Source organism: Phyllobates terribilis, unplaced genomic scaffold (assembly GCF_046119375.1).
Source record: "Phyllobates terribilis strain yellow unplaced genomic scaffold, ASM4611937v1 Scaffold_2__4_contigs__length_985480577, whole genome shotgun sequence".
NCBI lineage: Eukaryota > Metazoa > Chordata > Amphibia > Anura > Dendrobatidae > Phyllobates > Phyllobates terribilis.
Genome location: NW_027362762.1, coordinates 422420561 through 422708918, shown reverse-complemented (window position 1 = coordinate 422708918; position 288358 = coordinate 422420561). Strand labels below are relative to the sequence as shown.

The 288358-nt window shown below is 43.7% G+C and overlaps 2 protein-coding genes across 6 annotated transcripts; one reads left to right on the top strand and one right to left on the bottom strand.

The window, feature by feature from the left end:
• Positions 1–107218: 107218 nt before the first annotated feature.
• On the bottom strand, positions 107219–239523 carry CLIP2 (CAP-Gly domain containing linker protein 2). 4 transcript variants are annotated; one of them, XM_073665162.1, is made up of 17 exons: positions 239278–239523; positions 189832–190055; positions 173794–174326; positions 155921–156045; positions 145726–145939; positions 139583–139780; positions 137275–137378; positions 135838–135898; positions 128663–128767; positions 122228–123151; positions 120714–120771; positions 118635–118718; positions 116833–116989; positions 116311–116470; positions 115672–115857; positions 112582–112644; positions 107219–109614 (listed from the first exon to the last, which is right to left on the bottom strand). In XM_073665162.1, exons 2-17 carry the CDS (start codon positions 189941–189943, stop codon positions 109603–109605), a joined length of 3096 nt encoding a protein of 1031 aa, XP_073521263.1. In that variant the 5' UTR covers positions 189944–190055; positions 239278–239523; the 3' UTR covers positions 107219–109602. The 4 variants fall into 4 exon arrangements, with proteins under 4 accessions (XP_073521263.1, XP_073521264.1, XP_073521262.1 ...); XM_073665163.1 differs by lacking the exon at positions 239278–239523 and adding an exon at positions 238655–238987; XM_073665161.1 differs by having other exon boundaries at positions 107220–109614; positions 239083–239523.
• A 16228-nt stretch (positions 239524–255751) lies between these two features.
• RFC2 (replication factor C subunit 2) lies at positions 255752–275859 on the top strand. Of its 2 annotated transcripts, none has more exons than XM_073665158.1 (11): positions 255752–256110; positions 258243–258312; positions 261469–261510; positions 261595–261701; positions 262942–263043; positions 266666–266766; positions 266857–267014; positions 273763–273828; positions 274112–274192; positions 274471–274584; positions 275641–275859. In XM_073665158.1, exons 1-11 carry the CDS (start codon positions 256028–256030, stop codon positions 275749–275751), a joined length of 1035 nt encoding a protein of 344 aa, XP_073521259.1. In that variant the 5' UTR covers positions 255752–256027; the 3' UTR covers positions 275752–275859. The 2 variants fall into 2 exon arrangements, with proteins under 2 accessions (XP_073521259.1, XP_073521261.1); XM_073665160.1 differs by lacking the exon at positions 255752–256110 and adding an exon at positions 256118–256256.
• Positions 275860–288358: the final 12499 nt, after the last annotated feature.

Below are 288358 nucleotides of genomic sequence, written 5' to 3'. Positions count from 1 at the left end.
ATTGCACACTGCTGGGTACATGGAGGGTGTGCTGCCAGATTACACACTACTGGGTACATGGAGGGTGTACTGCAAGATTACACACTCCTGGGTACTTGGAGGGTATGCTTCCAGATTACACACTGCTGGGTACATGCAGGCTGTTCTGCCAGATTACACAGTGCTGGGTACATGGAGGGTGTGCTTCCAGATTACACACTGCTGGGTACATGGAGGGTGTACTGCAAGATTACACACTCCTGGGTACATGGAGGGTGTGCTGCCAGATTACACACTGCTGGGTACATGGAGGCTGTGCTGCCAGATTACACACTGCCTGGCACAGTGCTGGGTACATGGAAGGTGTGCTGCCAGTTTACACACTGCTGGGTACATGGAGGGTGTGCTGCCACATTACACACTGCTGGTACATGGAGGGTGTGCTGCCAGATTACACACTGCTGGGTACATGGAGGGTGTACTGCAAGATTACACACTCCTGGGTACATGGAGGGTATGCTTCCAGATTACACACTGCTGGGTACATGGAGGGTGTGCTGCCAGATTACACACTGCTGAGTACATGGAGGGTGTGCTACCAGATTACACACTGCTGGGTCCATGGAGGATGTGCTGCCAGATTACACACTACTGGGTACATGAAGGCTGTGCTGCCAGATTACACACTGCCTGGCACAGTGCTGGATACATGGAGGGTGTGCTGCAGATTATACACTGCTGGGTACATGGAGTGTGTGCTGCCAGATTACACACTGCTGGGTACATGGAGGGTGCGCTGCCAGATTACACACTGCTGGGTACATGAAGGCTGTGCTGCCAGATTACACACTGCCTGGCACAGTGCTGGGTACATGGAGGGTGTGCTGCCAGATTATACACTGCTGGGTACATGGAGTGTGTGCTGCCAGATTACACACTGCTGGGTCCATGGAGGGTGTGCTGCCAGATTACACACTGCTGGGTACATGAAGGCTGTGCTGCCAGATTACACACTGCCTGGCACAGTGCTGAGTACATGGAGGGTGTGCTGCCAGATTATACTCTGCTGGGTACATGGAGTGTGTGCTGCCAGATTACACACTCCTGGGTACATGGAGGGTGTGCTTCCAGATTGCACACTGCTGGGTACATGGAGGGTGTGCTCCAGATTACACACTGCTGGGTACATGGAGGGTGTGCTGCCAGATTACACACTGCTGGGTACATAGAGGATATGCTGCCAGATTAAACACTGCTGGGTACATGGAGGGTGTGCTGCCAGATTACACACTACTGGGTACATGGAGGGTGTACTGCAAGATTACACACTCCTGGGTACATGGAGGGTATGCTTCCAGATTACACACTGCTGGGTACATGGAGGGTGTGCTGCCAGATGACACACTGCTGGGTACATGGAGGGTGTGCTTCCAGATTACACACTGCTGGGTACATGGAGGGTGTGCTGCAAGATTACACACTCCTGGGTACATGGAGGGTGTGCTACCAGATTACACACTGCTGGGTACATGGAGGCTGTGCTGCCAGATTACACACTGCCTGGCACAGTGCTGGTTACATGGAGGGTGTGCTGCCAGATTACACACTGCTGGGTACATGGAGGGTGTACTGCAAGATTACACACTCCTGGGTACATGGAGTGTATGCTTCCAGATTACACACTGCTGGTTACATGGAGGGTGTGCTGCCAGATTACACACTGCTGGGTACATGGAGGGTGTGCTACCAGATTACACACTGCTGGGTCCATGGAGGGTGTGCTGCCAGACTACACACTGCTGGGTACATGAAGGGTGTGCTGCCAGATTACACACTGCTGGGTACATGGAGGGTGTGCTGCTAGATTACACACTGCTGGGTACATAGAGGATGTGCTGCCAGATTAAACACTGCTGGGTACATGGAGGGTGTGCTGCCAGATTACACACTACTGGGTACATGGAGGGTGTACTGCAAGATTACACACTCCTGGGTACATGGAGGGTATGCTTTCAGATTACACACTGCTAGGTACATGGAGGGTGTGCTTCCAGATTACACACTGCTGGGTACATGGGGGGTGTGCTGCAAGATTACACACTCCTGGGTACATGGAGGGTGTGCTGCCAGATTGCACACTGCTGGGTACATGGAGGCTGTGCTGCCAGATTACACACTGCCTGGCACAGTGCTGGGTACATGGAGGGTGTGCTGCCAGATTACACACTGCTGGTTACATGGAGGGTGTGCTGCCAGATTACACACTGCTGGGTACATGGAGGGTGTACTGCAAGATTACACACTCCTGGCTACATGGAGGGTATGCTTCCAGATTACACACTGCTGGATACATGGAGTGTGTGCTGCCAGATTACACACTGCTGGGTAAATGGAGTGTGTGCTACCAGATTACACACTGCTGGGTCCATGGAGGGTGTGCTGCCAGACTACACACTGCTGGGTACATGAAGGCTGTGCTGCCACTGCTGGGTACATGGAGGGTGTGCTGCCAGATTACACACTGCTGGGTACATGAAGGCTGTGCTGCCATATTACACACTGCCTGGCACAGTGCTGGGTACATGAAGGGTGTGCTGCCATATTATACACTGCTGGGTACATGGAGTGTGTGCTGCCAGATTACACACTGCTGGGTCCATGGAGGGTGTGCTGCCAGATTACACACTGCTGGGTACATGAAGGCTGTGCTGCCAGATTACACACTGCCTGGCACAGTGCTGGGTACATGGAGGGTGTGCTGCCAGATTATACACTGCTGGGTACATGGAGTGTGTGCTGCCAGATTACACACTCCTGGGTACATGGAGGGTGTGCTTCCAGATTACACACTGCTGGGTACATGGAGGGTGTGCTGCCAGATTACACACTGCCTGGCACAGTGCTGGGTACATGGAGGGTGTGCTGCCAGATTACACACTGCTGGGTGCATGGAGGGTGTGCTGCCAGATTACACACTGCTGGGTACATGGAGGGTGTACTGCAAGATTACACACTCCTGGGTACATGGAGGGTATGCTTCCAGATTACACACTGCTGGGTACATGGAGGGTGTGCTGCCAGATTACACACTCCTGGGTACATGGAGGGTGTGCTACCAGATTACACACTGCTAGGTCCATGGAGGGTGTGCTGTCAGATTACACACTGCTGGGTACATGAAGGCTGTGCTGCCAGATTACACACTGCCTGGCACAGTGCTGGGTACATGGAGGGTGTGCTGCCAGATTATACTCTGCTGGGTACATGGAGTGTGTGCTGCCAGATTACACACTGCTGGGTACATGGAGGGTGTGCTGCCAGATTACACACTGCTGGGTACATGAAGGCTGTGCTGCCAGATTACACACTGCCTGGCACAGTGCTGGGTACATGGAGGGTGTGCTGCCAGATTATACACTGCTGGGTACATGGAGTGTGTGCTGCCAGATTACACACTGCTGGTTCCATGGAGGGTGTGCTGCCAGATTACACACTGCTGGGTACATGAAGGCTGTGCTGCCAGATTACACACTGCCTGGCACAGTGCTGGGTACATGGAGGGTGTGCTGCCAGATTATACACTGATGGGTACATGGAGTGTGTGCTGCCAGATTACACACTCCTGGGTACATGGAGGGTGTGCTTCTAGATTACACACTGCTGGGTACATGGAGGGTGTGCTGCCAGATTTCACACTGCTGGGTACATGGAGGTTGTGCTGCCAGATTACACACTGCTGGGTACATGGAGGTTGTGCTGCCAGAATACACACTGCTGGGTACATAGAGGATGTGCTGCCAGATTAAACACTGCTGGATACATGGAGGTTGTGCTGCCAGATTACACACTACTGGGTACATGGAGGGTATGCTTCCAGATTACACAGTGCTGGGTACATGGAGGGTGTGCTGCAAGATTACACACTCCTGGGTATATGGAGGGTGTGCTGCCAGATTAAACACTGCTGGGTACATGGAGGTTGTGCTGCCAGATTACACACTCCTGGGTACTTGGAGTGTATGCTTCCAGATTACACACTGCTGGGTACATGGAGGGTGTGCTGCCAGATTACACAGTGCTGGGTACATGGAGGGTGTGCTACAAGATTACACACTCCTGGGTATATGGAGGGTGTGCTGCCAGATTAAACACTGCTGGGTACATGGAGGTTGTGCTGCCAGATTACACACTCCTGGGTACTTGGAGTGTATGCTTCCAGATTACACACTGCTGGGTACATGGAGGGTGTGCTTCCAGATTACACAGTGCTGGGTACATGGAGGGTGTGCTGCAAGATTACACACTCCTGGGTATATGGAGGGTGTGCTGCCAGATTAAACACTGCTGGGTACATGGAGGTTGTGCTGCCAGATTACACACTCCTGGGTACTTGGAGTGTATGCTTCCAGATTACACACTGCTGGGTACATGGAGGGTGTGCTGCCAGATTACACAGTGCTGGGTACATGGAGGGTGTCTTGCAAGATTACACACTCCTGGGTATATGGAGGGTGTGCTGCCAGATTACACACTGCTGGGTACATGGTGGCTGTGCTGCCAGATTACACACTGCCTGGCACAGTGCTGGGTACATGGAGGGTGTGGTGCCAGATTACACACTGCTGGGTACATGGAGGGTGTGCTGCCAGATTACACACTGCTGGGTACATGGAGGGTGTGCTGCCAGATTACACACTGCTGGGTACATGGAGGGTGTACTGCAAGATTACACACTCTTGGGTACATGGAGGGTATGCTTCCAGATTACACACTGCTGAGTACATGGAGGGTGTGCTGCCAGATTACACACTGCTGGGTACATGGAGGGTGTGCTACCAGATTACACACTGCTGGGTCCATGGAGGGTGTGGTGCCACATTACACACTGCTGGGTACATGAAGGCTGTGCTGCCACTGCTGGGTACATGGAGGGTGTGCTGCCAGATTACACACTGCTGGGTACATGAAGGCTGTGCTGCCAGATTACACACTGCCTGGCACAGTGCTGGGTACATGGAGGGTGTGCTGCCAGATTATACACTGCTGGGTACATGGAGTGTGTGCTGCCAGATTACACACTGCTGGGTCCATGGAGGGTGTGCTGCCAGATTACACACTGCTGGGTACATGAAGGCTGTGCTGCCAGATTACACACTGCCTGGCACAGTGCTGGGTACATGGAGGGTGTGCTGCCAGATTATACACTGCTGGGTACATGGGGTGTGTGCTGCCAGATTACACACTCCTGGGTATGACGCGCCCCCTGGGCCTGTGTTGTGATGGGGAACCCGGAACCGGGCCTGTTGTAGAATGCTGGGGGTTGTAGTCTCCGTGTGGCGGTGACCCGGTCCGTGCCCAGGGTGGTCAAACCAGTGGCAGTCTTAATGTATAGCAAATGTCCGACTACGCCACCCGTGGATTGCGGTCAGTGGGGACCGCCACTGCGCTGCCGACCGCTGAGGCTGATGTTGTTTGCGCAGCCGAGTTTGGGATAACTCCCCACGGGAGAAGTATTGCCTCAGGGCAGCTAATGTGAGAGATGATGGGAGTGATGGTGTGAGAGTCCCAGTGCTAATGGTGCTGGTGCGGCAAGGAATCACAGAGACGTGAGGTGCAGTTCAGGGTCTTTACTGATGGTACAAGGCAGACCCTCCCAGGAGTACTGGCTAGTATAAGGGGCCTGGTCAGTCTGCGAGCAAGCAGGAGGTCCCCTGGCCAGGTGGAGTTGTAGGCCTCCCCGTTTATCTGCACTCTTCCTGGCTACCTTGCTGTCAGCGGTTACAAGTAGCCCACGTCCCTGAAGTACACCGTGTGGTGCTCACCCGTATGGCTGGTGACTTGGGGCCTTCTGTTAGCCTTCTCTCCTGGATGGCGGCGCTGGTCCCTTCTTTGTGACTGAGCCTCCGGGCTTCTATGGCCAGAGGACCTGGAATCCCCTGCCGGCTGGTTTCTGCTGCTGGGTATATATCAGTCCCCACAGCCTCGGACTCCTGTTTCCGGTTTTAGTAACTTCAGCCAGGGCGAGCTATATCTCTGCTCACAGCCCCTGGCCTTCTGCCTCTGCTCCTACAGAGCTCCTGCTGTATCTTTTCCTGTGTCTGCAGCTTCACTCTAGGCTCTGACTGCTCTGCTTGTTCTGCAGGCTCTGTCTGACTTAATCCCGCCCCAGACCCAGTTTATAAGGGCAGATTCCTCCCCTCCCAGGTCTGGGTGGGCCGTGTTGCATGCTTAGGGCTCCTGACCAGAGAAACCTCCCACTTGCTCTCAGACATAATATCTCTATTACTGTGGTAACCAGACCCCTGGGGTGCCACATTCCCCCCTAGTAAATTTTAGTACTCCGGGACTAAACATATTTTTAAAGAAACATAAACACAGGGTATAACAATAATACAATAACATATTTACAAAAAGCTTTAGTTCTTTAAAGGTCACGGCATGTCCGTAACCGGGTGTCCATATCACCCAAGGTGAAGCTTTAAGCGAAGTAGGGGACCTGTCCAAAGCAAACCCCTTGCGTTGGCCTTGGGCGTGGCTGCAAGGGTAGACTAACTACTTTGGGCCGCAAGTAGGCCACGCCAGACAGGTTTTCTCTTCCGCGGCCGTCTTCGCAAGAGGCACCAAGGTGCAACTATCTACAAAACTGTTCCGGTTATCCAGCGTCCATAACCTGTTAGTCCATAAAAATCTGCAGGGTAACTGAGAAACATAATTAATAACAGGCAACAAACATAAACCATAAACAGTTAACAGATAAATTCACAGTGCATTAGTTTAGATTCTCCAGCGAGCGGGCATCTGACCTCTAGTGACTCTAGTGGACCTACGGCGCTCACTAAATGGTTCTGCACCACAGGGTGTAGGAGGTGTTATGGGTAAGCTGGGCAGCTGTCTGCGCACTCTTTGGCTCACTAGGGGCACGGCAGGCTCACTACTAGCAGAGGGTTGATCCTCCTGTACTGCTGGTGTGGACTCTTCTGCCTCTTGGGCCGGCTGCTCTTCCAGCTCTACCGGTTCCTCTGTAGGCACTTGCGGGGCTGGCTGGAGAAAGGTGAGGACGGGTACCACGACAGCGCCGTTTACTTGTGTCCAAGACCGGGGGAAGTCTCTGAGTACGGTACTGATCATTTCTTCCCTTTCCTCTGCGGGTTGAGGGTTTCCTTGATCTTCTTCAGGGCTTTGCAGCTGCTCGGGACACTTCTTCAGGTGGTCTCTGGAGACAATGGCTGTGGTTTCTCCTCCATCCTTACTGATTACGCAGATTTTTGGGTTCTCATGGCTTGATGGCAGTACGGTGTACGGGTCCTTCTCCCACTGGTCGTCCAACTTGTGGAGCCGCCTCTTCCTCTTCAAGACCTGCTCTCCAGGTACCAGGGGAACAGCGGGAGCATACTGGTTATAAGCCTTCTCTTGCCTTTCTCTAGCTTGAGACAGACTTCGCTCAACGCTCTCCTGTACTTTCCGATACTGCTGCTGCCGTTCTGTATCCCAGTCTGCCTCTGGCGAGGTGTCCTCAGGCGTCAGGACTCCCATATCCAGGTCAATAGGCAGCTTACCAGGTCTTGCTCTCATTAGGTAAGCCGGGGTACAGTTGGTGGAACCTACAGGGATGTGGTTATACAGGTCCACCAGATCGGGCAGTTTCTCAGGCCACAGACTGCGTTCTTCCAGGGGCAACGTTTTTAGCAGATCTATCACCACCTGGTTCATCTTCTCGCAGAGTCCATTGGTTTGAGGGTGATAGGGCGTTGTTCTTATCTTCTTGCAGCCATACAGGTTGCAGAACTCCTGGAAGACCTCCGCTTCGAAGGCTGGACCTTGGTCTGTCAACACTTGGTCCGGTTACCCGTGTGGATGGCAGAAGTGCTGCTGGAAGGCTCTAGCTGCTGTTTGAGCCGTTAAGTCCTTGACCGGGACCACCACCAGGAACCGGGAGTAATGATCTACGATTGTGAGGGCGTAGACATACCCAGATCTGCTTGGAGCCAGTTTCACATGGTCCAGGGCTACCAGTTCCAGTGGCTGTCTGGTGATGATGGGCTGCAGGGGAGTCTTCTGGCTGGCTCGGTCTTTTCTTCTCAGGTGGCACGGGCCACAGTCTCTGCACCACCTCTCGATGGCTCCTCTCATGCCTACCCAGTAGAACCGTTCACGCAACAAGAACTCCAGCTTCTTCCATCCGAAATGCCCTGCTCCGTTGTGGTATGCCTCCAGAACCATAGCCGCGTCTCGTCTTGGGACCACTACCTGCCAGGTCAACTAATGTGTTCGAGAGTTAACCATTCTCCGGCACAGCTTCTCCCTGTAGAGGAACAGCTTACTTTTCTCCTTCCACAGTTGCTTGGTCTCCTCCGGAGCATCTGGGTCAAGACGGGCATCGGCCTGGGTCAGCATTTCCTTCACCAAATGGACTGCGGGATCACTGTCTTGCGTCTCCGCCCAGTTGTAGTGGGGCAAGGGATTTAACGTCACGGAGCGCCTGTCCTTCACACGGTGGGAATACAGGGTAATCCCATGACGGTGGAACGCAGGGAGCTCAACTTCTTCCAGATCTTCTGGATCTTCCCCTACGTCCGGTAAGTTTGGCATTCTAGACAGGGCATCCGCGTTGGCATTTGAGCGTCCTGCCCGGTATTTGATGGTGAATTCAAAGTTGGACAGGCGGGCCATCCATCTCTGTTCCAGGGCTCCGAGCCTTGCAGTGTCCAGGTGTGTCAACGGGTTGTTATCCGTGTACACGGTGAATTTGGAGGAGGCAAGGTAATGCTTGAAACGTTCGGGCACTGCCCACACTACTGCCAGGAACTCCAGCTTGAATGAGCTATAATTCTCAGGGTTCCTCTCCGTGGGCCGTAGCTTTCGGCTGGCATAAGCGATTACCCGTTCTTTCCCTTGCTGGATCTGGGACAGTACGGGTCCTAGCCCGATGTTGCTTGCGTCCGTGTGGAGGATAAAGGGCTGGCTGTAGTCTGGATATGCCAGGATTTCATCCCCCGTGAGGGCCATCTTCAGCTGGCAGAAGGACTCCTCTTCCAGCTTTTCCCACTTAAAGGGCGGCTTCTGGTTTTTGGCTTTCCGAGATTGACCTATCAGGAGGTCCTGCATAGGGGCTGCCATTTTGGTGAAACCGGGAATGAATCTTCGGTAGTAGCCTACCAACCCGAGGAACTGCCGCACTTCCTTTATGCTGGAGGGTCTTGGCCAGTCCTTAATCACAGTGATCTTATCAGGGTCAGGAGCCACTCCGTCAGCACTCACCACGTGTCCCAGGTATTGCACCTTTGGTTTCAGGAGGTGACACTTGGAGGGTTTCACCTTTAGGCCGTAGTTTGCCAGAGCTTCGAACACTTCTGCCAGGTGTTTCAGGTGGTCCTCGTAGGTCTTGGAATAGACGATGACATCGTCCAGGTATAACAGGACCGTCTCGAAGTTCCGGTGTCCCAGACAGCATTCCATCAACCGTTGGAAGGTTCCTGGTGCGTTGCAGAGCCCGAACGGCATACAGTTAAATTCGCTGAGACCCATCGGGGTGGTGAATGCGGTCTTCTCCCGGTCCGCCTCTGCTACAGGAACCTGCCAGTACCCGCTAGTGAGATCCAAAGTAGAGAAGAAGTTAGCAGATTTTAATGCAGCTAAGGACTCTTCTATCCTTGGTAACGGGTACGCATCTTTGTGTGTGATACGGTTGACCTTCCTGTAGTCTACACACATTCTCATGGTGTTGTCTTTCTTTTTCACTAAGACTAGTGGAGCTGCCCAGGGGCTACAGCTGTCCCTGATTACTCCAGCCTCCTTCATGTCTCTAAGCATCCCCTTGGCGTGTTGGTAGTGTGCCGGGGGTATGGGTCTGTATCTCTCCTTTATGGGAGGATGGTCTCCCGCGGGGATGTGGTATTCTACCCCCTTTACTCGCCCGAAGTCTAGCGGGTGTTTACTAAACACTCTCTCGTACTCTCGAACCACCTGATAGACTCCCTGTTTCTGGTGTGAGGGAGTGGAGTCAGTACCCAAATGCAGTTGCTGACACCAGTCCTCCATTGGTTTCTTAGAGCCGTTACCTTCCTCTGGTTGAGATGGAGGCAAGGGTTCCACGGCCTGTACAGAGTTCTGGTTGATGGTGAACAATTTGGCTAGCGTGGCATACCGGGGCAGGTGTACTTCTCTCTCCCCGATATTTATGATGCGAACGGGCACCCTCCCATGGCGTACATCGACCACCCCCCGTGCTGTCAAAATGGTGGGCCTACTGTCTGAGTAGACGGGTTCTACCATTGCTTGGTAGTCTCTACCTCTTAGACCAATAGCTGCCCGGCACCAAATCATCATCTCACTTTTTGGGGGCATGGCAATAGGGAACGGGTCACACATTCTCACGCTACCTATCTCACCACCTGATAGTTCCACCTGTTGCCTCTTCATCAGTGCCCGGATCTCTTTTTGGAGCACACGCTGCTGGCCGGAACTGGCGTTTTTGGCAACCTGCTGTAAAATGAGAATCACCTCTGCAAGACAATTTTCAATCACATTAGTTCCCAAGGTTATTCTAGGGTGACTCTCATGACGGTCTATGTCCACTATAATCAGTCCTTGTGCCGCCAGTTCGACTTTACCGATCTTAATGGTCACCTCTTTGAATCCCACCTGCGTCACGGGCTGACCATTGCTGGCGATGATACTCAGGTCGTCATCTGGGTAGCGGGTTATGTCCGAGTCATTCCAGTACTGTTTAAAGAGCACGTACGGGATGGTGGTCACCTGTGACCCAGTGTCTAGTAGGGCACTCATAGAAATGCCATCCAGTACCACAGGCTAGATTGGACATCCCCCTACGTATTTATCACGCCAGTTTGATGGGCCTGATGGTCTTATGCCTGGGGGTTGGCCCTCTACCCCAGGTTGTGCCCGTTTAAATGACAGTACCTTGCCACATGTCCGGGTTGATTGCAGCGGCGGCAGATGGGTCGTCCGTCCTCGTTGTATCTGTCGCTGGGTCTTCCTCTGGCCGGTGGGGTCCTCCTCAGTCGGCGCCACGGGACGTCCTCCGGTCCGGATGCCAGCTGGATCTTTCCTGGAGAAGAGACCTGTAAAGACTGCACAGTTCTGGTTAGCGCGGCAACGCTCTTAGTCAGCTCTTGGACCTGATGGTGCAGGTCTGTAGCCGGGTCACCGTTTAAAGCCTGCGCATCAGCTCCCACAGGCCCTGCAGACAAGGGCGCCGTCTTCTGGTGGTAAGTGATAGCAGGGCGCCTGTGGGTCACAGCGCCACCTGGTGCCGGTTCTCGGAGCACCCGGATGGCTCTGTCCTTGAACTGTGCAAAGTCCAGGTCAGGGTCCTGTAAGGCCATTGCCCGCAACTGGGTTCGGTGGGCATTGCACAGTAGACCCTTAATAAATTGTTAAATTGTTCAGTCAACAGCTTATCTTCATTTCCCACGCTGTCAGGGTCTGCCTGCTTAATGGCTCTCAGGGCCTCTTGTAGGTTTAGAGCATAGTCTCTTATACTCTCATGTGCCCGCTGTTTACACCCGTAAAATCTGAGCTTTATTTCGGCTGAGGTGCGGGTATCAAATGTGTCTTTCAGCCGGGCTAGTATTTCTCTGACAGTCCTCTTCCTCCCAGGTGGCCAGGACTTTACCTCCCTTTGGGCTGCCCCGATTAATTGGGCCACCAGGATGCTCACTTTTTGCTCTTCTGTGAGGGGGTACACCTGGAAGAGGCTATCCAGTCTTTCTCTAAAGTCATTTAGAGTATGTGACTCCCCTGAGTACTGGGGTAGCCAGGTTGCCCCCGGGATATAGGGCATGGTGAATGGCATGACTGCTGCAGCGGTTGCGCTGGCGGTGGCTGTGGCAGTGGAGCTCCCCTCGGTATCCGGCATCCTCCTCCCCCCTAGTGGACCGTGGCCTACCTTGCGATGCTCTTCTTCCGTAGGCCGCGGCTCCGCAGTCGATCGTCGGGGTTGAGGACCTGGCGTCGCGCTCCGATGACGTCAGCGTCGCTCTTCCTCCCTTCCAGGACCTTGCGCAGCGTCGGAGCGTGGGGCGGAGCTTCGGATCTCGCGCGCTTTCGGCGTCCACGCCCCTCTTCTTCCCGTGCGGCGTCCCAAAGATGGCATCCGAAGGCGTGAAGCAGCTGCGGATGGCGGGAAGAAGGCAGAAGACGGCTGGAAATGGTCCAAGATGGCGTCTGATGGTGGGAATCGGCTCCGGATGGCGGGAAACGACTCCGGACGGCGGGAAACTTCACCACAGGTAAGTATAAAAGTCTCTTTTTCAGGAACGCAGTACCCGGTGGTTGCGGGCACGAAATCCTGCCGACTACGCCAAAGTTGACGCGCCCCCTGGGCCTGTGTTGTGCAGGGGAACCCGGAACCGGGCCTGTTGTAGAATGCTGGGGGTTATAGTCTCCGTGTGGCGGTGACCCGGTCCGTGCCCAGGGTGGTCAAACCAGTGGCAGTCTTAATGTATAGCAAATGTCCGACTACGCCACCCGTGGATTGCGGTCAGTGGGGACCGCCGCTGCGCTGCCGACCGCTGAGGCTGATGTTGTTTGCGCAGCCGAGTATTGGATAACTCCCCACGGGAGAAGTATTGCCTCAGGGCAGCTAATGTGAGAGATGATGGGAGTGATGGTGTGAGAGTCCCAGTGCTAATGGTGCTGGTGCGGCAAGGAATCACAGAGACGTGAGGTGCAGTTCAGGGTCTTTACTGATGGTACAAGGCAGACCCTCCCGGGAGTACTGGCTAGTATAAGGGGCCTGGTCAGTCTGCGAGCAAGCAGGAGTTCCCCTGGCCAGGTGGAGTTGTAGGCCTCCCCGTTTATCTGCACTCTTCCTGGCTACCTTGCTGTCAGCGGTTACAAGTAGCCCACGTCCCTGAGTATACCGTGTGGTGCTCACCCGTATGGCTGGTGACTTGGGGCCTTCTGTTAGCCTCCGCTCCTGGATGGCGGCGCTGGTCCCTTCTTTGTGACTGAGCCTCCGGGCTTCTATGGCCAGAGGACCTGGAATCCCCTGCCGGCTGGTTTCTGCTGCTGGGTATATATCAGTCCCCACAGCCTCGGACTCCTGTGTCCGGTTTTAGTAACTTCAGCCAGGGCGAGCTATATCTCTGCTCACAGCCCCTGGCCTTCTGCCTCTGCTCCTACAGAGCTACTGATGTATCTTTTCCTGTGTCTGCAGCTTCACTCTAGGCTCTGACTGCTCTGCTTGTTCTGCAGGCTCTGTCTGACTTAATCCCGCCCCAGACCCAGTTTATAAGGGCAGATTCCTCCCCTCCCAGGTCTGGGTGGGCCGTGTTGCATGCTTAGGGCTCCTGACCAGAGAAACCTCCCACTTGCTCTCAGACATAATATCTCTATTACTGTGGTAACCAGACCCCTGGGGTGCCACAGGTACATGGAGGGTGTGCTTCCAGATTACACACTGCTGGGTACATGGAGGGTGTGCTGCCAGATTACACACTACTGGGTACATGGAGTGTGTACTGCAAGATTACACACTCCTGGGTCCTTGGAGGGTATGCTTCCAGATTACACACTGCTGGGTACATGGAGGCTGTGCTGCCAGATTACACAGTGCTGGGTACATGGAGGGTGTGCTTCCAGATTACACACTGCTGGGTACATGGAGGGTGTGCTGCAAGATTACACACTCCTGGGTACATGGAGGGTGTGCTGCCAGATTACACACTGCTGGATACATGGAGGCTGTGCTGCCAGATTACACACTGCCTGGCACAGTGCTGGGTACATGGAGGGTGTGCTGCCAGATTACACACTGCTGAGTACATGGAGGGTGTGCTGCCAGATTACACACTACTGGGTACATGGAGTGTGTACTGCAAGATTACACACTCCTGGGTCCTTGGAGGGTATGCTTCCAGATTACACACTGCTGGGTACATGGAGGCTGTGCTGCCAGATTACACAGTGCTGGGTACATGGAGGGTGTGCTTCCAGATTACACACTGCTGGGTACATGGAGGGTGTGCTGCAAGATTACACACTCCTGGGTACATGGAGGGTGTGCTGCCAGATTACACACTGCTGGATACATGGAGGCTGTGCTGCCAGATTACACACTGCCTGGCACAGTGCTGGGTACATGGAGGGTGTGCTGCCAGATTACACACTGCTGAGTACATGGAGGGTGTGCTGCCACATTACACACTGCTGGGTACATGGAGGGTGTGCTGCCAGATTACACACTGCTGGGTACATGGAGGTTGTACTGCAAGATTACACACTCCTGGGTACATGGAGAGTATGCTTCCAGATTACACACTGCTGGGTACATGGAGGGTGTGCTGCCAGATTACACACTGCTGGGTACATGGAGGGTGTGCTACCAGATTACACACTGCTGGGTCCATGGAGGGTGTGCTGCCAGATTACACACTGCTGGGTACATGAATGCTGTGCTGCCAGATTACACACTGCCTGGCACAGTGCTGGGTACATGGAGGGTGTGCTGCCAGATTATACACTGCTGGGTACATGGAGTGTGTGGTGCCAGATTACACACTGCTGGGTACATGGAGGGTGTGCTGCCAGATTACACACTGCTGGGTACATGAAGGCTGTGCTGCCAGATTACACACTGCCTGGCACAGTGCTGGGTACATGGAGGGTGTGCTGCCAGATTATATACTGCTGGGTACATGGAGTGTGTGCTGCCAGATTACACACTGCCGGGTCCATTGAGGGTGTGCTGCCAGATTACACACTGCTGGGTACATGAAGGCTATGCTGCCAGATTGCACACTGCCTGGCACAGTGCTGAGTACATGGAGGGTGTGCTGCCAGATTATACACTGCTGGGTACATGGAGTGTGTGCTGCCAGATTACACACTCCTGGGTACATGGAGGGTGTGCTGCCAGATTACTCACTGCTGGGTACATGGAGGGTGTGCTGCCAGATTACACACTGCTGGGTACATGGAGGGTGTGCTGCCAGATTACACACTGCTGGGTACATGGAGGGTGTGCTGCCAGATTACACACTGCTGGGTACATAGAGGATGTGCTGACAGATTAAACACTGCTGGGTACATGGAGGGTGTGCTGCCAGATTACACACCCCTGGGTACATGGAGGGTGTACTGCAAGATTACACACTCCTGGGTACATGGAGGGTATGCTTCCAGATTACATACTGCTGGGTACATGGAGGGTGTGCTGCCAGATTACACAGTGCTGGGTACATGGAGGGTGTGCTTCCAGATTACACACTGCTGGGTACATGGAGGGTGTGCTGCAAGATTACACACTCCTGGGTACATGCAGGGTGTGCTGCCAGATTACACACTGCTGGGTACATGGAGGCTGTGCTGCCAGATTACACACTGCCTGGCACAGTGCTGGGTACATGGAGGGTGTGCTGCCAGATTACACACGGCTGGGTACATGGAGGGTGTGCTGCCAGATTACACACTGCTGGGTACATGGAGGATGTACTGCAAGATTACACACTCCTGGGTACATGGAGGGTATGCTACCAGATTACACACTGCTGGGTACATGGAGGGTGTGCTGCCAGATTACACACTCCTGGGTACATGGAGGGTGTGCTACCAGATTACACACTGCTGGGTCCATGGAGGGTGTGCTGCCAGATTACACACTGCTGGGTACATGAAGGCTGTGCTGCCAGATTACACACTGCCTGGCACAGTGCTGGGTACATGGAGGGTGTGCTGCCAGATTATACACTGCTGGGTACATGGAGTGTGTGCTGCCAGATTACACACTGCTGGGTACATGGAGGGTGTGCTGCCAGATTACACACTGCTGGGTACATGAAGGCTGTGCTGCCAGATTACACACTGCCTGGCACAGTACTGGGTACATGGAGGGTGTGCTGCCAGATTATACACTGCTGGGTACATGGAGTGTGTGCTGCCAGATTACACACTGCTGGGTCCATGGAGGGTGTGCTGCCAGATTACACAATACTGGGTACATGAAGGCTGTTTTGCCAGATTACACACTGCCTGGCACAGTGCTGGGTACATGGAGGGTGTGCTGCCTGATTATACACTGCTGGGTACATGGAGTGTGTGCTGCCAGATTATACACTCCTGGGTACATGGAGGGTGTGGTTCCAGATTACACACTGCTGGGTACATGGAGGGTGTGCTGCCAGATTTCACACTGCTGGGTACATGGAGGGTGTGCTGCCAGATTACACACTGCTGGGTACATAGAGGATGTGCTGCCAGATTAAACACTGCTGGGTACATGGAGGGTGTGCTGCCAGATTACACACTACTGGGTACATGGAGGGTGTACTCCGAGATTACACACTCCTGGGTACATGGAGGGTATGCTTCCAGATTGCATACTGCTGGGTACATGGAGGGTGTGCTGCCAGATTACACAGTGCTAGGTACATGGAGGGTGTGCTTCCAGATTACACACTGCTGGGTACATGGAGGGTGTGCTTCAAGATTACACACTCCTGGGTACATGGAGGGTGTGCTGCCAGATTACACACTGCTGGGTACATGGTGGCTGTGCTGCCAGATTACACACTGCCTGGCACAGTGCTGGGTACATGGAGGGTGTGCTGCCAGATTACACACTGCTGGGTACATGGAGGGTGTGCTGCCAGATTACACACTGCTGGGTACATGGAGGGTGTGCTACCAGATTACACACTGCTGGGTACATGGAGGGTGTACTGCAAGATTACAGACTCCTGGGTACATGGAGGGTGTGCTGCCAGATTATACACTGCTGGGTACATGGAGTGTGTGCTGCCAGATTACACACTGCTGGGTACATGGAGGGTGTGCTGCCAGATTACACACTGCTGGGTACATGAAGGCTGTGCTGCCAGATTACACACTGCCTGGCACAGTACTGGGTACATGGAGGGTGTGCTGCCAGATTATACACTGCTGGGTACATGGAGTGTGTGCTGCCAGATTACACACTGCTGGGTCCATGGAGGGTGTGCTGCCAGATTACACACTGCTGGGTACATGAAGGATGTTTTGCCAGATTACACACTGCCTGGCACAGTGCTGGGTACATGGAGGGTGTGCTGCCTGATTATACACTGCTCGGTACATGGAGTGTGTGCTGCCAGATTACACACTCCTGGGTACATGGAGGGTGTGGTTCCAGATTACACACTGCTGGGTACATGGAGGGTGTGCTGCCAGATTTCACAGTGCTGGGTACATGGAGGGTGTGCTGCCAGATTACACACTGCTGGGTACATAGAGGATGTGCTGCCAGATTAAACACTGCTGGGTACATGGAGGGTGTGCTGCCAGATTACACACTACTGGGTACATGGAGGGTGTACTGCGAGATTACACACTCCTGGGTACATGGAGGGTAGGCTTCCAGATTGCACACTTCTGGGTACATGGAGGGTGTGCTGCCAGATTACACAGTGCTAGGTACATGGAGGGTGTGCTTCCAGATTACACACTGCTGGGTACATGGAGGGTGTGCTTCAAGATTACACACTCCTGGGTACATGGAGGGTGTGCTGCCAGATTACACACAGCTGGGTACATGGAGGGTGTACTGCAAGATTACAGACTCCTGGGTACATGGAGGGTATGCTTCCAGATTACACACTGCTGGGTACATGGTGGCTGTGCTGCCAGATTACACACTGCCTGGCACAGTGCTGGGTACATGGAGGGTGTGCTGCCAGATTACACACTGCTGGGTACATGGAGGGTGTGCTGCCAGATTACACACTGCTGGGTACATGGAGGGTGTGCTACCAGATTACACACAGCTGGGTACATGGAGGGTGTACTGCAAGATTACAGACTCCTGGGTACATGGAGGGTATGCTTCCAGATTACACACTGCTGGGTACATGGAGGGTGTGCTGCCAGATTACACACTGCTGAGTACATGGAGGGTGTGCTACCAGATTACACACTGCTGGGTCCATGGAGGGTGTGCTGCCAGATTACACACTGCTGGATACATGAAGGCTGTGCTGCCAGATTACACACTGCCTGGCACAGTGCTGGGTACATGGAGGGTGTGCTGCCAGATTATACACTGCTGGGTACATGGAATGTGTGCTGCCAGATTACACACTGCTGGGTACATGGAGGGTGTGCTGCCAGATTACACACTGCTGGGTACATGAAGGCTGTGCTGCCAGATTACACACTGCCTGGCACAGTGCTGGGTACATGGAGGGTGTGCTGCCAGATTATACACTGCTGGGTACATGGAGTGTGTGCTGCCAGATTACACACTGCTGAGTCCATGGAGGGTGTGCTGCCAGATTACACACTGCTGGGTACATGAAGGCTGTGCTGCCAGATTACACACTGCTTGTCACCGTGCTGGGTACATGGAGGGTGTGCTGCCAGATTATACACTGCTGGGTACATGGAGTGTGTGCTGCCAGATTACACACTCATGGGTACATGGAGGGTGTGCTTCCAGATTACACACTGCTGGTTACATGGAGGGTGTGCTGCCAGATTACACACTGCTGGGTACATGGAGGGTGTGCTTCCAGATTACACACTGCTGGGTACATGGAGGGTGTGCTGCAAGATTACACACTCCTGGGTACATGGAGGGTGTGCTGCCAGATTACACACTGCTGGGTACATGGAGGCTGTGCTGCCAGATTACACACTGCCTGGCACAGTGCTGGGTACATGGAGGGTGTGCTGCCAGATTATACACTGCTGGGTACATGGAGTGTGTGCTGCCAGATTACACACTCCTGGGTACATGGAGGGTGTGCTTCCAGATTACACACTGCTGGGTACATGGAGGGTGTGCTGCCAGATTACACACTGCTGGGTACATGGAGGGTGTGCTGCCAGATTACACACTGCTGGGTACATAGAGGATGTGCTGCCAGATTCCACACTGCTGGGTACATGAAGGCTGTTTTGCCAGATTACACACTGCCTGGCACAGTGCTGGGTACATGGAGGGTGTGCTGCCTGATTATACACTGCTGGGTACATGGAGTGTGTGCTGCCAGATTACACACTTCTGGGTACATGGAGGGTGTGGTTCCAGATTACACACTGCTGGGTACATGGAGGGTGTGCTGCCAGATTTCACACTGCTGGGTACATGGAGGGTGTGCTGCCAGATTACACACTGCTGGGTACATAGAGGATGTGCTGCCAGATTAAACACTGCTGGGTACATGGAGGGTGTGCTGCCAGATTACACACTACTGGGTACATGGAGGGTGTGCTGCCAGATTACACAGTGCTAGGTACATGGAGGGTGTGCTTCCAGATTACACACTGCTGGGTACATGGAGGGTGTGCTTCAAGATTACACACTCCTGGGTACATGGAGGGTGTGCTGCCAGATTACACACTGCCTGGCACAGTGCTGGGTACATGGAGGGTGTGCTGCCAGATTACACACTGCTGGGTACATGGAGGGTGTGCTGCCAGATTACACACTGCTGGGTACATGGAGGGTGTGCTGCCAGATTACACACTGCTGGGTAAATGGAGGGTGTACTGCAAGATTACAGACTCCTGGGTACATGGAGGGTATGATTCCAGATTACACACTGCTGGGTACATGGAGGGTGTGCTGCCAGATTACACACTGCTGGGTACATGGAGGGTGTGCTACCAGATTACACACTGCTGGGTCCATGGAGGGTGTGCTGCCAGATTACACACTGCTGCGTACATGAAGGCTGTGCTGCCAGATTACACACTGCCTGGCACAGTGCTGGGTACATGGAGGGTGTGCTGCCAGATTATACACTGCTGGGTACATGGAGTGTGTGCTGCCAGATTACACACTGCTGGGTCCATGGATGGTGTGCTGCCAGATTACACACTGCTGGGTACATGAAGGCTGTTTTGCCAGATTACACACTGCCTGGCACAGTGCTGGGTACATGGAGGGTGTGCTGCCTGATTATACACTGCTGGGTACATGGAGTGTGTGCTGCCAGATTACACACTCCTGGGTACATGGAGGGTGTGGTTCCAGATTACACACTGCTGGGTACATGGAGGGTGTGCTGCCAGATTTCACACTGCTGGGTACATGGAGGGTGTGCTGCCAGATTACACATTGCTGGGTACATAGAGGATGTGCTGCCAGATTAAACACTGCTGGGTACATGAAGGGTGTGCTGCCAGATTACACACTACTGGGTACATGGAGGGTGTACTGCGAGATTACACACTCCTGGGTACATGGAGGGTATGCTTCCAGATTGCACACTGCTGGGTACATGGAGGGTGTGCTGCCAGATTACACAGTGCTAGGTACATGGAGGGTGTGCTTCCAGATTACACACTGCTGGGTACATGGAGGGTGTGCTTCAAGATTACACACTCCTGGGTACATGGAGGGTGTGCTGCCAGATTACACACTGCTGGGTACATGGTGGCTGTGCTGCCAGATTACACACTGCCTGGCACAGTGCTGGGTACATGGAGGGTGTGCTGCCAGATTACACACTGCTGGGTACATGGAGGGTGTGCTTCCAGATTACACACTGCTGGGTACATGGAGGGTGTGCTACCAGATTACACACTGCTGGGTACATGGAGGGTGTACTGCAAGATTACAGACTCCTGGGTACATGGAGGGTATGTTTCCAGATTACACACTGCTGGGTACTTGGAGGGTGTGCTGCCAGATTACACACTGCTGGGTACATGGAGGGTGTGCTCCCAGATTACACACTGCTGGGTCCATGGAGGGTGTGCTGCCAGATTACACACTGCTGGATACATGAAGGCTGTGCTGCCAGATTACACACCGCCTGGCACAGTGCTGGGTACATGGAGGGTGTGCTGCCAGATTATATACTGCTGGGTACATGGAGTGTGTGCTGCCAGATTGCACACTGCTGGGTACATGGAGGGTGTGCTGCCAGATTGCACACTGCTGGGTACATGAAGGCTGTGCTGCCAGATTACACACTGCCTGGCACAGTGCTGGGTACATGGAGGGTGTGCTGCCAGATTATACACTGCTGGGTACATGGAGTGTGTGCTGCCAGATTACACACTGCTGAGTCCATGGAGGGTGTGCTGCCAGATTACACACTGCTGGGTACATGAAGGCTGTGCTGCCAGATTACACACTGCTTGTCACAGTGCTGGGTACATGGAGGGTGTGCTGCCAGATTATACACTGCTGGGTACATGGAGTGTGTGCTGCCAGATTACACACTCCTGGGTACATGGAGGGTGTGCTTCCAGATTACACACTGCTGGGTACATGGAGGGTGTGCTGCCAGATTACACACTGCTGGGTACATGGAGGGTGTGCTTCCAGTACATGGAGGGTGTGCTGCCAGATTACACACTGCTGGGTACATGGAGGCTGTGCTGCCAGATTACACACTGCCTGGCACAGTGCTGGGTACATGGAGGGTGTGCTGCCAGATTATACACTACTGGGTACATGGAGTGTGTGCTGCCAGATTACACACTCCTGGGTACATGGAGGGTGTGCTTCCAGATTACACACTGCTGTGTACATGGAGGGTGTGCTGCCAGATTACACACTGCTGGGTACATGGAGGGTGTGCTGCCAGATTACACACTGCTGGGTACATAGAGGATGTGCTGCCAGATTAAACACTGCTGGGTACATGGAGGGTGTACTGCAAGATTACACACTCCTGGGGACATGGAGGGTATGCTTCCAGATTACACACTGCTGGGTACATGGAGGGTGTACTGCCAGATTACACACTGCTGGGTACATGGAGGGTGTGCTGCCAGATTACACACTGCTGGGTACATGGAGGGTGTGCTGCCAGATTACACACTGCTGGGTACAAGGAGGGTGTGCTGCCAGATTACACACTGCTGGGTACATAGAGGATGTGCTGCCAGATTAAACACTGCTGGGTACATGGAGGGTGTGCTGCCAGATTACACACTACTGGGTACATGGAGGGTGTACTGCAAGATTACACACTCCTGGGGACATGGAGGGTATGCTTCCAGATTACACACTGCTGGGTACATGGAGGGTGTGCTGCCAGATTACACAGTGCTGGGTACATGGAGGGTGTGCTTCCAGATTACACACTGCTGGGTACATGGAGGGTGTGCTGCCAGATTACACACTGCTGGGTACATGGAGGGTGTGCTGCCAGATTACACACTGCTGGGTTCATGGAGGGTGTGCTGCCGGATTACACACTGCTGGGTACATGGAGGGTGTACTGCAAGATTACACACTCCTGGGTACATGGAGGGTATGCTTCCAGATTACACACTGCTGGGTACATGGAGGGTGTGCTGCCAGATTACACACTGCTGGGTACATGGAGGGTGTGCTACCAGATTACACACTGCTGGGTCCATGGAGGGTGTGCTGCCAGATTACACACTGCTGGGTACATGAAGGCTGTGCTGCCAGATTACACACTGCCTGGCACAGTGCTGGGTACATGGAGGGTGTGCTGCCAGATTATACACTGCTGGGTACATGGAGTGTGTGCTGCCAGATTACACACTGCTGGGTACATGGAGGTTGTGCTTCCAGATTACACACTGCTGGGTACCTGAAGGCTGTGCTGCCAGATTACACACTGCCTGGCACAGTGCTGGGTACATGGAGGGTGTGCTGCCAGATTACACACTGCTGGGTCCATGGAGGGTGTGCTGCCAGATTACACACTGCTGGGTACATGAAGGCTGTGCTGCCAGATTACACACTGCCTGGCACAGTGCTGGGTACATGGAGGGTGTGCTGCCAGATTATACACTGCTGGGTACATGGAGTGTGTTCTGCCAGATTACACACTCCTGGGTACATGGAGGGTGTGCTTCCAGATTACACACTGCTGGGTACATGGAGGGTGTGCTGCCAGATTACACACTGCTGGGTACATGGAGGGTGTGCTGCCAGATTACACACTGCTGGGTACATAGAGGATATGCTGCCAGATTAGACACTGCTGGTTACATGTAGGGTGTGTTGCCAGATTACAAACTGCGTGGCACAGTGCTGGGTACATGGAGGGTGTGCTTCCAGATTGGACACTGTTTTGTACATGGAGAGTGCGCTGCTAGATTATACACTGTTGGGTACATGGAGGGTGTGCTTCCAGATTGCACACTGCTGGGTACATGGAGGGTGTGCTGTTAGATTATACACTGCTAGGCACATGGAGGATATGCTTGCAGATTACACACTGCTTGGCACAGTGCTGGGTACATGAAGAGTGTGCTTCCAGATTTCAAACTGCTGGGCACTTGGAGGGTATGCTGCCAGATTACACACTGCTGAGTACATGGAGGTTGTGCTGCCAGATTACACACTGCCTGTCACAGTGCTGGGTACATGGAGCGTGTGCGTACAGATGACACAATGCTGGGTCATGTAGGATGTGCTGCCAGATTACACACTGCTGAGTATATGGAGGGTATGCTTCCAGATTACCCACTGCCTGGCATGGTGCTGGGTACATGGTGGGATTGCTGCCAGATTACACACTACTGGGAACATGGAGAATATGCTTCCAGTTTACACACTGCCTGGCACAGTGCTGGTTACATGAAGAATGTGCTTCCAGATTAAACACTGCTGGGCACATGGAGTATGTGCTTCCAGATTACACACTGCTGGGCACAGTGCTGGCTACATGGAGGGTGTGCTGTCAGATTACAGACTGCTGGGTAGATGAAGGGTGTGCTTCCAGATTACACACTGCTGGGTACATGGAGGGTGTGCTGCCATATTACTCACTTCTGGGTACATGAAGGGTGTGCTGCCAGATTACACACTGCTGGGTACATAGAGGATATGCTGCCAGATTAGACACTGCTGGGAACATGTAGGGTGTGCTGCCAGATTACCAACTGCGTGGCACACTGCTGGGTACATGGAGGGTGTCCTGCCAGATTACAGATTGCTGGGTACATGGAGGGTGTGCTGCCAGATTACACACTGCTGGATACATAGAGGATATGCTGCCAGATTAGACACTGCTGGGTTCATGTAGGGTGTGCTGCCAGATTACAAACTGCGTGGCGCAGTGCTGGGTACATGGAGGGTGTGCTTCCAGATTTTACACTGCTGGGTACATGGAGAGTGCGCTGCTAGATTATACACTACTGGGTACATGGAGGGTGTGCTTCCAGATTGCACACTGCTGGGTACATGGAGCGTGTGCTGTTAGATTATACACTGCTGGGCACATGGAGGATATGCTTGCAGATTACACACTGCTTGGCACAGTGCTGGGAACATGAAGAGTGTGCTTCCAGATTTCAAACTGCTGGGCACATGGAGGGTGTGCTTCCAGATTACACACTGCTGGGTACATGGAAGGTGTGCTGATAGATTACACACTGCCTGGCACAGTGCTGGGTACTTGGAGCGTGTCCTTACAGAAGACACAATGCTGGGTACATGTAGGGTGTGCTGCCAGATTACACACTGCTGGGTATATGGAGGGTATGCTTTCAGATTACACACTGCCTGGCACGGTGCTGGGTACATGGTGGAATTGCTGCCAGATTACACACTACTGGGAACATGGAGAATATGCTTCCAGTTTGCACACTGCCTGGCACAGTGCTGGTTACATGAAGAATGTGCTTCCAGATTACACACTGCTGGGCACATGGAGTATGTGCTTCCAGATTACACACTGCTGGGAACAGTGCTGGCTACATGGAGGGTGTGCTGTCAGATTACAGACTGCTGGGTAGATGAAGGGTGTGCTTCCAGATTACACACTGCTGGGTACATGGAGGGTGTGCTGCCATATTACTCACTTCTGGGTACATGAAGGGTGTGCTACCAGATTACACACTGCTGGGTACATGGAGGGTGTGCTGCCATATTACACACTGCTGGGTACATGGAGGATGTGCTGCCAGATTACACACTGCCAGGCACAGTGCTGGGTACATGGAGGTTGTGCTGCCAGATTACACACTGCCAGGCACAGTACTGGGTACATTGGGGGGGGGGTGCTGACAGATCATACACTGCTGGGTACATGGAGGGTGTGCTGCCAGATTATACACTGCTGGGCATATGGAGGGTATGCTTCCAGATTACACACTGCCTGGCATGATGCTGGGCATATGGAGGGTGTGCGGCCAGATTATACACTTCTGGGTACATGGAGGGTATGCTCCAGTTTACACACTGCCTGGCACAGTGCTGGAAACATGAAGTGTGAGGCTGCAGATTACACACTGCTGGGCACATAGAGGGTGTGCTGCCACATTGCACACTGCTGAGTACATGGAGAGTGTGTTTCCAGATTACACACTGCTGAGCACATGAAGGGTGTGCTTCCAGATTACACACTGATGGGTACATGGAGGGTGTGCTGCCAGATTACACTCTGCTGGGTACATGGAGGGTGTGCTGCTAGATTATACACTGCTGGGTAAATGGAGGGTATGCTTCCAGATTACACACTGCCTGGCACAGTGCTGGGTAAATGAAGAGGGGGCTTCCAGATTACACACTGCTAGGCACATGGAGTGTGTGCTGCCAGATTACACACTGCCTGACACAGTGCTGGGTACAAGGAGGGTGTTTTTCCAGATTACACACTGCTGGGTACATTGAGGGTGTGCTGCCAGATTACACACTGCGTGGCGCAGTGCTGGGTACATGGAGATGTGTGCTGCCAGATTACACACTGCTGGGTACATGGAGGGTGTGCTGCCAGATTACACACTGCTGGGTATATTGAGGGTGTGCTTCCAGATTACACAGTGATGGGTACATGGAGTGTGTGCTGCCAGATTACAAACTGCCAGGCACAGTGCTTGGTACATGTAGTTTGAGCTGCCAGATTACACACTGCCTGGCACAGTGCTGTGTACATTGAGGGTGTGCTTCCAGATTACACACTGCTGGGAACATGGAGGGTGTGCTTCCAGATTGCACACTGCTGGGTACATGGAGAGTGTGCTGCCAGATTATACACTGCTGGGTACATGGAGTGTGTGCTGCTAGATTATACACTGCTGGGTACATGGAGGGTATGCTTCCAGATTACACACTGCTTGGCACAGTGCTGGGTACATGAAGAGTGTGCTTCCAGATTACAATCTGCTGGGCACTTGGAGGGTGTGCTGCCAGATTACACACTGCTGAGTACATGGAGGGTGTGCTGCCAGATTACACACTGCCTGTCACAGTGCTGGGTACATGGAGGGTGTGCTTCCAGATTACACACTGCTGGGTACATGGAGGGTGTGCTGCCAGATTACACACTGCCTGGCACAGTGCTGGCTACATGGAGTGTGTTCTTACAGATGACACAATGCTCTGTACATGGAGGGTGTGCTGCCAGATTACACACTGCTGGGTATATGGTGGGCGTGCTGCCAGATTATACACTGCTGGGTACATGGAGGGTATGCTTCCAGTTTACACACTGCCTGGCACAGTGCTGGATACATGAAGAGTGTGCTTCCAGATTACACACTGCTGGGCACATGGAGGATGTGCTGTCAGATTACACACTGATGAGTACATGGAGGATATGCTTCCAGATTACACACTGCCTGGCACGGTGCTGGGTATTTGGAGGGTGTGCTGCCAGATTATACACTGCTGGGTACATGGTGAGCGTGTTGCCAGATTATACACTGCTGGGTACATGGAGGGTATGCTTCCAGTTTACACACTGCCTGGCACAGTGCTGGATACATGAAGATTGTGCTTCCAGATTACACACTGCTGGGCATATGGAGGATGTGCTGCCAGATTACACACTGCTGGGCACATGAAGGGTGTGCTTCTAGATTACAAACTACTGGGTACATGAAGGGTGTGCTGCCAGATTCCACACTACTGGGTATGTGCTTCCAGATTACACACTGCTGGGCCCATGAATGGTTTGCTGCCAGATTACACACTGCTGGGTATATGGAGGGTGTGCTACCAGATTACACACTGCCAGGCACGGTGCTGGATATATGGAGGGTGTGCTGCCAGATTACACTCTGCCAGGCACATTGCTGGGTATATGGATTATGTGCTTCCAGATTACACACTGCTGGCACAGTGCTGGGTAAATGGAGGGTGTGCTGCCATATTACACACTGCCAGGCACAGTGCTTGGTACATGAAGGGTGTGCTGCCAGATTATACACTGCCAGACACAGTGCTGGGTACATGGGGAGTGTGCTGCCAGATTGTACATTGCTGGGTACATGGAGACTGTTCTGCCAGAATATACACTGCTGGGTACATGGAGGGTGTGCTTCCAGATAATACACTGCCTGGCATGGTGCTGGGCATATGGAGGGTGTGCTGCCAGATTATACACTGCTGGATACATGGAGGGTGTGCTGCCAGATTATACACTGCTGGGTACATGGAGGGTATGCTTCCAGTTTACACACTGCCTGGCACAGTGCTGGATACATGAAGAGTGTGCTTCCAGATTACACACTGCTGGTCACATGGAGATTGTGCTGCCAGATTACACACTGCTGAGTATATGGAGGGTGTGCTTCCAGATTACACACTGCTGGGCACATGAAGGGTGTGTTTCCAGATTACACACTGCTGGATACATGAAGGGTGTGCTGTCAGATTACACAACTCTAGGTACATGGAGGGTGTGCTTCCCGATTACACACTGCTGGGTACATGGAGGGTCTGCTGCCATATTACACACTGCCAGGCACAGTGCTGGATATGTGGAGGGTGTGCTGCCAGATTACACACTGCCAGACACAGTACTGGGTATATGGAGGGTGTGCTGCCAGATTACACACGGCTGGCACAGTGCTGGGTATATGGGGAGTGTGCTTTCAGATTACACACTGCTGGGTATATGTGAGGGGGTGTTTCCAGATTACACTGCTGGGTATATGGGGGTTGTGCTTCCAGATTACACACTGCTGGGTACATGGAGGGGGTGCTTCCAGATTACACACTGCTGGGTACATGGAGGGTGTGCTGCCAGATTACACACTGCTAGTCACAGTGCTGGGTACATGGATGATGTGCTGCCAGATCTCACACTGCCTGGCACAGTGCTGGGTACATGGAGGGTGTGCAGCCAGATTACACACTGCTGGGTACATGAAGGGTGTGCTTCCAGATTACACACTGCTGGGTACATGGAGGGTGTGCTGCAAGATTACACACTGCTGGTTACGTGGAGAGTGTGCTGCCATATTACACACTGCTGGGTACATGAAGGGTGTGCTACCAGGTTACACACTGCTGGGTACATGGAGGGTGTGCTGCCAGATTACACTCTGCCAGTCACAGTGCTGGGTACAAGGTGGGTGTGCTGCCAGATTACACACTGCCAGGCACAGTACTGGATACATGGGGGTGTGCTGACAGATTATACACTGCTGGGAATATGGAGGGTGTGCTGCCAGATTATACACTGCTGGGTATATGGAGGGTATGCTTCCAGATTACACACTGCCTGGCACAATGCTGGGCATATGTAGAGTGTGCTGCCAGATTATACACTGCTGGGTACATGGAGGGCATGCTTCCAGTTTCACACTGCCTGGCACAATGCTGGATACATGAAGTGTGTGGCTCCAGATCACACACTGCTGGGCACATGGAGTGTGTGCTGCCAGATTACACACTGCTGAGTACATAGAGAGTGAGTTTCCAGATTACACACTGCTGGGTACATGATGGGTGTGCTGCCAGATTACACACTGCTGGGTACATGGAGGGTGTGCTGCTAGATTATACACTGCTGTGTACATGGAGGGTATGCTTCCAGATTACACACTGCCTGGCACAGTGCTGGGTACATGAAGAGAGGGGTTCCAGATTACAAACTGCTGGGCACTTGGAGGGTGTGCTGCCAGATTACACACTGCTGAGTACATGGAGGGTGTGCTGCCAGATTACACACTGCCTGGCACTGTGCTGGGTACATGGAGGGTGTGCTTCCAGATTACACACTGCTGGGTGCATGGAGGGTGTTCTGCCAGATTACACTCTGCCTGGCACAGTACTGGGTACATGGAGGGTGTGCTCCCAAATTACACACTACTGGGTACATGGAGGGTGTGCTGCCAGATTTCACACTGCTGGGTACATGGAGGGTGTGCGGCAAGATTACATACTGCCATGCACAGTGCTGGCTATATGGAGGGTGTGCTGCCAGATTACACACTTCCACTTACAGTGCTGGGTATATGGAGGGTGTTTTGGCAGATTACACACTTTTGGCACAGTGCTGGGTAAATTGGGTCTGTGCTTTCAGAATACACACTGTTGGGTATATGCGGGGTGTGCTTCCAGATTACACACTGCTGGGTATATGGGGGGGATGTTTCCAGATTACACTGCTGGGTATATGGGGGGTATGCTTACAGATTACACACTTCTGGGTATATGGAGTGTGGTGTGCTTCCAGATTACACACTGCCAGGCACAGTGCGTGGGTATATGGGGGGAGTGCTTCCAGATTATACTGCTGGGTATATGGGGGGGTGCTTACAGATTACACACTGCTGGGTACATGGAGGGTGTGCTTCCAGATTACACACTGCTGGGTACATGAAGGATGTGCTGCCAGATTAGACTCTGCTGGCTACATGAAGGGTGTGCTGTCAGATTACACACTGCTGGGTACATGAAGTGTTTGCTGCCAGATTACACACTGACAGACACAGTGCTGGGTACATGAATGGTGTGCTTCCAGATTACACACTGCTGGGTACATGAAGGGAGTGCTGCCAGATTACACACTGCCAAGCACAGTGCTGGGTACATGGAGGGTATGCTGCCAGATTACACACTGCCAGGCACAGTGCTGGATATATAGAGAATGTGCTGCAAGATTACACACTGTCAGGCACAGTGCTGGATATATGTAGGGTGTGCTGCCAGAATACACACTACTGGCATAGTGCTGGGTACATGGAGGGTTTACTTCCAGATTACATACTGCTGCGTACATGGAGGGTGTGCTTCCAGATACACACTGCTGGTTACATGGAGTGTGTGCTGCCAGATTACACAATGCTGAGTACATGGAGAGTGTGCTGCCAGATTACATAGAGCCAGGCGCAGTGCTGGGTGTATGGAGGGTATTTTGCCAGATTACACACTTCTGATACAGTGCTGGGTATATTGAGATTGTGCTTTCAAAATACACACTGCTGGGTATATGGGGTGTGTACTTTCAGTTTGCACTGCTGGGTATATTGGGGGTGTGCTTCCAGATTACACAGTGCTGGGTATATGGGGGTTGTGCTTCCAGAATACACTGCTGGGTTTATGGGGAGTGTTTTTCCAGATTACACACTGCTTTTTATATGGAGGGTGTGCTTCTAGATTACACACTGCCAGGCACAATGGTGGGTACATGGAGGGCGTGCTACCAGATTTCAAACTGCTGGATATATGGAGGGTGTGCTTCCAGATTGCACACTGCTGGGTACATGGAGGGTGTGCTTCCAGATTACACACTGCTGGGTACATGGAGGGTGTGCTTCCAGATTACACACTGCTGGGTACATGGAGGCTGTGCTGCTAGATTATACACTGCTGAGTACACGAAGAGTGTGCTTCCAGATTACACACTGCCTGGCACAGTGCTGGATACATGAAGAGTGTGCTTCCAAATTAGACACTGCTGGGCACATGAAGGGTGTGCTTCCAGATTACACACTGCTGGGTACATGAAGGGTGTGCTGCCATATTACACACTGCTGGGTACATGAAGGGTGTGCTTCCAGATTACACACTGCTGGTTACATGACGTGTGTGTTTCCAGATAACACACTGCTGGGTACATGAAGGATGTGCTGGCAGAATACACATTGCCAGGCACAGTGCTGGGTACCCAAAGGGTGTGCTTCCAGATTACACCCTGTTGGGTAAAAGTAGAGTGTGCTTCCAGATTACACATTGCTGGGTACATGAAGGGTGTGCTGCCAGATTACACACTGCTGGGTTTATGGGGAGTGTTTTTCCAGATTACACACTGCTTTTTATATGGAGGGTGTGCTTCTAGATTACACACTGCCAGGCACAATGGTGGGTACATGGAGGGCGTGCTACCAGATTTCAAACTGCTGGATATATGGAGGGTGTGCTTCCAGATTGCACACTGCTGGGTACATGGAGGGTGTGCTTCCAGATTACACACTGCTGGGTACATGGAGGGTGTGCTTCCAGATTACACACTGCCAGACACAGTGATGGGTAGATGCAGGGTTTGCTGCCAGATTACACAGTGCCGGGCACAGTGCTGGATATATAGAGGATGTGCTGCCAGATTACACACTGCCAGGCACAGTGCTGGGTATATGGAGGGTGTGCTGCCAGATTACACACTGCTGGCACAGTGCTGGGTACATGGAGGGTTTGCTTCCAAATTACACACTGCTGGTTACATGGTGGGTGTACTTCCAGATTACACACTGCTGGTTACATGGAGTGTGTGCTGCCAGATTACACAATGCTGCGTTCATGGAGGGTGTGCTGCCAGATTACACACTGCTGGGTACATGGATTGTGTGCTTTCAGATTACACACTGCTGCGTATATGGAGGGTGCGCTTCTAGATTACACACTGCTGTGTACATGGAGGGGTGCTGCCAGATTACACACTGCCATTCACAGTGCTGGCTATATGGAGTGTGTGCTGCCAGATTACACACTTCCAGGTACAGTGCTGGGTGTATGGAGGGTGTTTTGGCAGATTACACACTTCTAGCACAGTGCTGGGTAAATTGGGTCTGTGCTTTCAGAATACACTGTTGGGTATATGGGGGGTGTGCTTCCAGATTACACACTGCTGGGTATATGGGGGGTGTTCTTCCAGATTACACACTGCTGGGTATATGGGGGTTTGCTTCCAGATTACACTGCTGGGTATATGGGGGGTGTGTTTACAGATTACACACTGCTGGGTATATGAGGGGTGTGCTTCCAGTTTACACACTGCCAGGCACAGTGCGTGGGGTCTGTGCTTTCAAAATTCATACTGCTGGGTATATAGGGTGTGTGCTTTCAGATTACACTGCTGGGTATATTGCAGGTGTCCTTCCAGATTCCACACTGCTGGGTACATGGAGGGTGTGCTTCCAGATTACACTGCTGGGTATATGGGGGGTGTGCTTCCAGATTACACACTGCTGGGTACATGGAGGGTGTGCTTCCAGATTACACACTGCTGGGTACATGGAGGCTGTGCTGCTAGATTATACACTGCTGAGTACACGAAGAGTGTGCTTCCAGATTACACACTGCCTGGCACAGTGCTGGATACATGAAGAGTGTGCTTCCAAATTAGACACTGCTGGGCACATGAAGGGTGTGCTTCCAGATTACACACTGCTGGGTACATGAAGGGTGTGCTGCCATATTACACACTGCTGGGTACATGAAGGGTGTGCTTCCAGATTACACACTGCTGGTTACATGACGTGTGTGTTTCCAGATAACACACTGCTGGGTACATGAAGGATGTGCTGGCAGAATACACATTGCCAGGCACAGTGCTGGGTACCCAAAGGGTGTGCTTCCAGATTACACCCTGTTGGGTAAAAGTAGAGTGTGCTTCCAGATTACACATTGCTGGGTACATGAAGGGTGTGCTGCCAGATTACACACTGCCAGGCACAGTGCTGAGTATATGAAGGGTGTGCTGCCAGATTACACACTGCTGGGTACATGGAGAGTGTGATTCCAGATTACACACTGCTGGGTACATGAAGAGTGTGCTGCCAGATTACACACTGCTGGGTACATGGAGAGTGTGATTCCAGATTACACACTGCTGGGTACATGAAGAGTGTGCTGCCAGATTCCACACTGCTGGGTACATGGAGAGTGTGATTCCAGATTACACACTGCTGGGTACATGAAGAGTGTGCTGCCAGATTACACACTGCTGGGTACATGAAGGGTGTGCTGCCAGATTACACACTGCTGGGTACATGAAGAGTGTGCTGCCAGATTACACACTGCTGGGTGCATGAAGAGTGTGCTGCCAGATTACACACTGCTGGGTACATGGAGAGTATGATTACAGATTACACACTGCTGGGTACATGAAGGGTGTGCTGCCTGATTACATGCTGCTGGCTACATGAAGAGTTTGCTGTCAGATTACACACTGCTACGCACAATGCTACGTGCATGAAGGGTGTGCTTCCAAATTACACACTGCTTGGCACATGGAGGGTGTGCTTCCTGATTACACACTGCTGGGTACATGGAGGGTGTTCTTCCAGATTACACAGTGCTGGGTACATGAAGGGTGTGCTGCCAGATTACACACTGCTGGGTAAAAGGAGGGTGTCCTTCCAGATTACACACTGCTGATTACATGAAGTGTGTGCTTCCAGATTACACACTGCTGGTTACATGAAGGGCTTGCTTCCAGATTACACACTGCTGGGTAAAAGGAGAGTGTGCTTCCAGATTACACACTGGTGAGTACATGAAGGGTGTGCTGCCAGATTAAACACTGCTGGGTACTTGAAGAGTGTGCTTCCAGATTACACACTGTTGAGTAAAAGGAGGCTGTGCATCCAGAGTACACACTGCTGGGTACATGGAGGGTGTGCTGCCAGATTACACACTGCTGGTTACATGGAGGTTGTGTTTCCAGATTACACACTGCTGGGTACATGAAGAGTGTGTTGCTATATTACACACTGTTGGGGACATGAAGGGTATGCTTCCATATTACACACTGCTGGGTACATGAAGGATGTGCTCAGACTGCTAAGTACATGAAGGATGTGCTGCCTGATTACACATTGCTGGGTACATGGAGGGTATGCTTCCAGACTACACACTGCTGAGTACATGAAGGGTCTGCTGCCTGCTTACACACTGCTGGTTACATGAAAGGTGCGCTTCCGGATTACACACTGCTGAGTACATGAAGGTTCTGCTTCCAGACTACACACTGCTGGGTACATGGAGGGTGTGCTGCCTGCTTACACACTGCTGGTTACATGAAAGGTGCGCTTCCGGATTACACACTGCTGGGTACATGAAGGGTGTGCTGCCAGATTACACAATGCTGGTTACATGAAGGGTGTGCTTCCAGATTACACACTGCTGGATACATGAAGGGTGTGCTTCCAGATTACACACTGCTGGGTACATGAAGGGTGTGCTTCCAGATTACTTACAGCTGGGTAAAACTAGGTTGTGGTTCCAGATTACACACTGCTGGGAATATGGAGGTTGTGATTCCAGATTACACACTACCTGGCACAGTGCTAGTACATGGAGGGTGTGCTGCCAGATTACACACTGCTGGGTACATGGAGGTTGTGCTTCCAGATTCCCCACTACCTGGCACAGTGCTGGGTGCATGGAGGGTGTGTTTCCAGATTACACACTGCTGAGTACATGAAGGGTCTGCTGCCTGCTTACACACTGCTGGTTACATGAAAGGTGCGCTTCCGGATTACACACTGCTGAGTACATGAAGGTTCTGCTTCCAGACTACACACTGCTGGGTACATGGAGGGTGTGCTGCCTGCTTACACACTGCTGGTTACATGAAAGGTGCGCTTCCGGATTACACACTGCTGGGTACATGAAGGGTGTGCTGCCAGATTACACAATGCTGGTTACATGAAGGGTGTGCTTCCAGATTACACACTGCTGGATACATGAAGGGTGTGCTTCCAGATTACACACTGCTGGGTACATGAAGGGTGTGCTTCCAGATTACTTACAGCTGGGTAAAACTAGGTTGTGGTTCCAGATTACACACTGCTGGGAATATGGAGGTTGTGATTCCAGATTACACACTACCTGGCACAGTGCTAGTACATGGAGGGTGTGCTGCCAGATTACACACTGCTGGGTACATGGAGGTTGTGCTTCCAGATTCCCCACTACCTGGCACAGTGCTGGGTGCATGGAGGGTGTGTTTCCAGATTACACACTGCCGGGTACATGAAGGGTGTGCTGCTATCTTACACTCTGCTGAGTACGTAAAGGGTGTGCTTCCACATTACACACTGCTGGGTACATCAAGGGTGTGCTACCAGATTACACACTGCTGGTACATGATGGGTGTGCTTCCAGATTACACACTGCTGGGTACATGAAGGATGTGCTTCCACATTACACACTGCTGGATACATGGAGGGTGTGCTTCCAGATTACACACTGCTCGGTACATGGAGGGTGTGCTATCAGATTACACAGTGCTGGGTACATGATGGGTGTGCTTCCAGGTTACACACTGCTGTGTACATGAAGGGTGTGCTGCCAGATTACACACTGCTGGGTATATGAAGGGTGTGGTCCCAGATTACACACTGCTGGTTACATGAAGGGTGTACTTCCAGATTACACACTGCTGGGTACATGAAGGGTGTGCTTCCAGATTATACACTGCTGGGTACATGAAGAGTGTGCTTCCAGATTACACAATGCTGGTTACATGAAGGGTGTGCTTCCAGATTACACACTGCTGGTAACATGAAGGGTGTACTTCCAGATTACACACTGCTGGGTACATGAAGGGTGTGCTTCCAGATTACACACTGCTGGTTACATGAAGGGTGTACTGCCAGATTACACGCTGCTGGTTACATGAAGGGTGTTCTTCCAGATTATACACTGCTGTGTACATGAAGATTGTGCTGCCAGATTACACACTGCTGGTTTCATGAAGGGTGTGCTCCCAAATTACACACTGCTGGGTACATGAAGGGTGTGCTCCCAGATTACACACTGCTCGGTAAAAGGAGGGTGTGCTTCCAGATTATGCACTGCTGGGTATATGGAGGCTGTGCTTCCAGATTACACACTGCTGGGTACATGGAGGGTGTGCTGCCAGATTACACACTGCTGAGTACGTGGAGGATGTACTTCCTGATTACACACTGCCTGGCACAGTACTGGGTACATGGAGGGTGTGCTTTCACATTGCACACTGCTGGGTACATGGAGGGTGTGCTTATAGATTTCACAGTGTTGGGTACAGGGAGGGTATACTTCCAGATTACACAATGCCTTGCACAGTGCTGGGTACATGGAGGGTGTGCTTCCAAATTACACACTGCTGGGTATATGGAGGGTGTGCTTCCAGATTACATACTGCTGGGTATATTTAGGGTGTTCTTCCAAATTACCCACTGCTGGGTACATGTAGGGTGTGCTTCAGATTACTCACTGCTGGGTAAAAGGAGGTTGTGTTTCCAGATTACACTCTGCTGGATACATGGAGGGTGTTCTTTCAAATTACACATTGCTGGGTACATGGAGGATGTGCTTCTAGACTACACACTGCTGGGTACATGACAGGTGTACTTCCAGATTACACACTGCTGAGTACGAGGAGGGTGTGCTTCCAGATTATAAACTGTTGGGTACAGGGAGGGTGTGCTTGCAAGTTACACACTGCTGGGTACAAGGAAGGTGTGCTTCCAGATTATACACTGCTGGGTACATGGCGGGTGTGTTTCCAGATTAGGCACTGCTAGATACATTGAGGGTGTGCTTCCAGATTAGACATTGCTGGGTACATGGAGTGTGTGCTGTCAGATTAGACACTGCTGGGCACATGGTGTGCTGCCAGATTACACATTGCCTGGCACAGTGCTGATACTTGGAGGGTGTGCTGCCAGATTACACACTGCTGTGTTCTTGAAGGGTGTGCTTCCAGATTACACACTGCTGGCACATTGCTGGGTACAAGGAGGGTGTACTTTCAGATTATACATTGCTGGGTACATGGAGGGTGTGCTTCCAGATTACACACTGCTGGGTTCTGTCACGCAAGGTGTGGGAAAGACTTAGTGAAACACAAAGGGAAGAGGGACAGGGAGCCCAGGCTCTAGGGAAAGGGGATAGTGGAGACACCCTAGGCTGATCTAGTATCAAGGGAAGATAACTTAGCTTTTAGTCGACTTCAAAGAGATAAACACATGTCCTCTTAGCTCCAGAGAGGATGAAGTAATGCACTTGCTCCGAGCCTTCACAAAGGGTAATATGAGTATCGCCGTCACCTCCGTCTAGCAGACAGTAAGTATTTATACATCCAGACCAGGGCGTTAATTTGCCAGAGGAAGGTAGCCGCTGGGTCCTAGAGAGACAGCCTCTAAGAAGGTGTCTGTAATGCCAAATGTAGAGATCTCCTGTAACCAACTGCAGGGCGACTGTCTGTCACTTCTGACATACCCGTGACAGGTATATAGAGGGTGTGCTTCCAGATTACACACTGCTGGGTGCATGGAGGCTGTGCTTCCAGATTAGACACTGCTGGGTACATGGAGGCTGTGCTTCCAGATTATACACTGCTGGGTACATGGAAGGTGTGCTTCCAGATTACACACTGCTGGGTACATGAAGGGTGTGCTTCCAGATGACGTACTCCGGGGGACATGAAGGGTGTGCTTCCAGATTACACACTGCTGGTTACAAGGAGGGTGTGCTTCCAGATTACACACTGCTGGGTACAAAGGTGTACTGTTTGGACACACCTTCTCATTTAAAGATTTTTCTGTATTTTCATGACTATGAAAATTGTACATTCACACTGAAGGCATCAAAACTATGAATTAACACATGTGGAATTATATACTTAACAAAAAAAGTGTGAAACAACTGAAAATATGTCTTATATTCTAAGTTCTTCAAAGTAGCCACCTTTTGCTTTGATGACTGCTTTGCACACTCTTGGCATTCTCTTGATGAGCTTCAAGAGGCAGTCACCGGAAATGGTCTTCCAACAATCTTGAAGGAAGAGTCACTGGTATAATATATGAGGTGAGGTACTGTATGTGTCACACAGGTTACTAGTCTGTGTGAACTAAAACCAATAAACTTTCTGCCATCATGTTATATTCTGGGGGTTAACTTTTTTAAAAGGTGTGATTTTATGGGAATGATGTAGAGATGGGAGGGAAGTCATTCCCCCACCTCCCCTCAGGGTGTGGTCAGTCAGCTTTGTTTCTCAGGAGTGTGTGATCTGGAGAGTGAAGTCTCCAGGCTGTGTTTGGGTGAAACCAGAGAGCAACACCTGATGACTGGTGTTGCTGAAGTCTTCACTGTGCTGCCTGCGGCGGTCAGAGCCTCGCTTAATATTGAACTCTGTCATACTTTATCTTTTTGTTTCTCCTGTTAACCCCAAGAGGGTCTGTTTATTTTTATGGGACACTGCTGGAGTTTATGCCACTGAATAAACCAGCAGTAAGTTAGATCAAACCGTGTGTTCTGTGTCTGCCTCTGGAGAGCTGAGCAAGTCGCTTTAGCACAGTTGGTGGAGAATGCTGGCAAAGATCCAGGAACACATGTACCTGCCAGAGAGAACAGAGGATGTCCTAGGTGAAGGCTGTCAGCCAGCCTGAAATGTCCAGGAACATGGAGGAGCTTATTAAGCATTTAGTCCAGAGCCAGCAGCATCAACATCAACAGCACATGCATCAATTACAGCGACACCGGGAGCTACAGCAGCAGCAAGCTCAACAAGAGATGACCAAACTGTTACTACAACAGATCCAGTTGCAGCAAAAGCGCAGCACCAGCACCAGCAGGAGCAGAAACATCAGATACAGCTTCTGGCGGACGCCATCTAGGGCAGAGCAACCACCCAACCCCCAGGAAGGCAGCAAAACAGGCCATGCAGAAGATTACCCCCAGGGATGATGTAGACGCCTTTCTGACAGTCTTTTGGAGGGTGGCTGATCGGGAGAGACTTCCACCAGAACAGTGGGCAGAGGTTCTGGCTCCATATTTGTCGGGTGAACCCCAAAAGGCATATTACGACTTGGCACTGCAGGATGCCAAGGAATATGCCAAGCTAAAGACAGATCTTAGCACGCCTGGGAGTGAATGATGGTGAGAGCCCAACGAGTCCACCACTGGGCATACGCCAGCAACAAACCTCCTCGCTCGCAGATGTTTGACCTACTGCATCTCGATTAGAAGTGGTCCTCCACTCCGGCCCAGATGGTCGAGCGGGTGGTGATTGATAGATTCATGCACTCCCTTGCCAAATCGGTACAGACTTGGGTTGCCCAGTGCGATCCCGAGAATGCAGATGATTTCATTGTCCTGATAGAGAGGTACCAGGTGGTTGAGAAATCCCTTGGGAAAGCGGATATAATCACTGCTCTGTTCTGGGATACCCAAAAGGGGGTGGATTCACCATGGAAGGGGTTTAGAGCCACCACTGGGGGGCATCCCACTTCCACTGAAGCTTCCGCAAGGACTTTTGTTAAGAATATAGTCTGTTGGCGGTGTCACAACCCTGGACACATAGCCGCCCGGTGTCATATGTCCCCTGAACCCATGGACTGCAACCTAGGCAGATGAGGTTCCTACTATGCGTATCTAGCCTGCAGTGTGGACTGTCGACCCGGCGAGGGGCCACAGGCGTGTGCCGTGTCCAAAATGGAGTAAAGGTGCTTGGGCTGTTAGACTCTGGAAGTCTGGTGACTTTAATCAGAGCTACCCTTCCCCACCAGTTGGTCCCTTCCAAAACTGTGAGCGTTCGGTGCATCCATGGGGACGCCAAGGACTACCCCGTGGCCACAGACTGTGGGGCCCAGTCCCACAAGGTCAGAGTGGTTAAGGACCTGATACATCCCGTCATACTGGGCCGTGATTTTTCTTTGTTTTGGGACTTGTAGGGGAAGGGAACTGGACTAAATAGCGTGAGCAAAAGCCAGGTCCCTGGAGAAGAATCTCCAACGGAGTCTCAAGTGGATGAGTTCCCACTGCTCCTTGCCAGCGATGAAGGCGAGATGGTGACTGACCCCCCTGAGTTAGATGTGTCCGTTGAAAACTTTGGGACTGCTCAAGTTTGGGACTTGACCTTAAAGGGGGCGTTTGACCAGGTTACTGTATGTAATGGGGTTGCTCAAGAGCCGAGGGCCGACACCAAGTTACCCCACTTTGCAGTTCAGAGGAAGTTGTTATATCGGGTGGCCAAATTAAGGGGCGGTGAGATAGTGGAACAGCTGCTAGCCCCGGGGCCATATAGACGGAGGGTGCTAGATATGGCCCATTCACATGTTCTTGGGGGACACCTAGGGGTCGAGAAAACTCAGGAGAGAATATTAAGAAGGTTTTATTGGCAATTACAGCTGCAAATCGCTTTGGATAAGTCTCTATGAGCTTTCCACATCCATGCCACTGGGATTTTTGCCTAATCCTCAAGGCAAAACTGCTGCAGCTCCTTCAAGTTAGATGGTTTCTGTTACGCACACGCCCAGGCAGACAAGCGTGAGCGTGATTAGTGATCCCACTGGACCATGAACCAAGGAGTGCCTGGAGGGGCGTAACTAAGTATCAACTCGGTCACACGGCGGCTCAGTCGACTCCGTGAACCAGGGAGGAACTGAGCAGAGGGGCCAGGTGCTACTCCAGGTCAGACCCCGGTCACAGTTGTTGACCCACACCATGGAACGCAAGAACAGGCAGGTTATGCTGGCATACAGACAGGTGGGTACTGGCTGGCACGGCAAGTATGAAGACAGGTGGGTATTGGCAGGCACGGCTGATATGCAGACAGGTGGGGACTGGCAGGCACGGCTGGTATGCAGACAGGTGGGCACGGCTGGTATGCAGGCAGGCGGGTACTCTCAGGTAGGAACGCAGGCAGGATAGGGACCAATACAGACTGGGACACAGGAACGGAGCCGCAGGTGCGGTGGACAGCAGAGCGAAACCGCAGATGAGGTGAACAAGCAGAGCAGAGCGAAACTGCCAATGCGGTGAACAAGCAGAGCAGAACCGCCGGAGCGGTGAACAAACAGAGCAGGGCGAAACCGCAGGTGCGGTGAACAAACAGAGCAGAACCGCCGGAGCGGTGAATAAACAGAGCGGAGCAAAACCGCAGGTGCGATGAACAAGCAGAGCGGAGCAAAACCGCAGGTGCGGTGAAAAAATAGCGGAGCAAAACCGCAGGAGCGGTGAACAAGCAGAGCGGAGCAAAACCGCAGGTGCGGTGAACAAGCAGAGCAGAGCAGAACCTCAGGTGAGGTGAACAAGCAGAGTAGAGCGGAACCGCAGGTGCGGTGAACAAGCAGAGCAGAGCGGAACAGAAGGTGCAGGCAGACAGGACAGGGCTCTGTTCACATGGAACAGACTGGAAAATACAGGAAGATGGTTAAAACAAAGGAGGTAGATACGGAGGCAGGGAAAGGGGACAAGCAGAACCAGATACAGACAAGGTACTTACAGTGAAGTAGCAAGTAGACACAAAACTCACAAACAGAAGTACAGAGACAACGAGTTGGAGTTAGGTGCAGGTTCAGACACTGCAGGAAAAGGGAAGGTTCGGACATAGAGACAAACAGGTAACGGGCTAGGGCACTGTTCAGACAGGAACTGAACCGGGAACAAGATACAGCAACAGGCCTGGGAACTCAGCCCCCAGGGTGGCGGAAACAGACTAGAAGTCAGAGATACAGGTAAAGGCCCTAGGTACTCAGCCCCCAGGGTGGCGGAAACAGACAAGATTCAGGACAGGACCTGGCAACTTACAGTTGCACAGAACACACTGTAAGGAAGTGTTGCTCAGGCACCTCCTACTGGGTGGAGGGGGTTTAAGTATCCAGTGCCTCACAGCAATAGGCTGGGGACGCATTAGGACTGCGCACATTGTAGCTTTAAGAATCAGGAAGCAACAGCGCCGACGCCCTAAGCCAGCAGACAAGAGACATACAAACAGCAGGTACTGGAGCTAAGTGTGCAGCCTAGCCTGATAGGTAAGATTGCGGTCTTGCATGGTGGGAGATGGTAAGCCATGCAAGCATGCCGCCAGGGATGCTACAGTTTCCTCTGGTGAACAGAAATCTTCAAGTCTGACCACAGATTCTCAATTGGATTAAGGTCTGGGCCTTGACTAGGCCACTCCAAAACATTTACATGTTTCCCCTTAAACTAATCAAGTGTTGTTTTATCAGTATGCTTTTGGTCATTGTCTTATTGGAAGGTTAACCTCCATCCCAGTCTCACTGACAGACTGAAACAGGTTTTGCTCAAGAATATCCCTGTATTTTGCACCATCCATCTTTCCCTCAACTCGCACCAATTCCGCTGTCCCTGCTGCCGAAGAAGATCCCCACAGCATGATGCTGCCACCACCATGTTTCACTGTCTTGATGGTATTATTGGGGTGATGAGCTGTGTTGGTTTGGCACCAGACATAGGTTTTACCTTGGTGGCCAAAAAGTTCAATTTTCATCTCATGTGACCACAGCACCTTCCTCCATACATTTGGGGAGTTTTCAAAACAAGCTGTGACAACACAGCTTTTCTTCTTAATTATGCCAGACATACATAGCTTATTTTTATGTAGACTGTTGAACTTGTATTCTTCTTTGGTTGGTCAATACAGACTATTGTTTGAATAATCCTGAATGTTGATCACTTTCTATGATATTTGGTAATTGATGAATGGCTGTTATCTACAGCGTATTGTCTGCCACTTTTGCAATACAGTGACTTAGGGTCATTGAACAATGGATATTTGCTAGATTAGTTACATACTAATGTAGGGTGGTTGCCAGTCAACATTAGGGGATGAGCTGTGGTTACTCGAGCATTGTGAATTAATATCATGATCTCTGACCCTTGATCTGTGAATGATGGCTTGAAAGGACAAATGTGAACTATAAAAAGGGGGTCTCTGCATCTGTTCTAAGAGACACTACAAGATGACAGCCTAAGGGACCACAGCCCTGGCTGGAAAAATACAGAACTGCTCCATTGACCATTGCTGAACTCTCAGAAATGATTTGAAGAATTTAGGTTGGGACAAGCAGGTCACCTGGCCACATATCTCTCTGCCCTAAACCCGGCGAGTCAGTGGAAGGGTGAGACTCTGTAATTTGCACCATCTTGTGTTTTGTTGGAACTGTTCTATATGTTATATATTGCTGATGGTTCATCACCCTGTGTTGTCCGAATAGTATGATGCCCACGGAAGACCCCATGTCTTCACACAAGCCTTAAATTTTTTGTAAGTAAAGGCTTTTTTCTGCCTATTCTTTCATAAAGGCTACCTCTATGGAGTGTACGACTTATTGTGGTCATATGGACAGATACTCCAGTCTCTGCTTGGCAACTCAGCTGCTTTTTCAGGGTTACCTTTGGTCTCTGTGCTGCCTCTTTAATTAATGCCCTCCTTTCCCAGGCCGAGAGTTTTGGTGGGCGACCTTCTCTTGGCAGGTTTGTTGTGGTACTATGTTCTTTCCATTTGATGATAATAGATTTGATGTGCTCCGAGGGATCATCAGAGATTGGGATATTTTTTTATGACCCAACCCTGACTTGTACTTCCCAACAACTTTGTCTCTGACTTGTTTGGAGACCTCCTTGGTCTTCACGGTGTTGTTTGGTTAGTGGTGCCTCTTGCTTAACGGTGTTGCAGCCTCTGTGGCCTTTCAGAAAAGGTGTGTATATACGGACAGACCATGTGACACTTAGATTGCACACAGGTGGATTTTCTTTCACTAAGCATGTGACTTATGAAGGTAATTGGTTGTACCTGAAATTTGTAGGTGCTTTATCACAAAAAGGGTGAAAACATATGTATATGCCAATTTTTAGTTAAATTGATCCCATAAATTTAATTTGTGCCTATATTTTTCTCACTTCACCAACTAAGACTATTTAGTGCTGATGCATCACACACAAATCGGATTACAAAAATATTTAAACACAGGTTGTAATGTAACAAAATAGGCAAAAAGCCAAGGTGGCAGGGCCATATTAGCCACTAGGCACTGGGGGGCGGGAGCCTAGGACAGCAGGTTGCTGGGGCAGCGCCATCGTGAAGGGCGGGCCAAGTAGCAAAACCTATGTTTTGTTAAGTGGTAGGTGGAATTCGGTATGCGAGAGCGCAGCGGGGTCAGAGAGAGCACTAATCAGCTTCCTGCATAAACGGAAAAAAATACATCTGAGTGATACAGGACCTGCGATGGCATCATGATCATGTAACTCGAGGAGGAGTAGCCATAGAGTTTTGACAGCTAGAAACAGTAGTATCTTAAAGGAGAAGATGAAGGAGATGAAATCACTTGTGAGAGGTAGTGAGGGAACAGTGGTAAATGGAGAGTGCAAGGTGTGTGATAGAGGGGTACACACTGTGTGGGCTATGGGGGTGCAGACTGACAGAGAGGTGTGTGGGGGTACAGGCTGTGTGAAATAGAGGGGTACAGACTGTGGACAGAGGGGTGCGGAATGTGGTAGATAGAGGGGTACAAGGGGGTGCAGGCTGTGTGAGATAGTGGGGTACAGCGTGTGTAAGATAAAGGGGTGCAGGGTGCGTGAGATAGACAAGTGCGAGGGGGTGCAGAGTGCATGAGATAGAGGGGTGTAAGGAGGTGCAGGATACGTGGGATAGAGAAGTGCAGGGTGCATGAGATAGAAGGGTGCGAGGGGGTGCAGGATGCGTGAGATAGAGGAGTGTGAGGGGGTGCAGGATGCGTGAGATAGAGGGGTGTGTGGGGGTGCAGGGTACGTGAGATAAAGGGAAGCGCAGGGGTGCAGGGTGCTTAAGATAGAGGGGTGCGAAGGATGCAGGGTGCGTGAGATAGAGATGTGCGAGGGGTGCCCGGTGCGTGAGATAGAGGGGTGCGAGAGGGTGCAGGGTGCGTGAGATAGAGGGGTGCGAGAGGGTAATTTTTTACTACTTTTATAGTAACAAAAAATATATTTTTCTTCACCTCAGTATACAGCGACCATAAAAAATACATTGTTGTACACAATGTATCTCTATGGACATGTACACCGCGTGCAGAATTATTAGGCAAATGAATATTTTGATCACTATGATACTTTTTATACATGTCCTACTCCAAGCTGCATAGGCTTGAGAGCCAACTACCAATTAAGTAAATCTGGTGATGTGCATCTCTGTAATGAGGAGGGGTGTTGACTAATGACATCAACACCCTATATAAGGTGTGCTTAATTATTAGGCAACTTCCTTTCCTTTGGCAAAATGGGTCAGAAGAGAGATTTGACGGGCTCTGAAAAGTCCAAAATTGTGAGATGTCTTGCAGAGGGATGCAGCAGTCTTGAAATTTCCAAACTTTTGAAGCGTGATCACCGAACATTCAAGCGTTTCATGGCAAATAACCAACAGGGTCACAAGAAGCGTGTTGGCCAAAAATGGCGCAAAATAACTGCCCATGAATTGAGGAAAATCAAGCGTGAAGCTGCCAAGATGCCATTCGCCACCAGTTTTGCTATATTTCAGAGCTGCAATGTTACTGGAGTATCAAAAAGCACAAGGTGTGTGATACTCAGGAACATGGCCAAGGTAAGGAAGACTGAAAAACGACGACCTTTGAACAAGAAGCATAAGATAAAACGTCAAGAATGGGTCAAGAAATACCTTAAGACTGATTTTTCAAAGGTTTTATGGACTGATGAAATGAGCATGACTCTTGATGGGCCAGATGGATGGGCCAGAGGCTGGATCAGTAAAGGGCAGAGAGCTCCACTCCGACTCAGACGCCAGCAAGGTGGAGGTGGGGTACTGGTATGGGCTGGTATCATCAAAGATGAACTTGTGGGACCTTTTCGGGTTGAGGATGGAGTGAAGCTCAACTCCCAGACCTACTGCCAGTTTCTGGAAGACAACTTCTTCAAGCAGTGGTACAGGAAGAAGTCGGTATCGTTCAAGAAAAACATGATTTTCATGCAGGACAATGCTCCATCACATGCATCCAACTACTCCACAGCGTGGCTGGCCAGTAAAGGTCTAAAAGAAGAAAAAATAATGACATGGCACCCTTGTTCACCTGATATGAACCCCATAGAGAACCTGTGGTCCATCATAAAAATGTGAGATCTACAGGGAGCGGAAACAGTACACCTCTCGGAACAGTGTCTGGGAGGCTGTGGTGGCTGCTGCACGCAAAGTTGATCGAAAACAGATCAAGCAACTGACAGAATCTATGGATGGAAGGCTGTTGAGTGTCATCATAAAGAAAGGTGGCTATATTCATCACTAATTTTTTTGGTTTTTGTTTTTGCATGTCAGAAATGTTTATTTCTAAATTTTGTGCACTGATATTGGTTTACCTGGTGAAAATAAACAAGTGAGATGGGATTATATTTGGTTTTTATTAAGTTGCCTAATAATTCTGCACAGTAATAGTTACCTGCACAAACAGATATCCTCCTAAGATTGCCAAATCTAAAAAAAAAAAACACTCCAACTTCCAAAAATATTAAGCTTGGATATTTATGAGTCTTTTGGGTTGATTGAGAACATAGTTGTTGATCAATAATAAAAATAATCCTCTAAAATACAACTTGCCTAATAATTCTGCACACAGTGTATAACCTGCTTCTGGGTTCATTGCCTGTAACAGAGGTCAATATTACCAAATTCTCCTAGCTACATCAGGCTGTGGATCCTGGATAGAGGAACAGCCTGTGAGCACTGAGATGTGAGGTCAAGTCTTGGGAAGACCTGATCACAGGAGGGTGAGTAATACAATTTAATTTGTGCAGAGAGAAGCCCCATCCCCCAAGAAGAAGGAGCTATAAAGCAATGAAGATGTCAGAGAGGTGAATATAGAAGCCGGGACAAAATCTGATGTGATGGGATGTGGAACTGAGCCCTCAAATTGGGACAGTCCCACTGAATCTGGGACAGTTGGGAGCTATGTGATTGTGTGGTGCCTCTGCGGGTTCAGTCGCCACAAAGGTACTGCATCTCACCCAGAGGTGTGGTATCTCACTCTCAGGTAAGGAAGGAGTACTGCCCGGGACCCTAACACCTGCATCCAACACTACACTACTCCAGACCAGCAGGAGGGGCAAGATGCGTCGCTTTTCTGCTGAGCCCTGTCCCTGGCTGGAGTGGGGGGAACCAAAGTAGGGGGAACCATGTAATGGGTGTGGGTGGAGGAAGTAAATCAGGGGAACACTTGTTAGGAATAGTATAAAGAGGGAAGCCATCTTGGGAGTTCAATCAGAGGAGGACAGGGAGAGGTGCAGGAGCTCTGTAGGAGCTCTGCTCAGGAGGAGGAGGGCCTTGCCAGAGAGGCCCAAGACTGAAGAGAGAGGAGAGGAGCAGGAGGAAGGCTCCAGGAACGAAGAAGGGATCCCAGGGGTACGGGCAGTGATGGAGGCCACCCGTACGCCCGAATCTGCCAGGCGGTGGAGGGATTGAGCCGCAGAGGGGACTGGCCCCTAACTAGTGAGAATTACAAAGTTCAACTAGAAACCGGAGGCTTCTGTACTCTCAGGGTGCAGTTGCCACATCCAAACTCAAGTCGCCAAAAAGGTAACCACATAGGATCCAGTGAACTCCAGGTTGCCCAGAAAGATCCGAGGATACCGGCTTAGGACACTGTTTGCGAGGCGCAGGGCAAGAAGGGTGAGAGCCAGCGCAGGAAGACGGCTGAGAAGGGCATATAGGATGGGGTTCTGTCAGGCACTCTTGAAATACCTGAGGGATTGCTGAACCCCTGCCCGGTGAACGCAGCACGACGTGGGAAGTTATGATCTGCAGTTGTAACCAGGAGCAAAGTGAGAACTGTGAGTAAATCCGGAAGACTGCACCCCACTGTCTCTGTGAATTATTACTGCTGCGCCATCACCCCCTGCACTACACTGCACCACAACCGCTACCTCAACATCTACAACATCTACACTGCCCTGGAGCTAAGCTCTACATGTGGAGAGCTAAACCAACTCTGCTGCATTAACAACAGCTCCAGAGGACCTGCTCTGCAGCGGCGGCTCCCTTTAGCCGCATACCACAGGTGACGTCACGAACATTAAAAGAACTTTAAATCCCCTTTATTAAATCATCTCCCCTTTTATTGACCGCCCTGGGTCACGGACCGGGTGACCGCCACTGTGACATCTCCCCTAGCAACGACCGGCCCGGCACCGAGTACCCCACGGCCCAGGGGTTGCGTCATCTTTGGCGTCACAAACAGGATATGAACCCACCCGTTATCACCGGGTATTGGGCGCCTAGAGACTGTGTTTGATACTGAATGTGGCGCCCGCCCCAGAAGAACAGGCGCCATTATGTGCGTTATCAAGGACGACAAGAAACCTCCCATCGTGGGCCGGGTCCCAGAATGGCGCCAAAAGCGCAATCCGCCCCCTGCAACTGTGGCCATATACCTGGATCTGTCCATCAGTCTGGGGAAGCCGCCTCCGGGTGTGGCCGACAGCAAGCAAACATGGCACCGCCCCAGAAAGGGGAGAGGAGAGAAGAAACCTGGGAGACAGGGCGGAGTCTCCAGCAGTCTAAACAGACCGCACCCGGCAGGCAGCATGGACGGGAGTCAGGACCGAGCTCCTGCCCATAGCCTGCAGCAGCCAGAGACACCCCTCACCTTGGAGGAGGTGGTCTCCAAGTTATCCCTGGAGGATGTGGAGTTCCTCCATGCCGAGATGCAAGAACTGGGTCGGCGGATGGAGAAGGCCCAGCAGGCTGCCATTGCCAGCTGGAAGGAGGAGATGCTGGAGAAGATGGTGACCAGGCAGCAGCCAGTGCTGCGTGCTACCGGCAGCGCCCCAGCCCCGGCGGAGCCTGATCAGAACCAGGAGGCAGCGTGCAGCACAGGAGCGGCTGCGGGAGCAGGTAAGAAGAGTCTCCCTGTCCTGGGCGCTGAAAGCGCTGACCTGCTCCTGGGCCCCCTGGCGGAACCCCTAGTCCCGGGTGCTGAAAGCTCTGACCTGCTCCTGGGCCCCCTTCCGGAACCTCCGTCCCCGGAGCCATCGACCCCTGGTGCTGCTGACGCAGACCTGATCCTGGGTCCCCTGCAAGAGCCACCTACCCCTACACCTGAATGGGTGTACGTGCGCCTGCCCTGGGACTGGTTCGCGGAGGTGGAAGACCAGAGCCTCCCACTGCTACCCACTCCTGAGCCCTCAGCTCTCTACGGGAGTGAAGAGGACCAGTTCCTGTGGGATAACCCGGGGAGGGGACTTCATGGGTTTTCCCCGGGAGACCCGAAGGGAAGCTGCCTGACGGGAGGAGCACTGTCGGAGGGAGCTCCTGCAGCTGGAAAAAGAGCGGCTCATCCGGCGGGAGCGCTGGGAGAAGATGGAGGCGAAAAATATGGAGGAGAAGGCCCGGGCCTGCAAGGTAAAGTCAACCACGCCTGAGCCAAGTGCGGAGGGGACCGTGGTGAAATTTGACTTAGAGGCTGGGTGGGGATTTATAAGAGAGCTCCACATGGCGCGGGACTTTTTCGTCAGTCGGCGGGATGTGGAGTCCCATCTCCAACAGGGACACCCCGACCGAGATTTGTACCCTGGTGACCGAGTCACTTACACCTGGCACAAGGGGGAATGGGGTTGGTACTCTCTCTGTGTACACAGGGTGGTGAAGCAGGAGAGTGTACCCTCACCATCAGAGGCTGATGACCCGGCTGGGTCAACCTGCAAGAACCAGGTGTTTCCAGGAAGGGGGCACCACTGCTGAACTGTTAAAGTTGAGTGATGTACATAGTTACCCGGAAGGGTACTGCAGCATTTAAGTCTGTTTGTTTACTTATTGTATGTTTACTTAGTAACCCCTCTAAGGGTATAAAGACATTGAGGTGGAGGACGGTGATCTCCCTAAAAACTTGTACTTGTACATAGTTGCACTTCTTAAAGTGCCCCTTATTGGTTTTATACAAGATTGACCTCAGAACAAAAACCCGTTTGGCATGGCCGAAGACGTGGTCCAACGATTGGATCATCTATGCCCTGCAGCCACGCCTAGGGCCTATGTTGGGGGTTTTTGGACGGGTCCCTCTTGTTCATCAGAATTGCACCTTTACCAGTGAAAAGGACATTCGGCTATAAATTTCACTGTATTTGATTGAAAATGTTTGATATGAGAAATGTTTTATCTGCTTGAAGAATGTTTTATAACGTATTGTAAACTGCTAAGGAAACCTGCAATGTTCAAGTAATGTGCCTCCCATAAAGGGAAGAAAAAGTTTGTTTATGATCTTATATGCGAATGCATTCTAAAAATTGTATGTCTAAAACCTGGTTTTGCTCTGTTCCAGCCCGTGGACGTGCTGTGTTTTACCAAGGGGGTATGTGGCGTCCCTGCGGGTTCAGTCGCCACAGAGGTACTGCATCTCACCCAGAGGTGTGGTATCTCACTCTCAGGTAAGGATGGAGTACTGCCCGCGACCCTAACACCTGCATCCAACACATTCCACTTCAGTGGGGGCAGGGCGAGATTGCTCCTAAGGGAGAGCACAGTCCCTGGTCCCTAGCTGGAGGGTGGAACCATGTAGTGGGTGTGGGTGGAGGACGTAGTTCAGGGGAGCACAGGAAAGGAAGTGATATAAAAAAGGGAACCATCTTGGGAAGAGAGATCAGTCAGAGGAGGACAGTGAAAGGAGCAGGAGCTCTGTAGGAGCTCTGCCCAGGAGGAGGGCCTAGTGAGAGGCCCAGGAGGTGAGACCAACTGAGGAGTGGAGCAGGAAAGAAGGCTCCAGGAGGAACAAGGGGATCCTAGGGGTACGGGCAGTGCTGGAGACCACCCGTACACCCAAATCTACCAGAACGTGGAAGGATCAAGCCGCAGAGGGGACCGGCCCCTGACCAGTGAGAATTACATAGTTCAACTGGAAACCGGAGGTTTATGTACTTTTAGGGTGCAGTTGCCACAGCCACAATTACATCGCCAAAAAGGTGGCCACAGAGGGTTCAGGGGACTGCAGGTCGCCCAACAAGACCCTAGGCTTCCCGGCTTGGGACACTGATTGTGAGGCGCAGGGCAGGAAGGTGAGAGCCAGCGCAGGAAGACGACTGAGAGAGGCACACAGAAGGGGGTCCCGTTAAGTGCTCTTGAATTACCTGAGGGATTGCTGAACCCCTCCCTGAGTAAGCACAGGACGACGTGGGAAGTTACACCGGTACCTGTAACTTGGATTGCAACAACTGTGAGTAAACTCTGAAGACTGCACCCCACTGTCTCTGTGAATTACTGCTGCGCCATCATCCCTGCACTACACTGCACCACAACTGCTACAGCAATACCTATAACATCACTATTGACTGCCCTGGAGCTAAGCTCTACCTGTGGAGAGCTAAACTAACTCTGCTGCATTAACAACAGCTCCAGAGGACCTGCTCCGCAGCGGCGGCTCCCTTTAGCCGCATACCACAGGTGGCGTCACGCACTCTATACAAAAACTATAAATCCCCTGTAAATATTCCCCTTTTTATTGACTGCCCTGGGTCATGGACCGGTCACAGCCACTGTGACATCTCCCCTAGCAATGACCGGCCCAGCACCGAGTACCCCACGGCCCAGGGGGCGTGTCAAGAGGAGCAGGAGGAAGGCTCAGGGAACAAAGAAGGGATCCCAGGGGTACGGGAGGTCCCCTTCTATGACTGCACACTAAACTCTCTTCCATTAGCTAGTCTCTTATGTTACAGTTTTTAGTCGGCCTATAGAAGTTTTACATTTTCAAAATTTTCACCTGTTTTATTATCTCTAAGGGTAGATACTTTCAATAAATTGTGCTTTTTCTGGGATCAAAAGAAAATGGATTTATTTAGAGCTTTGTTTTCAAGGTTATTTATTTTATTTTTTTTAATACTATGGTTGTCCCACAAAAATACATTGCTTTATCTTGTAACGAATCAATAAATACTTGAGAGTATACAGCGATGTTCTAAAACATTTTAGATTATTTTAGCATCTCAAACCAAAGTTTCCACACCGTATAATGTTGAATAAAATGTGCATGCATAGCACTTTGCTTAGCATAAGAACAATAACACTTATCGGATGCCTAGGTTTTGTGAATGTGGTTTAAGTAGTTAATTGTTTCCAGTAATTCCAGAATATAATGCCCAAACTATGCCACTAAATCCATGGAATTTCCTGAGTTTAATAATCCAGGAACTCTTTCAAATGTGGAGACCTCAGAAGTGTAATTTGTTGCAGTTGTCTAATTGTGAGAATGGGTGGATGAGGCTGACCTGGAGGGCAAACTGGCATATTCTGTATCTATAGAAAGAAAGTACCGTAATAAGAACATACATGCAAAACATCTGTGGACTCGGAGTTCATATCTGTATCTGTAAGGGGGTGTCCAGGCACATTATTGCACATGTGCCCCAACAGATGCCCAATACACGCTAGTGCGTGTGAACTGAATATTATTCTTTTTCTGCACTGTTTGTTAATACCAGTGAAGTTAACTGAACAGTGCTGATACAAAGTGTTATGCAGAGGCGAAGATACAATTGGTGCAATCAGGGGCCCAAGAGATAAACGGTTCCACTTCTACCTCCAAAATTGTAAGCGGCTTCTGTCACAGACGCATAAAGTGGTGCAAAATGATGAACTATTGGACTTCAAAGGGCCCATATATGGTTGTTATACCAATATACCCATTGCTTTGTGCTGCTAACATGAAAGTTAAAGCAACACTCCACCCTGGGACTAAAACATGACTATTCTTACATCTAGTAACCCTACCTGGTGCCCTTTGCCTCCTCTGCTGTGATCGTTGCTAATGCGGCTGTACTACAGGGCTCTGCTGATGTGTATGGATGCAGTAGAACTGCATAAGCTCTGTTCTAGGGTGGAGCTCATATTGGAGAGATTTGGCATGTTGGGGAGAGTGTCACCTGACAGAAAGAACAAATTTGTTTGTGGAGCGGTGACTTGTGTAGAGTTCTTCTAGTGTTCGTTGCGGCAAAGGCATCCCAACATGCATACCCCAATTACACGGTTCTGGATCATTTCCAACATTAATTTGTCCGAGTATCGAGTTCGAGTGGTTTCAGACTACCCCCAGCACAGCCCGTAGTTTAGTGCTGTTAGCCCAAAGTTGTGCAAAAGGCTCATTACCTTTACTAGCTAGTGTAACCAGAGGCTGAGACTGAGCTAAGCCTATAGTGTGCCCACTTGAGTTACTGTGACTTATGTAATGTCAAGTATCTGTGCCAATACCTGTGCTATGGAATGAAACTGAAAAGGGAGAAGATACAGATTAGATAGTAGAAAAAACTTTTTGACAGTGAGAGTGATCAATGATGAGTGTAACAGGCTGCCACGAGAGGTGGCGAGTTCTCCTTCAATGGAAGTCTTCAAACAGACTTCCATTGCGCCCTGATTGGCTAGCCGCAATTTGCACACAAGAAGTTAGGGGGGAAAAAAAATTAGATTACAATAACGCCGCTCCTCTGACCTCTCTCCACCCCCTCCCCTCATCAAACACGTCCACCCTCACGCTCATCATACAGCACCACTATCCTAGGCAAAGTGATAAAAATACTGTAGTGGAAACGCAATAATTTTCTGCACTTTTACAGAATTTTGCAGATTTTAAGTAAAAATGCTAGTGTGTCCAATCACGAATCTGAATGTGCAATGTTCGTGCCGAATTTGAAATTGGCAAATGTTTTTCGATCATGTTCGCTCATCTCTAGTGACTACTATGACATTGGTGACTTCTGAAGAGCTAGTGTCCTGATTCTCTAACTAAAATAAAAAAAGGCAAAAATGATAAAATAGGGCAAATTTACTATAACTATTTTGCCAGAATTCTGGTGTTAAATTTTACAGCAAATCACTTTAACCATATCTATTAACAGTTTGCACCAAAAAGTAAAAAGTGTAGAAAAGAAGCCCCCACTTTGTAATATGCTCCAGATTTATTTTTTACTTGTGCCACATTTTCGGCGCAAGATACTAGTGTTAAACTAAACCACCCAAGAGGTGATATAAAATAGGAACATTAGTTTACTGTGAACAAAAGATGTACCAGATCAATAAAACAGTGTGACGCTAGTGTAATAGATTTGGGGCACCTTCTGCCAGGAATAGAAATCTGCCCCAAAGTATTCATTTTTCCAATATTTCAATGTCCCATGACCAACTAAAACAAGGAACACCCACTTTTGGATAAAATGCTTCAAGATCCTGCTCCACTCCCTTCCTTTTGTAATTATCTCTTGACAAGTATTAGATTTAGGCCACAGCCCCACTATCAGTATTTGGTCAGTATTCGGTTATTATTTTTTCTCAGGAGTGGGAGCCAAAACCAGGAGTGGGTGATAAATGCAGAATTGGTGACTTGTTTCTATTATACCTTTTCTCTGATTGTTCCTCACCTGGTTTTGACTCCCACTCCTGAGAAAAAATACTGACCGAATACTGACCAAATACTGATAGTGAGGCCATGGCCTAATAACTATTGCAGGATCTATAGGGTGGGGCATGGCACAGGGGTTCTCTGTCTCATGTTTTATGAATCCTTGTGACATTCACTATGATTCTCAGGCACTGCGCTAGACACAGTGTATAATTTTGCCCATATTGTAATTGCCAGGCCGGGAGATTTTTCATTTTTGCGCTTTTGTTTTTTCCTCTCCTTGTTCCAAGAGCCATACCTCTTATATTTTTTCAGTTGACATAGTCATGTGCAGGCTTGTTTTTGCAGGATGAGTTGGAGTTTTGAATGTCAATAATTCATTTTAACATTCTACTGTATGTACTTGAAAAATAATCCAAATAATCCAAGTGCTTTGAAATTGCGAATAAAATAATTCAATTCCATACTTGTTTTTTATGTTTTGTTTTTACGGAGTTCATTGTGCAGTAAAAATTACCTGGCAATATGACTCCCCAGGTCAGCACATGTACAGCAATACCAAACTTGTACTTTTTTATTATTATTTAAGTGGTGAAAAAGGTGGAAATTTCTAAAAATAACATTTTGCTTGTGTCACGGTTTTCCAAAATCCATAACATTCTCAATTTTACATTGATGGATCTAGATGAGGGCTTATTTTTTTGTGTGGCGAGCTGTTTTTATTGACAACATTTTGTGATAGAAACAACATTTTGGTTGCTTCTTGTTCTTTTTTTTGCAGTGACCAAAATAATGCAATTCTGGCATTTTGTTACACGCTGCTAGGTTCAGATAGGGCGAGACAGGTTACATGAATTCTTTGGAATCCTAGGGGAACCGTTTCTCAGGGCGACCGTAGACCATGTGCTGCAGCTTCTCTCAGGAACACAGGGGTATTGACCCTCAGGCACAGACACGGAAGTTGTTTCACTTGCTGACCAGACGCACTTAGCAAGAGTCCTCATAAACAGTAGAACAGTAGCATTTAATAAGAAGCTGCAAGTTAAGCAACAGGCTCCAGTGACAAACAGTACAGTTTACTTAGCAGCACAGCAGTTCACAGTCTTCCCAGTAGTAACAGGACAGCACAGTTCTAATGCAAAGGCACATTAATGAACACAGCATTCTTTACAGCACAGTGAGATGGGGGGGGTGGGGGGGTTGCTGAGGGAGATGATCCCTGTGACACCATTTCTTCCAGTCCTTATCTTTGTGCTTGACAATACTCTGCACTGCTAGTTCAGGAGCTCGACCTGACCTCTGCTTAGCTTCACTCCTGACTTGAATCCTTTTCACTTGCAGGGGTGTTTCTGTCAGATGCGGAACACACACACCACCTTTCTCTTCGGGTCAGCCAGATAGTAAACAACTTCCCCACAATCCCCCTAGGGCTTTGCTAAAACACTCCCCTTCTCCTGTGACTGTGTTAACCCCTCTAGTTGCTGGATGCTTCTGGAGCACAACACTTCCTGTCTCATGTGCTTGTGTTACTGCTAATAGTTGCTGAATGCTTTTAAAGCAAAAGCACTACTTCTGCCTGTCACACTCTGCAACAACACTATTTCTGCATATCACACTATTCCCTCCTTTTTGGATGTCATTCTGAGACAGTGGTGAAATTTGGATAGCTTTATATACAAATTGGCATTGACTAATTGGTATAACGTTCATAAACATTGATAACAACCTATTCTTACGACCTTTTTCTTGTAGGACGCCTGCAAGAAATAAATAATTAGCACAATTAAAACAATCAGCATCTCTTCAGCTGGAGCTTTTCGTACCAGCTCTCTCTATCTATGCTTTAACAGTTCTTTGTTTCTACAAAGTCTTTTAAGAAAAATCAAAGCATGAAAATAAGTCTTTCCAGTAGGCAACATCTTCCATACTGCCTCTCGATGGTGAATACCACTCAAGTGGGTTTACCTGGTCCACAGGCAGAGATACCTGTTTCCAGTCGATAGTCCTTGGCACTTGACTTTGTTCACCAAGTGCCTCATACGTCAGCATCACGGGCCTCCGCACTTCTTGAGTCGACATCCTCCTGGTGGGTTGTTCCTCAGATACCATGGGTTCTTCGGTCACAGGAGTTTCTTCCTCCACACTCATTTCCCGTGCTTCCTCAGATGCTCTTGGAGCTGCCTCTGTAAGTTCATGTACTTCTCTTTAGTCACCTGTTTCCGAACGGTCTGGTAATTCCGCTCCTCCTGAGTGTCGATCGGTCTCTTCAAGGACCGGTGTTCGATCATCAGATCTGAATTAGACTTCCTCTGTACTCCTTGATACGAACTCTGGAGCCTCAGGACTTAGTTCACTCTCCTGAGGATGGTACATCCCTCTCCTTGCCGGTCCGAGAAATACAACGGTGTGTTCTTCTCCATCAGAACTTTCAAGGTCACTATCCACCTCCGGAGCTTCAGTCTGTGGTGGTCCCTTAGTTGATTTCGGACGATGTCGGTTTACTTCTGGGAAGTCTTGTTGTGGTGGGAGATAATCACAGGGTAGTAGTAAATTCCGATGGACTATTCTGTTTTTCTTTTCTCCCGTTTGTAATCAGATTTCATACACTGGGCTGTCATCAGCTTTCCGCCTTACGACCACATACATCTTGTCTTCCCAGTACGAACGAAGTTTTCCTGGACCGCCTTTCTCACGTACATTCTTGACTAGCACCCGGCTTCCCGGTGCCAATTTTGCTCCATAACATTTTCGATCATAGTACTCCTTACTCTTGCTCTGTCCTTGAGTAACCACTTTGGATGCTATGTTGTATGCCTCTGCCATCCATTCCTTCCATTTCCGAACGTACTCCGGATACGTTCTATAAATCTCTGACACCGGAGTATCGAACATGACGTCGATTGGCAGTCTTGACGATCGTCCATACAATAGGAAAAAGGGTGAGTAACCCGTTGCATTGCTCAGTTATAGGCAAGTACCACTTTTGACAGAGAACTCTTCCAGTCTTTCTTCTCATCAGCTGTTAAAGTGTGCAACATCGACAACAATGTCCTGTTAAAACGTTCCACTTGTCCATTGCCCTCTGGGTGATAGGGCGTTGTGTGGGATCTCTGAATTCTACAGTACTTTCCTAGCTTGGCAAAGAGCTGGTTCTCAAATTCTCTTCCTTGGTCATGGTGTAACCTCGTAGGAAACCCAAACCGCAAAGCAAAATCATTGAAGATCTTCTCTGCTGCTGTTCGACCTGATTTATTGGTGGTGGCATATGCTTGAGCAAATCGAGTGAAATGGTCCATCACCACCAAGATGTATTCGTAACCTTTCCACTCCCAGGTGTCCCATGTTTTCATGGAGTTCTTTGAAGACTAACCTATGGAATACGCAGGGTAGTACTAACTGCCGGTTTTGTCCTCCTTTACGATACAGGATACCGTCTTCACTGAGGTAGAGCTTTGTCCATTCTTTAATTAAAACAGATACTGCTGGTGACTCATTGTCTCTCTCTCATTTTACTTGGAAACCGATTTTGGTCCACATAAAGTAGTATTCTACCAATTATCTGATCTTCCCGTTGTGCTCTATGGATTTTCCCTTTTGGTAGTTGTTGAATATACTGGGGGTGATTTCGTTCTCCAGCTTTTATGGTGGTTTCCACCGTCAACGGACACCACAATGGTGTGTCTTCCTCCTGATAACCTTGTACTGCTTGGGTAGTGCTCTCAATTGCTTCCAGACTGACTTCCTCCGAGCATTCTTGCATGAACTCCTCAGGCTCTAGAAGCATTCTTGACAATCCATCAGCATCCGCATTGCATTTTCCTGGCCTGTACTTGATACTGAAATTGAAGTCAGCTAGTTCAGCGACCCATCTCTGACCTGTTGCATTCAGTTTGGCGGTAGTAAGGACATAGTTCAAAGGGTTGTTGTTAGTGTATACCTCAAACTCTTTGCTGTAGTAGAGATAATATCTAAATCATTCACAGATAGCCCATTTCAGTGCCAGGAACTCCAATTTTCCGGAATGTCAATTGTAATTCTTCTGGGCATCTGTCAATGTTCTAGAACCGTAACCGATGACTCTCAATTTTCCATCCTGATGCTGATACAGGGCAGCTCCCAGTCCAACTTGAGAAGCGTCACAATGAAGAACAAATGGTAAATTGAAATCAGGATATCCCAAGATGGGTGGTTTTACCAAGTAGCCTACTAGTTCTTCCAATACCTGCTGGTGGTCTGCTGTCCAGAGAATGGGCTGTTGGGTGAAACGGCGTTGTTTATTTTAAGCCCGGTGCTACCCGTTCTTTTTTTTCTCTATGGGTGTTGTCGTCTATGTCATCCAATCCTGGAGAAGTTCCGAATGTAAGTACGATAGTAGGAGAGGAATCGTAAGATCTGCCTCAACTCTCCGACTGTAGAGGGTCGCTTGTATTTTAAGGCAAATACTGGAGCGATTTCTGCTGGGACTTGCCTTTTGAACAGTTTACACTTCTTTGGGGTCAACTTAACTCTGTGTTGTTGATACCGTTGTAATACGGTCCTCATGTGTTCAACATGCTCCTGGAAGGTTTTGCTGTGTACTACATTGTCATCCAAGTACAGCTGGCAGATATCGTCCCAAAAGCCTTCTAAACATATTTCCATGCTCCTCTGGAATTCTGCTGGAGCTGAACTGAGCCCAAACAGTATGCGGATCCACTCATATAATCCCCACGGTGTGATGAATGCTGTCAAGGGTCTACTGGACTCTTCGACAAACCCTTGGTGGTATGTCTTACCTTGATCAAGGACAGAGAACCAGGTACTTCCTGATAGGCTATCCAGCATATCTTGGATCTTTGTTATTGGGTGCCGATCAGGTACTGACTTTCAGTTTAGTTACCGGTAATCACAGCAGAGTCTTAACGTACCATCCTTCTTCCTAACACAAACAATAGGAGAGGAATAAGAAAACTTTGACTTTTGGACCCAACCTTTGTTGATTAGGTCTTGTAAATACTCTTTCACTTCATGGTGTAATGGTTTTGGCACAGACATGTAACTTCGGGTTACTGGGTTCGTGTTTTTTAAATTGATTTTCAACTGCAAAGATGGAATACAGCCTATATCAGAGTCATCTTTGGAGAATTCATGACACTCTTCTCTCAGCATCTGTTTTGCTACCACTAGATCTAGCACACAAGTGTTCCAGGAGTACTGGGGGATCCAAGGACTCCGAGGTGGGTCGTGCAATCTCTTTCCCTGGGCAACTCCTGTTCCTTGGTGGGGAGACTGAATTCACTGTAGACCCCTGGGCGGGTCTCACACTGGCTGGATAATGGTTTCAATGTGACTTAACACAGTCTTTGGATCCAGTCTAATTTCGTGTTACTGGTGGCACGGGACTGAACTTAGTCACACTCCTGATGGGTAAGTTTAATGACTCAGGTCGGTGCTTTCACTTAGTGTAAGCAGCTTTTTTGTTACCCTCTCCATATTGCCTAAAAATCGCTTGTGAGCCATATTATTTGATTCAATCTATGGGTACTTATTGTAATGGTCCTTACTTAGTGCAAGCACCTTTTGGTTACTCTCCTTATATTGCTCAAAAAACCCTTGTGAGCCATATTATTCTAGCCAATTTAGGGGCACTTATTGCAATGGTACTCAATTCATGATCCTCTTTATATGGCTAACCTTATTAATTAATATGGGAGATATGGGGGATATCACTACTATTACCTTACCCAATTCTGTCTTTTTATGAATATTTACCTACAGGAACTAAAATTTACTATCAATAACTTACCACAATTCTGTCCATACGTGCCTGATCTTTTTGTTTCATCCTTTTTACTCTTAAAAAATATTTTTAACTTTGTGACCATTTCATAATGAATTTTTAATCATTGTTTGTCAATAAAGAGAGTTATCTTCTATTTGCCAGTGTTTTTTTGGAATCTTTTCCAAGTGTAGGTGTCATAATTTCGTGTTTTGTAGTATTCATCACCGGTACTGTCACTCGAACAAACCCACCAATAGGAATCGTAGGCACAGTCTCACCTTGAACTAGGCCTTCCGGAAGTTCTGAGGAGTCTTTTGGCACAAACAGTCTTTTCTGGGCTTTTCTTCCCGGTTCAACCCGGACTCCACACTTCACCCCCACCATTTGGTTTGCAGGGATGATGGCTGGGCGCCAACCTACCTTGACTTCTTTTAGGTCCATTGTATTCTGTGCTTTCTTTTCTCTATGAATCACATTTTCTGCCTCGGTGTTGCAAGTGATGTGGCAATTGCATCCACCACCAGCGTCCCTGACTGTGTTTTGTGATGACCTCACTGATTACATTATAACCCAAGATAGGATCCTCTGCCATGTTCTGGTCATGAGAAAAGGTACCAAAAGCTCAATGGTGTTGCTGTTCTTCGTGGCCCTCAGTTGAAAAGTCACTTCCACCCAGTCTATGAAAGGGATTTCGGTCTGGTTGACAGCTTTGCCGTGGAGCTCCACTGTTCCTCCGAGTTCTTTTAGCAACCAGAGGCGGGTATGTGGCAGGTAGCGCCTTCTCCATTCTTCATTTAAAAGGCTCGCTTGGGCTCCTGTGTCCCAAAGTGCTTTTACGAGGAGTCCATCTAGCTGGCACTGTATAAAGCACCTTTCACCGATTAGGCTGATGAGGCTATCTTTACTGAACGAGGAATCCTCCTCCCAGGAGTATATCATTTGACCTCCGCACTGGGCATTAAGTAACTGACGCCCCTGTCTCTCTTGCAGCTGTTGTAGATGGGAACACACTTGGGGATAGTACTGACGCAGCCGTTTTACCTCATGCACCGTTCTGGGGTTTGGTGAGATTTGGATTTGCTTCTGGGGCCTCCTCTGTGTTGTGGTTACCAGTTGCCCCGCACTTGCAACCTCCTGTCTTTTAACTCAAACGACCGTGACCATGGCATTCCTTGGCATAATGTCCTTCCTCACCACATCTTAGACAGTGAACATACACCGTACTCTGATTTGATGAACGGCATGCTTCACAAGCTGGGTATCTTCTGTTTTGGAACCCACTCCTGGGTCTGAGGGATACAAGTTCTGGCCTGGAACGAATCAACTTTTTCACCTCAATCAACTCGGCTCGCAGATCTCCTATTACTTCCTCACAGTTAGCGCTGGCGGTTCTCTCTTTTGTTGGTGATTTAAGGTTCCCTCTCGGAGGCGGCACTGGAGGGTCTCTATGATAATCTTCGGACTGGCCACTGGGGGTCTCCAACTTCAGCTGACTCATTTTGGTAATTTTAGGAGCAGAGCCTTTCTTTAACTTCTGTTCGCTCTCTGACTCCAACCTAGCTGCCTCATTCATTTTTTCAATTAGGACTTCATCCAGAATGCCAGGATCTCCTAGGTACTGTTTCAGCTGCAACTTGATGTCTTTGCTGAATAACCCCATTCCCAATGATCTCAAGAACTTCTTCTGGACTAGTCCAGCATCAAACTTCTCTTCCGCTTCTACATCTCTGGATGCAAACAACACTCTATCCTTCAGTTCAATTGCTCTGAACAAGAAACTTTGGGGTGATTCATTTTTTTTCTGTGAGAGGTGGAACAATTCTGAAGTACTCTCTTCTTTGTAGTGCCCTTCTAAAATCATCTTCTGCTGTTGCACGGTCAGTTGACTCTTCATTTCTAGCATACTACCGAACCCAAAAGCACTACAGATACTGGCTGACGATGAGCTTATGCAGCCTTTATCTATCCCTCATCCCCTCCAGATGGCTGGACCATCATTGTAAATAAGCCATTGTACTTTGTATCACCCCCACCTCATTGTAGATTGTAAGCTCTTACGAGCAGGGTCGTCATTATTTTTGCTTTAATTATTGTACTATCTTTAGCTATGTTACTTATGACTGTTGTATATGAACCTCTGAATTGCAAAGTGCTGCGGAATATGTTGGCGCTATATAAGTAAAGATTATTATTATTATTACTACTGAGGTTCAGTCCTGGGTGATTGCTTTCACCACCCCCTCAACGATCTCATCTGGCTGGTAGCCTTTCTGTAAGCCTGCATCAATCTGGTGCAACAAGTTCATATAAGACAGTCTCTCTTTCTGTTCACACTCTCCAATCTGTCCCAGGATCTTGAATTCTTTCCTTATGGTGATTTGTGGTGTTAGAGAAGACTGTCTCCCTGATTTATCTAACCCGAGCAGGTTAAAGGTCTTGTCTGAATCTGTTACCCGTTCAGAGGTTTTGGTTGATTCCTGCAGGGATGTTGTTAGGGCCTTGAATTGTTCTTTCAATTCCTGTAGTTCAGTTTGTGGATGGAGATTCCCGCTTTTGGTAATTGGTGCTGCCCCTCCATTCTCCAACTTCAACCTGGTTAGAAACTGTGTTAGTTCCTGGAGGAATGTCGCCATGACGTCTTCAGCTTCTTTCTCCCCAGCTCATCCATTTTTGCATTAATGGAAGCTAACAGTTGCCTGTGGTTGTGTGCTTTAGAAATCTGTTCTTCTGACATCTTTATATGTTCTGCTACTGTTCTCAATTCTTCACAGGTTAACTGAAGAATCAGCTCACTAATTCTGTCCATCTGTATTTCCACATCCATTGCTACTAGTGAGTTTTCTTTAGGGCTGGTCCCCTTTAACTGGTGTAGTTGAGCTGAGGTTCTGTGCTGCTGTGCTTTTCCAGACACTTTTCCTCTTCTCCCTCTACACGTTAATTTCCGCTCAGGACTTCCCGTACAGGCCACCAATGTTACACGCACGTCGCTAGGTTCAGATAGGGGCGAGACAGGTTACATGAATTCTTTGGAATCCTGGGGTAACCATTACTCAGGGTGACCATAGACCATGTGCTGCAGCTTCTCTCAGGCACACAGGGGTATTGATCCTTAGGCACAGCCAAGAAAGTTGTTTCACTTGCTGACCAGACACACTTGACAAGAGTCCTCATAAACGGTAGAACAGTAGCATTTAATAAGAAGTCGCACAGCCAGTGCAAGTTAAGTCTTATGAGCAACAGGCTCCAGTGACAAACAGTACAGTTTCCTTAGCAGCACAGCAGTTCACAGTCTTCCCAGTAGTACAGGACAGCACAGTCCTAATGCAAAGGCACATTAATGAACACAGCATTCTTTACAGCACAGTGAGATGGAGGAGGGGGGAGGGTTTGCTGAGGGAGATGTTCCCTGTGACACCATTTCTTCCAGTCCTTATCTTTCTGCTTGACAATACTCTGCACTGTTAGCTCAGGAACTCTACCTGACCTGTGCTTAGCTTCACTCCTGACTTGAATCCTTTTCACTTGCAGGGGTGCTTCTGTCAGATGCAGAACACACACACCACCTTTCTCTTCGGGTCCAGCCAGACAGTAAACAACTTCCCTACAATCCCCCTAGGGCTTTGCTAAAACACTCCCCTTCTCCTGTGACTGTTTTAACCCCTCTAGTTGCTGGATGCTTCTGGAGCACAACACTTCCTGTCTCATGTGCTTGTGTTACTGCTAATAGTTGCTGAATGCTTTTAAAGCAAAAGCTCTAATTCTGCATATCACAATTTCTATATTTTTTTCTCTTCATGGAGTTACCAATTGGGTTACTTATTTTGATAACTCTGAATTTTATGAACCTTTACAGTGATACCAAATATGTTTATTTAATGTCTTTATTTTAATTGGAAAATGGGTGATTCAAATTTTTGTATTTTTTTTATTATTTAAAGAAAAAATTCACATTATCTTTTAGTACCCTTAGGGGATTTGAACCCGCAACATCAAATCACTTATACTATAAAAATCACGGTGTTATATGAAGGATAGCCTTCAGTAGGCTCCTGACTGCCATGGCAACTAATTTTCACCCCATGAACGCATGGGATAATGAGCATATGGAACAGCTTGCCCCTTGGACCACTTTCTTTAATGCCACTGTTAAAGACTGACAGAGACTCGACAGAGAGCATACCAGTATGTCCTATCTCGGGAAAGGGTTAAAGGGAATCTTACAGGAGTTTCAGGCTGCCCGAACTATGGGAAGCATGTATCAGAGTCTGGCTGTGCAACTGTGTATGTTTCTCTCACGATTTCTCCTGTCGGTGTGTCTGGATGCAGTGAGTGACAGTTCAGCCATCCAATCTGAGGCTGGGGCATGCTGAGCTGTCAGTGTTGTTGAGTAACAGTCCAGCTTCCCAGTCAGGGTCAGAGTGTGTGGGGTTTCTTCCACGTGTCTCCTGTTTGGAGTGATTATCTGCCTATTTAGCTGGCTCTCTGCCTCCAACTAGTGCAAGTTGTAGCTGATGTCAAGTGGTGTGCGTTTTCTCTGCGCTCTTAGTTCCTGTATTCTGATCATTGTTGCCTGACCTTCGATTTTCCCTTGATTAGTCTTTTGCCTAGCCTCTTTTGTCCTGATCTGCTACCTTCTTGGAATTCTGACCCCGGACTATAACCTAACTACACCATTGTCTCATCCCTCTATTTATGACAAGCTCTCTTGGTGTCTGAACCCAGACCTCTTGACTACCCTGCCTCATGGCTTGTCCGTGAGTAGTGCCTCAGCGTCACATTACTACTGGCCGGACACTTTTTTTTGTCCACCAGTATGGATCATATTCGTATACTGTACAATCAGGTGACAAATCTGATCCAGGTGGTTCAGGATCTGGCCAGGAAGCACTAGAAACATCGCAGTCCTAGTTGCAGGGTCAGTTTTCTAGCATGATGGGTGCTTCCCAGAACTGTCCGCTACTGGCAGTAGCTTTGATGCCTGAAACTTCTGATGTGCAGTTGGTTTCTCCGAACCAGCAATGGCCCTCCCTGATAAATTTTTGAGGAGAAAGACCAGTTTATGGTGAACAGGGAGAGCTGTAGGCTATTTTTTACCTTGCAACTCTTATCAACAGGGAATGAGTCCCAGCGGGTGGGAAAAATCATGTCTTTACTGTGAGGGAGACTTGGACATTTTCTTTACCCCCACAAACCCCAGAACGGTCATCAATTGACTCCTTTTTTGATGCCTTAGGGTTAATCTATGACGAAGCTGACAGAATCCAGGTTGCGGAGGCAAAGATCATGAACCTGACACAGGGGGGCTGCACCATGAGGACTATAATAACGAGGTCCGGCAATGGTCCACTGAAGTAGTGTGGAATAATGCAGCTCTTAGGTGTCAGTTCCACCAAGGCCTTTCGGATACTCTTAAGGATGCTCTGGTTCTGCATACTCCACCATGCGGTTGGTTGGTTGGTCATTCTCCCCGAATCTGTCCACTTACCTGAGGAAGAACCAATGGAAGTTGGACCTGCCAGATCTTGGACCGATTTGAGGAGACGTCAACCCGATCTCAAACTCTGCCTCTACTGTGGTCGCACTGAACATTTTCTCAAGTACTACTAAATACACCCTCAAGCAAGTCTGGGTGATTGTCGAGGAGATCTCCCAGACTTCCAAGTACATTTTTACTCCTCAGATAAAGTACTGCTAAGCGTGGAGCTACTTTCCCAGAACGAGTCATTATCAACATTAGCTTTCATTGACTGTATGTCTGCAGTCAACTTCATCGATTCAGGACTGTTTCTGATATTAGGATTAGGGACAGTTAGGTTGGAAGAACCCATTCCAATTGTTGCCATTGACAGGACACCATTACTCCAGAACCTTGTACTGCTGGTAACGGTGGAATTCACACTTAGAGTGGTAACACTTTACATTGAGTCCATCTCATGCTATGTTCTAGACAATTTACTTGCTGGGTTGGTATTGGGGTTTCCATGCCAAAAAACTGAAAGCTGATGGGACCTGTCAAACGTTTCCTATCTTCAAAGTATGAAAAAAATATGAAAAAAAGAGATACCTGGACAATTACATGACAATATATAGAACTAGTCATATAAGTATATATTGGGCTAGAAGGGACCTATTCGGAAACATGACCATAAGAACCGATACAGAAAGCCGAACCAAAGTGTCAAAATATACAATATGGTAAGATTAAAAAACCTTTAATAATAATATGGATGGGTCAATAGGTGCCACTGTAGAAACAGGCGCTCACACTTTATAACTCATACCTATTATTAATACATACAATCAATCAAGACACAAGTATGTCACAAACCACAATATCCATATTTGTAGAATCAGTCCAGACATCAAAAGGTGTTAGAGTGTCATAAGATAAAATCGCACACTCATACATAGTGTTCAGATATATGAAACCCTATGCTAATATAAAGTGCAACACTGCTATATATTAACCTAAATATGTAAAGTGCTGATAAATATTAGGTGGTAGTGACGGGAGAAAAAATCCCTTACAGCATAGGTGAATATAAAGAAATGGTATGTGTGTGCACTTCCAAGATGACTATCTGTTTATTTCTGCCCATATACCTGACTGGAATAGTACGCGCACGCTGTCTTTGGGTCCGGATGCCCATCTTCAAAGTAGGTGATAAAGCTTGATTATCATCCAAAAATATTAAGCTGAAAGTGTAATGCAGGTGCAGGAATGCAACACACAGAGACTCAAGGCGAGGACAGTCAGAGATGAATTTAAACAGTTTATATATAGATATAACAGGTATTCTGAACAAGGGAATGGCAACAGGGGTAATGAACGGTACTTTGAAATATTAACAAAATACGAAGTCTCTCAAGGTAGTGTGGTGCACCCAATCATCGGAGTCACCACGTCAGTTCTTTAACTCTGTATATGGCCCTAGCGGGAGTCACCAGTTATTCCCGCTGGGCCGAAAGTCTTTTCCAGACAAAGTCAATTAAATCACGTTTAGTCCGTCCCAACTGTTCCCCTCCTAACCTGAGTACATAAACCCAACTGGCCCCTTTACCGTGATTGAACAGTAGAAGTGACAGCCCTGTTCACGTTTGCAGCTCCTCTGCTTTCACTGGCGTGACTTTCCTGGCTCAGCCGTCTCCCAACTCCTCTCTTCCTGGCAGTTGGAGGCAGTCTCTCAAGCCGTGGATAGGGGGGTCCAGACCTCGTCTGTCGGCGGGCGACGTCGGGTTCCGTGTACTCACTCAGCACCGCAAGCAGGTTCCGACTCTCCTAAGTAGGCACAGCACTCGGGGCACATCTGTGAGGGATCCGGAGCTCATCCACCGGTGTCCGGCTGTGGCACCTCGCAGGCCTCTGGCTTAGGCCTGCCACGCGGCGCTTCTCAGCACGTAGGGAGCACGTAGGGAGCACGTCTGCTCCTCTCTGCTGCTTGGCGCCAAAACCCCCTCAGACTTGGCACGCTGGCCTCTTATATCCAGGAACTCCTTCTCCTCCTTGGAAGTCACCTGACTGGGTCTAAATCTGCTCCCCCTTCAACTTCTCTTGTACATCTTGGTTCCGCTTGACTTTGCCTGACCAGCACATGGCAATCTCTCTCCATCTATGAAGCATCCTGTAAGAATTCTCTTAAAGGCTCTCTTGCCTCCATTACAAAAGTACCATCAGCGAAGTTGTGTCCTAAATGTATTGGTCCTTATGATATTCTGGAAGTAGTTAATCTGGTGGCCTGTAGATTAAGACTTCCACTCAGGGGTGGATTAAGAGTAGCAAGGGCCTCGGGCAGTTTAGAAGGCGCGGGCCCCCCCCCCACACACACACACCTGATTTATCACGTGACATGTCACATGATCCCCTGTGATAGATCATGTGATAGTTCACGTGAAATTAATTTGGCACAATATTAATTATAATACTTTTTTTTAGGCTGTGTGCCCACTATGCGTTTTTTAAACGTTTCCGCAGTGGCAATTCCGCTGCAGAAACGCTTAAAAAACGCTTGGTAGGTCTGCCATGTTCCCCAATGATAATCCGCATGTGCTGTGTACATGCTGAGGAAATTTCCGCTGCGGATTATCATTGCGGAAAAATCCGCAGCATTACCAATTATTTTGCGGAAGCGCGGCGTTTTCGCCACCATTGACTTGCATTAGAACGCATGGAATCCGCATCACTGCATCTGTAGATGCGGAATCCATGCGTTTCAATGTGCGGGTGGTACCCGGGTGTGGAGGACAGGAGACTCTCCTCCGGACCCGGGTACCATAGAACCTGTAAAAAAAGAATAAAATAAAAAATAAATATTATACTTACCTTCTGATGGCCCCCGGTGTCTTTATCCGATGCGTCCTGGCTTGCCGGCAGCTCGCGATGGTCTGAAAAGGACCTGCCGTGATGTCATTTAGTCATGTGACGGGTCACGCGACCGCTGATGTCGGCAGGCCATCCGAAGGTAAGTATATATTTTTTATTTTTTACCATTCTTTTACAGTCACACTATATAAATCCATGCTGGTTGCATGGATTTGTATAGTGTAACCAAGTTGTCAAGCACTTTCCAAGTGATGCTAAAATCGCTTGGAAAGCGCTTGTCAACCCGCATGCAGAAATGCAAGTGAAGAACGCTTCACATCCGCAAGTCCCTGGCAGGAAAACGCATGTACAATCCGCATGTAAAATCCACATGTACAATCCGCATGCGTTTTTTCTTCCAGGGAGATGCAGAAACGCTCAAAAAAAATCCGGAACATTTCTGTATCGTGGGCACATAGCCTTACATTAATTGTATGACTCAATATTGAGCACACGTAGCCATCTATACACAGCGGGAGGCTGCACTGTGCCATCTATACACAGCGGGAGGCTGCACGGTGCCATCTATACACAGCAGGAGGCCGCACGTAGCCATCTATACACAGCGGGAGGCCCCACATAGCCATCTATACACAACGGGAGGCCTCACGTAGCCATCTATACACAGCGGGAGGCCGCACGGCGCCATCTATACACAGCAGGAGGCCGCACGGCGCCATCTATACACAGCGGGAGGCCGCACGGCGCCCACCCCAGAGACAGCAGGAGGCCGCACGGCGCCATCTATACTCAGCAGGAGGCCGCACGTATCCATCTATACACAGCAGGAGGCCGCACGGCGCCATCTATACACAGCAGAAGGCTGCACGGCGCCATCTATACACAGCAGAAGGCCACACGGCGCCATCTATACACAGCAGGAGGCCGCACGGCGCCATCTATACACAGCAGAAGGCCGCACGGCACCATCTATACACAGCAGGGGGCCGCACGGCGCCATCTATACACAGCGGGAGGCCGCACGGCGCCATCTATACATAGTGGGTGGCCGCACGGCGCCGCCCCCCAGAGACAGCAGGAGGCCACACGGCACCAACTATACTCAGCAGGAGGCCGCACGCAGTCACGCACACACACAAACATATACAGACATATACATACACGCATAAACACATCTGAAACACAAAAATACATATAAACAGACATCACACAATGATATCTGACTGCACACACACACACACACACACACACATACACACACACATACATACACACGCATACACATACACACACAGACTCACAATCCCCCGGCTCCATTCCTCCTGCCTGCTCTGACTTCTCCGTTGCAGCAGTGCAGGCCGGGCGCGCACTGCGTGATGTCACAGCTAGGAGACACAGGGCCGTGTCTCCTAGCTGTGACGCGGCCGGGCCAGCACAGAGAAGTTAACTGCAAAAGTGCTGGCCCGGCAGATGAAGAAGTAGCGGCAGCCGCTGCTGGGGGAGCGGTCCGGGCCCCCCCTCCCCTCCCGCCACTGCTACCAGTATGTGCCGCGGCGGCCCGCACATATAATGAGGGCAATCCGGCATTAGACACCCCGCCCGGAGCCGCGGGCCCCCTGCAGGCTCGGGGCCCCGGGCGGTAGCCCGGATTGCCCTCATTATAATCCGCCTATGCTTCCACTGACTCTTTGCATCCTAAATGTGTTCCACAGATCCCTGTTGAAGGATTATTCCTTCAGTGTTGTCCAGCTCATCCTCGCCTCCTCTCTTTATGACAAGCTCTCTTGGTATCCCCCCCGGACCTCTTGACTACCCTGTCTCACGGCTTGTCTGTGAGCAGTAACTCAGCATCACAGTTTTATTCTGAAATGCTGAAATGTTTCAAAGAAAACATACTTCAAAAAACTTGTCAGGGACCATGTGTCTCGAATTCAATAGGCTAAACTTGGTGGCTCAGTGGTTAACACTGTAGACTTGCAGCGCTGACATCCAACAAGAGCAAGAGTTGCAAGGAGTTTGTATGTTCTCCCTGTGTTTGTGTGGGTTTCCTCACATGCTCCAAATATATACTGATAGGGGATTTAGGTTGTGAGCAGCGATGGTTATGTCTGTAATGCGCTGTGGAATATAATAGCGCAATATAAGCAAAGTAAAATAATGCAATCTCCCATACCACTCTACCCTAAGGTGTGTTTATTAGGAATTCTTGATTAGGAGACCTTGCCTCACTGCCCTTGCACTCTTCACAGGGAACCATTGTTTTTGGCCCACAAGTCTATCACCATGAGATGGATGGATAGAAGACCCCAGCTGATTTCACACTGGGTCATTATGGTAAATACTGCAGCTTCCTATGAGAGGGTGGTATATAAAAATAGACATTGTCCTCAAGAATTTGATAATAGGGAATGCTCTTGTTTTAAAGTATGTTATTGTTTTCTCTAAATATTACAGCCTTTTTTCCAGAGTAAAACACACAGAGCTGCAATAGAACATCCGGTCTCCGCTTGCCAGGGTTCAGAAAGCCGGAATCTCATGTCAGGTTCCCTTTAGAAACAATATCATCTTTACAAGTAACGTATATTGTCAAATTGAATCTACTCTTGAGTCATGTAATATGTCGTGGCATTTACTAAGTTATTTTAGTTTATAAAGTTTATATATATATATTTTTTGCTTATTTGAATATGTTACAAATATGAGAATTACCGGCTTTATATAGGAATTATAAAATAATTTATATGTGAGCAAATATAGCTGTATGGGGACTATTTCTTTATCCTTTCCTCTAAATTAATGAATCATATTGATTCACATAAAAGCGCAGCCTTTGTTGTTATTATTGTAGACACATTTTCCCATTGTAACATTTTCTTATAATTGGGCCACCTTATTAAGATTCAATAGGATGATCCTAATGTTTGCATAAATTTGGATTAATTTGCATTTCAAAGGCTCATCACTTGGGGTGATGCATGTGATGTCGTCGAGTTGGTATAAATTCCTGAAAACTTCCTTGATTTGGCTTTTATCCTAAGTCATATTGCACGACTCGTTAAAGGGTTGATTGTGACTTGTAGGATTGCTGCTTCCAATAGGTGGCGCTGTAGAGTACAAGTCCTCTTTTTCTCTGAAGAGGCAATTTGCATATTAAATTTCCCAGAGGAGCATTGCATGGCGAATAAGCCTCCTTACCTTGACCTTGCCGGAGCTGGTGTGTCACTCTCCATAAGGAGAAACGCTACCCCTTAGACCTCAGTCCAGAGCCTCTCACCTAGCCAAATCAGTTCTCATACTTTGCACTGATGAGGGCCAACAGCCTGAAACACTGTGTCTGCAAATTGAGATTCTGATTTGGCTTTTATCCTAAGTCATATTGCATGACTCTTTAAAGGGTTGATTGTGACTTGTAGGATTGCTGCTTCCAATAGGTGGCGCTATAGAGTACAAGTCCTCTTTTTCTCCGAAGAGGCAATTTGCATATGAAAACTTCCTCACAGTTGTTCTTTCATTTTTTGTTTGATGATTAGCACAGTTCCTGTACATATGTATATGGTATTTTCTGGAGAAAGAGCCCATAGTCCTGTTTTGGAGGCATTAGAAGTCACGTCAGTTAATGCCCCTCGTACACTTTAGATAACTGTTGGACGAACCTTTGTCTGGCATCTATCTCACCGACTCTGCCATACACAGGAGCACGCACTCTGCCAAGCCCTTCTTTTCTCTATGAGAGGGTCAGACATCTCTGGCGGCAGCTTACCTCTTACAGACCAAAAGGATAGGTAGTCCAAAATCCGACATGCCTGATCCTTATCTCTTCCAGCAATCATCCGTCGCGAACCACCAAACACAAACTGTCAGCTGAAAACATCTATATCAGCGGGTTTGGCCGACAGTCTAATGTGTATGGAGACCTTTATTCTCAGCAAATGTAAAGGTAACCTGTCAGCTTGGGTAACGCTATTACCCTGCAGCTATTTGGTCAATCTATAGATTGATAACGTTAGCAAAATCTCTTCTCGTCTTTATGAAAGTGCTGCACCCAAGAGAAAATTAACTTTATTCCTCCCGGGAAGCCTTCAGTCAGACAAGTGTGCCAGCGCAGCTACAATCATTGCTCACAGTACGCCCCCGCACTTTGACTGACAGCCAGCTCTGCGTTGGCACCTTTATAAAGCTATTAACCTGCGATTAAACCGAAATGTGGTTAATAGTGTTATCCAACATGACAGGTTCTCTGTAATCTCGCTTATTATGCTCTGGCGTCTCTCCAGACCCCACAACAAGATATACTTAAGATGTAAAAAATGAAAAAATACTTATACTCAACGTACTGATTGACTTTCCGGCCTCTCCACTCCTCATCGTCACCTATTCGGTCTACGTCACATCTTCTGATCGCTGCCATAAGCACTGAATCTTAAGGTCTCCTCACCCTAGGCAGTGACTTCCAGCTCTGAAGTGGCCCGGGAGAGTTCTGTGCAAGCGTGCAAAACAGTGGTCCCCAACCTTTCTGACTTTGAGAGCCACATTCAGCTCTGAGAGATGATTGCAAGCCACTGTCAGCTCTGAGAGAGGGTCGCGAGCCACATCCAGCTCCCACCCCCCTCAGAGTAGTGGAAACCAAACCCCCCAATATTGGTATAATGATAAGCAAAGCTTTTCCACAGAAATTACCCCAAAGAAGAATACTAAGATCCAGAGGTTCCCACAATACCCCCATTCAGTATTCTACCATCAAGCACTCCCAACACACTGTCGCATCCTGATTCAGGCACCTCCTCTGACATGTAGTATTATCCCGTCTCCAGCGTACCACACTTAAATTATCTCTAAACCCCTAAGACCAGTATATCTGCATCCAGATCTGCTCTTCTGAGCTGGGCTACTCACAAAATTCACCATTTTGAGATGTGCTCTTCATACCTGTTTACTAGACCTGGAGCTGGAAGACAGTCATGAGCCACAATTAATGGGACCGCAAGCCACATGTGGCTCCCGAGCTACAGGTTGGGGACCCATGGTGCAAAAGGTCATGGCGTCATCATGACGTCACACACAGTGGCGTACCGCCAATGGCGGCAGACCATGCCACTGCTATGGGACCCGTGGCCGGAGGGGCCCCAAGCAGTGTGGGAACGAGGAGGATAGGTGAGTAGGAGGTTGCGGCGGCAGAGGAGTGGGTTGCGGCAGTGGAGGAGCGGTGCACATGCAGTAGCCCCTGCTGCAGCTACCACGTGTCCCCGCTGCTAAAGAGACATGAATATTCCCTCTTCTCCACTCCCATGGGCGTGGAGAAGACGGAATATTCATTCTCTTTAGTAGCGGGCACGGAGGAGCACTGAGCCCCGGCTCCTGCTGTCAGTACAGAGGAGTGAATGTGCCGGCAGCAGCTCACCTCAGCTTCTGAGAGCGCGCGCTGCTCAGATGCCGACATGAGCTGCTGCAGACAGGACGCAGCGCTGGAGCAGAGGTGAGGGAGGAAGGTGAGTATAAGTGTTTATTGTTTTGTGTGCAGTGATTGGGGGATGAGGAGACCACACATACCAGGATTGGGGGATTGAGGAGGCCACACATACCAGGATTGGGGGATTGAGGAGGCCACACATACCAGGATTGGGGGATTGAGGAGGCCACACATACCAGGATTGGGGGATTGAGGAGGCCACACATACCAGGAATGGGGGATTGAGGAGGCCACACATACCAGGATTGGGGGATTGAGGAGGCCACACATACCAGGATTGGGGGGTTGAGGAGGCCACACATACCAGGATTGGGGGGTTGAGGAGGCCACACATACCAGGATTGGGGGTTGAGGAGGCCACACTTACCAGAATTGGGGGGTTGAGGAGGCCACACATACCAGGATCGGGGGGTTGAGGAGGCCACACATACCAGGATTGGGGGGTTGAGGAGGCCACACTTACCAGGATTGGGGGATTGAGGAGGCCACACATACCAGGATTGGGGGGTTGAGGAGGCCACACATACCAGGATTGGGGGATTGAGGAGGCCACACATACCAGGATTGGGAGATTGAGGAGGCCACACATACCAGGATTGGGGGATTGAGGAGGCCACACATACCAGGAATGGGGGATTGAGAAGGCCACACATACAAGGAATGGGGGATTGAGGAGGCCACACTTACCAGGATTTGGGGATTGAGGAGGCCACACATACCAGGATTGGGGGATTGAGGAGGCCACACATACCAGGATTGGGGGGTTGAAGAGGCCACACATACCATGAATTGGGAATTGAGGAGGCCACACATACCAGGAATGGGGGATTGAGGAGGCCACAAATACCAGGATTGGGGGATTGAGGAGGCCACACATACCAGGATTGAGGGGTTGAGGAGGCCACACATACCAGGAATGGGGGATTGAGGAGGCCACACTTACCAGGATTTGGGGATTGAGGAGGCCACACATACCAGGATTGGGGGTTGAGGAGGCCACACATACCAGGATTGGGGGGTTGAAGAGGCCACACATACCATGAATGGGGAATTGAGGAGGCCACACATACCAGGAATGGGGGATTGAGGAGGCCACACATACCAGGATTGGGGGATTGAGGAGGCCACACATACCAGGATTGGGGGGTTGAGGAGGCCACACATACCAGGATTGGGGGGTTGAGGAAGCCACACATACCAGGATTGGGGGGTTGAGGAGGCCACACATACCAGGATTGGGGGGTTGAGGAGGCTACACATACCAGGATCGGGGGGTTGAGGAGGCCACACATACCAGGATTGGGGGGTTGAGGAGGCCACACATACCAGGATTGTGGGATTGAGGAGGCCACACATACCAGGATTGGGGGGTTGAGGAGGCCACACATACCAGGATTGGGGGGTTGAGGAGGCCACACATACCAGGATTGGGGGATTGAGGAGGCCACACATACCAGGATTGGGGGATTGAGGAGGCCACACATACCAGGATTGGGGGATTGAGGAGGCCACACATGCCAGGATTGGGGGATTGAGGAGGCCACACATACCAGGAATGGGGGATTGAGGAGGCCACACATACCAGGATACTTGGATTGAGGGGGCCACACTTACCAGGATTTGGGGATTGAGGAGGCCACACATACCAGGGATTAGGGGATTGAGGAGGCCACACATACCAGGATACTTGGATTGAGGAGGCCACACATACCAGGAATGGGGGATTGATGAGGCCACACATACCAGGATTGGGGAATTGAGGAGGCCACACATACCAGAACTGGGGGATTGAGGAGGCCACACATACCAGGATTTGGGGATTGAGGAGGCTACACATACCAGGGATTGTGGGGGCCACACATACCAGGGATTGTGGGGGCCACACATACCAGGGATTGTGGGGGCCACTCATACCAGGAATTGTGGGGGCCACACATACCAGGGATTGTAGGATTGAGGGGGCCACACATACGAGGATGGGGAAATTTACCAGTAGCTGCTGCATTTCCCACCCTAGGCTTATACTCAAGTCAATAGGTTTTCCCATTTTTATGTGGTAAAATTAGGGGCCTCGGCTTATATTCGGCTTATTTAAAATATACGGTATTTTAAAATCAGTGAGTACGTGGTGCCCATAATACTGCAGGACTGTGGCGTGCATTGTACTATATGGGGGCTGCATTTTACCCTATGGGGTGTGTAATATACTGTATGGAGGACTATGGGGAGTGCATTATATTCTATGGAGGAACATGGGAAGTTCATTATACTCTATGGAGGATTATGGGGGGCGCATTATACTATATGGAGGTTTATGGGGGGAGCATTATACTATATGGAGGATTATGGGGGCGCATTATACTATATGGAAGATTATTGGTGGTGCATTATACTATATGGAAGGCTATGTGGGGCCATTATAATATTTTGAGGGCTATGTGGGGCCATTATAATATTTTGAGGGCTATGTGGGGGGCCATTATACTGTATGAAAGCAATTATACAGTGTGAATGTTTGTGTGGGGTCATTATACTGTTTGGAGGGCTGTGTGGGGGCCATTATACTGTTTGGAGGGCTGTGTGGGGCCATGAGAGTGTATGGAGGGCTCTGTGGGGTTCACAGTTGGGGCATTATACTGTGTTGGGGTCACCATACTTTGCCGTGGGAGTTGAAGTGGGGTACAATAGTGTCATTATACTGTGCATGTGGAGGAATTCACCATAGGGGTATCATACTGTTTGGGGGGCACTTTTGTTGGCATCATACTTTATGGAGGCAATGAAGGAGGAATCTACGACTTCAGAAGGAGGTAAATTACTATGTAAAGGCCGGAAAGTTATGAGATCTGCTCTTCTGTGACACTGACAAATATTTATTTTTTTATAAGGGGGGGGGGGGCAATTAGAGCTTCTGCTATGGGGCCCCATGACTTCTATGTACACCCCTGGTCACACATGTGCAGAACCGTCCCGGGGATTTCAGCGCTCGCAGTGGTGATAAAACTAGGACCGGACCGGGTGAGGTGAGGAGCAGAGAGGCTGTAAGGTGAGTGTCAATATTTTTCTAACTTTTGATGTCCCTTTATGGTTTAGAAACACGGCTGCCAGAAGCTGCTATTTTGCTGAGTCCGTCTAGAGGCGAATTATAAATAATCCACATTTTGGCAAATGTGGATCTTTGTAATATTTGACTAGAATTAAATTCCATTATAATATATTGGCTATTCTTTTTAAATATAAACATTAAATGTGTTATATATGACCAGTGGCATAACTAGAATCTTATGGGCCTCGGTGCAAGATTTGGACCAGGTCACCCCTTATCCTGAATAAATTTTATGTGTGTGTGTGTGTATATATATGTATATGTACACACTGTATATTTTGTAAAATGGCTGCCAGACATGTCCTTGACGTGAGATATGTATCGCTGAGGTTGGCAGCTTCAGTGATGTAAAACTGGGAAAGGATGCTCCAGCACACATAGTGCTGAGAGGGTTAATTGGGCGTATCAGGGATGTTTTTTCGAGCAGTCATAAGAGACAGGTGGGATTGGCTGCTCACATATCCCCACCCCAGGGCATGTGTATAAAATGGAGACCGAGTGTTTCATTCAGTGTCTGTGGCTGGAGGTGTGGAGGCCTCCAGAGTGTTTGTACTACAGGACACTGACTAGTAGCGGGCAAACCTGTAGAACTGTATGGACTATTTTGCTTGTTTTGCTACTTTGTGCCGGACAAGGCTATGTTTCATTTACCTGGAGAGAATCTTTTTATTTATATAGCGCCAACATATTCTGTATTGCTTTACAATTCAGACAATTTACAGACATTATTGGCACTCTCCCCATTGGGGTTCAAAATCGACATTCCCTATCAGTATGTCTTTGGAGTGTGGGAGAACCCGGAGGAAACCCACGCAAACACAGGGAGAACATACAAACTCCTTGCAGATGTTGTCCTTGGTAGGATTTGAACTCAGGACCCCAGCTTCAAGGCTGCAGTGCTAACCACTGAGCCACCGTGCTGCGCATATATATATATATATATATATATATATATATATATATATATATATATATATATATATATATATATATATATATATATATATATATGCGCATATATATATATATATATATATATATATATATATATATATACTGTATATATATATATTTATTTTATTATATATATACACACTACTGTTCAAAAGTTTGGGGTCACCCAGACAATTTTGTGTTTTCTATGAAAACTCATACTTTTATTTATCAAATGAGTTGCAAAATGATTAGAAAATATAGTGCAGACATTGACAAGCTTAGAAATAATGATTTTTATTTGAAACAATAATTTTCTCCTTCAAACTATGCTTTTGTCAAAGAATGCTCCCTTTGCAGCAATTCCAGCATTGCAGACCTTTGGCATTCTAGCTGTTAATTTGCTGAGGTAATCTTGAGAAATTTCACCCCGTGCTCCCTGAAGCCCCTCCCACAAGTTGGATTGGCTTGATGGGCACTTTTGCGTACCATACGGTCAAGCTGCTCCCACAACAGCTCAATGGGGTTGAGATCTGGTGACTGCGCTGGCCACTCCATTACAGATAGAATACCAGCTGCCTGCTTCTTCCCTAAATAGTTCATGCATAATTTGGAGGTCATTGTCCTGTTGTAGGATGAAATTGGCTCCAATCAAGCGCTGTCCACAGGGTATGCCATGGCGTTGCAAAATGGAGTGATAGCCTTCCTTACTCAAAATCCCATTTACCTTGTACAAATCTCCCACTTTACCAGCACCAAAGCAACCCCAGACCATCACATTACCTCCACCATGCTTGACAGATGGCGTCAGGCACTCTTCCAGCATCTTTTCAGTTGTTCTGCGTCTCACAAATGTTCTTCTGTGTGATCCAAACACCTCAAACTTTGATTCATCTGTCCATAAAACTTTTTTCCAATCTTCCTCGGTCCAATGTCTGTTCTTTTGCCCATGTTAATCTTTTCCTTTTATTAGCCAGTCTCAGATATGGCTTTTTCTTTGCCACTTTGCCCTGCAGGCCAGCATCCGGAGTTGCCTCTTCACTGTAGACGTTGACACTGGCGTTTTGCGTGTACTATTTAATGAAGCTGCCTGTTGAGGAGCTGTGAGGCGTGGATTTCTCAAACCAGAGACTCTAATGTACTTGTCTTGTTGCTCAGTTGTGCAGCGGGGCCTCCCACTTCTCTTTCTACTCTGGTTAGAGCCTGTTTCTGCTCTCCTCTGAAGGGAGTAGTACACACCGTTGTAGTGAATCTTCAGTTTCTTGGCAAATTCTCGCATGGAATAGCCTTATTTCTTTTTTCAATATTTTTTTATTAAACTTTGAATAGGGAGGGAAGTTTAGGAGGAAAGGGAAGGAAGGGGAAAAATTGGAAAGGGAAAGAAATGGAGAACCCATAGGTGAATACATGGTAAACCATAAGAAATATCGTAAAATAAAACAAAATAATACCAATTACAAACATTTGTGACATATGAAATTGTCGGCATTTAAAAGAACACTAGCTCCAAGTTAGATTGTATATAAAATCTTTGTATAATGATGCTGATGAAGTAATTATACCACATAGTATTTATATAAATCAATGAAATTTATCAATCCAACATGTCCATTTTTTTGAAAATTTGTTCAGGCAGTTGTTATTTATAGCAGATTTGTACTCAAATGATTTGTGAAGAGAAATTCTATCCAGGATGTCTGAGAAATTAGGAGGTTCAGTTTTTTTCCAGTAAAGTGCGATTGCATTTTTCACTACTAAAAAGATATGCATTATAATTAGTCTTTCAGAAGGTCTAATGTTCTCCATTCCCAATGAAAGGAGGGCCATTTGTGCAGTGATTATTGTTAGGTTATTGATCAAATATTTTATTAAATTAGATGTTTGAGCCCACAGTTTTTGAATTTTTGGGCACTCCCAAAAAATATGGAGTAAGTTACCTTGAAGCCTGCAGTTCCTCCAACACAACGGGCAGTTATTTAGGTCAATATGTGCAAGTCTTGAGAGCGTATAGTGTTTAGTAAAAAGGTGTTTATAAAGTAGTTCACACAAGGGAAGATTATTATTAAGCATAATTTCTAAATCAATCCATGCAGATGCATTCTCTTGTGTTAACCAGCATATGCTCTGTTTTATGATGTTAGCAAGGTAGTAGGCGTTAATGTTAGGAAGACCAAGGCCTCCTTTAGCTTTGTTTTTATATAAAATATTAGTAGAGATCCTGGCTCTTTTATTGCTCCAGATGAATGAGTTAATTAAATTATGAATTCTTATTAGGAATGTGGGAGGGATAATAAGTGGCAGGTTTCTAAAAATATAAAGTATTTTAGAGAGTGTGATAGATTTTACTTTTAGGGTTTTGCCCAACCACGAGAGATCTTGATCACCATAAATGACTATATCCTTAGTTATAGTGTTAATTATGGATTCCATATTTTTAGCTATAATAGAGGTTATATTTTTAGAAATAATTATTCCCAGATAGACAATTTCTTCAGCCCATCCAAAATTAGATCGTTCTTTAATTTTAGTAATTAATTCATTATTTAAGTTGAATTACTGTAGCGCCGGCGTCCCTGCCCTCTGCTAGGCAGGGACGCTGTTCCCCTCACCTCCCTGCTCCGTGCCCGGCGTCCTCCTCCCGCTCTGCTGGCAGCGCGCGCTCCTTCCCGTCCACTGTGCTTAGGGCGCGCGCGCGCGCTCTCCCTCCCTCTTAAAGAGGCCGCGCGCGCCGTCCTAAGGAGTCCCCGGCCAATGGCCGGAGGACTTCACCATATATAAGGCACCTCCTCCAAAATGGAGGTGCCCGAGCAATGTTGTTGCACTGTTTACTACTCTGCTTCAGCCCTCAGGTCCCGTTGCCAGTTACCTGCCAGTTACCTGCCAGATTCCTGCCTGATTATCTGCTACCTGCCTGCTAGTCTGAGGTCCGACGGTCTGCCTTACTACTCCTGTCAGTCTGTCTAAGGACCAGTCTGCCCGCTCACCTGGGAGCGCACATCAGCCACCTGCCTGCTTGCCCGAGGTCCGACGGTCTGCCTTCCAACTCCTGTCAGTCTGTCTATGGACCAGCTTGCCCGCTCACCTGGGAGCACACACCTGCTACCTGCCTGCTAGTCTACCTGGAGGCTCCGCCGTCACGTGCTGTGACCACCTGCCTGTCCAATGACTCCTGCTCGCTCACCTGGGAGCGCTCATCTGCTGCCTGTCTGCTAGCCTACCTGGAGGCTCTGCCGTCACGTGCTGTGACCACCCGCCTGTCCAGAGACTTCTGCCCGCTCACCTGGGAGCGCTCATCTGCCGCCTGTCTGTTGGTCTTCCTGGAGGCTCCGCCGTCACATGCTGTGACCACCCGTTCATCCAGAGACTCTCGCCTGCTCACCTGGGAGCCCACGTCTATCATCAGCCGCCACAGGTCGTACCAACCCTTTACCTAGAGACTGCCCCGGTCACTTGCCGTGACCATCTGCCCGTTCATTCAGAGACTGCCCCGGTCACTTGCCGTGACCATCTGCCCGTTCATTCAGAGACTGCCCCGGTCACTTGCCGTGACCATCAGCCCGTTCATCCAGAGACTGCCCCGGTCACTTGCCGTGACCTCCTGCCCGTTCACTCAGAGACTGTCCCGGTCACCTGCTGTGACCTCCTGCCCGTCTTCCCTGGTCGCCACCCGCTCCCTTACAAGGACTGCCCCCTTGTATAGTAGCTCAGAGGTTCCGCCTCCCAGACCCGTTACAATTACAATATTTGGAATCTATCATTATTAATTTTAAAGTATGATATTTTTCCAAAGTTTTCAAGTATATTGAAACTTCGTTGATAGAATTTAATGGGTCAGTAAAAGTTAACAGTAGATCATCAGCGAATAGATTTATTTTAAACTGACGGGATCCGGAATTAAAGCCTTTTATATTTTGGTTCTCTCTTATACTTTGGGCAAGAGGCTCCATTGCAATTGCAAAGTGGAGTGGGGATAAGGGGCAGCCCTGCTTTGTCCCATTAGAGATCAAAATAGGGTTTGATAAATGGTTATTTGCGTAGATTTTGGCTGTGGGATTCGAATAAAGTGCCATAACGTGTGAGAGGAATTTTTCGTTGAAACCAAACTTTATAAGAGTATATTTTAGATATTCCCAATTTAGCCTGTCAAAGGCTTTTTCTGCGTCTAATGCCAGAAAGATTGAGGGAAGTTTAGAAGAATTAATCAGTCTAATGATATTGACTAACCTTCTGGTTCTCTCTGTTGGCTGTCTGCCACCCACAAAGCCTATTTGGTCGTTATTAATAATGAGGGGTAGAATGTTTTTCAATCTGTTTGCCAATGTCTTAGAGTAGATTTTAACATCTGTATTGATTAAGGAAATAGGTCTAAAGTTTTTGACATTATCTATATCTCCTTTGGGTTTTGGAATAAGGGTTATTGTGGCCTTGAGCATTTCAACCGGAAATGAGCTCTGGGAAGACGCAAGGTTGAAAATTTGTGACAAATGAGGGGCTAATATCTGATTAAATATGTTATCGTATTCATTATTGAAACCGTCAGGTCCAGGGGATTTAAATGGTTTGAGATATTAAATTGTATCAATAATTTCTTTTTCGTTAAATGGAGCCATTAAAAATTCTAAATATTGATCGCTGACTTTAGGGAGAGTTATAGAAGAAAGAAATGTGTTTATGGATGTAGCATCGGCGTCTCTGCCCCCTGACAGGCAGAGACGCCGCCCCCCTTACCGCCGTACTCCTGTCCCGGCGTCTTCCTGCTCTCCTGCTGCTGCCGGCGCGCGCAGCTCCCCGGGCACTGTGCTTAGGGCGCGCGCGCTTCCTCCCTCTTAAAGGGGTTGCGCGCACGCCGTCCTAAGGAGTCCCCGGCCAATGGCCAGAGGACTTCTCATATACACTGTGTGCAGAATTATTAGGCAAATGAGTATTTTGATCACATGATACTTTTTATACATGTTGTCCTACTCCAAGACGCATAGGCTTGAGAGCAAACTACCAATTAAGTAAATCTGGTGATGTGCATCTCTGTAATGAGGAGGGGTGTTGACTAATGACATCAACACCCTATATAAGGTGTGCTTAATTATTAGGCAACTTCCTTTCCTTTAGCAAAATGGGTCAGAAGAGAGATTTGACGGGCTCTGAAAAGTCCAAAATTGTGAGATGTCTTGCAGAGGGATGCAGCAGTCTTGAAATTTCCAAACTTTTGAAGCGTGATCACCGAACAATCAAGCGTTTCATGGCAAATAGCCAACAGGGTCGCAAGAAGTGTGTTGGCCAAAAAAGGCGCAAAATAGCTGCCCATGAATTGAGGAAAATCAAGCGTGAAGCTGCCAAGATGCCATTCGCCACCAGTTTTGCCATATTTCAGAGCTGCAACGTTACTGGAGAATCAAAAAGCACAAGTTGTGCGATACTCAGGGACATGGCCAAGGTAAGAGAGGCTGAAAAACGACCACCTTTGAACAAGAAACATAAGATAAAACGTCAAGAATGGGCCAAGAAATATATTAAGACTGATTTTTCAAAGGTTTTATAGACTGATGAAATGAGAGTGACTCTTGATGGGCCAGAGGCTGGATCAGTAAAGGGCAGAGAGCTCCACTCCGACTCAGACGCCAGCAAGGTGGAGGTGGGGTACTGGTATGGGCTGGTATCATCAAAGATGAACTTGTGGGACCTTTTCGGGTTGAGGATGGAGTGAAGCTCAACTCCCAGACCTACTGCCAGTTTCTGGAAGACAACTTCTTCAAGCAGTGGTACAGGAAGAAGTCAGTATCTTTCAAGAAAAACATGATTTTCATGCAGGACAATGCTCCATCACATGCATCCAACTACTCCACTGCGTGGCTGGCCAGTAAAGGTCCAAGAGAAGAAAAAATAATGACATGGCCCCCTTGTTCACCTGATCTGAACCCCACAGAGAACCTGTGGTCCATCATAAAATGTGAGCTCTACAGGGAGGGAAAACAGTACACCTCTGGAAACAGTGTCTGGGAGGCTGTGGTGGCTGCTGCACGCAATGTTGATCGAAAACAGATCAAGCAACTGACAGAATCTATGTATGGAAGGCTGTTGAATGTCATCATAAAGAAAGGTGGCTATATTGATCACTAAATTTTTTGTTTTTGCATTTCAGAAATGTTTATTTCTAAATTTTGTGCACTGATATTGGTTTACCTGGTGAAAATAAACAAGTGAGATGGGATTATATTTGGTTTTTATTAAGTTGCCTAATAATTCTGAACAGTAATAGTTACCTGCACAAGCAGATATCCTCCTAAGATAGCCAAATCTAAAAAAAAAAAACACTTCAACTTCCAAAAATATTAAGCTTGGATATTTATGAGTCTTTTGGGTTGATTGAGAACATAGTTGTTGATCAATAATAAAAATAATCCTCTAAAATACAACTTGCCTAATAATTCTGCACACAGTGTAAAAGGCACCTCCTCCAAAATGGAGGTGCCCGTGCAAGGTTGTAGCTCTGTGTTCTAAACTCTGCTTCAGCCCTCAGGTCCCACTGCTAGTCTGACTTCCAGTCCAGTCCGCCAGCTTGACTACCAGTCCAGTCCGCCAGCCTAACTACCAATCCAGTCCGCCAGCCTGACTACCAGTCCAGTCCGCCAGTCTGACTACCAGTCCAGTCCGCCAGCCTGACTACCAGGCCAGTCCGCCAGCCTGACTACCAGTCCGCCAGCCTGACTACCAGTCCAGTCCTCCAGTCAGCCTACCTGGAGGCTCCTGCTTGTTACCTGCCGTCCCTACCAGCCTGCCTACCTGGAGGCTCCTGCCAGTTACCTGTGGTGTCTGCCAGTCCGTTTACCCAGATCACTCGTCAGCCTGCCTGCCATGCTCATCTGCTGTACCGATCATTCCCTGCCTTCTGACCCGTGGAAGTCACCTGCTCTCTTACAAGGACTGGCCCAGAGTAGCACCTGGTCCCTCTGCTCGGTCCTTCCCTGGTTCACGGAGTCGATTGAGCTGCTGTGCGACCTTGGTCAGTCCGAGTTGATACCTAGTTATGCCCCTTTGGTCCCTCCTTGCACCGCAGCACAGAGGTTCCACCACCCGGATCCGTAACAATGGAATCTTTAGCTGGAATGGAGGAAGGATCTTGTAGGGATATATTACGGTATATAATTTCTGATAATATTTAGCAAATGTTTCTACTATATCTTTAGGATGAGACTTAGTAGATCCATCCTGAGAGATAACTATATCAATTCTATTAGTTAAAATAAACAAAACAAAATTCTGGATCAAAGTCCTCCAGAGAATCCTACTCAACGGTAGGATTTCTTCGTTTCCGGGAAAGTTCATGTGAAGTATCCGTGAGGTTAAAACCTCTATTAGTGAAGAGTTTCCCAAATAGAAATATCCTTAGATGACTTAAAGAATATATAATTCAATAAATATAAACATTAACAGAGATAACTATATTAATTATTATTGATAATAAGACATCCTATACCCCCTTGATAGATAAAAAAACACTTCTGAAGTTGAAGGAATTTTAACTTGTGCTATATGTAGCTCAACGTTTTGGTTTTGATGGAGGTGGAGGGGCTTTAAAGGGTAGATCTTCTTTTAAGGAGGCAATAAATTTGCGTCCTTCTTCAGGGTTGAAGAGAAGGATGGTTTTACCCTTAAAGAAGGCCAAAAGTTTTAGGGGAAAATCCCACCTATATGAGATACCCTCGCTTCTTTGGAAAGTAGTTATATCCTTAAAGGATCTCCTAGCTTCAATCATCTCTTTAGACAAATCTGCAAAAATTTTCAGGTGTGAGTAGGGCTCAGAGAAAGATTTTTCCTCTTTTATGAAGGTTTGTATTTTTTCCTTGGTGTTGTAAAAATGGATACGCATAATTGTATCTCTTGGAACATCAGCTTGGATTGATGTAGGACGTGGGAGCCTGTGTATTCTGTCCATAGTTAGTTAGCTCCTGGTCAGATATGGATGGCAGAATTTTCTTGAAGAGGGTTTTGACATAGTCAAATAGACCATGTGGGGGTATGCTTTCAGGAATACCACGAATTTTTTAATTATTCCTGCGGTTACGGTCTTCTAAATCTGCCAATTTAGATTTAAGATTATATAATTCAAGTTGCGTACCCTGATTTTCATTTGACAGTTTACCTGTTTTCTCTTCCACTAGGACTAATCTCTTTTCATTTTCCTCTAACCTTTTATTAAAAAGAGTCAAAGGTAGAATGGATTAATTTAGCTTGTCTTTCAAGATTAATTTTCATATTGTTGTTTGATAACTTTGGCAAGTTCCATCTTATATGTCTCCGTGTCATTTTTTCGGGGAGCAGGGAGATCTTTGAAACTGCACATTTGTAATGCTTTTTTATCAAGCGTGTGTGGGGAAGGATCTTACTTTGATTTGTTTTTCCCTGGACTTGGATTTGGGGATGAGTCAACATAGTCTGATTCTGGCTCCGAGTCTTCCTGCGAGACCGAACTTTGGTGTCCCCAATCATCTGGTTTAGGTCTTTTATGTGAGAGTGACAGGTCCATCTTCTCCCCCACCAACTTACTAGGTGTAGTTGCTAGATTTGGTTCTTTATCTGGTTCAGTTATTTGAGGCAAGCGGTTAGAAAGAGCGGATGAGTAGGTTTTATGGGAGCTTTCATTTTGGAGAGTTTTACTGTAAGTTGGAGTCAAGCAGTTTTTTTTTTAAACTGTTTTATCCTCTTCCCTCTTAAGGGGGTATCTAGATTTGAGAGGACTGACATGGTTTGGAGTATCTTCTAGAGGATTACAATAAGAGTGATATTGTAAGTTTTTGTCTTTTTGCTGTTTAGGTTTATTAGTGGAATTTGATGTTTTGTTTCCCACGGAGTTATTGATTCTTTGTTTAGAGCTCATTTTAAAAAAAATAAATAAATAAAGAATAGCCGAGTATATTAATTCCCAAATACTCTGGAATTGTACGGAGTTAGTCACAGAAGAAGTGACGAGCTTTAATTAAACTGTGTACCAGGGAATTATTGTAGACTTTACAATAGAGGAAAATATGAAAGATAACCTGAAGGTGGAGGAAAAATCAAACTTTTTAACAATAAGGTTAGATTAGGTGTTATAAAGACGTAATAGATCTGAATGTTTACTGGTTATCTTACAGAGCTACAAGAGCTCTTTTGGGATATGACTTATGTCAAAACTACTTTCTTATAAAACTGTAAAAATAGTTAGGCTAGTAAGAATAATTACAGTTATAGAATATTGTTAATCCAATAACAGCAGGGTCACAATGTAAGAAGACATAAGATAGTTGTTTGCTATTAAATATTTCTCACATTGGCGCTTGTCACTGTTAGTTCAGATTGCACTTTGTTAAACTCTGAAGTCCAAAACCCCCTTTTCAGCTGCAGCCCTCCTTTACTCCTCTCCGCTGTAGGGGGGTCCCAATGATTTGAATAATGAATATTATGCTCTGAAGCACTACTAGTCTGGACCACCGACGACAATCTTGTCCTGTCAGTGATATACTCCCTTGATGAAGGTTTCAAAAGCGGAGTGCACGGTAAAGGGATACTGATAAGAAAAGTCTCAGGGCCGGTAAATACCTGCGATGCGCTCCACACAGAAAGCGCCTAACTCTCAGCCCTGGACAGAGTGTCTCCGCAGAGACTCTGTGATGGCCGCCCTTCCGGTCTCCTCTCCTCCGCCGCAGGGACTCCAGCGCTCTTTAGATCCGGTCTCGCTGCTGTATGCAGCGTTGATCCACACCGGGTAAGTGTGTCAGACGCTGACAGGCAGAATCACCCAACTGGTAAGTATCGTGCGGCGCCCCTCACCCGCAGCCGAACCAGCAGCTCCGGTCTGTGCTCCTGCCACTGTGAGACCCCAAGATGGCCGTTGTCCCCGAACACCTCACCGCAGTCCGACGTCAGCCAGAGCCTCTCCTTTGGGTCCGGACCGGACCCTGCGGACTGTGCTATTCTGCACCAATGGAGCCAGGTACGTGGGAAAAGTGGCCTCGCAGACACCGCAAACAGCACAGCAGAGATAGAATTGCCAGGAAGCAGGGCAGCAGAGACACTTTTGTGTGAGTCAGCCGTTAGCCGTCTGTCAGCGATTTACCGGCTTACTGTGCACCGCGCCTATCCTCCTTCGGTGTGTCTAGAGCCCGCTTGGATTACCACAGCTATTTCTTTCCTTTAGATGTGGGGACTTTAGGATTTCTCTCTGACAACTATAGGGTCCGAGGCTTTAGAGATGATTGACTCGGTGTAGGTAGATAAAATGGCGGCAAGTACCTCAAGCCTTCACTTCCTGGAAGCCAAGGAATTCCCCTAGCTACGGCGCTTGAGCCCCGCTGGGTTTCAGGCTTAGTATCTCCATCAATATAAGACCAATTTTGACTGGAATGGTCTCAAAACACTCTTGGGACTTTCTTTTATGAGCCCAAATACATTTTTATGGGATATTTTCTTTCTGGTCGCTTTTAAAGTCGCTTTTGAGGTTTGCCTGCACAAATCTTCAGACTCATGCCTCCTACATCTCCAGAGTCCAGGCCATGCCCCCCCTAGTCTTCATTTCTAAGAACAAGAATAGACTGTCGAGTTTCACATGAAAGTTCTCTTTTTCTGGCCATTTTGAGAGTTTCATAGAACAAACAAATGTAATGCTTCAGATTCTCAACTAACTCAAAGGAAAGTCAATTTTATAGCTTCTCAAATCAGCCAAACCGTTTTCAGCTGGGCTAACATACTTGTGCAAGGGTTTTCTAGGGTTTTCTAAACATCCATTAGCCTTCTTACACAGTTATCAAACACAATATACCATTAAAACACTGGTGTGGTAGTTGTTGGAAATGGTCCTCTATACACTTATGTAGATATTGCAATAAAAACAAGACGTTTGCAGCTAGAATAGTCATTTACCACATTAGCAATGTATAGAGTGTATTTCTGATTCATTTAATGTTAGCTTCATTGAAAAAAAATGTGCTTTTCTTTCAAAAATAATGAAATTTCTAAATGACCCTAAACTTTTGAACGGTAGTGTATATACTGTACATATGTCCCCCATCCTGGTATATACTGTATGACCCTCATCCTGGCCCCACCCTGGTGTATGTCCCTTATCCTGGGCCCCATTCTTGTATATATATCCCCCATCCTGGTATGTGTCCCCCGTTCTGTACTTTAATGTATAGAAAAAAATAAACCATTATACTCACCAGGGGCATACATAGAAGTCATAATAGGGCCCCATAGCAGAAGTATAGTGCACTCCCCATAGTCCTCCATATAGTATAACGCACAGCCCATAGTCCTCCCTATAGTATAATGCACCCACCATAGTCCTTCATATACACTGCTCAAAAAAATAAAGGGAACACTCAAATAACACATCCTAGATCTGAATGAATAAAATATTCTCATTGAAAATTTTGTTCTGTACAAAGTTGAATGTGCTGACAACAAAACCACACAAAAATCATCAATGGAAATCAAATTTATTAACCAATGAAGGCCTGGATTTGGAGTCACCCCCAAAATTAAAGTGGAAAAACACACTACAGGCTGATCCAACTTTGATGTAATGTCCTTAAAACAAGTCAAAATGAGTCTCAGTATTGTGTGTGGCCTCCACGTGCCTGTATGACCTCCCTACAACGCCTGGGCATACTCCTGATGAGGTTGCGGATGGTCTCCTGTGGGATCTCCTCCCAGACCTGGACTAAAGCATCCGCCAACTCCTGGACAGTCTGTGGTGCAACGTGACGTTGGTGGATGGAGCGAGACATGATGTCCCAGATATGCTCAATCGGATTCAGGTCTGGGGAACGGGCGTGCCAGTCCATAGCTTCAATGCCTTCATCTTGCAGGAGCTGCTGACACACTCCAGCCACATGAGGTCTGGCATTGTCCTGCATTAGGAGGAATCCAGGGCCAACTGCACCAGCATATGGTCTCACAAGGGGTCTGAGGATTTCATCTCGGTACCTAATGGCAGTGAGGCTACCTCTGGCGAGCACATGGAGGGCTGTGCGGCCCTCCAAAGAAATGCCACCCCACACCATTACTGACCCACTGCCAAACCGGTCATGCTGAAGGATGTTGCAGGCAGCAGATAGCTCTCCACGGCGTCTCCATACTCTGTCACGTCTGTCACATGTGCTCAGTGTGAACCTGATTTCATCTGTGAAGAGCACAGTGGTGACTTTGTCAGTGGCGACTTTGCCAATCCTGGTGTTCTGTGGCAAATGCCAAGCTTCCTGCACGGTGTTGGGCTGTGAGCACAACCCCCATCTGTGGACGTCGGGCCCTCATACCACCCTCATTGAGTCGGTTTCTAACGGTTTGTGCAGACACATGCACATTTGTGGCCTGCTGGAGGTCATTTTGTTGTTGCCCTCCTACGGCCCCCTCCACGTCTCCTTGTGTACTGGCCTGTCTCCTGGTAGCGCCTCCAGCCTCTGGACACTACGCTGACAGACACAGCAAACCTTCTTGACACAGATCGCATTGATCGTGGATGAGCTGCACTACATGAAAAACTTCTGTGTGTTGTAGAGTCAGTCTCATGCTACCACGAGTGTGAAAGCACAACCAACATTCAAAAGTGACCAAAACATCAGCCAGAAAGCATTAGTACTGAGATGTGGTCTGTGGTTCCCACCTGCAGAACCAATCCTTTATTGAGTGTGTCTTGATAATTGCCAATAATTTCCATCTATTGTCTATTCCATTTGCACAACAGCATGTGATATTGATTGTCAATCAGTGTTGCTTCCTAAGTGGACAGTTTGATTTCACAGAAGTTTGATTTACTTGGAGTTATATTCTGTTGTTTAAGTGTTCCCTTTATTTTTTTGAGCAGTGTAGTATGCATCCCATAGTCCTCCATATAGTATAATGCACAGCGCATACTCCTCTATATAGTATGATGCACAGTCCATAGTCCTCCATAAAGTATAATGCACAGCCCATAGTCCTTCATAAAGTATAATGCACCTCATAGTCATCCATTAAGTATAATGCACCCCATAGTCATCCATTAAGTATAATGCATCTCATAGTCATCCATTAAGTATAATGCACCTCATAGTCATCCATTAAGTATAATGCACCTCATAGGCATCCATAAAGTATAATGCACAGCCCATAGTCATCCATATAGTAGTATGGCCAATGATTTGAAAAAAAAATACTCACCTTCCCTTCGCTCCCCAGCCGCGTGGCGTCCTCTTCTGAAGCCGGCAGCTGACTTCAGCGTGCAATGGGAGCGCATGACATCACTGCCATGCGCCCCCGGTCATGTGCACACCAACGTCAGCTGCTGGCCGGCAGCGTGTATTGCCAAGCACAGACCCGATGGTTCTGTGTGGTGCAATAAACTCTAGCTGGACGTGCGTCCTCGGACGCACATCCTGTTGAAGTTTCTGCTGGTATTTGCGGGCCCCTGACCTGCCGGGCCCGGTCGCAGTGACGACAGCTGTGACCGCAGTCGTTACGCCCCTGTATATGACAATACTTTCTACAGATCATTGTACAGGATGTCAATGCTTGGAAACTTTTCAGGCAAATCTAAGAGACATTGCTGAAGAAAGGCTTCTGCTCTGCTAACTTAACGTTGCCATGTATCTACAGTAGCCCATAATTTTAACTGAATTTCACGTAATACTTTATTTCCAAATTGCTGAACCAGACAGCATTTTCTTTTTGAGACACAAGTAGTTGAGTTGGTGTGATGGTGCTATAGTGGGAGTTTAGGGGCATTCAGAGGTATTTATTGTGCTTTATAGTAAATTACCGTATTAGTCTATTTCAATTTCAATGTCATTAAAATTTAGCCTATATTTTGTACCTTCTGCATTTCACTCCCAATGGTAAAACCACATTTTTGCTAATGCAAATATGCAGCTTAACCTGTGTTTTCATCTGGTCTACATATATAGTATTATTAATATGGTAAGTATGGTAAAATAATACTATCCCTGCAGCTTGCAGACAGAAGGAAGTACTGCCATCTAGTGGAAGTAGGGTAGAGTAACTTAAGCGTACATCCAGTATGTTATACTATCCAGTTATACAGTATGTTACTTTTTGTTCTTAAATAATTTCATATGTTCAAAAGGTATACATCAAAAATATAAACAAAATTAGCTAATGGCTCTCGAAACAACGCAATTAACAAAGGTTATTCCTTGGACAAATTGTATTTTTTCTTTAAAACAATGCTAATCTACATCACACCAAATAACCTGTTGAATGAGTCTTCAGGTTATTACAATTGTGTGGATACCTGATATGCACAGGTTTTTGTTTGTTATATGTATTGTTTGTAATAAAATTTATTTTATATGAAAAATGTCCGACAAAAGAAAAGAAATCACAAAAGATCTCTGGGTATTTTTTCCTCTCATTATTCATTATTTCTGCTGTAATCAAGGCATCAATATGAGCCCCAGTTTACAGGGGAAAACAGACTATTACAGTAACAAAAGTCACTTGCAGGTCTGATTTCTGCTGCTTAGACCCAGTAGCTCAGCTATGCTGGGCAGACACACGGCAATTATGTGATCGCCTTTACAAAAGCATCCGTACTATTGATGCTTCTATACACTGCTTAGCACTCAATGAACACTGTGTAGCAGGCATAAGTAGCTGGCTGTGTCTGATAGCTGGAAGCCTGACCTACTCCTGCTAGAACTTTATCCCTGCACCATAAATTTAAAATATGAAAGAATTAAAGTCCAGGACCAATTTCGATACATTTATAGCATCAGTTTAAACAAAAATAATTATATAAAAAAATTAATTTGGGTGGGGGAGACTTGTACATTTAACATTATTTAACCTAATTTACATTTTTTGTATTCTCATTTAGGAAGCTTGAAACTACACTTAATTGATTGCAAGCTGTAACACCGGCATCCCTGCATGCCTCCGTTCCTCCCTCCCGGTAGGGACGCCGACTTGCTCCATCTTCCATGCGTCTTCTCTTAAAGAGACAGCGTGCATACTCCTAATGTGTCTCCAGCCAATAGCTGGGAGGCACTTAGTACCTAAGGCACCTCCAACTGTTAGGAGGGAGCTGAGCAACAATTGTACTTAGTCTGCAAGCTGCTAGCTAGTGATCAGGCCCCAGTACCTGTCTAGTTTAACATGTACCAGTACCACTTCTGCTTTTCTGTTCACATCCTGTCGGGGAGGTACCTGAATCCAAGAGCGCTCTGGCGGTACCTGAGCCCAAAACCGCTCCAGCGGTACCTGAAGCCGAAACCGCTCTGGCGGTACCTGAGCCTGAATCCCATGCTGTCAGTACCGATTCCAGTATCCATGCCTTCTGAATGTGCGGCTACATCTGTATCTTCTGTATCCAACCCTATGTTGAACTCATAGTCCGTTCTACTGTCCGGACCAGGTCAGCTGGCGCGAGTGAAAACTCAGGTGGTCGCTTAGTTATGCCCCTCCAGGCTCTCCCTGGTCCATGGCTCAGTGGGTCCACAATCCACAAGCTTTACAGTTTGCTCAGGCCAAGGATCCTGCTGTTCCCAAGATCTCTCCACTCTCATAGTTATTCCAAGAGATATCCTTGCAACGTGATCAGCAAGACAAGATCCTGTCTTACCTGCGGACAGTGAATATCTTATTGGACGTTTGCTGCTTCATCTGTCCCAGCCCAAGTTGCCGCAGCTGCATCAGTGACCTCTCCACCGGCAACTTATGCATCGGGACCTACTCCCCGTCTGTCTGCACCTCCACGTTTCGATGGGGACCCCAGTGCCGAGGGTTTATTAACCAGTGTATCCTGCACTATGAACTGCTGCCCCACCAGCTCCCCTTGGATTGGGCTAAAATTGCATTCCTGATGTTACACCTGGGACGAGAGGCTCTGGCTCAATCCTCTATGGGAGAGAAGAGATTGCAGGTCTTCCTTGAGACGTTCCGCAAGGTCTTCGACAAGCCTGGTCATGTTACCTCTGCGGCATCATCCCTCCTCAGGCTGCATCAGAGAGATCTGACTGTAGGCCAATATGCAGTCCAGTTTTGCAGTGTGTCTTCCGAACTAGGCTGCAATAACGAGGCGCTGGTAGCGGAATTGTCTGGAAGAATTAAAGATGAACTGGCTAGACTAGACATCCCTGCCATATTGGATGATCTAACTTCCCTGACCATCCATATTGATCTCAGTGTTCAGAAATGTTCCAGAGAGTCGGTGCGTGAAAAGAAACCGCTTTGTCTGGCTCCGTCCTTCCAAAGGCCGCCTATTCCTCAGTCGTCTATGCCTGGTACAACCTCTGAACCCATGAAACTCGACCCTCTTAACTTGGCCAAACAAAGGCACGAACACCGTTGTGCCAAGGGACTGTGCTACCATTGTGGTAGCATGGAACATCTGATCTGTATGTGTCCCAAGAAGTTGGGAAACTCAAAGCCTAGGGTCAGTAGGAGAGGCCTCTGTAGGCAAAAGTGATTCATCTCCACCTTTAATTCTGACCGTATCGATATCGAGATTCACCAGGAAGTGGTAGATTGGTACCAAATTCCCGTTCAACGCTTTGAGAATCCTTTGTTGGTGTCATCTGTCGATGTGAGGATCCTGTCCAAATCAATCAACAGAGAAAATTGCCTTCTATGTACTTCCTGGACTGTTGCACCCCCGTTCTCCTGGGTCTTCCGTGGCTTTTTGTTCATGAACCCATCCTAGACTGTAGATCCGGAGAGGTGCTCCAATGGGGACTGTCTTGCCATGAAAAGTGTCTTGCTACTGTACATCTTGTGTGGTCGCATGATAAGTCATCTAATCTCCTGGGTCTGCCGCCTGCTTACTGGTACTACGTACATGTCTTCGATAAGAAAGAAGCAGAGACGTTACCTCCATTAAGGCTGTGTGATTGTCTTATTGATCTGCTCTGCGATCCTCACCTCCTCGAGGTCGCATCTATCCTTTGTCGCAAGTGGAGTCCTTAGCCATGTCTGAATATGTAAAGGAAAACCTGGCTTGGGGATTCATCCAGAAGCCTTCTTCTCCGGCGGGAGCTGGCTTCTTTTTTGTTAAGAAGTAATAAGGTTCCCTATAACCGTGTATGGATTATAGAGATCTCAACCAGATCACGATCAAAAACAAATATCCACTGCCCCTGATTCTGGACTTGTTTGCCGCTTAAGAGGTGCCAGGATCTTCACCAAGTTGGATCTTGGAGGACCATATAATCTGATCCACATGCGTCAGTGAGACGAGTGTAAGACCGCTTTCAACACCCGAGGCGGCCCCTACGAATACCGTGTTATGCCGTTGGGGCTCAGAAACGCCACTGTTGTCTTCCAGGAGTTCATGAACGATGTGTTCAGAGATCTCCTTTACTCCTGCGTGGTGGTGTATCTGGGCAAAATCACGGTTTTCTCTCCAGACCTGCCTTCTCATAGGAGGAATGTTAGTCAAGCTTTGCAGATGCTCAGAGAGAATCGCCTGTATGACAAATATGAGAAATACGTTTTTGAGCAGACCTCTCTGCCTTTCTTAGGATATATCATCTCGGATACGGGGCTGAAGATGGATCCAGAGAAAGTGTCTTCCATTCTCAATTGGCCACGTCCAGATGGCGTTAAGGCAATTGAGCGCTTTCTTGGATTTGCCAACTATTACCGTCAGTTTATACCTTTTTTCTCGTCTCGGACAGCTCCCATTTCTGCAATGATCCGCAAGAATGCGAATCCCAAGATATGGACTCCGAAAGCTGAGAAGGCATTTCTTTCTCTAAAACAGGCCTTCTCTTCTGCTGCTGTCCTTCACAGGACAGCAAACAATTCTTCCTGGAAGTAGATGTTTTGTGTCCTCCAGAGCATTGGCAGTTCTCACACAGAAGTCTTCCTCTGGTCGTATGGTAACTTGCAGGTTATTTTCCAAGATTTTCTCAGCTCCCTAACAAAACTTCTCGATTCGCGACCGAAAGTTGTTGGCAATTAAGATGGCCCTAGAGGAATGACGATAACTACTCGAAGGTGCAGTCCATCCGGTCGTCATATACACCGACCACAAGAACTTGGCTTACCTACAATCAGCGCAAAGGTTGAATCCGTGCCAAGCTAGGTGGTCGCTGTTCTTCACCTGCTTTGATTTTGTCTTACATTTCCGTCCAGCCGACAAGAACGTCAAGGCAGATACCCTCTGTAGGACCTTTTTACCTCCTGACCAAGAGGAAGAACCAATATATATTATTGAACAGGATGGCGACAGTGGCTCCGGTGAAGTTGTCTCGGATTCCTCCCGGGAAGTCTTTAGTGCCAGAGGCTGATAAGAAGTGAGTTCTGCAGTGGGGGCACTCTTCTAAGTTGGCTGGTCACGCCAGGCATAGAAAGAATACTCAACTCATTTCCCATCATTATTGGTGGCCTATGATAAGAAAGGACATTCTGGAGTATGTTTCTGCCTGTCCTCCCTGTGCTTGTAACAAAACCTCTAAGCATCTCCCGTTTCAGCATCTTCTTCCGCTTCTTGTTCCTTTAGCTCATTAGCAGCACATCACAATGGACTTCATTATGGACCTCCTTGTGTCCTCAGGTTGCTCTGTCATCTCGGTCGTGGTTGACCGCTTCTCGAAAATGGCTCACTTTACTCCACTGCCTGGTCTTCCATCAGCTGCCGAGCTGGCTGAGAGGTTTATACAGCACATCTTCAATTTGCATGGCTTTCCTCTTCACATTGTGTCCGACATGGGCATCCAGTTCACTTCCAGGTTCTGGAGAGCTACTTGCAAACTGTTTAATGAGAACTTGGACTTTTCATCTGCATACCATCCTCAGTCCAACAGTCAGGTAGAGAGAGTCAACCAAATCCTGTCCAAGTTTTTGCGGCATTTCATGAATGTGCACCATGGCGACTGGGTCAGGTTGTCACCTTGGGCAGAATTCTGTTATAATAATTATGTGAGTCCTCTGTAAAATCATCATTCTTCATCATTTATGGTCTCCAGCCTGGTATTCTTCTTTTGGTGTCGACTTCTTCTGGCGTTCCTGCAGCAGATGCTCTCTCTGAAGAATTCTCCAAGATCTGGAGGGATACCAAAACCACTATGAAAAAGTCCTCCGATCAGATTAAGAGGCACACCGACAAGAGATGTTTGGACCCACTAAACTTCCGGCCTGGAGATAAGGTGTGGCTCTCTTCAAAATACATCCGCCTTAAGATGCAGTCTTACAAGTTGGGTCCCTGCTTTATCGGTCTGCTCGATGTCCTCAGACAGATCAACATGGTATCTTATAAATTGAAGCTCCCAGCTTCATTGTGTGTGCCTAATTCCTTTCAGGTTTCCCTTCTGAAGCCAGTCGTGTTAAGTCCCTTCTTTGAAGATCAAGGTGCCACTCCTGCGCCAGTCAGCGCTGAGGATGTCTTCGAGGTACAGAGTATCCTGTCCATGAAGAAGGTGAGAGAAAAAACTTTTTCTTGTGGATTGGAAGTGGTTCGGTCCTGAAAAAAGATTGTGGGTACCCAATATCCATGCCCCACTTCTTCTGGAGAAATTACTTGTGGGATGGAAGAAGTGGGGGCTTTAGGGAGGCTTTACTGTAACGCCAGCATCCCTGCATGCCTCTGCTCCACTCTCCCAGCAGGGATGCTAAATTACTCACCGCCCAGGCCGCCCTGCCACGTCCTCTGCTCCAGCTCCTGTGCACCATGGCCTGCACACGCCTCGCAGGTCTCCTGGCAGCATGCTTAGGGCACGCGTGTTTGCTTAGGACACGCTTGCGCACTCCTTGTTTCTTATAAAGACAGCTCACGTACTCCTAATGTGTCTTCAGCCAATAGCTGGGAGGCACTTAGTACTTAAGACACCTCCACCTGTTGGGAGGTGCCTGAGTAACAATTGTACTTAGTCAGTCTGCAAGCTGCTAGCTAGTGATCAGGCCCCAGTACCAGTCCAGTTTAAACTGTACCTCTACCAGTTCTGCTTTCCTGTTCTCGTCCTATCTGGGCTGTACCTGAACCCAAAACTGCTCCGGTGACACCGGAATCTGAAACCCCTCCAGCGGTACATGAACCCAAAACCACTCTGGCAGTCCCTGAACATGAAACTACCATCAGGGACTCTAGTAAAAACTCAGATGGTTAGTTACACCCCTCCAGGCTCTCCCCGGTTGGGTCCATGATCCACAAACATGACACAAACATTTTGCTTTGGCATACCTGTAATTCCAAAGAATCATTGCTTGTCAGTGTATTACTACTGACAGACCAACTGTCACCGCACTGTTTTTGGATATCCCAGGGCCAGGGGCTCCTTCCCTATCCCTAAAGTTAGGGACGCTCTATCCCTGCTCCCCGGATTACTTCTAGTGGTGAAGACAATGGGACCACGTGCCTTGCTGAGCTCCTAAATCAGCCCTTATCTGTCCCCACCCCCACCCAGGGAAGTGGGGAGTAGTAGTGTATAAGAACACACAAACCAGACTAACAAGGGAAGATGTACAGGGATAAATGAAAACACCAATCATACAAATATGTACTCACAAACAACAGAGCGGAACACCAGGAAGTATGGGAAGGAAAAACCAAAATAGGAGAGGATGAGGATATCCACATAGACAAATCACCAAGCAACAGTCTTTAGAATAACACATCAAACGTCTCCTCAAACAACCAGCACCTCCAACTCCAGAACCAGGCAGTATGAAACTAACACTGGCAATCCCTGATTGCCAGAGGCGAGTATATATAGCAGAGGGGAGTGGCCAACACTAAACAGCTGAGACCATCAAAGCAGGACAGCTTCAGAAGATCTCAACTGAACAGATTAACCCTTGCACTGCTAGCAGAAACCTGCACTGTTTAATATGATGGTGAAGTGCTTCTAATAAGTGCCGGAGTACATAAAATCAGACACCGCGGTCTTCTGGCTCTTCTCTTTTGCGGCAAACCCCTTGACACCAACTTTTACACCATGCACATGGCAGAATTAGGGGCTTTATTAGGTGCCACCCAGCAGTCACACTAACCAATCAACACCCAGAAATTGTGTTGCAGGTTGAAGATGGGCTGGCAGTCCATCTAGCAGTTGGCATCAGAACTTTTTCTAATGCTGTGAGTTACCTAAGGAGTATGTACAGTAAATGCTTTAAATTAGTGTATTTTACTGTACATGTGCACATTTTTATTTGTTACATACCTTAGGCGATGTCTACACCACTGTCATGGTTATAGAGATTTTAAATAGAAGCGGTACACTGTGTCCGCAAATTGAGATTCTGATTTGGCTTTTATCCTAATTTCCTAAGTGATATTGCAAGACTCGTTAAAGGGTCAATAGTGACTTGTAGGATTGCTGCTTACAATATGTGGCGCTATAGCATTCAAGTCCTCTTCCTCTCGGAAGAGGCAATTTACATAATGAATTTCCCAGAGGAGCATTGCACGGCGAATAAGCCTCCTTACTTTGGCATGCCAAAGCCGGTATGTCACTCACCACAAGAATCCAAGTGGTAACGTTTCTTCTGGCGGAGAGTGACATTTCAAGCCAGATATGCCAAGGTGAGGAGACTTTTAAGCCTTGCAATGCTCCTCTGGGAAAAATGCAAATTGTCTCTTCAGAGAGGAAGAGGACTTGAGCTTTAGAGCCATCTATTGGAAGTAACAATCCTAAAAGTCATTATCAACCCTCTAACCACGTGACTTAGGATAAAAGCCAAACCAGGAATTTCAATTTACAGACACAGTGTTTCGGGGTATTGCCCCTCATCAGTGCAAAGTGTGAGATTTGGTTTGACTGGGTGAGAGGCATCTGACCGTAATCCAAGGGGCAACGTTTTTCCTTGCGGAGAGTGACATGTCAAGCCTGACATTTTTTTGTTTATATGCATTACGTGTATCGCTGTAGCCCACCTTGAAACAGGATGTCATCCTATCGACAGGGCAGGATTGGAAGCCGACAAATCTCTCACAATCATGTGACTAATTGACGTGACGTTTTAAAAAAATAAATCACATTGATTTTATTATTATTTCAATATACTTTCTGTATCACTTGGTTTTCAAGACCTCTTATTGCAGTTATTCAATAGGATCCTCTATTATTTACTTACTATACATTAACCCCTTCACACTCCATGACGGATATATGTCATGGAGTGTGTCAGGGATTATGGAGCAGGCTCAGAAGAAGAGCTCATTCCACATTTAGCAGATGCCGACTCTATTAAATAGCTGACATTTGCCTCTAACAGCAGTGATCAGTGCAGTGTACCCGCTGATCACTGCTATTAATCTCTTAAAAGCTGCTGTCAACCATTTCCAACGGTATTTAAGCGCAGTGATCTGGCCCGCATGCAGGGCTGGTTTTAGACATAGAGGGGCCCTGGGCAAAAGTTTAAAGTTGGGCCCCAAATGCTAACATTTTGCACTATCACAAAGAAACATTTAGGTTACATTACATGCACAGGATGCGGATACAGTTGGCAGAGGGGCCTGGAGCCAGTGCTGGCAATGTGGCCCCCATATTCAGGGGCATCATCTCGACTACGTGGTCTGCCACTATTAGCAGTACGCAGAAGCATTCTGGGTCAGAAAAGATAGGGGGCCCAAACCTCAAGACAAAGATTTGCCCCCCAACCGCCTCCTAAATTATTTTTTTAGCACCGCAGATAACACAGTGATAACTGAGTGCAGAAAATGTAGTAGATGTCACCTGCAGTCCCATGTAACACAATGGACATTATGTGCAGTGGCAGTGCCACATGGCGACATTGTTTGACTTGATAGAAGTGCCTCTGTCTCCTAGGGAAAGTATGTGTCTTCTACAGTCTTGCTGCTACTGAAGACAGTCTGTTATGGTCCTCTAGAGTGCACCACAAAAAAACAGAATTAGATAACTCTAGGATACTACTGATAGGGCTACTATGACTGTGGCAATGTATAAGGGGGCAGTCTTTAATGAAGGAACTCTGTTTGGGAACACTATTCATGGGGCACATTAGAAATTGAGTCTCTGGTTTGAGCATTTTTCATTGTTTATGGAACTGCCGGATTCACCAGTGCAGTTTCATAGTCCATAAATGGATCGGAGGTCAAGCATACACACCATCGCTTAATTCAAGACTGGGCTCTGCAGGACAGGGTTTCCAGGATGCAAAGCCCTGTTCTTGGAATCATTGGAGGTCCCAGCTATCAGTAAGTAACCCCCTGTCCAATTAATAGTGAATAACTTACTATTTTGGAAAGAACCCTTTAAAAGGGTTGTTCAGTTATATGACATTTAGGAGCCATTTTTAGGATAGGGCCTTACGATAATTCGTCAGTATCAGATTGGTGGGGATCTGACATTTGGCACTCCGAATAATCAGTTTCTATCAGCTCTCTTGAATTGGAGTTGAAGTGCAGCACTTGACAGTGGCTGATAACTGTTGATTAGTGGGGGTGATGAGTATCAGACCCCACCAATCTTTTATTGATGACCTACGCAATGGGTAGATCATCAATGTCATATGTCTAGACAACTTTTCTTAGCATTTATAAAGGGAACCTGACATGAGATTCCTACTATCCAAATCACAGGTCTACATGAATCAGACATTGACTGCGGAATGGCAGTCATGTATGTATAGGGAGAGACTTGTCAGTCTAGGTGAACAGATTTGGAGACAGGCTGCCATGGACCGGCCTTTGATTATTCAGCTAAGACACAGGCCCTAATTCATTAAGGTTCTATATGCCAGAATTCTGGTGTAAAACACCTTAATAAGTCACAACATTTTTGCATTCTTTTGAATTTACATAAAAATTGTGCAACTTTTGGTGTTTTCACACCAGGACCACCCAGCTTTGCCAAGGCTAATTCATGAAAAGTTACCCAAATTTTACATGAGTCCCTGACTAAACATTTCTGGCAGCACACCCTTAATTAAAGGGAACCTGTCATATTCCAAAACACTATAAACCAGCAGTTATGGGGTTAATCTGCAGGTTTATAGGATTCTAAAAAGCCATGCAGCTGCCACACTTAAAGTGTGGCTAATGGGAGGAAATTAACTTTATTTCTTCCGGCAGCCTCCAGCTTTCAGTCATAGAAGCCCAGCTTCAGTCACCGCTCAGTACATAGTGAGTGGTGTTTTAAACCGCTCCCTGGCAGTGATTGATAGCCGGCTTTGCACTGATATGCTGCAGGCACAACTATCAGTCAGTGCCAGGGTATGATGACAGCCGCCGCTCACTGTATAAAGTTCCTTTTAAGAACCATGTACAATGCCAGACTTAACCCCTTTACAACCCAAGGTGGTTTGCACGTTAATGACCAGGCCAATTTTTACAATTCTGACCACTGTCACTTTATGAGGTAATTATTCTGGAACACTTCAACGGATCCCCCTGATTCTGAGACTGTTTTTTCGTGACATATTGTACTTCATGATTGTGGTAAAATTTCTTCGATATCACATGTGTTTATTTGTGAAAAAAAACGAAATTTGGCGAAAATGTTGAAAATTTTGCAATTTTCAAAATTTTAATTTTTATGCCCTTAAATCAAAGAGATATGTCACACAAAATAGTTAATAATAACATTTATCGCAAGTCTACTTTACATCAGCACAATTTTGGAACCAATTTTTTTTATTATTAGGGAGCTATAAGGGTTAAAAGTTGACCAGCGATTTCTAATTTTTCCAACAAAATTTACAAAACCATTTTTTTAGGGACCACATCACATTTGAAGTCACTTTGAGGGGTCTTTATGACAGAAAATGCCCAAAAATGACACCATGCTCAAAGCCACATTCAAGAACTTTATTAACCCTTCAGGTGCTTCACAGGAATTTTTGGAATGTGGAAAAAAAAATTAACATTTAACTTTTTTCACAAAAATGTTATTTTAGACCCAATTTTTTTTATTTTTGCAGGGGTAACAGGAAAAATGGACCTCAAAATTTGTTGTGAAATTTCTCCTGAGTAAGCAGATACCCCATATGTGGGGGAAAACCACTGTTTGGGCGCACGGTAGGGTTCGGAAGGGAAGGAGCGCCATTTGACTTTTTAAATGCAAAATTTGCTTGAATAATTAGCGGACGCCATGTTGCGTTTGGGGAGCCCCTAATGTGCCTAAACAGTGGAAACCCCCCACAAGTAACACCATCTTGGAAACTAGACCCTTCACGGAACTTATCTAGATGTGTCGTGAGCACCTTGAACGCGCAGGGGCTTCACAGAAGTTTATAACATTGAGCCATAAAAATAAAATTTTCACATTTTTCCCACAAAAATGTTTTTCAGCCCCCAATTTTGCATTTTCATAAGGGTAACAGGAGAAATTGGACCTTGCAGTTTGTTGTGCAATTTCTCCTGAGTAAGCAGATACCCCATATGTGGGGGAAAACCACTGTTTCTGCGCACGGCAGGGTTCGGAAGGGAAGGAGCGCCATTCGACTTTTTGATTGTAAAATTTGCTTGAATAATTAGCGGACGCCATGTTGCATTTGGAGAGCCCCAGATGTGCCTAAACAGTGGAAACCCCCCACAAGTGACACCATTTTGGAAACTAGACCCCTCAGGAAACTTATCTAGATGTGTGGTGAGCACCTTGAACCCCCAGGTGCTTCACAGAAGTTTATAACATTGAGCCGTAAAAATAAAATTGTCACATTTTTCCCACAAAAATGTTTTTCAGCCCCCAATTTTGCATTTTCATAAGGGTAACAGGAGAAATTGCACCATGCAGTTTGTTTTGCAATTTCTCGAGAGTAAGCAGATACCCCACATGTGGGGGAAAACCACTGCTTGGGTATACGGCAGGGTTAGGAAGGGAAGGAGCACCATTTGACTTTTTGAATGTAAAATTTGCTTGAATAATTAGCGGGTGTGCCCCTGATGTGCCCAAACAGTAGAAACCCCCCACAAGTGACACCATTTTGGAAACTAGACCCCTCAGGGAACTTATCTAGATGTTTGATGAGCACCCTGAACCCCCAAGTCCGTGAAAATAAAAAAAATCTAACTTTTTCCACAAAAATGATGTTTTAGCACCAATTTTTTTATTTTCACAAGGGTAAGAGGATAAAATGGACCCCAAAATTTTTGTACAATTTCTCCTGAGTACGCCAATACCCCATATGTGGGGAAAATACAGTGTTTGGGCGCACGGCAGAGTTCAGAAGGGAAGGAGCACTGTGTGACTTTTTGAACACAAAATCGGCTGGAATCGAGAGCGGAAATCATGTCGCGTTTGGAGAGCCCCTGATGTGCCTAAATAGTGGAAACCCCCCACAAGTGACCCCATTTTGGAAACTACACCCCTCAAGGATTTTATCAAGGGGTATAGTGAATATTTTGAACCCAGAGGTACTACACAGAATTTGATAACATTAGGTCATCATATTGAATAAGTTGTCATTAGTCTTGAGCGCAAGTACTCACTACTTGAGTTTGCATCGGGTACTCAGGTATGCACCATGTATCGCGGGTGCTCGAGTGACATGCTCAAGTCCCCGCCCGCATGTTTCACGGTTATTAGACACCCAAAAAAAAACATGCAGGGATCGCTCGTGCATGGCAGGCAATCCCCCGAAGGTTTTTTTGCCCGCAAAGCATATGGGGCGGAGACTCGAGCATGTGCATACCCGAGCACCTGATGCAAACTCAAGTAGCGAACACTTGCGCTCAACACTAGTCACCATATTGTCATCTTTTTTTTTTTACTTTTGAAATAAATCCCAACCCTAGCCCAACACTAGCCGAACCCTAAAACTAGCCCAACACTAACACTAGCACAACCCTAGCCCAATCCTAACCCTAGCCCAACCCTAGCCCAACCCTAACCCAACCCTAACCCCAACCCTAGCCCAATCCTAGCCCAACCCTAACCCAACCCTAACCCGAGCCCAACCCTAACCCTAGCCCAAACCTAACCCTAGCCCAACCCTAACCCCAACCCTAGCCCAACCCTAAACCAACCCTAACCCCAACCCCAGCCCCAACCCTAACCCCAACCCTAGCCCAAACCTAACCCCAACCCTAGCCCAACCCTAACCCCAACCCTAACCGTAGCACAACCCTTGCCCAACCCTAACCCAACCCTAACCCCAACCCTAGCCCAACCCTAACCCAACCCTAACCCTAGCCCAACCCTTACCCCAACCCTAACCATAGCATAACCCTAGCCCAACCCAACCCTAGCCCAACCATAGCCCTAACCCTAGCCCAACCCTAGCCCAACCCTAACCCTAACCCTAGCACAACCATAACCTGAGAGTTTATTTTTTACGCCGTTCCTCGTGCGGTATAAGTGATTAGACGACTTTATTCTCCGGGTCAGTGCCATTACAGCGATACCAGAATCATATCGGGTTTTTATGATTGACAGCTGTCACACACTAAAAGACGTATTTTTTTGTAAAATCTAGTTTTTGCATCGCCATATTTTGAGAGCTATAATTTTTGCATATTTTGGCCGACGGCTTGTTTTTCGCGGGATGAGTTGACGTTTTTATTGGTGCCATTTTCAGGCATGTGACATTTTTTGATCGCTTTCTATTCCGATTTTTGGGAGGCAGAATAAACAAAAACCAACAATTCAGAAATTGTTTCTTTTTTACATTTTTTATGCTGTTCCGCGTGTGGTAAAATTGATAAGGCAGCTTAATTCTTCGGGTCAGTACGTTTACAGCGGTACCGTATTGATATAGTTTTTCTATGTTTTGGCGCTTTTACACAATAAAAGCTATTTTATAGAAAAAAATATTTTTTTGCATCGCTTTATTCCGAGAGCTGTAACTTTTTTATTTTTCAGCTGATGGAGCTGTATGGCAGCTTGTTTTTTGCGGGACAAGATGACGTTTTCATCGGTACCATTCTTATTTATATTCGTCTTTTTGATCTTATTTTTTTTATTTTTACAATTTAAAAAAAAAATGTTTTTCACTTTCTGACACTGTTTTTATTTTTATACTTTGTCCCACTATGGGACTTTCACTTTTTTTATTCTGATCGCCTGTATAGCATAGGGATGGCGCACCATCCCTGTACTATACAGGCTGTCAGCGCTGCAGATGCAGAAGATACTTTGGTCATGCACTGTGCATGACCAAACTATCTTCCTGCTATCTGGTGACCCGGATGTTGTCATGACGACATTGGGTCGTCATGGCAACATCCAGGAAGCCATGGCAGACAGCGCTGGAGGCCGGCAGGAGAGGTTAGTATCGCGATCATCTTCCCTTGCCCCCGCAATGCTGCGATCAACTTTGATCGCAGCATTGCGGGGGTTAATGTGCCGGGAGCGGTGTGGGACCGCTCCCAGCACATAGCACCGGGTGTCAGCTGTGACAATCAGCTGACACCCGGCCACGATCGCGCCCGCACAGCCTGTGTGCGCGATCGCAAAGACGTACTAATACATATCAGGCTCTTAAAGCCCAGGGTGCAGATACGTATTAGTACGTCTTGGGCTTTAAAGGGGTTATAGGAGTTTTCCCACAAACTAAAGTTGATTTTAATCAATACATATTGGAATAATAATAAGTTCCACAATTGGATGTGTTTAAATAAAATGTTCCTGTGTTGAGATAATCTTATAAATGTGCCCCTACTATGTACTGTGTAATGGGTGTGTCTGACCGTGCAGGAACATGGCCTGATCATACCACATCTCCTGGGCAGGGGTGGAGAAATTTTTTTACAGACATTACAGCATGGGCAGTGCTGTGTGTGTGTGTATATAAAATATATATCAAACAAAAAAGGTATATACTGATAATACACACCTGTACTATATATATGTATGGTCTACCATTATTATTCCACATAGAAATTCATTTATTTCTATATAATGAATACAGTGGTTCAGAAGACAATATCCCGGTTTTGTGTCATCCAGACAGTAATGACAGGAGGTCGCCCTGTCAGAGATTACTATTACTAACAGATATTTAGAGACTGTGGTTGGAGCGCTGGTGCTGTATGTGGCTGTTAAACCTGATCCTGCACCGACCAGCACCGGAGCTCGGGGATCATGGAGTAAATCACTGCCTGTAATCTGACAGGTCTACCTGTCATTGCTGCTGTGGGAAATAAAACACAATTTCTGGCCGGGGCTCACCTGCTCTTACAAAAGCAAAGACAGTGAGAAGCTGCAGGAGCCGGACAGATGGAGCTCTGGGCATAAAGTGTGGGGTATATAGTACCAGAGATCAAACGATCACGGGTTTAAGTCCACTAAGAGAATTAACGAATAAAGTAAAAAGTGGAAAAAAAGTTTTATATACGGTAGAATTCATCCCCCTTTTTTCCAGGTAACAATAACGAAATGTAAAACATAAATACAAAATAAAAAATAGTCCAATCTATCAAATTTTAAAATTAATTAACCCGATCAGAAAAACACTAAGGAGGAAAAAAATCAAGATCTCAATCTGCGCATACGCAGCCTCCGGCGGCCATGTTTCCGAAGCCCACCGCAGGGGAAGTAATGGGAAGGGGACTCCACTCAGCGCAGACATCTAATCTTTTCTTGTATAATTCATTTCTACGTTTAGTGCTAGTAAATAGCCCAAATATGATGATGATGATAATGACTGCCAGGAATACCTGTAGTGTTTGTCTGACATAATATATCTCCAAATTCCAGCACATGAATCCATAATTACTCTGTAATAGTAAAAAAAGACATAATCACACTTATAAAAGCAATATGATGTAGTGTTTTATCGCAGGATTTTGTAATGACCTGCTGTTTCACGCTGATAAAGTCCGGTAATACAGTCATTTGCTGTGTTAAGATAAATAAGGAATTACATTTATTTAAAAAGGCATATCTTACACTTTTATTTATTGAACTCTGGCATTTCTCTAACATAAAATATTCTTGGTCAAAAGTTCTATATGCAACATAAAATCAGAAAGACTTAAACCCAAAGACATAATTTAACACAAAGTACCTTAAAACTGTCCATGATTAATCGGCAATATATTTCATATCATTTAGTCATAAATCCATATCCATCATTAGACTAGAACCATGTTAGCTAATTGCATTTGCCTAATTTTTTATGAACAGCCTTGATTATAACATACATGGGGAAGCGTTTTGTAGAGTATGGTTAGACAGTGGCCATTATAACAATAAAATATTTACAATAAAAAAGAAATATATGTACCTCTTCTTTAATTAAACATTGGCTTTATCTAATAAAACGTATGCATGATGAATTGTAGTCCATGTTAAAAGAAAACTGTCAGCAATAAAAAGTATTTACCTGCAGTCATAGCAGTAAGTTGCAGGAAAATTACATTTTAAACATGTGGAGCAGTCTTATTGGTGTAGCTGCAGGGAAAAAGTGAAGTTATAATCTCCCTGCAACCACTTGCTACCAGTCATTGGGGCGGCACTGGGATCATGATCAGTCAGCACTTACTACTTATTTCTCCTTGACTGATGTCCTGCCCTATGCACATGCTACACAGCAGGATATCAGTCAAGGATCTGGGGGAGTGTTTACAGTGTGCTCACTGTGTAGTTGTGATGCTAGTCACTCACTATTCATGGATAAGCTGTGAGGCTGGATAGTCAAGAGGTCCAGGGTTAGTTACGAAGAGGGCTCATTATAAACAAGGGAGTAAGGCAAAAGCATAGTCAGGTCACAGTCCCAGGTGAGAATTCCAGGAAGTTAGCAGATAAAGACAAAAGGGCAAGGCAAACGGATGGTCAAAGGCAAGGTCCAAGGTCAGGCAACAAAGATCAAATACAGGAACACAGAATACAGTGCAAGCACACGCCACTTGAGCTAAGCTACAACTGGCACTAATTAGAGGCAGAGAGCCAGCTAAATAGCCAGATAATCACTCAAATAGGAGACACATGGAGGAAGCCCATGTCCTTGTCATAGGTTGGACGGCTGAACTGTCATTCACTGCTTCCAGGCACACCAATAGGCGGAATCGTGACAGTAGTAAGCAAAGACTGATCACAGCTCCTATGACTGAAAGCAAGCGGCTGCAGGGAGAAAATAACTTTCTGCACCAATAAGACTGCTACACTTGTTTAAAACGGTATCTACCTGTAGATTATTTCTATGGCTGCAGGTAAATACCGATTTTGATAGGTTCCTTCTAAAAAGTAGTGTCAAAGAGCAGGAGGACAATCTAGAGTGGGCACAGGAGTGTGCTCCTGGTATTTTTAAGTATAACCTTTTAATATTTATAACATTCATCCTTTGCAATACTTTATTATTCAAACCAGTGGATAGTTATGGTTAATGTTGCTGAGAAGGCCCGATTCATTATTGCATTTGCGCCTTTTTTTTGACTAGTTTCTTTTTGTTTTAACCTTTTTCTTGATTTGCACAAATTTCGTCTTTTAATTCGTGCCTGTTTTGAACTCTATTTTATTTGTGTTTGCCTCATTTTCTTTTTCATATTCGCCAATGTAGACCTTGTTTTTTGTTTTCCAAATGTTTAGAGCTGATTCATCAACTGCGACTTTTTAAAAAGCAGCAACAAATGTACTCCAGTCCCCTTTGGAATGATTTATTTTTGTGTGTCTGAGATATTTTGTACATTTTTTTTTTACATTTTAGCGGATCATGTGCCTGCTCTACAAAGGTGCAAAAAAATGGTTAAAGACAAAAATAAAGAGCATTTTTGAATCACAAAATTGACGAACCATATGTGCTATGTTGAAGAATGTGGTGCAACAAAATGGTAGCAAATCTCAGAAGACAAAAAGAGAAAACTTGACTTAAAAATGCAAATAATAAATCGGGCCCCTAGTGTTTAAATGCCATGTGAAATCCAAAAGTTCATATAATTCCAAAAGTAGAGAAAATCATTGCGGTGGGGACACAAAACTGGAGGTTTCCAGTCAGCTCTGTTAGCCAACCTAGAAAGGTCACTGGCAAGATTCTGCTTAAGGATATTATGGCTCCGGGTCTTTCAGACTACAGCTTTTTCCAGAATACAGCAGTGACCAGCAGATGATTGTCCTAGGAGGATCTAGCAATAGAGTTCAACACTGTTCACAAAGGAATACCGCACAAGACTTTCTGATATGTCAGTCCCACTACATAGAAGATTCTTGCAAAAACTAAGAAAGTATATATGTCAGTATTCTTTCTGGACTTCAATGATTTTCCTAAAATAAAAACAAAAAACATATACAAAATAAATAAATAATGCAACTATTTCTCGGTCATCATAATCCCCTCAAAACACATTATTTACAGTGGTGTGAAAAACTGTTTGCCCCCTTCCTGATTTCTTATTCTTTTGCATGTTTGTCACACTTAAATCTTTCAGATCACAAAACAAATTTAAATATTAGACAAAGATAACACAAGTAAACACAAAATGCAGTTTTTAAATGAAGGTCTTTGTTATTAAGGAAAAAAGAAATCCAAACCTACAGGGCCCTGTGTGAAAAAAGTGATTGCCCCCTAAACCTAATAACTGGTTGGGCCATCCTTAGCAGCAGCAACTGCAATCAAGAGTTTTGGATGACTGGCAATGAGACTTTTACAACGCTCTGTAGGAGCACTCATCTTTGCAAAATTGTTGTAATCCAGCTACATTGGAGGGTTTCTGAGCATGAACCGCCTATTTAAGGTCAGGCCACAGCATCTCAATCGGATTAAGGTCAGGACTTTGACTAGGCCAATCCAAAGTCTTAATTTTGTTTTTCTTAAGCCATTCAGAGGTGGACTTGCTGGTGTTTCTTGGATCATTGTCCTGCTGCATAACCCAAGTGCACTTCTGCTTGAGGTCACGAACAGATGACCAGATATTCTCCTTCAGGATTTTTTGGTAGACAGCAGAATTCATGGTTCTATTTACCATAGCAAGTCTTCCAGGTCCTGAAGCAGCAAAACAGCAACAGACCATCACACTACCACCACCATATTTTACTGTTGGTATGATGTTCCTTTTCTGAAATGCTATGTTACTTCTACGCCAAATGTAATGGGATATACACCTTCCAAAAAGTTAAACTTTTGTCTTGTCAGGCCACAGAGCATTCTCCCAAAAGTCTTGGCGATCATCAAGATGTTTTCTGGCAAAACTGAGACAAGCCTTTATGTTCTTTTTGCTCAGCAGTGATTTTCATCTTGGAACTCTGCCATGCATTCCATTTTTGCCCAGTCTCTTTCTTATGGTGGAGTCATGAACACTGACCTTAACTGAGGCAAGTGAGGCTTGCAGTTGTTTCAATGATGTTGTGGGGTCTTTTGTGACCTCTTGGATTAGTCATCGCTGCGCTCTTTGGGTGATTTTGGTCGGCCGGCCGGCCTCTCCTGGGAAGATTCAACACTGTTCCATGTTTTTGCCATTTGTGGATAATGACTCTCACTGTGCTTCGCTGAAGTCCCAAAGCTTTAGAGATGGCTTTATAACCTTTTCTAGACTGATAGATCCCAATTAGTTTGTTTCTCATTTGTTCCTGAATTTCTTTGGATCGCAGCATGATGTCTAGCTTTTGAGGATCTTTTGTTCTACTTCACTTTTCAGGCAGGTCATATTTAAGTGATTTCTTGATTGAAAACAAGTGTGGCAGTAATCAGGCCTGTGTGTGGCTAGGGAAATTGAACTCAGCTTCCCAAAGATGTGATAAACCACAGTTAATTTATGTTTTAAGGGGAAAGGGGGCAATCACTTTTTCATACAGGTTTGGTTTCCCTGTAGGTTTGGATTTCTTTTTACCTGAATAATAATGACCTTCATTTAAAAACTGCATTTTGTGTTTACTTGTGTTATCTTTGTCTAATATTTAAATTTGTTTTGTGATCTGAAACATTTAAATGTGACAAACATGCAAAAGAATAAGAAATCAGGAAGGGGGCAACACTTTTTCACACCACTGTATATAGGGCCCCAAAATGGTAGCAATTAAAACATCAGCTTACGAACCATAAGCCCTCACACGGTTCCATCAACATGCCATTATATTTGTCTTTAACATTTTTTCAGACACAGTTTCAAGGTTCCTATAACTGACACATTTTTATAGTTGCAACTCCATCATGTGCTACTCAGTTTAATACTGTCCCATTGTCTGTAGGGTTCTTGTAGCTCAAAGACCTTTTGGGAACTGCTGACCTATCCAAACTCCTTACTCATTGACATTTAATGCTGTAGTCCTCCTTTATTAAACCGTTCAGTAAAACTCATACCAAATGTGTGTCGGAAATATCTGTTTTGACTGAAGAGGAAGGGAAGGAGATGAAGAGCACCTTCTACTCTTCTGTGGTAAATGCTAGAGATTGTTTAATCCAGTCTAAATTTCTTAATAGGGTTTATTACACCTCTGACACTTAAAAAAATTGGTGCATCCTCATTTGATTTATGTTTTCGGAGCAAGGCAGTGGTAGAATCCTTTTTGCAATGTTTGGTTACGTCCCAGGATGGCACCCTTTTGGTCAGTGGTGAGTTCCTTAGAGTTCTGCCCCCTCTGCTGCGCTTGTTGGGAGTATTGAACGATCTTCTCACCAGAAAGGTGTTGGGTCACCATCATGGCATGGAAATCTATGGATCTCCCATCCCTTTGTCACTGTATTCAACTGGTAACTGAATATTTCCCAATGTACAAAGTCTTGTACATTAACAGCAAATTCGCCCATAAATTTGAAAAAGTGTCAAGCAGCTAGCTGGAGGCTATAGACACTGTTATAAAACGTACTGGTTAAATTTAGTGTTGTTAACTGGTTATTTGAGCTATGGGTACTCTCTATATACATATTGTCCTTTGGAGATAGTTGGGAAGGGGGTTTGGACAGTATGGATGTTGTGATTTTGTGATTGTTCCCATTGATGGAGCTCAGGTTTTTCTAATCTATATACCTATGTGATTGTTGACATCTATATTTCAATTATATAGCCTTGTGATTGCTTTTACCAAAGTTTATATAGTATACTAAACTACTATTTTTTGACTTATTGTAAAATCTGTGATGAACGTGAGCACATGCCAAACGGTTTAACACCTTTTTTTATTGTCATGTCTAAATGCCAAAAAAAGTTGATTACCTTAACTAAATGTTTATAAAAGTTTTAAAAGAAAGAATGTGTTATCCATTGTATATTTATTGTTATCTTAAATTTGGAATACCTCTTGTTTATGTGCTTTGTCTTGCTGATGGATACCATTAGCAGAACCTGAGTTTCCAGTCATCTAACAGAAATAAAAAAAAAAAAAAAAATACAATAATTCTGTTAATACAATAAAAAAGTATGAGCATTCAAAAAAGCTAATATGAACATCCATAAGACGGCAATAAATAATGAGAGAATAACCAGGAGTGTCATACAGCTTTATAAGGTTTTGAGCTGGCACAGTAAAAGTTTTAATTTCTGAAAATGTAAATTATACAAGTTATTTCCTAATCTATGATGAAGAAAATATGTTGGTTTAAAAACTATGATTCTGATACTTCTAGTTCATATCATGGTGGTAAAAAAAACAAAAGTGAATCTCCACATTGTTTAAAATCTTGTGATTGGAAAAGATGTGTTTCCAAAAAATGTCTTAGGGTTCCTGCCTGATCTGGAGCCTCCAGAAGTTAACAGTGTTACTCATACCACCTTGCCTTTGGAAAACATATGGGGCCAGATTCATCATTTGCTTTTTTTTAAGTCACTTTTCTTTTTTGTCTCGTGGTATTCATAGGCATTTTTTGCACCAAATTCTTCAAAATGGCTTGAATTTTGCACAAAGTCAAAACCTGCCTTTTTTATTGACTTTTTAGCGGAAAAAGTCACGTCTCATAAAATGTAGCAAAATTGACACTAAAATACCTGGTGTACATAAAATCACTCCAGGGTGGACTAGAATACATTAATGACAAATTTTGTGACTTACAGAAAAGTCGCAAATGATGAATCAGGCAAAAATATCTGGAAACCCAAAACCCCGCCAACAATGGCAAACACATATAAAGGAGTTTGTATGTTCTCCCCGTGTTTGCGTGTGTTTCCTCCGGGTTCTCCGGTTTCCTCCCACACTCCAAAGACATACTGATAGGGAACGTAGTATGTGAGCCCCAATGGGAACAGTGCCGATATTGTCTGTAAAGCGCTGTGGAATTAATGGCGCTATATAAGTGAGTAAATTAAATAAAATACATTGGACTTTAAAAAAGGTGGAAATTAAAAGAAAAATTAGGCACAAATGAAAAACAGGTGGAAAGAAATATACAAAAAAAAGGCACAAATGCAATAAAGAATCGCGCCGATAATGTAGTTATAGCTGTCTAAGCATGGCTGCATGTGCCGTGCCGTACTACTTCTGGGACGAAGTCGACGGGATCTCATTCATAGCAGTTCTGCAATCCAGTTGCCAAAAACAAAATATGCTTGTCGGTGGTAGGGTTAGGAAGCAGCAGTGTCCCTAAGCAACAAACTACAGTATTAAAATATACAAATGTAGCGCTGACACTGATAGCTTCCAGAGGCAGCTAAGAAATAAAGCAGCCCTGGGTAAAAACATTTTCTCTCGCTAATTGTGCGATTGTGAAGTTTTAGGCTTTGTTCGTATGATATTCAGAGCCTATATTTGGCCCCAAAATAGTATCACTTTGACCTTTATTAAGTAGGGGTGCCTTATTTTCAAGTATAGAATAATGGTAAACTGCAAAAAAAAACAATACAGTGAACAGTGTAATTTTATGATATAATGGAAGCCAATTGGCAACATACCTAACTGTATCTCTATACAATTTTATCTGAATAGAACTGATATGTAAATAAATTCTTAATGGGAACCTGTTACCTCCAGCAAGTGTGTACAGAGCAGGCTGTCAATCAAAGTACAGGGGCATGATTACAGTGTGTTCACCGCACCGCCCCGATTACTGGAAGCAAGTGGCTGCAGGAATCTTAAAACTTCATTTTTTCCCTGTAACCGCTGCTCCATCAGGCTTGCCAGACATTATTTAAATGCTATTTACCTGCAGATTACCACTATATTTGCAGATAAAGAGCATTTGGGGAAATGAGAGTTCCCCTTTAAATGCAACAAAGAGCCCCAGCGCTACACATCTTTAGACTTCTGTATTGTTAATTTATAATACAGTATGTAAATCCATTTAAATTGTCCTTTAAATATATTGAGACTTAGGCCCATCAAGACAGGAGATTTGGGAATGTGGGAACGTGTTGGGAGTCAGACATACCTGACATTCATTAAGAGGTGCACTCCTGTTAATGAATCATGAACGTCTAGTGAGTACAGTGCATCTCGCCACAAATCTTACTTCAGTCAGGAACTAGAGTAAGATTTGGGAGTAAGGTACGCCACAGCTCATCATCAATTAGACAAGCAGTGTCGTCATGCCCCTGCTGTTCCCCCGTTTCACCTCAGCTCTGGAAATTTGCGGGGACTGTAAGAAACTGGTGAGAAAACACCAAAAATTGCAAAATTTTGGTGCAACTCTGAGTTGCTCCCAAAATGTTGCAACTGTTCAGGAATTTACGGCAGAAGTACGGCAAAATTTCTTTAATGAATTATCACCTTAGTCTTTATATGCCTCACTTGTGTTTGGACCTAATATCTGGTTTTGTTTTCTTTGTTTTTTAAGAATTTTCAAGTAAAAATAATGGATAGTGATTGACTGCATGAGGTTATTGAATAATGTATATATATTTTTTTTCAAAATATTATGCAACTCTAACAATTCTAAGTGAGAAGGAAGATATAGAGTAATATCTTAGCATTAATATAATTGCCTCGAATGTTGACATGTGGTTGCTGCTGTACTAAAGTGAAAGACATTGGGGACCGAGTTAACCAACAGTCTGAGCATTTAGTTCTTTTTCGCACATTACATTTTTTATGTCTTTTTTCCCTGCATTTTTTTAGGTGCAGAAAAAAATATAGCATTTTATAGTAACAGTAAAATGGATGAGATTTCTAAAATTTCATTCCCGCGGTTTGTTTTTATGTTTTTTTTAAATGCAGCATATTTTTTCAGTGTTTTTACTTCAGTCTTTCCCCATTGAAATCAAAATGGGTTACAAGCAAAAAAAAAAAGAAACGTACTAAAAATGGATCAAAATGAAATTTCGGCTACTGTTTTCTAGCCATAGTCTGCGTTTTTTATGCCGAAAAAATTGCATAAATAGGTGTGTGCAAACATACCCTTAATACACTGATCTTCCTTTACTAGTGAACTCAAATAAGATTAAATTAGGTAAGGTTTACCTGAAACTTTTCAGCGCTGCTTCTCATGGCCTCCATTAACTTCTCCGTTTGTTGACCTTGATCAAGAGCTATTCGAAGAGCATCTTCAGTGCTGACTAAGCGATGCTGCAACCTTAGCACCTCTGATTCTGTAGCTGGATCTATTAATGAGTATCTTCTCTGATCTCCTCCCGACTTCTCTTTATCCTGATGTATAGAAATAAACTAGATTACAACATGGAACTATTGCATGAAACGTTAAAAAATCATTCCCTAGATAGGAAGTTATACTCCATCCAAAAGAGGATCCAGAGCCCCATTCTTTGGGATGCCCAGCAGTCGGATCCCCAGAATAGGGCTCTAGAACCTGGGAACTGAACATTGCAGAGTCCTCTCTTGAACTGACTAGAGGTGCGCATGTTTGACCTCCACTTCATTCATTGTCTATATGACATTACCTGTGTGACTGGGTCTTAGGTACCAGAACCCTATTTCCAGGATCATTTAAGTAGCGATCAGTGAGTTATTCCCTTTTCTTTGAATATGGGCTAACTTTCTATCTTGGGAATAGCCTTTTAAGATGTATTATTGATATTGTGGTTCATTTAATAGTAACAAATAAAATAAAATGTCAAAATGTATCATTTTTGTTTTTCTCACCAAAACCATCAACTTTTCTCTAAGTCCCTTGATTTCTTCTTTTAATTTCTGTTCTTTTGATCTCCAGTCTGCCTTATGTACCTCTCGGCTCAGGTCTTTCTCTGGTCCTGGTGAATGCCGATTGGCTTCAAGTAGCAAAGCTCTTAGTTCGTTTAGACTCCTGGTTTGTCAATGACAAGCAAAAAATTACAAGACTTTCAAAATACTATCATTTGGTGTATTTGCATATATAGCCAACAGTTTGTAAGTACACACTCCTTGCCTAGGAAACTGGCCACTTCTGACATGGCCAGTAACCTTCTCAATGACCTGTAAACTATAAGATTAATAAAACCTCCATTGTTAACAACAGAGAGGGGTTTTAATAAGAGGTAAATTTCAAAGTTGATTATTTTGTACAAATATTGTTTACAGATAAATCAATGAAGAATGTGTTATAGATATGTCTAGTGACCCATGAGAGTGAAATTGCACTCGGAATGTAATTCTGAGAATCTGATGTCATAGCCTGGTTTCACTTACCTCTCTTTCTTGAGTAATTCTTGACTGATCATGACAAGTTGACCTGATGCCTCATGGGACTTTCTGGAAAAAGCCTCCAGTTCCACCTCCAGTTTTTTATTGTCTTTTACTAATGAATCCACCTTCTTGTCCCCTGATTTACATTTGCTCTCAAGCGCTGTTGGTTATATGAAAATTTACTAAACAATATAATATCATTCAGCATTTACAGATATGTAATATACTATAAGGCTATGTGCCCACGATGCAGAAATGCTCCGGATTTTTCCTGAGCGTTTCTGCATCTCCTTGGCAGAAAAAAAAACGCATGCGGATTGTACATGTGTAGAAGCGTTTGTGAAGCGTTTTTAACATGCGATTTCGAATGCGGGTTATCAAGCGCTTTTCCAAGCGATTTTAGCATCACTTGGAAAAGTGCTTGACAACTTGGTCACACTATATAAATCCATGCAACCGGCATGGATTTATGTTTTGTGACCAAGTTCTGATGCTGCAAATGCAGCAACAATAGTAAAAAAAAGAATAAAAATGTTGAAAAATAAAAAAAAAATCCACTGCGTCCGGTGTCTTCAGCGGCTCGCAGTGGTCTAAAAAGGACCTTCCATTACATAATTTAGTCATGTGACAGGTCACGCGACCGTCGACGTCAGCGGTCGCGTGACCTGTCACATGACTAAATGACGTCATGGAAGGTCCTTTTACACCACAGCGAGCAGCCAAAGAGCCAGCAGTGCCGCTGGGAGCAGAGCGGGGGCCATCAGAAGGTAAGTATATGTTGTTTTTTTTATTTTAATTATTTTTTAACTACAGGTACTATGGTACCCGGGTCTGGAGGAGAGTCTCCTCTTCTCCAGACCCGGGTACCATCCGCGCATTGAATCGCATAATATCCGCATGTGTACGTGTAGTCATGCTGATGTTATGCGATTCAATGCAAGTCAATTTCACCGCAATTCCGCTAAATTAATGGTTGTGCTGCGGATTTTTCCACAATGTATATCCGCAGCGGAAATTTCCGCAGCATGTGCACAGCACATGTGGACTATCATTGGGAAACATGGCAGACAAATTAACAAGCGTTTTTAATGCGTTTTCGCGGCGGAAATGGTGCCGCGGAAACACATTAAATCCACATCGTGGGCACACAGCCTAATAACTATATGACAATAGAACGCTATCTATGGGCTGTCTTCGATGACTGTTAGCACACATCACCACTGTTTGTTTTGTTTTTTTACATAGTCTGTGTTAAAAATTAGCATTTTCACACTGGTCATTGGGCATTTTTAGAATCTAACAACACATGTACATTAGCCACAATGAACAGATTCTGTCTGACCTTATCTTTTGTATTGAAGCAGCTAATGAGCGTGTAAAAAGATCATTGTGAAGGGAAGGGGAGAAGGGTCAGCTATGACCTCAACTTTTGTGAATGGTGGATCTTGTGTTATCAGTTGTGTATAGAGGTGGCATCTGTCTATGTAATCCTAAAAACTCCTGTAAAAGCTTCCTCAAAGTACTGAAAGTATGAGTCTAAAATTGGCCAATGTGGAAATTGCAAGGTAACTAACTTTGTTCTTTTGAATAAAGATTATGATGTGAAAATGTTTTTTTTCTCTAAATTATATGTAACACAAAAAACTTAATTTAAACAATAAGTGACTTTTTGATGATGGCTTCCCTTTAAATGATGACTCAATTGCATATAAAATACATAGTGAAGCTATACAGTACATAAAAAGCAAAAGGAAATACTCAAAAGTGCTAGGTCTCTTGCATAGAAACCAAAGATATAAACTTACCATTTATTTGAGCCCTTAAAGATTCGATATGAACTGACATAGATGATACTTCTTTGTCTCTTTTACTAAGTTTGAGCTGCAGATCTAAATACAGAAAATGAAAATTTTAACCTACTAAGGTCTGCTACCTAGATAAATGTGCCTGGAAAATAAAAGACTACACATTTTTTGGCTGAATAAATATTGCATACTGCACATCTCAGCCTATCCAAAATTCCACAGCAGCTGCAAGCTGTGCCACATTCTGCCAAGTCTAGATTGTCACTGTCTATTAGTGTCGCTATACAAGTCCAGTGTCATTGAATTTGCCTACGGTCTTGTGTTTTGTGCACACATTTTTCGTGCCAAATAGTGTTTACATTATGCCTTCTAGAATTAAAAATGTGTATACGAAACTGCATTTCAGCTTATCCAAGCCAATAAAATGATTTTAGCAAGTGTAAAATGTTCTATATTTCAAGGTTTCCTGATAAACATAATAGAGGAAAAAAATGTAACCAGTCCCCCTATGGTGGTGGTCAAAAAGTGGATTACAGTTTACCTGTATATTGGAAAATTCTCCTGCAGTTTTACAGGATTAGCTCTAGGTGCTACTGTATATAGCCGAAGAGGCAACTGAACATTGTTGACTACATATGTATCTGCTAGCTACTGGATTTTGATGGCAAGAACAGTGTAGTCTTCATAGTTCTTCTTGCTGTCAGAAACTTGACAGATCAAGCAGAAGACAATTGGGTCGATCAGAATTAGTTGCGATGTGTTTGAAAGTTCATTTGTAATGGATATTATTGATCTGTTTAAAAGGACCTTTCCCCAAATTTTTTATGTTGAACTGGACACACGACGTAATAGTGGCTTCAGAGCAGAATCAAATGTTTTCGTTGTTTTAAATTTCAACTCTCTCTTGCACATATATTAGCAATCAAAGCATTTGGCACCTAATCAGTTAACTTTTTTAAGTCAAAGTGGGTGTTATCAAATATTTCTCTCTGGGGGCGTGTACTTTTTCTCCCTGTATGAGATCCCCAATCATAAGCAAGCAGCAACACAGCAGAAAAAAGAACACACCCCCACAATAGCTTAGGTTTAACTCATTAGGTGCCAAGTACTTTAATTGTAATTATCTCCGCAACAGAGGTGAAATAAAAAAATCAAAAATGTTTTATGTCACACGGCAGCCACTATCACATCATGTGTACAGTTCAACATGAAAAACATTGGTGAAAGGCCCTCTTTCAAGGAGTTCTCTGGACTAAGAAGCAAAGTCTGCAGTCACTCTATGTAACTGCAGAATTGTGATAGTGTGTGATGTCAACACTGTCACGATTCCCCTGTATTCTTCATGTGGGTGGGCAGTCAAGTGATCACACATATGCGATTTGCATACTTGCAGTCATGTGCTGAATACTCACCCTGCTTCTCTCATTATAAGAGAATCAATAAAAGTGCAGGAGTCTAGTTAGCACATCACCACTAGTATGCAAATTGAATACAAGGGGTCACCTGACCACCCACCTGCATGAAGAATACAGGGGAATTGTGACAGAATGCACATTGCACACTGTCACGATTTGGCAGACTGCAGGCATATAGGCATCAATTCATTAAGACTGGTGTTTCATATGCAAGTTTTAAAGAGGGGTGTGCAGGAATAAAATGTGCCTCACTAGAAATGGTACTCCAGTCAGTGACTGGAGTAACATTTCTGACGCAAGAAATACCAGTACTATTGCTGAATTTGATGGGCGGGCATAGCTACGCGCCATCCCGACTAACTCCTCACTAGCTCTGCCCATTTTGTCAGAGCTGCTTCAAACTGGTGTGAAAACTGAAGTTTTCAGCTTTCTGGCGTAAACACTTTTGATGTATTGGCCCTATAGAGTGACTGCACACTTTGTTTCTAAAACCAGACAACCCCTCTAAGGTAAAGTCATGGCAGTATTGTGAATACAGTCTCATGTTATAGATACTTGAGAGAACATTGCTAAGTAAGTGCCATTTGTGTAACAAAGACATTCATTCAGTGGGGAAAAAACACAGAATAGACAATATTTAAAACAAATTTAAGTGAAAAAATACCTTCAACTGTCTTTCTCATTTTTATTTTTTCTTCTGAAATATCATTTGTTTCAATCATCTGCAATTCAACAAAAAGACAAGTATGTTCAAATCAAATGAACTTCTATTTTTTCTCCTGGAGTTCAGCTTAACATTTTAATAACACAAACCATTTCAAATGTTCTGGTTTAATTTGACATTTTGGCCCAGATTCATCATTCATCACTTTTATTTTTTTAATCTTCTGGTATTCACTGAGGGGTTTTTTTGTGGCAAATTTTCCAAAATGGGGCACACAGTTCATGAATTTGGCGCAAAATCAAAAATGCTCTTTTTTTTGTCTTTAATCAGTTTTTGCCACATTCTAGCCCCAAATGTCATAAACCTTTGAAAAAGTTGCAAAGTTGAAAAATGCGCCAACCTTAAAACTCCGCCAGAAACCTTACTCCAGGCATAGACTGGAATGAAATGCGCCAAAAAAACGACATTTGGTAAAAGTCGCATTTCATTAATCTAAAACATTTGGATAAACAAGGTTGTAGAGGAAAACGAAAAAAAAAAACAATTAAAAAAGAAAAAACACCTTAAAAAGTGGATAAAAAACAAATAGAGAATAAGACAATAAATAATAAAGCCACTAATAACGAGCTAATTACTCCAGAAAAGTGAACAAATAGCAATGATGAATCGAGGTCTTCATGTTTAATGGCAGTTGCTGTTTACATTTGAGATATTACAGTTAGTATGCATAATGAAAAATAATTAGTTAAAGATCAATTTTATGTAGGCAAACATGTATGTCTAACTATAAATATAATTTTATCTGGTTGCCAACAGCAGACACTAGGAGGCTCTCAATAAAAACTGAAAGGGATGTAAGGGATTGAGCCTAAATACCTAAAAGATACATTGTGAAATTACATAGTTACAAAGTTACGTAGATTGGAAAAAGACCTAGGTTCATCAAGTTCTATAATAGTTTTTAAACCTAAAAACAATTTTTAGAATTGGAAATGTACCCACTGAGGTTCAATCCTTTACATCATTCGTGCTGGATTTGTAAGCATTATATAGCTAAACATGATTAATAGATAGACCATGGTACTCTAAAGTCCCCCCATATACAATAGATAGCTGTCTGCCAAAAGATTAGCAGATCATTCGGCTGACGGCTATATCCCCCCACTCTCTCATATACATGAACACTTGGCCTTGTGCGCCTGCGTTTTCTATAAGATAGTCATTGCCATAGTCATCTGGCAGCGGCTTACATCTTAGAGAACAGTGATTCAAAATCTGACTTGCTGGGTGGGTCCTTCTTTCTCCTGACATCATCTGTCAGGGAAGAGTCAGGAGGTCCCCATATACATTAGACAATTGGCCGATGCCACCAAGATCAATGTGTATGGGACCCTTTAGTTAACTCATTTTAATTTTTTACCATATCTCATCTTGATACATTTTATAATATAAATTACTTAACTAATGTTAATACTTGGTCTATGTAAAATTAGAAGAAAACCATAGTATCCTACATTAGGATTTTGTGAAGAGTGAAGAGCCTCTATGGACTGCAATTTGTTTTCTAAGACCAAAATTTTCTCCTGTAGTCTGTGGATCTCTTGATTATTCCTAGTGTCTGCTTTCTGGAGCATATCGTAGTCCTGCATTTTCTTTTCTGCAGTGGAAATCTGTTCTTTTAAGAAGGCAATGGCTTGTGTCTGGTCATTATATTCAGCTTGCAGTTGCTCTGCCTCTCGATATTTGTCCTTAATATCCTGAAGCTCTTTGAGGTGTTGATTGGTTTTTGATTCTAGCTGTGTCTTCCAGTTATTATTTCCTTCCTCAAGTTCATCTCTAATTTCCTGAAGTTTACTTTTGAGAGTTTCCCTCTCTTTGATATGCACTGCAATTTCGATCTCATTTTTAGCCTTCAGGTTTTCTATTTCAAGTTGATGTTCCATTTTTAAGCTTTCCACACTTGCTTTAAGCTCTACTATTTCTTTGTGTTGAGAGTCAGGACTGGTAACCAAGGAACCTTTCAAGTCTTCTAGAGATCTCTGATGGTCAGAAACTAAACTGTCCAATTTAGACTTCCAACTGTCCATCATTCCTATATTCTCTTTTGTGGCCTGCTCTAGCTTTTTCTTCAGCTCTCCAATCTCCTGGACATGCTTCTCATTTGAAGCCTTCAGTTTTTCAATGTCTTGCTGATATCTTTTCATCTTTTCTTCATACTTATCTCTTTGCAGACTACTCTCTTTCTGATGTTCCTTGCTAGCAGAGAGAAGCTGGTCTCGTAATCGCAAGGCCTCGGTTTGAAGCCCAATTTTATGTTCTGGTAAATCTGACTGACTAGAGTTTAGTAAGCAGTGCTGAAGGTCTTCAATCTCATTGCGTCGGAGGTTAAGCTCTTCTTCCAGCTGCTGAATCCTCGTCTGTTCTTCTACCGTTGTCTGCTGCAGGAATAAAAAATTAGAATAAATTGTTTTAACTTATGGTAGATATCCTAACAATTAAAATGTCTAACTGTTTATAGTAAAGCTATATATACTTTTAGACATCACATTTTAGAGATTTATTTTACACCAAGGTTTAATGTTTTACTTAAGATTATAAATGTTTTAATTAGTTTTCCTGTCTAATATTTTACACATATAGTAGTTTTATGAAACATAGCCGACTATTACACAATATTAATTATATTCCAAAGGACAATATGCCCTGGTGTAAAAAGAGATCAACATGGCATAAAGCTTAGGTGTTAGAAGGTGTTTGTTAAGAAATGAAGAATATAATCAGTGATCTGAAGTGAATGGCAATTTAAATATAAGCTAGATCTTGACAGAAAGTAGAAAAATATAGAATCCCACAAGTTTCAGTTTTCTCATGAAATGGAGTATATATACCCAAATGACAATACTCCATTTTTTTGTAGGCTTGTACTTTATTGGGCATGCCCCTAACCATTATGGTACAAATATATTACCATGGATTTCGGTGTTTTTGATTGAATTTTTTCATAAAATGTAGATTTTTCCACCAAGACTTTACATAAAGTGGATGGGGTAAGTACCTGGGTATTGCACTTTAGGTTCCATCTCATTTTGAATCAGACACCATTCTAAAATTGTCAATTTCTACAAGTACCCAAGATACTAACATGCCTAAAAAAATTTGAAGTTGAAACCAAGGTAATTTATTAAATCAATGGGATTACTCAACCCTACTCTGACAGCATTCTATATACCGTAATTAATATTTATGTCTAGGGGGAGATGCAAGCTAGTGATGCTATGAAAGAAATCAATGATCTATCTTACTAACATTATTTCCTCAATTCCTGCCTATACCCTTTAAAGCAGAAAACTAAAAGTCAAAGCTAAAGGTCAACAACTTGTAGAAGTATTTTCCATATGATATAATTGATAAAAATCAGAATATAAATCCTTCTAGAAAAATCTGTTGGAACCTGCTGGTACATCTTATTGCCAATATCATTACAGTGAACCAGTCCCCAGGTTTGTTAAGAACATCACCTTTCAGTCCTGATACACAGCATTCTAATATGCTGTATATATGCCCCCAATCCGGCCTGTAACAAAATAAAAACACCTTTTATTATACTCATCCAAGGGGCGGTCAGGTCCGATGGGCGTCGTGGGTCTTTGGTCCGGCACCTCCTCTCTTCTTTCAGTGCCGTCCTCCTGTGCTTCGTGTGGATGACGCATCCTACGTCATCTACACAGTGCCCCTCAGCATTGTGCTCCTGGGCAGGGCAGAGCAAAATACGGCAGTGCGCATGTGCCGGGTCTCTTTGACCTTTCCCGGCACATGCGCACAGCAGTATTTTGCTCTGCCCTCGACAGGGCATAGAAGTACTTCTGCGCAGGAACGCGATGCCAGGGACATGTCATCCACACGAAGCACAGAAGGAGGATGGCACCGAAAGAAGAAGGAAAGCACTAGACCAAGACAGGGACGCCCGTCGGACCAGACCGCGCCGTAAGTGAGTATAATAAAAGGTGTTTTTCTTTTGTTGCAGGCTGGATTGGGGGCATATACAGTTATATGAAAAAGTTTGGGCACCCCTATTAATCTTAAGCTTAATGTTTTATAAAAATTGGTGTTTTTGCAACAGCTATTTCAGTTTGATATATGTAATAACTGTTGGACACAGTAATGTTTCTGCCTTGAAATGAGGTTTATTGTACTAACAGAAAATGTGCAATCTGCATTCAAACAAAATTTGACAGGTGCATAAGTATGGGCACCTCACCAGAAAAGTGACATTAATATTTAGTAGATCCTCCTTTTGCAAAAATAACAGCCTCTAGTGGCTTCCTGTAGCTTTTAATGATTTCCTGGATCCTGGATGAGGGTATTTTTGACCATTCCTCTTTACAAAACAATTCCAGTTCAGTTAAGTTTGATGGTCGCCGAGCATGGACAGCCCTCTTCAAATGATCCCACAGATGTTCAATGATATTCAGGTCTGGGGACTGGGATGGCCATTCCAGAACATTGTAATTGTTCCTCTGCATGAATGCCTGAGTAGATTTGGAGCGGTGTTTTGGATCATTGTCTTGCTGAAAGATCCATCCCCTGCGTAACTTCAACTTTGTCACTGATTCTTGAACATTATTATCAAGAATCTGCTGATACTGAGTGGAATCCACGCGTCCCTCAACTTTAACAAGATTCCCGGTGCCGGCATTGGCCACACAGCCCCAAAGCATGATGGAACCTCCACCAAATTTTACTGTGGGTAGCAAGTGTTTTTCTTGGAATGCTGTGTTTTTTTGCCGCCATGCATAACGCCTTTTTGTATGACCAAACAACTTAATCTTGGTTTCATCAGTCCACAGGACCTTCTTCCAAAAAGAAATTGGCTTCTCCAAATGTGCTTTTGCATACCTCAGCCGACTCTGTTTGTGGAGTGCTTGCAGAAACGGCTTCTTTCGCATCACTCTCCCATACAGCTTCTCCTTGTGCAAAGTGCGTTGTATAGTTGACCGATGCACAGTGACACCATCTGCAGCAAGTTGATGCTGCAGCTCTCTGGAGGTGGTCTGAGGATTGTCCTTGACTGACCTCACCATTCTTCTTCTCTGCCTTTCTGATGTTTTTCTTGGCCTGCCACTTCTGGCCTTAACAAGAACTGTCCCTGTGTTCTTCCATTTCCTTACTATGTTCCTCACAGTGGAAACTGACAGGTTAAATCTCTGAGACAGCTTTTTGTATCCTTCCCCTGAACAACTATGTTGAATAATCTTTGTTTTCAAATCATTTGACAGTTGTTTTGAGGAGCCCATGATGCCACTCTTCAGAGGAGATTCAAACAGTAGAACAACTTGCAAGTGGCCACTTTAAGTAGCTTTTCTCATGATTGCATACACCTGGCTATGAAGTTCAAAGCTCAATGAGGTTACAAAACCAAAAAAAGTGCTTTAGTAAGTCATTAAAAAGTAGGTAGGAGTATTTAAAACAAGAAAATGATAAGGGTGCCCATACTTATGCACCTGTCAAATTTTATTTGAATGCAGATTGCACATTTTCTGTTAGTACAATAAACCTCATTTCAAGGCAGAAACATTACTGTGTCCAACAGTTATTACATATATCAAACTGAAATAGCTGTTGCAAAAATACCAATTTTTATAAAACATTAAGCTTAAGATTAATAGGGGTGCCCAAACTTTTTCATATAACTGTATACAGCATACTAGAATGCTGTATATCAGGGCTGAAAGGTGGTGGTCTTATTTCATATGGGACAAACCTGCTGACAGGTTCCCTTTAGAAGCTGAACTTATGGCAGTATGAACTGCACTATTCTCTAACTACAGTGTGCATAAATCAAAAATTTGAAAATTTACAATTAAGTCAAATCACGAGAATATACACAAAAGCAATCTTCAGTCATATAGAATGACTACAGAAATTTAAGTGGTGCCCAGAAAACCCTTGAAACTGAACCTGCTAGATTACCAATTAGTATAGTGTTACTGAATTATTATAGTATAACACAGGGATATAACGTTTAACCCATAAACAATTTGGTATCTAATAATCTTCTTATGATCCATTATTCTTATCTGCTAACTTGATTTTTTTTAATGAACTTTTGTGGCTTAACCACTTAGGATATTACCTCCAAAGAATATCCTAATATGTGACTTTTATAGGAACCTACAGGTATAGGTTTTGTGCTGGTTTATCAATAATGTGTTAAATGAGGGTAAGCAACATAGATTTGCAAAGTTCTGTTGAGTAACCATCGATGAACTATTAGGGATTATGCATGTGGTAAAGCCATATATAAAGGCTAACAGAGTTGGACAAGGGCCATTAAGCTCCCTAGTATGGTGGCCTTGTTGGTCCCTAGTACAGAACAGAAAAACCTACAGGGTTTCTGAGCCTTCATTTCTTAATTGATCTGATATGGACAGATGGAATTGATCTGGTCTGACCAGAACTGTTATTACATCACATCAATTAGTCACATCATTGTGAGAGCTTTGTCGGCTTACAACCCTGCCCGGTTGATAGGATGACATCCCGTTTCAAGGCAGACTACAGTGCTATATGTAACACATATAAACAAAAAAATGTGAGGCTTGACATGTCACGCTCCGCAAGGAGAAACGTTACCACTTGGATCCCAGTCAGATGTCTCTCACCCAGCCAAACCAGATCTCACACTTTGCACTGACGAGGGGCAACACCCTGAAACATTGTGTCTGCAAATTGAGATTCCTAGTTTGGCTGTTATCCTAAGTCATGTGGCAAGGCTCGTTAGAGGGTCGATATTGACTTTTAGGATTGTTACTTCCTATAGGTGGCACTAGAGTTCTAGTCCGCTTCCTCTCTGAAGAGACAATTTGCATATTTCCCAGAGGAGCATTGTAAGGCTCAAGTCTCCTCACCTTGGCATGTCATGCTTGACATGTCACTCTCCGAAAGAAGAAACTTTACCTCATATAAACAAAAGAAACAGCTACCACCTTATTTGGTGGACATTATTGATTATTTCCCGCTCCACAAGACCTATAAGAGGAGGGGCATGGATCGAGTTAACAAAGGGTACAAGTCTAATTGCGGAAAAACCCCTTTAAAATGTCACAGTATCCAACTCAGAAAAAAAATTGAAACCTGATGGAGCCATTACAAATAAAAGGGATAAACGTTCTTAACAGAATATCATGAATCCTTCAACAGGAGAGTAAAAGATCTATTATATCTGTTATGGATCCTTTAAAAAATTGTATCAGAGACCAGTGTGATCAAAGCATTAGGAAAAGCATTTCCAATAGGGCCCCAAATAAACTACACTTCTGCCACCATCTTTAATAATATTGGAGACTGTCAAGCATTGTTGGATTTTATTAACCTGTAATAGAATTTACGCTCAACTGAGCTGGGTTAGATGAGAATATGTTACTGTGTTATCATAACGATGCAGATTATGATGAGCGAGGGTGAATTCCAAACAAATACCTTTGTGATTTAATTGGTATTAATGCAGTAAAGGAAAAAATGTAAAAATGCTGAGGCAAAATCCCAATGATTCCATGTGCTTCGTAACAAACTAAAAGCAGTAGTACTGGGTATATTAGCCTGTGCGTTAACTCAAATATATGCAGCATTTGGTATTACGCCAAATGTTTATATTTGTTCTCTGATATATGTATGTAAGATTTTACAACAGTTTAAAAAATACAAAAAAAGGTAACTCGATAGAAATGAATAAATTAAAAGACTACTGCTTTAAGTCTGAAAATAGTCGGCAAATAATAATTTATTTAGGGTGCAAAAAAGTGAATGCAAAAATAAAATGTTTCTAAGCCAAATATGGGTAGAAACATGTGAAGCAAAAAAAAACAAAACAGTCAGGCCAAGGGGGTGTAAATGAAGCTGACAAGCACACTGGACTTCAGGCATGGGTCACTGATTCCATTTTACTGTACCCTCTTGTCCTCTAATTCTTTGAGAAGCTTTGCAGTTTTTGCCTTCTCAAACAGTAGATTCTGCTCGAGCTCCCGAATTCGGGCATGCTCCAACTGCGTCTGTGTCTGCACACACGGGATAGGAAAGAAAGAGAGCAGGAGTGAAAAGTTGCAGCATCATCCAACATCTACAAGAAAGGATATTGTTGACAGGCTAAAGACTCAGCTGTAAAGTAACTGCTGGCAACTTACATTGGTAAAGAACCAGATGCAATTATTGTTCATTTCAGTGCAAGCAGTGCTGTTTATGAAGAACTCACTTTCCTAGCTGAATTGGATAGAAACTAACTAGTTGTATACAGTGGCTTGCAAAAGTATTCATCCCCTTGACATTTTCAGTGTTTTACTACCTCACAACTTGGAATTTCACAGTTTTTTTTGAGGGTTTGTACCAATTCATGTAAAGAACGTGCCTGCAACTGTGAATATTTGATTTTCTTTTTATTGTGACGCAAACAACAAATAGGACAAAATGACTGAAAACTTCAATGTACATACACATTAACCCCTCTAAAGTCAGTACTTTGTAGAGCCTCCTTTTGCGGCAATTACAGTTGCAAGTTGCTTTGGATAAGTCTCTATGAGCTTTCCACATCTTGCCATTGGGATTTATTCCCATTCCTAAAAGCAAAACTGCTCTAGCTCCTTCAAGTTAGATGGTTTCCTCCGGTGAACAGGATTTTTTCAAGTTTAACCACAGATTCTCAATTGGATTAAGGTCTGCACTTTGACTAGGCCACTCCAAAACATTTACACATTTCCCCTTAAACCATTCGAGTGTTGCTTTAGCAGTATGCTTTGGGTCATTGTTTTGTTGAAAGGTGAACCTCCGTCCCAATCTCAAATCACTGACAGACTGAAACAGGTTTTGCTCAAGGATATCCCTGTATTTCACACCATCCATCTTCCGATTGACTCGGACCATCTTTCCCTCGACTTGGACTATTTTCCCGACCCTGCTGCCGAAAAACATCCCCACAGCATGATGCTGCCACCACCATGTTTCACTGTGGGGATGGTGTTCTTGGGGTAATGAGCTGTGTTGGTTTGGTGCCAGATATAGCGTTTACCTTGGTGGTGAAAAAGTTCAATTTTGGTCTCATCTGACCACAGCACCTTCCTCCATACATTTGGGGAGTCTCCCACATGTCTTTTGGCAAACGCAAAATGAGCCTTATAATTTTTGTGTGTAAGTAAAGGCTTTTTTCTGCCCATTCTTTCTTAAGGGCCACCTCTATGAAGTGTACGGTTTATTGTTGTTGTATGGACAGATACCCAGTCTCTGCCTGGGAACTCTGCAGCTCCTTCAGAGTTACCTTTGGTCTCTGTGCTGCCTCTGTGATTAATTCCCTCCTCGTTCGGGCTCAGAGTTTTTGTTTGCAGCCCTCTCTTAGCAGGTTTGTTGTGGTACCATGTACTTTCCATTTGATGATAATGGATTGTACTTCCCAACAACTTTGTCCCTGACTTGTTTAGAGATCTCTTTGGTCTTCACAGTGTTGTTTGGTTAGTGGTGCCTCTTGTTTAATGGTGTTGCAGCCTCTGTGGGCTTTCAGAAAAGATGTGTATATACTGACAGACCATGTGACACTTAGATTGCACACGGGTGGACTTCCTTTCACTAAGACTGTGACTAATGAAGGTAATGATTACACCAGAAATTTTTAGGGGCTTCATAAGAAAAAGGGGTGAATGCATATGCACATGCCAATTTTTAGTTATTTGATCCCATTAATTTCATTTATGCCTATATTTTTCTTACTTCACTTCACTAACTTAGATTATTTATTGCTGATGCATCATGCATAAATCAGATTGCAAAAATATTTAAACACAGGTTGTAATGTAACAAAATAGGCAAAAGCCAAGGGGTGTGAATACTTTCGCAAGTCACTCTATGGGAGTATTAAAGTGGTTGTCCACTAATTTTATGTTCACCTATCTTTATGATACATCATCAATATAAAATCTGTGGTGGTCCAACAGCCAGCACCCCCTCTGATCAGCTGTGAACAGTCTATAGAGTGGACACCATAGCTCTGTACAGTGCGCAGTGGCTGCTGCAGAGAACTGCAGCTCAGCTCCTATTCTCTTCTTTTTCCACAGTGATAACACTATGTTATTGCTGTAGAAAAATTAAGCAAAGATAAGGACTGGTATAAAAGCACAACAGCTAAGTAACATTGAAATGATCCCCTCCTACATCTCTCAGTCCTAGAATTGCCACAAACTTACCTTTTTTTTCAACCACTAGTCTAAACATAATGATATTGATACGTCTATAGTTTTCTCTTTCTGCAGAGTTGCGTCATGCTGCCAGACTGCAATAATTGCAAATCCTCAGTGGCGGACTATCATCGATCTGTAGACGGTACAGCAGATCAGTTGCTGTCACCATCAAAGATACATTATAATTTTGGGCTTTAATAAACACAATGTTTGCCATCTGTACATTATCTTTCCAACAATGTGACTGCGATTTGTCTTTTAACTTTGTGACCCTGGAATTACTAGAATAAAAATATCTTATCCAGTAAAGTATCTCACTACTTCAGTTAGAAATATGATCGTGGAGCCCGGGAACTTTCCTCAGAAAGGCACATGAATGTCATTCCACAATGTGTTTCTATTCAAGTGAATGTCAATGGAAGGGGCCATCGGGGAGGATGAACTACAAAGAATGGGGACATTGTGACAAAGAGCTAATGTGCCGGAATTTTGTGACTAGAAGACCATGATTATAAATGCCAAAAAATGTATAGATAAGAGAGCTACTACTAAGTGCACGGTCTCAAGTGTATTCAAAAGAGATTTCTTAGCACAAATATAGTAATATATGTTTTACAAGGAGCAGTTCTGCATTGTGATTTACTGCAAGTTTACAATGCAAATAAGCAGTGAAAATAAAATTATATATTAAAAAGTCCATTCTTATAATGACTAAAGGAAATCTCTAGAGAAATACAGATGAATGAAATAAGCCAGAGTGTAACATAATGTACTATATTGTTACAATGTGGAGCTGATCTCATCGGCCTGCACTCCCCTGCAGACCCCAGAATGTACACTGCTCAAAAAAATAAAGGGAACACTTATACAATAGAATATAACTCCAAGTAAATCAAACTTCTGTGAAATCAAACTGTCCACTTAGGAAGCAACACTGATTGACAATCAATTTCACATGCTGTTGTGCAAATGGAATAGACAATAGATGGAAATTATTGGCAATTATCAAGACACCCTCAATAAAGGAGTGTTTCTGCAAGTGGGGACCACAGACCACATCTCAGTACCAATGCTTTCTGGCTGATGTTTTGGTCACTTTTGAATGTTGGTTGTGCTTTCACACTCGTGGTAGCATGAGATGGACTCTACAACCCACAGAAGTTGCTCAGGTAGTGCAGCTCATCCAGGATGGCACATCAATGCGAGCTGTGGCAAGAAGGTTTGCTGTGTCTGTCAGCATAGTGTCCAGAGGCTGGAGGAGACAGGCCAGTACACCAGGAGACGTGGAGGGGGCCGTAGGAGGGCAACAACCCAGCAGCAGGACCGCTACCTCCGCCTTTGTGCAAGGAGGAACAGGAGGAGCACTGCCAGAGCCCTGCAAAATGACCTCCAGCAGGCCACAAATGTGCATGTGTCTGCACAAACGGTTAGAAACCAACTCCATGAGGGTGGTAAGAGGGCCCGACGTCCACAGATGGGAGTTGTGCTCACAGCCCAACACCGTGTAGGGCGCTTGGCATTTGCCACAGAACACCAGGATTGGCAAAGTCGCCACTGGCGCCCTGTGCTCTTCACAGATGAAAGCAGTTTCACACTGAGCACATGTGACAGAAGTGACAGAGTCTGGAGACGCCGTGGAGAGCGATCTGCTGCCTGCAACATCCTTCAGCATGACTGGTTTGGCAGTGGGTCAGTAATGGTGTGGGGTGGCATTTCTTTGGAGGGCCGCACAGCCCTCCATGTGCTCGCCAGAGGTAGCCTGACTGCCATTAGGTACCGAGATGAGATCCTCAGACCCCTTGTGAGACCATATGCTGGTGCGGTTGGCCCTGGGTTCCTCCTAATGCAGTACCATGCCAGACCTCATGTGGCTGGAGTGTGTCAGCAGTTCCTGCAAGATGAAGGCATTGAAGCTATGGACTGGCCCGCTCGTTCCCCAGACCTGAATTCGATTGAGCACATCTGGGACATCATGTCTCGCTCCATCCATCAACGTCACTTTGCACCACAGACTGTCCCGAAGTTGGCGAATGCTTTAGTCCAGGTCTGGGAGGAGATCCCACAGGAGACCATCCACAATCTCATCAGGAGCATGCCGAGGCGTTGTAAGGAGGTCATACAGGCACGTGGAGGCCACACACAATACTGAGCCTCATTTTGACTTGTTTTGAGGACATTACATCAAAGTTGGATCAGCCTGTAGTGTGTTTTTCCACTTTAATTTTGGGGGTGACTCCAAATCCCGGCCTCCATTGGTTAATAAATTTGATTTCCATTGATGATTTTTGTGTGATTTTGTAGTGCCGGCGTCCCTGCCCTCTGCTAGGCAGGGACGCTGTTCCCCTCACCGCTCTGCTCCGTGCCCGGCGTCCCTCTCCCGCTCTGCTGGCAGCGCGCGCTCCTTCCCGGCCACTGTGCTTAGGGCGCGCGCGCGCGCCCTCCCTCCCTCTTAAAGGGGCCGCGCGCGCCGTCCTAAGGAGTCCCCGGCCAATGGCCGGAGGACTTTACCATATATAAGGCACCTCCTCCAAAATGGAGGTATCCGAGCAATGTTGTTGCACTGTTCACTACTCTGCTTCAGCCCTCAGGTCCCGTTGCCAGTTACCTGCCAGTTACCTGCCAGATTCCTGCCTGATTATCTGCTACCTGCCTGCTAGTCTGAGGTCCGACGGTCTGCCTTGCTACTCCTGTCAGTCTGTCTAAGGACCAGCCTGCCCGCTCACCTGGGAGCGCACACCAGCCACCTGCCTGCTTGCCTGAGGTCCGACGGTCTGCCTTCCTACTCCCGTCAGTCTGTCTATGGACCAGCTTGCCCGCTCACCTGGGAGCGCTCACCTGCTACCTGCCTGCTAGTCTACCTGGAGGCTCCGCCGTCACATGCTGTGACCACCTGCCTGTCCAGTGACTCCTGCTCGCTCACCTGGGAGCGCTCATCTGCCTGTCTGCTAGCCTACCTGGAGGCTCTGCCGTCACGTGCTGTGACCACCCGCCTGTCCAGAGACTTCTGCCCGCTCTCCTGGGAGCGCACATCTCCTGGGAGCCGCCTGTCTGTTGGTCTTCCTGGAGGCTCCGCCGTCACATGCTGTGACCACCCGTTTAACCAGAGACTCTTGCCTGCTCACCTGGGAGCTCAAGTCTACCATCAGCCGCCACAGGTCGTACCAACCCTTTACCCAGAGACTGCCCCGGTCACTTGCCGTGACCACCTGCCCGTTCACCCAGAGACTGCCCCAGTCACTTGCCGTAATCTCCTGCCCGTTCTTCCAGAGACTGTCCCGGTCACTTGCCGTGACCATCTGCCCGTTCACCCAGAGACTGCCCCAGTCACTTGTCGTGATCTCCTGCCCGTTCTTCCAGAGACTGTCCCGGTCACCTGCTGTGACTGCCTGCCTGGTCGCCACCCGCTCCCTTACAAGGACTGCCCCCTTGTATAGTAGCTCAGAGGTTCCGCCTCCCAGACCCGTTACAGATTTTGTTGTCAGCACATTCAACTTTGTACAGAACAAAGTATTCAATGAGAATATTTCATTCATTCACATCTAGGATGTGTTATTTGAGTGTTCCCTTTATTTTTTTGAGCAGTGTATAAGACCAAAGGGAACTTGTAATTCAATTAGTGCTGCCCAAACTACGTGGAACATGACTCAGAGCCCGGCTGCACAATTGTCGCCAGGTATGTTGCTGGCGTTTCAGAGCAAACAGAGTTTGAAGACCCGGCCAGGTACCAAAGGCAGAGACGAGATTAGTCTGGTGCCACCCAGTCCGGTTTCTCCCTGCCCTGCTCCAGGTGATTGACAGGTCTCTCCCTATATACCTATAAACAGACATGGGAGAACCCAGTCAATCAACTGTAGCGGTGTAGGAAGAAACCATCCGTTGGTGGCGTCTGACTAGTCTACTCTTTCCCAATAGTTCCTCAAACTAACTTTTTTTTGCAGCCAGATATGTTTTTTTGTAAAATGCTTGGGCGTTTCAGAGAAAAACATATCTGCCTGCAATTGTGTAGCCCTGATTCATGTTGTTTGCGGTTCTGGTAACATGACTCTAGTGACAGCTTTCCCTTAAGCAGGAGACAGATATATTATATTGTTAACATCCTAATGCGCCATAAATGGATTATTATACTATGGATTAATTTATACACTATGCCGTACATTTAAAGGGGTCATCCACGGTTAAAAAAAAAAACAGGTCGGCTTTTTTTCCCAAAAAAAATAGCACCACATCTCTAATGGAGTTGAGATGCATTATCACATACAACCCATAGAAAGATATGCAATATTTCTGGATACCGGACCACCCCTTTGCAATAAAATATATTACATTAATTTTACCTAAAAGTCTTTTTGCTATTGTTTTCAACATTTTTACTTTAACATACACAAATAATTTTAATTTGTTTTATACCCTTGTCTTATTCCATAGAAATGCACTCATAACATAAATCTATGCCTATCCTAATATTGCCAGATATATATTGTTCCCAATGTATACAGGAGAATTTACTCAACATCAAGAAAACAATGCATTTGTGCAGTAACAGAATCCACTTTACTGATCAATGGGTTTTAAGTATTTCTATGCAGCTTATGTACTCAGTACACAGTAGTGAAATATCATAATCTGACGACCTCAAACACTGGAAAGAGTGTATAAGAGTCAATTGTCTATATAATTGCAGACTATGTAGGTTCTACAATGTGTTGATGTAGTTAAAATAGCTGCTGATGGTTTATGTCACTAGATCATTAGAAGAACTGATATCCTGGGCTACAATTGTTGCGCCATAGAGTGATCCTAAGATAAAAAAAAAATCTTCTACCAGATTCTAGCCAAGTAACATGCCCGTGTCATAATTCTTTTAACATCACAAAAGAACTGAAGAAAATGCAAGCTACAAACAATACCTCTAAGTCTCCCTTTGTGATAGACTCTTCTTCCACTCTGAACTGAAGATCTTCAACTTTCCTACATTTTGAAAAAAGATGATTTGTTATTTCTCCTAATAAGAAGATCAGAAGTTAAATTCAAAAGTCAATTCTTGTTATATGTGTTGTTATTGTTATTATTATTAGCAATATAACCAATTCCGTTTCTACTTTTTCTTCCCATTTCCAGTTTATAATGGATACAGCAAACTCATCAGAGAAAAAAAAAACATTGGAAATAGGTTTTTCAAAGTGAATGAACCCCTAAAAGTTCAAATAATTATTCCATGCAAACAATTTGCTTAATCTTGATAATAATACTACTATTCACACTGAGCTGGTTTGCAACTTACTAGCTACATGACTTCAGTGATCTGAATGATAAAGGTCTCACAGTTCCGATTTGTTCATGCTAATTTTGATGAGGAGATGTCCTGGAGTCAGACGATTATGATTCAAGAGGAGATATACACCTCTTCATGAAGCAGAAGCATCAGACGTGTGGTGTGCACCTCGCCGCATATCCTACGCCAGTCCTTGCTGGAGTAAGAGTTGTAGCTTAGCGAACACCGCCATTCATCATGAACTTGACAACCGGATGGTCGCCACACCCCTGTCTCCCGCTCCACCCATTTTATCAGAGCTGGGTGAAATTGGCATAGGACGCCAAAAGTAGTAAAATTTTAGGCAATCCTCAAGTTGCGCCAAAATTATGTGACTTTCTAAAGCTTTTTATGCCAGAATATTGTCATAAAAGCTTTGATGAATGGGGCCTTTTGTTTCTTTCTTTGAAAAGCATTTATTTAAATAATATCCGTGTTAAGCCAAGCCATGGGTGAGAGTCTTCAGCTAACTAATGTCTAACATCTGCTTAAGACACACAAATAAAGATGATTAAATTTACTTTAGCAAATACGTTTTGTATGTTTTATTTGCATTCTAATTTTTGGGGCTTTTGAAAACTTTTCTGAGTATCCATCTTCAATGCACAGGGCTATGTAGTCTTCAAACAGAGGCTGGACATACATCTGTCTGAGATGGTTTAGTGAATCCTGCATTGAGCAGGGGGTTGGACACGATGACCCAGGAGGTCCCTTCCAACTCTACCATTCTATGATTCTATGATCTCTACGTATATATCTGTTTTTACTAAATGAATCTACTGTATGTATAGGAGTCTTCTTGCTCATTTAGTTGATATATTTTTTTGTGTCTAAGTACTGTTTTTTTTTCAAATATATTTTAACCATGTATTAATAAAGAGTACTTTTTATTTATGTTTATTGGGTTCTACACTTTTTTGTACAGGAATTTTTATATATTTTGTGCATATCGAAAGGTATATTTAGCTAAAAGATACTTATATAGGTTTGAACATAAATTGCCTACTACGAATAAAGGAAAATCTGAATTTACCTTCTTTCCTCTTCAAGTTGATTAAGTAGCTCAACTTTCTCTTTCTGAGTACTTTCCACCATGGTCCGAGCCCTCTGAAGATTGCCCTCTGCTTCTGCAATGTACTAAAAGACAAAAATATAAGAATGAAGCTTGGAGGGCAAATTGAATCTGCTAGGATCGACCAATTATCTAATTGGAGCCTCTAATTAGACATTAAACATGCCTATTTCCTTACAGGAGATAGGCTGTTCTTTGTTACATCTGGAAGCAGTTTAATACCCTCTTTCCATGAACACTCAGCTGATTGGTTGATCTGTTCAACCCAAAGCTACCTCTTCTGGCAGGTTACCTATTGGGCACAAGGATTTGAACGAATAGGTAGACTCCATAGAATATCCACCCAAATCAAGTAGACCAACAGCGTGTGTTGTCCAAAATGCTGTTTCTCAGACAAAACCACTTTGCGCCTCTATTGGCAGTGCCCCATTGCATATAATCTGTAGCCCTGAAACATGAATTAAAATACTTTTTTTTAACCCACAAACAGATTATCACGCCACTCAATTCTGTTTGGATTGGTTACTGGGTGCCACAGTGTTGGGGCAATCCAGATGGCCTGACATCTTAATAACTATTTTACGAGTGCTATGTGGCTTTTGAAGAACTGCCTCACCGTGCGAAGAAAGAGTATGTTCATCATGGACTGAAGAAAGCTGATTCAGAGCCTATTCAGAGATTATTCCATCTTTGGCAGTTTGGAAATTAATGAAAAAGAGAAGTAACAGCTCTCTTCTACCCACTCTTCCTGATACGTATCGCTTTGGTGTTGTGATTTCTCCTCCCTACCTTCTTTTCACCATTTCCCAACCCTCAACATTGTGTGTAAAATTTTATTCCTTAGAATAGTCCATCAATAGTATATCAGTGGGGGTCAGACTCTTAGTTGCTCCCATGGATCAGCTGTTTGAGTTGGCTCCAATGTGTCCCCTTCATTGTGTATCAAGCACATCGCCATACTTTTAGTAGTAGATGTACCTTGTATTACAGCTCACTACATCTTTGCCCCATTGAAATGATTGGGACTAAGCTGTATAACCAGGTAAAGTTGCTATTAAAAGTACGGATCTGTGTGAGACGTGTTTTTATTCTCTGGCTTTTTGTTGGAATTTAAGCTTTTTGAAGACTAAAACCACATGATATTTTTATGCCACTCAAGTGTGCAGGTCTTTGCTTCGCAGTTATATCAGCTGTTCTTCGGAGGCCATATCTAATCTGTGCACCATCAGGAAGAATTCTATCCATATATTACCAGCTGCTATTAAAAGTACAACACTGTGCCTGGCAAACAATGAACAAGATGCGTCACTCAATGGAGAACTGTGGCTTCTTCAACCATCTGATCGCCAAGAGGCACACCTGCGTTGATCTACTATTGTTATCTTGAGATAATCCAGTAATTTAAAAATGCAGGATAACTCCTTTAAGAATTCAGAAGGTTAGTTTAGCACATGGTGTGATATACATGTAGGAGAACCAGTGCTGAATATTGCACAATCATGCTATGTAACATTTATTGTGTGCAACATAAAACTTGTTCTGCATTGCAGTAACTTTTATTCATGTTTTTTACAATTAATTGTAAGAACCTTCAATAAAAGAAAATTGTGTTTAGGCTTTAGGCTTCATGTGATTATTGTATCAGAACATCTTACAAAAAAAAATAATTAAAAATTTACAAAAAACACAAATAAAATGCATTGATTTCTGTATTAGAACTGAATAAAATGGACTAAAGGCGTAACTTTATCTGGTGCCAAGGATTAATTTGATGAAAAACAGCTGTTTGAGTGGCCTTAAAAAAGTCACTAAGATCTACAAAAAGAACATCTGGTGTAGGATATAAGCATCAAAAGCTTATATAAGATCTCATGTGACCAGTATAGAAGCTTTCATACTGCAAAAACCTAGTGGACGCTGCTGATCAACAGCACAGTATTTTGTGAGCAGTGAATGTGTCCTTGTAGTAGCAAGATTTCATGAAATTCTAAATACTAGATCAAAAAAAATTGCATAAAATAAGTTTTATTTCTTTTAAATCATGTGATAGATCAGTCCATCAGTCTGGAGGGGCAGAAAAAATACATATGCCTGATGTTTTCTTATTATACTTAGCATCTTATTTCTGTTTAGGGAAATGACACCTTAAAAATAGAACCTAGAAAATATATTTAAATGAATCAAGGATATGTATTTTTAAGTCTGCACAGAGAGCTGTAGTATTGCACCTCCCACATACTTTTGGAGATCATTTTGAAGTTCCACATACCTTGTCATGTTGAGTTTTCAAATGTGTCAGCTCTTTTTCCACTTCACAGATATGACTGGTGGCTTTTGCTACCTCTGCTCGCTCCAGATCTCGCTCAGCCAACAACTGCTCAATATGTTGCTGTTTCTCCTTTAGAGCCTCCTGTAAGGCGGTTGTACCGGAGATTTTCCGTGCATAACGTGATGATGTTTCTGTAAGCTAAGGAGTGTTAAAAAACAAAGATACAAAAAGGAAAAATCAAATGTATATAATGTATTTTAGAAACATATAAAATCAAGTAAACCTCACTAAAATCTCACATAGTAAAGTCCACAAAAGTGGGCCACTGTCTCAAAATAGTTTAGTACATTAGCACAAAAAATGTGAATTGTGTAAGGATGGATTTGCTCCTATGTCAAGTGGAAGACCCCACACATATTACCACCAATCATTGGCTTTTGCAGGGGCATTCAGGAGGTGATTTCTAAAGCATCCATCATGTACCTTAAGGCACTGATCCGTCTTTTTAAATAGTACAATAAGTCAGGGTAATTAATCAGCTTGTCTGAGAGTTAAAGGGTTATTCACAAGTTGTCTCTTGAGCAGCTCACAGCTATGCAGTCTCTTTTACTTCTTGGTTTCTGGCAGGGCGGGCTCTCTTCCTTGAGTGACAGTTCAGGGGAGCAGCAGAGCTGTAGTATTAGTAGAACCTATAAAGCTCAGTTCTGCTGTAACACATTCAGCCATCAAGGATTTCTTCTGAGTATATACTGCTATCACTATATATATATATATATATATATATATATATATATATATATATATGTATATATATATATATATATATATATATATATATATATATATGTATATATATATGTATATATATATATATATATATATATATATATATATATATATATATATATATATATATATATATATATATATATATATATATACAGGGTGGTCCAAAAGTAGGTGGACAGAAACTTTTTTGCACAAGTCTCTTTGGGTATTAATTTCTTGAAATGCATCTCTTATGTAATTTTTCAAATCACTGACACTTTTTTGGTTTTCGACTATAAACTTTGTCCTTGAGTACTGCCCAAAAGAAAAAATCCATTGGGGTCAAGTCTGGTGAACGTGCTGGCCAATCAAGTGGGCCTCTTCGGCCAATCCATTTATTAGGAAATGTTTCATCAAGATACTCGCGGACTACTCTTCAATAATGTGGAGGGGCCCCATCTTGTTGGAAATAAACGGCATTTGAATTAGGCTGTTGCTGTAACTGGGAACAACTTGATTCATTAGAATTTCGAGATACTTATCTCCTGTGACTGTTCCATCACAAAATATTTGTCCTAAAACACCAAAACTTGAAATACCACCCCAAACATTGACACCAGGCTCATTTAGTTGTTGCTCTAATGTTAAATGCATGTTCTCATTATACCAGTAAATACAATTATGTCTGTTAATATGGCTGGATAATTTGAAATAAGCTTCATCACTCCACATAATCACTTTACACCATGTTTAATAAATCTCCCCCTTCATAACCTTATTACACTTTCTGTCCACCTACTTTTGGACCACCCTGTGTACAGTACAGACCAAAAGTTTGGACACACCTTCTCATTTAAAGATTTTTCTGTATTTTCATGACTATGAAAATTGTACATTCACACTGAAGGCATCAAAACTATGAATTAACACCTGTGGAATTATATACTTAACAAAAAAGTGTGAAACAACTGAAAATACGTCTTATATTCTAGGTTCTTCAAAGTAGCCACCTTTTGCTTTGATGACTGCTTTGCACACTCTTGGCATTCTCTTGATGAGCTTCAAGAGGTAGCCACCGGAAATGGTTTTCACTTCACAGGTGTGCCCTGTCAGGTTTAATAAGTGGGATTTCTTGCCTTATAAATGGGGTTGGAACCATCAGTTGTGTTGTGCAGAAGTCTGGTGGATACACAGCTGATAGTCCTACTGAATAGACTGTTATAATTTGCAAAGAAAAATGAGTGGCCATCATTACTTTAAGAAATGAAGGTCAGTCAGTGCGAAAAATTGGGAAGACTTTGAAAGTGTCCCCAAGTGCAGTTGCTAAAACCATCAAGCGCTACAAAGAAATTGGCTCACATGAGGACCGCACCAGGAAAGGAAGACCAAGAGTCACCTCTGCTTCTGAGGATAAGTTTATCCGAGTCACCAGCCTCAGAAATCGCAGGTTAACAGCAGCTCAGATTAGAGACCAGGTCAATGCCACACAGAGTTCTATCAGCAGACACATCTCTTCAACAACTGTTAAGAGGAGACTTTGTGCAGCAGGCCTTCATGGTAAAATAGCTGCTAGGAAATCACTGCTAAGGACAGGCAACAAGCAGAAGAGACTTGTTTGGGCTAAAGAACACAAGGAATGGACATTACACCAGTGGAAATCTGTGCTTTGGTCTGATGAGTCCAAATTTGAGATCTTTGGTTCCAACCACCGTGTCTTTGTGCGACGCAGAAAAGGTGAACGGATGGACTCTACATGCCTGGTTCCCACCGTGAAGCATGGAGGAGGAGGTGAGATGGTGTGGGGGTGCTTTGCTGGTGACACTGTTGGGGATTTATTCAAAATTGAAGGCATACTGAACCAGCATGGCTACCACAGCATCTTGCAGCGGCATGCTATTCCATCCGGTTTGCATTTAGTTGGACCATCATTTATTTTTCAACAGGACAATGACCCCAAACACACCTCCAGGCTGTGTAAGGGCTATTTGACCAAGAAGGAGAGTGATGGGGTGCTACGCCAGATGACCTGGCCTCCACAGTCACCAGACCTGAACCCAATCGAGATGGTTTGGGGTGAGCTGGACCACAGAGTGAAGGCAAAAGGATCAACAAGTGCTAAGCATCTCTGGGAACTCCTTCAAGATTGTTGGAAGACCATTTCCGGTTACTACCTCTTGAAGCTCATTAAGAGAATGCCAAGAGTATGGAAAGCAGTCATCAAAGCAAAAGGTGGCTACTTTGAAGAACCTAGAATATAAGACATATTTTCAGTTGTTTCACACTTTTTTGTTAACTATATAATTCCACATGTGTTAATTCATAGTTTTGATGCCTTCAGTGTGAATGTACAATTTTCATAGTCATGAAAATACAGAAAAATCTTTAAATGAGAAGGTGTGTCCAAACTTTTGGTCTGTACTGTATGTATATATATATATATACACACATATATATATATATATATGTATATATATATATATATATATATATATACATACAGAGAGAGAGAGAGAGAAAGATAATAGGGCATTTGAACAAGTAACAGCCCAGGACAGTGAGAGCCATGATTAGGAGACCTGCACTGATTGCAGCCAATGGTGAGGGCTTGTGATTTTGGAAGATTTGTAACAGTACTTTGTCAAGAACTGAGAGAGGGAAGAAGGGAGGTGAGTAGCTAACTGCTGCATAGAAATAAATGGGCTTGAGAGAGCTGATTGGTATGTTAGGAGTTAACCTCTCTCCTTGAATGTAACTGCTGCCAGGGTCTGGGCAGGCACCTGCAGCCAAACTCCTTGTTAACAAGCTGTGCAGTGTGAAAGATAAAAGCTTTCACAGCTGAAGAATGACAGCAGATAAAGAAAGCAAGTCAATTGCAAATTTGCTTATTTTCATACGGTTTAACTAATTAAAGCAATTTAATAACTTGAGAATACCCCTTTAAGATTAGACAGTTATATATCCTGACTTCCCCATAAACAAACGTTTGGCTCATTCAAATGTTCATGTTTTATCAAAGAAGTTGTATCTGAAAGTCAAACTTCCCATCTTTTCTCTCTCCGAGATCATCTGTTGAGGTATAATTGGGAGATGCCCATACACCTTAGACTATTGTCTGTTCTTACCAATTCAGAGGGTTCGGCCAACTTTAGCCTAATGTGTATCCTTATACCCTGTTATCATATTACAGCTTGATTAGAAATAGCAAATTACAACTACTGCTGCACCATTTCACCTATTTTCCAAATCATTTTCTTCACATATTAGATTATACTAGCAATATGGTTTAGTAGGGACAAACTGAATGATAATATTATGTATCACAATTTTAATATAATAGACAAAACTGAATAATCTCTTTTTTGTTTTACAGTTTATCTACACTGTGTGCAGAATTATTAGGCAAGTTGTATTTTAGAGGATTATTTTTATTATTGATCAACAACTATGTTCTCAATCAACACAAAAGACTCATAAATATCCAAGCTTAATATTTTTGGAAGTTGGAGTTGGTTTTTTTTTAGATTTGGCTATCTTAGGAGGATATCTGTTTGTGCAGGTAACTATTACTGTGCAGAATTATTAGGCAACTTAATAAAAACCAAATATAATCCCATCTCACTTGTTTATTTTCACCAGGTAAACCAATATCACTGCACAAAATTTAGAAATAAACATTTCTGACATGCAAAAACAAAAACCATAAAAATTAGTGATCAATATAGCCACCTTTCTTTATGATGACACTCAACAGTCTTCCATCGATAGATTCTGTCAGTTGCTTGATCTGTTTTTGATCAACATTGCGTGCAGCAGCCACCACAGCCTCCCAGACACTGTTCCGAGAGGTGTACTGTTTTTCCTCCCTGTAGATCTCACATTTTATGATGGACCACAGTTTCTCTATGGGGCTCAGATCAGGTGCAGAAATGGCCATGTCATTATTTTTTTTTCTTTTAGACCTTTACTGGCCAGCCACGCTGTGGAGTAGTTGGATGCATGTGATGGAGCATTGTCCTGCATGAAAATCATGTTTTTCTTGAAAGATACCGACTTCTTCCTGTACCACTGCTTGAAGAAGTTGTCTTCCAGAAACTGGCAGTAGGTCTGGGAGTTGAGCTTCACTCCATCCTCAACCCGAAAAGGTCCCACAAGTTCATCTTTTATGATACCAGCCCATACCAGTACCCCACCTCCACCTTGCTGGCGTCTGAGTCGGAGTGGAGCGCTATGTCCTTTACTGATCCAGCCTCTGGCCCATCCATCTGGCCCATCAAGAGTCACTCTCATTTCATCAGTCCATAAAACCTTTGAAAAATCAGTCTTAAGATATTTCTTGGCCCATTCTTGATGTTTTATCTTATGTTTCTTGTTCAAAGGTGGTCGTTTTTCAGCCTTCCTTGGCCATGTCCCTGAGTATCATACACCTTGTGCTTTTTGATACTCCAGTAACGTTGGAGCTCTGAAATATGGCAAAACTGGTGGCGAATGGCATCTTGGCAGCTTCACGCTTGATTTTCCTAAATTCATGGGCAGTTATTTTGCACCTTTTTTGGCCAACACACTTCTTGCGACCCTGTTGGCTATTTGCCATGAAACGCTTGATTGTTCGGTGATCACGCTTCAAAAGTTTGGAAATTTCAAGACTGCTGCATCCCTCTGCAAGACATCTCACAATTTTGGACTTTTCAGAGCCCGTCAAATCTCTCTTCTGACCCATTTTGCCAAAGGAAAGGAAGTTGCCTAATAATTAAGCACACCTTATATAGGGTGTTGATGTCATTAGTCAACACCCCTCCTCATTACAGAAATGCACATCACCAGATTTACTTAATTGATAGTTGGCTCTCAAGCCTATGCAGCTTGGAATAGGACAACATGTATAAAAAATATCATGTGATCAAAATACTCATTTGCCTAATAATTCTGCACACAGTGTATACTCTGTTGTGTAGAAAAAAATCTAACAATACACAAAGCATATTGATTACATACACAGAGGATTCCATAAGGCTGTGCTGGATCTGTTGTATTGTAAATCAAAATGTCACCAGATACACCTAAATTACTTATAATTGAGTAAATCAAGGTTTCCTTCATTTATATGGCAAGAATATATAATTCTTGAGAGCATTCTTCATGCTCTCAAGTGACAATACTGCTGACGGCCCTCCTAAAGAAGTAGTGTAAACAGACGCCTATCAACAGAGGATTTTTCTTTACTCTATAGAGTAAGAACAAAATGAAAAGTAACTAAAAACAGGATAAACTGTTATATAGATAAATTGCAAAGATTTAATGTTCCAGGACTACAGAACCCATGGTAATAGTTGGTGGACCTTCATTTTAATAAACTCAACCCAAGAATATGTTCTTACCAATCCGCTCCTACTGGGCCTGCCTCCTACAGAGGATGCAACTGAGCTCACTGAACTTATAGAAGAACTGCTAGGACTGTGAGTTAGCGCTGACACCCCCATGGCCATTCTCTTGCTTTTCTTAGCTTTGGCTGGACTGGTAGATGGGAAACCAATGCGGATCACCTTGTGAATTGGAGCAAAAAGACCATATTTTGGTGGGCACTGGAAATATCTAAAAAGAAAAGTAAACATAAATTATGTGATAGTTTAAATTAGTACATATTTCATGTCGTCAAAATCAGATTTGTTAAGATGATTCATATCAGCAGACAGTAAAGGCTGGGGCATCACAAATGTAAGAAACATTCTAATCCTACTTCTGATAAACATATAGGGCCAAATTCATCAAAGCCTTTTACACCAGAAAACTGGTGTCAAGTGCTTTGAAAAGTTGGAAGCTGTGTAAAAATTTAGTGTTTTGTGGCATTTTCACGCCAGTTTGCAGGACCTCCGCCAAAATAAGCAGAACTGGGGGGAGCCTGGGTGGGACCGGGTGTGGATACGGCTGCCCGTCAAATTCAGCAAAAGAGGCGGTGTTTCTTACATCAGAAAGGCTGACTGGAGTAGCATTTCGGGCGTACACCATTGAAAAGATGCCCTTAAATTATTAAGTGATTTGCTCCTCATTATGAATTCGGAGCATCATACTCCATCGAGCCCTGCAGCGCCAGTGTTAATGAATCGGCCTCATAATATTTATCACCTTGTCTTGAATCATTATTTCTTTATAGGTTTGTATACTAGGGAAGGTATTTGCTTACACTAAGTATAATAATTTTGTGTTCATAGTAAGGCCCCAAATCTAAATACACTTACACAGAGAGGTACCCACATTTCTTACAAATAATGTACAAGCAGTCAGCACCAGACATGCAACATGTCCCTATACCATGCACCACCCCTTAGGACCCTTACTAAGCTTTACATGGAGTTTTAGTTTTCCCTGGCATGCCCATATGATAGCATATTACAGTTATATATTTACTGCGCTTTCCTGCAAAAAATATACCGTTTTTTTTTGTAAAATATAGGTAAACTGAGCAGGTCTAGTCCATAAATTAAGCCAATCTATGAGTCTGCTGTATTCACAAGCCCAAAATATGCCCAATTCTTTCCTCAACCCCTCGGAGCAGAGTGATACCAGCTCCTAGATTATTGTGTATAGCGGCTGCCATCTCTCAGACTTGGGATGGTGGGATCAGCACCAGGTTCATGAATATGGTATATTCATTAAGTTGCTTTGCTTCTAAACTATAAAGGTGAAAGAAGAGTTTTAGGAGATTAATCTAACAATAGTAATTCCTAAAAAGTGCTCCACATTCTTAATCTTTCTGTAATTCTGTGATAAGGTGTAATGAACACAATAAAAGCAAATGTTCATTCATACATCAAGACTCGAGGTGTTAGTCTGCTGGTCATATGTAGCCAATGTTACACGACTTCTAAATGGCATTGATTCACTTTCTATTTTTCCCAAAACTTAAAGAAAATGAAATATTCTGATTTCAATTTATACATGAATGTGCCAGAATAAACTTCATCACGTGCAGAACCTCCAGCCAAGTCTGCTAGGCAGCTGTAGCATTCAACATCTGCACATTACAGCATTTACTTTCCATTCACCCTGGCCATGACTGTCCGGTAAAATCTATGAGCAGAAAACAAGTCAAGGATGTCTTGGTAATAAGACCGTAACCTACTGTTTATAAACAAAAGCCATTCTCTCAATCAGTGTTTAGTTTAATCCCATCTGCGTTGGCTTTCTAGCAGAAGCAACTGCATTTCGTCCTCCCTTTTATCCCTCACTATTGCACTGGCTTTATCTAATACTATCAAAATAAGCCAAATAGCTGAGCACAAATGTTCCAATCCTTATTCTGTTTCCAGACTTAAGGAATGTAAGCTGGACAAGTGTAATAAGTCAAGAAAATCTTGGAAGATCCCAACATAGGAAGCAGGTGTTTGACCACAAAATCTTATACTACATACAAAAAATATATTAAGAGAAATCATAATATTTAAAGAAGTCCTGTCATCTCTCCGAACAAGGGTTTCTTAGTATAATAAATTAATAATTCTGGGACATTTTTTTCTTATAACTCTGCATTGTGCCGTTCCTCTTAGAAATGTATGAATAAATTGCCAATTGGTTGGAAACGTTGGGGAGGTGTCCTTATACAATCTGACACTGACCAATTAATACAGAAGGTGTTAGATTATGTAGGGCAGGGGTGGGGAACCTCAGGCCCGTGGGCTATTTACGGCCCTCGATGACTTTTTATCCGCCCCCTCAGGCAGATAACCGGGGACCGCAATAATTGGGCCGGCAGCTGAATTTTGCCCATTAATTTCTTCTTATTCGTGAGCTTGAGCACGCAGTGTTCACCAGGGCGATCATCAGGACATACTTTGTTGGCAGAGTTAGCGTGCAACTTGTACGGACTCCAAAGCATGGTATAAATATACAAATGGCCTTTGGTAGAAAAAAGATTCCCCATCGCTGATGTAGGGAAACATCCTACTGACAAAGGGAATGGAAACACCCAGTTGCCAATTTTTTTTCTACATTTCCAGGAAGAATAACAGAGAAATGGCACGCTACAGCTCTCTCAGAAAAGAAGCTTCAAAGTTGTTATTTCATGTGAAATATAATCAGGAATGTCAGGAGAGATGGCAGTTCATCTATACATTTTATAGCATAAGCTTAATCATGGGGCAGATTCACTGTGCCATTCGCAAAAAGCCCATAACGAATTATACTGTCGACCATTATGCATGTGAAAACATTCTGCCCCAAGAACATTGTCAAAAAAAGGTCACGCTAAGCGGACTGCCATCAATAAAAGGTTATCCCCCCCCAAAAAAAAATAAATAAATAATCCCCTATCCATATAATAAGGAATAGCTTGCTAATTACTGGGACCCTTGAACGGACCACCAGCCATCCTGAGATCAGGGCTCTGAAACCTGAGAACTGAAACCCCATCTTGAATGAAAAAGAGGTGCATGTGCTTAACCTCCACTCCATTCATTGTCTATGGGACTTGTGGAGATATCAAAGCTATCTCTGATTCTGGCTGTCGTCAGTTTATAACGCTTCTGAAATAGATTTGGCCCTGAGATAATGGCACAGTATGACCAGAGAGTACAGTTTGTACATAGCATAAACTTCAAAAATATTCAAAATGGAGTCTGACCCTACTAGCATTATGTTACAGAGTAGGAAGAGCTCTCTCTCTCGTTTTGTATTTTATTCATATTAACTTCTGCTCGTTTTGCTTCACTTCTGCTATGTCTATCAATATGTTCAGCTCCTTCCTCATTATAACATACTGCTTGCAGATCAGACTTCTTATTCAATGTGACAGATCGCCTTTAAATGTATTTTTCAGCTGGACGACAGGCAGAGCCTACAGCTCCAAACACTTTCAGTGGCCTAGAGGGCGGTAAAGTCCTATTAGTACTTACTAGTTGTCGTACGATTAAAGTTATTTTTTGTACTTTTTTCTAATTGTTTTTTTTTTTAATCAATAATTTTATTTGATTTTAACATTTTTATACAACAAATGAAATCATCACATACATAAAGATGAAATACAGTAAAGTTTCATACAAAAGATTAGTTGTAATAAGACCAAAAAATATCAGAAAAAACATGGTTAAACAACAACAATACTCGGGGGTTTTGACTATTTACTTCAAGCTCAAAAAGTTACATTTGGATCGTATTCTTTGGATGATGGAGCCATAATTTCCAATTTCGGAGGAAGGCGGGTACTCAATTTTTTTAAAAGCAATCATTTTTTAATACGAGCACGTTTTGTTAATAGCTGAGATAACTTCCTCTATGTTAGGTGACATAGGTTTTTTCCATAGTTTGGTGCTGGCCATTTTTGTGGTCAATAGTATTTCTGCAGTGATTACTCTCCCTCTTGTAGGCGCTGAATGAATGTTTAATAACAGTAAGGCTAAGGAGAGTGAGGGTGTTATTCTATCATGGATAAGGGATAAAATCAGTCGGAAATTGGAGGTCCAAGTGTCGGTTATCACCGGGCAATCCCAGATGATATGTAGAAAAGTGCCTTTGTTACCGCAGCTGCGCCAAGTGGGAAGTATCAGGGAACATGTGTTCTTATGTAGACTTCGTAGTACGTAACATATGTGAAAGGGCGGTTGACAAAAGTTAAAGCGCGTTTCCATTCCAGGCATGAAATTGCTTTGTTTAGGCCCTTTTCCCATGACAAAAAGGGGTGAATTTAACAAAAGCTGTTTCTTCTATCCAACAACGAGTATATGGGTTTTAAGCCCTTTTGGGAAGGTGCTGATTAAGACATTATTTGAAGTAGGTCCATACAAACTTTAATATGGGAGAAGGATGGTTTTTTTTTGTAGAAAATGTTCTAATTTTTTTTAATTTAATTTATTTTTGTAGATTTAGCAATTCTATTTCCTGTATATGATTGTGGCATTTACAGATATGTTTTACAGCAGCCATGTGAACCATAAATTACAATATTCTGTAAATGGCTCATTATCTACAACGGGAGAATGTACAAAGCATGTTCTGTGATCTGTGCAGAGGTCATTGTGCGGGAAGGGGAAGAAAGTGAGCTGTGATTTTCACCTATTGTAAAGGTGGATTTATCTATATAAAGGGACCATCTCTCATTTTAATTCTTCCTATGATGATAATGACAAGACTTTTGAGAACTGATCTTCACAGAACAGGAAGTTTTAGTCTATTATTAGTCTTATTGCTAGAATTCAGAATTTGTCTTGTATATAGGCATATGACTGGAGCAGTAAATAGAGACAGAGTAAAGCATAGACAAAGAAAGGGGTGTCTTGGCTATGGAAATTAGCAGTCATCTGGATCCTTGCTGATTTCCACAAGATTTCAGCGGGGCGCAAGAAATTTGCAGACCCCTCCAGGAATGAAGAAGCTCTCCATTTTCTAGGAACCTCAAGGATGTTCTGGGAGAGTTGATTTGAGCCACAAAAACAGTCTAACTCTTACATTAGAAAATGGAAAAGTTTTAGCACACTCAAAATGAATAAGTAGAGGTGCCCATACATACCAGGATCGTTTGGTTCAGTAATTGGCATATCTCGCTGAAAGCTTTCTCCATGCCATATAATAACATTGAGAATGTGATTATTGAAACGCGTTGAAAACATCATCCAAAGAAAACATCCGAATACACAGCTAAATTGCCATTGACCCTTCAGAAAAGGGCTAGAAGACATTTTGTTTGGCTATCTTTATTTAGACATTTATCTTTTAAACTTTTGTCAAGAGATAAGAAAGTTGAGAAATTTAGTTCAGTTGAATTTGGCAGACACATATACTATTATTGAGCTGTTTCACTTAAAAGGAATCAGTCACCAGGTTTTTGCTACCTCAGTATGATGTAGGCAAAAATACTCTGAATCTAACAATGTTTCACTTAGTTTACTGGGTGCATGGGTAGTGGCACAATCAGAGTTCTTAGATGTATCATGAAGCAAAGCTGAGAAAGCAAACCCCGCCCACACTAGGCTCTCTATGTACATTGTCTATTGATAGTGAGCTGCTTATCACAGGAGGGGTCAGAGTTGGACCAGGAGGCATGTGCCAGCTAGTCACAGCAATGATAATGTCCTGATGATAAAACTTTCAGTGTAAATAAACAACAGCACATAGCCTGATAATTGCCACATCATTGAAATCTGTGTTTTAACCCCTACCTCATGCTGTCCTCATATTGCATAATGAAAACATGCTGACAGATTCCCTTTAAAAGGCAATGGAAACGGTTCAACCACCATTGTCCTATGTGCAAGTCATTTTTTAAGCATTTTTCATCCTTGATCTTAATTACTCTAGAAGTACTTACACCAATATTCACATAAATAAGAGAATTACACTGAAAATGTGGCACATATTCTAAATGTTAGTCGTTAGCAGCAAAACACAATGAAATGTTGGGAAAATGGCAAAACTAGGGAAAAATGCAAAGATATACTAATGAAATTTTAAAGGACAATTTAAATGATGTATGACCTATAAATATGAAGAAAGAAACAGGAAGCACACAGAATAACAATATCATTTTCATCTGCAAATGACAGCCATGATTATTTTATGAGATTAGATTCATTTTTGATGAAGGTGGCCTGTTATATTTTATTTTAACTCCACAGCTACAACAAAGCTGTTTCCTTACATTAGTAAATGCAGATATATACAGGTGGTCATATCTTCACATCTCAGTCTAATATTAGAAGTCAATTTTACTACTGATTAGATTAAAAGAGGAACAAAATTATAAATTACTTAAAAATAACTAAAGCTTTGCTTATTCAGAATTTCATAATTGTAATGCTATTAATAATTTTAAAGTATATTCTATTGTATATTCTATTGTAGTGCTTGTGAAACTGTGAGCAGGGATCGCTGGTACGGTACCCCCTGCTGCTGCTGACGGACAACTGCTAAGGCCTCTTGACACAAGTGATAAACGCACAGGCCTTCTCCGCAGCATCACAACTGCCTCCCTTTGTGCTTATTCTAATGTTACACTGGGTCCAGAAAACAAATTACAAGCCAAACGGAGATCATTTTTCAAAAAAATGTTAGCATTTGTACAAGCAATGGCAAGGTCCAAGCATCACCTTATTCTGGCAGATGAGTGCCCGGTAGAAAAAGATTTAGATGCCATGATCTATTGTACTCCAAATATGCTCGGGACCTGAGAGTGTGGCTTTTTACATCCTGACATCATTTGGAAGCATAATGTTCATATTCAACTATTCTAATAGTATCTCATTGTATTTTATTTAACATTAAAGGGGTTGTCCAAGCTTTTCACGATGCCGGCAGCAGCCAGATATGATCAGATGCGGAGCGGAACGGCACAGATCCGTCAACTGTATAGTGGCCATAGCGGGTACTGCGGATCCACCCCTATTTATTGGAATAAGGGCAAATATCCTGTACCCGGCCACAGCCACTCTACCTCTAATTCCTCAACTAATCACATTTGGCTGCTGTCACCAAGAACAGCTAAATCGATGGGGGTGCCAAGTGTTGCACCACCATCAATCTGATAGTGATGAGCTATCCTAAAAATAGGCTATCAATATAAAAGTACTGGACAACCCCTTTAACAGAACTTCTTAAAGAGTACCTATCACCAATATGGGGATGCCCTTTTAATTCAATAAAAGAGTGGCAGCCTCAGACTCGTGATTTTTCCATAAGGAGAAACGTTACTTCTTAGATCTCAGTCCAGAGCCTCTCATCTAGCCAAATTAGTTCTCATACTTTGCACTGACAAGAGCCAAAACCCCGAAACACCGTGTCTGCAAATTGAGATTCTGATTTGGCTTTTATCCTAAGTCATATTGCACGACTCGTTAAAGGGTTGATTGTGACTTGTAGGATTGCTACTTCCAATAGGTGGCGCTATAGAGTACAAGTCCTCTTTTTCTCTGAAGAGGCAACTTGCATATCTAATAGTTTACCAAGCAGTTACTGAATGGTAATATCTTTAGAGCGGTTCACGTTCAGTCACCATTTAGTAAACGATGAGGCAGTGCTGGGTTAGTGCAAAGAGCGAGATATCACAATAACATGCGAGATCTTCTGCTTTCACTGTGGGTGGTCACAGAGGAATGTAGGATTCCATAACCCGGGACTTCTGAAAGAAAGTCAGGTCCTTTCAGGGGACATTAAGGAGTGTTCTAGACACTTTTGTCAATAGCTTATATTTAGAAAAATCACCAGTCTGGGGCTGCCTACTCTTTTATTAAATAAGAAGGGCAGCCCTAGATTGCGGATAGCTTTTCTTTAAGGGGAATCTGTCACCACATTTCTCCTATCTAAACTATTAATGTGAGCATACAGGTTATAGACTTGAAAATACTCATCCTTATATGTATCATATCCCTGTTATTGAGAAATCATCTTTTGTCACTTTATATAAATGACCTCTTCCAGGCTATGGGGAGGACGCTGCCTGGAAGATAACTCTACCTCCAGAGATTATTATACATGAAGGAGGAGTTACCAGTGAGACAAGTAACTAGCACACAACAGGAGAAATGAAATTTGTCTTCTTGCAAACACATTTTTGCTTCTCTCTGAGCTCCGCTGTATTGCAACATTACACTCTGTCTGCCTGTGAGCTGGAAGTTGGAGCTGAGAGGAACCTGCAGATGTGTCAGGTATAATCACACACAGCTCTGCAGTAGGATCAGTAGAGCAGAGAGCGGTCATTACACATCACACTGGCAGCTCCCCCTTCATGTATAATAAGCTCTGGAGGCAGAGTTATCTTCCAGGCAGCGTCCTCCCCATAGCCTGGAAGAGGACATTTATATAAAGTGATAAAAGATGATTTATCAGCATAAAGGCATCTGATATGAGGGATACATAGATTACTTTTTTTCCGCAGTCTATAACCTGTATGTTCTTATTAATAGTTTAGATAGGTCAAATGTGGTGACAGATTCCCTTTAAATGGCATTGTCTCATGAGGACAATGTAGAAAACATGCATCCAGCACTCATCTCAAAGTTCTATAAAAAAAAAATTGCCATTTATTAGCTATATTTAAAATCCAACACTACAAAAAATGTAAAAAATTACATGTGTATAGACTGTTTCAAAACCCAAATCCCTGAATTCTTAATTATAACTGGAAAAACCTTCTGAACTGTCTGACAAAAAAGAAATTCCCTCTTGCAGTGAGGGTGTGTCAATTCTGGGCAAAGCGTTAATCCTTAGAAGTAGTGACAAATGGGTATATATAACTAAGACTTATTGTTATGACTGAGCCTGAACACTCACACAGGGATGAACAAACCAGGGAAGATGTAAAACCTGCAAACCACAAGTTCGTATACAAACTAGGCAAATTCCTAACCTGACCCTGATTTGTCCCTGCCTGACCACGGAGGTTGGCACCCTAAAGTTACGCAATGGCGCCCCCACTCAAATAGCTGCACCCTCTACTATACACAGAGAGTAACCCAAAACCACAACAGAACGGAGTGCACACATACAGAGGGTGAGACACAGAGCTAAAGACGTGTTCACACAGTTATGAATGAAAAAGAAAGGAAAAGAAAGGAACCCAAAAAGATCTTTGGTATACGTGAAAACCCCCAGATCTTGAATGAAACAAAATGGGAAAAGAGTTGAGAAGGAGAATATGCAAACAAACTGCAGGAAAAGCAATAAAGAAAACCTCAGCAAGATAATCCTTCACTGGGGAGCTGGGACTCCACATATACATCAAACTTGTATTATAGCCAGCAAACACTGCATGTACCAGGAGAGTATAAATAGCCCCTCCTAACATGCAATAGGACAAACCAAAATGAAGAAGTGAAAACACCTGCATAGAAGCAACACAGCAAAACAAAGACCAGAGCGTTATCAGCAGTTGGACAGAGGCAACACAGGCTGTGGTCAGAGAGGGAATCCGACCCACAGACAGAGATCATAGGATAGAGCCCGGAGTTGAGCCTTGATACTTATCAAACAAGTACGATACAAGAAAGTATACATAAATGTATATATTCAAAATAGAAGAAATGCATTGTCTATATAATGTCAACACTCCACACAAATAGGGAGATCGTAAAAAAATGGAGAAATATAAGATGGTAAGCTACAAGCAAAAAAATGATGCACGGGAACAGTGGTTCAATATGATAGGAAATGTTACAGAATGAATTAATGGCCATATGATCAATAGGTATCTCAGGTAAAACAGAGCGGTTCTTTATCGGCAGTTGCCTCGGCATAGAAGGTTACCATTATGAGACAATTAATTTAGTGATATGTACTCAGTAAGGTTAATTATACGAAATACATTATTTATTGTAAGCATAACATGGGTGCCATGTTTATATTTAGACACCATTATAATTTTTTGCCAACAGTCGATACCTGTTGTGGTCACTTGTAAACCTCCATGTTCTTGGAGTTCTCAGTGTATCATCAACAATTATTGACAATTATCGCAGAGCAAACTGAAAATCTCTATAGCCACTACTCCCAAGCGCTGAAAAAGGGCTATATCTCAGTAGGCATACTTACTGATACAACTCTGGATATGTTATTTAATTCTACTAATGTAGAAAGGATATAATGTATGCATACCTGGTACCAGCCACAGCTCCATCATTTTTACCGAGGGGTTCATCCAGCTCCACTCCACACCACTCTCCTTTTGCAAAATCCGTCTCTCCTACATAACGAACTACGCCCGTTTTTGTACCACCAACCTGCAAACCAATGCAGAGAGCATGTAATTCAGAAGTGTAACATCACAACTAACACAACCACTAAAGCTTAGATGAGGGCAATCTAAACCTGACAGTTGATACATGCTGCCTGATCCACAGGCAGCATGTATCAGACAGTTGGTGCATGAATCCACCCATATAAGTTTACCCATATAAGTTTAACTCTGAAACACTTTCTGAAAAGACCATGCTGCCGAGGATCGAGCCGTGCTGGAGACTAGTCGGACAGGCGGGTCCCCGGCGGCTTCTTCCTGCCCGCTACCCTGGAGTGACAGGTCTCTCCCTGCGAGAGCATTTCAAAATTAAACATATATGGCTTGGATCGTGCAGCCACTGTCTGATACATGCCACCTGTGGATCGGGTAGCATATATCAGCTGTTAGGTTCCCTTTAAAAGCAATGATAAAGGAAATCAATGGCCCATAATCAAAGTTAAAGGGAACCTGTTATCAGGTTTCCCTATACTAATCTGCTGCCATCCCTTTGCAAGTTCTCTTCCCAAATTTCTAAATGTGCTGTCCTGATAATACAGCTCCTTTTCTTGAAATTGATGTGGATGACATCCTCTACACCATCCACTTCTAACTATAAAGCTTTTGTCTGTCTAAAAGCCAGCACATGCATATTTTATAGTGCCCTTTCAGGGCAGCGGAATCAGCTTTGCTGCGGGCAAGTGCCAGCTCCGAGATGAGCAGATAGTTGTGTATGACATCTATACAAGTAAAACGGGTATATTATCCATCTGACAGGGATTGCCCTCATGGTCCAGGCCTGCCCATTGGACTTTTAGGTGAAGATTTACATATGGCATGGGTTTGGGAGATGTATAAAGAATATTTCCTCTGCCAGGCTGTGCTGATGATATTTGGGAACATTTAGAAAGCTGTTTAGAGAGCTAGAAAACAGGTGACCTCAGTTTGATAGGAGAAAACCCAAAGACCGCTTCCCTTTAAGTTTTTCAATCATATATATTGAATACTATTTTGGCGTGAATGGAGGTGTAAAGTGTTACTATCTAAAGTGCAACTTTATAGGTTTATTGCTTAACAGAATGCTAAATCTGAAAAAGAAAGATAACAAAATATGTTTAGTACAAGTATATTTGTGGCATTTGAAAATCAGAAGAAATGTGTTCACCTGCACATAAACCTTTCTATAAGGTCAAAACCTGATTTAGAAACCAGACTCATTGGCCCCCATTCATCAAAGTGCTTAAGCCAACAAGCAAACATTTTTGCACAACACAAGGCTGCATAAACATTTTGTGACTTTTGGCGTTTTCACACCAGTTTGGCATAGCTGGGGCAGGACTGGGCAATGCCAAATTAATTCATAAGGAGCTATGGTGTACTTTAGGCCATAAATCTTACTCCAGTCCCTGAATACAGTAAGATTTGTGGAAAGGCGCATGGAGGCATACACCACTTTGTAGACAAAATTGATTCATTAAAGGGAATCTGTCAGCAAGTTTTCATTATTTAATCTGAGAGGAGCATGATGTAAGGGCAGAGACCCTCATTCCAGAGATGTATCAATTGCTGGGCTGCTTGTTGTAGTTTCAATAAAATCAGTGTTTTATCATCAGAGAATTACCACTAGAGGACCAGTTGACTTGTGCCATGTATTCCTACTGCTCTGTGTAACTCCACCTTCACCACTGATTGGCAGCTTTCTGCCTATACACAGTTTATACAGGAAGGTGCCAATCAGTGGCGTGGGCCGGGTTATATAGAGCTCAGCATTCAAAAAACTGGAAGATCTGCAGCAGATAAATCAGTGATTTTATCAAAACTGCACCAAGCAGACCAAGTGACACATCGCTGAAATGAGGGTCTCTGTCTCTACATCATGCTGTTCTCAGATAACAGCAAAAACTTGTTGCCCAATCGCCTTTTAATGAATTAGGCATCTCTGACTCTAATAGGCCCCTCATCACTGGCGTGAACAATGCTGGTGTTAAAGCATGGGCCATTGAGTTTAAAGGCCTTATACATATGATTGCAATATGGTTGCATATAAACTTGAAGGTAAGCTAAGTCACAATAGGGCACCCATAGATGGGGCACTTCTGTACCTTTGCATAGCTCTGATTTGATATGGAGGAATGTGCATTTTTTGTCTGTTGGATTCTAGATTCTAATGCTCCATTTGATGCCATAATGCATTTTTTCTGCTCACTGCTCTGTCTTGTGCACAAGGCCTAATCTACTTCCGGCAACTTGTAGATGCACATATTTCAGCCAATGTCTTGCATGACGTTGCTATAGGGTGTAGGTAATCTTAGATGTGTCACTATTGCATTATCTGTCCCTGGGACCATCACTAATCACTAGACTTCTATGTTCTGAATGAAAATGAAGACAAGACAGATATACCAGATACTAGTTTTAAATGGATCACAATGAATCATGATAATTCTCGTTCGCTTACAATGGGATCCATCAGGTTTTCTATAGGGTTCTGTTTTGAACAGAAATTATTTATTTAGTTACAATCTCTAAATGGATAAGTAATATATTAGAGTTGATCGAGCAGTGAAATGCTCGAGTGCTTGGTCCTCGAATCCTCGGTCAGACACTTGGACGTGCTTGACTTGAGTATCGAGCACAATGGAGTGAATGGCAGACTCAAACATTTTTCCAGAGGTCGGAAAATCTCTCTCTCTCGCTTTCTCCCACACGCGGCTCAGATAATTCACTTATGGGGATCCGAGCGCTCGAGCACAGTGCGATACTCGGCACTGCTTGCTACTTGATTAAGCACCTAGATGTTTGATCGGGTATCGAGCAGTGCCGAGCACGCTCACCCATCACTATAATATAAGGTGTAGATATCACTTTAACAAAAAGGCAGCTACACACTGTAAGGCTATGTCCACACACGTTTTTTTCTGCAGCTAAATCTGCTGCAAATCTTCTGACGACTTTTCTCTGGCAGGAAAACAGCTGCTTCAAAAATGCAGGTTTTCCTGCGTTTTTTTATGCATTTTTGCAACGTTTTTTTCACTGTCCTTCTGTCTCTATGTAGGCATGTACATAAAAGTTCTGTGGAAAAAAAATCATTCTGGTTTTGGCATAGTGGAGGAGATGAATTGTTCAGGAATAGTTTAGACACTGGCAATGCATTGAGTTTGTATGACACTATTTACCTTAACATAGTGTCTGCCATTCAGTTGACACAGGCATTGTTCAATTTCACACCTCACTGGGCCACAGGTATTGTTCAATCTCACATGTAGCTCAGCCAATGTTTACACTCTACACATCACTAATTTATTTACACTCGCCCAATACAAACAACATCTCAGTGACCAAGACAAGATAGTTAATCACAATATAGAACCCATATTTTGCCATCAAAAACGCTGAAAAAATGTAGCTGCGTTTTTTTATGCATTTTTTCAGCGTTTTTTTCACCACCCATTACTTCCTATGGGTGAAAAATCGCTGAAAAAACGCTGAAAGAAGTGACATGCTCTATTTTTCAAAAACGCAAGCAAGGCAAAAAATACACAGCAAACAAAAAGCAACATGTGTGAACACAGAATTCTGGTTTCTCATACATCCCATACATGTCTCATTAGTCACCAAAACCAGGAGTGTAACAGAGGAAAAGTATAACAGAAACATGTCACCACTTCTGCATTTTTCACCCACTCCTGGTTTTGGCCTACAAATACTGATGTGAAATACTGACCAAATACTGAACGTGTAAACGTGGTCTAAAAGAGACACTTTTAGTAAGAATGGATGTGAATATACAGTACAGACCAAAAGTTTGGACACACCTTTTCATTTAAAGATTTTTCTGTATTTTCTTGACTATGAAAATTGTACATTCACACTGAAGGCATCAAAACTATGAATTAACACATGTGGAATTATATAGTAAGGCTGGGTGCCCACGTAGCGTTTTTCAAGCGTTTATGCTGCGGAATTTCCGCAGCGTAAACGCTTGTGAAACGCTAGGTAATCCGCACCCCATGGTCCCTAAGGGGATTCCGCATGTTCTATGCACATGCTGCGGATTTTTCCGGAGCGTTTATGCTGCATACAAAAATCCGCAGCTTGTCATTTAATTTTGCTCTGTCTCGCGATATGCCGGCAGCCGGGAACCAGACAGGAACGAGCGCTGCAGCCACGCCGGGGCATCGGGGGTGAGTATAGCTTTATTTTATTTTATTTTTACGGTTCACACTGTATAAATCCATGCTGTTTGCATGGATTTATACAGTGTGACCTAGTTGTCAAGCACTTTCCAAGTGATGCTATCGCCTGGAAAGCGCTTGTCAATCTGCATGCGGAAACGCATGTGAATCCACATGTGGATCTGCATGTATTCTGCAGGAAAAACGCATGCACAATCGGCACAATCGGAGATCCAGAAATGCTGCAGAAATTTTCTGCTTCATTTCTGCATCGTGGGCATATAGCCTTAACAAAAAAGTGTGAAACAACTGAAAATATGTCTTATATTCTAGGTTCTTCAAAGTAGCCACCTTTTGCTTTGATGACTGCTTTGCACACTCTTGGCATTCTCTTGATGAGCTTCAAGAGGTAGTCACCGGAAATGGTTTTCACTTCACAGGTGTGCCCTGTCAGGTTTAATAAGTGGGATTTCTTGCCTTATAAATGGGGTTGGGACCATCAGTTGTGTTGTGCAGAAGTCTGGTGGATACACAGCTGATAGTCCTACTGAATAGACTGTTAGAATTTGTATTATGGCAAGAAAAAAGCAGCTAACAGTCTATTCAGTAGGACTATCAGCTGTGTATCCACCAGACTTCTGCACAACACAACTGATGGTCCCAACCCCATTTATAAGGCAAGAAATCCCACTTATTAAACCTGACAGGGCACACCTGTAAAGTGAAAACCATTTCCGGTGACTACCTCTTGAAGCTCATCAAGAGAATGCCAAGAGTGTGCAAAGCAGTCATCAAAGCAAAAGGTGGCTACTTTGAAGAACCTAGAATATAAGACATATTTTCAGTTGTTTCACACTTTTTTTGTTAAGTATATAATTCCACATGTGTTAATTTATAGTTTTGATGCCTTCAGTGTGAATATACAATTTTCAAAGTCAGGAAAATACAGAAAAATCTTTAAATGAGAAGGTGTGTCCAAACTTTTGGTCTGTACTGTAGATGAAAGAGGTGTGAAACCCTACTAGACATCTCTGATGCTGATCTCTTGAGGATGAGCTAGACAAAAATAACATGACCAATACTCTGGATGGTAGTGTCTGCCAGGACTTATACGTACGGCATAATGTCAAAATTATAAGAACAGAATCTGCTATTAAGAAACTACTGTTGTGTCCTATGGAACGTTTTCAACCTTGATCCTTCTCCAGTTTAAGCATCTATGTCATCTTTGGCTGTAACACAGATAGTAGAAAATCTTTTGTGATCCATTACTGTACCATGTGTACTGTGTAGGTAGAAGGATGCGTACCACAGGTAGAGTCCCATCTGTAGAAGGATGACACACATATGACTCCTATGATCCTTCATAGAGTATTAAAAAAGATGCAAAATCTCAGTCCATGAGCAGCACATTTCCCATAGAAATATTACCACTTCTCACTCATGTCATGCTATTATTTTTTATGCAATCTGGCGGTAATCTTTGTGTGTAAAATCAAATCTGTCAGTTAAAATTTGTGTCCTTAGGCCCAACCTTTGGCTCACTCGTCTGTCTCCTGTTTTCAGACTCTGGATATCCATTTAAAGGGAATCTGTCATAACGATCCACCCCTAAACTATTTATAAGGTCATGTTGCTCTTTGAAAGGTAATGTCACCCTCATCTTTACTTCTACAATCTGTTGCTCCCTGACTGAAAAAAAATTGCTGTTTTAATGCATATGTAAATGAGTTGTAAGTGCTCTGTGAGTGTGACAGCACTTCCCAAGGCTCTGCTTGCTCGGCTCCAGTCCCTCCCCCAGCTCCACCTTCCTCAGCTTCACTACACAACAGCCAGCAAGTGAGCTGTCCGTCCAGCAAACAAAGGTGGAGCTGGGTTGGAAAAAGAGCCAAGAAGGCAGATTTGGGCGCACTTAAGGCTCATTTGCATATGAATTAAAACAGCAATTTTTTAATAGATTGCATAAGTAAAGGAGTGGATGACGTTATCTTTTAGAGTGCACATGACCATGTAAACAGTTCAAGTGGGGTGGCGAGGAATGGGAAATCTTTCTGGCAGATTCCCTTTAATGGAATCATTAATTCTTACCTTTCAGTATAATAGACAGAATTGTAGCTTGTAATTCCAGCTTTAAACCTGTTTTTTATTGTATTCCATAAAAAAGCACTGCATGCTCCAACGGACTCCATATGTAACAGCAATCCTTCATGGGGAAAATATTTCTTGCATACATGGAGTCTACTGAAGCCTGGAGAGCAATGCATTGAGGCCGCAAACAGCCGTGCAAACTCAGTGCCAGAGTGACTACATAGTGGCTATTTAAGCTCTAATCATGTTGTTAACATTGTTCTCATATCTGTATATGAATCTACAATTTATGTCAAGGAAAAATGTACTTTGATGTAAAGCCCGACATTGCAAGTAGTTTCAGTACAACACACAAGCACAAAAATGCTATCCATGTTCTTTTTTACTCTGCAATTTGTGCAATGAAAAAACATGTGGGTGCACTGAACATTATTTACTCTGATTGTCAGCAAAGCAATAAGATGAAAAAAAACTTCGGTCCCAGAAAGACATACTTTAGATACTTTGCATACACTTGAGGGCCACACACTGTATAATTATGGCACACAGTCTACTACTTAACGCTACATGTAAACTAGTGCTTTACACCATACTATCACTCCAGCAGTGTCCGCACTGGCTCTCCCGAGGCTCGCATGACATTATGTCACACGATCCCTGTGGCCAATCAGCACTGGCTTCACTCTCCCCTCCTTTGGATGTAACTGACATCTGGAGGAAGTGAGAGTTGCAGCTGCTCTCTCTCTCCCTCCTGATATCCGATCTGTCCAAAGAGGGAAGAGTGAATGATTGGCCACAGAGATCGCGGGACATAACAATGTCACCAGAACGGTGCCTGCACTGCAAGTAAGTATAAGTGTTTTTATTTTATAAGGGGAAACATAGTGATTGAGAATGGGTTGTCCGAGTAGTGGACAACCCGGTTAAGTCCAACAATGCCATATATTATTTTTTAAGTCTTTGTCTATGCAGGAGATTTGACGCTCTGCATCAGAAAAACGAAGCTTACAGTGGGTACGGAAAGTATTCAGACCCCTTTACATTTTTCACTTTTTGTTTCATCATTCCCAAGAAGACTCATGGCCGTACTAGCTCAAAAGGGTTATTCTACTCAATACTGGGCAAAGGGTCTGAATACTTATGACCATGTGACATTTCAGTTTTTCTTTTTTAACAAATCTGCAAAATTTTCTACATTTGTTTTTTTTTTCAGTCAAGATGGGGTGCAGAGTGTACTTTTATGAGAAAAAAAATGAACTTTTTAGAATTTACCAAATGGCTGCAATGAAACAAAGAGTGAAAAATGTAAAGGGGTCTGAATACTTTCCGTACCCACTGTTTATCTACATAATAATAATAATAATAATAATAATAATAATCTTGAAAGGTGGAAATTTAAAGGGAAATTTGCATCACCTGGCCTTTCCTAACAATGATAGTGAACAAGCTATAACCCTAGCAGGCTAATTAAGGTCTGAAATCTTGATCAAAGTTATCTGAGCACATAAATCTCCAACGGTGCCTACATTTTTGCATCGGCCCATTTTCCTTTTTGTAATTTTTAAAATGTAAAAAGTTAAAATATATATATATTTTTTGCCTAAAATACAAGGCCTTTTAGAGATCATTTCATCGTCAACTTGCTTAACTGTTCACAATAACAGTAATTTTGACGAGGGGTGCCCAAACTTTACATGCCGCTATATTAAGAGTATAAAAACTTTGATGGAAGGGCATGTTTTAGTAGGAAAAATCCATGAACTAGATTTGTTTATGCTGATAATATTTTTATGTCCTAGACACATGATATACGGACAAGCAAGTTAGGAATTAAGATCTCATGTATACATCTGTATTATGACTTTATACAACCTCCAAGAATGAAAATTCATATATAATGTTTCAAAGTAGAAGAAATGACATAGTGTACCAACAGTACCCAACATTGTATGGTCAAAGACATTGTTATCCTTTTAAATCCAGATATACACTGTTAAATATACCTTTAACAGACATTAGCAGCTGCAGGAGTTAGGTAACCAGTGGCTGATGAAAACCAGCAGGCATACCACATTGTAAAATCAACCAGAAGTTAAAACAAAAGGGCACAATGTGAAATATGAGAAAAAAAAAATAAAAAATCTAAGGAGAAAGAACAGTGACTTTATGTTCATTGTAATTCTTCTGAAATGCAGGTTTATTGTAAGACCCTGCACACAATTACATAAGATCTGCATTGTAATTAAATACCTAAAATAGACCAGTGCAAAAGCAGTAAAATACTACAGTCTGTAGAGCAATACCAGCTTTGCAGGGTTCACAGTGTTAAATACTCATGTGCTTATTCCAGCAGATTAATTCTGAATGGCTTTTTATCCATTTAATAAGGTTGTGCCAAGAAGATATTATTACAATGCTAGAAATAGGATGTATTAAATATAAGCAGCCCATTGTATATACTCCACATCTAGATCAACTAAAGGGACACTAGAAACGAATGACAATATAGTCAGGAAGAATACACACAAACTTGGGCATGATGTGTGTCAACTAGTGTTCAGCGATACCTTTCGATATCAGGAAATATCGTATCGGATTGGATCGGACCAATACCCAAAAAGTATCGGATATCGCCGATTCCGATACCGAAAACCAATGCAAGTCAATGGGACACAAATATCGGAATGAAAATAAACCCTTTCTTTCCTTGTAGGTTAATTCTACATGAAGTAAAACAACTAAGAATAATGTAGAATGTATTACGCGAAAAGCCGGCAATTCATCAGCGGCATACACCGGTACCCGACAATTTACAACAGAAAGAATAGAGCATCACACATAGATTAGATAGATAGAAACATGTCAGTCACATATATATGAAGTACAGTGACAGTGTTGCTTACTGTACTTGTCATTTAGTGTAAAGGATTTATTTAAAAAAATAATTGTGTTTTCATGCACTGTCTCTTTAAAAAAGCCGGCCGGCAATTCATCAGCGGCATACACCGGTACCCGACAATTTACAACAGAAAGAATAGAGCTTCACACATAGATTAGATAGATAGAAACATGTCAGTCACATATATATGAAGTACAGTGACAGTGTTGCTTACTGTACTTGTCATTTAGTGTAAAGGATTTATTTAAAAAAATAATTGTGTTTTCATGCACTGTCTCTTTAAAAAAGCCGGCCGGCAATTCATCAGCGCATACACCGGTACCCGACAATTTACAACAGAAAGAATAGAGCTTCACACATAGATTAGATAGATAGATACATGTCAGTCACATATATATGAAGTACAGTGACAGTGTTGCTTACTGTACTTGTCATTTAGTGTAAAGGATTTATTTAAAAAAATAATTGTGTTTTCATGCACTGTCTCTTTAAAAAAGCCGGCCGGCAATTCAGCAGCGGTACCCGACAATTTCTAACAGACAGAATAGAGCTTCACACATAGATTAGATAGATAGAAACATGTCAGTCACATATATAATAAGTACAGTGACAGTGTTGCTAACTGTACTTGTCATTTAGTGTAAAGGATTTATTTAAAAATATAATAGTGTTTTCATGCACCGTCTCTTTAAAAAAGCCGGCCGGCAATTCAGCATCTGTACCCGACAATTTAGAATAGAAGGAATAGAGAATCATACATAGATTAGATAGATAGAAACATGTCAGTCACATATATAATAAGTACAGTGACAGTGTTGATTACTGTACTTGTCATTTAGTGTTAAAATAAAGGATTTATGTAAAAAAAAATTGGCGTGGGGTTCCCCTTAATTTTAGTCTCTAGCGGAGGTTAAGCAGACGGCTGGGGCAGATGTTTGAAGCCTGGGAAGGGGGTAATACCCACGGAGCTTCCCAGGCTACTAATATGAGCCCCCAGCTGAATACCTAGCCTTTATTAGCTATTAAAATGGGGGACCCCCAAAAAAATGACGTGGGTTATCCCCTATTTAATAGCTAGCAAAGGCTAGGCAGACAGCTGGGGGCTGATATTAATAGCCCAGGAAGGGTGCCATGAATATTGGCCCCCTCCCAGGCTAGAAACACCAGCCGTTAGCCGCCCCAGAAATGGCGCATCCATAGGATGCACCAACTCTGGCATTTAGCCTCGCTCTTCCACGCTGCCCTGGTGCGGTGGCAGGGGGTAATAGGGTTGGGGTTCATGTCAGCGCCAGCTGCCATGAAGCCCAGGTTAGTAATGATGGGCGTCTATAAGACACCCCCATTACTAACCTACAAAGTGTTAAAAAGAAAAAACACACTACACCCAGAAAAAAATAATTTATTTGAAATAAAACACACAATTTTATTTAATTCTTAGTTTACTAAAAATAAATAGTTACCTGTCCACGTTCCTGCGCTGATCTCCCATGCACAGCTGTCACATCTGGAGATGGTGACAGCTGTGCATGGCTGCTGTAAGCTCACACTGCCGGGAACACGTCCGCTCCCGGCAGCGGGAGCCACTGACTGAGGTCACCGGAGTGCATTCAGGCAGCGCAGCTCCGGAGACCTCCTTTACGGCACTGCTGTACTGTGGGAATTTCTCACGATACAGCAGGGCCGTAAAGGAGCTAACCGGAGCAGCACTGCCTGAACTCCGGTGAACCCGCTTATGCAATGACGGGGCTGCTTTACGGCCCCATCATTCTAGCGGCGGCAGCGGTTCAGAGCGGTCACATTCTATGTGGCTGCTCTAAACTGGAGATCATCGTGGGACACTCGTGGACTACTACGGAGGGGTAAGGATAAGATTGTGGTTTATTATTTTATATTTTATTACAGGAGATCGATGGCTTCGGGGAATTAGGTGTCTAGGTGAGTATAGGTGTAGTTTTTTATTTTTTACTTTATTTTAGTTGGCGATCGGCGGGGACAGGTAATGTATGAACTAATTTATTGTAGGCAACCACTGGCCACCAATGACATGTATTTAAAATGTATTGGGGACACAGTAGGGAAATTTAAATAGCAGGATCAGGCTGATGGGAACTACTGCTCCCATCGAGCTGATCCTGCTGGCACGAGTGGACGGGGGACAGACATAGGCCGATGGGAGTAGTAGTGTCACATCGGCCTATGTCTGCCTGCACGCACACACCCGCAGACATCGCACAGACACCGCACACACTCGCAGACATCGCACAGACACCGCACACACTCGCAGACATCGCACAGACACCGCACACACTCGCAGACATCGCACAGACACCGCAGACATTGCACAGACACCGCACACACCCGCAGACATCGCACACACCCGCAGACATCGCACAGACACCCCGCACACACTCGCACACACACGCACAGACACCCACACGCACCAATCATGACGGGCTGATGGTCTGGGAGGTGAGGCTGACCTGTGCGGCCGTGGGAAAGTTCATGTGAGTTCATGCAATGCAGTCAAGCATGAACTCACATGAACCCTCCGAGGGCACCGCGGCTTCTTCAAATGAACAGCTGATCAGCATCACCTGATACCTCAGCTGTTCATTTGAAATAACCGGCGGGAAAGCGCAGCACAGAACGGGAAAGCCGGCGGTGAAGTCTTTTCACTGCCGGCTTCCCCGCCCGGGTCCTTCGCTCCCCGCTCCTTGGTGCTGTGCTCCCCGCCCGGTCCTAACTTACGATCGGGATGGGAGGTGGCGAGGGGAGCGGAGGATCGGGGTGGGAGGCTGCGGGGAAGCAGTATGGGGCTGTGTAATTGTTTAAAAGCCGGCGGCTTTTTACCGCCCGCCGGCTTTTAAACGATCAGGAGAATTCTCCCACGCTGGGATGGCATTCTGATGACAGGCTGGATCTCAGCTGAGCGCTGCCATCCAGCTTGTCATACTTCAGAGACACTGCAGAGCGCAGGCATTATGGGAACTTCCGATTCCGGTATTCGATATTGTAAAAGTATCGGAATTAAGTATCGGAATTCCGATACCGCGAATATCGGCCGATACCCGATATTTCAGTATCGGAATGCTCAACACTAGTGTCAACATATCCTCGGATATGGAATCCACTATTTCAATCAAGCGTTGTCTCAGGTAACTTCTTTCTGCTACAGGATCTGATCAACCTGAGCCGACATATCACTAAAGCAGAGGAGTCCATATTGGAGGATATGCTGGCACACGTCTGGACAGAAGTGGACGACGTAGGATATGCTGGCACACGTCTGGATAGAAGTGGACGACCACCCAGACATTTACCGTGTCACCTATGGAAATCACTTTGAACATTTGTAGTGTATAGGTAAAACTTTGATAGATAATGGGTCTTTTCATATCGATAAATTTGTGTTATGTTCTCTCAGTTGTGAATACCAAAGTCTATCATTTTTAAGCACTCGGTCTATTCTCTTGGTAGTGAATCAGTTGGATCACCCTGTACATACAGTAGATCTGTATTTTTACCAAGTTACAAGACTTCAAGATTGATATAAGTAGATGTAATTCTATTTAAAAGGAACATTACAGAACACTGTTAGAAAAACAACTAAGCATAATAAAGAATAGTAAATACAGTTTGTGGCATATCCTTTAACCACAGCATTCCTTCGATGTATTCAAGCGGACATAGGTTTTCAGCAAGAGGCTCTTTTGGAAAAGGAAGTGTTCAATAAATTTTCAGTTTGAGTAAACAGTTCTGTTCTCACAAAAGTGAGGATGTCCTTCCCTTCCTGAATTATAGTAAATGTCTAGGTGTAATGTATAGAGTTTATGATAGTATTTTTACTGAATAGCTGAGAAATATACTGTATTTTTCGGACTATAAGACGCACTTTTAAAGCATGAAAAAAATCTTACTAAAAAGTGTGTGTGCATCTTATAGACCAGAAGCATCTTCCCGTGGAGAAGAACTCAGACACAGTGTCATTCCCAATCACCAAGAGAATTGGTGGGTCTCCTCCTGTCCGACACTGATCTCTGTGGTTGATCTATTTATGTATGTGTACATACAGTTAGGTCCATATATATTTGGACAGAGACAACATTTTTCTAATTTTGGTTCTAGACATTACCACAATGAATTTTAAACAAAACAATTCAGATGCAGTTGAAGCTCAGATTTTCAGCTTTCATTTGAGAGTATCCACATTAAAATTGGATGAAGGGTTTTGGAGTTTCAGCTCCTTAACATGTGCCACCCTGTTTTTAAAGGGACCAAAAGTAATTGGACAGATTAAATAATTGTAAATAAAATGTTCATTTCTATTACGGTACTTTGTTGAAAACCCTTTGTTGGCAATGACTGCCTGAAGTGTTGAACTCATGGACATCACCAGACGCTGTGTTTCCTCCTTTTTGATGCTCTGCCAGGCCTTCACTGAGGTGGTTTTCAGTTGCTGTTTGTTTGTGGGCCTTTCTGTCTGAAGTTTAGTCTTTAACAAGTGAAATGCATGCTCAATTGGGTTGAGATCAGGTGACTGACTTGGCCATTCAAGAATATTCCACTTCTTTGCTTTAATAAACTCCTGGGTTGCTTTGGCTTTATGTTTTGGGTCATTGTCCATCTGTAGTATGAAACGACGACCAATCAGTTTGGCTGCATTTGGCTGGATCTGAGCCCACAGTATGGCTCTGAATACATCAGAATTCATTCGGCTGCTTCTGTCCTGTGTCACATCATCAATAAACACTAGTGACCCAGTGCCACTGGCAGCCATGCATGCCCAAGCCATCACACTGCCTCTGCCGTGTTTTACAGATGATGTGGTATGCTTTGGATCATGAGCTGTACCACGCCTTCGCCATACTTTCTCTTTCCATCATTCTGGTAGAGATTGATCTTGGTTTTATCTGTCCAAAGAATGTTCTTCCAGAACTGTGCTGGCTTTTTTAGATGTTTTTTAGCAAAGTCCAGTCTAGCATATTTATTCTTGATGCTTATGAGTGGCTTGCACCGTGCAGTGAACCCTCTGTATTTACTCTCATGCAGTCTTCTCTTTATGGTAGATTTGGATATTGATACGCCTCCCTCTCGGAGAGAGTATTGTTCACTTGGTTGGCTGTTGTGAAGGGGTTTCTCTTCACCATGGAGATTATTCTGCGATCATCCACCACTGTTGTCTTCCGTAGGCGCCCAGGTCTTTTTGCATTGATGAGTTCACCAGTGCTTTCTTTCTTTCTTAGAATGTACCAAACTGTAGATTTTGCCACTCCTAATATTGTAGCAATTTCTCGGATGGGTTTTTTCTGTTTTTGCAGCTTAAGGATGGCTTGTTTCACCTGCATGGAGAGCTCCTTTGACCGCATGTTTACTTCACAGCAAAACCTTCCAAATGCAAGCACCACACCTCAAATCAACTCCAGGCCTTTTATCTGCTTAATTGAGAATGACATAACGAAGGGATTGCCCCCACCTGTCCATGAAATAGCCTTGGAGTCAATTGTCCAATTACTTTTGGTCCCTTTAAAAACAGGGTGGCACATGTTAAGGAGCTGAAACTCCTAAACCCTTCATCCAATTTTAATGTGGATACCCGCAAATGAAAGCTGAAAGTCTGAACTTCAACTGCATCTGAATTGTTTTGTTTAAAATTCATTGTGGTAATGTCTAGAACCAAAATTAGAAAAATGTTGTCTCTGTCCAAATATATATGGACCTAACTGTATATGTGCATGTGGCAGATCTGTGTGTATATAACTGTGCATGTAACAGAGCTGTGTATATAACTGTGCAAGTAGCACAGCTATGTGTGTATATAAAAGTGCATGAGGCAGAGCTGTGTGTGCGTGTGTGTGTGTGTGTATATAAATGTGCTTGTAGCAGAGCTGTGTGTATATAAATGTGCTTGTAGCAGAGCTGTGTGTATATAGATGTGCATGAAGCAGAGCTGTGTGTGTATATAATGTGCATGTAGTAGAGCTGTGTGTGTATATAAATGTGCATGTAGTAGAGCTGTGTGTGTATATAAATGTGCTTGTAGCAGAGCTGTGTGTATATAAATGTGCATTTAGCAGAGCTGTGTGTTGATGTAGCAGAATTGTTTTTATATAGCAAAGCTGAGTGTGCGTTTACTGCACATCTAGCAGTGCTGGGTATATGTTTGTGCCAAGAGTGTGCATATTGTACATGCTATAAAATTAAGTGTATAATACACTAACTGCAGGGAATTCTACCTCGGTGCGTTAATGTTACTGATATTGACCCCTCCACTTTAAACCACCATGGAAGTTTTAAATATTCTGAATAAAGTTTTTCTTTTTTTTTCTGCTGTCAAAACCTGGGATGTGTCTGATGGTAAGGTGCGTCTAATAATATGGTATTTATATATATTCATAGTAATATATGCTAAAATCAAAGTGCTGTGATTTTTTTATAGAGCTGTTTTTGCGATCGTTGGATGATATGCATCATTTCCTCTCAATGACTGATCTCCACCATCCCCAGTCACATTGCCACATTGCAATACAGCGCTGTAAGTATAAACATCTGCAGTCCACGTTAGCATCTCAAGAATATTAAGACTGCAAGTACAGAGCCTGAAACAACTAGGAGAATGTGTACAGGCAATTGAAAAGACTTTCACACAGAATTTCGGATCATTGGTAAAATCCGCTCCTGACAAAATAAAAAATTGAACAGAGTGGTGAAGGCATCATTCTATTGCCCGCCTGGCTCTCCCAAGATATGCAAACATTTTCTTTCTTGCTAAAAGCTGCAGCAAAGTTGATCTGCCTGTTTTTGAGATGTGATACCATGTAATCAGCTTCATCCAAAGTAGTGGGATAACAGGATATACCGTACATACAGTGCAGCATCACAGAAAATATCACAGAAAACAGAATCTCACTTCCAGACAAAATCTGGATTTAGTAGTACTAACACAATATCATGAGACTATTAAGTGATAAGACAGATAAGGTAAAGGTGCTTCTCATTTCCTTTCAATGCTCCTTACTGTCAGAAGATGGGTATTACAGAAACTGGGATCCTTTGCTACAAATGACTTTCACAGAGGTCATCATCACAAGCAAACTACAGGGTGGACCATTTATATGGATACACCTAAATTAAATGGGAATGGTTGGTGATATAAACTTCTTGTTTGTGACACATTAGTATATGGGCGGGGGAAAAATTTTCCAGATGAGTGTTGACCATAGTGGCCATTTTGAAGTCGGCCATTTTGGATCCAACTTTATTTTTTCCAATGGGAAGAGGGTCATGTGACAAATCAAACTTATTGAGAATTTCATAAGAAAAACAATGGTGTGCTTGGTTTTAATGTAACTTTATTCTTTCATGAGTCTTTTACACGTTTATGACCACTAAAATATGTTAAAAGTGCTGCCCATTGTGTTGGATTGTCAATGCAACCCTCTTCTCCCACTCTTGACACACTGATAGCAACACCGCAGAAGAAATGCTAGCACAGGCTTCCAGTATCCGTTGTTTCAGATGCTGCACATCTTGTATCTCAACAGCATAGACAATTGCCTTCAGGTGACCCCAAATATAAAAGTCTAAGGGGGTCAGATCGGGAGACCTTGGTGGCCATTAAACTGGCCCATGACGACCAATCCACTTTACAGGAAACTTTCATGTAGGAATGCTCGGACCTGACACCCATAATGTGGTGGTGCACCATCTTGTTGGAAAAACTCAGGGAATGTGCCATCTTCAGTGCATAAAGAGGGCAACACATCATCATGTAGCAATTTCAGATATCCAGTGGCATTGAGGTTTCCACTGATGAAGAATGGCCCCACTATCTTTGTACCCCATATACCACACCATACCATCAAGATACGAGATGTGCAGCATCTGAAACAACAGATACTGGAAGTGGACAGTTTGATTTCACAGAAGTTTGATTTACTTGGAGTTATATTCTATTGTATAAGTGTTCCCTTTATTTTTTTTAGCAATGTACATTCTGAGGTCTGCAGGGGAGTGCAGGCAGATGAGATCAACTGTTGTTTAAGTGTTCCCTTTATTTTTTTGAGCAGTGTACTATGCCTGATGAAGAGACTTGAGTAGTTCGAAAGCTTTCAATTTGTTACCATCTTTTCAGTTAGCCATTAAAAGGTCTCTGAGGACTCTCAAAACGTAATATTTTTCAATAAATGAGAAACATTCCAGAAGACTTATCATATTGCTTTTCTTAGGGTATGTTCACACAGTGCTTTTTTGCAGTATTTTTTTCCTGCAGGAAAATGACATGGTCTTGGCAGGAAAAATGCTGTGTACATTAATCACACTTTTCATACTTTTTTCACTTTTTTTTCCATATATTTTTTATGCGTTCAATTGAAAGGGCAAAAAAACACAGCCATAACACTGAACGTATTGACATGCTGCAGTTTAAAAAAAATACACTGCAGCTCAAAAAGCATGGGAAAAAAGCAGCAATAATACCACATGTGAACATACTCTAATTGTATTTTGGAGTGTGGATTCGCAAAACTGTACAAACAATATTTTATATATGACAATAATACCTGAAATGTATTTAATACTTTAAAAAGTGACTGACCAGAACACGATCTCCAAGGCGCAGATCCTTGTCCCCCTTCTTCACAGATCCACTGTCCGAAAGGTTAGATCCTGACTCATTTCCTGTTTTCATGGCGCTGTTTAGCACACTTTCCCGTAAGGGCACAATTCGGGTGGTCAGAGGTGGCGTGGCAGTTCCAGAATGTAAAGACAAGTTCTGAGTTGTCAAAGACTCCACTGAATGAGAATCGCTCCCTGTACCATCAGGCTGTCGGGTCAACTTAGAAGGCCTGGTAAATATTCCTTGTAATGGTTGACACTCAAAATAACGTACTCCACCTACAGATCCATCATTTTTCCCAACAAGATCATCCAAGACAACCCCTGCCCATTGACCTGGAGCAAACTGTGTTTCTCCTAGATACTGTACAACTCCAGACTTTATTCCATTGACCCACACACGTTCACCAACTACAAAGTCTCCCAGAAACTCATCCCCTACTTCAGTGATCTTGGAACTTGATTTTTCAGCACCCACTGATGAAGTAGAACCTTGTTTATGCAAAGGTGAGCCTGAAAAACAAAGAACGTTTATGTATTAAATACATAAAATTGAATTTGTTTTCTATAATTACACAATGAATAAACTTAATTGGACACAATTCCGGGTATAGCAACTATAAAAAATCTTTTACAATGTGGTGTGAAATCCTGTTGACACATTCCCTTTAATACAATGATAATGATCATTGTATAAAGGTGAAAATGAGTATTGCCCTGACCTCAACAAGTCATTACATCACTTGCATTATTCTTCAGGATGTCAGGACACCAACTGAGGTGACAATAATTTTACCTCAGAAAGGTCTCAACATGGAGTCTAAATGCCTAATTTTATGATTGACTTCTTCCTTAAGGCCACATTCACACATTCAGTATTATACATCAGTATTTGTAAGCCAAAATCAGGAACAATCAGAGGTAAAGTACAGGGTGGGCCATTTATATGGATACACCTAAATTAAATGGGAATGATTTGTCATATCAACTTCCTGTTTGTGGCACATTAGTATATGGGAGGGGGAAAACTTTTCCAGATGGGTGGGGACCATGGCGGCCATTTTGAAGTCGGACATTTTGGATTCAACTTTATTTTTTTCAATGGGAAGAGGGTCATGTGATACATCAAACTTATTGAGAATTTCATAAGAAAAACAATAGTGTGCTTGGTTTTAACATAACTTTATTCTTTCATGAGTTTTTTATGTGTCACATGACCCTCTTCCCATTGAAAAAAATAAAGTTGGATCCAAAATGGCCACCATGGTCACCACCCATCTGGAAACATTTTCCCCCTCCCATATACTAATGTGCCACAAACAGGAAGTTGATATCTCCAACCATTCCCATTTAATTTAGGTGTATCCATATAAATGGCCCACCCTGTATAATAGAAAAACGTCACCACTTCTGTATTTATCACCCACTTTTGATCTTGGCTTACAAATAATGATGTAAAATTCTGACCAAATACTGAACATGTGAATGTGGCCTAAGGGGAACTCACTTGGTGTAGGTGCTTTGTGGTGGCCATTGATGTGTTGTTGTGCCTGTGGGGTGGTGTGACATGGAGCCATGGGAGCTCTGCCTTACAGCATGGGTGCTGTGGGGCAACAGATTGCTTCCCCTGCTTGTGCGCTGTTGTCTAAGCGGTGGTTGGCACATTGCCATGTACTTTTTAGGCTAGGGACCCAATAAGAGGTATGCCGAGACATGGCAGTGGGCTTCATTCCGTCTGATCAGAATGTTAAACTAAGATCCCCATGTTCAGTTTTGTAAATATTTGTTTAGCGGCTTTAGATCAATGTATGATTTTTGGATGTGCGTTTTTTTCTACAGCTACCCTTAAAGAGAACAGGACAAAAATGGCCAATATTCACCCTTATTTAATTCCCGCTGCTCCCCTAGGTATTATGCTTTTTGGTGATTATTTTTAAATCTGCCATACGGTTCCAGAGATACAAGCCTTTTCGTTTAGTGGTAATTTTGATGGTCTTTACCAAGGAGTGGTTGCACACAGGGTGATAAAGCAGAGCAACCTAAAGAGGCCCCCCAGAGAATCCTGTGAGCCACACGCCCTTGGTAAAGACCATAAAAACGGGCAATAAATAAAAAGCACCATATCTCAGGAACCGAGAAGTGGACTTGTAGAAAAAAAACAAAACAGAATACTCAGGGGAGAAGTGGGAATAAATTAAGACCTTACTTGATAACAAATCCTCTTCAAAAGTAATGATTCCAAAATATTTATGTACAATTCTCCTTGAAAAAGTAGAATTAATTTAGCTAACCAAATAGTATTTTATTTAATAGGATGAAAACCTGATATCATATTCGGAGGTCTGTTAAAGGGGGTTGTTCTCTTTTACACTTTGTTCTCTTTTTTATTTGTTTTTATACTAAAGCCAGACTAGTGATCAGCTGTCAATCGATCAGCTGTTCTCACAGCTGAATATACATCTATGTAATACATAGACAGACCAGGTGCCCCCATGCGAGACCCTCTGTCAGTATGGACCCCTCTCATTGAAAGCCATGTCTAAAACCGCGACTGTTGTAATTTGTGAAATCAAGTATTATGTAGTACCATTCTAGCTGCCTCCTCATCCTGCTGCTTCTTAGCACTCATCAATACGTTAAACATTACCACGTGACTGCAATAAACGATATGCTTATGAAGCTGAGTAAGCGAGAAGGACACCTATTGTAATGCAGAACATCAGACAAATGGCTCAGAAATGTGCGCTGCTAGCGCGGAAAAGCGTTTCTGTGACTGTTACCATGACAACTGAAAGAATTTAATCCAAGGTCTATAACAAAAAAGGTATTCATTAAGAGCACACGTTGTCTAATGCAGTCAAATACTAGAGCAAACAAGGCTTCACTCTCTAGGAATGGTATAATACATATAGAAATGTGTGTACTGAAATAACTAAATGTCATGTCAGTGAAATCAGAAATACTAAATGTGGGATTTTCTTTCTTGTAACTGAACTGTGATATTCGTGAAGTTAATTTTAATATAAGAAGAAATAACCGATAAGAAAATTCACATTTCTTCTTGCCAGAATTAATTCTGTGTATCTACTACAATGCAATACTTCTTTAAAGGGAACCTGTCATGTTAAACATTCTGTCTGATCACATTAGGGAACAAAACGAGCTGTCACCATATATAGTTTGGTGGAAATACAGTATAAAGTTGTATTTCATTCATTCAAATGACTGCTCTTTTTATGCCCAGGAGTCCAGTGGGCGGTCCCATCCCTGTAGGATTCTGCACACAGACAGTGTTGGTGGGACCACTCACCGGTCTACTAAGCATAGATAAAGCTGGGATGGATTGAAATGCAGAAAATGCTAATTTTGCTAAATATTTTCCACCAAAATAATCCCCTTCTTTATACCATACTACCCCAAAGTAGGACGGCATATACAACACACAACAGGACAGTTTCCCTTTAATACAACTTCAGGTAAGATTGACTAAAAATAGCAGGACTAAGAGACAGTCCTTAGTTGTCAAGGAAACTGCGCCTGCAAGAGTCTCCATCCCCCATGATGAATTAACTTAGAAAATGAAAAAGTACTAAGCGCCACAAAATCTGTTTCTAAATTCTCATCTGTTTCTTTCCATTATCTCGTACAGGCTGAGAAGAGGCGGGGAATAGCTATCCCGTTTTACAGACCTGGGTGGATTAGACACAATGGCAGTCCTGTTAAGGCCTCCATATTCATTAGACTAATGTGGACGATCTGTTTATTCTCAGGGAGATAAGCCACCGCCTGAGGAGTCTGTAAGCCGCCCTCTCATAGAGAACATAGAGGAGCATACCGAGCGCTTCCGTGTATGGGGAGCCTGAGGAGACATATATTCCCCAATATGGTATATGACCCTAATAAAATATAGAAATGGGATTCTAATCCAGATAACACCTTTAAATACCTAAGGACTCCAATGAAACTAAGGAACATTCATCAGCAAAAGTGAACTCAAAGTTTTAATACATCCTTGGCTAGATAACCATTGTCTTGGTCTGAGTATGATCTGTCCAAACATCAGATCGCACTCGGACCTATGTTATTCAATAAGGCCGTACACATGTCAGTTGGCATCTGACTGCAGTCCAATTTTCATGGACAGACTGAATGGAAAAGATCAAGAAACTTTTTTTTTATTATTCACATCTGAGAAAATCAGATCCCAGTCTGATTAGCATAATCAACCTGATTCTCTTGGATGGATAAGATACGGTCGTGTAACCCCAGCTTTATGGTGTTTGATCTCATTAATGATTACTTCTCCACTGCTGCTCCAGTGCTGACTCCCCGCTGCTCCCTGCAGTCTTTGTTAACATGGCTGCCTCAGTGACATCACGTCTGCATCTGATCTCTCAGCCCAGGGGTCTTGTGCCATTTTTCTTGATAAAAACAGTTAACCTAGTGATCGGCTGCAGTGCTGATGCCACCACGGAAACTATGTCAACCAATAGCAGCAGTCAACAGTGGACGGTACTTTTTGATTTTTGCTATTTTAAAATGGATGAAGACTTTAAAGGAGTTGTCCACTACTTTCACATTGATGCCCTATCCGTAGAATAGGGCATCAATGTATGATCGGCCGGGGTCCCGCACGCGGCACCCCCGCTGATCAGCTGTTATCGGTACCGGCGGCGGCCACCGTCTGGAAGTTCTTACCTGCGGTGCTTGGCCGTCAAGTTGTAGTGGCCGGCGCTTGTTACTGCACATCCACCTCCTATTCAATTGAAAGGGAGGCGGATGTGCAGTACCCCGCAGCGGCCACTACAGATGGACGGCCAAGCACCGCAGGTAAGGATTTCCGGTCTGCGGCCGCCGGCACCGATAACAGCTGATTGGCGGATAGGGCATCAATGTGAAAGTAGTGGACAACCCCTCTAAGCAATTTAAGTTTAGACCTTTTAGAACTGGACAACCCCTTTAAAATCAGGCCACTTTGCCACTTACTCAAATTCTTCCACACAATTATTGGCAACGTTGTAATCAGACTTACTATTTCTATTTGAATATTGTGCATTGACTCAAATCAAAAGGAATACAATTTTTTGGAGTACGTTTGTATGTTGTGGCATTACAGTCTGGCCTTCTGGACATTTGGGCACCAAAGCTTATCCCCGGCCAAATGAGATCTGCTCATTAGGTGGCAAAGTGTCATTCATAACTCTCATTGCTCCAAAAGGCACTGGCACTGTGTATAGTAACATCAGGTTGGTGTGTGGTTGAGTGACCATAGTAACATGCCTTGTAAAGGTGCAAACCCATGTTTGTGTTAACCCCTTCTACTGCTAATGAATAACTGTGCAGTCTAGGCCTTAGAAATCAACAAGTCTATATTTAGACAAGTACATACTATGCATATATATGTAAAAGAAATTTTATTTTTAAATAACTACATAGTTGCAAAAAAATAGAAACTATAGCCTAATGGATCCTGAACTCCATCAGAGTTACCATATATAATGCTATACAAAGCAATTCATATGGGTAAACAGTCCTCCAAGTTTCATCTGAAGAATCCACGACCAGAAAATGATGACCAAGTTCTACCAGTGACACAGAATTCCATCCGAGAACAAAAAGAAGCCATTCATTCATTGTGAGGCTTTGTTGCGGAGCCAAATGCTAGCGTCAGCTCAGCACTTCTTCAACACAAAACTCACATCCGCAATGGTTCTGTTGTATTACAGACCATAATCTTAATGCACAAACACATTACTGGTCACCTTTATATTTAATGTGGCAGCTGCTATCTCTAGCAATTATTTACAATGTATGACAGCGCTCAAACCAAATCAAGCTGCATTCATCACATTAATTCCCATGGATTTCTTTATGGCTGGTTTCGGGGTCCAGGCTAAGAATATTTTTTTACCAAGAATGCTCTTGATTTGTTGATTTCAATATGTGAATGGAGGAGGGTTGCACTAGTGGGAATTCCACAGAAGAATGTCACTCCCAAACCACACAGTTTATTCTTGCCTCCTCTCAGATCATTCTGGTGTTTTTATTGGCCAGTGTACTGTCCCTTACTACTTATTTTCTAATTAAAATAGCCCCAACTAATTTTAATCCGAGAGTCACAAATGTACAGATATTGTAGTAGATTTATTGAAACTGTCTAATTTTTAGAAAGTGCAAACTTAGACTGGAAAGTTTCCTATGCTTGATAATAAACATGTTGCATCTTTAGATTGTCTAGTCTAAGTCTACACCACCTATTATTTAGCTTACTTTGTGCCAAAATGTTGTCGCTTTTGCTCATTTTTTGAAGTACAACATCATAATTAGACCACACCCTTCGCACAAAGCCATATCAACTTTCCACGAAGCCATGCTCCTTGCCAGACTGAAAAAAGAACGTGTCTGAATTGAAAAAATGTCATGCAAGACATGTAGGACATTTTTTTGGGCATATTTAGAATAGCAAATCTTCCCCAATGGCTCAGCTTTATCAAGGTTCTGTCCAGGTATACAATATGGGCTGATTAATTAAGCATCAGTTTTCTGCCATTAACAAGTCTCACATTTTTGCACAATTCAGAGCTGCACAAAACAATTGTGACTTATGGCGTTTTTATATACCACTATGCAACACTAACTTTTTCAAAAGTTGTCAGGGCTTAGCAGTTAGGCGTGGTCAGTATAACTTACGCCACAAAAGCACACTTCTGATGTTGGCGCACAGCAGCCGAAAGTTGTGCCAAATTCATTAAGAGGCACTGGCGTACAGTGAGCCAGGGGGGCCCTCTGGACATCAGCGTCAGCAATGATGGAGAAGGGAGCGCCAGCAGACACTACCTCCCCCTACCTCCCCCATCATTCTTTCTCGGCATGTGATGTGTCAGAGCAGCCGGTGCGATGACATCATGACAGTGCGCCAGCTGCTCTGAGATGTGCAGCGCTTCACACCACAAGCTCAGGAGACCGAAGCATCATGTGAAACGACGAGGAGAGGTGAGCATTATATATATATATATATATTTTTTAATCAGTGACTGGTGGCAATAATAGAGTATGGAGGACCATGGGGAGTGCATTATATTGTATGGAGGACCATGAGGGTGCATTATATTGTATGGAGGACCAAGGAGAAAACATTATATTGTATGGAGGACAATGGGGAGTGCATTATATTGTATGGAGGACCATGGGGGTGCTTTATGTTGTATGTAGGACCATGATGGGGATCATTATATTGTATGGAGGACCATGGGGAGTGCATTATATTATATGGAGGACCATGGGGAGTGCATTATACTGTATGGAGGACCATGGGGAGTGCATTATATTATATGGAGGACCATGGGGAGTGCATTATATTGTATGGAGGACTATGGGGGGGTGCATTATATTATATTCTATAGAGGACCATGGGGGGGGCATTATATTGTATGGATGACCATGGTGGGTGCATTATATTGTATGGAGGGCCATGGGGGTGCATTAAATTGTATGGAGGACCATGGGGAGTGCATTATATAATATGAGGGACCATGGGGAAGGCATTATATTGTATGGAGGACCATGGGGAGTGCATTATATTATATGGAGGACCATGGGGAGTGCATTATATTGTATGGAGGACTATGGGGAGTGCATTATATTCTATAGAGGACCATGGAGGTGCATTATATTGTATGGAGGACCATGGTGGATACATTATACTGTACGGAGGACCATGGAGAGTGCATTATATTCTATGGAGGACCATGGGGAGTGCATTATATTCCATGGAGGACCATGGGGATTGCATTATACTATATGGAGGATTATGGGGGCGCATTAAACTATATGGAGGATTATGGAGGGGCCATTATAATATTTGGAGGGTTATGTGGGGGTCATTATACCGTATGCAAGCAATTATACAGTGTGAAGGTTTGTGTGGGGTCCATCATACTGTGTGAGGGCCATTATACTGTTTGGAGGGCTTGTGCGGGTCATTATACAGTGTGGGGCCATTATACTGTATGTAGGCCCATTATACTGCATGGTGAGCTGTGTGTGGGTCACAGTTGGGGGATCATACTGTGTTGGGTCCACCATACTTTGCCTATAGAGTTGAGGTGGGGTACAGTAGGGTTATGATATTGTGCATGTGGAGGAATTCACCATGGGAGTATCATACTGTGTTCGGGGGGCATTTTGCTGGAATTATATATATATATATATATATATATATATATATATATATATACAGTACAGACCAAAAGTTTGGACATACCTTCTCATTTAAAGATTTTTCTGTATTTTCATGACTATGAAAATTGTACATTCACACTGAAGGCATCAAAACTATGAATTAACTCATGTGGAATTATGTACTTAACAAAAAAGTGTGAAACAACTGAAAATATGTCTTATATTCTAGGTTCCTCAAAGTAGACACATTTTGCTTTGATGACTGCTTTGCACACTCTTGGCATTCTCTTGATGAGCTTCAAGAGGTAGTCACCGGAAATGGTCTTCCAACAATTTTGAAGGAGTTCTCAGAGATGCTTAGCACTTGTTGGCCCTTTTGCCTTCACTTTGCGGTCCAGCTCACCCCAAACCATCTCGATTGGGTTCAGGTCTGGTGACTGTGGAGGCCAGGTCATCTGGCGTAGCACCCCATCACTCTCCTTCTTGGTCAAATAGCCCTTACACAGCCTGGAGGTGTGTTTGGGGTCATTGTCCTGTTGAAAAATAAATGATGGTCAAACTAAACGCAAATCGAATGGAATAGCATGCCGCTGCAAGATGCTGTGGTAGTCATGCTGGTTCAGTATGCCTTCAATTTTGAATAAATCCCCAACAGTGTCACCAGCAAAGCACCCCCACACCATCACACCTCCTCCTCCATGCTTCACGGTGGGAACCAGGCATGTAGAGTCCATCCGTTCACCTTTTCTGCGTCGCACAAAGACACGGTGGTTGGAACCAAAGAACTCAAATTTGGACTCATCAGACCAAAGCACAGATTTCCACTGGTCTAATGTCCATTCCTTGTGTTCTTTAGCTCTGCCACACAGAGTTCTATCAGCAGACACATCTCTTCAACAACTGTTAAGAGGAGACTTTGTGCAGCAGGCCTTCATGGTAAATAGTTGCTAGGAAACCACTGCTAAGGACAGGCAACATGCAGAAGAGACTTGTTTGGGCTAAAGAACACAAGGAATGACATTAGATCAGTGGAAATCTGTGCTTTGGTCTGATGAGTCCAAATTTGAGATCTTTGGTTCCAACCACCGTGTGTTTGTACGACGCAGAAAAGGTGAACGGATGGACTCTACATGCCTGGTTCCCACCGTGAAGCATGGAGGAGGAGGTGTGATGGTGTGGGGGTGCTTTGTTGGTGACACTGTTGGGGATTTATTCAAAATTAAAGGCATACTGAACCAGCATTGTTAGAAATCTCCTGTTAGGTTTTTTCTATTTTGCTGGTCACATGACCTTTTTGCCTATTTAGTCCTGCTCCGCCCTTCTGGCCATGCTGGACTTCATTGTAATTTCTACTCTTAAGCTAGCCAGGTGCTTTGTAACCTTTCTCAGTCAGTTTAGCTAGGTCTTTTGACCTTTATTTTCTATGTTGTGTGTTTGTCTTTTTACTGCTACAATTTCTGCTAGGAGGTGTCCATCTTTCTCCCAGTCCCTAGTTCTTGTAGGGATCCCTTCCTCACATCTATAGGTCTTCGTTCAGACTAGCTGAGGACTTTAGCGGGTCTGATCACAGGGTCAGGTTCCCCGTTACATCGTAGGGATCTAGCTTAGTTCTATTGTAGGGACAGATTTCCTGTCTTTCCTCTATCATAACAGTAAGTCCAGCCCAAAATTATCTCTAAGGAAAGACCTCCAGTTTCCATCATGGTGTCGGTTCAGGATTTGGCTCAACGCCTGCAGGGACTCTCTCTGGAGGTGGCCGAGCTCCAACAACACGTGAGTAGCTGTTCTGGAGTGCATTTTGTGGAGCCAAAGGTACGATTGCCTGATTTATTTTTTGGTGAACAACAAGATTTTTTTTCCTTTAAAAATGCTTGTTTATTGTATTTTCATTTGAGACCCAGATCCTCTGGTGATGTATCACAGCGCATAGGGTTCATAATGTCACTTTTGCGCAAAGAACCTCAGGGATGGGCCTTTTCTCTCCAACCTAGTGATCCGTGCTTTCGATCAGTGGATAGTTTTTTTTCTGCTTTGGGGTTGTTGTATGATGATCCTGATCGTGTCTCATCAGCTGAGACGGAATTGAGACTTTTGAGACAGGGATCAGGTAATGTGGAAAATTATTGTACTCACTTCCGTTGGTGGTCTGCTCAGGTGGGGTGGAACGATTCAGCTCTGAAAAGTTTGTTTCTTGCTGGGCTAGGTGAAAGGGTTAAGGATCTGCTTATTGCTTATCCTACACCTGGAAACTTGCAGGAGGCAATGCAATTAGCTATACGGGTGGACAGGAGACTGCGTGCAAGGGTTAATGAGAGTAAATCCTTTGCCATGTCAGCTCCTAGTCTTGAGAGGGTCTGTACTGACATTGGAGAGCCAATGGAGATTGGAGGCGATGTCACCCAGCTCTCAGGAAAAAGACCGCAGGTTTTCTGAAGGTTTTTGCTTTTATTGCGGAAAATCTGACCATTTCATTAAGAACTGTGTGCTTCGTATGAACAAAGAAAAAAAAAAAAAGGTCAGTTACGCCCATATAGCCTGTTTAAACATTAAGGGGGTATTTCTTTCTGCTACTACTGCAGCTCAGGAAGAATTAATTGAATTTCGGGTATTTGTGGATTGTGGTTCTACTCTGAATGTGATTGATGGGGGATTCTTGGAAAAACTTAAATTAAAACCCAAACCTTTGTCATCCCCTATTGCCGTTGTTTCTGTCGATGGCTCTCCCTTGAAATGTGTTACTCACAAGGTTTATGAATTTCCCCTCACTATTAATGGTATTCACCAAGAAAATTTGGATTTGGTAGTATTAAATAATTTGCCTTCTCCAGTAATTTTGGGGTTACCCTGGTTAAAATTGCACAATCCTGTACTGGATTGGTCTACTAATGAAATTAAGTCATGGAGCCCTAAGTGTTATGACAAGTGTTGTAACGGGCGCATTGCTGCTGTGGATAAAGGGGAATTACCTGTACCTATTCAGGATTTTTGGAAAGTTTTTTCTGAGGAGGAGTCGCAAATTTTGCCTCCCCATAGAGACTATGATTGCACCATTGAATTTGTCCCTGGAGCGACTCTTCCTAAAAGTCGTTTATTTAATCTTACTATTCCTGAGAGAAAGGCTTTGGAGGAATACATACAGACGAGCTTGGCCGCCGGTCATATCAGACCCTCTAAGTCACCTGTGGCTGTTGGATTTTTTTTTGCTAAAAAAAAGGACGGCGGTTTACGTCCTTGTCTGGACTTTCGCGAGATTAATAAAATTACTGTACGTAATCCCTACCCACTGCCATTGATTCCTGATTTGTTTAACCAGTTAGTGGGGGCCAAGTGATCTCTAAAATTGATCTCCGGGGGGCATACAATTTGTTGCGCATGAAGGAGGGTGATGATTGGAAGACTGCTTTTAACACTCCTGTGGGTCATTTTGAGAATCTGGTTATGCCTTTTGGTCTTACCAATGCACCAGCATTTTTTCAGAATCTTATTAATGACATCCTTAGACCTTTGATTGGCAAAAATGCGGTTGTGTATTTGGATGACATTTTGATTTATTCGCCTGATCTGGAGTCTCATTGGCGGAGCGTACGTGAGGTATTACAGTTATTAATTGACAATTTGCTTTTTGCTAAACTAGAGAAATGTGAGTTCGCTGTACAGAGAATTCGTTTTTTGGGCTACATTATCTCCAGCGAGGGCTTTGAGATGGACCCGGTGAAAGTTCAAGCTGTGCAGGAATGGCCTAGGCCTATTGGTTTGAAATCGATACAGAGGTTTTTGGGTTTCGCCAATTATTACAGAAAATTCATTAAAAATTTTTCTATTATTGTTAAACCACTGACCGATCTCACCAGGAAAGGTGCTAATACGGTTCAGTGGACTACTGAGGCCATTGAAGCATTTGTGTTTCTAAAGGAGAGGTTCAGCTCTGCCCCCATCCTTATGCAGCCTGATGTGACTAAGCCGTTTTTGGTTGAGGTTGACGCTTCTTCTGTGGGGGTCAGTGCGGTGTTGTCTCAGGAAAACAAGGATGGAGTACATCCCTGTGCCTTTTTTTCAAAAAAAATTTCTGAGACTGAACTTAATTACGATATTGGTAATCGGGAATTGCTGGCTATTAAACTCGCATTTGAACACTGGCGTCATCTCTTGGAAGGTGCTGAATTTCCCATTCAGGTTTTCACTGATCATAAAAATCTGATCTATCTTGATGCTGCCAAGCGCTTGAATGCCCGTCAGGCTAGGTCGGCACTTTTTTTTTTGCGGTTTAATTTTTCCGTTACTTACATCCCGAGTACCAAGAATGTTAAAGCTGATGCGTTGTCTCGCAGCTTTTCTCCCATGGTCGGTGCTGAGGAGGAGGAGAGCATTTTACAAGAAGGTGTTGTGATTGCTGCTTTAGACTCCGTTTTGGAAGATGAGATTCTTAAAGCACAGGAGAATGCCCCATCTAACACTCCCCATGGGAGGTTGTTTGTGCCTAGGACCTTTAGGAGAGATTTGTTTGTTGAGTGTCATGAGTCTCGGTTGGCAGGTCATCCAGGAATTTCTGAGACCAAGAGACTTGTGGGTCGCAGTTTTTGGTGGCCTGGATGGGAGAAGGAAGTCATTAAGTGGGTGCGTCAATGTACTGTGTGTGCTAGATCTAAGTCTTCTCATACTCCTGCTGCGGGGTTGCTTTGCCCTCTGGAGGTTCCTAGTGCACCTTGGACACATCTGGCTATGGACTTTATTACTGACCTTCCCTCCTCTGAGGGTTTCACGGTCATCTGGGTGGTCGTGAACCGTTTTAGCAAGATGTGTCACTTGGTTCCCTTCATCAAACTGCCCTGCGCTAAGACACTCGCTAAGGCCTTTGTCAAGGAAATTGTCAGACTCCATGGTGTTCCTACTGACATTGTTTCTGATAGGGGACCTTAGTTCGTGGCTCGTTTTTGGAGTGCCTTTTGTGACAGGTTGGGAGTTCATTTGTCGTTTTCATCTGGATATCATCCTGAGTCTAATGGCCAGACAGAAAGGAAGAATCAGGATGTTGAGCAGTTCTTGCGTTGTTTTGTGGCAGACAATCAAGAGGGGTGGTCTGAGTTTCTGCCGCTTGCTGAATTTGCTCTTAACAACCATACTTCCTCTTCTGCAGAGTGATTGCCTTTTTTTTGTTGTTCTGGGAGACATCCGTCTTTTGAGTCATTCTTCAAATTGGTATCGGCTGTGCCTGAGGAGGAGAGTTTCTCCGGTGATTTGGAGAGAGTTTGGACGGATGTGCGTGGTAATCTTCAGGAGGCTAACAAAAAATCTAAGAGGTACTTTGACAGGAAACGTCAAGAGGTTTTGTTTACGGTTGGTGACATGGTTTGGTTGTCCTCTAAGATTCTGCGGTTGAGGATTCCTTCTAAAAAATTGGGTCCCAAGTTTGTAGGGCCCTTTAAGGTGCTTCAGGTAGTTAACCAATCTGCTGTTAGGTTGGAGGTTCCTACCTCCTGGAAGATTAATCCGGTGTTTCATGTTTCTCTATTGAAAAAAGCTGATGTATCAGATAGAGACGCCACTGCCACTGTTCCTCCGGTGGTGGAGGACGGGGAATATGAAATTTCCCGCATCCTTAATTCTAGACGGTATAGGGGGAGTTTGCAGTATCTTGTTGCTTGGAAGGGTTTCGGTCCCGAGGATAACTCATGGGTGAGGGCAGATGATGTTTCTGCTTCCAGACTTGTCAGAGCGTTTCACAAGAGGTTTCCTGATAAGCCTGGTCCTAGGGGATCCGGAGGATCCTCTTAGAAGAGGGGGTACTGTTAGAACTCTCCTGTTAGGTTTTTTCTATTTTGCTGGTCACATGACCTTTTTGCCTATTTAGTCCTGCTCCGCCCTTCTGGCCATGCTGGACTTCATTGTAATTTCTACTCTTAAGCTAGCCAGGTGCTTTGTAACCTTTCTCAGTCAGTTTAGCTAGGTCTTTTGACCTTTATGTTCTATGTTATGTGTTTGTCTTTTTACTGCTACAATTTCTGCTAGGAGGGGTCCATCTTTCTCCCAGTCCCTAGTTCTTGTAGGGATCCCTTCCTCACATCTATAGGTCTTCGTTCAGACTAGCTGAGGACTTTAGCGGGTCTGATCACAGGGTCAGGTTCCCCATTACATCGTAGGGATCTAGCTTAGTTCTATTGTAGGGACAGATTTCCTGTCTTTCCTTAGTGCTTGTAGCCTATCATAACAAGCATGGCTACTACAGCGTCTTGCAGCGGCATGCTATTCCATCCGGCTTGCGTTTAGTTGGACCATCATTTATTTTTCAACAGGACAATGACCCCAAACACACCTCCAGGCTGTGTAAGGGCTATTTGACCAAGAAGGAGAGTGATGGGGTGCTACGCCAGATGACCTGGCCTCCACAGTCACCAGACCTGAACCCAATCGAGATGGTTTGGGGTGAGCTGGACCGCAGAGTGAATGCAAAAGGGCCAACAAGTGCTAAGCATCTCTAGGAACTCCTTCAAGATTGTTGGAAGACCATTTCCGGTGACTACCTCTTGAAGCTCATCAAGAGAATGCCAAGAGTGTGCAAAGCAGTCATCAAAGAAAAAAGGTGGCTACTTTGAAGAACCTAGAATATAAGACATATTTTCAGTTGTTTCACACTTTTTTGTTAAGTATATAATTCCACATGTGTTAATTCATAGTTCTGATGCCGTCAGTGTGAATGTACAATTTTCATAGTCATGAAAATACAGAAAAATCTCTAAATGAGAAGGTGTGCCCAAACTTCTGGTCTATACTGTATGTATGTATATATATATATGTTCTTCTGTGACCCTGACAATTATAATTTTATTTTTTTGTGGGGAGGGCCCAATTATTTCTATGCACGCCCCTGTTAAAAGGTGTGTACCTCCTATGGAATTTTACTCCAGCAGGCCCTGGGTCAAGATTGCCTGTCTTGATGCATTCCATCTTAGAAGTATTGGCAATGCATAGCCATACAGTGATATAAGCTGGCCACAATTAGGCCACAAGAGAGTAAAAACCTACTACATGCTAATTTTTTTTTGACCCACTGTACAGGAAAGTGCACTTGCACACACATCATTTAACAATGATCTGGCCCATAACACACATTATTTCAATTACGTATTATATACTAGACTGTTTGTCTAATATGGTTCCTTTATACAGTCATGGTTTTGTGTATGAGTGTATTATTTAGAGCCAAAGACAAGTTCAAATTTTTAACCTGTCAGATCAGGAAAACCTTTGTTAGAGTATGTCCACATGGCGTCACTTGATGCAGCTGGTAAGTTTTCCCAGGTGAGGCCATTTGAGGAAAACAGCAGCGGCCGTTTTCCCGAAGCGGCTTTGTCGTTGTTCTTGCGGTGGCTTTCACTGCATATTGTTAAGCATACAGGGTGGACAGCTTCCAAGCAGAAGCCGCCCAAAAATGAGAATGTCACCTCTTTTAACCAATTCAGGGTTTCCGAACCCTGAAGAGGTAAGAAGAAGTGACGTAGGATGGAACATGTGCTCAGCAAAAATCGCTTTGATATTACTGTCAACTCTGTTCATTTCATAGGGTGCTTTTGCAGTGTTTTTTTCAGGTGGATTCTGAACAGAATACGATGCAATGTGAACATACCCTTAAAGCGCACTATAAAACAAATCCCATCTAGTTGCATCCAGGAAAGTCACACCCAGGTGAATAATATTCCTAAAGACTGCAGTTCTATGACATTGTGGTGTTCTATCCTTTGTGTCAATGACATTCCCAAAAATCTGGGTGTAATCTGTAACGTATCACTGGGGTAAGTCACAAAAAAAACTACAGTACACACAGATATATAGATAGAGGTACCTTCTTTGGAGCTGGTGCTGCTAGTAACACCAGATCCGGCTGAAGATCTTCCCACTGGACTGGAGTGTTTTGCTCCCCTTCCTGGGATTTTTAGTCCACTTGGTTTCAGCATATTTGTAGCAATAGTTTCAACCTCTCTGTAGCTTTACCTCCTCTGTCAGAATTTTTTCACTTGGAATTGTTAGGCTTCCGAGTCATGGATACTGATTTCCATGTTTAGTTACCTAAAATATAGAAGTCACATTATTTTTACATTGCGGCACATTCTTAGTTCAGAATAAGGCGATAATTAATGACATTGGTATATTGTTGCATTTTGCATCAAACCTAAAAGTAAACATGTGAATGTGCACTTTAAGACATTATGTAACAAGAATCTGTCACTACGTTCATGTTATTCTATATGAGAGCAACATGATATAGGGGCAGACACCCTGATTCCAGCGATGCATCACATACTGAGCTGTTTGCTGCAGTTTTGATAAAATCTCTGTTTTATCTGCTGCAGTCTATTCGTTTTCTTAATGCTGAGCTCTGTATAACCCCGCTCACACCACTGATTGGCAGCTTTCTGTGTGCACTGTGCATAGGCAAAAAGCTGCCAATCAGTGGTGGGGGCAGGGTTATACAAAGCTCATGAATATGGAGGATTACATGGCAGCAGGTTTACTAGTCCTCTAATCTTCTGATAAAATGTAATGTTCTAATATAATTTAAAGTATCCTAAACAGAATAATTATTTATTTACTTTTCTTTCCGTATATGGAGGAAATGTAAATGTAGAAGCAGTAATAGAGCAAAATTAGAACAATTGGTACTTATCACAATAAACATACAATTGTTTTAGCAAAAGAAATAATCCAAAAAAAGAACAATGAATTGTTACCATGTACAGAACAGAAACAAACCAAAATAGCCCTGTTTGCAGATGATATTTTGCTTACCATTTCGAACCCTCTTAAATCTTTGAGACATGTAACATCATCAATCGAAGAATTTTCCCACCTCTCCCTTTATAAAGTAAATAAATCAAAGTCCCAAATCATAGATTTTAATTTAGATTGTACCCTACTGGCCTACCTTAAAGAGGAATTTGAGTACACTTGGGAAGAAAGAGAAATCTCTTATTTGGGAATCCTCATAACTAAGCCCTCAACTGACATAGTCCAGGAGAATCTCTCTAAACTACTTAAAACCTTTCACCAGGACTACTTGCGCCTAACTAAACTTGTGATCTCCTGGCTAGGCAGAATTGAGGCATTTAAAATGCTTCTCCTTCCCAAGTTCTTATATATAATTAGGTCTATTCCTGTCTTTATTCCTAAAATCTGGTTCCAAAAATTCCAAACCCAATTGCTGAAGTACATTTGGAACAAGAAGAAACCAAGAATATCTAGGATATCTTTGGAAAAGCATAAGGGGATGGGAGGGTTGGGAGTCCCCAATCTCTATAATTATTACTTAGCTTCAATACTTAAACTTTCACGGGGATGGTTGTTAGACTCAGATATCTCAGCCTGGACTTTTATAGAAAAATCAATCGTTAAAACAAAACAAATGTTGGCATTAATACTAGCTCATCTAATTGAACCCTCCAGGCCTCCTCCAAACTATCCCGCTCTGAGGGCTGCTATTTTGGCATGGAGAAATCTTGTAAATAAATCCCCTGACCGAACTAGCCCGACACCAATAAAAAATATTCCTCTCACAGTACTGCAAATTTTAATACCAAAACTCAATCTATCAACGTGGTTGGATAGGGAAGTATTGTATGTAGATGATATTATGCAAAACGACTCTTTAGCGTCTTTCTATTATCTTCAATCCAAGTTCTCTCTTCCTAGAGATGAGAGAACAAGTTGGAGATCTATAGCTAACTATTTTGGAAATTCCTCTCCCACTCTTTCTCTCCTACAAATGGTACAAAACCTTATAAATTCTCCAAACAAGACCCAACTTTGGAAATCAAACATATTCTATAAAATCCTCAATGAGGAGACAGACATTCCTGACCACTCATTCGTAGGGGCATGGGAACAAGAATTGAATCTCAAAATAGATTTGCAAAAACTAAAAAAAAACATTAGTTATTACGTACTCCAATACTGCTTCTGCCACGATTCATGAATCCTACTTTAAAATGCTATCTCGATGGTATTGGACCCCAGTCAAGCTCCATTGTATTAATCCGGTAAACTCACCAAATTGCTGGAGAGCCTGTAACAACCCAGGTACTTTATCCCATATATTTTGGAGCTGCCCAAAATTGGTAAACTTCTGGCTAGGAATTAAACAACTCATAACAGATATCACCGGAATGAGAATTGCCATTACTCCTCAGCTTGCTCTTTTATCCATAGGCATAGAAGACTTTCAAAAGCAGCTGCGTTACATAATTTCACACATACTCTTGACAGCAAAACTCATCATAGCTTCCAGATGGAAAAGTGATGACCCACCAACTTTAATGCACTTGATAGAAAGAGTGACGCAACATAGCATATTTGAATATAATCCCGCCATTAGGAGTAACTCCTTCTCAAAATACTTAGAAAGTTGGGATCTTCGGACCTCGAAATATTCTCCCATGTTATCAAACACGGCCTAGGTGACATGCCTAGGTTTGTTATTAGCTCATCTTCGCTTTTGTGACAATCTTAATTTGAGATGATGATGAAGATTATGCTCAGTTTGACTTGGATTTCATTTTGGATTTTCTACTCTACTTTGCTTTAAAATACTGTCTTTATTTTATCAACCTCAACAACATTGTATGCTAATATACGAGAATCTTTTAGTTTTTATATATGTTCCCGTGTGTTATGGGAATTGCAAACTGTTGTATTCTAAATGTGAAACCCAATGTTTCTGTTTAAATATGTCTGTTCCCCTTCCCCCCCTCCCTCTTTTATTTATGTACCCCCTCCTCCCCTTCTTTCCGTTTTATGGAAAATTTAATAAAAACATTTAAACACATGTACAGAACAGTAAGATAATTTAAAAGTAAAAGGAAGGGGAACATTTTTGTACAACTGGAATAAGTGCCAATCAGTGGTCCCAGTTGGAGGGAGTGAGGGTTGAGGTTGCAAGAGGGAAAACATATATTGCACGAGAAAGAAGTTAGATGGTATATAATTGCAAAACGAGGATAGACGTCTCCAGCACAAAATAGGCAAGAAGGTATGTAATGGTAGACTGTAGGAGAGCAAATAATACAAAGTATGTTTGTTATGACTACATTGTAAACATCAAAGTATTCAAGGCAGTACTAAAGTAAGCAAAGTCTCCAGGCAATCTGGGTCTCCAAAGGGATGAGGGTGGCTATGCATAGGGAACTAGGTGGGATCCATCAACTAAAAAGTCCAAAGGTAGGGTTATCATATCCAACACTGTTCATCTGAAGACCCCTTGCAATTCATGTTTATTTTAGAGAAGACCTGTATGTCTCATTCATAATGGAAGGTGAACATTTGACCCTTAAGCCCACCATATACATTAGATGGCTGATGATCGTTTGGATGGCAGCAATCTAGGCTGTTTCTCCCAAGCACTCACAAATACTAGACATGTCTAGAGGTGGCTTATCTCAAGGAGTTCAAAAGGATGGCAGTCCGAAATCAGATATGCCAGATCCTTAAAGGGGTATTCCCATCTCCAATATCCTATCCCAATATGTAATAAGTGTAATAATAATAATATTAGCAAATACCTCCAATTAGAAATGTAGTATAGTATTTTTGATTCGCTATGCCACTTACCTCATGTGCAGGCAATACAGGACCTTAGGTATCCACGGTTACTACCACTAGCAGCTAGCTAAGTGTCACTTTATCAGTGGACGTAACTGTGGATACCTAAGGTCCTGCAATACCTGCATATGAGGAAAGAGATATAGCGAATCAGAAAAACTATACTACATTTCTAATTGGAGGTATTTGCTAATATTATTATTATTATTATACCTACTACATATTGGGATAGGATTTTGCAAATGGGAATACCCCTTTAACTCCATCAACAATTAATTGTGCAAGGCTCCCATATACATTAGACCGTTGGCTGAACCCGTCATTAACAGCTGGATCAGCTCACAGTAGTCTAATGTGAATGAGGGCTTTAGTAGCCCAAAGTAAATTATTCTCTGCTCTATGTAGAAACAGGAAGTCTTTATTCCCTGCAAAAATCATTCCCCTCTTCAACTCCTGACCCAGTTGCTCCCTCCTCCCCCTGCCAGGGACTTTTGCGTCATGTAGGGAAAATTGACTTCCTGTTTTTCCAAAGAGCTTAGAGGGATTCAGCTAGTCAGTTTTTAATTACGCAATATCATTGACCTAATGGAAAAGAGGAGAACTAGGTAAAATTGCAAAATGAGCAATTGTAAGTACACAGTGCCATATAATATGATGATTACAATATTTTAAGATAAAAACTTTGATGGGAGTTCTCCTTTAGAGAAGTTGTCCACTACTTGATATGAACCCCCCAATGTATCCCCCCGGGGCCCAGTAGTGTTTTTGTAAATACCTTGTGGTGCCTTTTCTGCCTCTGAGCGTCGCTATCGCTGACAGCTCAGAGGCATCACGTGACCCGCCACTGATGTCACGTCAAGTGAGGCATGACATCAGTGACGCGCTCCCCACGGTGGATGCTGGGTTGTGGGTGGGGTTACCCCGAGCATTACACCCAGCATCCACTGGGCATTTTCCCAGTGAATGAGGAGAGGGAGAGAGCGCGGTGGATGCTGGGTGTGACGTGCTGGTTAACTCCGCCCACAGCCCAGCATCCACCGCGGAACGCAGAAGTGAGTACACCCTGCTGCAGCCGGAACTTGACGTGACATTAGCGGATTTCAGAGCCGGCTGCAGCCCGGGGTCACGTGAAGCCTGTGAGCGGCCAGCGATAGCGCAGCTCAAAGGCAGAAAAGGCACCACAAGGTATTTAGAGAAACACTTATGGGCCCTGGGGGAATACATTGGGGGTTCATATAAAGTAGTGGACAACCACTTTAAGGCTCATTGGATGTCCTGTAATACCTCACAGAAAGTAGATTCTAAGTCAGCTAATACTTCCTCCAAATATGTGCAGAATACTAAGGCCCACTAATCTGTCCAACACTACTGATATAATCTTGGGTTAAGGTGTCAGATACTTAAAGGGGTAATCCGGGAATTTGGAGATTGTTTTGGGCTAAGAATTAACCGGCAACTGCCTGTTCTGCGCCGTTTTCTTCTGGCTCAGAGCAGTCAAGGACCACTCATGCCAGCGATTCTCCTGCTTCCAGTGATGTCACATCGACAGAGCAGCTCTTTCACTTCAATTATTTCTGCTCTGTCAATATTTCTCCACGAGCACCACCTTGACATACAGAGTACCAATCCATTTTTGAATTTTATATTTGCTTTGACAACAAACCTCCCTACCAATGTCATGCTGATTGATTAACAGCTGGCTCCCCAATACCAAATTGAGGGGGGTCAGCTGTCAATCAGCTTGACATTGGCAGTGATGTACTGTCGACAGGGCAGACCGGAAGTGAAAGAGCAGGGCAGAACAGTTAGCAACTATTTACTGGTAAGTTCTTACCCCATAGCCAAAAAAATCCAAAGTCCTGAATGTTGGTGTTGGTGGAAAGCAGGTATGAGAATCGGCACTCCAGTCTCCTGCAAAAAGGGTTCAGAAACTCTTGTAGAAGACTTAGTTCAGGCCTACATTCCTTTTTTCATTGCATTTAAGAGCAAGTTTATATATACTAGCAATGGATACATCTGCTCTTGTGACTGATATCAATGCCTGATATTGAGCATAGGGCACACAATACAGTATGCACGGAAACTAAGCGTGATTAATTACATAGCTAATGATGACCCCTGATGACAGAGGCTTTTAGAAATATATAGGGTCTGAATGTTATTTTTAGGTAGAGCCTCTAGTCAGTAGCAGATTATCAGCAATCTGGCTCTCATGAGAATTAAACAGAAAGTTTCAGATTTAGCTTATTTAGCACGATTAGAGATTCCTTCAGTCAATGAATAAATGAAGGGTGGCTCCGTTTAATTCCTATGCTGCTAAAAATCAAGAGAATAAAGCAGCATCAAATAAATTGTAATACAAATATACATTATTGACACTGTGCACTTTATTTTGGATATTAATGCATATCTAATAAAGTATATATGTATTAGATATTAGTCTCTTAATGAATCAATTAATGAATCAATGAATTAATAAATTATAAGGAGGGGCAAAAGCACCTACATTAAAGGGAGCCTGTCAGGCGATTCATGCTGCCCAAACTGTGGGCAGTATGAATCGCAGCCTGACTGCATGATTGTAGCCAGATATATTATTCTCTGAAATGCTCTGGCGTTTCAGAGAAAAAATACTTTGCAGATTCATCCTAGGACCATAGCCGGAGACCAGACTGATTGGGCTCCAACCCCGGCAGACTCTTCCCACCACTGTTGCAGTTGATCAACAAATCTCTCCCTATGTATAAGCAAGGGAGAGCTCTGTCAATCAGCTACAGCTGCAATGGAAAGAAGTAACCAGGGGCGACATCGGACTAGTCTGATCTCCAGCTATTGTTCCTAGCCGGACTTCAAATTATACTTTCTGTGAAACGCCAGTGAGACGCTAGTCACTACTCATTGACAAGCCGTGAGGCTGGGTAGTCAAGAGATCTGGGGTCAGATACCAATAGGCAGGGCCGCCACCAGGGCATTACTGCTCTTACTGCTGTATGGGGTTCGGTGAGCAGCAGTACAGAGGGGGGGGCCCGGGCCCAGTCAGGGCCCACCCTCTTGTGCTTCTGCTCACTGGGCCCCATGGTGTAATAAAGTGCCGAGCGCCGGGGCGCAACCATGCAGCTTCAGCTCCCTCATACTTTTCCCGACTTCTGGTCTGGATTTCTTTATAAAATGAATTAAATCGATGGGGGGGCTGCAAATGATGGAGTGAGGGGAGGGGGCTGCAAATGATGAAAGGGGAGGGGGACTGCAAATGATGAAAGGGGAGGGGGACTGCAAATGATGAAGGGGAACTGCAAATGATGACGTGAGGGGGGACAGCTAATGATGAAGTGAGGGGGAGAGGGACGGCAAATGATGACATGAGGGGGAGATGGGGGACTGCAAATGATGAAGTGAAGGTGGGAACCGCAAATGATGAAGGGAGGGGGACTGCAAATAATGAAGTGGGGGCGTTGGGGTTGCAGGAGTGTAACTGATTGAATTGGCGGAAAGAGTACGATGCTAACTAATTTATATATTAGGTGGGGAAAGTGGCTATTTACAGTTAGTGGAGGCACAGTGGTGGATTAGAATTTATATTTGGAACGGTGGGTTGCATAATAACTAATGATATATTAATGGTGGGTGCACGTCTGTATTCAGCTGAGCATAAGAAGGAGAAAAAGTGGGGAAAGTGCTCTGGAAGCGGTGCTCTAGATAACTGTTATTTTATGCAGAGACGAGTCCTGGCTGGAAGTAGTGATGATGGTCTGAGTTGGATGAAAAACAAAAGCAAAGATGATGGACTGCTACTAGAGATGTCACTGGTGAGTCAGTGTATTACCCGTACACTTACACTATATACTATCTATAGAGCTCCCGTGTATAATGTCACTTGCGATCCCTGTATTACCTGTACACTGACACTATACACTATGTACAGAGCTCCTGTGTATAATATCACTGGTGTTCACTGTATTACCTGTACACTATACACTATATTCAGAGCTCCTGTGTATAATGTCACTGGTGATCATTGTATTACCTGTATACTATACACTATATACAGAGCTCCTGTGTATAATATCACTGGTGTCCACTGTATTACCCATACAGTATACACTATATACAGAGCTCCTGTGTATAATGTCACTGGTGATCCCTGTATTACCTGTACACTGACACTATATACAGAGCTCCCGTGTATAATGGCACTTATAGTAATATTAGTATTGTGGCTTTATATTAATGATTAGTATTGTAATATTTGGTCACTATGTGGTGGTAATATGTGGTCTGATGGTGTGGCGGTATTTGTTCCTTGTATGTGGTATTATTTGGTTACTATGTGTTGGTAATATGTGATCTGGTCATGATGTGGTGGTATTTGTTCCTTGTATGTGGTATTATTCAGTCACTATGTGGTGGTAATATGTGATCTGGTCATGGTGTGGCGGTATTTGTTCCTTGTACGTGGTATTATTGGGTCACTATGTGGTGGTAATATGTGGTTCGGCCATGGTGTGATGGTATTTCTCTCTTGTATGTGATATTATTGGTCAATTTAAAAAATGTACGTGACACATTCCCTTAAAAAAAAATATATATGCCTAAAAAAAAGTATTGGGTATTACAAGAAATGTTTAATAGGTTAGAGTAGAGTAGGGCCCTGCCAGAAGAGTCTCCTTGTCCTGGTAGCAGCTTAAAAAATCTTTTGGCCAATACAAAAGCTGCTGGCCATGTATGTGATCTGGTGCTCGATGGGAACTGTTAATGTGTGATTAGTGAAGACGCGGTGCAGAAGTGGAGATTTTCCAATAGTGAGGGGTGGGACTGTGGAAGTTTTGAGGTGTGGAGGCGGAGCTGGGGTGGAGGTGGAGTTGTGGTGGAGCCTGGACGGAGTCTCAAGAGGGCCCGAAAATTTTGCCAGTATGGGGCCCTGAAATTCCTGGTGGAGTCATCATAAAAAGGGGTAAGGCAACGGCGTAGTCAGGTCACAGTCCGAGGTCAGAATTCTGGGAAGGTAGCGGATCAAGACAAAAGGCAAACAGATGGTCAAAGGCAAGGTCCAAGGTCAGGACACAAAGATCAAATACAGGGACACAGATAATAGAGAAAGCACGCACCATTTGAGCAAAGCTACAACTGGCACTAATTGGAGGCAGAGAGCCAGCAAAATAGCCAGGTAATCACTTGCATAGTAAACACATGGAAGAAGCCCCAGCACGCCCTGGCCCTGATTGGATGTCTGAACTGTCACTCAACAAACTTCACTCATCTGGTAAAATAAAAGCTGCACTGTGATTGGTTGCTTTGGGAAATATTTTTTTGACAGTTTTCATAAACCTATTCTAATGTCTATTGAACCTATAGCAAAAGGAGAACTCAATAGTAATGAAAACAATCATTGTGGCGGGAAGTGGACTGAAATGATCTGTTAGCTTCCATATAAAGAGGAGCTACAGTGATTTAACCTGCGAGCGCCAGTGGCCACAGCTGCACATGTATTTAGTGTGAAAAGCATTAGCATTTTACTGGATTATTTTATGGTGAGTGTTACAGCAGATGTCCAAGTACATTGAAGTAAGAATGAATGGTCAAGAAATCTGATCCTATGAAATGTTTGCTATCTGCATGACAGCGTGGCAAATCAGGGATGTTTGTGGGCGGAGCCGATTTTTTGGCGCGAGCAAGCCGGAACCGAGAACACGAACCCGAACACGAATTTGAAATGCCGAACAAATTCGCTCAACACTAGTAATAAGAGGCTGCTCACACTGCTGTCCACCCTGTCTTTCTGATCTATTTCTGGAGATATAAGGGTTGTTGAGGTAAGATGAGACTGCTCAAACTACTGTCCACTGTGTCTTTCTGATCTGATACTGGACACACCAGGAGTACTAAGGTAGGAAGTGGCTGCTCACACTACTCTCCATCCCATCTTTCTTATTTAGTACTGGAGATACCAGGGGTGTTGAGATAAGAAGAGGCTGCTCACATGGCTGTCCACATCTTTCTGATCTAATACTGGACTTAACAAGGGTGCTGAGGTAAGAAGAGGCTGCTCACACTGCTGCCCAGCATGTCTTTTTGATCTAATATTGGAGATACCAGGGGTGCTGACACTGCTGTCTACCCTGACTTTATGATCTAATTAATATTGGGGATACCAGAGTTGTTTGGTAAGAAGAGGCTGCTTATACAGCTGCCCACCATGTCTTTCTGATCTAATACTGGAGATAACAGGGGTGCAGAAATAAGATGAGGTTGCTTACACTGCTGCCCACCATGTATTTTTTTAACTAATACTGGAGATAGCAGGGATGCTGACACTAATGTGTACCCTGTCTTTCTGATCTAATTAATGCTAGGGATATTAGAGGTGTTAGGTAAGAAGAGGCTTCTTGCACAGTTCTCCACCATGTCTTTCTGATTTGATTCTGGACATACCAGGAGTGCTAAGGTAGGAAATGGCTGCTCACACTACTCTCCTCCTCATCTTTCTAATCTAGTACTGGAGATACCAGGAGTGTTAAGATAATAAGAGGCTGCTCACACTGCTGTCCTCTATGTCTTTCTGATCTAATAGTGGAAATATCAAGGTTGGTGATGTAAGAAGAGGCCATTCAGGCTGCTTATCAGCTTATAATTGTGACTGACTAAATACATGGTATAGGTATTTTCAGATCACAGCAATGAAGCTTCCTACTGCACATGCTCACAGGCACCTGTCCTAACAAATTTGGACAGGTTTCTGCAAGTGAATCAGGAATTTGGTCATTTTAATTCTATAGTGATTACCTTTCTACACTATCATGATTGTGATTTGATAATTAAATGTCTTTCAGAATTAATTATAATGACATTTCCTTTAGTTATTTATTTTCTTTCTATTCCCTAAGAACACCTTTTAGATGAAGACCATACAGTTTTAATAAACCAAGCCACCACTAGTTTTGCTACCAAAATTGGGCCAAAATGGGTTACTGGCTCATCATATATATTAAAACTACAAGTGCTTCTCACTAAATTAGTATCATCAAAAAGTTAATTTATTTCAGTTCTTCAATACAAAAAGTGCAACTCATATATTATATAGAGTCATTACAAACAGAGTGATGTATTTCACGTGTTTATTTCTGTTAATGTTCATGATTATGGCTTACAGCCAATGAAAACACAAAAGTCATTATCTCAGTAAATTAGAATACTTCATAACAACAGCTTGAAAAATGATTTTAAAATCCGAAATGTTGGCCTACAGAAATGCATGTTCAGTAAATGCACTCAATACTAGGTCGGGGCTCCTTTTGCATCAATTACTGCATCAATGCGGCGTGGCATGGAGGCGATCAGCCTGTGGCACTGCTGAGGTGTTATGGAAGCCCAGGCTCCTTTGATAGCAGCCTTCAGCTCGTCTGCATTGTTGGGTCTGGTGTCTCTCATCTTCCTCTTGACAATACCCCGTAGATTCTCTATGGGGTTAAAGTCAGGTGAGTTTGCTGGCCAATCAAGCACAGTGATACTGTTGTTTTTAAACCAGGTATTGGTACTTTTGGCAGTGTGGACAGGTGCCAAGTCCTGCTGGAGAATGAAACTTCCATCTCCAAAAAGCTTGTCGGCAGAGGGAAGCAAGAAGTGCTCTAAAATTTCCTGGTAGACGGCTGCGCTGACTTTGGTCTTGATAAAACACAGTGGACCTATACAAGCAGATGACATGGCTCCCCAAACCATTACTGATTGTGGAAACTTCACACTAGACCTCAAGCAGCTTGGATTGTGGCCTCTCCACTCTTCCTTCAGACTCTGGGACCTTGATTTCCAAATGAAATGCAAAATTTACTTTCATCTGAAAACAACACCTTGGACCACTGAGCAACAGTCCAGGTCTTTTTCTCCTTGGCCCAGGTAAGACGCTTCTGGCGTTGTCTATTGGTCATGAGTGGCTTGACACAAGGAATGCGACACTTGTAGTCCATGTCCTGGATACGTCTGTGTGTGGTGGCTCTTGAAGCAATGACTCCAGCAGCAGTCCACTCCTTGTGAATCTCCCCGAAAATTTTGAACGGCCTTTTCTTAACAATCCTTTCAAGGCTGCGGTTATCCCGGTTTCTTGTGCACCTTTTTCTACCACACTTTTTCTTTCCACTCAACTTTCCATCAATATGCTTGGATACAGCACTCTGTGAACAGGCAGCTTCATTAGCAATGGCCTTTGTGGCTTATCCTCCTTGTGGAGTGTGTCAATGACTGCCTTCTGGACATCTGACAAGTCAACAGTCTTCCCTATGATTGTGGAGCCTACTGAAACAGACTAAGTGACCTTTTTAAACGCTTAGGAAGTCTTTGCAGGTGTTTTTTGTTAATTATTCTAATTTACTGAGATAATGACTTTTGTGTTTTCATTGGCTGCAAGTCATAATCATCAACATTAACAGAAATAAACAGTTGAAATAGATCACTCTGTTTGTAATGACTCTATATAATATATGTTTGACTTTTTGCATTGAAGAACTGAAATAAATTAACTTTTTGATGATATTCTAATTTAGTGAGAAGCACTTGTAGTTTTAATATATATGATGAGCCAGTAACCCATTTTGGCCCAATTTTGGTAGCAAAACTAGTGGTGGCTTGGTTTATTAACCCATTACTTGCCAAATTAGCAATTTTCGTTTTTTGGACCTAATTGGACCTAATTAGAAAATCTTAGTTGCTAGAAGCAAAAAATTAGGCGTCCCAAAAAAGGACATTGGTGGATAATGGGTTAAAACCGTATGGTCTTCATCTAAAAGGAGTTCTTAGGGAATAGAAAGAAAATAAACAACTAAAGGAAATGTCATATATATATATATATATATATATATATATATATATATATATATATTGTATATAAAAATAATAGTATAACCAGAGACTCATTTTTAATGTACACATCCAAAACAGCTATAAAAAAAAGCAAACAAGTATTCACTGCCTGAACACTGAAGATTTTCACATGCAGGCTGAACTGACATAAATTGACAACACAGCATGTGTGTTATTTCATGCTTGCAAAAATATGAAAACTACATTTTATGGGAAGATTCATCTAACATAATAAGTTCCAAATTCTCTATTGCATGTGGCAGACAGTTGACAGTCACATAATGAAAGACTTAGTGCAGGCAGACAGCATGAGAATGAATCTGTAAGGAAATTAATATTATAACTTGTAAAAAAAAGAAAAAAGAAATGTGGCCAGTATGTCTGGCCGATAGAGTGCCACATACACTAAATTCAATACAATATATACTTATAACATGCTCATTTTTACACCTTCTTTAAAGGAGCTGTCCATGACCTTTATATTGATGGTAGGATAGGTCATCAACATCCGATTGGTGGGGGTGCGACACTCGATACCCCTGACAATCAACTGTTCCCAATTGCCCATGGCGGTCGGATGCTGCACAGCTCCATCGACTGCATAGTAACTGCACTCGAATAAATAGGGTGCAGATGTGTAGTACCCGGCCGCAGCCATTCTGTAGTTGATGGAGCTATGCTGTGCAGCTCCGCAACTGATCAAATCTGACTGCAGAATGTAAAAGTCCCACACAACCCTTTTAATAATGCATCAATATAAACCAGCTTAGACTATGTGCCCACGATGCAGAAATTCTCTGGATTTTTTCCTGAGCGTTTCTGCATCTCCCTGGCAGAAAAAACACATGCGGATTGTACATGCGGATTGTACATGCGGATTGTACATGCGGATTGTACATGCGTTTTTCCTGCCAGGGACATGCGGAAGTGAAGCGTTCTTCACATGCATTTCCGCATGCGGGTTGTCAAGCGCTTTCCAGGCAATTTTAGCATCACTTGGAAAGTGTTTGTCAACTTGGTCACACTATATAAATCCATGCAAACGGCATGGATTTATATAGTGTGACCGTAAAGAATGTTAAAAAATAAAAAAATAAATCTATACTTACCTTCTGATGGGCCCCGCAGTCTTGCTTCGCTCCGTCCTGGCTTGCCGGCAGCTCGTGGTACACTACACTGAAGGACCTGCCGTCACATGACTATGACGTCAGCGCAGGTCCTTGAGTCCACCGCGATCTGCCGGCATGGGAGGACAAGCGCACCGGGGGCCGTCAGAAGGTAAATATAATATTTATTTTTTATTTTATTCTTTTTTTTACAGGTACTATGGTACCTAGGTCTGGAGGAGAGACTCCTCTTCTCCAGTCCCGGGTACCATCCGCACATTGAAACGCTTGGATTCCGCATGTACAGATGCAGAGATGCCGAATCCAAGCGATTCAATGAAAGTCAATGGCGGCGAAAGCGCCGCGCTTCTGCAAAATAATTGGTAGTGCTGCGTTTTTTTCCGCGATGATAATCCACAGTGGAAATTTCCGCAGCATGTGCAGAGCACATGGGGATTATCATTGGGGAACATGGCAGGCCTTCTACCAAGCATTTTTTATGCGTTTCTGCAGCTTAAAAAATGCATCGTGGGCACACAGCCTTATTTCTTAATGTAATAGCCAAAACGAACAGTGTTACTAATATTATGCTAAAACTATCCACTACTTACATACTGATGATCTTTCCTTATGGGTTCTTAATATCAGATCAGGGGAATCTGACACACAGCACCCCAACCAATAGTTGTTAGCAGTCATTCTTGGGTACAGTAGTTTAAGTAATATTTAAGTGAATGGAACCTGAGCCACAGAGTATGGAGCCATGTGTTTTCCGGTTCTGTGCACTTTTTACTTCTGATTGCTGCCGGAGTTGCACACAGATGATGGGTGGGGGTGCCAAATTCCCACTGATCTGATATTGGTGTCCTTTCCTAAAGGCCCCTATACAGTTTTAAAGGAAATCTGTCACCCCCTTGGACCTATCTAAGCTATTAATATGGGCATACAGGTTCTAGAATACTTAAAATAGTCCTACCTGTATACCTCATATCTGTAGTCTTGTTCTTCAGAAATCCTCATTTAATGCTTTATGTTAATCCGTTCTTCCAGGCTCTGGGGCGTGAGGTGCCTGGAAGGAAACGGCTGCCTCCGGTCCTCATTTGCGTGCTTGTCGCCTCCCATCAGCGTAACAGGACCATGACGTCTAGTGGTTGTTCCGCACCTGAGCCCTGCAATTGCGATATTCCTCGTTACCTTTCCGCCCTTCTATGGGCATTGGCTTCTTGTTTCTTCTGTGCAGGTGCTGGCATCTGAGCAGAAGAAACAAGAAGCCAATGCCCATAGAAGGGCAGAATATTGTAATTGCAGGGCACAGGCGCGGGACAACCACTAGACGTCACAGGGCCCTATGACGCTGATGGGAGGCAACAGGCAAGCAAATGAAGACCGGAGGAAAGAGTTTCCTTCCAGGCACCTCACGCCCCAGAGCCTGGAACTGATGCGTTAGGCTGAGCTGAGTGTTTGTTTATGGGGGAGTCGGGAGCTTTTGGCTAAATGACTGTTTGGTCGGCAGCCTTCTAATGTGTGTGAGGGGCCTATGGATACAACATCAATAGCCAGGTAGTAGTAGTGGACAATCTATATTGATACATTTTTTTAGATTCGCGGTTTCTGACTACCAGACTTTAAGAAACGACAATTCTAAGCTACATTGCTTTGCTTTGTGGAAGTTGTAGTCATATAGACTGCTGGGAATGCAAACTGAAATACACATGGTCCTCTCTCTTTTTGTTTTATTGCTTGTAGAAGATGGATTTGGCAGCTCTGCAGGTTGTGTTGGCGGGGTATAAGTAAAATCATATAATATTATCATTAATTGTATTTAGATATTGTGGTTACATGACTGTATCAATTATATTAGCTTCAGGGCTTCTTCACACAGAATTTTAGCATTACAGGAAATAATGTTCCTCCTCCTGTTGACCGCCAGTTGGCATAAAAAGCCATAAATGGGTTGTGCCAAGTTTGGACGTTATCTCCTATCCTTGGATAGGGATTAACTTCCCAATCTCTGAGGGTCTGACTGCTTGGACCCCCACCAGGCCCAAGAAAGAGGCTCTTAATTTGCAAAAAAAGCCATACCTAGAATATGCTGTGCAAAACTAAAGTCACAAAAATGACAAAACCAAAACCACTTGGTACAGTATGTAGTAAGTTTTATACTGCACAAGACTTTAAAGTAAAAGTACCTGACAAATAATGCAAACATTAACGCCAACTAAAAATGTCCTGAAAAATACTCAGAGACTGAAAAATTAGTGTTAAATCATCCTAAGGTCCCATTCAGATGTCCGTGAGTCACATATGAGTTCTGTGTTTTTCATGGATAGAACACATACTCAATATAGCTCGTGGAAGTGTGCATTTGTCTGTGTTTTTTTGGTCTGCAAAAAGTCGTGGACACGTCCGTTTTATATTAAAATTACCCACACATGTCTATGAGTCAGTGAAAATAAATCAAATTTTTACATACGAAAAAAAATCACGAATGTATGAATGAGATCTAAAAGTGATGCCCTGTATAACTAGGTGGTTGCTGTCACTTTTATAATGTCAGTATAACTTGGTAATAAACTAAGCATATGGTGTGTATTGACAAGCCTGAAGCACCATGTATATTTAAACTCTTGCACAGTTTTGCTGAATTCAGGATATTCATTTAGGTCACCTCTCACAGCAAGTTATGAGGGCAATTTTCATGTTTGTGCTAAATAGATTATATATTTATGTACATGACAAAGCCTTAAAGTATGGTAACTCTCAGGAGGTGGCATCTGTAGGTAATTACTACAGCCTAAATCTACTGGACACTGATGCTTGGACAAAAGTCCTGGTTTGTAGTCAGATTTCCAGTTCATCCCAAAAAAGTTTTATGGGATTACCCAGTGGCTACCTCCCTCCTGCTAATTGACACCCAGGCCTGGGTGTTTAAATACTTTTTGTTTGCTTCAGGGAGGTGCTGTTGATATTCACATGTTCCCTTGTGAAGGCTTGGAGCTATTGCAGTCTGCTAACTTCCTCACTGGTGCTGTGGAGGACGTTTGGTGTAATCTCTCTGAAGTCAGCTCAATCTAAGTTAGTTTCCCCTGTGTTTGTCTCCCTTGTTGTCTTTAGTTGTTAGTGGGGACTGACTAGTGCTCATCCCCCCTTCCCTATCCAGGGCCGAGTTCTAGGGAAATACAGGGTTTTGGTTCCTGTGCGGCGATTGGTGAGGAACCAATATAGGGGCGGTAGGGGAGACAGGGTGATATCAGATCAGCCTAGGATGTCTCTACTCCCCCTTTCCTTAGTGTCTGGGCTCCCTTCCCCTCTTCCCTTCGTGTTGCACTTAGTCTTCCCTACACCAAGAGTGACAGTGAGGGTGCTATGTGCATTCTAGACGTAAGAGCAAGTCTTATCTCATAAACTCTTACCAATATTGATGGAATATATTAAAGGGAACCTGTCAATAGATTCCTCCTGGCTTCTCCCCGCCTTCTGCTCCAGGTGATTGACAGGTCTCTCTACACATGGGAAATACATGACTAGTTAGGTCTCTCCCTACAGTTCATGGCCAGCTTTTCAAAATATTTTTTTTCTAAAAAGTCACAGGATTTCTCAGAAAGACACACCGGGCAGCAAGCGCACAACCGTGCTCTTATACATGCTGCCCATGATTTGGGCAGCATTAATGTTGTCACAGGTTCCCTTTATAACCATATTTCTATACACTGCTCTGAATAAAAAGCCCCCTGGAGTATGATGCATCTAAATTATTAATTTTTGTACTTCTCTTATTAATTTAGGGACATCTTTGGCCAACTGTGCACTAGATAATCAAATCTACATGAGCCATGATGGTGTGGTTAAAAAAAACTTTTTTTTGCTAATTATAGAGCAAATATTGCATGCACCATAATTTTCAACTTTGTATGCCAGATAGCAGGTGTTGGATTTATGGTAAATTCATCAGCGAAGTGTCGATGCTACAGTAAGCAACAGAAAATTTGACATTTGATACCCAAAGCAAATCTCAAGAAATGCTGGGAAACAAAAAGAAGAGGAAAAATGTTTGGATAGAAAAAATGAGACATCAGTATACAGCGCTCTCAGTGGTCTTAGGTCCTTTCCAAGGAGGCATTAATAGAGTGGATGCGATGCAGCATTAGATTTGCACAATGGCAAAAGTGAGGTAATAAAATTCAATTATACATTCATAGTCATTATAATATAAAAACATATATTTCTTCAAAGATTCTGCTGATCATTTTCAGATTTTAAAATTATGATACAACTATTTTATCACATCTGTTTTGACTTGGTAGATAGAGGAAGAGGAGCGATTTTGGGCTCGATAGAAGGGACTGTCATATTTGATTTATTATGCTGGTGGTACAGACGGCTGCAGAGCTTTCAGCTACACCAGGTCTCTCACTGCGTGTGACATTTAATCAAGGTGACCCATCACAGCCATTATTTTTCTCCACTTCAATACATTCAGTTGTTTTCTGATATTTATATGGTGTTTCATATGAACCCAAACAATTATTTTGCAGTAAAACACAATAAATTATGATAAAAAGTCAGTCAGTATGTTAAGTTCATGACCATTAGGCTACATTCACACATTGCAGTCATTTTTCAGTTTTTAGCAGCAACAACTTCGATCTTCCAACTGTTTCCCTATACAATCACTTAAAGGAACTGTGTCAGCAAGGAATGACTGTTCAAACTATGTCCTGCCGCTTGGTGCTTCAGGAGGGGTCAATCATTTATATACACCTTCCCACCTGCTTGTTGTCCCTTTATCTCCATCCCCCCTTATTTGATTGACAGCTCTGGCTTCATAGAGCCAGAGAAGGATGGATACAGATGGAAACCAATTGGGTGGGAAGGTGTATATAAATGATTGGCCCCACCATGACGCACCGAGCGCCTGTACTTGGTTTGAACAGTCAACCTGTGCTGACAGAGTCCTTTTAACACCCATGGGGCCTTTATGATCAGTCACAAGATCTTGCAATGAATCAGCTGTTTCCCTGCAAGATTTCAATGATTTTTCAGGGAAGCAGTGAAAATACCACAACAGTAGAAGGCAGTTGCGGCTAAAAGCTGAAAAATGATTGCAATGTGTGAACGCAGCCTTGTTTATGTATTAGGTGGTTGCAGAATAGCACAAAATAGAACTTATAATATAATCACTCATTTTATAAGTAGAAGTGATCCATTAATAGATCAGAAATAAAAAAAAAATTATTTCCATTAGTCTACCCCCCAGCAAGTCAGCCAGCGTCTGCCTGATAGGTCAGATATACATAGGAATACAGGCTGCCTAAAAACAGCAGGAACTTTCCTTATTCCTTTGGCTCAAAAAGGTTGCAATTCCAGTAGTATGAATTAAATAGGGAATATGCCATGTAGATCTGTGGTTAGCACTATAGCTTTGCAGCGATGGGGTCCTGGGTTCCAAGCACAACATCTGCAAGGAGTTTGTATGTTCTCCCTGTGTTTGCGTGGGTTTCCTTTCACACCCCAAAGACATACTGATAGGGAATGTAGATTCTGAGCCCCAATGGTACTGTCAAGGTAAAATATATATATTATAGAAAATCAATTAGTTTCTTTTAATAGATTACCTAATCAGTGTGAATCGATATAGAGATGATGGAATAATCTATGTGTATGTATGTATGCAATGTGTACAGTACAGACCAAAAGTTTTGACACACCTTCTCATTTAAAGATTTTTCTGTATTTTCATGACTATGAAAATTGTACATTCACACTGAAGGCATCAAAACTATGAAATAACACATGTGGAATTATATACTTAACAAAAAAGTGTGAAACAACTGAAAATATGTCTTATATTCTAGGTTCTTCAAAGTAGCCACCTTTTGCTTTGATGACTGCTTTGCACACTCTTGGCATTCTCTTGATGAGCTTCAAGAGGTAGTCACCAGAAATGGTCTTCCAACAATCTTGAAGGAGTTCCCAGAGATGCTTAGTACTTGTTGGCCCTTTTGCCTTCACTCTGTGGTCCAGCTCACCCCAAACCATCTCGATTGGGTTCAGGTCTGGTGACTGTGGAGGCTGGGTCATCTGGCGCAGCACCCCATCACTCTCCTTCTTGGTCAAATAGCCCTTACACAGCCTGGAGGTGTGTTTGGGGACATTGTCCTGTTGAAAAATAAATGATGGTCCAACTAAACGCAAACCGGATGGAATAGCATGCCGCTGCAAGATGCTGTGGTAGCCATGCTGGTTCAGTATGCCTTTAATTTTTAATAAATCCCCAACAGTGTCACCAGCAAAGCACCCCCACACCATCACACCACCTCCTCCATGCTTCACGGTGGGAACCAGGCATGTAGAGTCCATCCGTTCACCTTTTCTGCGTCGCACAAAGACACGGTGGTTGGAACCAAAGATCTCAAATTTGGACTCATCAGACCAAAGCACAGATTTCCACTGGTCTAATGTCCATTCCTTGTGTTCTTTAGCCCAAACAAGTCTCTTCTGCTTGTTGCCTGTCCTTAGCAGTGGTTTCCTAGCAGCTATTTTACCATGAAGGCCTGCTGCACAAAGTCTCCTCTTAACAGTTGTTGAAGAGATGTGTCTGCTGCTAGAACTCTGTGTGGCATTGACCTGGTCTCTAATCTGAGCTGCTGTTAACCTGCGATTTCTGAGGCCGGTGACTCGGATAAACTTATCCTCAGAAGCAGAAGTGACTCTTCGTCTTACTTTCCTGGGGCGGTCCTCATGTGAGCCAGTTTCTTTGTAGCACTTGATGGTTTTTGCAACTGCACATGGGGACACTTTCAAAGTTTGCCCAATTTTTCGGACTGACTGACCTTCATTTCTTAAAGTAATGATGGCCACTCGTTTTTCTTTACTTATCGGCTTTTTTCTTACCATAATACAAATTCTAACAGTCTATTCAGTAGGACTATCAGCTGTGTATCCACCAGACTTCTGCACAACACAACTGATGGTCCCAACCCCATTTATAAGGCAAGAAATCCCACTTATTAAACCTGACAGGGCACACCTGTGAAGTGAAAACCATTTCCGGTGACTACCTCTTGAAGCTCATCAAGAGAATGCCAAGAGTGTGCAAAGCAGTCATCAAAGCAAAAGGTGGCTACTTTGAAGAACCTAGAATATAAGACATATTTTCAGTTGTTTCACACTTTTTTGTTAAGTATATAATTCCACATGTGTTAATTAATAGTTTTGATGCCTTCAGTGTGAATGTACAATTTTCATAGTCATGAAAATACAGAAAAATCTTTAAATGAGAAGGTGTGTCCAAACTTTTGGTCTGTACTGTATGTCTTATATTCTAGGTTCTTCAAAGTAGCCACCTTTTGCTTTGATGACTGCTTTGCACACTCTTGGCATTCTCTTGATGAGCTTCAAGAGGTAGTCACCGGAAATGGTCTTCCAACAATCTTGAAGGAGTTCCCAGAGATGCTTAGCACTTGTTGGCCCTTTTGCCTTCACTCTGCTGTCCAGCTCACCCCAAACCATCTCGATTGGGTTCAGGTCTGGTGACTGTGGAGGCCAGGTCATCTGGCGTAGCAGTCCATCACTCTCCTTCTTGGTCAAATAGACCTTACACAGCCTGGAGGTGTGTTTGGGGTGATTATCCTGTTGAAAAATAAATGATGGTCCAACTAAACGCAAACCGGATGGAATAGCATGCCGCTGCAAGATGCTGTGGTAGCCATACTGGTTCAGTATGCCTTCAATTTTGAATAAATCCCCAACAGTATCACCAGCAAAGCACCCCCACACCATCACACCTCCTCCTCCATGCTTCACGGTGGGAACCAGGCATGTAGAGTCCATCCGTTCACCTTTTCTGCGTCGCACAAAGACACGGTGGTTGGAACCAAAGATCTCAAATTTGGACTCATCAGACCAAAGCACAGATTTCCACTGGTCTAATGTCCATTCATTGTGTTCTTTTGCCCAAACAAGTCTCTTCTGCTTGTTGCCTGTCCTTAGCAGTGGTTTCCTAGCAGCTATTTTACCATGAAGACCTATTGCACAAAGTCTCCTCTTAACAGTTGTTGTAGAGATGTGTCTGCTGCTAGAACTCTGCGTGGCATTGACCTGGTCTCTAATCTGAGCTGCTGTTAACCTGCGATTTCTGAGGCTGGTGGCTCAGATAAACTTATCCTCAGAAGCAGAGGTGACTCTTGGTCTTCCTTTCCTGGGGCAGTCCTCATGTGAGTCAGTTTCTTTGTAGCGCTTGATGGTTTTTGCAACTGCACTTGGGGACACATTCAAAGTTTGCCTAATTTTTCGGACTGACTGACCTTCATTTCTTAAAGTAATGATGGCCACTCGTTTTTCTTTACTTAGCTGCTTTTTTCTTGCCATAATACAAATTCTAACAGTCTATTCAGTAGGACTATCAGCTGTGTATCCACCAGACTTCTGCACAACACAACTGATGGTCCCAACCCCATTTATAAGGCAAGAAATCCCACTTATTAAACCTGACAGGGCACACCTGTGAAGTGAAAACCATTTCTGGTGACTACCTCTTGAAGCTCATCAAGAGAATGCCAAGAGTGTGCAAAGCAGTCATCAAAGCAAAAGGTGGTTACTTTGAAGAACCAAGAATATAAGACATATTTTCAGTTGCTTCACACTTTTTTGTTAAGTATATAATTCCACATGTGTTAATTTGTAGTTTTGATGCCTTCAGTGTGAATGTACAATTTTCAAAGTCATGAAAATACAGAAAAATCTTGAAATGAGAAGGTGTGTCCAAACTTTTGGTCTGTACTGTATATGCACATGGATTATGTTAATAGTTAATGAATATATAACTAACAGCTTCTGTTCTAATTTGTAGACACAAACAACTAAATGATTTCCTGGGAATTACGTATGCATGTGCACGTCTGATAACAGAGAGATTCATGTCGAGTTGGCAAAGATGGCGCTGAGAAACGAACTCACCCCTCCCATCGGAATTCCTAAGGCGTTACTGAGTGCAAGAGATACATAGATGAACAAATTACAGCGTGCTGAGTTATCAGAAAAGAGCAATACATTTTACTAATCCCACCTAGAAGGAGAATGCTATATAACCCCATGTCTACGTAATAAAGTATGCCATTTTGCATGGTTCAGCTTCTGAGTGAAGTTTTTCAACCAGATTAGCAGATTTGGTTAATTAGCTTCTCTGCATGCACTCGGACATCTTTAATTTGGAGGAGAGCAGTTACCTAGTGTATCTTAAATTGGTGAAACCTTCACAGTACCAGCGATGATAATGTCAGTAAAGTGCTGTGGAATATGATGGCGCCACATCAGTAACTAAAATACATTTTTAATAAAGAAATGTGACAATTCAGTCCTCAAGGAAACTTGTCAACACGTTTTTACATATAGAAGTAATGGTATTGCAGTGTGTGATTATACCCCAGTTTATACGGTACCTTTTTTTAAGAGATTCAATGAGTTTGTATTTCTGAAGACTAAGTAAAAACATCTGCAAATCAGTCTGTAAGTGTATTGGAGGTGAGCACTTCCAAACTGATCTACACAGGGCCGGCGTCAGCACCCGGCACACCCGGGCAAATGCCGGGGCCCTGAGCAGGCGGAGGGGGGTCCACTCACCGTCAGGCACCCCACCGCGCTATGGGACCCGTGAGCGCCTGCTCTCCCCGCTTGGTCAGGGCCCCGGTAGCCGGCACAATACTTACCTCTCCTCGTGCCTCCGCAGCAGCTCTGGTCTCTTCCGCGGCTGCTGCACTGTGACGTCTCTACACCACGCTCTCTCCTGAGCCGTCACAGTCAGCGCAGAGCAGGAAGATGCCAGCGACGCTGGAGTCCAGAGCAGCGGCAGCAGATGAGAAGTGAGGTGAGTATTTGACATGGGGCATTATAAGGGAGGGGGGGTGACATCCTGCATGGGGCATTATATGGGGGGTGACATCCTGCATGGGGCATTATAAGGGACAGGGAGTGTGTGACATCCTGCATGGGCCATTAAAAGGGGGGTGACATCCTGCATGGGGCGTTATAAGGGAGGGTGTGTGTGTGACATCCTGCATGGGGCATTAAAAGGGGGGGAGTGACATCCTGCATGGGGCATTGAAAGGGGGGGAGTAACATCCTGCATGGGGCATTATAAGTGAGGGTGTGTGTGTGACATCCTGCATGGGGCATTATAAGGGGGAAGTGACAACCTGCATGGGGCATTAAAAGGGGGGAGTGACATACTGCATGGGGCATTAAAAGGGGTGGGAGTGACATCCTGCATGGGGCATTACAAGAGGGGTGACATCCTGCATGGGGCATTATAAGGGGGGACATCCTGCATGGGGCATTATAAGGGGGGAAGTGACATCCAGCATGGGGCATTAAAAGGGGGGGGAGTGACATTCTGCATGGGGCATTAAAAGGGGGGGGGAGTGACATACTGCATGGGGCATTATAGGGGGGGTGACATCCTGCATGGGGCATTATAAGTGGGGGACATCCTGCATGGGGCATTATATGGGGGGGAACAGCCTGCATGAGGCATTATGTGGGGGGAACAGCCTGCATGGAGCGTTATATGGGGGCCAGTATTCTGTATGGAGTGTTATATGGGGGCCAGTATCCTGTATGGAGCGTTATATGGGGGACAGTATCCTGTATGGAGAGCTATATGGGGCAAGTATCCTGTATGGAGCATTTTATGGGGGCCAGTATTCTGTATGGAGCGTTATATGGGGGCCAGTATCCTGAATGGAGCCTTATATGGGGAACAGTATCCTGTATGGAGCGTTATATGGGGGCCAGTATCCTGTATGGAGCATTTTATTGGGGCCAGTATCCTGTATGAAGCGATTCGCCGGTTTCTGAGCTATTGTGAGATTTACAATAGATATTCGTCATGTATTGTAAGAAGTGAAATCTTTGGCCTTTTACTATATATATATATATATATATATATATATATATATATATATATTTATCTGTGGTATGTGTGCATCATGAATCGTGGTATGTGTTGAAGGGGCCCACTGAGACTCTTTCGCCCAGGGCCCACAAAAACCTGGAGCCGGCCCTGGATCTACATATGGCTTCTATAATAGATCACTCATGCCCGGCATATCAGATCTCTGCAAAAAGGTATATTTTTTATTGGGGGGATATCGCTTATACAGCCTTATCACTACTTCCATATGTATAAATGTTCTGACAGGTTCCCTATCAGGTCACCATACATATTAAATGCCTGAGTTCGGCTGACAACTACCTCTAGCAACCCACTCATACATATGTATGCTCGCTCGGTCAAGCATGTATTTGTTGTCAATAGGGTCAGTGAATTAAGCCAAACCAAGACAAGTCTGGCAGCAACTTATCTTTAAAGAGAACAGAATTCAGATTCTTCCCTACCCCGACATCTGTTGGGGACAGATATAATGCCATCATACATATCAGATGGCCGGAAATGTGTTGGTTTGGCTGACATTAATGTAACATGTATGGAAGCCTTCAAACTGATCATCCACCCAAGCACATACTTAGGGCCCAATTCATCAAGACCGGCATTATTCACATCGATCTTGATGAGCGGGAGTGCTGGAGTCAGATGCTCCTGATTTATGAAGAGCCATGCGCCACACCAGAAATCTTACTCCATTCAGAGACTAGAGTGAGATTTCTGGCGTACGGAACACTACAGCTCCTCATGAATTAAACAAGTTTGGCATCCTGCCCCCTCCGCGCCCATTTTGGCAGAGCGGGGAAAAACTGTCATGAAAATACTAAAAGTTGAAAAATTGTGCCATAACTAAGAGTTGTGCCAACATTTTGCGACTTTAAAAAGTTTTTATGCCAGAATTCTGGCATGGCAGCTTTGCTGAATTGAGCCCTGTATGTACTATGTGTGTCAGAAGAAGCCAAAAAGCAGAATCGAGCCAATCTGGAACAACCACACTTGTTCATGAGTGACTCAGTGTGAAGATTTCAAGTGGAAATTATTAAACATTTTAGCAGAATTCCTTAGACTTTTTACATTGCTTTGCCATATTGCTTAGCAAATAATAAGTAATAAAGTAGGCAACGCTCATAATTGAGTAGAAGGAACCTGCTGCTATTTTTCTATGGATGCCATAATCGTTTAAAAGACACAAAGCTGACTGGCATCAAAGGGGTGAAGCAGACAGCTGTAAAAGGTTGTGAGTATTTATTTGTCACGTTACAAAGCCATACTATAGCTTTGATGCCCCTGCAGCGCGTCTCCATACTCCTATCCTACTTTTTATATTGCACTATAAAGTGAACAACAAAACTTGCAAAGGCCAGAGGGATGATTTACAAGCGCAAAATTGTAAGATGGTCTTAAGTAAATGCTCATAACAACAATTTGCAGAACTGTTAAATGGCAACATGCAAACCCACTAATTAATTTTGTGAAATGAAATATGTAAACATTTAATGTAATGTACTATTCATGCTATTCATTTACATATTACACTAAGATTGACCTAAACTTAAAAAAAAAAACATTTTACAGACAACAGCACTAAAAGTTCATGGTTACAAATTTCAGGCTGATTTGCCCTTGATAGAAGCAAATTGATTTTCACATTAAAATATTATCTTTGTTATATGTAAATAGCCAGCTTCCAGTCTAATGTATAGAACTTCATTGCTAGTACACTCAAATCTGTTTTCAAAATTGGTCTATCTTGGGTTAAAAAGAAGGAAACATTAATAGGTAGTTAATAAAAACTGTGAAGCATAAATAGGACTTGTCTCATAATGACGAACACTGTCCATTTTATATGCCCTACTAGAGCATATGGGAGTGATTGGGGAGATCCCTACTTGGGTCTCCGCTCTATAAGTCAGAATGGAGAATCACTCTGTAAAAAGAGTTCCCGCTTTGTCAGAACTGTTCTGTCCATGCATAATTTGCCAGGCCATCTTCCATTGAAAAGATAACCTCTTAGGTACTATAGACATAGGAAGCAATGGTAATCATACTTTCCTAATGCATGCAATTTCTTAATTTTAGCTTTCTTTTATGTATCAACAGTCAGCTTAGCATGACTGCTTCATTACTATAAAACTTACATAACAGTCCATATCGAAAAATTCATGTGATCTGAAATTTCCTGCATTCGTCCTTTTATCTTTTTTAGGCCACGTCCCCCCTATCAGTATTTGGTCAGTAATTTTTCTCAGAAGTGGGAGCCAAAACCAGTGAGGAACAATCAGAGAAAAGGTATAATAGAAACAAGTCACCAATTCTGCATTTATCACCCACTCCTGGTTCGACGGGTTCACCTTGTTGTTGGTGGCATAGCTTTTATACTATTTTTGATCAAAAACAGTGTTACAAAGAACCCTATTTTATTTAAATGCCCTTGCTTTTTATTTATTTACAGCAGGGTTTATGTTCACTTTGCTTCTTGTAGATCTTTCTCATTCAACTGAATGTAGCTCACAAGGCGGGTTGAAGTTCGTGGACCCATTTGCACATGGTCATTGATGGCATATGCCAAAAAATACTGCTTTAAGAAAGTGATCTCTGTCCGAACAGTGCTCTGCTAATGATATTTACATTCAATGGAAACTGGAAACGTTTACCACACTAAATTATGGTAGATCTGGCAAGACTGATGAAAGAACTGCATGTGTAAATGTGGCACCCCAGGGGTCTGGTTTCCACAGTAACAGCAATGTTATGTCTGAGAGCAGGTGGGAGGTCTCTTGGTCAGGAATCCTATGCATGCCACACCTCCTGCCCAGTCCTGGGAGGGGAAGGACTTCCCCTATATAAACCTGGGGCTGAGGCAGGGTTAGTCTGAAGAGTAGAGAGAAGAAGAGAAGCAGTAATAGGAAAGAAAGATCAGGAGCTCTGTGGGAGTCGTGCTAAGAGGAGGTCAGGGCTGGAAGCTGTAGAGCTCGCCCTGATTGAAGATTTCTTACCGGACCCGGAGTCCGAGGCTGTGGGGACTAACTCCTACCCAGCAGCAGAAACCGACCGGCAGGGGATTTCAGGTTCTCTGGCCCAGAAACCCGAAGGCTCGGTCACAAGAGTGGGACCAGCACCGCCATCGTGGAGCGGAAGCTACTAGAAGGCCCCGAGTCACCGGCCATACGGGTGAGCACCACACGGTACACTCAGGGACGTGGGCTACCTTTACCCGCCTCTAGCAAGGTAGCCAGAAGAGTACAATTAGTTGGGGAGGCCTACAACTCCGCCTGGCCAAGGGGGATCCCATCAGCTCAAGGACTGACCAGGCCCCGACCGCTAGCCAGTACTCCGGGATGGTCTATCTTTGTCACCAGTAAAGACCCTGAACTACACCGCATCGTCTCTGAGTGATTACTGCTACCCCCATCATCCACGTCGGCTGCCCTGAGACCATACCCCTCCCGTTGGGGGTTATACCATCCACGCTGCACCATCCTTCCACCGGCCTCAGCGGTCTGCCCTGCAGCGGCAGCTCCATAGCTGCATTCAACGGGTGGCGTAGTCGTCCTACATCTACTGCTAATATACCGCCACTTAGTCTGACTCCCTGGGCACGGACCGGGTCACCGCCACGAGACTACTACCCCTATCAGATCCGGCTCCGGGTAGTCCCTGCGTGCGCAACGCTACATCACATAGGCCCAGGGCGCGTCATAAATATTTTGTAGCTTGACACTGAGACATTACAAAGTAATGGCAGAATAAATTCTTTCAGAATAACCCCATGCTAAAAATGCTCTTCTTTTTATTGTTATTTTCTCATGAATCAGGTTAATATTCCAAGACCAACAATAATAAGCCAAGTGAATGCTTTCAATATATGGCATCAAAGACAGAAATTGCAAAGCCCTGAAAAAAGCCTAAATAAAAGTAGTGCCTAAATTAGAGGTTACAAGAACTAGATGCAGGGCTCCCCAACGCCATTGCCATGATAATAATGTGTACATGGCACCTTTATTGGAATATAGGCTATCATTAAGTACAAAGCTTTATGATGATATAAAGTAACATTTTGAATATAACCTTTATAACAGGTTTTTCCTGTTTATCTATGCTATGTATTCATTTTCATTGATGTAATCACTAGAGTTTCCTAGCTGCCCCAGCAGCCCTGTGCTGTATGTAGAGATCCCGGTGACTGGACCTTTTGTATGTTGTTATAGCACAAATTAGCTTAGATGTTAAGGATGTCCTAGATATTATGGGTACTAGTAGGATATAAGTGCCTTAAAGAAGATTCCTTTAACAACTGCCAATACACAGAAAGAGAAGGGGCTAGCTTAGCTATTGACATGAGCCAGTAAGTGAGCCCCCTTCACACACAGTACTGGTGACAGCGACAGAGTAAGCGGTCTCCAGTATCGAAGCAAAGCCAAAAGTGGACTTGATGGGACCAAAAACATGATATCTGGAGATCGGGCACCTTAAAGGAGTTATCTGCTTACATGATATTGATGACAATGACCTATCCTTGAAAAGAAGCTGATCTTCAGTACTTGGCAGTGGTCACTGCATTTTGAAAGGAGCTGCTTGGTGTTGCTCCATTCAATGTTTACATCTGGCAGCCACTGGAGCTGCTAGTGACTGCTTGGTGGAGATGACAGGTGCTGGAATTTCCCCGAACTGATACTGATTACTTATCCTAAGGGTAGGTCATCAATATTACAGTATGTGCCTGGAGAGCCCTTTTTGACTTTTTTGTACATTGAACATATTTACATTTTAAGTATGTGGCAACCTGCTGTTCACAGGTACCACAGGACCCAAAAGGGTGCATGGATGGACTTCTCCACAAGAGGCCCTCATTACATACAAACACCTCCACCCTTCCACCTCAGACCGCCAGAGGTAGCCCTGTTAGGGATATATATTGAGGGTGGAGCCTGGCAGTGAAGTCAGTCTGCAGTTCAGTTGTTTAGTCAGAGAGTGTGCTGACGCTAGGAGATCAGTGAAGACGCAGCACGCTGGCTGCTCTGCTTAGGCGAGCCAAGGCCTACAGCACGAGTAGAAGCCTGAGGGGCCCCGAGTGTGGCCGGAGGCAAAGAAGCAGAGGAGAGAGGTGATAAGGGGGCAGAGGAGCATCATAGGCTCACCCTAGGACGTAAACAGGACACCAGGTCCGCGCCTACAGGGTCCTTTACACCCAGTAGGGATCACCGGCATACCAGGAGGACTACAAGTCCCTGGCCGACCTGAAGCTAGACCCATTACAGGACCAGGAACCACGAAGGCCCCGACGACCAGGGATAGTGGTTGCCAGCGAAAGGTCCTACTACCAAGCGACAGGTGAAGGAACAGCACGACACATAAGCTAGGCCCAGTTACAGGCTGGCCAGGAGCTTAGAGAGAGGGAGACAAGGACCAGGAGGCCTTATACCCACTCACTGGGGAGAAGTCCTGAAGTGCACCCTTCCTACCGAGTACCCTGGACCGTACCTGACATCCACACCAGTAAAGGTATTGAAGCGAATCCCCTGTCTCTGTCAGTTACTCCTGCTGCGCCATCCCGCCTGCACTACAAGCCCCAGCATCACCACCCACCATCAAACTCTACACTGCCCTGAGACCCGCTCCACCTGTGGGGAGCTGTTCCATCCTAGCTGCCTATCAACTGCCTCAGAGGTCTGCAGCACCGCTGGTACAAATTACCAGAAACCACAGGTGGCGTCACGATCAAACTACAAATCCCATATAAACTATCCCCTTTTTGTTGACCGCCCTGGGCCACGGACCGGGCCAGCCACTGTGACATATTCCCCCCAGCATCCATAGGCCCGGACACCGAGTACCCCACTGCCCTGGGGGCGCGTCAACTCCATCCAAAGATATTTTTTTCAAATGAACATTCCCTTTAGAGTGTTCTCACCTATATAAATGTTTAAATGGGTTTTCTGGCATCAGAAGAAAATTTACTAAATTAAGGAACTGTCATAATTGACTTAACTAACCTATACTCATCTGATACTGTAGACCAAATGCAGCTGCAGCACTCTTCACATGTCTTTGCTGCGGTGAGGATTCCTCTGTCTACCTATGTGATCACTGCAGCCATTGACTGGTCCCATCAGGCTTGTGCACACATGGCAACGGTCAGGTGGATAGATGTGGACATCAACATTGCAGTGCAGTGAACTTATATTTTGCTTTATTTAGTACAGTTTCTTCAGATCTTCGAAAACACCTATAATATATATTTTTTTACATAAATCAGTAGAATGTAATATAACTCAATATAATAAAGTGACTTTTTTTGCTACACTGTATCAAATACTGTATATAATGTTTGTAATGGCAAATAATGCTTTCAGGGACAAAAAATGTGAAAAAATAAAGTGTCATATCTAGCACAAGTGCCATATCTCCTTCCTTCCTTGGAAAATTTCAGAGTATTTGCTTTACTGTTGCCACACATGCAAACCATATATGCTTGTGTTTGGGCTGAAACTAAAGCCCCATAAGCCACAAGTGTCGTACTATATTTCATGTATGAATGGAAATAAGCAGCAATACCAGACACAACCCGTGGACTGGTGTGGTGGTGTTGGTTCTGGAAAAAGGGACTATTTTATCCTAATCCTGGAAAAACCTTGTTGAAATGCAGTTATGCAATTGACAGATGTCAAGCTCTCTCCCTGATTATGATATTCACATAGATTTTATTAAGACATTTTGGACTACAAGTTATAATACGGGAAAGGATAACCAGCTACTTCCAAGGATATATGGGTTAAATGTACAAAAAAAAATAAAGTGGATGATCTGAGTAGAAGGAGCAGAGTTGTGTCATCTGGTCGAAGTGTCTACTCTCCAACTCTAGTGTCACTTACAAAGCCAGAAGTCTGTTTTCCTCATTTTCCACTGCTAGAGTTTCCTGTCTCACATTTCTGTTTTTCTGTACTTGTTTTGATGTATTATTTTAACATTATAATCATTTACCAAAAAGCATATTTTTATCACACACATATACAGTATACAGTGAAGGAAATAAGTATTTGATTCCTTGCTGTTTTTGTAAGTTTGCCCACTGACAAAGACATGAACAGTCTATAATTTTAAGGGTAGGTTAACTTTAACATTGAGAGATAGAATATGCAAAAAAAAATTAAGAAAATCACATTGTATAAATTTGATAATTTTTTTGGCATTTTGCAGTGAGAAATAAGTATTCAATCCCCTACAAACCATTATGAGTTCTGGCTCCTACAGACCAGTTAGACGCTCCTAATCAACTCGTTACCTGCATTAAAGATAGTTGTCTTACATAGTCACCTGTATAAAAGACTCCTGTCCACAGACTCAATTAATCAGTCAGACTCTAACCTCTACAACATGGGCAATACCAAAGAGCTTTCTAAGGAAGTCAGGGACAAGATCATAGACCTGCACAAAGCTGGAATGGGCTACAAAACCATAAATAAGACGCTGGGTGAGAAGGAGACAACTGTTGGTGCAATAGTAAGAAAATGGAAGAAATACAAAATGACTGTCAATCGACATCAATCTGGGGCACCATGCAAAATCTCACCTCGTGTGGTATCCTTGATCATGAGGAAGGTGAGAGATCAGCCTAAAACTACACGGGGTATAGGCAGCTGATCTCAAGGCAGCTGGGACCACAGTCACCAAGAAAACAATTGGTAACACATTACGCCTTAAAGGTTTAAAATCCTGCAGTGCCCGCAAGGTCCCCCTGCTCAAGAAGGCACATGTGCAGGCCCGTCTGAAGTATGCCAATGAACATCTGGATGATTCAGTGAGTTATTGGGGGAAGGTGCTGTGGCTAGATGAGACAAAAATTGAGCTCTTTGGCATTAACTCAAATCGCCGTGTTTGGAGGAAGAAGCATGGTGGGGGAAACATTATAATTTGGGGGTGCTTTTCTGCAAAGAGGACATGATTACTGCACCGTACTGAAGAGAAGATGGATGGGGTCATGTATCGCTGGATTTTGGCCAACAACCAGTAAGAGAATTGAAGATGGGTCGTGGCTGGGTCTTCCAGCAAGACAATGACCCAAAACATATAGCCAAGGCAACAAAGGAGTACCTCAAAAAGAAGCATATTAAGGTCATGGAGTGCCCTAGCCAGTCTCCAGACTTTAATCCCATAGAAAACTTATGGAGGGAGTTGAAGCTCCAAGTTACCAAGCGACAGCCTCAAAATTTTAATGATTTAGAGATGATCTGCAAAGAGGAGTGGACCAAAATTCCTCCTGACATGTGCGCAAACCTCATCATCAACTACAAAAAACGTCTGACTGCTGTGCTTGCCAACAAGGGTTTTGCCACCAAGTATTAAGTGTTATTTGCCAGAGGGATCAAATACTTATTTCTCACTGCAAAATGCAAAAAAAAATATCTAATTTATACAATGTGATTTTCTTGATTTTTTTGGGATATTCTATCTCTCAATGTTAAAATTAACCTACCCTTAAAATTATAGACTATTCTTGTCTTTGTCAGTGGGCAAATTTACAAAAACAGCAAGGGATCTAATACTTATTTCCTTCACTGTACATATACATACTGTATATATATATAATATATATATATATACATATATATATGTATATATATGTATATATATACATAGTCCTTGACATTGTAATTGCAACACCAAGAAGAGAAAGTCGTAGAATTATGGAAATCGCAGGATTGATAGACAAGTTATTGATATGCAAATGGTGAAGTACTGGAAACAAAATGTTCAAAACTTCTCCATTTATTCAACTTTCAGAAATACTTTCCTTTACACACCTTAGCATGCTGTCAGAGAGGTTATTAAAGGGGTGGTTCGAAACTAAATTTTATTATAATCCTAAATGCCTATCTGTTTAATGTCATATTATAATCTCTTTTGTAATATACCTTAATTAAAAAGCCCCTACCGTTCCATCGCTACTCTATTTAGTTTTTATTTTTTTTACTACTTCCTCTTTGATGACACTTAGTTTCCCCAGTGCATGCCGCTGCCGCCGACACCATTTTGCTGCAGCCAACTCTTTTTTCTCCAACTGTGCATGTGCAGCAGCAGCAGCTTGCCTATAGATGCTACCGCGTAAGAGCCGCTGGCGGCGCCATTTTGCTGCAGCCAATTTTAATCAGGTATCATTTTAATCAGTGTAACGGCACCAACCTCACACTGCCTTCAGTTTACTTAGCAAAATCCTGATGACAGGTTCGCTTTAAGGTTTTGTGACACCATACTCCTCTAGCCTCCTGATGAACTATTATCTGAAGGAGAAACGCATCAAGGTTATGTATCGGTAACTATGAGAAATGTATATCTACAAATCTTGTGGTTACTGCATATGTATCGGTAACTGTGGGGAATGTTTACCTACAAATCTTTAATGGATATATTGCTTATGGATCTTCTTCCACATGTGAATGATATCTTTTAATGACTCCTGTGTTATTAATTGACTGTTACTGTAACCCATTTTTTCTTTATTTTATATATGGGACAATTATGTTATTTTTGTATATCTTTCCTTACTGATTCATTCATTATGTTAAGTGTGATGGATATATCATACCTTCACTTGCCCGCTTTTGGTTTTGTACCTGGTTTATAATAAAGGAATATTAGACAAAAGGGTGCCCTAAGTATTCATAGGGTGAGGCGACGATGAATGGGGGCACTTATCTTGTGTTTCTTTTTATGGTGCCAACCTCCGCGGTAGGGGAGGGTTATATAGAGGGATTTATAGGGACAGTGCAGTAAAATTTTCCTATCTTTGTTTACTGTATCCTCCTTCCTCGGAATATCATATGTATCCCTTTATGTCAATTAATTTTTGTATTGATTGGAATTGTTTGGTTATGTTTTTATGAGAATTATTAATAAAGTCTGGTTTTAAAGGGGGTTCGTTGTATTTTGTAATATAATTTTTGAGATCCTCCCCAGTATATCTTTACTTGTTATATTGGTCTAGAGTACTTAAACAGAGTGAATAGAGTATCATTTGGTTAAAATTTATAACTGATCACTTCCTTGGGGGTACTGGCAACTACTTATCATTAGTGGGCTCAGCTGGCATCCACCTTTAGAGGAAATACTTCTGAGAGCCACTGCTAAAGTAAAATTATATTGTTAAATCTTATGATACCAATTCATACATCATCCTCATTAAAGACTATCAAGCTTATTTATCAATTCACTCCTTTGTGGCAAGGGATTTGTTCCAAAGTCAGCATCAGGTGGGATAGTCTAGTGCTCGTCTTCTTGGTTGCAGGGTTATTTTATATAACATTAAGGTTAGATTTCCAAAATCAGTGTGTTCTTATATTAATATTCACATATATTTATTCATTTTTGGCAATATAACCCATGTTTAAATCTTCCCTATTTTGCACATTTCACCCCCCTGTGTTCTCACACATCCTACAACACCAGAACGCGATGCTCCATAAGATTGGGACAGTTTCCCTGCACGCATAGTACCTCCACCTCCAGGGTCAGGACAATGGCAGCGCCTGCAACCAAAGTAGCACCGGACCTACTCCACGGAACCATGATTTCTAACACCATTCTGCTATGTGAAGCTGGATGCAAAAAGATACAAAGGTATAATAAAGAAACTTTATGTTGGACGTAGTTTGAATGTTAATGATAAATATGCATTTTCTGTGCTTTGTGAAAAATAATATAATTCTGGGAATATGTATGTTTGGTTCAGTGATTTTTTTAAAGTGAAAACTATAAGAATTTGTAAGGAAGCAATATAATGGTGATAAAGACTGATTTATAACTACATGAAATGGCAGTGTAGGAGTTATGACTTATCCACAAATTAACAAGAGATTGTGAAAAGATTTCTGACATTGCTTGAAATAAATAACAAAACTGCATGACTTATCATTAGCTGGTTAAATAAAAAAAACAAAAACAAATGACTTGAACCTGATATTATGACCTGTTTACTATGAAATGTAGTCATGACACAAGAAATGGGATATATCGTACATTCAAGTCATGTCCTCTTCAGCCAATTCTTAGGGTGTTTCCCTGAAAAAAGTTACAAGTTGTCCAATATGCTGATGACAATTCCCAACAGAAATGGGAATGATATTCTATAAAGGCGGGTTAACTAAGGCTATGTGCCCACGATGCAGAAATGCTCCGGATTTTTCCTGAGCGTTTCTGCATCTCCCTGGCAGAAAAAACGCATGCGGATTGTACATGCGGATTGTACATGCGGATTGTACATGCATTTTTCCTGCCAGGGACATGCGGATGTGAAGCGTTCTTCACATGCATTTCCACATGTGGGTTGACAAGCGCTTTCCAAGCGATTTTAGCATCACTTGGAAAGTGCTTGACAACTTAGTCACACTATATAAATCCATGCAACCGGCATGGATTTATATAGTGTGACTAATTTATAGTAAAAGAATGGTAAAAAATAAAAAATAAACATTATACTCACCTTCCGATGGCCCCCGGTCTCCTTGTCCGGTGCGTCTGGTGTATTAGGCGGCTCGCGGTGGTCTAAAAGGACCGCTAACGTCAGCGGTCGCGTGACCCGTCACATGACTAAATTACGTCATTGAAGGTCCTTTTAGACCACCGTGAGCCGCTGGGAAGCCAGGACGCATCAATATGGAGACCGGGGGCCATCAGAAGGTGAGTATAATGTATTTTTTTATTTTAAATTCTTTTTTTTTTTTACAGGTACTATGGTACCCGGGTCTGGATGAGAGTCTCCTCTTCTCCAGACCCGAGTACCATCCACACATTGAATCGCTTAATATAAGCATGTGCACATATAGTCATGCGGATATTAAGAGATTCAATGCAAGTCAATGGCGGCAAAAACGCTGCGATTACGCAAAATAATTGGTAGTGCTGCGGATTTTTCCGCAATGATAATCCACAGCGGAAATTTCCACAGCATGTGCACAGCACATGCGGATTATCATCGGGGAACATGGCAGACTTACTAACAAGCATTTTTTAAGCGTTTCTGCAGCGGAATTGCCGCTGCGGAAACGCTTAAAAAACGCATAGTGGGCATACAGTCTAAATGTCATCATTCCAAACAGTATAAATAAGCTGCATGTAACAATTACCCCCTTCTTAGTACTGACTTTTTTCAGTGCCACATATTTCAGGCTATTCCTTATCCCTAGACCATAGAGGCCAGCACACCACATGAAGCATGCCACATAAGATCTCGGGCAACACAAAGACTTAGCAGGGTTAATTTCTTCTCATCCTTTTCTGAAAGTTCAGAGCAAGTGTTCATAGACAGTAACAGTTAATTTGCATTAGGCTAAACAGCATAATTAAAAGGTATTTAACTTTAAAAATGGCTATACACCTTAGACAGAGGTTGATTGAACAACTATTGAATGAAAATGTGTCTGGAGGACAATCATTCTGCTTCTTACTTAGAAGGACAAAAGATCTATTGCACGTAGGAGACGTCTTTTACAAAAGAATTATTCATGTATCATACAAAATTTTCAAACACGGCTGTTTTCTTTTCAGACAATTACACTCTTTCATCTGCTGACTAAAATTACTGTTCATTGAAAAAAAACATTTCTGGTTATGATTGAAATTATCTACTTTCCTCAACTTAAAGGTGTATTCCCATCTCCAAGATCCTATCCCAATATGTAGTAGGTGTAATAATAATAATATTAACAAATACCTCCAATTAGAAATGTAGTATAGTATTTTTGATTCGCTATGTCTCTTTCCTCATGTGCAGGCATTGCAGGATCTTAGGTATCCATGGTTATGTCCACTGATAAAGTGAGTTAGTTAGCTAGTTGGTAGTGGACGTAACCATGAATACTTAAGGTCTTGCAATGTCTGCATATGAGGAAAGAGACATAGCAAATCAGAAAAACTATACTACATTTCTAATTGGAGGTATTTGCTAATATTATTATTATTACGCCTACTTCATATTGGGATAGGATCTTGGAGATGGAAATACCCCTTTATGTCTAACGCACCTTTAGTAGTTTTTGATCGAAAAAGTAGCCAACTGCTATCTAGCTAACAGATGATGCCAGGGGAAACAGGGGTCAGTTGTGTTTAATATGTTGATCTTTCTCTACTGAAAATACATGCATGCTCAGCAATCCAGAAAAAAAAATAAAGATTAGGTTTTTAAATCCAACATGCTTATCCTTTCATCCCCTGACATCATTTGTTGGAGTCGCGAGGCCTCCAAATACATAAAGCCTCAGTCAGACATCCGTGTATCACAGACCCGAATACAGACTGCGATACACAGACATCAGAATAAGGCCCTAGATCAGGGATGTCAAACTCAAATACACAGAGGGCCAAAATTAAAAACTTAGACAAAGATGCGGGCCACCCTTGATATTTATTAAAAAAAAAATGTCTACAATTAAGGAATATGCAAATTGCCTCTTCAGAGATGAAGAGGACTTGTGTTCTATAGCACCACCTATTGGAAGCAGCAATCCTACAAGTCACAATCAACCCTTTAACGATTCGTGCAATATGACTTAGGATAAAAGCCAAATCAGAATCTCAATTTGCAGACACGGTGTGCTATTGGCCCTCATCAGTGCAAAGTATGGCATGCCAGAGCTGGTATGTCACTTTCCACGCTCTTAGACCTCAGTCCAGAGCCTCTCACCTAGCCAAATCAATTCTCATACTTTGCACTGACAAGGGCCAATAGCCCGAAATACCGTGTCTGCAAATTGAGATTCTGATTTGGCTTTTATCCTAAGTCATATTGCACGACTCGTTAAAGGGTTGATTGTGACTTGTAGGATTGCTGCTTCCAATAGGTGGCGCTATAGAGTTCAAGTCATCTTCATCTCTTCAGAGGCAATTTGATTATTAAATTTCCCAGAGGAACATTGCACGGCGAATAAGCCTCCTTACCTTGGCATGCCAGAGTTGGTATGTCACTCTCCATAAGACTACAATTAAGGAAGTTTTGCCTTATATCATCAAATATAACAATGAACCTTTTCATATGCAAACAAACCTGGGCTATCTGCTATCAGGATATGAAGCAGAAATTTCCTGAGCGTTTCTGCATCACCTTGGCAGGAAAAATGCTGCGGAAAAAAAATGTGCTCTTTTGTCGCGTTTTTATGCGTTGTTTTAAGCTTTTTTTTGCGTTTTTGTAGGTCAATGAATGCTTTTTGTAGCTAAATAAAGTTATTTGGTGGGACATTGCTTTTTGGATTTTGGATTACTGTCAGAACTGGGGTGAGTATATTGGTTAATTGAAATGATTAAAGAATGTGTCTGTTGTATTTCAAATAAAGTGTTTAGTCTGTCTGTGTGTTTATTTAACTCTTTCCTTTACTTTGGTGATGAAAGGGTGTGATTGACACCTTGTCATCACCAAACAAAAGAGCTAGGTGTCAGCTGATCCCATTCATCCTATCTTCATTAGCATTTCTATTCATGTCATTAGCATTCCCATTCATGTAATTTATGCGGCAGCTGTGAGCTGCTATTTTTAGCCTAGGAAGGTGCCACTATGCAAACATGGTCACTGGCCATTAATAACAGCTCACAGCTGTTTCGTTAGCCACTACGTCCCAACGAACAGCAAGATGCAGCGATTTGGACGTAGCATATTTTTTCTATGTCCAAAACGCTGTGTTCTAATGCCGCACTTTTTTTTGTCGGTACATGTGAATCCCCCGCATATAATGACACTTCAATGGGTCAAAATCTGCAGTGGAGACTGGCCTGTCCGCTACAGAAATTGACATGCTGCGGGTGAGTTTGGGTATATGGCCACGGTCAGGATCCGCTGCAGGTTTGATGCTGTGTGTTTATACAGCGTCAAACCCGCGGCGTCCAGATGTTACAGCATAGTGGATGGGATCTCTAGACATCCCATGTCCACTATGCGTGCAACTCACCCACGGACACGGAAATGCAGCGTGTCATTCAGGACCGCAGCATGTCAAATTCTCTTGCAGAGTCGCTAGTCTCCGCAACAGAAATTTGACCACTAGAAAGTATAGAATGCGGTAAATCCGCATGGTTCAGTGAACACATGTGGATTTACCTGCGTTCAATAGAACGCGTTTTGGACGCAGCAAAAAATATGTTGCGTCCAAAGCGCTGCTACGTCCGGATCGTGGGCACAGATCCTAAAATAAAATAAAAAAATGGCGTGAGCTCCCACATAATTTTTATAACCAGCAGAGGGAAAGCCCACCGCTGGGGGCTGATGTTAGTAGCCGGGGAAGGGGCCATTAGCCAACAATGTTCCCTATTAATATCAGCCCACAGCTGTTTGTTTAGCCTTTACTGGCTAGATACAGGGGGACCCCAGAAAAAAAGTGACATAGGGTCCAGCTATAAAATCTAACCAGAAAAGGCTAAACAGACAGCTGCGGGCTGATATTACTAGCCAGGGAAGGGGCCATGGATACTAGCCCCTTCAGCAGCTATTAATATCACCCCTCAGCAGTCCTAGAAATGGCGCATCCATAAGATGCGCCAAATCTGGCGCTTAGCCTCCTCTCTTTCCACTGCCACTGTAGCGGTAGCGAGTGGGGTAATGGGGTTGGGGTTCACGTCAACCTTGTATTGGTAGCTGATGTGAAGCCCAGGTTAGTAATGGAGGGCGTCTATAACATTACTAACCGCGTAGAAAAGTTGTTGGCGCCTTTTCGATAAATACATGGCTGAACCAGTTATTAGGTTTGGGGGCAATCACTTTTTCACACAGGTTCCTGTAAGTTTGGATGTTTTTTCCCTTAATAATAAAGACCTTCATTCAAAAACTGCATTCTGTGTTTGAATGTGCTATCTTTGTCTAATATTTAAATTTGTTTTGTGTTCTGAAACATTTAAGTGTGACAAACATGCAAAAGAATAAGAAATCAGGAAGGAGGTACACACTTTTTCACACCGCTGTATATATACAATATGGAAAAATTGAATTGGACCTCCAGTGAGATAAAAAAATGTACTGTCCCTACCCTAATAAACTATAAAGATGAGATGCCCAGTTCACCTTTATAAAACTTATTCCATGTGAGAGGAGCTGCTCCTCACTGCTCTACCCTCCTGTCTGAAGCAATATTTCACACACGAGTGTTCAGTTCCCCCCTGTGAGTAACAGCCACCCCGAGAAGTGGGGGTGTGGACATGCCCCCTGGTCTATGCAGAGAAACAGCTATTATCAGGAGACTGGCTGATAACATCATGGACCTGCACACTGCTGTAATGTCACAAACAGAGTGGTGAGCAGTGAAAAGCAGCTGCTGTCACACCAGCCCCCTGATTAATGTCTCCCTGTTTGTAGTCCGAGGTGAGGAGGTGTGGCGGGTGCATGGCATGTCTCTCCGACTTCTAGTAGCAGTCAGCCCCCTGATAATGTCTCCTTCACTGCAGGGCTACTAGCACGGAGCAGACCACGCTCCCTCACCTCAATTGATTGAAAAATAAACATCGTTATGGATCTCGGAAATATAAACACTAGCCAAAACAATTTTTTAATACAAACTTCAAAAAAACATTTTCTACACTTAGATAAAAAAAAATCTGTATAAGTTTAGTATCACCATAATCGTAATGAATCATGGTTCAGAATATGTTTTACCACAGAATGCACCCCATAAAAACAAAATCCCCCCCCCCAAAAAAATTTGTTCCCACAATTTCAATTTACTTTCAATTTTGTTTCTGTTTTTCTAGTAAATTGAATGTCAAAACGAATGATGTAATTCAAAACTACAATTCTTCTTGTGAACAGTAAGCCATCATAGAGCTATGTGGATGGAAAAAGAAAAAAAAAGTTATGGCTCTTTGAAGAAGAGGGGAGGGGGAGGAACAAAAGCACGAAAATGAAAATTGGCTGTGAAAGGAAGAGGTTAATGTGTATGGGGACAGCCAAACAGATCAGAGACAAATGTTGTGTGAAAAAAAAGATTTGACATGTTGGACTTCATCAATGGTTCCTGCAAGGAATAATCCATTCCCAGACACCACCATCTCCTTTATTTCACTCTCCTGAGACGTGCATTTTTTTTTTGGGGGGGGGGATATGCAGACAGCTGTCTAATGTGTACGATAAGAATTATGTAGGTAATATGGATTTCAATAACACACCATTCATCTCTAATGTGTATTAATATGGATTTCAATAAGACGCCATTCATCTCCATTGAAATTATTTCTAGCAATGTAACCAATCTTTATTTTTATTATATTTGTGAAGGGCTGACTGTTGTCTTTTTGAGACAGTCAAGTTACATATTCCCAAAATCGTTCAGTCCAGCTCATTCATAGATGGTAAGTAGCAATAATGGAAAATAGGGCAGAACATCATTCATGAAGCCAGACTATTGAAGAAACTTAGAGGAACATACAATTCTAATTTCTATGCTTGGTAATCAGCATTTTCACTGTTACAATTTTTTAGCTCAGAACTCAAACATGAACTGTATATAATAAAGCTACAATTACAATTCTTCAATTTTCATTCCTCCTCCTCTAGACTTACAACTGATCCGTAGTCCAAAAACGTTCCAGTTTTGTTTCATTGCTCCATAGAACAGAATTCCAAAACTTTTGTAGCTTATTTATGTTTTTTTGAGAACATTGGAGCCAACTTTATTTGGGTCTTTGGATCAGCTGATGTGCATCTTGAAGTTCGGTCATGGAAACCTTAAGCTTTTGGCCTCTGAGTCATTAAAGCTTTTTCACCAGCATTCTGGCATATAAAGCTATGAAAATTTGCAATACTTTGCATGATGAGGGGTTACGCCAAAATTTTGTAGCTTTTGGACGGTTCACATCATGTTTGGACAACTACGACAAAGTGGTCAGAGAGAGCTGGAGCAGGACAGGGGCATAGCAACCACTGCTCATCAAATTCATGACCAGCAGTAGTGTTCACTCTGTCACAAATCTTAGCACACGAGGCACACATATGGAAGCGCACGCCACTTTGCGCTCCACCTGATTCATTAAAAAAATCAGAAGCCTCTCACTCCACCCTGCCCCCTGATTAAGTTCGATGTGAAAAATGCCAGTCTTGATGAATTGGGGGCTATTTCTTACTGTACCAACTGAAACCTCAATGGCTGCTGCCTTCTAATTTTGATGCACATCTTTTGCAGTCACTCAGGGGTATTCAGCCATTTGCCTCATCAGAAATCTGGAATCAGCTGGTGATTGCTTCCACTTTCTGCCACGTCCAGGTACAGTGTCTGACTGAAGAACATTGAGTCCACCATGGGATTTGAGTTTGAGGGCCCACCTTTCTGCCCCACTCAAGAGCCCCATAGCAGCTGCAAGGTTTGCACTCTGAACTCTCATGAAGGAGAAGCCAGGGCCCACCACAGGATTCTCGGGTTCTCTGGTGGGCCAGCCCAAACCCAGTCCAGGTTGCATAACCAGTGTGCCTTTAACTTTGAACTTGCAAACTATGCTTCCAACTGTATCTCTAGTCTAGAGCGATGATGTGTGGCTGCAGTTTTGCTAATGGGTGTCTATGGTAGTCTGTATTCCACTTTCTAATCAGAGGCGTGGACTAATGCTTTGTCCCTTTCTTTTACACCACACCTAGGATTCTTTATGTTGGCTATGGAGTACCACCTGGAAGTCAGTGCATGAAGTGCTACTTTCCAATAATGCCAAAACAGAATGCCTGCAAGCTATGGGCAACATAACCAATAGTGAGAAATCATGATGACTGAATGTCTCACTTACCATAACTTGGGGACACCAGATACAATAGTTAGTTTATTCATTTATGTTGTGTGAATCACATTGTTGCCACAGTGCTGTATAATGGGTACAGTCATACAGTTTTGTTGTCACATACGGATCTGGTTTGCAAACTAAATTTAGAAAGGTTCAAGCATTCCAGGAAAACATGCCTTGGCTTTTCTCAACAGGAAATAATAGCTTATCATTGCTTCTAACCCCTCATGTACTATTATACCCTATATGTGCCATAGACTGTCATTTGGGCAAAGCAAATGAAAACAGTTTTGTCATCCAGAAATATAAATAATGAGACACATGCATTTAATTTAAAGTAGTGATAGCACTAACAGGAAGTCTGAGAACCCAAACTACAATTATAGTATGTGTGAGTCACAGATGTGGTGCAATCCTGTGAAAATTACAGCAGGATGTCATATCCAGTCATTCTCTTTGGTTCTGGATACAAACTCTGAACTAATAGAAGAGATTAAAAGAATGTGTTCGATGATGTAAAAAAGCAAAAAGAGACAAAATATACCATTTTTCATATAAATATACATCCACACCCCAATTCTATTTATTCAAATAAAAGGGCTCATTCAATTGAATTAAACAATGATACTGAATATTCCTCACCAGCATTCTGTGGGATGATTGAGAAACCCTATAGGAGATGTCTATGGAGAGTGTAACTGGCAGCTGGGACTATGTAGTGCAGACTGCATCCACGCTGAATACAAATGAGGCATTCCGGAGCTGCGCTAGTTTTGTATCAAAGCCTATTTAGTGGAAAACACATTCTCTCATTGACAAACATCAATGCAGCCTGTCTATCTGCTTGGACTCAGTTCTGCCTCTAACAAAGAGATGTATTCCACATTACAAGTTTATTATAACAGACCAATGATACAAAGTGTTCAGCAGAAGGCAGAAACGGTGACCTTCATCACACCTTGTAATGTTCCTCACTAGCATAAGATTAGTACACACGAGGCACATCCATGGGTAAACCCACAAATCTGGAGGGATAAAGAAGCACATGCTTAGCAGGACTCTGACCACTGAAGGTGCTGCCCAAGTGTGGGTGCACTCGATTTACCATCTGGTGGGCTGTACATGACATGAGCCTGACTCAGGTACTGCTCTCCACATTGTATCCATTCCATGATAAAGCACAATCCTAATTGAGCAAAATTAAGAGACAAAGGACCTGATTTATCAAAGCTTTTATGCTGGAAAACTAGCATAAAAAGCTTTGAAAAGAACTCCAGGTTGTGCAAAAATTTAGCAATTTTTGGCATTTTCACTTCACTGGGGTTGGATAATGGCGTGGCAATCCCCACAGCAAATCCATGACGAGCAGTGGCATACCTTAAGCCACAAATCTTACTTCAGTCAGGAGGCGCACGCCACTTCATGCCTTGCCTGAATCATAAAGAGCTGTGCGCCTCACACTCCACCCCCATCCCCTCATCAAGACCGCTGTGAAAAATGCTGGACTTGATCAATTAGGACCAAAGTGTTTTGTGGTGGCACATAACGTTAAACTCTGAGAATAATGTATGATGCAGTAAAGGGGTCACACACATAATGGCTTATTGTTAGGATCCAACCTAGTTCTAGAATTTGGGCGTTAATGCCATATCTTAGTGATTTGCTACCAATGTTAGTGATGAACCAACCTTGTGATAGAGAATAATTGGAAAGTGTTAGTCCACCTCACCTGAAATTTCATTAAATTGATTTGTTCTCATGAAATACTAGCGAGAGTCTTCTTTTAAGGCCACATTCACACGCTCAGTATTTCACATCAGTATTTATAAGCCAAAACCAGGAGTGGGTGATAAATACAGAAGTGGTGATTTGTTTCTATTATACTTTTCATCTGATTGTGCCACTCCTGGTTTTGACTTACAAATACTGATGTAAAATACTGACCAAATACTGAAAGTGTGAACTTGGCCTAAAAATCATATCTGTCCGATCTTCCCTGATAAGAAGAGTTCAATGTACTGCCTGAAATATAGTGAGTTTACAGAAGAGCAGAGCACAACTGACAGCTGCCTTGGTGTCAAGACAATTGTGTTTTTCACACACTGACAACAAAATGAAGTTTGAGACTGATAATATCTACTAAAAATATTTTATGATCCAGTAGCTTTGGGTCAAATTAACAGCATAACATGCTGAATAAAAACAGACACATGTCTATACACAGGATTTCCCAGCATCACGGAAACTAGTGGTAGAAAGACTAAGGTGACTAATTCCTATGAGAGGTCCAAGGTATCTCATAATGGAGTTGTCTTTCAGTTCTTTTTTCTACAGATACATTATAATCATTGTGAAAATAGTGATCATATTTAAATCGGTCAGATAACATTTGAAGCGGAATTCAATCAAATCAATAGACTTTTTTTTTTTTACAAAAACGGCAAATCCCTGTTCTTCGCCAACGAACAAGAAAGCGTGAGCTTCTCCTCTATTGCAATGAATAACTGCACTCACTTTTAGGAATAACTGAGTGAGCATCCCTGGCTATTTCAGACACTCGTATTTATCCCTGTGAAGGCAGACACAGCATGCTCATCCTGCTCTCACACAAACAGGAATTTGGAGCCCCATGTTTTTAGAAAGGGTGGATTTTACATAGGTCATCAGTGCACCCATCCAATGTATAAGCATTCCATCTATCTGTAGCCTTGCAGCACTAGGTTCCTGGGTTCAAATCCCAGCAAAGACAATATCTGCAAAAAAGTTTGTTTGCGTGGGTTTCCTCCCACACTCTAAATACATACTGATAGGGAATGTAGATTGTGAGCCCCAATGGGGACATATACAAGTAAAGTGATGTGAAATATGGTAGTGCTATAAGCAAACAATATACATAAATATTTAAAAAAATTATATATTCACAACTATTATTGAATTCAAATCTTATGACAATATTTACATTCAACAAGAAACCTAAAATTCCTTATTGCTGATATAAGTGAAACAGTGACAATTATTTTTTTAATATAGCTGTATTGTAGGGTTTGGTGCTCTGTAGTGTTTACTATGGTTGGATCAAGGAATCTCAGTGCGGCAATGCTGTAAATCCATTAGCAACATGTATTATTAATAAGAAAGTGCCAGTAAACATCAAGTTCTAGTAGACCAGCAAGTAAATTATTGGGCCACTTGATTAGTATAGATTACGTGAAATTATTCATGCAAATTGCTAACATATTAGTGTAAAAGCAATAATGACGAGTCTACACTTTGAGCAAAAAACTAACAACAAGCCAGCAAAGAAAGAAAAACATATCACTGAATGGAAAAAGGTAGTTATTGCTTAAATCATAACTCTCTAAGGGCCTGATTCATTAAAGCTTCTATGCCAATATTCTAGCGTAGAAAGCTTTAAAAATTTGCCTTATTATGGCGCAACTCAAGGCTGCGTTAAAATTGTGCGACTTTTGGCATTCTCACGCCATTTTTGAACAGCTCTGACAAAGTGGGTGAAGCTGGAGCAGTACGAGGAGGCAGCAACCGCTGCTCTTCAAATTCATGACGAGTGGTGGCGTTCATTAGGCCACAAATCTTACTCCAGTAGGGACTGGAGTAGGATTTCTGGCAAGGTGCTCACAGAGGTGCACACCACTCATCCCACGCTCCTGATTCATGAATCGAGCCCAAAATCTTTACTCCATATACTCTTTTCTGTCAGCTGAATCTTCTACCTTGAGCTGCATTTACTTTGCATGACATTCATGAACGAGTTCTTAAAAAGGCTCGTTTCACGGTTACCTTACAGTGTAAACAGGCTGCTAATCACTTGATAAATAAGCAAAACGCTCATTCATCGTGTAAAGTGAGTGAACTCTTGATCTGTGCATAAGAGCATGATTTACTTTGGTTTGCCTGTGTTAGGCTGTCAATGACTGCCGATTTTTAAAGGTTTACCGATCGGCGGTCGTATCGTGCCGATGGTCGGTCTGGAAATGGACCCTATAGTTATGTGATAGTAAACATTGTCTAACGACTCTATTTATCCTGCTTCTACTGAAAACACTTTAAGATAATACACCAGACGTTAATAAACTAAAGAATGCAGCATTATGCTAAACAAAAGTTGAATTTCCTTGATTGGATTTGGCACTTGAGAAGGGTATAGAGAGAGGAAGTAATTACACCATTTATTGCGGTTTGTGGAGCTCAGCCTGTATTCCCAATCTAAGGAATTAACTGTTTAAAAACATTTTCCTTCCTACGTCATAAGTGAATTACAACATAACCCCCTGTGTGTCCCAGCAACTATTTCCACCAAAAACTGGTGATGTTTAGTTCTGTGCTGTGTAGACGATCACCCAAGGCATCACACCTTCACACTCCTGGGGACCAGGACAAAGATCTGCTGTGAGGAGTACCATTGCATGGCACAATGAGGTATTTTATACACTTGCTATTAAGTGGGAAGAAATGTATTGATATTAAGATAATGCAATTTTAATAGAAAATATAATATTGACATTAGTAAGAGGCCGAGAACTTGATGTATCTTTGATACTGCATTCTTCTAAGTTAGGATGTAAAAGTATGACTGCAGCGTCATCCTGACATTAGGTTTAATATGCCATGCAAGAGGTCCTCCCAAATGGGATGTCCCAGCAGCCTTCAGTCTAATAGGCGTCCTCATCTAAATGGCCCTGGAAGTTGGCACTGACATATCTGCTTACTCATGGGTAAAATAAACAGACCAGGAGAGAGTTGCCTCCTTGCCAATTGGGTGGTTCTAGTCTCCCAGGTGGTTATGAAGTCAGTGTCACCATACTCATTATGGTTTGATACAGGATCAAAAGGTTTGGAAAATAAAAAATGTAAATAGAAATTGTTGAACTTCAGAGAGAAATGTGCAAATGACAACTGCTTGAATACGTGCCAAGAGACAGCCATTCCATGGGCCACGTTTTCCCACAGAGCTTTGTCAGAAAGATTTATATGTGACAGGTCAAAAAGTTACCGACATTCTCATTAAAATCTCAACCAGAATAAAGCAATACAACATATGTCTTCATTACAAGACCATGAAATACATAGATGTTGCCAGTCTCAACAGGAAAAATGCTGCACACCAGTGGGATGGACTACATAATAGAACATAATACCCCCACATGAACTAGGCTACATTTTCTATCAAGAAATGCAAAGAAGTGTCGTAAAAGGCCAATAGTTTGCGGTTCTACTACAGTCTCCACAGCTGACATCGTGTGTATCCTCTACCTTCTATTGTCCTCTAGGAGCTACACTATTAGTGCATCTATTCTCTTTTTGGAGCAGCACATAGTGTAACCTGACTGCCGATCTGTGCCTTTTCCTATCCATCCACCAAGCTCATTATCTACTAAGAGTCCATCTGCTCTCTATATCTACTTGCATCCCTTTATTATGTACATTACCTATGGCATTAATTTCCCCGCATCTGATGATTGTCTTCCAATGTGTCAGAAATTCCCCACTCTTCCTGCCAATGACAATAACAGATGCATTGTCTTGTAACCACACATCTCCCTTATTCCAGCCGAAATTCAAAATGTCACTTGGGTTCTTCTATAGTAGAAAAAAAAATCCACTCATCATCAGCAGGAGCAAATCCTAATATGGTACTTCATTCCATTAAGACCCCCAGATGCCACCTAGCTGGCCAGCAGCTTGCCCACTACATCTACCAGGCAGCATGGAGCAGATCACCGGTGCCACGCCGGCTGCATTCTGCCTCCTTTGTTGCAGATCTCTAAGGAGTTGCTGGTAACTCCCCTACACACCCTTACCATGCCTCCCCACTAGCCCAGAAATGTCAATACTAGCCCGCAGATTGTGCCCTTACCTCTTGACATGTCAGCATCCACTGAAGCCTGGGTATCAGATGTTGTAAATCCTAGCCCAGCCCTGCAGTCAGCTCCCTCAGCCCAGCCACTCCCTGCAGGCAAAGGACTCAACGTGGGGGAGGAAGCAGTGGCCAGAGTGGGCACAGCAGTGACAGCAGCAGCAGCAGCTCACTGTGCCGGGGTTCAGATCATACCTTGTCCTTCCTGGGAGTGATGAAGGGCACATGCAGAAGCCATGCAGCAGCCAGCACTGGGCGGCATCCCATTCATTGTAGTAGTGTGCCCTGTGTCTAGTCACTGGCCCTTCCGATGACTGAAGGCTGAGCTGTGCCCTCCCTGGCTGTCTCACATGCACTCAGGCTGCATTACTGAATGTATGAGACAAAAGAGGAAGCAGAGGGGAGATCGCCAGTCACAGGCAGGAGGAGGAGGAGGAGGGGAAATCCAGCTGTTTTTATGAGGCAGCACAGAATGGAGACTTCTGTTTCCCAGACCGGCAGTTTTTTTTAAAAGCCAGGAGGGAGGGCAGATTTCTTTGAGGCTCAGATTTCCTCAGTCATATCTACAAGGGAATAGTGCTGCCATGTAGCGGGAGCATGGCTGAGACATGGCCACAGAACATGCCTGGTTAGGATGAGAATAACAGCCTAGTAACAATGTGGACATATTGAACACGGGGGTCCTAGCAGTCATTCATATGTGCAGGGAAGTGGCACAGCTTTTTTTATTTCCTGATACTATGTAGAAGTTGATTTCTGTTCCATATTCAGATATGGTATTAGCAGGGCTGTGGAGTCGGAGCCCATTTTGGTGAAATCGGAGTCGGTATAAAATGGACTGACTCCTAAAATATATAATAAATTGGGTACAGTAGTTCATTGCAGTTTGTGGGGAATATTTTTTTCATAAGAATTTGGGATTTTTTTTTGCATCATTCACAATTATGCTCTTGTTTTATTATTTTTATACTTTTTATAAAGGGTATCACCCAGGTCACTTTAAAGGGAAGCTGTCAGGTTGCAGAATTCTATTAAAATCAACCCAATGGCCCCAATTCATCAAGACTGGTGGGACGTGGTGGAGTCAAACATTACTGAATTATGAAGGAGTGCACCTCTTCACGAATCTGGAGCATCTTACAAGTGGCGTGCGCCTCCATGCTCCATGCTAGAAATCTCATTCAAGACCCTTTACTGGAATAAGATTTTTGGCGTAGGGAACGCCACAGCTTGTCATGAATTAGACAAGCTGTGAGGTTAAGCTCCTGCTGTGTCCCCATCCTGCCCAGTTTGGCACAGCTGGGAGAAACTGGTATGAAAACAACAAAAGTTGCAAATTTTTTGCACAACTCTGAGTTGTGACAAAATTTTGCAACTTTTCAAAGCGTCCTTTTAGACCATCGCGAGCTGCCGGGGAGCCAGGGCACATCGCTAAGGAGACCGGGGGCCATCAGAAGGTGAGTATAATGTTTATTTTTTACCATTCTTTTTAACTATTAACTTGGTCACACTATATAAATCCATGCCGGTTGTATGGATTTATATAGTGTGACCAAGTTGTCAAGCACTTTTCAAAGTGATGCTAAAATCGCTTGACAACCCGCATGCGAAATCGCATGTGAAAAACGCGGGACATACGCTTGTCCCTGGCAAAAAAAACACATGTAAAATCCGCATGCGTTTCTTCTGCCAGAGAGATGCAGAAATGCTCAGGAAAAACACAGAGCATTTGTGCATTATGGGCACATAGCCTTAGACTTTTTTTATATCCACTGTACATATTTATTTATTTTACTATAGTGCCATTAATTCTATAGCATTTTACAGACATTATCAGCACTGTCCCCATTGGGGCTCACAATCTACATTCCCTATCAGCATGTCTTTGGAGTGTGGGAGGAAACTCACACAAACATGGGGAGAACATACAAACTCCTTGCAGATGTTGTCCTTGGTGGGATTTGAACCCAGGACCTCGGCACTGCAAGACTGCAGTGCTAACCACTGAGCCACCATTCTACCCATATGCACATGTTTGTTCAAAATGAAGTTATAACCCACTGCTCTATATATGAAAATTAAGCCTCTAGTCTACAGAAGCATTTACTCAAGACTAGTATGGGCTCAGTAGTTGCGGTCATGCATCCCTGGCCTTGATTGACAGTGACTGCACTACAGTGTCTTCTCAGCCCACCTCCAATTCTCACCGTTGCTCAGGCAGGTTGCGCTTCTCCCGGCATATCTGTTCCCATTTTATAGAGCTGTTTGTTCTGTTCCCATGTCACAGAACTATGACAGGGAAACAGATGCCAGAAAGATGGACAGAGATGCTGCCAAGAGGGGTGACCACAAGATGGGTTTTGGAAAGTACAGTGAGAGTGTGCTGAGTAGTATAAAAATAACACAGAAACTGTACTAGATTGGCAAAGGTGCTGCAGAGGAATCCATGGAATAGCACCACACTCTAACTGTTATTCCCCGTATACTGCTGGGAGTTGCCAGTTATAGTTCAGTCTTGCTCTGGTTCAGTCCTGCTCTTTTAGCTCTTGTCAGTTTGTCTGATTCACATTTTTTTTCTTTACTACAGCCTGTGTTTTGTCTATCGTTCCTATCCCTGACCTCCTGGTATTGACATGGCTTCCTGACCATCCTCTTCCAGCCCTCTCCACTGGCTAGCTGCTACTATGTAGACCCAACCCAAAAGGCCCTTTATAAGTCCAGATCCCTTTAGAAGGGTTCAAAGGCAGGGCCACCTCTGGGATCTGGTAGAAGGAGTGGCTAACGCTAAGCCTGTTCATGGAAATCCTATTATGCCAGCCTTTCACTGATAGTGCTCCTCCATTGCAGGTTATTAATGGTTGTCAGAGGAATGTTCTTCCACACTACATGCACTTTCGGCATCAAATTATCAAGATCCGTGGCTGGCAGCTCTCTTTCCAAATGCTGACCAATTTCGTCCCAGATGTGCTTGATGGAAGAAAAGTTCGGAGAGGTTGCAGGCCATGGTAGCACACAGACTGCTCACAGTACCACAAGCAACTTGCAGCCTGGATTTGTCATGTTGAAAAAATGAGACACTTTGGAGAAATGGCTGTACTATTGTTTCCAAATCAATGTAATGCCTAACTATTAGTACCTTGGATGAATGCTACCATGCATTATGCCACCGCATACCATAATCCTAAGAGTAGAACCAGTGTGATATTCCCTTATGAAGGCTTTTTTATGGCGTTGTCCACATGGTCCCTAGACTAATCTCCAGCTATCATTGTGTCTGAGACAATGTGGGACTCATCACTGAAGAGGATAGACTTCCATTCCAGCCTCCATTGCCGTCTTTCACTGCACTTTGATAACCTTTGAGAGCGGTTGCATGAGGTTAATGGAACACCTGTAGGTTTACCTCTGACTTATAGGCCATTGTCATGCAAATACCTTCTGATGGTTTGTATTAGGCTATGTGCCTATGTAGCGTTTTTGCGGCGTTTTTATGGCCGCGAAAACGCCGCGAAAAATGCTTGTAAAACCGTCTGCCATGCAAAGCAATGTGAATTCGGATGTGCTGTGCACATGATGCGCTAATTAGCGCGCCAAATTTGCATTGCGTTGCAAAACCCAGTATGACCATTTCTACCGTGATTACGCTGCAAATTTGCGGCCATTGAGGAACATTGAAACGCAGCAAACCCGCAGGTATATGTAGATTTGCTGCGTTTCAATTAAATTCAATGGCCGCGAATTTGCAGCGTAATCGCGGTGCGTTTGGTAGGTACCCGGGATGAAGAGGAGACAACAATTCCTCTTCATCCCGGCTAACACGCGGTGAAAAAAAGAAATAAAAAAGTTAAAAATAAAAAAAATCTGTATACTTACCTCTCCGGTCTCCTCTCGGCCGAGTCCTCTCTACTTGGCATTTTTTCTAACCAGAAAAGACAGCCACAAACATTTTTAAAATTGAGTTCTTTCTGTTGACATTTTTATATATTGGATATATTTTTTCAATGGGGGTGGGACAGCGATTCAGAATGGCAGTGTTTTTTTTTTTTTGCTGATATCCCATGTAACTGGGGCTTGTATATTATGCATACTTACAGGGGAATGTCAGCCTTCTGCCTGCATTGAAGAGCTGAGTCTCATGGGACCCAGCTGCCCCTACTCCCTCCTTACACCCAGTGATCACATGTTCACCAGGTGGAGGGATTGGGGGGGTTGGAAGCATCGGTCAGTGCTGCTGCTTTCTCATCTATATACACAAGCACTGTTTCAGCGCTGTATATACAGAGATTGAGAAGGTAAACATGTTAATAAACCCTGTTAACTGCCCCTGTGGAAAGTCTGGCTGTGTCTGTCAGATGGCTCCAACCCCGACAGCTCCACGATCTTTGCAAGCTGCTTAGACTGACTTGATGTTTTGGAACATCAAATGTCTGCACTACCAGGATGTTTATAGTCTATGGGCAGTCCACAAGTAGTTAACATGTCTATTGATCCTGCAATTTCCATAATTGCAGGAGAATTTCCTTCTTGGTGTTGCAATTTCAATGTTGAGGACTTTAATAATAATAATAATTTTTATTTCTATAGCACCAACATATTTCGCACAATTCAGGGACGACATGTACAAATAAGATAAGACAAACAAACAAGATACAAGAAACAAACATGTACAAACAAGATAATTACAGAGTAAGGGTATGTGCACACGATCCTTTTTGACAGCGCTTTGAACGCAGCATACTTGTGCTGTGTCCAAAACGCTGCACACAGGTGAATCCGCATGTGTTCATTGAACACGTGCGGATTCACTGCATCCTATACTTTACACTGACAGAACTTCTCTTGCGGAGACTAGCGTCTCCGCAAGAGAAATTAACATGCTGCGGTCTGTGAAGACGCGCCACATATCTGTCTCCGCGGGTGAGCCGCAGGTGCACAGGAACGCATAGTGGGCATGGGATTTCTTGAAATGCCATCCACTATGCTCTAACATCTGGCCGCTGCGGATTGCATACAGCGCAAGTGTGCTGCGTCCAATTCGCAGCGTTTACTGACCGTGTGCACGCACCTTAAGGCCTTATTCGCACATCAGTGTTTATAGTCACAAATTCATCATTAGTTAAGAGCCAACACCAGGAATGGCTCCAAACATAGAAGAGGTGAAACCTTCCATTATAGATTTTCTCTGTATAGGTTTCACACCAGTATTTTGTATCAGTATTTCTAAGCCAAAATCAGATCAAATGTGAATAAGGCCTAACACATAGTTCAACGCATACCAAGAGGAGTTAGAGCCCTGCTCGCAAGTTTACAATCTATGAACTTTAAATACCAAGTCCCAGATTCATGAAGATTTTCTAGCCAGTCTTGATGAGGGGGCATGCTGGATTCATGAAGGGGTGAAACTCATCAATTGCGCCTCCATGCTCCACGCCAGAAATCTCACTCCTTTCGTGTCCTGGAGTGAGATTTCTGGCGTACGGAACACCACAGGTTGTCATGAATTAGACAAGCGGTGGTGTCATGCCCCCATCCCACCACAGCACAGCCCATTTTGGTCGAGCTGGAAGAAACTGGCATTAAAACGCCAGAAGTCACACAATTTTGGGACTTTTCAAAGCTGTTATGCCACTTTTTTAGCTTAAAAGCTTTGATGAATCAGAGCCTAAGTGTTTACATCTGTAAAAATCAAACAGTTGCCTTTTGTGAGACTGTAGAAGTCATCAAACTCCTTGCCTTATGTGACATTCTATGACCATCAAGCTTGTTGCCTTCCTGTGAGTAAACTTTGTTGAACCATGCTCTATGTACGTCTCCGTCCATTATTCCATCCTTTAGGGGGAATCACTTTACTAACAAGTACCACTACACTCCCATTTACATGAGAAAAAAGGCTGTCGTCACTGCATTCTGGGTCTTCTATCCTTTGGATTACGATATCGGAGAGAAGAAGACACAGGACAGGATGTTTGTGTCTAAACATACTCTAAACTTTATTACAAAACACAGGGCTAATATACACCCTGAAGGCAGGAAACGGATTTGCCATATATGGTTCGATTATACAGTTTAGCTGAACAAGCGAAAAAGCTAGTTTCTGTATGCTTTAAAATATTTAATTAGACGTATCTGGTTAGCAAGGCCACATTATCTTCTTGCAAGAACACATTATTGCTACAAGAAGAAACATCTGGCCAGGGAGGACACGTTATCTTCTTAGCAAGGACACACTATTGATACAAGAAAGGAACATTTCAGCTTGCTGTTGTTTTCACCTAAAATAACTGTCAGACGTATATAGCATAGATGGGGCCTTTAAACTTGAGGGACTCCATCTTCTGCTATAACATTCCATCCTTTTGTTCCTTCATTTATCAATACGAATCTCTATGTTTTCTTTTAGTACAGCGCTGAATACACATTAGAAAAAGCTTAAAAACCAAATAAACCGCAAGGCACATTAGCAAAACCTGTAAAATAGCTTGCACTATACCAGCCAACCACCCACCGATACCTTTAAACCAATTTGCGGGATTTAGAAAGGAAAATCTCTGTGTGGAATTATTGGCCAAAGTATCTGAACAGTTCACCCAAAAGTTTATCTCTTCCCATGAGACTGGAACAGCGAGAAAGGGTATGCTAGTGGATGTCACAGGGGCATGTGTACATATCCAACAGTTAGCAATGGTCTGGTTTTGCTCCTTTAGTCCATCGATTAGAGCAAGATGGTGTCTAATGAATCTATTGTCATCTCCATCCATGGTGCCTAACGTAGTCCATGCACCTGTGGTCCCAAGGATGCAGCTAAGTATAAACAATGTCATCATTCTTTGTCCGCTGGTTCTCCTAGTATCTTTTTGCAATGGGACGCGTGGATCCAGGTCTCTTTTCCCTCTAGCTTAACGGCTGTGCTTGTGGTCAGCAGAACTTGAAAGGGTCCGTCAAACCGTGGATCTAGGCTTTTCCTCACGTGTCTTTTTATAACCACCCAGTCTCCAGGTTGCAGCGTATGGCTGCTAGAGTCTTGATCTGGATCTGGAAGAGAACTGAAGACATTATCATGTATTTGCTTAATCCTTTTGTGTAAAGCCCTTACGTAGGAACTTAGCACATGGTTGTTCATTTCTAATGCTTGCGGATAGAAACATCCTAGGCTGGGTACGTTGCCAAACAATATCTCATATGAAGAGAGTCCAGTCTTTCTATTAGGCGTATATCTTACTGAAAACAGAGCAAGCGGTAAACAGTCCGGCCATGGTTTTACTGTCTCAGCCATAGCTTTCTGAATTTTTAATTTCAATGTCCCATTCAGTCTTTCCACTTTGCCACTACTTTGCGGGTGATATGGGGTGTGGAATGCTTGTTGAATTTCTAGAGCTGACACGACTTCATTCATTATTTCACCAGTGAAGTGTGTACCTCTGTCACTCTCAATTACCTCTGGTACCCCATACCTGCAGACCACCTCCGCAAGCAGTTTCTTTGCGGTTGCCGCAGCCGTGGCTTTAGCAATCGGGAAAGCCTCTGGCCATCCTGAGAGCAAATCAATACAGACCAACACATATTCCCATGATCCTGATCCTGTGTTTGGGTGGTGTTTTAACTACTCTACCCTGATTATGTGTAGCACATATCATGCACCCTTGTACCAGGTTTTCAATACAGGTGGAGAATCCTGGTGCCACCCAATGTTTCTGCATGACACTCATCACACCCGTTTTTGATTGGTGTGTCGGCCCATGTAGTATCTGGGCAGCTGCTGAGTACAGTGCCCTTGGAAGGCATCGTCGTGTCCCTTTCCCCCATACCCCATTTGCTTCATTCAGGCATGCACCTTCCTTTAACCACTTATCAACCTCCTCCTTTTGAGCCTGAGCCTGCATTTGGGATAAGATGTCCACCGACACAAACGGGTTTTTAGGGGCACTTAGCTGACGTACTGTTGACCCTTGTTGCGGCTTACAGGCTGCTGTTTTTGCCGCTGCATCTGCCATCGCATTACCTCTACTCACCTGATCGGTGCGTCTGGTATGTGCTCTTACCTTTATGACAGCTACCTTTTTTCGGTAGTTGTAGTGCATCAATTAACTGCTGGACCGCATCAGCATTCTTAATGGGGTGTCCTGCTGCCGTCAGGAAACCTCTTGACTTCCATATGGGACCAAAATCATGCGATATACCGAATGCGTACCTAGAATCTGTGTAAATGTTAACAATACTACCTTCCGCTAGTTTACAGGCCTCGGTTAGGGCCCTAAGTTCGGCCTCTTGAGCCGATTGGTGTGGGAGCATTGGATCTGCCTTGATTACTGCATTGAGGGAGACAACTGCATATCCAGTATGGAAAGTACCTGAATCGTCCTGATGACGGGATCCATCTACAAAAAATTCAAAATCTGCATTTTCTAATTCATGTTCAAATACAGTAGGTAAACCTGCCGTTTCTTGTGCCATCATTTGTACACAGTCATGAGGAACTTCCTCTCTTGGATCTTCCTTAAATAGCACAGTACCTGACCCCTCCTTTAGATCCGAGAGAGGTAACAAAGTTGCTGAATTCAGGGTAGTACACCTCTGTAAAGAAAGGAGGCATTAACAGTGCACATTGTAACCTGAGATGACGTGCTGCTGAGAGGTTAGCGGGTTGCACTTGATTCAATATAGTGTAGACATCATGAGGTGTTGGCACGGTGAGCGGGTGGTCAAGAACAATGTCTGCGGATTTGTGGAGTAATAGTCCAACAGCATGCAGAGCACGTACGCAGGATGGTGCACCTCTGGCTACCGCATCTAATCTGCCACTAAAATAGGCAACAGGTCTCTGATTATCACCGTGTGTTTGAGTTAAAACTACTGCTGCATGTCCAGCTTGTTCATGAAGGTACAGAGTAAATGGGAGCTCATAATTAGGGATACCCAAAGCTGGAGCGGCCAAAATACGGTTTTTGAGTGAATAAAAACAGTCTATTGCCTCTGGTGTTAGTACAAAAGGTGTTGGAGTAAGACAGTCATAAAGGGGCTGCATCAAAACAGAGACGGCATGAATCCACTGTCCGCAATAGGAAACAAGTCCAAGAAAAGTTCTGAGGGCTGCAACATTAATGGGGACGGTGAATGCCTGTACTGCTTGTTTGCGTGCATTTGTTAAATGACGGGCTCCTGGTGTAATGCAATGTCCCAAAAAGGTGAATGAAGATTTACAAAACTGAAGCTTATCTTTTGATGCCTTGCAGCCAGCGTGATAGAGAAACAACATAAGCGATATAGTTGCACTATGACATTGTTTCCTAGAAGGGGCACAAATGAGCAGGTCATCGACATATTGCAAAACAACGATATGTGGTTCAGACCATCCCTCCAGTATTTCCTGCAGACTTGCAGTGTACATCGTGGGTGAATTCTGGGCACCCTGTGGCAACACTGTCCATGTATATTGACTACCCTGGAGTGTGAAAGCAAACAAGTACTGGCAGTCAGGATGTAATGGTACACTGAAAAATGCATTTGCCAAATCGACCACTGAAAAGCAAAGAGAGTTAGAAGGTATCTGTGACAGGAGAGTATGCAGGTTGGGCACAACTGGTGTTAGAAGTTCTGTGGCTTTGTTAACCAACCGGAGGTCATGGATCATTCTATATGCGGCTGGTTGTCCTGGCACGCTCTTTTTCTTTACTGGGAACAGGGGAGTGTTGCAAGGGGACTGGGTTTTGACTAGGACTCCTCTGTGTAGTAATTTTTGGACTTGCTGGGCTATGGCATTCTCCTGAGCAGAGCTAAGGGGATACTGCTTCTGTTGAGGCAAGATGGCTCCTGGTTTTAATTTTACTATTACTGGTTGAACTCTTAACCTACCAACATCTGTTTTGTCTGAGGCCCAAAAATCATGTGGCACAGCCTGCTCCAATATTGGGGGAAACTCATTTGTCTCCTTTATGCTGGCAATATCTAGTGACATAATTTTGCAAAGGGTACTTGGTTTTAAACCTGGGGTTATGGTGACCGTGCCATCGGGATGATATTCAATATGTGCTTGTAATTGGGACAACACATCATTTCCCAAAAGGGGAATTCTCTTGGTGACAGGGAGCAGGATAGATGGGGAATTGAAGGGGGTGGCAATGACATGATGTGAAAAATCAGTGTCAGTATATGGCCAATCACCTTGCGTAATTACTGAATTGTCGGCCCCCGTATCTACTTGGAAATCGATTTCATGTCCCCCTGGTAGGTTCACCTGCACTATACAACTGGGAGTTGGGGGTAAGGAGATGAGGGGGTTCATGTGCAAGCTACCCTCATCCTATGGGGGTGTTGTTTGGTCAGCTGGAGGACCCGTACTCTGAGCATTTGGATACGGGTTGGTCCTACAGTTCTTTCTAAAATGTCCTGGCTTTTTACATCCGTAACACAGTTTCTGTCCTCCTCCTTCAGTCCGTCCTCTGCCTCTGTTGTTTCTGGGGGTCGTCTCTACTATGTGTATTTTGGCAGCTCTTTTTGCCTGCGCTATGTCATGCTGTGCCCCCTGGGCTATTCTAGCCAAATCCTCTGCTTTCACTGATCTCCAGTCTGGTCTACTTGCTTTTACCTTCTCTGCAATCTCTTTCTTTAGTCCATTCATGAAAGCACTTGCTAATACCCTCTCACTAGTCTTATTTTCGGGAATAAATCCCATTTCTGACCAAGTTCTCCTTAGTGCCCAAAAGTAATCTTTGGGGTCTTCTTCCTTACCTTGAACCCGGTCTTCTAGTGTAACCTGCCTCTCTGCCTGTCTGTCTTTACATGCCTTTACCAACGCTTTTGCGTACAGAACCCCGGCTGCTGCATCATTAGCCTCCGCTACATCAGGGCCCGTTCTATTGTCACATTGTTTATAAGTTTCGTCGGTCAGTCTGTCATACCGAGCTTCATCTGCCAATTTCCCCTTAATTACACCTGGCAGATCTATTCTAGTGGCATGGTACGTATCCTGTATGGTGGTGATCATTCTAGCAAAACCCATAGGGGACTGGGACGGATCTGGCAGCTGGGAGATCAACGCCAACTGCTCTGAGGGACTCCATGGTCTATACATTAACATTGTATGAGCTTCCTGACCTGGAACCACTGCATCCCCCCCGCTGCTGCTGCTGGTGCTCCTGGCACAACTACCGTCCTCATTGGGAATAATCTAGCTGGGTGGGGTCTCGGTCCTCCACATGCCACACAGATGTCTACTGTCAAGGGATTCTGCTGTCCACATCTGGGGCAAACCCAACATTTAGGTTCCTGGGAATTCTGGTACTGGGGTGGGGGTGATGTCGGGAGCGGACAGGGAGGAAAATCTGTCATTCCAGTTTTTGTCAGTCTGTAACATCCGTCTCCTAGTTCTTCAATCTTTCCTTCAAAATAAGTGCATGCATTCATCCATACATCCACTGTCTTCAACAGACTCTTATCTTTCAGCCATCCATGATAGGAGTTAAAGAAGGATTTCCATTTCTCTCCATTCATCTCTCCATTCTCATTCATTCCCGCTTTACACAATATTTTGTCAATTCCAATCAGTGCCTGTTTCCCTTCTCTGCGTACTACTAAGTCTTTGGCTATAATGCCTTCCTTGGCATTTTGGTTCCCCATTCTTTTGGTTCTCCTCACCTAGAAGAGACTCCTCAGTCACTTAGACAATGGTCACTTAGACAATGGGCCACAGAGGTTTCTGAACCATTCCACTACTAGCCTCTCTAGGACTTATACGCCAGCCAGAAAAACAGACCAAAAACATCAATTACGAGACACACCCACACCACAATCATTGGATCCATACTTTCATTCTTAAATTCTCCAAAGGATAGAAGGCAGGACTGTCAATTTATCTGAGGGAGATTCTACTGGTTCAAAGGGACCCGAGCCAGACAACAATCTGTGAATTACCTGGGGAGCTGACCGCTCGGGGGTGAGGGAGTCTCTTCTATGCAGTGATATAATTAGGTAGAATATAACAGTTATTCTTACCTCAGCGCTGTATATATCACCAACAGAGAACTTCACTCGTCCCACGTCTCGGACCGGTCGAGCACCCTTGGGTAGATTAACTCAAGGTCCCTGTTCGAGGCGCCAGCTGTCGTCACTGCATTCTGGGTCTTCTATCCTTTGGATTACGATATCGGAGAGAAGAAGACACAGGACAGGATGTTTGTGTCTAAACATACTCTAAACTTTATTACAAAACACAGGGCTAATATACACCCTGAAGGCAGGAAACGGATTTGCCATATATGGCTCGATTATACAGTTTAGCTGAACAAATGAAAAAGCTAGTTTCTGTATGCTTTAAAATATTTAATTAGATGTATCTGGTTAGCAAGGCCACATTATCTTCTTGCAAGAACACATTATTGCTACAAGAAGAAACATCTGGCCAGGGAGGACACGTTATCTTCTTAGCAAGGACACACTATTGATACAAGAAAGGAACATTTCAGCTTGCTGTTGTTTTCACCTAAAATAACTGTCAGACTTATATAGCATAGATGGGGCCTTTAAACTTGAGGGACTCCATCTTCTGCTATAACAAGGCCATCCAACCTCTTAGGGTATGTGCCCACGATGCGTCCAGGCCTGCGGCCCAGACGCTGTGGAAGAGCCGTCGGCGGCTTCCGCTCATTTTATACAAATGAGCGGCGCCATTTTTTTTTTCACCTGCGGACTTTCCTCATAGAGATTAGTCTATGGAGAAAGGAAGCATGCGGACTAGCTGGAGAAATTGACATGCTGTGGTCTGGAAAGACGCGCCACATGTCAGTGCATAATGTCCTATGTGTACACTGTAAAGCTATATTCCCACCATGAGCTTTTAGGCTGTGTGCCCACGATGCGTTTTTTAAGCGTTTCCGCAGCGGCAAAAACGCTGCAGAAATGCTTAAAAAACGCAAGGTAGAAGGCCTGTCATGTTCCCCAATGATAATCTGCATGTGCTGTGCACATGCTGCGGAAATTTCCGCTGCGGGTTATCATTGCGGAAAAAAACGCAGCACTACCAATTATTTTGCGGAAGCGCTGTGTTTTCGCCGCCATTGACTTGCATTGGATTCCACATCACTGTGTATGTAGATGCGCATTCCATGCGTTCCAATGTGCGGATGGTACCCGGGTCTAGAGGACAGTAGACTCTCCTCCGGACCCGGGTACCATGGAACCTGTGAAAAAAAGAATAAAAAATAAATGTTATATTTACCTTCTGATGGCCCCCGCTGCGCTCGTCCTCCCATGCCGGCAGATCGTGGTGGACTGAAGGACTGGCGATCTTCAGTGTACCGCGATCTGCCGGCAGCCAGGACGGAGCGAAGCAAGACTGCGGGGGCCATCAGAAGGCAAGTATGATATTTATTTTTTTATTTTTTACCATTCTTTCGGTCACATTATATAAATCCATGGCGGTTGCATGGATTTATATAGTGTGACCAAGTTGACAAGCACTTTCCAAGTGATGCTAAAATCGCTTGGAAAGCGCTTGTCAACCCGCATGCGGAAATGCATGTGAAGAACGCTTCACTTCCGCATGTCCCTGGCAGGAAAAACGCATGTACAATCCGCATGTACAATCCGCATGTACAATAAGCATGTACAATCCGCATGTACAATCCGCATGTACAATCCGCATGTGTTTTTTCTGCCAGGGAGATGCAGAAACACTCAGGAAAAATCCGGAGCATTTCTGCATCGTGGGCACATAGCCTTAGTGCGTTTTTGATGTTGCATATTTTCCCTGTGTCAGAAGTGCAGCAACTTAGGCTATGTTCACACATTGCATTTTTTTTTATGCGTGTTTTTATGCAAATTTTCAGCTGCGTTTTACAGTACTAGCAAAGTCTATGAGATTCCAGAAATCTCATGCACACAGCTTGGTTTTTATTTTATCAGTATTTTGTGCTTTGCATGTTTTTTTGCAGAGTAGAGCATGTCACTTCTTTGAGCATTTTTCATCCATTTGAAGTAATGGGTGGTGAAAAAATGCACCAAAAAGCGCAGGTATCAGGTTTTGCAGCGTTTTTTGTGCCTGATGAAATAGAATGAGATTTTTTTTTTTCACTGAACTGTATGTATACGCATAAACTGACAAAAGGACAGTGAAAAAAACGCAGCAATAAAACAAGTAAAATCCTGAACAAACCTACCTGGCAAGAGATCAGGTTTTGCTGCAGAAAAAAACACCCAGTGTGCACATAGCCTTACAGTTCCAGCAAAGTGGATGGGATTGATAGAAATCTCCTGCCCTTTGTGCTTTTTAATGCAGCATAAACTCATAGCTCCAAACTGTCCTGTATTTTGTCCTCGGGGGGCAGGGCTGCTCACTGGTCAGTGAATAAATTAAACTATATTACACTCACCTCTTCTTTCTCCTGTGACCCACACCTGCCCAGGGAACTCAAGTGTCCAGAGGCTGCAGCTCTAACCACTGAGCTACAGCTCTCAATGGAGAACATAGGAGGATTTAGTTAACTTGAGTCTGCAATGCAGGCAATGAATCCAGAAGCAGCTCATACAAGTCCATAGAAATACATTGTGTATAACAATGTATTTTTATGGTGCCTGTATACTGAGCAGAAGAAAATTATTTTTTTGGTCCTATAAATAAAAGTAGTAAATTTCTGAGCAATTACAAAAATGTATTTTTTTTCTGTGAGTCCCTGGTCTTGAACCCACAACCTTAAAACATTACTGACCCAGACACTTAACCTGCAAAGCCACAAGCTGTAGTGAAACCATTGCTAGCATTGTGTCTACTTGATCTGTACTGCAGGATCTGCCTAGGATAGAAATATACTGCTGTGTATAATGAATGTATTTTTATACATACATTGTACACAGCAGAATAAAAGATTTTTTTCAGCCTATAAAATTGCTAAAAAATAATAAAGAAAAACATTTGATAATGAAAAAATTCATTTTTAATGTGTTTTGTAAAAAATAATAAACATCATAAATCAGCAAATAACACGGACATATTTGGTGTCCCTGTAATCGTAACAACCCGCAGAACACAGTGATCAGATTATTTACGGGAATGACGTAAAAAAAATTGGCATACTTGATATTTTTTCTCTATTAAACCCATAAAAACTATAATAAAACTGTAAGGCTGAGGCCGTGTTCACACGTAGCGTTAATGCTGCGTTCTTTCTGCTTCTTTTTTCTGCAGGTGTCCACACAAGACGACGCAATAACAATCTTCTATGACTATTGTGTTTGCTGCATTTCTTTTAAGCGTTTTCCCGCTTATTTGATGCGTTTTCGGTGCAGATATGAAGCAGAGTTTTTAACGCTTTTTAATAGTACAGAAAAACTTTGATTCTGCGCTTAAAAATGCAGCGGCGCTTTTTTTCTTCACGCGTTTAGAGAGAAATGCTCCAAAACGCAGAGTAATGATGAGCGAGCGTGTATTAACCCTTTCGGCGAGCACGCTCGAGTGTTCGCCTAGTATTTTCGGCGTGCTCAGCATCTATGTTTGAGCCGCAGCGGCTGCATGTCTCGCGGCTGTTAGACAGCTGTGACACATGCAGGATGCCGTGACACATGCAGCCGTGGTGGCACTAACATATATGCTGAGCATGCCAAAAATACTCTGCGAGCACCTGGGTGTGCTCGCCGAAAGGGTTAACAATACCTGCTCGCTCATCACTACTGCAGAGTTCAGCAGCGTCTTCATACGCTTCTATGTGGAGCCTAAAAAAAACCCCACAGATATTTCATTAAGTGCAAAATCAAAGCTTTTCTGTACTATAAAAAGCACCTTAAAAAAACGGCTTCACATCTGCACCAGAAACTCATCAAATAAGGGGGAGAAGATTGTTCTTGTGTAGCTTGGTGCGGACATCTGCAGGACGCACAGATGAAACCACGCTGCCTCAGAAGATAAGAGATTCATGGCCTCCCATCCAGCCGCCTGGTATCACTGATCCTAACGCTGGACCAGAGACCCAGGAATCCATCCGCTCATCTCTAGTCCCAACTGTCCCGCATACAGCAGACAGTCCTGGATTTGGGTCTGCAGTCTCCGGTGTCTGCTGAATTTTCCTCACCACCAGTGTCCCTCTGACAACTCCTCTTGCAAGGGGAGAAAGATAATGGTAAATGGGCGTGGATTGGGGTGTGGCCAAATTTTGCGCCGCATAGTTGATCCCTCTTTGTGTTCTTCAAAAGTTGGGAGGTATGCGTAACCGGACCTGCAGTGTGTGTTTCTAATCCACAACATGTCAATTTCTCTTGTAGATACACTGAGTTTTCTGTGCAGTTTCTCCATAGACTTGCATTAGATGCGGAAAATCCACAGGTAAAAAACGCCAGAAACGCACGTAATCCACACCGGAGCGTGTCAATAAAGGTTTGTTCAAGCCAAACACCAAGAAGTATCAAAAACAAAGCGGTTTTATTTACAGCATGATGCACCAACCAGAGACAAAAAACACGATAAAAAGGCATTAAAAAGATGCAAATAACCTAATAATAGGTTACATAATAGGAAATTCTGCAACATCAAAAGCTCACGTGGGAACACAGCCCAAATGTTTGCCTGGGCGGGTGTTTCCTAGCCCTGATAAGGCCTTGTGCACACAGACGAGGAGTCTGCGATGTGTGAGGTAAAAGTGTAGCACAAGGGTCTACCATCATGTCATGTGGAAGAACGGCGGCTAGAGGGCGCGCTAGAGCATTAAGCCTCCCTGTATAGCACAGAGCACGCTTATATAACACAGGGCGCCATATACAATGCTGCACCCTGAAACACGAGCTTCTGAATTGTGTAAGGAGGCGCTCTTCCCATATATTGCAGATTCAGCCCCGTGCTGGGCTCCCGCAACAGACACGGCTGCGCTTCAGTCACTCCGCAGTGCGCAGACGCCAGGCATGCCGCGCGCTGTGATGACGTACTGATGACGGCGCTGTGTTCGTGTGGCGCCGGCGGGAAATAAACATGGAGGTGGAAATGGAGGATAAAGAGCCGCAACACACGGGACCGGCGAGCAAGGGGCCGGCTGCAGCGTACGAGCTGCCCTGGTGAGTGTTGGCTGCGGTCCTGCAGATGGCGGCGCCGTGCACTGCAGTGGGTCCTGCTGCTGCTGCTGTGGTGTCTGCCTGCAGTCTGTCACAGGAGGTGTCATGGCTGCCCCTGCAGCACTACATGTCCTCCAGCTGAGGGAAAGGTAGTGACTCCCAGCTTGTTGCATCACACGTGTATTACATTACTCCAGGTTTATAAGGGTGGTCTCTGTATAGTAGTTAGAGGGTCTCATAAGGACAGCCACTACACTTGTCTAATCTACTGTTCCCCAGCTGTCCATGATATGGGCATAAAGGCCGCTGAGAATCTGTAGGCATTCTAGATGACCTGTCCTGGTGGGAGGACTGACAGGGCCGTGCAAGGAGCCATGTAACCTGGCAGTGCAGGGGTTAACACTGCAGCCATTCAGATCCCACCATGGACAACGTCCGCAAGGAGTTTGTATGGTCTTCCTGTGTGCATGTGGGTTTCCTCCTACACTTCAAAGATAGGGAATGTAGATTGTGAGCAGCGATGATGATGTCTGTAAAGCGCTGCATAATGTGATGGCGCTACAAAAGAAAGCAAAATAAATAATAAAGGTGATGAACATGGATGTTTGAAATATACTTGTTTTAGTTGACTTATCTAATTCACAAGACTGCATAGCAGACAGCCACAGCTCCCAACCTGACTGATCACTCTCCAATCAACCTGCCCCATACCTCCCAACTTTTGCAGAAGAGAAAGAGTGACCGATCCTGAAGCGCGCATAGTGGCAAATTTTGGCCACACCCCAATCCATGCCCATTTTACCATTTCTTTCTCCCCTGGCAGGAGAAGCTGTCAGAGGGGCGCTGGTAATAAGGGGCATTCAGCAGACGGCCCTCACCCCCATTCTTGGTATGCATGGCCCCCCCATCACTGCACACATGTTAAATAAAATAAACAATTATACTCACCTTCCTTCCCACTGCTCCAGCGCTGTGTCCTGTTCTGCCAGCAGCTCATGTCATCATCTGAGCAACGCATGATGTCACTGCCATGCACTTTCAGATGCCGATGTGAGCTGTGGGGATATTCACTCCTCTCCACGCTGGGACTATGGGGGGAGTGAATAGTCATTCTCCTTAATAGCGCACACAGCACCTGCTGCGGCTCTGCGATCCTCTGTGCCCGCTACTAAAGAGAATGAATATTCACTCTTCTCCACGCCCATGGGAGTAGAGAAGAGTGAATTTTCTTTCTAAGAGCGGGCACAGAGGATCGCAGAGCCCCCGCAGGAAGACTGCGGCTGCGATTGACATCTTTAGCAGCGGGCACACTTGGTAACTGTAGCTGCCGGCTACTACCTGTGCCTGCTACTCCGCCGTCGCAACCTGCCTCACCACCCTCCACAGCTGGGAGAACAGCTGAGCCGTGACGGGACGTGGGGCTGAGCCCTCAAAGAGGGACAGTCCTGCGGAAACCAGGACGGTTGGGAGCTATGGCCTTTCCTATGTTTGTGGCTGTAAGTTTAGCTCATAGATTTGCAAACACCCCTGGCCTTCAGGTAATATACAGATGAGAAATCTGATCATGTGAATTAGTCCTAATACATGATTGAAATTGGGTCGCATGGCCCATTTCTGACGTACAGCGCATTGAAAAGGCACAAAATTGCTGTGCAACGTGTAGTTGTGCAAAAAGTTTGTTACTTTTGGCCAGACGGTGGTATTTCCACCAAAGTATGAGGAGCGTGGCGGTGCTCAGCTGCTGAATTCATCAAAAGTTGCGCCATTACTTACTCCAATCCCTTACTGGAGTAGCATTTCTGGTGAAGCACACACCATTGACTAGACGCGACGCGCCCCTTTTTTAAGACTGGCGTGTACAACACTTAAAGCACCACTCAAGCGTTTTTTTTTGTGTTTTTTTTAATTGCATCGCTGGAGTTTACATGTCCCAAATGGGAATGCTGACAAGTGCCTATGTTATAGAATAGGCATCTCTTTAGATAGGCTTGCTCGAACATGATGTTTAGGATATACTGTTCTGTGTTCGTCACTGCTGTGTTGCTAACAATACAATGAGAAGGTTGGACAGATAGAATAGTGAATATCGGAAAATTGCTCCAAAGTAACATGTATTGTTTGCTTCATTTACCTAGGGTGGAGAAGTACAGACCATTAAAACTGAATGAAATAGTTGGCAATGAAGAGACTGTTAGCCGGCTTGAGGTAAATCATTTATTTTATATACATTCCCATTGTGTATATTCCCACTTTGAATATTTAATGTTTCACTAGTGTCTCATTGAAGTCACCGCAGGTCATCAGCTCGCAGCAGCTCATTCTCCCCTGATTTTCAGCATGAATGGTCGCATCATGTCACCATTCATTTTGAAAACCAAATATCGCACAGGTGGGGGGGGCACCACATTGGGACCCCTCTATTCTTGATAACCAGTCATGATAAAGCATACAGCTGGGGGCTGCAGCCCGCAGCTGTTGGTTTTGCCTGTGCTGGTTATCAAAACTAGAAGAGCCCCCACGTTATTTATTTATAGCATAGGCGCCGGCTGATAAATACTCTCATCAGTGGCGCCTGCTCTCGCTGCTATCAAAGACAGCAGGCGTACGCTGATGAGAGTAGTACTCTCATCAGCTGATGCCTGTCAGAGCTGCTGGCTCACACGCAGCATGAGAACTGCAGCTCTCTGACTGGCGGTAACAATGTTACCGCCGATCAGAGCCGCTGTTTCTCCCGCTGTCACACAGATGACAACGTGGGAAACGGCCGATGTTCTGGCTGCCGAACCCGAACAGTAACACGGACTTCCTGGAGAAGTCCGTGCTCGAACACTAGGTGTTTGGTGCGGACTCCAAACTTTACTGTTCTGGTTTGCCCATCACTACTGATGGGTAGTATGTGCAGTGCATGCATTTAGATAACTACCCATCACTGCTTTCTTATGTTTCCAGTGCTGCCAGTCTTCTTCACCATGTGACTGCAGTTCAAACATGATGGCTTACACAGTGGACAGTTCGTTGCTTTCACAGTATAAGGCTACATTCACACATCTGTTGTTCATGGCAGTGCTTGTGTTTTTTTTGTTTTTTTTTTCTCTGACATCTCTTGGATTCAAAGATTCATTGATCCATACACATGCATTTTAAAAACAGAACTGTGGGACTTAGAGCATATCTGATCCTCTTCTGCGGATCAGACTTGGCCACTAATTATATGGGTGTCTATTAAAAATGGATAAAAACCCAGAAGACTAACTTCAGTGTATCAGCCATGTTTCATCCATTTTTCACTGATGCATTGTTAAAGAATCACTCCGATTTATACATTTATTTTATATGTGAATATGTGCATGTAATGTAGCATTGAGTGTATTACCATGCTCACCTATTGATGCTCTCTCCGGTGTCCAGCGCCGTTCTGCTTCACTGTTCAGTGACATTACCACAATTGCGACTAGCTGGCTCACTGTATGTGAGCTGGAAGTCTTTTACAATGGAAAAAAGGTTGCACTCTGTAACACTATAGCATTAAAAAATGAAATTGTTAGTTATATATAGAGGTGGCTACTCATAGTATGCACCTGTACACACCAGCTTTCTGTTTGGAAGTGACATTCAGTCTTTTGTTATTTATATATAGGCTCTCTGAATGAGTTCTCCACCCATCAGCCTATGGTGGCTTTAATCACAGCGGGATCCTACCTACTCATATAGATGTAGACTATCAACCCAGGAGAGGATTCACATTAGGATAGGTTCCCAGCAACAGGAGATAGCCTTCTCGTTGTCTGCTGGGCATGCATGAATTGGCCAATTTATGCACGAAATATCTTCGTTTTTTTTCCTATTATCTAGAGCAGTAATGCAATTCCAATTTCATATATTTCATGTTTCCATGCTATAGCGTTAGAGTGCAACTTTATTTGTTAGTTATATATGGAGATGGCTACTCTTAGTATCCACATGTTCACACACGTTCTCTGTTTGGACATGACAGTCAGTCTTTGATATTTATTCTTTTACATTGAAAGCCTATGGAGCTTTGTTCTGATGCTCCATAGGTTTACATGGTAAAAGCCACTTCCAGGTCACGCAGAGCGCAGCGTGACCTGGAGAATCTGCAGAGCGGTGACATCATTGTGAAGAGGAGCTGCACACCAGAGAGAGCAGAAGTAGTTCAGTATATTAACACACTCGCACTACTTTACATCATTACATATGTGTGTGTATTAAAAAAAGATGGGAGTGCTTCTTTAACCCGTTCACGACATATGTACATTTTTGTCATATGTCTGTCGTGTCCCTGACTTTGAGGGCTCAGTGTCGGAGCCTGTACATGACCACTAATTTAATCAGCTGTCATGTGCCTTTAATGCTATGTTCCCATAATGACCTTTTTGGTGAGTTTTTGATGTTGTAGATTTTATGTACCATTTCTGCACCCATTAAGTAAGATAGGTTACTTGCATTTTTTTTCAAAAATACGCAGCATCAAAATCTCTTTGTGGGAACGTAGCCTAACAGCCGCGAGTGGAGCAGTGCTGTTAACCTGTTAAATCCCGCTGTCAATGTCTGACAGCAGGATTTCACGCGTGCTGGCAGAGCACGCAGCATTCCTGTGATGTGATTGCGGGGCGCCGATGGGTTGTCATGACACCCAACGATTGTTGCTTCAAGTCTCCTAAGGAGACTATTAAATAAAGTAAAAAGTGAAAAAAAGCTCAGCTCAGGGTGCAAAAAATAAGCCCTCACCCAATCACATATTCCGAAAAATGAGAACGTTACAGGTCTCAGAAAATGGCAACAAATGCAAAAAAAAAATTTCACTACTTAAATAAGGATTGTGTCCCCAAAAAAAACAGACTTGTCTCCGTGTGGCGCACACGGACACACGGTCTGTGAAAACACAGTGAGATGTGCACAGACTCATTCATTTGAATGGGTCTGCGTGTGTCAGTGTTTTTGGTACGTGTGGAAACTGTCACCACATGTACTGGAAATACTGACGTGTGAAAGAACCCTAAGACTGTGAGCCGGCTAGTCAGAACTGTCACATCCTGTAGGAGAGGACCATGCTGGAAATGGTAGAAGGCAGCAATGGGTATTTTAATGCATGCGCTGTACACATATTATCCATTGGTAAAGAATGAGATAAAAAAGTGTGCTTTCTCCCAGAAACAATATCACACTTTGTCTGTAAGTTGTCATGAATGGTCCTGATCTGCAGTGTCGCTGACTGCACAACTACCATATTGTCTTAATGGACCTGAACTTCCATCATTTTGCATTACTGCTGCTACTTTGTCTATGACCTACATTTAGAGAAATTTTGCAGAATCACTCATTTGATGTCTTGTTTTCTAGGTATTTGCAAGAGAGGGAAATGTTCCTAATATCATCATCGCTGTAAGTATCTGCATTTTCACTCTTGGTTTAGAGTTCTAGAAATGTCTCATCTGGTAAAGTAATAGTCTTCTGCTCCATGTTCAGGGTCCTCCAGGAACTGGCAAAACCACAAGTATTTTATGTTTAGCTCGAGCACTTCTGGGTCCTGCACTTAAAGACGCTGTTCTGGAACTCAATGCCTCAAATGATCGGTAAGTGAAATATCTGAGTTTCTCCATAGACATATGTACATAATTCCGATAACTGATTAAAGATTGTTCTGATTAATCGTAAAAGCTTGCCATTTTAGTGTCTTGTTATAATGCAACATCTCTAGTCACTTTGAAGTGACATTAACCCCTTGCCTCCACATCAATTTTTTTCTTTTTGCACTTTAGGTTTATGTCTGCTTTCAATGGTCATAACTTTATTTTTTTTATTGACATACCCATATCAAGGCTTGCTTTTTGTGAGAACTTGTAGTGTTGAATGAACCCAACCCTTTTACCATATAATGTACTGAAAAACGGAAAAAAATTCCAAATCGGATGAAAGGGTGAAAAAATGCAACCTTGCTATTGCTTCTTGATTTTGTTTTTAAGGCATTCATTGTGTGGTAAAACTTATCTAGCAGTATGATTCTCCAGATCAATACAATTATAGCGATAACAAACTTTCATAGTTAGTTCTGTCTTTGTTTTTTTAAATGGTGAAAAAAAAAAAAAAAAATTGTCGCCATTCTTCCTGGTCCTTTTAACATTTTGAGCTGTGTGAAGGCTTGTGCTTTTTTTTTGTTTGTTTTTTGCGTGACAAACTTGATGGTTTTATTGATACTAATTAAGGGCATATATGATGTTTTGTTTGCTTAGTATTGTATTTTCTTATAGGGATATATGGTGACTAAAAGAACATAATACTTATTTATTTTTACACCTTCTATTTTTTCTTGATAGAATCGACTTTTCCAGACACAGTAATACCAAATGCTTATTTATTTATATATATATCTATATCTAGTCCCTTTTCGGGAGCTTGAACCTACAATTGATTGCTTATACTATATATTGAAAAACACAATATTGCGTTATATAGTGAAAATCACAGTTTCCTATAAAACTTCACAGGAGTACTTGGATGGCAGTGATGGGTTCCTCCAGCAGGCCCATTGTTGTCTTGCAATTGCTTTTTTTTAGAGGGTGGATGGGAGCTGGTGTGCTCGAGCACAGGTAACATCGCTATTTAAAAGGTGCTATCCGGGATTGACTGCAGAGATGGGAGCTCGACTGTGTAATATAGCCAGCATTTACCACGTATAGCGGTAGATGGGCTTCTCCTGTAAAAGTACTTCATTATGCATTGGGGAGTTCTGATTCCACTTTTAATAGCTAACAATTTCTAATGCTGTTAGACTGTCTAGAAAATACCTTTAATTGTTGTATTTCTTTTCTTTAGAGGCATTGATGTTGTGAGAAACAAAATAAAAATGTTCGCACAGCAAAAGGTTACGCTTCCAAAAGGTCGGCATAAAATTATCATACTGGATGAGGCTGACAGGTGCTTGTCTTCCATTTTTTTTTTTTGTCCAATTAATCTGTATTTAGTTTGCAAAGCATGTTTGGTCCCTTGGGTCTCATGGACACATAAGGCTCACAGTCTACATGTAGTGCAGGCTTCATCGAACTTTACAAGTATGGTTATATATTATTATTATTTTTTTGGAGAATACCTTTCTGCAAACCTTTGCATACCTGTATCAGATCGGGTATTGTAGAGGCATAATGGCTTTCTATTGTAGTACTAACCTAATTGAATAGTACTATGAGTTTTTGACATTGTGTATTTTCACTCCCCAGAAAATGAGCATCTTACAGTTCCAGTAAAGTGGATGGGATTTATAGAAATGTCATGTTCAGGTTGTTTTTTTTTTTGTAGACTGACCTGCAGTGCATTTTTGAAATCTGCAACATGTCAACTCTTGAGGGTACGCTAAGTTTTATGTGTGGATTGCATTAGATGTGGAAAATCCACAGGTTAAAAAAACGAATATAATCCACACATGACTGTGTATCAATAAAGTTTTGTCATTGCAAAATACCAGGATGTATTAAAAAAAAAAAAAAAAAAAAAGCAGCTTTACTTAACTCCTTAGTGACAGAGCCAATTATGTTCTTAATGACCATGGCAAATTTTACAATTCTGTAAACTTTGAGGTAATGACTCTGGAACGCTTCAACGGATCCCACTGATTCTGAGGTTGTTGGTTTTTTTTTTTTTTTCATGACATTGTACTTCATGATAGTGGTACAATTTCTACAATATGTCTTGGGTTTATTTGTGAAAAAAACTTTGGATTCTTATGCACTTTTTTAGAAAGTTATAAGGGTTAAAAATTGACCAACGATTTCTAATTTTTCCAACATTTATAAAACCATTTTTTTAGGGACTAAATCACATTTGAAGTGACTTTGAGGGGTCTTTATGACAGAAAATACCCAAAAGTGACACCATTCTAAAAACTGCACCCCTCAAGGTGCTCAAGACCACATTCAAGAAGTTTATTAACCCTTCAGGTGCTTCACAGGAATTAATGGAATGTGGAAAGAAAATATAAACGTAACTTTTTTTTCACAAGAATTTTATTTCAAAATTTTTTTTAAATTTTCACAAGGGTAACGAGAAAATGGACACAAAATTTGTTGTGCATTTTCTCCTGAGCACGCCGATACCCCATATGTGGGGAAAAACCACTGTTTGGGCGCATGGCAGGGCTCGTGTAACTTTATGAATGCAAAATTGGCTGGAATCAAGAGAGGACGCAATGCTGCATTTGGAGAACCTCTAAGTTGCCTAAACAGTGGAAACCCCCCACATGTGACCTTATTTTGGATATTAGACCCCTCAAGGATTTTATCAAGGGGGGTATAGTGAGCATTTTGAACCCTGAGGTACGACAGAGAATTTGGTAACATTAGGTCGTCATATTGAATATGTTGTCATTAGTATTGAGTGTAAGTGCTCGCTACTTGAGTTTGCATTGGTTGCTTGGGTATGCAAACTCAAGTTATACCCTCTTTATCTAACGTTTGACTTAAAGAGGTTGTTCGGTCAAACGTGATAAGTCTGCAGTCACTCTGTGTGACAGTGGACTTATGAATCCCCCCAGTGCACACACTGTGCGCTGCTTGGCTTCGCCGGTTTCAGACCCAGGACCAGAGGGGTATGTAGAAATTGTACATATCGCCGGCCAGTCGGCGCCGCCTCGCTCAATACAAGTGTATGGAGAGCAAGGGCACACCCACTGGCCGGGGGTTTATATAACACATACATACCCTCCGTTACCGAGTCTGAAAACGGTGAATCCCCGCAGCGCACAGTGCCTTCACTAGCGGATTCATTAGTCTGCAGTCACACAGAGTGACTGCAAACTTATCAGTTTTGACTGGGCAACCCTTTTAAACAGGTAAAAACAATTTTTTGCCAATAGACGTTTTGCTTTAAAAGGGTCAGAAGTTGTGTATTCGAGTAGTCCGTATTATCTATATACCAAAGCACTTTAAAACATCTGTGTAATTAAGGATATGCTACCAGGCTGATTTTGTTGATTCTTGAGCAGCATCTTATATGGCATGTGTTAATGCCCTTTACATTTATAATGCTTAAATATCATAGGTTGTTGTCATAATTATATGATCTACCTTGGTTATGTGAATAATATTGAGGCTATTTGGTGTTGATACTGTCACCTTGTACTTGGTTTACTAATATATGTTCTCTATAGTTGCAAAAACTATGCCATCTGCTGGTCAGATTTAACTACTACAACTTACTATGCTGGTCAGATTTAACTATTACTGTCTACTATGTCATTTCTTGAGCACCATCAAGTATTTATAAATAGCATGAAATATTAAGACCATCTAGCTCCTTATAATTCTGATCACTTTTCACAGCTATTTGATTTAATTTAAGCTGCCATTTTACAGGCAGTTGTATAAATCCTATTTCCACAGGTGAAAGTCATTAGTTATCTGCTCTGCTGGTTGTAGTAGTGTAAATAAGACAATAAGTTTCTTTTTTCTGGTTGCCTGTATTGCTAGTACAATTAATTAATTGGAGCTCCAGCTCTTCTTATTTTCCAGTACCTTTTTCTTGATCTTTAATTATGTTTTAAGAACGATTTCTAATAAAGTGTTATTAATTTAACGGTCACTTCTGTTTTTTGCTGGGTTATAAAAATATACTGGGTGAACTCATGTAAAAATGTCTTATGATTGGGCAACGTCATACAAGGGGGAAAGAGTAAACCTGTATAGTTTAAATCAAAATTATTGTGAAAAGGTCCTCCTTTAAAGGGAATCTCAGTAATGTCAAGCTCCTACTCCCATCTCCGCCCCCCCATAAACCACATATATGGGCATGCAGGTCTTGGCAGATGTAAAAATGTTAATAGATTAACATTTCAATCTTTTGCTGCATTTCCAAGAAATTAGCATTATACTTCATATACAAATTAATATTTTAGTGCTCTGGGCGTGATCAATCACTTCTGAGCCCTTGCCTCCTGCGCTTATATCCTCTCTCAGCACCAATCTGTTTAGCTTACTGTGTGACTTCAGGCAAGGCAATCAGACGGTGCACAATCAATGAAGCTAAAGAGGCTGGTGATGGGCAGGGAAACAGCCTCAGGTGACAGAGCCTTGGAAAATGGTGGTACACTGTCTAGAACACTTTTCTAGGTCCTGCTACCATGAGCTAGACTATATACGCAAGCATATGACTTACTGGGTGGCATACATATCAACTCTCATGCATACTCAAACTATAAATCAAAACTTTCTCAGTGATGCAAGCTTTTCAGTCCTCTTTGTAACATGGAAAGATCTGATTATACATTGCACTTTTTTAAATTCTGTTCTGACATGGGGTGCACAGAAAGGCTTCTAGGGCAGGGTAGCTTTCCAGCATGCAATTTAACGTTTTCACCCAAAAGACCGTTTCTGTTAAACATAATTTATGCTGAACACAAAAGTGTTATGGAAAACCATACGTATATAATATATATAACTTTTTTTGTGTTTTTTTTTTTTTCACTTGACTAATTGTTGTTGTAATCTATACTAATACTCTTCAAATAATTCTCTTAGCTTAAATGCTTTCTTTTTCTTGATCTATATAGCATGACAGACGGAGCCCAGCAAGCTTTAAGGAGAACGATGGAAATTTACTCGAAAACGACACGTTTTGCATTGGCCTGCAATGCCTCTGATAAAATTATAGGTAGTTTTGCATACTTTTGGGGTGCATCTAGTTTCCTGATTAATTTGGTTACTTGTGCTGTTCTTATACTTTTTTACCTTATCTCGTCAGAGCCTATCCAGTCCCGGTGTGCTGTTCTCCGATACACAAAATTAACTGATGCACAGGTTCTTGCCAGGTTGATGACCGTGGTGGAAAAAGAGAAAGTTCAGTGCACAGATGATGGTCTTGAGGCCATTGTATTTACTGCACAAGGAGACATGAGACAGGTACTAAATTGGGGTGTGAGTAAATGTCTAACACCTGTGACTGTGGTTCTATCTATAAGGCTATGAACACCTTAGCATGGAAAGATGATTCTTTTTCATTTATTAGTGGTATCATTGAGTTAAAAAAATTGCACATTTTAAGATGAAAGGTTCAGGCTGCAATCTTCATCCAGTCTGTACGTTTTGGGAAGTGCCACCCAGTAAAAAATGCTGAATGTCAGTCGGAGTCATCCCCCTTGGCTTTTTTGAGGGTTTGCATGAGTTCATGTAAAGAACATGCCTACAACTGTGAACATTTGATTTTCTTTTTATTGTGACGCAAACAACAAATAGGACAAAGTAACTGAAAACATCAGTACGCATAGCTATTCACCCCCCCTAAAGCAGGGCTGTGGAGTCGGTATAAAATGTACATACTCCGACTCCTAAAATATATAATAAATTGGGTACAGTAATTCAATGCAGTTTGTGGGGAATATTTTTCCATAAAAAGTTATTAAGTGTCCTATAAATGTCTGTCCTATTCCTGATCTAAGGGTCTAGACTTTTAGCTGAGATGAATCTGTGCTACAGTAAATTTATCACTTAAACATGAGCCATGTATGAGGGAGTCGTGGAGTTTGAAGTTTCTCTTACCGACTCCACAGCCCTGCTGAAAGTCAGTACTTTGTTGAGCCTCCTTTTGCTGCAATTACAGCTACAAGTCGCTTTGGATAAGTCGCTATGAGCTTTCCACATCCTTGCCTCTGGGATTTTTGCCCATACCTAAAGGCAAAACTGTTCCAGCTCCTTCAAGTTGGATAGTTTCCTCTGGTGAACAGCAATCTTCAAGTCTGACCACTGATTCTCAATTGGATTAAGGTCTGCACTTTGACTATGCCACGCCAAAACATTTACACGTTTCCCCTTTTTAAACCACTCAAGTGTTGCTTTAGCAGTGTGCTTTTGGTCATTGTCTAGTTGGAAGGTGAACCTCCGTCCCAGTCTCAAATCACTGACAGACTGAAACAAGTTTGGCTCAAGAATGTCCCTGTATTTAGCACCATCCATCTTCCCCTTGACTCAAACCGTTTTCCCTTTCCCTGCTGCCGAAAACCATCCTGTTCTTGGAGTGATGACCTTTGTTGGTTTGGTGCCAGTCATGGCATTTACCTTGGCCCAAAAGTTAAATTTTGGTCTCATCTGACCACAGCACCTTCCTCCATACATTTGGGGAGTCTCCCACGTGTCTTTTGCCGTACAACTTTTGTATGTAAGTAAAGGCTTTTTTCTGCCCACTCTTCATAAAGGCCACCTCTATGGAGTGTGCAGCTTATTGTGGTGCAATTACTTGCACCAGAAATTTTTAGGGGTTTCATTACAAAATGGGTGAATACATATGCCGATGCCAATTTTTAGTTATGTGAGCTCATAAATTAAATTTATGCCTATATTTTTCTCACTTCACTAACTAAGATTATTTAGTGTTGATGCATCACACTCAAATTGGATTACAAACATATTTTAACACGGGTTGTAATATAACAGAGTTGGTAAAAAGCCAAGGGGGTAAATACTTTTGAAAGCCACTGTACATGTATCAGCTCCACTTTACTCCTGTACTGATCTCTCCCACAGTTCATGAAGGATCATCTGACCATTGTGCTGAAAGACCATATTTAATGCTTAGCATGTGTAAACTCTCCCCTCAACTTGATTACAGGCGTGTGTTGTGTGCATGCTTTCTTCCCCGTCTGCAGTTTGGCCTGTCGTGTTTGATGCTCTCCCAGTTGCCACGTCTTCAGATTGCTTTGCATGTCAGTTTTTCTTGTGTACTGACTGATGGTCTGCATAAGGGCATGTTCCATTTTGGTCCAATTTGTGGATTGTATGCATCCATTCATGTGAATTGGTTGGCTAAAAAAAAAACAAAAAAACGGACAGTACAAATGTACCATCAGTGTGCTGCTTGATTTTCACTGACTGATTGCTTAGTGGAGCTTGAAAAACCTTTTATAAGGATTTTTTTGCTTTTCTGTGCAAAAATGGATGACCAACCAAAAACAGAAGAAGAAAGGATCTAGCCCACTGATTAAAGTCGGTACGTTTTCATTTAAACAAGGCTTTTTATTTTACATTTAAATAGCAAATGAACAATAAAGTGTCCATATCCAATAATCCTTTTGATGCGGGACAATTTTTTTTACTTTTTTGAGAAACACTACCTGCATTCTAAAACAGAAAAAAAATACATTTAAAGAATGATTATCTGAAACTAGACACCAAGCATATTGTGAAAATACCACTCAGGTTTTCAGTTGACACCTCCATGCAATTTTGCATCAAAGAATTTTTGTGAAATCAAATGTAGTTATGTCTTAAAGATGGTGCTAAGCAGAGCATGAAAAGCAGAAAACCTGCTTTAAAAAAAAAAAAAAAAAAAAAAAGCTCAGGATATACATAGTTCAGATTTTCCACTTATGTCTGCCTAAGTCACAGGCTAGACAGATGTCCTGATTAGTGATGAGTGAGTATGTTTTGTTAACCCTTTCACCGAGTATGCTCCGCTGAGCACCGAGTATTTATAGCTGCTTGGTGATATGTTTGAATCACTCCCATGTGCATGATTTGCGACAGTTTTAATACATGTGAGGAATGTGTAAGAAGCAGACATTCCTCACATGTATCAAAGCTGTCAAACAGTCACAAATCATGCACACGGGAGTGATTCAAACACATCACCGAGCAGCTGTAAATACTCGGTGCTCTGCCGAGTATACTCGCCGAAAGGGTTAACAAAACATACTTGCTCATCACTAGTCCTGATCTGACACAGGGCATTTCTTCAGTAGAAATAAGACCTGGATGTGACAGCATATTCTCAAGGATTTGTAAAAGGGATAGCATGAATAGTCCTGTTTTACCGCTTGATGGGCATTGGAAGATGTACAGATGTACAGTACAAACCAAAAGTTTGGACACACCTTCTCATTTAAAGATTTTTCTGTATTTTCATGACTATGAAAATTGTACATTCACACTGAAGGCATCAAAACTATGAATTAACACATGTGGAATTATATACTTAACAAAAAAGAGTGAAACAACTGGAAATATGTCTTATATTCTAGGTTCTTCAAAGTAGCCACCTTTTGCTTTGATGACTGCTTTGCACACTCTTGGCATTCTCTTGATGAGCTTCAAGAGGTAGTCACCGGAAATGGTTTTCACTTCACAGGTGTGCCCTGTCACGTTTAATAAGTGGGATTTCTTGCCTTATAAATGGGGTTGGGACCATCAGTTGTGTTGTGCAGAAGTCTGGTGGATACACCGCTGATAGTCCTACTGAATAGACTGTTAGCTGCTTTTTTCTTGCCATAATACAAATTCTAAGTAAAGAAAAACGAGTGGCCATCATTACTTTAAGAAATGAAGGTCAGTCAGTCCGAAAAATTGGGAAAACTTTGAAAGTGTCCCCAAGTGCAGTTGCAAAAACCATCAAGTTCTGTAAAGAAACTGGCTCACATGAGGACTGCCCCAGGAAAGGAAGACCAAGAGTCACCTCTGCTTCTGAGGATAAGTTTATCCGAGTCACCAGCCTCAGAAATCGCAGGTTAACAGCAGCTCAGATTAGAGACCAGGTCAATGCCACACAGAGTTCTAGCAGCAGACACATCTCTACAACAACTGTTAAGAGGAGACTTTGTGCAGCAGGCCTTCATGGTAAAATAGCTGCTAGGAAACCACTGCTTAGTACAGGCAACAAACAGAAGAGACTTGTTTGGGCTAAAGAACACAAGGAATTGACATTAGACCAGTGGAAATCTGTGCTTTGGTCTGATGAGTCCAAATTTGAGATCTTTGGTTCCAACCACCGTGTCTTTGTGCGACGCAGAAAAGGTGAACGGATGGACTCTACATGCCTGGTTCCCACCGTGAAGCATGGAGGAGGAGGTGTGATGGTGTGGGGGTGCTTTGCTGGTGACACTGTTGGGGATTTATTCAAAATTGAAGGCATACTGAACCAGCATGGCTACCACAGCATCTTGCAGCGGCATGCTATTCCATCCGGTTTGCGTTTAGTTGGACCATCATTTATTTTTCAACAGGACAATGACCCCAAATACACCTCCAGGCTGTGTAAGGGCTATTTGACCAAGGAGGAGAGTGATGGGGTGCTACGCCAGATGACCTGGCCTCCACAGTCACCAGACCTGAACCCAATCGAGATGGTTTGGGGTGAGCTGGACCGCAGAGTGAAGGCAAAAGGGCCAAGAAGTGCTAAGCATCTCTGGGAACTCCTTCAAGATTGTTGGAAGACCATTTCCGGTGACTACCTCTTGAAGCTCATCAAGAGAATGCCAAGAGTGTGCAAAGCAGTCATCAAAGCAAAAGGTGGCTACTTTGAAGAACCTAGAATATAAGACATATTTTCAGTTGTTTCACACTTTTTTGTTAAGTATATAATTCCACATGTGTTAATTCATAGTTTTGATGCCTTCAGTATGAATGTACAATTTTCAAAGTCATGAAAATACAGAAAAATCTTTAAATGAGAAGGTGTGTCCAAACTTTTGGTCTGTACTGTATATTACAATAATAGGCTGTAATCTACCTGACCTACAACTTTTTATCCACTGGTCCTCTCTTAAACCGCTGAATCGGGTTGAGATATGGTGACTGCGCTGGCCACTCCATTACAGATAGAATACCAGCTGCCTGCTTCTTCCCTAAACAGGTCATGCATAATTTGCAGGTGTTCTTTGGGTCATTGTCCTGTTGTAGGATGAAATTGGCTCCAATCAAGCGCTGTCCACAGGGTATGGCATGGCGTTGCAAAATGGAGTGATGGCCTTCCTTATTCAAAATCCCATTTACCTTGTACAAATCTCCCACTTTACCAGCACCAAAGCAACCCCAGACCATCACATTACCTCCACCATGCTTGACAGATGGCATCAGGCACTCTTCCAGCATCTTTTCAGTTGTTCTTCGTCTCACAAATGTTCTTCTGTGTGATCCAAACACCTCAAACTTTGATTCGTCTGTCCATAAAACTTTTTCCAATCTTCCTCTGTCTAATGTCTGTGTTCTTTTGCCCATATTAATCTTTTCCTTTTATTAGCCAGTCTCAGATATGGCTTTTTCTTTGCCACTTTGCCCTGAAGGCTAGCATCCCAGAGTCGCCTCTTCACTGTAGACGTTGACACTGGCGTTTTACGTGTACTATTTAATGAAGCTGCCAGTTGAGGAGCTGTGAGGCGTGGATTTCTCAAACTAGAGACTCTAATGTAATTGTCTTGTTGCTCAGTTGTGCAGCGGGGCCTCCCACTTCTTTCTACTCTGGTTAGAGCCTGTTTGTGCTCTTTGAAGGGAGTAGTACACACCGTTGTAGGAAATCTTCAGTTTCTTGTCAATTTCTTATATGGAATAGCCTTCATTTCTAAGAACAAGTATAAACTGTCGAGTTTCACATGAAGTTCTCTTTTTCTGACCATTTTGAGAGTTTCACAAAACAAACAAATGTAATGCTCCAGATTCTCAACTAGCTCAAAGGAAGGTAAATTTTATAGCTTTTCAAATCAGCCAAACCATTTTCAGCTGGGCTAACATACTTGTGCAAGGGTTTTCTAAACATCCATTAGCCTTCTTACACAGTTAGCAAACACAATGTACCATTAAACACTGGAGTGGTGGTTGTTGGAAATGGGCCTCTATACACCTATGTAGGCATTGCACTAAAAACAAGATATTTGCAGCTAGAATAGTCATTTACCACATTAACAATGTATAGAGTGTATTTCTGATTCATTTAATGTTAGTTTCATTGAAAAAAAATGTGCTTTTCTTTCAAAAATAATGAAATTTCTAAAGTACCGCAAACCTTTGAACGGTAGTGTTAATAGCGCCATTATTTCTACAGCACTTCAGACATGATCATCACTGTCCCCATCGGGGCTCACAATCTAGATTCCCTATCAGTATGTCTTTGGAGTGTGGGAGGAAACCGGAGAACCCGGAGGAAACCCACACAAACGTGGGGAGAACATACAAACTTCTTACAGATATATTACTTAGTATACAGGGTGCAGCAGTTATGATGGTCCGTTTTCTCTGCAGCAGATTAAGCAGAGCTCAGTTGTTGAGCTGTGATATAACTCTGCTTACACCACAGCTTTCTGTGTATATTGTATGGCATGGTTGGACTATCCTGTACTTTCCAAGTTGTCCTGTAATGATTAACATTGATTTGTGTTGAAATGGCAAAAGAGTGTCACATCACTGTAATCGGGGTCTCTGCTCCTACATTATTGTGCTCTCAGATTACATAGTAAAAACCTGCTGACAGATTACCTTTTAAAGAGTACCTATTTCTGAATCATATCCCAATATGTCATTAGGTGTAATAATATTAGCAAATGCCTCCAATTTGAAATGTAGTATAGTTCTTCTGATTTGCTATGCCGCTTACCCCATGTGCAGGCATTGCAGTAGATTAGATAGTCAATAGTGGTCGCAACCATGGCTAACTGTCACTGAGTGGTTATAACTATGGATATCTAAGCTACTGCAATGCCCTGCACATGGGGTAACCTAGCAAATCAGAAGAACTATACTACATTTCTAATTAGAGGTATTTACTAATATTATTATTATACCTACTACATATTGGGATGTGATCTTGGAGATGGAAATACCCTTTTTAAGGTTGATTGTTTGTACCTATATTTATTGGTCCTAATTTATTTATTTTTCCTCCTTTTTCTAGGCCCTGAATAACTTGCAGTCCACACATGCAGGATTTGAAGTTGTAAACAGTACAAATGTTTTTAAGGCAGGTATTTTCTAGTGATTGTAAAGGGGAAAACATTTCTCTAGTGTCATTGCATATTTTGCTTTCTTTCTCTTTAAAAGATAAAAAAGAATTGAATCATTTAATTTTCTGTTATTGCCGTACTTGGAAGATTTTTAAAATATGAATAAGTTGTGGCGAAGATTTGCTGAACCTAAAAATGTGACCGTTTTAGTGAAGCTGCGATGTGACTTGTTCCATTTTTATATTAATAAGACATTGGACTTTAACAGAAAATCTGAGAAAGCTATTTCCTATCATTCAGGTTTGTGACGAACCACATCCGTTATTGGTGAAAGAAATGTTGCAGCATTGTGTGAATGCAAACATAGATGAAGCATACAAGGTTTGTTGTGTGTGTTTTTTTTTATATATATATAAAAGCTGGCCGTTCTAATCCACTGCAGTTATCTTGCTTTTTATTCATGTGAAGTCTGAGGATGCTAACTGTAATGACTATGAGGGAAAATAAGTTTATATTTACTTACACTGAAGTATTTTGGACACTTCACATTGTCCCGTGCCTGAATCTATCCATATTTGTTACTACGGAAGTTAAAACCTCAACTTATGTCATGCATACGGTAAATTAACAAAAAATATTGTATATTTCTCACTTTACAGATTATAGCTCATCTTTGGAAACTTGGGTACTCGCCAGAAGATATTATAGGCAACATCTTCAGGGTCTGTAAGACGTTCCAGATGCCAGAGTATCTCAAGCTAGAGTTTATTAAGGTATCCCACCTTCCACAAGTGTTAATTTAAAGGGAATTTAATTTTTTTTAAAAGGAACATGTCAACTCAAAAACAATCTTCGCCTGCAGATATGGAGTCAGTATGCAGGTACATAGCGTTCAAATGCTGCCTTACTGAAAGTGCAGCTACTGGGAGAAAATGAACTTGCTTCCTCCTGGGAGCTGCTGTCAGGGGATATATAGCTTGCTGTGTAGCACATCTATACAGAGCCAAATGTACACAGTACAGTGAGCGATGACTGACTCGTTCCATGCACGCCCATATGACTGAAATGAGCGACTTCATTTTCTCCCAGTAGCCACACTTTCAGTAAGGCGGCCAAGCAGCATCGAAACACTATTTACCTTCAGATCCATCCTACATCTGCACATAAATAGCGTTTTTGACGTGATTGGTGCTCTTTAAACTTGCATTACACTAGTTCAGCCCCACACCTTATATTGCAGATTAAAGACCTAAATAGACACTATTAGTAGTGTGCTAGAACTACAGCTTAGTATGTTTCTTGGGTATAAGCGACACCCTAACTTCTGTACATGTGATGAACATTGATGCTTGAGTCCACAGTTATTATAATGACTGAATATGTTGCAGTGTTAAAGATTAGCCTCACACCAGTAACCTCAACATAAAGTAAACTGTCTTGATGTACATTGTAAGGACCACAGTACAACAGTTAAGAGACTGTCTTCCAATAAATCTGGGGCTGTATTTATACTGCAGAAAATCTATTAACATTAGAGTTTATGTGCTGAAATCACTGTGATTTGTACAATGTCCAACTAAGCCTCGACTGTAGTGTTTCTATGTGACTATGACTAGCTGGTGGGGAGGTGAGAATAATAATAAAAAAAAACAAAACTAAATTTTTCATTTTAAAGCATTTTCATGTAATTTGTTTTACCTTTTCTAAACAGTAATGTGCACATGAAAATATAGAAGTCCTAGAATTTCTGACATTTGAGCTTGCATGAAGATGGTTTTAAGTTTGTTGCATTGCTTGTAAATCTACTGACCCATATCTGTGTGTTTCAGGAAATTGGTTACACGCACATGAAAGTTGCAGAGGGTGTGAATTCTTTACTACAGATGGCTGGACTCCTAGCACGACTGTGTCAGAAGACTGCGATGCCTACAAGCTCATAAATATGTATATTTCACTTCGGCTGTTTAATACAAATATTAAGTTGCATTTTAGACTTACTTTTCTGCTGTATAATGTACATCTCCATAAATGTTTTCACTTTTCAAGTATTTAGTTGTAGTTATTATTTTCAAGAAAACATATTTGGAAAATGTGTAATTGTTTGCCATTTAACAGTGACAAGTCATGTGGTGGATAACATTTTTACTCTTAAATACCACTGATTTAGTGTTTTTTTTTTTCTTCTCACCATTATCCTAACTAGTTCATACATTTTGTTTGGTGCAATATGCAGTAAGGAAAAGTTATCAATGAAAAAGCCTATTGCATACCTGGTGATTGTAATTTAACATGTATTGTAATCACTGGAACTTGTGAAACTGTTCAGTAGAATGGCAATCTGTGCCATATTAATATTCACGTTTTGATTCTTGGGGATACACCCTGTTTTAGGAAACTGGAAGACCTATTGACACATGTAGATGAATAACTTTTTTTTTTTTTTTTTTCTTTTTATTTATACTATGCAGTCATATTCAAACAAGATCCAAAAATCTAAATGGTACCCCATTATTTTTGGTACTGCAGTTAAAGGGGTGGTCCCATCTGGGTTTTTGGTTTGTAGACCCATGTTATAGGTCAGAACACATCTGTGATGACTACCATCAAATGTAATGTCGCGGAGCGAAATTATGATTATCATGTAATGCAATCAAAGTTACGGGGTAGCCCTAGCCTAATATGTGAATAGCTCAAGTCCACACCTTGTCAGTGGCTTTCTGCTTTAAGTTATAGAAGTTGCATATTTCTCTTTCCCCATGACGGCACCACGGAGAGAGGGGATCCGCCCTTCAAGGACAGGAAACCTACAGATAAAAAGGGCGGCACCTCTCTCCCGCATCAGTTTGTTTCCTGTCCTTGACAGGGACCTACAGATGAAAAATCCTGAAGAAACGAAGAAAGAAGATTTTACTTACCAGGCCCGACCAGTCCGACTCAGGCAGCGGGGGTTCCCTGCCTCGGCTGGTGCGGTGTCCTGAAGCGCCACAGCTGGGGTCAGCGGGCCTCCAGCATGGCAGGGAGACGCGAAGCTGAGCCGCGGTCTCCTGTGGCGTCGGTCCCAAGCAGTAAGTATAGGGGGTCCGGGGCTCGGGTTGGAGTAGGCCTGGGCCCAGGGTACCAGGGCCTTGTGCAGCGCGCGCCCCGCATGCTTGCCGGATAGCGATTCGGGGTTTGGGTGGGTGAGCGCGCGCTGACGCTCCCCCACGCGCGCCCGGAAGTGACGCGGCCGCAGATCCCTATGGGAGCGGCGCGTTCAAACGCGCGCGGGAAAGGCCTAACATGTAGGACACAGCGGTGCCCTGGCCAGAGGGGGGTGCTCCCCGCAGCGGTGTTGGAGGGGGAGGGCGCGGTCCCCTGCATAGCTTAAATAGCCAGGGAAGCAATGGGAAAATGCTTCCTGGCATACATTGAGATCAGCAGTATGAGTGACCAGGAGGTGCAGCCCCTGCGCCCCCACTCACCATCACCATCGGGGGAGCTCATCTAGACGACCTAGTGGCTCAGGGGGTCTGGGCAAAGGGGGTGGAAGGTTCTTCCTCCAACATGAAAGAACTTCTGGCGGTGAAGTATGGCCTCTTGGAATTTCTAAACGTGTTAAAAGGTCCCCACGTGAGAGTGTCCTCGGACAACCGGGTAGTGGTGGCATATCTAAATCACCAGGGGGGGTACCCGGTCCATCTCCCTTCTTCAGGCGTCAAGCTCCATCCTCCACATAGCAGAGAGAAATTTAGAGTCCTTATCAGCTCTGCACATAAAAGGGTCAATGAACGTCACGGCGGACTTCCTAAGCCGGAAACAGTTGAGACAGGGCGAATGGGAGCTGAACCAGCTAGTGTTCAAAAAGATCACGAGGGCTTGGGAAATCCCATTTATAGACCTATTCGCCAACTGGAAAAACAAAAAGGTGGACACGTTTTGCTCGATCGACCCCAGGGGGAACCCAGTAGCACTAGACGCTTTTTTGATTCCATGGGACCACCAGCTAGTATATGCCTTTCCTCCGATTGCTCTCATTCCGGCAGTTCTGAGGAAGATCCGGGAAGACGAGGCGAATGTGATCCTGATCGCCCCCTTCTGGCCAAGAAGGCCTTGGTTTTCCTGGCTGAGGATCATGTCCGTCTCCAACCCCTGGGTCCTTCCGGAAGTTTCGGACCTGCTGTCTCCGGGTCCAGTACTCCACCCGCAGGTAACAAACCTGCACTTGACAGCTTGGAATTTGAGAGGTCACTCTTGAGGGATAAAGGGTTTTCCCCCAATCTAATCTCTACCTTGCTGCAGAGTAGGAAACCTGTAACTACTAGGCTCTACGGGAAAACTTGGAAGAAATTCCTTTCCTTTGCAGGTACAGATATAGTAGGGGAGGCCCCCGTGGTTACCATCCTGGAGTTCCTTCAGAGGGGGTTGGAGCTGGGGTTGGCCACGAGCACACTGAAAGTTCAGGTGGCAGCTCTGGGAGCCCTGTATAACTGCAACCTGGCAAGGGATAGATGGGTCTCCAGGTTCATCAGGGCATCTCATAGATCCAGGCCTAACCCCTCCCGGAAGGCTCCTCTGTGGGATTTAAATCTTGTTCTTTCAGCCCTGACCAGAGGCCCCTTTGAACCACTAGGGGAAGCGTCCCTTAAAATCTTGTCCCTTAAGACGTCCCTTCTGGTAGCCCTCACCTCGGCTCGCCGCATTAGTGACATCCAAGCATTATCCGCGGGCCCCCCCTTTACGCAGATTCTAGACGACAGAATGACGCTTAGGACCGACCTTCCTAAGGTGGGATCCTTTTTTCACAGGTCACAGGAGGTCACCCTCCCTTCCTTCTGCGCAGCCCCAAAAAACAAGGGGAAAGAGGCCCTTCACACCTTGGACGTCAGGAGGTGCATTATTCAATATTTAGAGGCCACACGGGAGTGTAGGAAGGACAGGGCTCTTTTTGTGTGCTTCCAGGGATCTCGGAAGGGACAGAAAGCTTCCAAGGGAACCCTGGCGAGGTGGATAAGGGAAGCCATTTCCCTGGCTTATTCCTCAAGCGGTGAAACAGCGGCAGTGGCAGCCTCCTGGGCGGAGAAGGCCGGAGCTTCAATCGAACAGATATGTAGAGCGGCGACCTGGTCTTCTCCCTCCACGTTCTTTAAACACTACTGGCTGGATCTAACATCGTCTTCAGATCTTACCTTTGGCAGAAGGGTTCTGGAAGCGGTGGTCCCTCCCTAATCTCCACTGCTCTGCAATCTCTGTGGTGCCGTCATGGGGAAAGAGAAAGAGTAGTTTCTTATCGGTAACGAAATTTCTTGGAACCCATGACGGCACCCGTACATTCCCTCCCCCTTTTTTTCTTACACATGGGTGTGCACAATCGTTACTACCTGTTTGTTTAGTCACAGGGTGTGTCTGGGAAAAAAATAAATAAATAAAAAAAATACATATTTAATATATATAAATAAAAATGCCATATTTGGTGTTACTAACCTGGCGGTCCTCTCGGTGCTCTGTAAACCAACTGATGCGGGAGAGAGGTGCCGCCCTTTTTATCTGTAGGTTTCCTGTCCTTGAAGGGCGGATCCCCTCTCTCCGTGGTGCCGTCATGGGTTCCGAGAAATTTCGTTACCGGTAAGTAACTACACTTTTGCAATATGGCACAAAAAATGTGCCAAAAATTCTGGTGTACATAAAATCCCTCCGAGGGGAGATTGCAAATGTACTTCAACAAACTATGCAAATTTGTCAGTGTTTTTGTTATATTTTTTGCAGCGTATTTTTGGTTGCGGATTACATGTGTGTTTTGCCTACGGCACATGTTCAATAAAGTTAGTTTTATGCACCAAAAAATACTGAAAGAATTGACGTGCTGCAGACTTCAGAAATGCTGCCGTTCTCAAATTCAAGTCAGGAATAAAAAAAAACAAAAAAAACGTGTGCCTGAGATCTCTGAAACATCATAGCTTTTAGTGGTGCTTCATATGATCATAGCCCAAAGGGTAGAAGTGTTCTGAACTAGAGTTTCTATTTCCTATAATAAAACTGATTTACTAAAATCAACAATGCCATGAAAAATTCTTGATTTTATATATAATTTTAATACATTGGTTCACCCATACAGTGGTAACAAATCATGTGACAACACAATGCAACTTGAGCTGAAGCAAAATATAACCGCAATCCTATCATGCAAGATTTCATTTTCTTCCTTTGCTGCATTGCATGATTTTTCCTCCAGTTTTGGGACTAATAATTTACATGAAAATGTACGGTAGTGTATCTTAGAGTTGTTTTGTTCTTTGTATATATCCATCTTTGTTTCTACTTTCTGTAGTCTTGATAATAGAAATTGGGAACTGATTGACCTATTCACTCTAAAGGTGTACAGTATACACAACTTTTGACAATTATACTGTTTTGCTAGACAGAAGATGTTAGAATGCCTTTGTTTTCAAGACTTCTTATTTTTCTAGCCCTATACAAACAAACACAAAAATTCAATGTTAAAGGGGTTTTCATAAAAATGTGTTTAAAAAAAAAAAAAAAGTCACTGTTACCCATGTTGCTTAGAAATGTATATATAGAAAGGGGTCCAATTACAGTAAACCATCAGCACAAACAAAACTTAACTTATTAGATATGCCTTAAAAACAAGAAAAGTCACTCAGAATTACTTCTATAAGAGAGGTGCTTAGTAGCAGGGACAAAAAAAGACAATAGGGACAGAAGTACCCAAGTTGGAACCCTAAATGCACAAAATGGCACCCCCCCTCAATCTCGAATGAGCCTATATACCCTTAAAAACATTCTCTCTATGACACCATGTGCAACACATAGATGCACACCTTCCTAGGAATAGGGTAAAATTAAAGGAAAATCAAGTCAAAATACAATACTTTCCTTTTAAGCATCCAAATGGACACTCAAATGCCCCAGTGAACTAACCAAACACATCCCAGGAAAAAGGATAAAAAAAATTGCCTCGCAAACACCATACGTGGCATGATGAAGTACTTCATAGGTTCCAGAGGTCACAATCCCATGGCCCTACGCATCACCCCCCCCCCCACTTGACACCCCCTCCCAAAGTAATTCCCAGGGTTCATCAGGGGACTACCTGTGTCGTAGAGTCAGACATGAAAGGAGAAGTACTAACAATGTGACATCTAACCTTGTGGCCGCGATGAGGCAAGATGATTTATGCATAACCACCAAAATTTGCCCGCCGGGAGTGATGTCACTTTCGCTAGCGCTGGAAGGTGACGTATGTCCGGAGTAATGCCATAAGCAAAACCATGACCGCTGGGTCGCAAATGCATTTCACCACTGTAAAGTGCACGCCAGAGTATAGAGAAGCGATACATCAGGTTCGCTATCCATCAAAGAGGAGCAATTCGCAATTCCTCTGCAATCGGAGAAACTCCCTTAGGGATATCTCTTAATCAGATGACCTCCTCATCCTAAAACACTACGGTATCCTCCCACCAGCCTAGGAGTAGGTTAGTGTATGTGGGGGGCACAGGGGCTCTCCATTGCTGTACCCCTAAATTCGTATTTGCCATTAAAAAGGAAGAAATTATGGCGTAGTACAAGTTCAAGCAGTTTCAATAAAATCTGTTGTGGGGTGCCAGACGTGTAACCCTAGTGTTGATGTAGCATTTCACTAAAAGACAGTGAAATATGTTACAATGCAAAGTTAAAGGTGGTTTTCTGTTTTCATAAAAAATGTCTCTTTAAAAGAAAAAAATATTACCCATGTTCCTTAGTGCCTACATACCATACATTCTACAAACTGATTTTCTTTTTAATTTCCATCTAGTCTCTTTCAACCTGCAACTTTGCTTGTTACCGTCCCTGCTGTACTAGGATGTAATGTATCACAAGCCTCGCAGGCTGCACTATGTTTCCACGACGCCCCCCTCCCCACCTTTTCGCTTATTACTTTTTGGTTTCTTACCTTTTTGTATGCTCTACCTCTTCTGCTTGTGTTGCTTCATCTGCAAAATGGTACAAATGTTTACTAAGCTACCCTTTCAAATAAGAAGAATTTTCTATTTCCCCCCCATAGATGCTTGTTCTCCCTTCTTACAGGTTGATGGGGAGGGTGCAGCGGTGCTGGGGAAGAAGATGGCTAATAGGTTGGAGGAGTTTTTAAACTAGAGACGGGGGGGGGACCAAGGAAATAGGTGGGATGTGAGGCAAGCAAGGGGGAAGGGGAGAAGTGAATATAATGAGGGTGGAGAGGGGGGTGGGGATAGTACAGTTAGATCGTTAGAAAAGAATAGGATGCTAAATAACCCCAAAGTTTTATCTTGCATGCTGACCAACGCAAGAAGCCTGACCAATAAGGCGGATGAGCTGCGGGCGCTTATATCGGAGGAGAGGTATGACATCGTAGGTATAACAGAGACTTGGCTAAACGATAGCTACGACTGGGCGGTAAATTTATTAGATTATAGTTTATTTAGAAGGGACCGGAAACAGGGGAAAGGCGGAGGAGTCTGCTTATATGTAAAGTCATGTCTAAAGCCCAGACTAAGGGAAGATATAGGAGAGGGAGAAGAGGGGGTCGAGTCCATGTGGGTAGAGATAGAGGGGGCAAAAAATAATAATAAAATATTACTGGGGGTCTGCTATAAGCCACCAAATATAACAGAGGAGAATGAGAATCTGCTATTAGGACAAATAGACAAAGTAGCAAAACATAATGAAGTGATTGTAATGGGGGATTTCAACTACCCGGATATTGACTGGGAAACAGAAACCTGTAGATCTCAGAAAGGAAAAAGGTTCTTGACAAATATTAAGGATAATTATCTCTCCCAACTAGTGCAGGAACCAACGAGAGGGAAGGCCGTGTTGGACTTAATATTGACTAATAGGCCTGATAGAATAACAGAGGTACAGATAGGGGGGCACCTAGGTAATAGCGACCATAATATTATCGACTTCAAAATGCCCTTCAGTAGGGTTATCAATAAGGGAACAACAAAAACTTTAAACTTTAGGAGGGCGAAGTTTGATCAGCTGATAGAAAACCTTCAACTTATTGACTGGGACAAAGTACTTAATCAAAGGAATACGAATAGTAAATGGGAAACCTTCAAAAGAATTCTGAATACTCAGTGCGAGAGGTATATACCGTATGGGAATAAAAGGGCCAGAAATAAGAGGAAACCAATATGGTTGAACAAGAATGTAAAAGGGGCGTTAAATAGCAAAAAAGAGGCATTCAAGAGATTAAAACAGGAAAACAGTAAGGAGGCACTAATGTGTTACAAGGAAAAAACGAGAACCTGCAAAAAACAAATAAAAATAGCGAAGGAGGAAACAGAGAGACGTATTGCTAGGGAAAGTAGATCAAATCCCAAACTGTTCTTTACGTATATAAATAGTAAAAGGATTAAATCGGATAATATTGGACCGATAAAAAGTGAGGAAGGCAAAATCATAGAGAAAGATGAGGATAAAGCTAATCTATTAAATAATTTTTTTTCGACAACTTTCACAAAGGAAATAGAACTAACAGGAGAAATGAGAAGTGACAAGCTTAATCCTCCACTAAGTATGACTAATCTAACCCAAGCTGGGGTACAGAAACGCCTCAGTAACAAATCACCAGGACCTGATGGCATACACCCACGGGTACTAAGGGAACTAAGTAATGTGATAGACAGACAGTTATATCTTATATTTAAGGACTCTGTTGAGACTGGGTCTGTACCACTTGATTGGCGACAGGCGAATGTAGTGCCAATATTCAAAAAGGGAGCGAAAAGTGACGCCGGAAACTATCGGCCGGTGAGTCTGACGTCCGTTGTGGGCAAAATTTTTGAAAGCTTCATTAAAGAGGCAATTACGGAGCATCTTGATGCTAATAATCTTTTAATCCCGAACCAACATGGATTCATGAGGAATCGCTCCTGACAAACCTGATTGACTTCTACGAGGAGGTTAGCTCTCGAGTAGATCAGGGGGAACCAGTGGATGTCGTGTATCTCGACTTCTCAAAAGCGTTCGATAGCGTGCCACATAATAGGTTGGTATACAAAATGAGAATGATGGGGCTGGGGGAAAATGTCTGCAAGTGGGTAGCTAACTGGCTAAAGCAGGGTTCCCCAACTCCAGTCCTCAAGGCCCACCAACAGGTCATGTTTTCAGGATTTCCTTAGTATTGCACAGGTGATGTAACTATTGCCTGTGCTGATGATGGAATTATCACCTGTTGGTGGGCCTTGAGGACTGGAGTTGGGGAACCCTGGGCTAAAGGATAGAAGGCAGAGGGTGGTTATAAATGGAATATACTCAGAATGGGTAAGTGTCACTAGTGGGGTACCACAGGGGTCTGTACTAGGCCCAATGTTATTTAATATCTTTATTAACGACATAGTCAACGGGATAAATAGTAAAATATCAATATTTGCAGATGACACAAAGTTATGTAAAACAATTAATACAAAAGAGGACAGTGCAGACCTACAGAGGGATTTGAATAAGCTGGGTAGGTGGAGCATTAAATGGCAAATGAGGTTTAACGAGGAGAAATGTAAGGTCATACATATGGGAAGGAAAAATGGAAGTCACCAGTACTCACTGAATGGGAAATCATTGGGGAATTCAGAGATGGAGAAGGACTTGGGCATCTTGATTGATAGCAAACTAAATTGGAGTGCCCAAAGTCAGGCCGCTGCTGTAAGGGCAAACAGGGTAATGGGATGTATCAGAAGAGGTATAGCTGCAAAGGATGAGAACATTGTTCTTCCACTGTACAAAGCACTGGTCAGACCACACTTGGAATACTGTGCTCAGTTATGGGCCCCAATATATAGAAAGGATATAAATGAGCTTGAAAAGGTACAAAGGAGGGCAACAAAATTAATAAAGCGAATGGAGGGACTGCAATACCCAGAGAGGTTGGCAAAACTAGGACTATTCAGCCTGGAAAAGATAAGGTTGAGGGGGGACATAATAAATGTGTACAAATATGTTAGGGGACAGTATAGAGATCTTGCCCGGGATTTGTTCAAAAGGAGAGATATTACGGTAACAAGAGGGCACTCACTAAGACTGGAAGAGAAAAGGTTTCAGCACCAGCATAGGAAGGGGTTCTTTACGGTAAGAGCAGTGAGAATATGGAATTCACTGAGTGAGGAGACGGTGATGTCAGATTCACTACACCAGTTCAAGCGGGGACTGGATGCATTTCTAGATACCAGGCAGATTTCAGCATATACTTAAAAATAAAATAGTAGGTTGATACAGGGATTTATTCTGACTGCTGGTTTCAGAGTCGGGAGGGAATTTTTCCTCAGGTGAAGATTGGCTAAATCATTTGGGGTTTTTGCCCTCCTCTGGATCAACTTTAGCAATTACAGAACTAACAGGTCGAACTTGATGGACGCAAGTCTTTATTCGGCTTTACAAACTATGTTAGTATGATTTGCCACTCTGCCTAAGATTACTGTGACAGATCTACATACACACAGCTCAGCTACTAGAGACCTAATTATCAGTTGCAAGAGCCGTAACCCGCACTCAACTCGGTTGCAAGAGCTGCAACCCACACACTGGACTCAGCGGCAAGAGCCGCAACCTGCGCTTGGCTCAGCGGCAAGAGCTGCGCTCGGCTCACCTTGGATTGGAAAACAACTTTTTGGCTATAGGTGGATTCACTATTAAATAAGGTGGAGATAGGGAGGTACTGATTGAAGTATCGAGACATCTTTCCATCTCCATTTTTGCATATCAGTCTGCATGCAGAGGAGGCAAATGCTGCTTGATCTGCATATCCAATGTAGATGTAGAGCAGTATGCTCACCCTGAAACTAATGATGACCTGTCGATGGAGCGAGGCTGTAAGCTTGAGAAAGCCTGAGACCCATGTGATTGATTGCAGCCAGATAAAAACCTAGTAGTTGAGGTTACATAGCACTCCAGAAGACCGAAAAGGAAACCCTTACACAAATGTAAGTGCATTACATAGATGGCATTCGGCATAGAGGGGAATTCTGAAAGTGGATGACACATTTAAGAGATTTTTCCCTTTTTTTCAGGAAGCTATTTGAATTATTGTCAGCTACACAATGGCTTACCTTTTATGATACTGATTTTGAGTACATGGGCATTATGGCTAAACAAAACACAATACAAGCATTAGGCCATGTTCCTCTGTGCAGAAAAGCTGTAATTTTTCCACAGAAGTCAGCACCAAAATATTAATTAGCAATCTTCTCTGATGTGTTTTTGTTGCTAGTTCTTATGCGTTTTTCCCGTTGGTGCAAATTTGACACGATTTTTTAATGCTTTTTTAGTGCAGAAACACTGCAATTCAGAGCTTGAAAATGCAATTAAGATTTTGTATCCATTTTTCAGGCTTAGAGCGGATTTCTGCACATAAAAAAAACCAGAGGATAAAATGAAGTGTTTACGCCAAGTGGCTTTAAAGGGGTTATCCACCCACTCTCATTTTTGCATCGGGAGTGGAAAGGTACTGATGACATGGCGTTGACAGTGGCCTGTCAAAGTATCTGCCTGTCTCGTACACATCTGTTGGCTGTGCATGAGACCTGGTAAGCAGCTGTTGGTGCAGCATTAGCAATGCCTTTCGCCGCTTGATGTAGAATAACGTTTAATGCTAATAATAACTAACCTTGTTAAACCTGGCCGTACTAAACCTGAGTCCTTTTGCATGGTTAATATAACCCAGTAATAAGTTCTCATGTCTTGAGAAAGAATGAATATTGGTCACGTAGTGAAAATTACAATTCTTGGGGCGGTAGTTTTAACTTCTTTACCATAGCGCAGCTATACACAGCTATACTTGGTATGTGTTAATATTTCAGTAAGTTTTTCATTACTAACAAAATTGGAATACCGAAGAGGACAGGCCCATATGAAGAGTGCAAGCATATGGAAAATTAGACTTGCGTGTTTGGAAACTCATATTTCCAGTATGTCCCCATGACAGCACCATAGGAGGAGTAATCCCATATCCAGTGTAGGGACAGGAAGCACAAGAGATTAAAAGCCCTCCCACCCCCAATCTCAGTGTTTTTCCTGTCCCCACACAGGACAGGGAGTACAGGAGGAGCGCTGGTGCAGGAGCACTGGTGCGAAGATGGATATACCTCCTGGGGTATTGGGGAGGGGGGTCCACGGCTCTCTCCTTCCCGCCGCCAAGCGGGTCATGGGCCGACGCTCCCTGTCGGGAGTCCCTCAGCCCTCCGGTGTGCTAGAGCCTCCTAGTGCCACTTCCCCATCGCCGGGGCTTTCGGCGTCTTGCTCTGGGCGGGTCCGGCTTCTCCTGGCTCCAGGACCGCCCGGCTTCGAAACCAGAAGTTCGGGATGATGACTTCCGGTGGCGGTCGCGCGGGAAATTCAAACCTTGGTTCAACCAGACGCCAGGGAGCAGGGAAAAGAATGACCGGACGACCAGGTACTTTATAAGAAGGGGGGCTGGGGAGCACAAAGACAGGCTTACAGCTTGGGCACCCCTGACATCAAAATGGCAGAGATGTCTCACCCTGATACCCTCCCTGGATCGCCCCACAGTCATGTAAGTGTACCATTACCTCCTTTATATGGTTAATGGAGCTTACTCTTACCAGGCCCTCCATATTTTTTATAGGATCTATCTGGGTAGTTACCACCTCCTTAGAAAAAGAAGGATACAGGGAAAAAAGGCCACAGTAAAATCCAAGAGGTGCCTGGATTGTAACATCAGACTTCCCGATTCATATACAAAACGTCTGTGCTGAATGTAGAGCCTCCATGCTAAAGGAGGAGCACGGGGCTTTATTAAACGAGATGTGTAATAATCAAAGAAGAGGTTCAGGCTTCTATTACGTCTCTGCAGCCCCCAGATACAGGATGTCCAGGGACCCAAAAGACCCAGAAAAGATATAGCACCATCTTCTGAGGGTGAAATCGACCCATCTGGCGACTCTGAGAATGAGACCATTAGTCTACCTCAGGGCAGGGAATGGAAAAAATACATGTTCCACTCAGATGGTATGGATATTCTTCTATGAGCAGTCCGAAACACGATGCAGGTAGAGGAAACGGAGAAGAGCAGTAACCTTCAGGATGAGATGTTTGGTGGTCTTAGAACCAAGAGATCCATGGTTTTTCCTGTTAATGCCCATGTGAAGGACATGATACTAGAGGAATGGGAGGATGCAGAGAAGAGACTCTCTATACCACGAGACTTCCGCGCCCGACTATCTTTTGACCCAGAGGACACCAATGTGTGGGACACTATTCCTAAAATTGACGTCCCGGTGGCTAAGGTGGTCAAGAAAACCTCTATCCCCTTTGAAGACTCGTCAGGACTTAAAGATCCTATGGATAGGAAGGCGGATGGACTTTTGAAAAAAACGTGGGAAGCTTCAGTGGCAATTATTAAATCTAATGTCTCTGCTACATCTATTGCCAGATCCATGAGAGTCTGGCTAGAAGAGCTAAAGAGTCACCTACGAGATGGCACCCCCAGGGAATTTCTCCTTCAATCATTGCCCGTATTAAAAATGGCAACAAATTTTATGGCCGATGCTTCAGCGGAATCGGTCAGATTTGCGG

Coding starts and splice junctions, on each gene's coding strand:
- CLIP2 (XM_073665162.1), bottom strand. CDS start 189,943: ATGCTGAAACCAAGTGGACTAAAAATCCCAGGAAGGGGAGCAAAACAC. Junction 139,781..145,725: donor GGCCCAGTAGGAGCGGATTG/GTAAGAACATAT, acceptor AACACTCCTTAG/CTTACAGAAACATCATCACG. Junction 118,719..120,713: donor AATGAGAAAGACAGTTGAAG/GTATTTTTTCAC, acceptor TTCTGTATTTAG/ATCTGCAGCTCAAACTTAGT.
- RFC2 (XM_073665158.1), top strand. CDS start 256,028: ATGGAGGTGGAAATGGAGGATAAAGAGCCGCAACACACGGGACCGGCG. Junction 261,511..261,594: donor TTCCTAATATCATCATCGCT/GTAAGTATCTGC, acceptor CTCCATGTTCAG/GGTCCTCCAGGAACTGGCAA. Junction 261,702..262,941: donor CTCAATGCCTCAAATGATCG/GTAAGTGAAATA, acceptor TCTTTTCTTTAG/AGGCATTGATGTTGTGAGAA.